The sequence below is a fragment of the Lynx canadensis genome, chromosome E3 (assembly GCF_007474595.2).
Source record: "Lynx canadensis isolate LIC74 chromosome E3, mLynCan4.pri.v2, whole genome shotgun sequence".
In the NCBI taxonomy this organism is placed as follows: Eukaryota; Metazoa; Chordata; class Mammalia; order Carnivora; family Felidae; genus Lynx; species Lynx canadensis.
This window is the reverse complement of record NC_044318.1, coordinates 3,608,275-3,893,279: the sequence shown is the minus strand read 5'-3', so window position 1 is coordinate 3,893,279 and position 285,005 is coordinate 3,608,275. Positions and strand designations below refer to the sequence as shown.

General features: G+C 47.9%; 3 protein-coding genes, 2 long non-coding RNA genes, 1 other non-coding gene and 1 pseudogene across 12 annotated transcripts; 6 read left to right on the top strand and 1 right to left on the bottom strand.

Moving 5' to 3' along the window:
• The first annotated feature begins 12,270 nt into the window (after positions 1-12,270).
• On the top strand, positions 12,271-24,488 carry TFAP4 (transcription factor AP-4). 2 transcript variants are annotated; one of them, XM_030300763.1, is made up of 7 exons: positions 12,271-12,635; positions 20,318-20,483; positions 20,601-20,699; positions 21,096-21,266; positions 21,849-21,989; positions 22,550-22,702; positions 23,612-24,488. In XM_030300763.1, exons 1-7 carry the CDS (start codon positions 12,286-12,288, stop codon positions 23,804-23,806), a joined length of 1,275 nt encoding a protein of 424 aa, XP_030156623.1. In that variant the 5' UTR covers positions 12,271-12,285; the 3' UTR covers positions 23,807-24,488. The 2 variants fall into 2 exon arrangements, with proteins under 2 accessions (XP_030156623.1, XP_030156625.1); XM_030300765.1 differs by having other exon boundaries at positions 12,507-12,694.
• A 2,400-nt stretch (positions 24,489-26,888) lies between these two features.
• On the top strand, positions 26,889-74,024 carry SRL (sarcalumenin). 5 transcript variants are annotated; one of them, XM_030300757.1, is made up of 7 exons: positions 36,959-37,227; positions 60,878-61,951; positions 63,550-63,648; positions 64,427-64,522; positions 68,451-68,567; positions 69,291-69,524; positions 70,750-74,024. In XM_030300757.1, exons 1-7 carry the CDS (start codon positions 37,167-37,169, stop codon positions 71,559-71,561), a joined length of 2,493 nt encoding a protein of 830 aa, XP_030156617.1. In that variant the 5' UTR covers positions 36,959-37,166; the 3' UTR covers positions 71,562-74,024. The 5 variants fall into 5 exon arrangements, with proteins under 5 accessions (XP_030156622.1, XP_030156617.1, XP_030156616.1 ...); XM_030300756.1 differs by having other exon boundaries at positions 63,547-63,648; XM_030300762.2 differs by lacking the exons at positions 36,959-37,227; positions 60,878-61,951 and adding an exon at positions 26,889-27,028 and having other exon boundaries at positions 63,547-63,648.
• A 5,495-nt stretch (positions 74,025-79,519) lies between these two features.
• On the top strand, positions 79,520-106,188 carry LOC115504438. Its single transcript, XR_003965696.1, has 3 exons — positions 79,520-82,688; positions 86,868-87,005; positions 105,540-106,188. It is a non-coding gene; the product is annotated as an uncharacterized LOC115504438 (long non-coding RNA).
• A 1,232-nt stretch (positions 106,189-107,420) lies between these two features.
• LOC115504439 lies at positions 107,421-108,991 on the top strand. 2 transcript variants are annotated; one of them, XR_003965697.1, is made up of 4 exons: positions 107,421-107,858; positions 108,270-108,381; positions 108,493-108,681; positions 108,787-108,991. It is a non-coding gene; the product is annotated as an uncharacterized LOC115504439 (long non-coding RNA). The 2 variants fall into 2 exon arrangements; XR_003965698.1 differs by lacking the exon at positions 108,270-108,381.
• Positions 108,992-126,988: 17,997 nt separating this feature from the next.
• Positions 126,989-249,761, top strand: ADCY9 (adenylate cyclase 9). Its single transcript, XM_032591551.1, has 10 exons — positions 126,989-128,812; positions 212,376-212,566; positions 224,097-224,201; positions 225,117-225,334; positions 229,926-230,028; positions 230,956-231,164; positions 234,972-235,131; positions 236,028-236,176; positions 239,737-239,778; positions 245,037-249,761. Exons 1-10 carry the CDS (start codon positions 127,120-127,122, stop codon positions 246,223-246,225), a joined length of 4,059 nt encoding a protein of 1,352 aa, XP_032447442.1. The 5' UTR covers positions 126,989-127,119; the 3' UTR covers positions 246,226-249,761.
• On the top strand, positions 131,176-131,339 carry LOC115504618. Its single transcript, XR_003965727.1, has one exon. It is a non-coding gene; the product is annotated as a U1 spliceosomal RNA (small nuclear RNA).
• A 33,223-nt stretch (positions 249,762-282,984) lies between the features above and the next one.
• Positions 282,985-283,515, bottom strand: LOC115504531 (annotated as a pseudogene).
• Positions 283,516-285,005: the final 1,490 nt, after the last annotated feature.

Below are 285,005 nucleotides of genomic sequence, written 5' to 3'. Positions count from 1 at the left end.
CATACCATCATGACCTTTGGTGTCTGGCTTCTGCCACTGAGCGCCACGTCTTTGAGGTTCATCCACATTGTAGCAGGTGTCTCTATCCCATTCCTTTTTATGGCCAAATAATATTCCACTGTGTGGCTGGGTCAGAAGTTGTTTATCCCTTCATCCATCCGTGGACATTTGGGTTGTTTCTACCTTTTGCGGACAATCCTGCAATGCTTTTGTGAAGGAGAAGGCTTTCAAACTAAGTGCTTTTTGAGGAACACCTCATTTAATCCTCATAGAAACCCTGAATGTCAGTGCTGGTATGTTCCGCCTCCGGATGAGGCTGCCCAAGGTTCGAGAGGTGAGTCAAGGTCACACAGCTGGAAGCCCTGGGATTCTCCCGCTCCTGGTCAGCAGGATCCCGTGATGCCTGCGAGGTGTTTCGGTCAGTTTCAGCGGAGCCTTGCTGAGGACTGCCCCTCAGTAAATGCTGCTGACTCTTCAGGGGCCCTGCAAACCTCAAGCAGCACAGCGCTCTGTGATCTGTTCACCTGCTCTGGGGACGCAACCCGGGGGTTATGGGACGGTCCCGACTCCCCCAGATTATTCCATAGATCTGGGACCAGGCATTTCCCCTGTTGCTTTCCTGGGGGTCCTGGGGCTGCCTTTCTTGGATTTAGCACATAGACCGTGTTCACCTGCTGGTGAACTTTGCTTTTCCCACCTTCCCCTGTGGCACGGAGGTAAGTGTGCCAGTCAGGCGAGCCCAGGTTCAAGTCTGCTCTGGCATTCTGACTGTGTGGCTTTGGGCAACTTTCTTTCTTTTTTTTTTTTTTTTAATGTTTATTTGTTTTTGAGAGAGAGAGACAGAGTGTGAGTGGGGAAGTGGGGGAGGGACAGAGAGAGAGAGGGAGACACAGAATCCGAAGCAGGCTCCAGGCTCTGAGCTGCCAGCACAGAGCCCGACGTGGGGCTCGAACCACAAACTGCAAAATTACGGCCTGAGCCAAGCTGGACGCTTAACTGACTGAGCCACCCGGGCACCCCTTTGGGCAACTTTCTTCACTTGTCTGAGCCTGTGCTCGTTGGTAGTGGTGGATACTACCTGTGGACTTAGTGATATGGTGGATGAGGACTGACCAAGGGAAGGGAGATGAGGCACTCCCTCTGTAGCCAGCACCTCACACACTCGTGGGAAGGGACAGTCTCCTCTTGGTCCTCACTGCACAGGCAGGCTGGCAGCCAGCCCAGGGAGTGGACAGGGAGCTTTGCGTGTCTCCTTGCCCCTGGAGCTGTGGGAGGCTCCTGTGACTGAGTTCTGCTCAAGGAGGGGGATGTCAAGGCCGGGCCTCCGAGGTCAGGACCCCGCCGAACCTTCCCGTTTGCCCGTCTGCCCTCTTCCCGGCTCCCCGCCCGCTGCTCTGGCAAACGCACCGCAGGGCCCAGTGCGTTCTCTGCTGGTTGCCTGGGTACGGTCCTCAGCCCCTTCCCCAGAGCTGCAGCACAGACCTGCTGCCCCCTGGCCCGAGGGCTTGGATACCGGCCATGACTGTGGACCACCCTAAGTGGTGGCCCACGGCATGAGGCAGGAAGGGCAACGTACTGAGGGGATGTGCGCCAAGGACGAGAGGACATCCTCTGGCCTGGCCGCAAGAGTGGAGCCTCAGGGTCCTGCCAGGGAAACCCTCTCTTCTCACTGCTGTTGTGGCTCAGCCTTTCAGCCTTTCCTGGCCCTGCCCCTCTCCTCCTGCTTCTCACATAGCAGCTTCTGAGTTACTGGCACCACCCTGTGCTGCTGCTTTTGCTGCTGCTGAGGCCACTGCACCAGACGGAAGTTAACCCCAGGTGTGCTGGTGCTGGCAGCCACGGCCGGCGATGAACAGCAGGGGCTCACTGGCCGGAGGTGCTGGAGGAGGAGACCAGCTGCTTTGCTCCAGCCTGGTTCCCCTTCTGGAGTGTTCATCTCTTCTCCTTCCTCTCTGTCTGCCCAAATTTGAATCCAAAGCCTGTCCTGACCCCTGGGAGTTGTTTCTTCCTTTGGCTGTCTGGGCAGTGAAAGTTGATCACAGAATGTGGCTTCTTTCTCACCGTGTACTTGACCTTGTCATTTGACGCAGATCACATTTTCTTCCTCGCGGCCCCATATCCTTCACCACACCCAGGTAGGCTCCTCTCTTGCACCTGGCCTTATCTGGCCAGGTGAGCTCTCGAGTCCTGAGGCCACTGGGAGAAACCATCCTTGAGGCCGGAGCGTGGGCGGTCGTGAGGGGTCTGAGGGAGCCAGGCGCTGGCTCTGACCACCTGGGATGATCCTGGACAAGTTCCTAGGCTATCACGGGACTTCAGGTGCCATAGTGAGGACCAGACAGAATGGGAGTAAAGCCACCAGAGCAGCAGCTGCCACAGGGGGCACCGGCCACTGATGCACACATACACACACGTGGTGCCTCTCCACACGCTGGGCTCTGAAACCACCCTTCCCCGGGAGAGCTGCTCCTGCAGCCACCCATGTCTGCCTTTCACCAGAGCAGGCCTCTGTCCATCCCCTGACTTGGCCCAGCCCAGCCCATCCTTTTCTATCCTCACACGGGACTTAAATCCTGCTTTCTGTCCCCCACCTCTGTTCCACTCCTTCGGATAAGAGCTGGCTGCCAAGAGGATGCTGGATATACTCCCGAGCTCAACAGCATCCTCATTTGTCCACTTCCTGTGCCCTATGCTGTGTACCTTTTCCTTGAACCCCAAATACTCCTTCCTGGATTTTTGTGTGCCTCTGCTCAGCCTTTCCCCTCTTGGTTGACTTGCTCTCCTTTTAATGTTGTCCAGAGGCCCCGAGGGCCCCGTCCCCATTTCCCCCTGAACTCCCCAGTGGGAAGGGCCCAGGCTAGGTGTAAGGTCCCCACATTTCCCTGGGGGAGGGGAGGAGTCCCTAACAGAGTGGGGGTGGGGGTGGGTGTGAAATTTCCCCATGTAGTGTGAGGGAATGAGCTGGGTGCTGACCGGGTCCAGGACAGGGCGCACTGATGGAGGGAGAGCGGGGGTGAGGGCAGGAGCCCGCTCCAGTGCGCTGAAGTGTCAGGCCTCGAGACACCAGGAACCAGAAGGGAGGTGGGATAGGGGGTGCATGCCAGAGATGGACTTCTGCCCCAGCCCCCTTCAAGGGCTTGCTTATGAATCAGATTTAGCTGGAGGAAAGAAAGCAGGCATTGGGAGGCCAGGGCCTTAAGGCACATAGACAAGCCTGGAGCCCTCTGGGTCTGCAGGGCCTTGGGGGTGTGGGGGAGGCCGGTAGTCTGCCCCTCCACCCCAGTACCTACCTTGTATTCCGCCAGGCTTGCACACAAAGCGTCGTGTGGGCCGGGCGCCCCCTAGTGGTTGGGGGACTCTAGCCTCGTTGACCTGGAGATCTCCCTGTCTAGGCTAGTAAAGGAGACCAGGGCATTGGGGAGATACTGGGCTTTGCTCCAAACCCCAGGAGGGCCGTCTGACTCTTACTCGGCCTTCCTGGGAGCATTCAGGATCTTCTCTGTGCAGGGACATTTTTGCTTCTAAGGAGCCCCATCCCTGCTTTCAACAGCTGGTATCTACCCCCCACCGCCTCGCCCAGCAGGCCAGGGCTCAAAAGGCCATCTCGTGCATTCCCCAGCTCCTGGGCGTATTTGTGTAGAGGAAGAAGCCTCGAATTAGGGTTGGGACCTTAGGTTTCTGTTTGAGTTCATCTGCAGTTCTCTAGATATCCTTAGACAAGTCCCTCAACATTCTCGGGGCACCTCTCTGGTGATCCCTACATCTGTGGTGGCAGACCCCCAGGGACATTTGCCCTTGGACCCTCCCCTCCCATTGAGCGTGGGCGGAGCCTGTGCGGACGGTGTAACTCCCATGATTAGCTAGCTCATGTTGTATGGCACTGTTGACCCTGAGATAGATTAGTCACGAACCCCTTATTATTTTTATTACAAAAGTCTTTTTTATGTTATTTTTGAGAGAGAGAGTGATGGAGGGTGAGCAGGGAGGGGCAGAGAGCAAGGGCAATACAGAATCCAAAGCAGGCTCCAGGCTCGGATCAGGAGCCCTTTAATAAAAAGCAGAGATTTTGGGGCGCCTGGGTGGCTCAGTTGGTTGAGCTTCCGACTTAGCTCAGGTCATGATCTCCAGGTTGGTGAGCTCATTCCCTGCATCGCGCTCCCTGCTGTCAGCACAGAGCTCGCTTCTGATCCTCTGTCCCCATGTCCCCTGCTTGTGCCTCCTCTCTCAAAAATAAATACATAAAACATTTCTTTTTTTTTTAGTATTTATTATTTTTGAGAGAGAGAGAGAGCGAGAGAGAATGAGTGGGGGAGGGGCAGAGAGAGAGAGAGGGAGACACAGAATCTGAAGCAGGCTCCAGGCTCTGAGCTGCCAGCACCGAGCCTGACGTGGGGGCTTGATCTCACGTTTCGTGAGATCATTACCTGAGCTGAAGTCGGTCGCTTAACCGACTGAGCACCCAGGCACCCCAAATAATAAACATTTAAAAGCAGAGACTTTTCTCTCCGCTGCCTGTAGAAGACGAAATTAGAGATTCAAAGTGAGAGACGGGTCGTCATAAGAGACAGCTTCTGTTGCTCAGCCATCTGAGCTGAGGGGCCACAGGGCAAGACATTGAGGGGATGGCTTCTAGGAGCTGAGCCGGTCACCAGCCAACAGCCAGCAAGACATTGGGGACTTCAGTCCTATAGCTGAGAGAAATGGAATTGCACCAACAGCCGGTGAGCCTGGAAGAGGACCGGAGCCCCGATGAGATCGTAGCCTTATATCACCTGGATTTCAGCTGGTGAGACCCTAAGCTGAGAGCCCAGTCATGCCTTACCTGGCCATCTGACCCTCTTGAACTGAGCGATGATAAGTGGGGTGCTCTTTAAGCCAATACGTCTGTGGAAGCTTGTTACACAGCAGAAGGAAACGAACACATCCTCGGTCCAAAGAGAAGAGAATTCCAGACACAGGCAGGATAAAAAATTTAAAAATGAGAAAAATCTGGGGCGCCTGGGTGGCTCATTCAGTTAACAGTCTGATTCTTGGTTGCAGCTCAGGTCATGATCTCACGGTCGGGATTTCAAGCCCGAGTCAGGCTCCAGCTGGCAGCGTGGAGCCTGCTTGGGATTCTCTCTCTCCCCTCCTCTCTCTCTGCCCCTCCCCCGCTCACTTTCTCTGTCTCTCAAAATAAATAAATAAACTTAAAAAAAAAGGCAAAAATCTGTCGTACCCCCCCGCCCCCGCCCACAGGTGCTATGTGGGGTTCAAACCTGCAACAGCCGTCCTGCTGGCTGCGGTGCACATCCCACATCCCTCACGCAAGCTTCCAGCCAGCCTGGGATGAGAGGAGACAGAGCAGTGTTTGCTGTGACCAGGGCTATGCTGGGGCACTGTCAGCGGCCAGATCCCGCTGTGGCTGAAGAAAGGCACTCTGAAAACCCACTGCGGGGGCCGGGGGCGGGGTGTGATTTCTGGAACTCCCTGGACTTGTGGGCATCTTTAGGGTCTGTCTGAATAACAGCTGTATTAGATAGGATTCACATACCATATAGTTCACCCACCTCAAGTGTACGATGGGGTGGTTTTTAGTGTATTCACGGAATTGTGCAACCATGACCGCGATCAGTTTTAGAGCATTTTCATTACCCGAAAGGAAATCCCCCTGTACCCTTTAGCAGTCACTCCCCCTTTCCCCCTGACTCCCCCTTATTCCCGGGGAGCCTCTTTGTCTCTTTTCTGTCTCTATGGATTTGCCTGTCCTAGGCATTACATACAAACGGAATCCATGCTGTAGTATGTATCTGTACTTCACTCCTTTTGTTGTTACCTTTGAGATATAATTCACATACCCTACAACTCACCATTTAAAGTGTACAATTCAGGGGCATCTGGGTGGCTCAGTTGGTCGAGTGTCCACCTTTGGCTCAGGGCGTGATCTCACAGTTCATGAGTTTGAGCCCCGCATGGGGTTTTCTGCTGTCAGCGTGGAGCCTGCTTCGGATCCTCTGTCTCCCTCTCTCGCTGCCCCTCCCCCCCTCAAAAGTGAATAAACAGTAAAAAATACAGTGTACAATTCAGTGGTGAGCACACTATAACATATAGGGTTGTCCAGTCACTATGTTGTGTACCTGAAACTAATGTAACTTTGTGTGTCAACTATACTTCAGTAAAAAATAAGTGTACAATACACTGGTTTCTAGTGTATTCAAAGAATTGTGCAACCATCTAGAATGTTCCATTCTAGAACATTTCATCTTCCCCAAAGAAACCCTGTAACTATTAGCAGGCACTCCCCATTCCTCATCCTCCCAGCCCCTGGCAACCATTCATCTACCTGCTGTTTCTGTGGATTTGCCTATCCTGGATGTTTCACTTAATGGAGTCATACACTCTGTGTCCTTTTGTGACAGCCTTCTCTCACTGAGCATCATGTTTTCAAGGTTCATCCATGTGGTACCACGTATTGGTACTTCATTCCTTTTCATGGCTGACTAATACTCTTCTGGATGGATAGACCACACTTTTTGTATTCTGTTGCTGACTCATTCACCCCTTCCACCTGGAATTTGGGGGTGGGGCTGGGGGAAGGGGAGCAGTGGGAGAGGGAGGGAGCTCGGTGGGCTCATGTTTGATAACATAGAAGGAGGGCCAGTGTTCTGAGTTGTCCTAGGCCATACTGCACTCACGGCTCTTTGCTCCAGGTCAAGCGGGCCCCCTCCCCATGCCTGCTTTCCAGAGCACTATGTGCCCAGGGTCTGCAGCCAGAGTTCGGCTGCAGGTGGGACAGCTGTCTGTGAGCTCTGCAGATGATGGTCTGCATTTCTAACACAGATCATCCACTAAGCAGTTATTTGATTCCAGTCTTTACAGAGACCCCCCCCCTTAATTTTTTTTTAATGTTTATTTTGAGAGACAGAGAGAGAGACAGAGCATGAGCAGGGAAGGGGCAGAGAGAGAGGGAGACACAAAATCTGAAGCAGTCCTCCAGGCTCTGAGCTGTCAGCACAGAGCCTGATGCGGGGCTGGAGCTGGTGAACCATGAGATCCTGATGGGAGCGGGAGCCGGGAGCCGAAGTTGGATGCTTAACCAACTGAGCCACCCAGGCGCCCTGACGCCCCGCCCCTTTTAAAGGGCAAGTGGTCTGCAGGCTGATGGTCATACCACCTGATCCTATGTGAAGGCATCTACTGTAAAGCACAGCAAAGAACCTTCCAATACACTTGTTCCTTTTCACCTGTGGCAGATTTTTAGCAGGAAGGGAGAAAGAGCTCGCGGTCCCTCTGTCCCTCCCCTGCACGTCACCACCAAACCTGGTCGTTCTCACAGGTCCAGCTCAGATGCCTCTGGCTACTGCTGCCCGTGGCAACCTGGCATCAGTGATAACGGCAACTACCACTTATTAATGCTACGACGTGCCGGGTATCCCAGACTTCTTGCAATAGCCTGTAAGCTAGGTGCTGTTACAGCCTCTTTTACAGATGAGTAGAACGCGGATTCTGAACCACACCATACGGCTTCTGGCCCTTTCTGGAATCCTATCATCCAAAAAGCAGGGAGTGTGGGTAGACAGAGAAGGGGTCCAAGGACTTTGGCTGTGGGGGTGTCCCAGCTGCCAAGCAAAAAAGAACTTCACGAAGGTCACATATAATGAAGACAGAAAACAGCTCCTGGGAGGGGGCACGGTGACTTCAGCAAGAGTGGTTTTCCCAGACAGAGTAAGGAGAGAAGGGGAGAGGGAACGGAACGGAACACCCACTTCAGGGAGTTTTGCTGTAAAGAACAGCAGGGAGAGAGCGGTAGCCTGGAAGGGGTGGAGGGTTGTGGGTGTTTTGTTTTGCTTTGTTTTTTAAATGGGAATCACACAGCTTATTCTCAGTGATGGAAACGGTCCAATAGAGGGCACACGGTGAGGACTGTAGGAGAGCTGCGGGGGAGACGTCTGCAAAGCATCCTCCTGGAGGGGTTCTCCATGCACGGACAGGGCACGGACCTTCTTCCAGACAGGGGCCGGGGACCGGATGGCAGGTTACAGGTGCAGATAGGAAGGCAGAGGCAGCAATAGGAGCATGTGGGGCTTCTCTCCAAGTCGGATCCCTGTTCTCAGAGCAACAGGACCTGAAGTCCTGAAGCTGAGCGAGGAGAGGAGGTGGGGAGGTGATGACGGTCTTGAAAGAGGAGAAGGTGGGGGGAAGAAGAGACCTGGGTGATAGAAGGCTCCACTGAGGGGTTTGAAAATAAGATCAGTCAGCTAGGTTGTGGGATTTCCTTTTCTCAAGGGTGTTTGGCTGAAGCGAGGGGGGTGGGGTGGGGAGCAGGGCAGGCGTGTTAGGCACGCAAGGGAAGGAATGCATTGAGGGGCTGTGAATTCTAAACTGGGTAAGGAGGGAAGTGAGACCATAAAGGGGCAACGCATCGGCAGGGTCTATGGGTCAAGCAAACTATAGCCCACGGGTCAAATCTAGCCCACTGACCATTTTTCTCTTTTATTTTTAAAATTATTTTTAAATGTTTACTTATTTTGAGAGAGAGAGAGAGAGAGAGAGAGAGAGCGAGAGCGCGCACACAAGCAGGGGAGAGGCAGAGAGAGAATCCCAAGCAGGCTCTGCACTGTCAGCATGAAGTCCGATGTGAGGCTCGATCTCACAAACTGTGAGATCATGACCTGAGCAGAAACCAAGAGTCAGAAATTTAACCAACTGAGCCACCCAGGTGTCCCCATTTTCTCTTTCATTATGGTAAAAGGTATATAGTATAAAGTTGGCCATTTCCACTGTTTTATTTTTTATTATTTTTTGTAAAATCTTAATTCCTATTAAGAGCCTCTATTCTCTCTCTCTTTTTTTTTTAAATTTATTTATTTATTTATTGGGGTGGGGGAGCCCATGGGGGAGGGACAGAGAAAGAGGAGACAGAGAATCCAAAACGGGCTCAGAGCTCACAGCAGAGAACCTGATATGGGGCTCGAATTCAGGAACCATGAGATCATGACTTGAACCAAAGTCAGATGCTCAACCAACTGAGCCACCCGTATGCCTCCCCCTGCCACCATTTTAAAGTGTACAATTCAGTGGCAACAATTATGTTCCCAGTGTTGTGCAACTATCAATACTATTTCCAAAATTTTCCATCACCCCAAACAGAAACATACTCCTTGAGCAAGAACTCCCCCCATTTCCTCCCCACCCCCAGCCACCTCACAACCCCCCTCAGGAAACTCTGATCCACTTTTTGTCTCTGTGAATTTACCTATCCTAGGTACTTCATGGTACTGTAATCATACAATATGTGATCTCTTGTATTCTGGCTTAAAAAAAAAAAAAACATTTATTTTTATTTATTTATTTTGAGAGTGAGAGAGAGCGAAAGTAGGAGGGGCAGAGAGAGGGAGGGAGAGAATCCCAAGCGGGCTCTGCACTGTCGGTGCAGAGCCCGATGCGGGGCTCGAACCCTTCAACTGTGAGATCATGACCTGAGCCGAAATCAACAGTCAGACGCTTAACTGAATGAGCCACCCAGGCACCCCTGGCTTATATTTTTTTAAGTTTATTTATTTATTTTGAGAGAGAGAGAGACAGAGAGCACGAGTAGAGGAGAGGCAGAGAGAGAATCCCAGGCCGGCTTCACACTGTCAATGCAGAATCCAACTCGGGGCCCGAATCCAGGAACCATGAGATCATGACCTGAGCCGAAGTTGGACACTTAACCGGCTGAACCACCCAGTCACCCCAATCCTGGCTTATTTTACTTTTCAAGGTTCATCGATGCTGTAGTACATTTCAGCACTTCATTCCTTTTTAACGCTAAATAACATGCCATTGTACAGATAGACCACATTTGCTTATGGTCTCTCGTCAGTTGCGGGACCACAGGGGGTGTGCATCTTTAGTTACTGTGAATAACACTGCTGTGAACACTTGTATGTGATTACCTGTTTGAGTCCCTGTTTTCATTCTTTTGGGTACATACCTGGGAGTGGAAATGCTGGGGCATATCCCGACCTCTGCCAGGGTTTGTATGGCCCCTGAACTAAGAATGGTATGGTCCCCCCCAAGATGTTCACATCCTAAGCGGTGGAAGCTGTGAATAAGTTACCTTACGTGGCCAAAGGGGCCTTGAAGAAGATACAACTGAGGTAAGGATCTTGAGATGGGGAAATTGTCCTAGACTATCTGGGTGGGCTCAAGGTCATCATAAAGGTCAGAGTCTGAGAAGGAAATGTAATAGAAACGAAGGTTGCAGTGACCTCCTGGGGGGGGGGGGGCTCCACCAGCCAAGAAACGTGGGCAACTTCTAGAAGTTGGAAAAGATAAGGAAAGGAGTCTCCCCTAAAACTTTCAGAAGGAAGGAGCCTTGTTGACGCCATGATTTTAGCCAAATATAACCCGTTTGGACTACTGACCTCCAGAGAATAAATTTGTTTCGGTTTAAGCCCCAAACTCTGTGTTAATTTGTTACAGTAGCCATGGGAAACCATTACAAATAACTTTTAAATGCCCTTTACAGAAAAAGTTTGCCCACCTGGAGACTCAGGTAGAGGCTCTAAGGAATTTTGTAGAGGGCACAGTGGACCCCGTTTGGGAGTCCTGGGAATGGGGGACAGCCTGGAGTTTGAGGGCTTGTGTCACTTCGGAAAAGAGGGCTAAGTGTTGGGAGGGAGTTAGAGTGGGGTGGTGGGGGCAGGGATGGTATTTCAGGCCTCCGGGAGGAGCAGATGAGCCCCCAGCAGGCGGTGTTGGCACCTTTGGCAGAAATGGCCAGGCCAGTCTGAGTGACAGCTACCAGGCTCCACCAAGGCAGTTCTGTAAGAGAGGGGCAAGGGGTAAACAAACACAGTTCTCCCAGCTCTCATTCATTCATTCATTCATTCATCCACTGAGGCAGCACAGACTTTGCTCCGTGTGTAGTTATGTGGCCCTGTATCCTATGTTGCCTCCCAGGAAGTCATCATTTCCTGAGCACATTTCCTGTCCCCACAGGCTTTCCAGGGACTGTGATGTTAAGTGGTTTGGGATCTGTACTTAGAGAAACTGCCCAACAGGTTGCTGCAAGGATCAGAAAACATGCAAGTAAAAATCTACAAGGTGCTCGCGAAATCTAATAATAATAATAATAATAGTTCCCAAAATAACTGTAACTTATTATTAGTAGCAATATTTTAATTAGGAGGCGCGATTTGGGCGGAACCTTGAAGGCGGATGGGATTGGGAAAGGCGGTGGGCAGGAGGGAGGACATTCCAAGGCAGGCGTGGTCTTCCTGAGCCCGGGGCCAACCCTCCAGGAGCCAGGGCAGAGGACTTGGGAGGGGGGGCGGAAGCAGGCCACCACGGCGTCCCTCCCTCCCCGCCCTGGGCCATCACCCGTAGTAAGAGCGCACCCTGGCGGAGGAGCAGGTCCCGTACTAATTTAGCCATGAATGAGAGGCGGCAGCCCTCCATCTGCGTCTGTCCAGCCTCCCCGCGGAGGGGGAAAGGGGGTGGGGTGGAGTGGGTCATAGGGGGATACCCGGCAGCAGCCACCAGACCTCCGGGCCGCGCTGGCAGCCTGCTCCCGTGGCCGCTGCCGTCCTGGCCCGCCTCCACCCTTCTTTCCCCACCGGGGCCCCCGTTTCGTAAGGCAGCCTCAGGATCTGAGGCGCCCGACGCGGCCCCCTTTGCTCTCTCCACCCCGGCTCCGGGATTCCCAGGCTCCAGAGCCCGGGCTAGGCGGCCAACTGGGCAGGCAGGGAGGGAGGGGGCTGGCCGGCCTCCGAAGTCGGCCCCAAGTTACATGTGGGAGAGGTGGCTGTGACGCAAGTTTCCAGGGGGCCCTGGGCTCTGAGGGAGCGCGCCAGAGCGGCTCCTCTCCGTGCAGCTGCAACCGTGAAAAAGAAAAAGCCCCGAGCAGCACCCCAAACGGCCTTGCCACAGCGCGCGGGGTCCAGCTGCGCGCCCTCTGCCCCCCAGGGCCACCGAGCGCCCAGACCCTGCATCGGCCAGTCCCCGCCGGACCCCTGGCGCACGGGCTAGGCTCCCTCGCGGTGGCTGGCCCCTTTTTCTTCTTTCTTTTTTTTTTTTTTTTTTTTGCAACGCTTGCCAACCTGTCAGCTGATGGACCTCATCACCCATAGTGGCGCATGTAGCTCGGCCGCAGCTCGCTCCATTCACGCCGCGCCCCCCCCAGCCGGCCCCCGGCCCCCGGCTACCGGTGCCGGGGGGTAGGCTCGCAGACTTTGGCCGCAACCAGCCCCCGGGGGCCCGCGCCCCTCTCACCCGGGCCTCGCGCCGCCCGGGGGGCGCTGCAAATAGTCCTTTGTTTACATGCAATTCCTTACTCCGCGGAAGGAGGCCGGGGGAGTGCTGAGTTTTCACCAGCTGTTTCCCGCCTTGAAACAGACATCTGATCAGCTGCAAACACACACACACATACACACGCCCGGGGAGGCAGGCCGGAGAGACCTCCCTCCCGCCCCTCCCGCCCGCCTCCCTCCCCTCGCCGCCGCCGCCGCCGCCGCCGCCAGCATCTGGGACCGGCCGTTTCTGCACCTCCGTCCGGCGCTGCCCTTTGATTCGGATTTCCATCTTGCATTCTCCGGCGGACCGCGGGACCCGGCTCGTGCAGAGGAGGGGGGCCGATCGCTATGGAGTATTTCATGGTGCCCACTCAGAAGGTGCCCTCTTTGCAACATTTCAGGAAAACAGAGAAAGAAGTGATAGGAGGGCTCTGTAGGTGTGTACTCCTCCTCCCCCCCACCCCCTTCCCATGATTGCAGCCCCTGGCCAGCCCGCCTGGGCTGGCGCGCGTGTGCGCACGCATGGCCCGCGCTGCCGACCCTGCTCGCCTTTCTTAGCCTCCGGGGCGGCTACAGCCCCGCGAGCTGGGCTTGCGCCGCCGGGGGACCCTCGTCCCCGGGAACGTGGGGGCCCCGAGCGGCCCTGGTCACTTTTGTCCGCTGCAGGCGGGCGAGTCGCGACGTTTGTAAATTGCAAACAGACCCACGTGGTTCTGCAGCAGTCCCGGCCATGCTTGGTGCTGGTGGCTTTTCCCCCCGCGCTTCCTCCTCCCCCCTCCCGCGGCGGCTTCCTTCCTCTCCCTCCTTCTTCGCTGTCTCTGGGTGCCTCCCTCCAAGGGGGCTTGGGGTGCGCGGGCCGCGCGTGGGGCTGCTGCGCGGTCTGCTACAATGCAGCCACGCCGCGGCTCTGGGAGCGGCGGGGGGGGGGATCGGGGAGCCGGGTGGTGTGTTTGCTGGGAGCAGGGCTGCGGCGGGGTCGGGGGGCGTGCTCGAGTAGGGGCGCGGGGATGGGTGGGACCCTAGAGGCCGGCGCTGCCGGCCGGGGGCGCCGCGGACTCGGGCACGTTAGCGGCCGCTCGCCCGCTTGCCGCCCGCGCCCGGGCGCTGTTTACTAGCGAGGCCTGGACGTGACTCTGCAGCCCTCTTGGAGTAGGCGGACCTCGGCGCGCCGCCTCGCGGGAGCTGTAGTTCCCCGAGCCCCGCCGGCGCGGCATTGTGGGAGATGTAGGCGCGCCGGGGCCACGCTTTCCTCGCACAAAGCTCGGCTCCCGCGAGCTGGATGGGCCCGGCAGGCCCGGTGGAGGCGCCTTTTGAGGAGGGGGCATCAGAGGCTGCCCTTGGCCTCACAAGGCTGCTGCCTTCCATCCGCCGATCTCGGCTGCAAACTTTCCCATCCACACCCCTTTCCCCCCCACACCCCCACCCCTAGTCAGAAACCGAAACCGTTCAGTCTCCCAGCCGTGTGGGTGTGTGATTCCAGGTCCTCGGCCCTCCCCAGGAGCCACTTTCCAAGTTTGGTCCGGGTTGTTCCAGGTCCACCCTTTACCAAAGGGTGATGGGTGCGTGTGCCACTCGCATTCCATTTCCCTGGACACAGGTTAAAATGCACATGTCCGGAACTCTGATGGCCAGGAGAAGGGCTTGGGCGTCTGCACTGAGCACTGCCTGCGGGACACGGCAGTACAGCGGCTGGGGCTCTCCTGTGTGCCCAAGTGTGGGATCTGCAGCCCCTGTATGGCCTTGCTGCTCCGGGAGCGAAATGGCTCCCTAGGGCTGGGGCCACGTGCTTTGCCGCCCTGGGCAGGCTGGGCGGGGATTGAGGGAGGAGGAGCCGAGGGCGGTGTGGCCCAGGCTGGTGGACACCCGGGGTTGCAGAAATGAGGTTGGGGACGGTTGCTGCTCATGTATACACGCACCCCACCCGCCTCAGGGTTTCTACCTTAACAATTCTCAAGTTCAGGGTGGTGGGCAGCCAGAGGGGTGGCCCTTCCAGAAGGTCTACCTGGAGGACCTAGCTGTAATAAGAAGAAAAAAAAAATTCTGCTGCTCTTAATATGTTCTAGGGATTCGTTTTGCTGGATTTTTCTCATTGGATTTTCACAGTCTTCCTCCTGAGTTTGGCAGCCTTGTGATTGCTGTGTGGCATGAGGACACAAGCTTGAGAAGCAAGCAGTTACAGCAAGTGGTGGGGCTGGAACTTGAACCCTGATCCCGGAGACCCGTTCGGACCGGGAAGGGCTGGGCACTGGGGAGGTGGGGTTGAGCTGCTCCAGATGCTGTTTGGGCCTGACCCTGGTACAGGCCTGGTACAGTAGGGACCTCTGGCCACCAGGCCTGGGCCTTAGTTGAATCCTCTCTTGGCCTCCTAGGACTCTGGTTTCACTCTGTCCCTGTCCCAAGCCCATGGGAGTCCAGCAGTCCCCAGGGGCCAAGTGCCATGAGCCTGCCTATCTGTGAGACGGTTGTAAGCCCATGTGCTGGGTGTGGAGTTGGGGCCTCTGGGTTTGTTCGTTTTCAGAAGGAGCTGTGGGGTGAGGTGGGATCAAGTGTGTGGGTGGGGCGGGACCTTTTGGTTGTGTGGACTGGCTTCTCAAGCTGGTGGACTTTGTTCCATCCCTCGGTGCCTGAAGGGCCCCCTGTCTCTCGCATCCTTCTCCCAGATCTACTGGAGGGGGCCGTACTGCACAGTGAGTCCCCGTGTCTCCCCCATCCCCGCATCCCCTTCATATCTGCTCCTGCCCAAACTGTGTGGTCTTGGACTTGTGTCGTCTCAATGATCTCTGCTTCTTTAAAATAGAGCGCCTGTAAAGGTTGGTTGTGTGTGTGGAAAGCACCTGGTATGTGTTCAGATGACACACTCTTGGAAGCAGAGGCATTGTGGTCTTAGAGTGTTTACCTACTGCCCTTGGTGGGGGTGGTGGGGGTGGGAGACCAGTTCCCAGAAGGAGTTAGAGAGCAGCTAGGGGCTTTGGAGTGTGTGCTGGGTCCTTGATCCGTTTTTTGTTTTGTTTTGTTTTATGTTTATTTTTGAGAGAGAGTGTGCGGTAGGGGCAGAGAGAGAGGGGGACAAAAGATAGGCAGCAGACAGCCTGATGCGGGGCTCGAACTCAAACCATGAGATCATGACCTGAATCAAAGTCGGAAGCTTAACTAACCGAGCCACCCAGGTGCCCCCTTGATCTGGTTTTTATGAGGTACTTACTCCGTGCTAGGAACCAAAACTGGCCCTGTCCTAAGAGCTCAGTCTCCTAGTGCTAAAGAGTTGTATCAGTCCCCTAAGAGAGAGCTTGGGTTCTCCTGGAGTCCTGGATACAAACTTTGGAAAAACGCATCATCCTCTTTTTCTCAGTATCTCTCTTTTTTCTTCCTCCCTCCCTCCCTCTCTCTTTTAATAACCTAAGCTTGCTTGCTTATTTATTTATCTTATTTACTTACCTATTTATTTATTTTAGTAATCCCTGCTGGGCTGGAACTCACGACCCCCAAGATTAAGAGTCACATGCTCTACCTGTGTCTTTAATTTTTTTAAGTTAAATTAATTTAATTAACTAATTAAATTAATCTTTAATTTTTTAAATTAAATTATTTATTTACTTTGAGAGAGAGAGAGAGAGAGCAGGGGAGGGGCAGAGAGAGAGAGAGGGAGACAGAGAATCCCAAGGAGGCTCTGTGCAGAACCTGCTGCAGGGCTCGATCCCTTGAACTGAGATCATGACCTGGGCCAAAATCCAGCAGATGCTCAATAGACTGAGCCACTCAGGTGCCCCTTGTCTGTGTCTTTAGATTTCACCCTGATCCTGTGAAGTGAGGCAATGTTTCCCCATTTCACAGGTGGGGAAACTGAGGCTTTGAAAGATGAAGTAGCTAAGCATGGGGTTCCACAGCTAGTAAGTGGCAGGGGTGGTTTGTACTTGAACACAGTTCAGGGAGCTCCGTCTGAGGAGGGGAGGTGAGGGATGAGGTGTTTCTGATGGGAACAGCCTAGACAGGGTTTGTTCTGGGACCAAGGGTAGGGGTGGCAGGCTGGTCAGAGTGTGGTGTATGGATTCAAGCAGCGGGGCTGGGTGAAGGCCCTGGGTTGCTTCAGTACCTGCTGCAGAGGACAAGTGACTTGGACATCCTTGCTGAGGGTCACCTTTTTTCCTGCCTTCCTTTTGGGGTATGGGAGAAATCCCGCTTGGGCTTTCCCACCTCACACTGTAGTCACTGAGTGGCAGGTGTGTGAGTGGCTTTGGGCAGTGTAAAATGAGAGTTCTCAGTGGCTAATCTGAGGCTGGAGGCCAGGCATGGGGGTATAGGGGGATGGGAGCTACATGCTTTTGGGCTGGGCAGAAAGGACAGGTACAGGTCAGGATCCTGTCTTGAAGAGTAGCTCCCCGGGTGCCCGGTGGCTCATTCGGTCGGTGTCCGATTTTGGCTCAGGTCATGATCTCGCAGTTCACAGGTGCAAGCCCGGTGTCGGGCTCTGTGCTGACAGCCTGGAGCCTGCCGCGTATTCTGTGGCTCCCTCTCTCTCTGCTCCTCCCTAGCTCACGTTCTGTCTCTCTCAAATAAATAAAAACATTAAAAAAAAAAAAAAAAAAGTGTGCTCCCTTCCCCATAACTTCTGATTGGTATGCTGGTGTTATTCCCAGGGGGCTGTTTGAGGGTACTCTGGTACTTTGAGGGTACCGTGGTGGCAATCTTGGCACCCAGGGCTGGTACCCAAACTTTGCTTGGCCATTGGCTGCCCAGCTCCAGGAGACTGGCTGTCAGAGGGCAGTCTGGGAGAAGCAAGAGACCCTGGGTGTCAGTGGACAAGGCTAACTTCACTGCTCACCTCGGAGTCTGAAGTTGATGTGGAGGGGACAGAGGACCTTACAATTCCTGTAAATCATGTTTACGTGTGCAAAACTTAGAAAGAAATGTGAGAAACTTTCAGGCATTTGCAGAAAAGCCCACTTTATTTAGTACAGTATCTGCGGGATTAGCCGTCCATTATTGGAATCGCTGGTTGGTCAGCAGTCAGGACCCCTGGTTGGCCAGCACTCCCACCAATCAGAACTCCGGGTTTGCCATGATTCCACCAATCAGAATCCCGGATTAGTCAACATTCCACCAATCAGAAACCCTGGTTAGTCCATGTTCTATTAAAGAAACTGTCAGCTGGTACTTCTGGGGCTATTTAGGTGAGTTACCCGGGAGGGTCTTGGTGGCAACCCAAGTCCTCACAAAAAACTGCAGCTTTGGGGTGAAATCTGTTTTCTGGGACTTAAGGGTGCGCTAGGTTAGCCAGCAGCTGGTTTCTGAACCAGGAAGCTGGGCTGATGGACTGGGCAAGAGGGAAAGAATGGATAGAACATTGGGAAGAACCAGGATGAACAAGCCTCTGCTCCCTGCCTGGGTCCTTCATTCTCCTTTGGTCTCCCCGGCTCCTGGGTGTTCTGGGGAGAAGGAAGGAGCTGAGGGTCTGCTCCCCAGGGCAGAGGTTTTCGTGGGCAGATGAGCTGGCTGGTTGGGGAAGGTGGGGCTGAACTCTGGTTTCTGGGGGGATTGGGAGGGCAGTTGATGGGACCTGGCTGGGAGGCAGTGGGGGCTGGAAAGTGCACCTGCACCCTGCTCTGCCTGATCTTTCATGGGCAGGTCACTTCTGTGCCTGTCCCACTGTTTGTCAGGAGGGTCAGGGGCACACTATCTGCTGAGGCCATACACAGGGCTCTGGTAAGCAGTGGGGCCATTTGTGAGCCATCAGTAGTAGAGGGTGCCATCAGCAGGTGAGGGGAGCCGAGCTTTGGCTTGGCATCCGCAGGTGCCTGTTAAGCCCTGGTCTGGCTGTCTGACCTTGGGCTCTTCCCTTCCTCAGACCTTGGATTCCTCATTGCAACACAGTTACCCAGCTGGGTGTCCATGGGAGTCAGATGGGAATAATGTAAATGTTCTGCATGATGGTTGTGCATACCCCGTGCTTTGTCCTTTCTAAAGGGTCAACTGTCATCTGTCTGTCTGGGTGTCTGGCTTTGTGGGACGGTGCAGAGCCCACTCTGTCCTGTGGGTAAGAGCAGGGCTCTGGGATCAGGGTTCAAGTCCCAGCCCCACCACTTGCTGGAACTGTTCCCTTCCCAAGTCTATGTCCTCAACCCACACAGGAATCATAAGGCCACTGGACTCAGGAAGATTGTGACAACTCAATGAGAAAATTCCAGCAAATTGAGTCAGCATAGAACTCAAGACTTTTTTTTTTTTTTTTTTAAGTAAGCTGTATGTCTAACATGGGGCTCAAACTCACAACCCCAAGAGTCACATGTTCTACTGAGCCAGCCAGGCTCCCCATTCCACCTCTGTAATCCACCCACTACAGAGGGTCTCGAGGGCACTTCCAGACCAGGGGAGCCTGGACTAGGTTCTAACGCCCCCAAGGGACAGGCAAGCCACTGCATATCAGGTCTCTGACCTGTATCCTCTCCATTGCTGTCTCCAGCCACCCCGTCCACCTGTCCACTTCCACTGTAGGGGCAGGGAAACTGGGAGAAGTGAGGTGCCCCTGGCCCAGAAGTCGGGACCCAGATGACTGGCAGTCTTACTCTAAAACTCTGTCCCATCTCACTCTGCGTCCTAAGCCTCATCTGTAAAGAAAGGGTTGTGGACCCCTTTCCCAGCATCGATATTCCATAGGCCCTGTGAGGAAGCTGCACCCTGAAGGAGGGGGCCCAGGGAGGCCTTGAGGGTGCTGGTGGAGGAGAGGGCTTGTCTGCGGGCCCCCAGCTGCAACTGACGTGGAGCCTGCTCTTAGCCCACCCTCCATGGACTACCCTCTCTGTCAGGAGAGGAGGCCAAGGCCCAGGATGGGGCAAAGACAAGTCCAGGGTCCTGCAGGCCTGCAGTGGGACAGCTGAGGTGGGCCAGGGGCGGGCAGGAAAAGCCTTGCCTCCCTCCAGCTGTTGCAGACTCGTTCTCCTGGCTTTCTGAGTAAATTTCTTTCTGTCTGGGAGTGGGCATGGGGGCTTGGGCACCTCTTGGAGCTCAGGGTTCCCATCAATGGAACAAGGCTGCCTGCGGTTCTTTCCCCATTCCTCCAGAACCAGGGGGGTGAGCTCTCTTGGCCCAGGCCTGGACCGGGTCACCCCAGGAGGGCCCCTCAGGAAGAAGCCAGGGCTGTGGCTTTGGGTGGGGCCGGTGGCCTCTTCTGGGAGCCCAGCATCTGGAAGCCATCAGGCCAGGGGCGGGGGGAGTTTCAGAAGAGGGCCGGGAAAGGGGGGAATGCCTCCTCCGGGCCACACACAGGCCCACCCCTCGGGAGCAGTGGCGTTGGGCCCACAGGCCCCGCTGCCGTCTTTGCCTCCTGCCAATGCCTCTGGGCCCATAGCCTCTCCCCCTTCCGCTGGCTGCCTTCTCTCTCACCCCACCGGCTGCTGCTTCTGTAAGATGCAATCACACGATAGGCAGTAACATTGCCCACTGCGTGCTGGGAGCCTTGCTCCTCTGGCACAGGGCCTGCCTCTTGGGGTGGGTGGGTTTGGGGGAGAAGTGTCTCCAGGGGTGGTGGGCCTGGCGTCCCCTTCTTGGAGTGAGTGGTTCCTGTCTCCGTTTTGAAGTCTTAGCGTGGGGTGTCTGGGGCCGGGCTGGGGACTGGCAGATGAGTGTGTGGCTGGAAATATGACTGTGGGGATGGGGAACCATCTTCCTCAGTCCTCAAGCCTGCAGTGCTGAAGGAGGGGGTCCAGGTGCACAGTAAGACACTCTGAGGTGTCCCAGGGACAGGTGTCTCCAACTGCTCTTGGGACCACCTGCATCAGAATCACAGAGATTCTTGTTAACCATTCAGGCTTCCGGCCGCACCCACAGCTGCCACACACGGGGCCGGGACCTGGGGCTGAGTGCGTCCCAGGACGTACAACTCCATCACCCTCCTGATCTGCTGGGGGCATAGGCATCTGACAGATCTGGCATCTTCTGCAGTGGAGGGATGAAAGTTACACTGGAGTTACACTGGGCCCTCTGGAGATGAATTGTGAAGACAGGGTCCCATGGGGGCAGGGCACGGAGGGCACCCGGCCTGAGCATGTCTGTGTCCTTCCCTGCAGCCTTGCCAACATTCCACTGACCCCTGAGACGCAGCGGGACCAGGAGCGGCGGATTCGGCGGGAGATCGCCAACAGCAACGAGCGGAGGCGCATGCAGAGCATCAACGCGGGCTTCCAGTCCCTCAAGACCCTCATCCCCCACACAGATGGAGAGAAGCTCAGCAAGGTGGGCTGGGGCCCGGAAGGCTTCCTGGAGGAAGTGGTTGGCTCAAGCGGGGAGAAGAAAGCGAGCTCTGGCAGACGTTGCCTGCCTGGGTCCCTGACTTGTCCCTCCCACCCTCAGGCAGCCATTCTCCAGCAGACGGCGGAGTACATCTTCTCCCTGGAGCAGGAGAAGACCAGGCTCCTGCAGCAGAACACACAGCTCAAGCGCTTTATCCAGGTAGCGCCCCGCGGAGGCCGCCTGCTACCTCAGTGCCCCGCCCCGCTCCTGACTCCGTTTCCCTGGTGTGGGCGTGTCCCGGCTCAGCAGGTGGCTTGGGACTCCCGTGTGGTTGCGGGTCGAATCTTCCCCACCGACCTGCCTACTTGAGGCATTTGCCTTCCTGCCTGGGCCTCAGTTGACCCATCGGTCAAGTGCAGTGGGCTGGGCTCTGGAAGGAACCAGGTGATTTCTAGAATCACCTTTCTGGCCTTTGTTGGATTTGCAGAATGGGGTTCCCTGGGCTTGACAGCCTTGGGGGGCTGTGAAAGAGCCCCCCGACTCCCCTGTTGGTGGTGGTGGTGTCAGTAGTATGTGGGTGTCACGGCGCACTCACTGGCCCCTTGGGGTCTCCAGGAGCTGAGCGGCTCATCCCCCAAGCGGCGGCGGGCAGAGGACAAGGATGAGGGCATCGGCTCGCCGGACATCTGGGAAGACGAGAAGGCAGAGGATCTGCGTCGGGAGATGATCGAGCTCCGGCAGCAGCTGGACAAGGAGCGCTCGGTGCGCATGATGCTGGAGGAGCAGGTGAGGCTCTTGGGTGGACCCGGCTTCGCATGGGGGGGCTCAGTGACCTGCCCTCGGGGGGTCACTGTCTGCATGGGGTTGAGGGACACGCGTCAGAGGCTCTCACGGGACTGGAATAAAACACGGCTGCAGTAAAGGCCGCGTGCCAACGGTGGGCACCAGGGAGGGGGATTGGGCCGGTTCCAGAGAGGCTGCTTCACGGCTTCTCCGTGCAAGTGACTGGAGCCAAGGTGGGGAGGTCAAGTCTCACAGTTAACCACGCGGAGAGAGGAGAAGGGTGCACCACGCAGCACAGCAGGGGCCGGAGCCTCGAGATGGGAGGGATCAGGGCATGAGGGAGGCCATGGCTGGAGAGGAGATGAGTCACGGCGGGTCTGGCAGGCTGTGCTAAGGACTTTGGTCTCTACCCCGAGGGTGGACCAGCTCCATGTGAAGGTTTGCAGCGGGAGCGAACGGCCTCTTGGCGAAGGGCAGAGCTTGGGGAGGCTGACCGCAGCAGTCCCGCGGGCCCTGCACAGAGGCTGGGGGGCGCTGGGAATGTGGTCTGGGGCCCGTCCCCCCAGCCTGTTGCTCTGCCCCCAGGTGCGCTCGCTGGAGGCCCACATGTACCCAGAAAAGCTCAAGGTGATTGCACAGCAGGTGCAGCTGCAGCAGCAGCAGGAGCAGGTGCGGCTGCTGCACCAGGAGAAACTGGAGCGGGAACAGCAGCACCTGCGGACCCAGGTGAGCAGGCGGCATCTGCGAGGGGCTCTGCGCCGCGAGCGACATCAGTGCCTCTGGGGCCCCGCGTCCCTGGGTGCCCAGTGTCCTGCACACATTATTGCATTGAGTCCTCCTAGCAGCCCTTCGAGGCCTGAGCTTTTATTCTCCCCGCTTTACTGATGGCAAAACTGAGGCACAGAAAGGTTAAATTCCATGCCCACTCACGACCCTCAACGACGTGGCTCTCTGAACGCAGAGTCCACGCTCCTGCCCACCACTGTCCGTGTTAGATGTTGACGTGCTTGCCTGGTGCTGGAGAGGGAAGGGGCCACAGGATCTCAGATGACCGGAAGCCCCTCTCTGCACTGCCTTTTCCTCATTTCTTAAAATAAGAGGGGTGGGCCACACACTGGCTGGCCCCTTGGGAGTGAAGGAGTTCAGAGGTGGTGGCGGTTGGCAGAGGCTGTGTCTAGGCAGCGGGCAGAGTGATTGGGGGCCTTCCCGTGCTCTCCGTGAGGGTCCTCAGGGAAAGGGCAGTTCCTGGAACCTTTGGAAAAAGACTGAGGGCCTCTGTCTTGCAGCTGCTGCCCCCCCCGGCCCCTACCCACCACCCTACAGTGATCGTGCCGGCGCCAGCCCCTCCCTCCCACCACATCAACGTCGTCACCATGGGCCCCTCCTCGGTCATCAACTCTGTTTCCACGTCCCGGCAAAATCTGGACACCATCGTGCAGGTACCTGGGCTTAAGGAGGAGGCAACATGTCGGGGGAGCGGGGGTGGGGGCGCGAGATGTGTGAGAGCCACAGGCTGTAGGGGATCGAGACGGGGCTTGAATACAGCAGGAAGAAAGGCTGGCAGCTGAATGTCTCCATTCCCTAGTTTCCCTTTCTGTGTCTGCCGTGGGAGGTGGCTCTGGAGAAGGTTTGGGGCAGAGAGGGGGACAGCATGGCCTGGAAGACCCTGTCTCTTCCTCCTTGGGGTTTGCTGAAAGGGTTCTTTGCTCCCGAGCCCCCTAGTGTCAAGTTCCTGCATCTAGGTCTTGGTTGGCTCCAGAGTCTCCTCTCAGCTCCATCTGCCAGGACCTGGGATAGGATGCAGGTGGCAGTGGCTGGGTGGGGGACACTTACGCCTCCTGCACAGATGATTGGCACTGTGGGTCAGGCCTGAAGTCTCTGCTGTGCCCCACTCAGGGTGGCATCCCTTGGGAGAACCCAACAGCATCCCAAAGAAAGAAAAACAATGAAACAAACAAACAAAAAAGCCCAAATGAAAAAAAAGCCCATCAACCCCTGCAACTTTACTTGCACATAAATGCAGCAAATTGAAGAATAAAGTTAATAACAGAGACCTCCCATAAGTGAACAGGCAGACTTTGAAATGTATAAATGAGAGATGCATGTGACTTCCAGGCGGCCCTGAACTGTGATCTCCAAGGCGTTTTGCAGCTCAGCAGAGGAGTTCCAAATGTTTGTTTCCCCCGTATTCTGGCAGGCCGGCCACTGTCTTGCCAGGCTTATTTCTGGATATTTCTGTGTGTGTGTGTGTATGTATGTGTGTGTGTGTGGGGGGAGGGGGGCATAGTGGCTGTCCCAGTGTCCCCAGCCACCCTCATCGCAGCCTGCCACCTCCCCCCGCCCACCAGGCGATCCAGCACATCGAGGGCACCCAGGAAAGGCAGGAGCAGGAGGAAGAACAACGACGAGCCGTCATCGTGAAGCCAGGCCGCAGCTGCCCGGAGGCCCACGCCTCCGACACTGCCTCCGATTCGGAGGCCTCGGACAGCGACGCCATGGACCAGAGCCGGGAGGAGCCAGCAGGGAATGGGGGGCTTCCCTGACCACCCCCCAGCCCTCCTCTCCCCTCTTGGAGCTGGAGGGGGCCGGGGGGCAGCTACAGGGAGCAAACGCAGGTGAACGAGTGAGGAATTTTTACAAAATTACAACGTCATTTGGGTCTCTTTTATGACCTCTTTTTCAATACTGTAAATCGACCTTTGAGCGAAGCCACCCGACCTGAGGTCCCCGGGGGCTGGGGTGGCAGGGGCATGTTGAGCACCGGGACACCTGGGGCTGGGCCTCGCCCCGGAGGCTGGGGGAAGCTGACACAGGTGCCTGGCCTCTCTCCGCCAAAAAGCATTTTTTCATTTAAACATGTTTTTAAGAACAGGGAAAAATCAAACAAAACCCCAAGGTATGCTGCCCTCCCCAGAGCCAGCCCTAGACCGGCAGTTTCTGACTCCTTCCCTCCTCTTTTTGTTTTTTTCCTTTCTCCTTTAAGCACTTACATGGGTTGGGGGTCTGGCTGGGTCGGAGCTCTCTGGGGACCCCGGGGGTCTATGTTGCTTCTCGGTTGGGGTTTGCTGCTGCCCTTCTCCCCTCCCCTCCCGGCCTCGGCTCAGCTCGAGGATTTCCCCACCACCACCCAGCCCCACCCCTCCCTCCAGGTTTCCCATCTTCTACCCCAAAAATGTCTTTGTCTCTCTCTTTTTGTTGTTTGTTGTTGGTTCCTTTTGGTTTTGGTTTTTTATCTTTTTGTTTTGTTTTTGTTTTGTTTTTTTTTTTGTTTTTTTATTTTTGTTTTTTTTTTTTTAAACAATTTTGAGGTCTTTGTGTTCAAGGAGAAGCTATTATATTTTGTTAAGAAAGTGGGGGGAAAAACCAAGAGGCCACCGTGCCTTTATAAAGAAACAAAATAAAGTTTGTACTTTGTTTTTTAGATTCTGTGTCTGTGGGGTGTGTGCTGTCCTGAGGAGCCAGGAAAGGCTTCCCAGACTAGAGTATGGGGTGCTCTGGGGGCCCACAAGAGGGGCCTGGATGTGGCTGAGCAGTGACTTTCCCCAGCTGGAGTGTGGTGTTGTAATGAGATATCAGGGCCCCCAGACTCCCTGGAATGATTCCTGGGATTGTCCAAAGATGGGAGATGGTGTTGGGAGTGGGAGGGGTGGCTCCTGGCTCCTTGGTGGGGGGCAAGGAGAGAAGGAACCACCAAGCCACAGCTTCCTATCTCTTAGAGAAAGGACACAGGATGTTCAGGGGTCCTGGTAGTCCCTGGGCTTTGCCACTTCCTCATCTTGCGTAACCTCCCTGAACCTCAGTCTCCCCACCTATAGAAAGGAAGTCAGTTCCTCCTTGGGCGAGCTAGTTGATCTTTGGGCATCAGGTTCTTCATCTGAAGTTGGAAATTACTGGCACAGGGGCATTTCGTCTTATTGGATAGGGAGGTAGACTTTTAACCTTTTTTTTTTTTTTTTTTTGATCTTGTGAGAGAGAGATCAAGAGCAGGGAAAGGACAGAAAGAGGGGGGGAGAGAGAGAGAATCCCAAGCAGGCTTTGCACCATCTTTGCCGAGCCTGACACGGGGCTTGACCTCACAAACCCTGACCTGAGCCGAAGCTAAGAGTTGGACACTTAACCTTCTGAGCCGCCTAGGTGCCCTGGACCTATAACTTTCTTAATCCTCTGTGGCCAGAGCCAGCTTTACAAAGTGTCCCTCTTGGCTTGCTTTTCCTCATGCGCATATTGTGACAGGTATGTGGGCACTGAGGCCAGAGCAGAATAGCGAGTTCACATCTCGTCCCCACACTGAATGCTTCTAGACATTGAATAGAAGGTAGGCAGGAGGCTGAATTTTTTTTTTTTTTTTTAGAAATTGTAATTTTTTGTTGTTGTTGAAATTCACATAACTTAAAATTAAGTATTTTAAAGTGAGCAATTCAGAGGCATTTCGTATATTCACATTGTTGTACAACCGCCACCTCTGTTCACTTCCAAAACATTTCTATCACTCCGAAATGAATTCCTTATCCCCTAATGGGTCTCTCCCCATTCCTCCCTCCTCCCAGCCCTTGGCAAACACCAATCATCTGCTTTCTGTTTTTAGTGTTAAAAAAAAAATTTTTTTAACATTTATTTTTGAGAGAGAGAGACAGAGCGTGAACAGGAGGGGAGGGGCAGAGAGAGAGGGTGACTCGGAATCCGAAGCAGGCTCCAGGCTCTGAGCTGTCAGCACAGAGCCTAGCCCCGGGCTCCAACCCACAAAGTGTGAGATCATGACCTGAGCCAAGTCAGATGCTTAACCAACCGATCCACCCAGGCGCCCCTCTGTTTTTAGTGTTTTAAAAAATGAAGGTGTAATTTCCATTTGGTGAAATTCACTTTTTAGTTTTTGGTTGTGTGAGTTTTGATAGATACATACAGTTGTGGAACCATCACCCCAATCAAGGTATTAGTTTCCTCCTCACTGTTCCCCATTGTCCCTTTGTGTAGTCCAGACCCCGGCAACCACATTGATCTGTTCCTATGTATGGTTTTGCCTTTTCTAAAATGTCATATAATTGGGATCATACAACGTTTAGCCTTTTGAATCCAGCTTCCTTCAGTTAGCATTCTAACTGTAATTTTCTTTTTGGGGGTCTATCTAGCTTAATTCACAAAGTTACATTAAAATGCGTGTCTGAAGGGAGGGGCTTAGCTAGGATCTGAGTGGGGACGGCCCTTTTCCAAGGCCAGTCGAGCTACCCTTTTCTCTGCCAGGTGCAAAGCGCGCTGGACGGGTTCCGTCCTGCTCCTAAGAGGATCAATAGAGGGCGCCGTGGGCCCAGAACGCGAGGCCCAGCGAGGGCGGAGGCTCCGCCTCTTTCCGGTGCCCGCGGGTCTGCTCAGCTCCTATAGGCCAGAGGAGGAACTTGGGGGCGGGGCCGGAAAGTCCCCTCGTCTGACCCGCAGTGGCGCGCCCCTAGACTCCAGGCGAGCTCCCCAGCAGGCGGCGGAAGTCAGGGGCGCGGACGCGGCCCCGCCCCTTCCCGGACTAGTCCCCCGCCCCCACCCCGGCGCGCATGCTCTTTGGCGCTTCAGGTGGCCTTGCGCGGGCTCCGGCCCGCCTGTTCCTCTGGTCCCGCCTCTGATCCCGCCCCCGCGCGCTCTCACGCACGCCCCGTACGCAAACGCCGCAAACGTGCGGCTTCCGCGTGTTCCCCGCTCGGAGGCGCTCTCCCACTTAATCCTGCGCCCGCCTGCGCCGAGGACGCGCCCTGCGGAAGAGGCCGCAGTGAAAAGAACAGGTGACGTTTATTTTAAGCCACAGTATCCGCAACATTGTGATTTCAGGTGATGAATGTAAGAAGCTACGCACAAAATACCTCAGTCTTTTCTTCCTGCCATGTTTGGAAACCTTGTATGCATCCTGCCCTGACCGCATCTACGTAGGGATGGCCATGGGCCCGAGGCTAGCAGCCACGCGTGGGGCAGCTACAGGGTCCGGGGCCAGCAGCCACGCGTAGGGAAACGACAGGGTCAAGGGTCAGCAGTCACGCGTGGGGCAGCGACAGGGTCCAGGGTCAGTAACTACATGTAGGGTGGCTCTGGTCCAGGGTAAGCAGCCACGTGTGGTTTAGAAACAGGGTCCAGGGTCAGCAGCCACGTGTTGTGTGGCTCCGGTCCAGGTGGCCACCCACCTGTGGGCCAGGCCTGGTGGTCTGGAAGGGCATGGTGTCCTGCAGGCTTTGTGCATACTGGCCTGGGAGGAGGGATAAGGGAATATGTGGCAATGGGTTGGTGTAGGACTTCCAAGTCCTGCTAAGAAGCTTGGATTTTATTTCTTGTGAGGGGTTGGGCATCTAGGAAGGACATGATCAAGGCCATGTTCAACAAAACCTCTTTTTTTTTTTTTTTTAAAGTTTATTTATTTATTTATTTTTGAGAAGAGCACAAGCAGGAGAGGGGTGGAGTGAGAGGGAATAAAACAGAATCTGAAGTAGGTCCCAGGCTCTGAGCTGTCAGTAGACAGCTCTGATGCAGGGCTCGAACCCACAAACGGTGAGATCATACCTGAGCCGAAGTGGGTTGCTTAACCGACTGAGCCACCCAGGCCCCCCAACAGAACCTCTTTACTGAAATATTGCATGATACATACTCAGAAGTGTAGCTTATGTGTTTAGCTCCGTGAATTTTCACAAACTCAATATATATCCATGTACCCAGCACCCCACCCAAGCTCTCAAGTGGTTTATTTTTTCTAAACTTTCAAAACAATTGTGGAAATAATTAGAGGTACAGGGAGGTGGTACTGTGTACCCTTCCCTGGACCTCCACCAGTGGTAACATCTTGGATTCCTTAAGTACAACACCAAAACCAGGTAATTGTGATTGGTGCAGTGCACTAGGCTTACTCAGATTTCACCGGTTTTACGTGCTTTCGTTTATGTACGTGTGTATGTAGTTACGCATCATTTTGCACCAGCCATGTGTGCGTTGCTCTTCATCCTTACCAGCAATCGATATTGTCAGAACATTATGACATATGGGGCATCTGGGTGGCTCAGTTGGTTAAGCATCCGACTCTTGATTTAGACTCAGGTCATGATCTCATGGTTCACGAGTTCAGTCCCTAGGTTGGGCTCTGTGCTGACAGCTTGGAGCTGTCTTGGGATTCTCTCTCTCCCTCTTGCTCTGCCTCTCCCCTGTATGCAAGCATGTGCACTGGTTCTCAAAATAAACAAACCTAAAAAACATAATGACACATATTCAGCCATTCTGGTAGGTGTAGAGTGAAACCTCCACTGTTGTAATTTCTATCACTATGGACTAGTTTTGCCTATTTAATTTAATTTATTTATTAAAAAAGTTTTTTTAATGTTTATTTTTGAGAGAGAGAGAGAGAGAGACAGAGCATGAATGAGGGAGGGGCAGAGAGAGAGGGAGACACAGAATCCGAAGCAGGCTCCAGGCTCTGAGCTGTCAGCACAGAGCCCGATGCAGGGCTCGAACCCACAAGACTGCGAGATCACGACCTGAACCGAGGTCGGATGCTCTGAGCCACTCAGGTGCCCCTAATTTTTTTCATGTTTATATATTTATTTTGCGAGGGAGAACGGGGGAGGGGCAGAGAGCATGGGGGAGAGGCAGAGAGCTTGGGGGAGAGAGGATCCTAAGCAGGTTCTGTGCTGAAAGCCCAACACAGGGCTCCATCTCATCCAGGAGATCATGACCTGAGCCTTAATCAAGAGTCGGATGCTTAACCGACTGAGGCACCCAGGTGCCCCTAGTTTTGCCTATTTTAGATCTTCATGAAAATCATATAGTACTTATGCTCTTCTTGTCTGGCCTTTTCTGCTCAACACAGTGTCTCTAAGGTTCGTTTATGTTTTTGTGTGTATCAGCAGTTTATTGATTTTTATGGCCAACTGTATTCCCTGGTGTGAATATACCACAGTTGATTTAGGCATTTGCCCAGCAGCAGACTTACAGGTTGTTTCCAGCCTACAGCTATCATGAATATGTTTTAGAATATACTGTCCTCCAAAATAGATTGTGCCAATTTCCCCTTCTCCTCTCTGAGTGGGAGCTGGGAAAGTGGCACTGGAGGAGAAAATACGTCCTGAGCACGTACCATTGACCCTCTGTGGTGGTGGCTTCTTTGGGAAGGGACTGGGCATTCTTGGTTCCTGGTGGCCTCCCCTGGCCTATTTTAAGCGTTTCTGTTGGGAAAAACCTCATGGAAACGCTTGTCTGCTCTGATGTACTCAAGGATCAGTGCATTTTACGGCATCCTTCTTAAGAAAACCCTCGGAAGAAATTCCTGTGGAGGCTCAGTAGCAGAAATAATTTCATTTCTCCTGAGCTATTGGTTTGTTCTTATTTTAAGGACCCCGTGAATTGGCAACTGATCAAGTTACACACGTGCGAGGTCCTTACATATCAAGTGCCGTTTGCTTTTGTATCAGCTTTACGAATCGCTCCATTTTGTGTGCTGGCCTCTGTGTAGTTTTCAGTCCTTGCTTTCCTGTTATACTTTATGAATACCTGGGAGCCACGTTTATGCTTTTCTGTCGCAGGTGGGGTGTAATGAATCCGTCACCTAACGCCATGACTCGGGGGCATCTTTGGCAGAGGAGCAGTTGCCCTGGCTCTGGGTGGTGTTGGAAGGGTTGTCTAGCAGAAGTGGGAGCCTTCCTGTGACCTCAGCCTCCTTGGCTGTTGATGAACTGGCCTCATAGTGGCTTCAGACAAGCATGTAAAGCACCAGCAAACCCTCCAGCTGCCTCTGAAGCTGGCTGCCGTGTCATCCTTTGCCCCAGATTTTGTTGGCTCTGGCTCCACCTTGTCCCACCCGAGCCCTTCCCAATGTCCCTTCTTACCCCGCTGCCTGTGTGCTTTCTTGGATGCTGCTGACCTTGTCGTGTCTGTCGTTTTCATTCTCTCTTGAGTTTTGCTCCCTCTCCCCTTGCCCTACAAGTCCTTGGCTGGGAGTAGAGTTGGTATCACCCCTGCCTTGGTCCCCTTTCTTCTCTGGCCCTGCCATATTCCAAGTTTCTTGTGTTGATGGACAGGAGCGTGTGCTGACCAGGAGGAGGGGGTAGGACCGGGGGCTGCGGCTCCTAAATGCAGCAGCTGTAGAAAGGAATGTGCTCCCCAAACCCACTCTCCCCCTGCCACACCCTGGGTGCTGTAAAGGAGCTGGGAGTGACAGCTGCAGAGCTTCCTGAATTAGGGGGCCTAAGTCACAGGTTCCCCCGCGGGGCCGCCTGTTTTATTGGATAGCCTCAGGATCAGATTAAGGAGGAGGCAGGAAAGTGACTGGAAGAAGGCTGCAGGTGCTGCACACGTCTCAGAGATCAGCTCTCTCATTGCGTCTCGCCCTGTGGCAGATAAAGAGGATGTTCCGAAAATCCCAAGAGAGAATTGATGAAAATCTCCTGTTCTCCTATTGAGAGAAGAATGTATTAGTAGGGCTGGGCAGGCACTGAAGGTCAATGGGGGGCTGCTGGTTTGAGATCAGGGGAGAGGCATTCTCCATTCTCCAGGGAATCCTCGTGGTGCCTGTCCCTGGCCTTCAGCAGGAAGGTGGGGTGGCAGGTGTGGTGACCTGGAGCACTCTGGCTGGTTCTGGGCCTCACATCGTATTCAAAAGAGCAGAACTAGCACTCTCTGGTAGTGAGTTCCCTGTACCTGGAGGTGTTCAGTCGGAGGCTGGATAGAGTTTTTTGTGGAGGGGATTCCTGTAATGGATGGGAATTTGGGTCCTTCTAAGGATAAATGGGAAAATATGGTGAAGGTTGCTTTCTGCACTGTGTTAGCACTGAGTATGGAGCAGATCCAGATGCAGAGGCCTGCCTGGTAGGGTCCGACCTCGTTTTCTCAGTCCCTCAAGGAACTGTTGAGGTACGGATTGACCTAGGAAAAAAATCAGTGGCCAAAGAGGGACCAAACTGCAGGGACTATGTGAGGCTGAGGACCCTTAGGCAGAGGCTCTGGCAGCTTCTGTCCAAAGAACGAGCTGGGGAGAGGGCCAGGCCTTGCTCTGGGCAGACAGCGGCAGCCCCGGAGGGTGGGTGATGTGGGGTGAAGCCGGTGTGGAGCTCTTACAGGGCAAAGTGAGGTCTCTTTAAGAATTATGACCTGGTATGGGAATGCAAGCTGGTGCAGCTACTTTGGAAAACAGTGTGGAGGCTCCTCAAAAACCTAAAAATAGAACTACCCTATGACCCAGCAATTGCACTACTAGGCATTTATCCATGAGATACAGGTGTGCTGTTTCGAAGGGACACACGCACCCCCATGTTTATAGCAGCACTATCAACAACCAAAGTATGGAAAGAGCCCAAATGTCCATCGATGGATGAATGGATAAAAAAGATGTGGTATATTTATACGATGGAGTATTACTCGGCAATCAAAAAGAGTGTTATCTTGCCATTTGCAACTACGTGGACGGAACTGGAGGGTATTATGCTAAGTGAAATTAGAGAAAGACAAAAATCATATGACTTCACTCCTATGAGGACTTTAAGAGACAAAACAGATGAACATAAGGGAAGGGAAACAAAAATAATATCAAAACTGGGAGGGGGACAAAACAGAAGAGACTCATAAATATGGAGAACAAACAGAGGGTTACTGGAGGGGTTGTGGGAGGGGGGATGGGCTAAATGGGTCAGGGGCATCAAGGAATCTTCTCCTGAAATCATTGTTGCACTATATGCTAACTAATTTGGATATAAATTTTTAAAAATTAAAAAATAAAATAATAAAAAAAAGAATTATGACCTGGGAGGGGCACCTGGGTGGCTTAGTGGTTTAAGGGTCCACGGTCTGACTTTGGCTCAGGTCATGATCTCGCGGTTTGTGTTTCGTGGTTCGAGCTCTGCATTGAGCTCTGTGTTGATAGCTCAGAGTCTGGATCCAGATTCGGATTCTGAGACTCTGTGTCTCCCCCTCTCTGCCCCTCCTCCACTTGCGCTCTCTGTCTCTGTCTGTCTCTCAAAAATAAATAAACATTAAAAAAGTTAAAAAAAAAAAAAAAAAAAAGAATTATGACCCGGGAGTTTCTCTTCAATTGAGTCTACCCTCCTTTTTAATCTCTCACTTTCCAAACAGGGTGCCTTTTACTTTGATGTTTAAAAATTGTGGTTAGGGGCGCCTGGGTGGCGCAGTCGGTTAAGCGTCCGACTTCAGCCAGGTCACGATCTCGCGGTCCGTGAGTTCGAGCCCCGCGTCGGGCTCTGGGCTGATGGCTCAGAGCCTGGAGCCTGTTTCCGATTCTGTGTCTCCCTCTCTCTCTGCCCCTCCCCCGTTCATGCTCTGTCTCTCTCTGTCCCAAAAATAAATAAACGTTGAAAAAAAAAATTAAAAAAAAATTGTGGTTAAAATTTACCATTTTAATCCTTTCTGATTTTTAATTCAGTGGTATGAAGCACATTCACAGTGTGGTGCAACCATCGGCACTGTTCTTCTCCAGAATGTTTTCATTATTCTAAATAGAAACTCTGTATCCATTAAACGCTAACCCCCCCCCCCCCCCCCCCCCCCCCCCGCTCCCTTCCCTCCACCCCTGGCACCCACCATCTACTTTGACTTTTTTTTTTTTTTAGTCTTTTTGACTTTTCTAGATGCCTCATATAAGTGCATTCATGCAATATCTATCTCTTATGAACTGACTTGTGTCCCCCCAAAATTCATGTTGAATTCCTAACTCCTAGTATCTCAGAGTGTGACTGTACTTGGACACAGGGTCTTTACAGAGGTGATTACGGTAAAATGAGGTCACACGGGTGCGCCCTGGTCCAAGGTGATTGGTGTCCATACAAGAAGAGGAGATTAGGACACAGATGACACAGACCAAGAGATGACCATATGAGAAGGACACAGTGAGGAGACGCAGTGGCTCCACAAAGCCAAGGAGAGAGGCCTCAGAAGAAATCACACCTGCCGGCACCTTGATCTTGGACTTCCAGCCTCCAGAACTATGAGAAATAAATTTCTGCTGTTTAAGCTGCCCGGTCTGCAGCGTTTTGTTATGATGGCCTCAGCAAACAAACACATTGCCCTTTTGTGACTGGCTTATTTCATTTAGCATTAGCATTTGGGATGCTCATCTGTGTTGTCGCACATATTAGAATTTTCATTTTTTTTATAAATTTTTTTTAACCTTTATTTTTGAGACAGAGAGAGACAGAGCATGAACGGGGGAGGGGCAGAGAGAGAGGGAGACACACAATCGGAAGCAGGCTCCAGGCTCTGAGCCATCAGCCCAGAGCCCGACGCGGGGCTCGAACTCACGGACCGTGATATCGTGACCTGAGTTGAAGTCGGACGCTTAACCGACTGAGCCACCCAGGCACCCCTAGAATTTCATTTTTTATGGCTGAATAATATCCCACTGTAGGGATAGACCACATTTGGTTCATGTGTTCATCTGCTGATGGACGCTTGGGTTGTTTATTGTGCTGCTGTGAACATGTTTCTGCAAGGATCTGTTGGAGTCCAAATGGGGTGTCCTGAAATCACATGCAGTGAGCCTTTTATACAGTGCGCAGCTCACATTTTCCCTTCCAGCCTGGTCTGGAGTCTGGCCCTTCAGCCTGTGTCTCCCTGTTCTCCCCCACAACCCTCCACCACCTTTCACCAACACACCAATTCCTCTCTTCCCCTGACGGCATTCACTCCGATGGATGGGAGAAGTTGTGGCTTTGTGAGTCAGGCACGTCCGGGTTCACATTCAGACCACTCCGCTCTTAGGAGGTGATGTTGAACAAGTTACTGCAGCAGTCTGAGCCTCAGCCTTCTCATTGTGGCATGGTGGTGGCATGCCCACTTCTCGTGACAGGTGAAGCGCCTGGCCCAGAGCAGGGGCGTCATTGACTTTGACTTCCTTTTCTCTCCCAGGTCCAGTACTGCCCCCTCCCTTCATGGTTGACGGAAGGCTCAGTGCTGGTGTGTTAGTCAGGGTTCTCCCAAGAAATAGAGCCAGTAGGATGTATGTGTATAGAGAGAGGTCGAGGGGACCGGAAGGTCGGAAATCCACAGGGATACCTGGTGGCTGGAAATTCTCGCAAGAGTGAATGTTGCAGTCTTGGGTCAGAAAGCAGTCAGAGGAAGCATTCCTTACTGTTCCAGGGTGGGGAGCTGAGTCTTTTCTCTTAAGGCCTTCCACTGATTGGATGAGGCCCATCACATTATGGAGGGTGATCTGCTTGACTCAGAGTCTACAGATTTTAATATTAAGTGCATTTAAAAAATACCTGCACAGCAACATTCAGACTGATACTTTCCAACTAGGCACCATAACCTAGCCTAGTTAACGCATAAAATTGACCATTGCAGTTGGTACCTTGTCAGTTTTCTTTAGATTGGCCTAAAGATTCAGTGTAATCCCTATTAAAATCCAAGAAGGCCTTTAAATAGCAATTTGCAGGCTGATTGCAAAATTCATACAGACGTGTAAAGGAACTACAATAGCTAAAGCAACTTTTAAAAGATCTAAGTTGAGGGAGTCACACTACCGCATTTCATGACTGATTAGGAAGTCACAGTGGAAGGACAGACACGTAGATCAGCAGGACAGAATATAGTTCAGAAATGGCTTTAAACACATACCGTCAACTGATTTTCAACATGAGGTGCGAAGGCAGTTGAGTGGGGGAAGGGTGGTCTCTTCCAGTGCTGCTGGAACCGCTGGATGTCCACATGTGAAAATCCTAACTTCAGTTTTTACCTGGCAACCTATTGAAAATTACACAAAGTGGATCACAGGTCTAAATGTAAAACCCGAAATTGTTACATTTCTAGGAGAAAACAGAAAAACATCTTGGGGACCTTGGGTTAGGCAAAGAGTTCTTTGAATTTGATGAAAATTAGGAATTTCTGCTTTTTGAAAGATACCTCAGTGCATGAAAAGACAAGATGCCAATGGAGACAATTCTTACAGATTACGTATCGGATGAAGGGCTTGTATTCAGCGTATGTATATAAAAAAAAAAAACCATCAAAGCTCAATAGAAGGAAACAACCCATCAAAAATAGTTGAAAGTTTTGAACAGGCTCTGCACCAAAAACACACGAAAGAAGTGGATCACAAAAATACACATGGAAACGTGCTTAATATCATCAGTCATGGGCGCCTGGGTGGCTCAGTCGGTTAAGCATCCCACTTTGGTTTAGGTTATGATCTCCCGGCTCATGAGTTTGAGCCCCGCATCGGGCACTGTGCTGACAGCTCAGAGCCTGGAGCCTGCTTCAAATTCTGTGTCTCCCCCTCTTTCAGTCTCTCCCCAACTCACCCCTGCCTCTCCGTCTCGCTCTCAAAAAATAAACATTAAAAAATTAAATATCAGTCATTAGGAAAATGCAAATTGAAACTACAATAAGATATCACTGCACACCTACAAGAATGACTAAAATGTGAAAGACTGACCCTACCCAGGATCAGCAAGGATGTGGAGGAACTGGTGGCAGAAATGTAAAATGGCACAGTCACCTTAGGAAAAAGTTAAACGGACCCCCCACCATGTGATCCAGCCACTTCCCTTCTGGGTATTTACTGGAGAGAAACGAAAGTGAACGTTGGTAAGTGGAATTGTATACAGATGTTCCCAGCAGCTCGATCAGTAATAGCACAAACTTGGAGACAACCCAGTGTCTGTCATGAGGAGAATGGATAGCAAATTGTGGCCAGTCCATACAGTGAAGTACTGTCCGGAATACAAAGGAATGAACTATCGATACACAACTGCAACGTGAGCACATCTCAAAGTAAGTATGCTGAGTGAAAGAAGCCAGATAAAAAACACATACGATGTGGTTCCATTTACATCCACAAATACAAACTAATGTATAGTGAAGAGAGCAGCTCAGGAGCTGCTGGGGAGGGGGCTGGAGGGGGGAGGCATGAGGAAAATTGGGCAGTGAGGAATCTGGTCACTATTTTGATTGCGGTGATACACATATGTCGAATCAGATTTGAATAGCATTCTGTGCTGCAGGTGGATTAGACCCCAGCGAAGCTGTGTTAAATGTAAAGCCCATAGAAGAATGGCCAGTTGACTTCATTTCCTCTCCTCCGTGACCGACTGCCATCCTCACAGTGACACCCTCCCTCCAGCCTGACAAGCCAGTGTCTGCATTCCCTCAGCTTCAGAGAACTGGTTCTTAGGGGCTGTCATGTGCCATTAGGAAAACTGCATCAAACATCACATTGCAGACACGACAGAAGGTTCTGGAACCCCCATGTTACTGGAAATGGATCTCTGTTCACTGTCTTACATCATAGCACGGGACATGTCTCCTAGCTTCCCCTTTGTCCTTCCGAGGCATCAGCATTCTGTGTTTTCCAGAAGCCTGAGAAGGTTAAGCTCCTAGCCATCTACCTCAAAGGTCAGACGTCACAGGTTTCCTTAAGCAGCTATTGCGGCTTCACCCTCCTGACCGACCTGTGGGGGCGGGGGTGGGGGGGTGGGGGTGGGAACGGCCGAAATGTCTGTCAGTGGCTGTCAAATAGAATCTCTCTCGCTTTGCCCTGCGGCTCCTTCATTCAGAAAACTGAGGCAGGTCAAGGTCAGTGACTTGGCCCAGACTTTAGATCAAGTTAGCACAGATGCTGAAAAGGCTCGGGTTCCTAACCCCTAGACCTAACCCAAGGGATGCCCCACTTTTTCTCTACCACCCCTGCCCTGTGACCCATGTCACGTGACCCCAGGGCCGCTGGGGGGAGAGAATCCGGTCCGGGCTCTGCCTTCCGGGGCCTGACAGCAGGCACAGCAGTGGTGGAGCCAGCCTCTGCATGGCCTGTCAGGGTCTGCGCGGCTTCCCCATCACGTCCACCCAGTTGCCCTAGTGACTGTGTGACCCTTTCTCCCCCACCCGGCGCTGCCACCAGCCCTATAAATAGAGGCGAGGAGCAGCTGGGCTCTCTTGGCAGTCACCATGAGGGCGCTGGTCCTGCTCTGCTGCTTTGTGGCATCGCTCCTGCTCCCAGGACAAACAGGTATGACCCTTACCCCTGTCAGCCAGGCCAGATCACGACCCCCACGTGCTCTGAGGTCTTATGTTTACTGAAGGGGGGAGGGGGGAGAGGCTCGAGCGGTAGATGGTGAGGCCTCAGTGGTTCCTGGGGTTGATGGCAAACATGGACTCCTGGCATCGTCTCCATTCCTTTCTCCCTGGGGCCCAGGAGGAAATGGTACGGAGAACCTGAGAGATGTCGGGGGCTCCATGAGAGGCCAGAGAAAGTGGGAGCAGTGGACCGAGAGGTGCAGGCAGGCATGAGGCCTGAGCCAAGGGCTGGGAGCCAGAGGACAGGTCTGGCCAGTAGATGTTGGAGAAGAGGACCCCAAAAGTCAAGACTAGAGGACCCTTCTAGATGGGCGAAAAGAACCCGGTCTTGGAGCTGGAGGGGCCCCTGGAGGTCTGAGTTGGCTTGACCCTCCCCCCCGGTGGGGATTGGGCAGGGGCTGGCTTTGCATGACTGAACACCGGGCACAGTGCACAGAGTTGGGGGTTGTCTGGGGAACAGCAGGGTAGAAAGGAGGTCGGTTGGGAACAGGTTGGAGATGGAGTTGGGGATTGGAGCCAGAGTTTGGGAGAGGAGCAGGACCCCCTGCAGGGTATCCCTGGCCTGGGCTGGGGGCTCCACTGGAAGGGGGCTGGGGCATGTGTGCACGGTCTCCCTTTGATATCTCAGCACTTTGTGTGGCAGAGGCGGTGGCTCAGGTTACAGCGTGGGGGTTATTTCTAGGCATGGAGGGGACACCAGATCATTTGTCACCTCTCTCTTCCTGAGACTTCTGTGGCTGGGTCTCGCTTGGTGGTGCTTTGGGGGTGATCTGGGGACCCCCAGGCATCTGGGTCTCCTGCTTTGTCTTTTCATGAGTGGCTGTCTTCATCTGCACCGGGGACCACAGGGCCAGAGCCCCAGCCGCTCAGGTCTTTGAGATTCTGTGTGTCAAGGTCCTCGACCCAGCCAGGAGGGCAGGTAGCAGGCAGGAGCAGAAGGTGTTCCCTCAGGGGGTTAGGGACCTAGGTGGGGGGGATTCAGCCTTGCGAACGCTGCTGGGCCCTGCCCTTGTCTGCCCTTGAGTTAATTTGGGCCTTGCAGCGCTGCTGTGGCTGGAGCGGTGAGGATTCCAAGCGGCTGTCAGGTGGCTAAGTATGGAAACAGCCATGTAATTGGATCCTGAGCCCCAAGCCACTGCTGCCCTCTCCCCTTCACAGCCCCTGCCCTGCTCCGCCCAGCCCCAGCTGCCGCCTTGCTTCCACACAGCAGGCCCGGGGACTCTTAGCCTTTTAGGGACATCCTTCATCTTTCCTCCCAACAAGGGAACTGGACATCTGGAACGTTCCATAAGGCCTGCCTGGGGATCTTGCTGTGGGGGAAAGGAGGCAGGCAGGCATTTTGTGCGAAGATCCTCTCTGTGCATGCTCCTTCCTTCCTGGACTCTGCAGTGTGGTCCAGTCCTGGCTTCCAGGGAGGGTTTGTCCACCATGTGCAGGGTCCCCTTTCTCCTCACTCCTGCTCACCACTTGGGCTGTGGGCTCTTCTCCTGGGGGGTGAATTTTATCATTCTACCAGCTGTAGATTACCGCAAAGGCAGCTGTCTCCTGTACCCGCTAGGAGGTTCCAGCCGTAAGGGTGGCTTCTCCCTGCCCCCATGATGACAGTCCTTCCTACTGGTTGGTTTCCCACTGGAATTGTGCCATGAAGTAAATGCCACCTTGCCCAAAGGCAGCAGCTTTGCTCCTGAACTTCCCACCCTATTACTGGACCCTCATTTCCATCCCGCTGCTGGCTGGATGGCAGGCTGACCTGTCTAATCCAGCTTCCTGCTCCCCGGGGATGGAGGGGGCCCTACAGAGCCGTGCTTCCGTCTCTTGTCCCCATGTTGCCCCTGTGGTCCTCTAGACCGAGGCAGCCTCTTCTTCTTCCCTAGCAAGGGACCAAGTACCTCTCCTGATGCTAGGACGCAACCAGAACTGCCGTGGCCCCATCACCAGACACCTTGTAAGTCTCCACCCCCTGACCCATGGCCTCCAGGCATTTTGACCATTGGGGTCCTCCTCTTTGTCTTGGGGACTTGGCCTGGTCACAGGCCTGCTCAAGGACAGGGGAAAGCAGCCTCGAGTATTGTCGAGGTAAGAGAGCAAAAGCTGGAGGAACCAGAGATGTGTACAAGGTCAGGCAGTGAATTAGGGACAGACAGTCTCACCCCCTCCTCCAAGAGTGGGGTGGTGGGGGGTGGCCAGCGCTGAGAGAGCATTTGGGTTCAAGCTGCTGGTGTCTGTTAGGCTGGGTTTGGGACTTCTTTGCTTCCTGCTGCCTGCATGATGCAGAGGTTGGGGTAGATGGGGATTCTGAGTCCGTTCCTTCCTCCAGCCTAGCCCTGGTTTGGCCTGCTTGCGGCCTGCTCCGGCCTCCACCCTGCTGTCCCAATAATGAGAAGTTGGTGCACGCTGGGGCTGACCCACCCCTCTGTGAGAGATGAGGGTCTGTCAGGAACCCCTCTGTGGCCCCTCCTCACCCACCCTAGGCTGGCTATTTCCAGAAAGAGGCTGTGTTCATGTTCCCTCAACAGGGCAGCCCAGCTGCTGCGATCTCCACCTTGGGGAGGGGTCATGAGCTCAGGGGTTTTGGGGAGAGGACAGAAGCCTTTGCAGTGCCCCCCGCAAGGTGTGATTCCTGGCTCGGTGCAGCCAGATGAGTCCACAGGGAGAAACTAGTCTGCCCCTTCCCACATCGAGTCTCCAAAGCACTCACTGAGATTTGCTAATGGATGTGCACACCTTGCTTAGTGGCCTGTGGAACTAGAGTTTGGGAAATGCTGTTTTTGACCCTCGCCTGGGTGTGGCAATAAAAATCAGAGAGCTGGTTCAAGGCAGGTCTGAGCTGGAGTTCAGGTGTCCTTGCTCCCCCGGAAGGGGGTCCAGATGAGGCCAGCTGCATCCATCTGGCTGTTTGGTGCTCACTTAGGTGTGGTGGGTTGGGAAGGAGCCTAATCTCTACAGACACAGGAGGCAGATGGCTGTTGCTCTCTGACAGGGTCCCAGGGCCAAGGACAGGGTCTAGGTGCTGTGGCTCCTGGTCTGGAACGAGGGTACAGCCGGGAGAGTGGGCAGGGGTGGGGTCTGCCACTGTGGGGTGCTGGGCTTAGCTCTCTCCAGGACACCTTCCCTGCTCCAAATCCCAATCCAGACCCACTCACAGCACAACCCCTTATGTTTAAATGCTGCCTGGGTGCAAAGCCTTTTCATTCAAACACCTCACCACATCTCACTGTGTACTAATCATCCCAGATTTATCAGGTACCTCCTGTTGTTTAGGTATGGTACTGGGGGAGTTCACATGGGTGTTTCGTCCTTGGCATGCTTATGTTCCGGTACAGGAGATAGGGTGTCTTCTGCCTTGTGGCCACACATGCACACACACATGCGCGTGCGTGGGCCACACGTGAGTGTCATGAGGGAGGCACAGGTAAAGTGAGGTAGGGTGGAAGTGCCTGGGGAGATAGTTTTTAACTGAGTGGGTCAGGAACTGTTTACAGATGAGGGAATGTTTGAGATGGGCCTGGAAGAAAGTAGCATCGAGATGTGGAGTGACGGAAGGAAGAAGATTCTACTTTAAGGGAGCAGGATAAGCAAACTCATGCTGTCAGGAGAGGTCGGGGCTCTGGGGAGAACTGGGCAAGGATAAGGGCAGGCAGAGCAAAGTGGGGGTCATGGGGAAGGTCCTTGGAAGGCTGGATTGGGCCTCTGAAGGGCCACGTGTGGTCGGCTGATGAGGAGGGCTTTGCTCTGTGGATGGTGGGTAACCTTTGAGAGCTTTGGAAGCATCCGTCCAGCAGGTGTTTGGAGGGAAGGGGAGGACGAGGGAGGCTGACTAGAGGACCTTGTCAGAAACGCCAGTTGGAGTGGGTGTGAGCTCCGCAAGGCAGTTTGGGGGGGTGGGCAGAGAGGAGGGCCAGACCCAGCAGGTAGCTGCGGTGAAGTCCACTGGACCGCAGCGAGCCAGGGCCAGAAGGAGGCCTTGAGGGTCTAGTGTGGGTCACTGGAGGTGTGATCTTGCCAGAAAAATGAATGAATGAATGAATGAATGAATGAATGAATGACCAGGAACATTAAAGAACAGATTTTAAAGGCTCAGTTTGGGTCATTATGAATTTGAGGTGCCAGGGAGACATCTGGGTGGAGATCCTGGATGTTGGAGGATGGAAAGTCAGGTCTGGAGGTCCGGACATGAAATTCATTTGGGTGAAGATGAGGCTGTTGCAGAGAGAGAAAAAGAAAAGATACAGGGATGGTCGTTGGGCAGTGCCACATTTGGGCAGTGAGTGGATTTCAGGAAAAGGGGAAGAGACCTGGGAAGACGCAGTGACCTGGATGGAAGCCAAGGGAAGGGAACATTCTGTGGTTTTTGTTTTTTGTCTTTTTAAATTTTTTAACATTCATTTTTGAGAGACAGAGACAGAGCACAAGCAAGGGTGGGGCAGAGTGAGAGGGAGGCACAGAATCCGAAGCAGGCTCCAGGCTCTGAGCTGGCAGCACAGAGCCCGACGCGGGGCTCACACCCACGAACTGTTAGATCATGACCTGAGCAGAAGTTGGACGCTCAAACGACTGAACCACCCAGGCACCCTGGGAAGGGCGCATTCTAGAAAGGCGGTCGGAGGGATGAAATACCAAAGAGATGCCGGGGAAGATGAGGCGTTAGCTTTGATACCCTGAGGTCACAGGCAGAGCACGAGGGCCTTACGTGCATCTAGCGAAGGCGCAGAGGCAACACATTTGGACAGTGGGCTCAGGAGGGATAGAGACGTGAGAGTAAGTGGGCAGGGGGTTTGTGGATGTAGCAAATTTCCTTTTCAACACTAGGAAGATGAAGTGTGTTTATGGGCCAATGGCAAGGGTCCTAGGAGAGACAAGGACTGACAGACACAAGGTGGAGAGGAAGTGACCAAGCTGCCAGACGTGCAGGAAGGGTGGGATAGGTCTTAGGAGACACGCCATAGCACTGTGGAGACCTCAGAGGGACACTGCACATTCCAGGCAAACTCAGGAGCCAGCCAGGGAGCTAATATAAGGTGTAGGGATCCTGGCCTACACTACGATTGCCGTGGAGGGCCTGGAGGGTCACCGGGTCGGGGGAAGGAACCAGACAGATGTTCCAAGAACCCATGAGGTGGAAAGGGAGGCCCATTGCCCCAAGTTGCATGGTATGGAACAGCAGGGCCGAGACCAGAGCCTGGTCCGTGGTGCTGAAGGAACACCCAACAGGCAGAGCCCGGAGACGAAATCAGTGACCCAACCTTTTTGTGTCAGTGAAAGTTGGTGAACGAGCCCCCTCAAGCCAGATGCTGTGGAGAATAGGGCAGAGTCTGATCCCAAGCTCCACCATGTAAGGTGTACATTCAGCAAATGTCCCCTGGGCCTGCAATGGGAAAAGCTCTGTATTTGGACTCCATCAGGATCTGTGACTTAGCGGGAGCTGGCTGGGAGGCACGCGGTGAGTTCCTCGGATGTCGGCCTCGGTTCTCATTCTTCTTGTGGAACAGAGACAGTCCCAGGCTCAGGTTTCCTCTGGGGTTTTTTCCTGGCTAGGAGGACTTGGCCGCGCCCATTGGCGGGGCTCATTTTGGGATCGGGGAAGTCCTGTCCCATTTGGTTTCAGCCCCATCCTTCTGCAGCCCTGAAGGTGGTTTTGTTCAGAGTCAAGGTCCCAGGCAGAGACATGCCTGCACTTGTCAGTTCCCTATCCTCCCTCACAGAGGGCTCCACGGCCGCCTTTTCTGAGCTGCCTGGTCTTAGGTGGAGGGGCTTGGGCTGCAGAAGCAGTCCCTGCTGTTAGGACGTCAGCTGTTCACACCCCCCTCGCCAGGGCCTGCAGCAGCCACCTGTACAGAGAGCAGGCCACCCTTCCCAGCCACTCTGGGGTGGGTGTGCCCAGGGGCCTGATCCTGAAGAATCACCACCATGAGACTATGGTTCCGGCAGCCAGCTCCTGCCTGGCACCACCCCAGAGGCCTGTCTTCCCTGGGACTACCTCATCAGAGCCAAGACATAGTCTCTATGGCTCTGTCCGCTCCGAATCCTGGTCCCCAGAAGGGTTTCGAGTAGAACGCTGGCTTAGCTGGGGCAGGCTCCCTGGCTTCACTGCAAGAATGTTATGCAGTGAGAAAAGGCTTTTCTCCTTCGACACTTTGGGGGACCCTCCCCCCAGGGGTCCTTGTCCTTCACCACCTTGGCAGGACCCTCTTGTCCTCTGTCACTCAGAGCGCTAAAGGGCAAAGAGCAGGTGTGGGTTGTGTGGCCAGCTCTGGGGAGGAGAAGGGTCCGGCGCAGAGTCAGAAAGGGGAGACGGGCCTTCCGTGGGGAGCCCGCCCTGTGTTGGGAACAGAATGGATTCATGATTAGGGGCGAGGAGCAATGTATGGTCAGCAAGTGATGTAAGAATGCAACTGCCTTATAATCTGGGTACTTGCCCAGAGAATACAAAGTGTGCTAATTCAAAGGGATACGTGCACCCCTGTGTTTATAGCAGCACTGTTAATACGATAGCCAAATTATGGCAGCAGCCCGAGTGTCCCTTGATAGATGGATAAAGACGATGTGGTACACACACACACACACACACGCACACACACACACACACACACAGTGGAATGTCAGTCATAAAAAAGAATGAAATCTTGCCATTTGCAACCACACAGATAGATCTAGAGAGTATAACGCTAAGCGAAACAAGTCAGAGAAAGACAAATACCATGTGATCTCGCTCATATGTGGAATTTAAGAAACAAAACAAGCAAAGGGAAAAAATAGAGACAAAGCAAGAAACACACTCTTCACTACAGAGAAAACACTGATGGACACTAGAGGCAGGGGATAAGGGGATGGGGGAAATACAGGGTGGGGATTAAACCGTGCGGTTGTGATGGGCACCGGGTGTTGTATGGAAGTGTGGAATCACTCTCTTCTGCACCTGAATCTAATATTACACTGTCTGTTAACTAACTGGAATTAAAATTAAAAAGTTAAAACAGAAAACAGAGGCGCCTGGGTGGCTTAGTTGGTTAAGTGTCCAACTCTTAGTTTCTGCTCAGGTCGTGATCTCATGGTTCATGGATTTGAGACTCAAGTCGGCTCCAAGCTGCCAGTCAGGGGCCTGCTTAGGATTAGCTCGCTCTCTCTCTCTCTCTCTCTCTCTCCCCCTCTCTCTCTCTCTCTCTTCCCCCACCCCTCCCCCACTCTCTCTTACTTTCTCATTCTTTGTCTCTTTTGAAATAAACGAACATAAAAAAGACAAGCGAGATATGAGGTGCAACACAGATCCGGACACGGCGGCAACCGAGAGGGGGCAGGACTGGAGAGAGGCAGGAAAGGGGGTGATGATGGGGACCCCACTCTGAAAAACCAGCTTTCTGGCCCCAACGCCAGGCTGTGTTCACCACGAGGTCCTGGTCAGCCACACTGCTCGGACAGGAACAGGCTGTGTCTCTGCCCCAGGAGCTGACTTCTATTTGGGGAGATGACACACACTGAGAGAAAATGTAACTAACACCCGGGCAGCTCTAGTTGGAGTTCAGAAGAGGGCTGGAAGGTCGGCCTCATGGAGGGGCAGGGTTTCAGCTGCACTGGGAGGAAGGGGGACAGTCGCTGGACTGTCAGCTCCGAGAGGGCACGGGCTTCGTGTTTGGTTAATTTGCTCACCGCTGAGTCACCAGTGCCTAGCCTGGCGCTTGGTTCACAGAAAGCCCTTAATGTCTGATGAATGAGGGGGTGGTTTGTGCAGGCAGAGGAGGAAGAGCATCTGGAGGTGGTGATCAGAACCAGGAATGGAGACGGGGGCATTGTACTGGCAGGGGTAGCGATGAGCCCAGCTCTGGCTCGGGTGTGGGGCTCCTATTGGTGGGATCAGACCCCCCTGATGGGCGAAGGGCCTGGAACACTGAGCCAGGTGGCTCTCCCTGGGCCCTTGGCATACTGCAGCCCCTCTCCTTCTCCTTCTCAGATATTTTTGGATCCTTCTAGAGCAGGGACTGCATTCTGAGCTCAAACAGGTGCAGGCAAAGTCTGGCCTGGAGTTCTGAGCCCACAGGAAGTGGGTTGTGTTGGGAGCTCAGGCCAGGGGAGAGCCCTGGGGTTTGGGAGCCCCCTCCCCCCCGCCTTTCCACCAGCTCACCGCCAAAACTGTGGCCCCTGGTCCTCCTCCAAGTGGCCATTTGGTTAGGACTCGGCCAGCCCAGTTGTTTCCCATAGAAGTTTCCCTAGGTGGCAATAGTTAAAGACTTGACAAAGCCATTGCCTTGAAAATGACCTCTCTGTCCTACGGTTCCCCAACTGCCTGTTCTGTGCACCTGCACCTTCCAGAGAGGCTCCTGGCCACTTCGTTGGTCCTTTTTTTTTTTTTTTTTTTTTTCCCTCCCACCCCCGCCCCCGTGTTCCCTCCTACCCTTTATTTCAAGTGTCAGGTAGTAGAAGATCATTTATTTCTCTAGCTCATCTCAGGGGGTCGGGACACCAGGAAGGGGTCTGGAAAAATTGGAGAAGGATCACAGCACTTGCTGTGGCCTGGGGAGCCCCTCCTGGCCTCAGGAATGAGCCTGGGTACAGGCTGTGAGGGGAGTAGAAGCCCAGTGGCAAATCTACCTTTCTCCTGTCTTCTGCCTCAGTTTCCCTCCTGAATTGGTAGTTAGACCAGCAGCCTCTTCACCGGGAGCCCTGTCACCTGAGGCTGCCCGCATTGGGAGCAGAGCAGCCTGCCTGGGGTGGGGCACACAGCGACCATAGGGCCGAGCAAACACTGGCTTTGTCACAAATTTGCCACTAAGCCCCTTACCATTTTGCACCTGTTTGTTTGCCCATAAAACAAGATAATTATACTTGCCCTATTTACAGCATGGGGTTGTGATGTGACTAAAATTAAAAAAAGGCTATCAGATGCTTAAAATGTTTTTTTGATATTAGATACTTTTTAAGGTTAAAAGGACTGTGACAGTAATTACAGGCTATCGCTGCTGTCCCTGGTCCTCTGGCTTGACACCTGCCACCGGTTTCCTCAAATATCACGAAACATGAACACTCAAGGGAATCCGTCAGCATCTCTGCCCCTTCTCAGGGCTGTTAACATCCTTTGGATTCTCTGTCCTCAAAGAGCTTACAAACCAGGCTGTGGGGGGAGGCAGCCCCCATTCATGACCGGCTGAGGGAACCGTATAAGGCACATGTCACAGGGTCTAAAAATAAGTAGCCTGAGTGTGCAGAGAAGGGGAGTGGGTGGGAGAGGGCCGTGGGGCTGGTGAGAGCACCACCGCTTAGTGTGAGGGGGCGTCAGGAAGACCTCGTGGGGCCGGGCCTCATCGCTGTTCCTGTGTTCCCCTCCTGGGGCCATCGGAACCAGTGACCGTAAACCTCACGCCTTCCAACAACAGAAACTTAACCTCTCGCAGTCTGGAGGCCAGAAGTCAGAAATCAAGATGTTGGCAGGCTTCACAGGAGGATCCTTCCTGCCTCTTCCAGCTTCTGGTGGATCCTTGGCCTTCCTTGGCTTGTAGACGCGTCTCCGATCTCTGCCTCTGTCCTCACGTGGCCCCTCCTCTATGAGTCTCTGTGTGTCCTCTGCTTTTCTTCTAAGGACATCAGTCATCGGCCTTAAGGCCCACCCTAATGCAGTATGGCCACTGCTTAACTACTTATATCTGTACAGGCCCTATTTCCAAATAACGTCACATTCTGAAGTTCTGGAGGGATGGGAATTTGGGGGTGGAGGGCACCCTTCAACCCCTCGGGCTCCATAGCCTTGGACCCAACGGCTGAGTGGTTGCTGGCTCTGAACATATAGTTCCCGTCTCTCTCCTGGGTGGTAGCCCTCTACTGGGCACAGATGGCACCTGTTTCCTCCGTCCTCTCTCTGGCCCCACCGCCCACACTATTGCCGTAGCAGCTAATTTGGAGCTCTGCTGACACACCCAGTACAAACGTGTTGAACGAATGGACCGACAGCTGGCCGGGGGCAGGCGATCCCAGGAGGCCGCCTAGCCTTGTGGTGGTACTGGGGAGGATGGCGGGGGGCATGTTCCAGCTCCTTGTTGGGTGTGCTCAGGTATGGAGCGAGATAGAGTGGGCCTGTCCTGGGGACAGGGGGCTCTGTTTCTGGGCTGGTGTGTGGTGGAGAAGAGTCGCAGGCCAAGAACCCAGAGACTGAGGCCCAGCAGCGTTAGGCCTGGCTCTCCCTCTCCGGGTGGGTGCCCGGCCCCTTGGAGTCTCCCGCCCCGAGTGCAGCAGGAGAGTAAGCGGGGCATGGAGTCACTTCCTAACATTCTGCAGGAGGTCCTTGGAGAGCCAACTTCCAGATGAAGGTTTGCATCCTGCTATCTCTGCCTTTCTGCCCCCTCCTTGACAGCAGCAGGAACGCCCAGCTGTAAGGACGGACATGCGGGTGTCCTCGTGGCAGACTTAGGGGTCCCTGACCCCGAGTCTGGGGTGTCAGGGCAGCTCTGGAAACTGGTGGATGTGGCTCTACTGCCCTGTCTCTGCTTTGTCCTGGTTCTGGAGGAGAGCAGGGTTGGGGACAGGTCTCCACTGTCTGCTAGCCTTTCTAGAAAAGCTGACTGCACCTACCCTGGCATTCCTTGCTCTCCTCTGTCTGGCTTGTCCCTCCAGTTAGATGCTGTGTGCTTAAGGGGAGGGTCTTAAATTCAGGAATGAAGTTCATGGTTATCACAGTAACCTTTTGAGTTGATAAGGCAACTACTCCTAGGACCCTTTGATCACAAAAAGAAAGAAAAAAAAAAACCAAGAAAAAAATAGGCCTGGGCTGCTTAAATGACTTAACCCATGGGTACTTCTGTGGTTATGAATCCCAGTCTCAAATCTCCTCTCTTCTGGAACTCTCTGCCACTGAGTTGAGGGAAGGCCTTATATTTTGCTACCATCATCCATCCATCCATCCATCCATCCATCATCCACCTGTCCATCCATCCATCCATCCATCCATCCATCCACCCATCCAAAGTCTGTTCAAGGCACTGGGAAACAAAATCTCTGACGAGGAAACCAAATAAGTAAGTTATTTAGCTTATTGGACAATTACAGGTGCAGTGGAGAAAAAGATTAGGTTAGGGAGAGGGGAAGGCTAGTTGGGAGACAGTGTCACCAGGGTGGTAGGAGAAGGCCTTGCAGAAATAGTGACTAGGAGCCAAGATGTAGGGGAGGAGAGTGGAGAGCTGGAGAGCTGTGGAGAGCTGGAGAGAGTGGAGAGCTGTGTGGGGAGGGCATTCCCAGCAGAGAGCACGGAGGCCTGGTGCGCTTGCTCATAAAAGCAAGCCTGTGTGGAGGAGGGGGCTGCCGGAGCATGTGCAGAGAGGGAGCATGTGTGGGGAACAGAGGGCCTGGCGCTCAGGCGGGAGCAGTTTCACAACCCAGGTGAGAGATGTCAAGCTAGGGGTGGGAGAAATGGTTAGGCCGAGGATAGATTTGGAAGGTAGACAACAGGTTTTTTAAAAAAAAGATAGCTTTGGGGCGCCTGGGTGGCGCAGTCGGTTAAAGCGTCCGACTTCAGCCAGGTCACGATCTCGCGGTCCGTGAGTTCGAGCCCCGCGTCGGGCTCTGGGCTGATGGCTCAGAGCCTGGAGCCTGTTTCCGATTCTGTGTCTCCCTCTCTCTCTGCCCCTCCCCTGTTCATGCTCTGTCTCTCTCTGTCCCAAAAATAAATAAAAAAAAGTTGAAAAAAAAAATTAAAAAAAAAAAAGATAGCTTTATTGAGACATAATTCAAATACATATAATGTGTCCATTTAAAGTGTGCAACTCAGTAGTTTTTAGTGTTTTCACAGATACATGCAACCATATCTCGAGCAGGGAAGCAGCAGAGAGAGAGGGAGCCACAGAATTTGAAGCAGGTTCCAGGGTCTGAGCTATCAGCACAGAGTCGGATGCAGGGCTCGAACTCACAAGCTGTGAGATTATGACCTGAGCCGATGTCAGATGGTTAACCTACTGAGCCACCCAGGCGCCCCAATGTTTATTTTTGAGAGAGAGAGATACACAGAGTACGAGCAGGGAGGTGCAGAGAGAGAGGGAGGCACAGAATCTGAAGTGGGCTCCAGACCCCGAGCTGTCAGCACAGAGCCAGACGTGGGGCTCAAACTCATAGGCCGAGAGATCATGACCTGAGCTGAAGTCGGCCGCTTAACCGACTAAGCCACCCAGGCGCCCCTTTTCCGTTTTATTATTGATGAAACAGGCACAGAGGAGTTGAGACAGAGGCTCACGTTTCCACTGCTGATTAGGAGAGCAAATTTGGCCCCTAACTCTGTCCTTCTCTCTTTCTCCCTGAGGGTCCCAGGGGTCCCAGGGCTGCTCCCTGAGCTGGGCAGCTGTTTTCAACCACCAGGCTTCCATTCCGCAAGCAGGTTCTGTGAGAGCCTCCCATCACCAGCCACACCTGCTTCTTTGTGCTCTTCTCCTGGGAATATCCCCTGGCAGGGTAGCAAGGCCAGCTAGACCCCAGACCCGTAATGTCCCCACAGCTGATAAGCATCAGCCTTGCAACACCACCCCCCCCCCCCTCGCTGAGTGCAATTCAGTGGCTTTGAGGAATGGCCCAGGAATGGAACTTTTTTTTTAATTTTTATATGTTTTATTCATTTTTGAGAGACAGAGACAGAGCACAAGCTGGGGTGTGGCCCAGAGAGAGGGAGACACAGAAGCAGGCTCCAGGCTGTCAGCACAGAGCCCAACGTAGGGCTCGAACCCATGAACCTCGAGATCGTGACCTGAGCCGAAGCCGGACGTTTAACCGACTGAGCCACCCAGGCACCCAGAATGGAACTTCTAACTAAGCTCTTGTCTCATCCTTTTTGCAAATGGCCTTGAGCCACGCCTTGAGAAGGGCTGACCCAGGAAAGAGGCTCACTACCCTCTGGTGCCTCAGGGCATCCAACAGACATTTGCTGTGCTGCCAGGCCCCGTGCTGGACCCCTGCGATCCCACTGGGGAAACACTGCAGGCCTTGGCCTCAGGGGACTTCTCTTCCATGGGGACACGAGTTAAAGGCTGCCACAGGGAGTGCTATGGGAACACAGAGCAGAAGCATCTCAGTACTGGGAGGCCCCAGGAGGCCTCCCAGGGATGGGCTTCAAAGCTGAGGTCTGATGTGTGAGCTGGAATTAGCCAGGTCCAGGCAGTGGGGGGTGGGCGACAGTGAGTCTGGCAGGGAGGATACTGGTTGGAAATGCACAAGGGCTGAAAACGGTTTCTTAGAGAATTCTGCAGGTGTTCATTGTTTGAGTCCTGGAGCTCATGGCGTTCTTAGGCACTGTGGGGACACGAAGAGGCTTTGGGGCCACAGGTGCACCAGCCAGAGTCAATGACAGCCTAGGAGGGAAGATTGGACACACGCACCCCTGCCCCCCCGAAGGTCACAGCCACATGGGACAGGGTTGCATCACGTGGCTCAGTATGGACAGTCATGGACACTGAGTCAGCTGAGGTCAGTGAGGGGACCACCCAGGTGGCTTGGAGAGGTGAGAACTGGAAGACGTCATAGAGGCAGCGGGACGTAGGCTGGCAAGAGGGAACAGGTGAGGCCAGACCTGCTGAGAAGCAGGTAGTGGTGTGACCTCTTATGGGTTGGTTCTCAAAAGGTATGTTGAAATCCTAACCCCCTCCCCATCCCCCCCGCGCCCCCCCCCCCCCCCCCCCCCCGCCGTGCCTCCAAATGTGGCCTTATTTGGAAATCGGTTCCTTACAGATGTGGTTAGTTAGCCTGACTGGGTGCCCTTTGAAGTGGAGGAGGAGAGATGCAGAATAGAGACACAGGGAGAAGGCCGTGGGCCACGGAGGTAGACATGGGAGACACATGTGGATAGGCCAGGGACTGCCGGGAACCAGCAGAAGCGGAAGAGGCAGGAAGGAGCCTCCCTGAGCACCTTTGGTAGGAGCACGGCCCTGCGGACACCCTGAGTTTGGACTTCTGGCCTCCAGAATAGAGAGATAATAATACACTTACGTCTCTCTCTTCCCCTCCCTCCCTTCCTCCCTTCCTTCTTTCCTTCCAGTGTTTTATTAGTTTCAGGTGTACAACATAGTGATTTGAAAGGCTTCCCTGACCAGGAATCGAAACATTCCTGCTGCTTTAAGCTGCCCAGGTTGTGGTGCTTTGTTATAGCAGCTATGGGAAACGATACCAGAGCAGGCTCAGGCTTTGGGGCAGGGATGGGGGGGGTGGGCTGCGTGGCCAGCCGGCAGGCAGGCCACTGGCTGGAGCTCCTCGATGTGGCCTGGCAGAGGCTGCGTGGGGCCCTTGGTGTTGATCAGGAAGGGTCATCCCGGGGACAGTGAGTGCGGAATGTTCGCTTGCTCTTGCCCCGCCCTCCGGCCTGCCCTTGGCTTTAACCTTCCTCTCCCCAGGGGAGCCCCGTGGGAACCAGAAGAGTGCTCACCCTGACCTGCCTGGTCACCAGGCTGCCGAAGGAAAAGAAAGGTCTGGGTGGCAAGAGCCTCATTTGCTCTCGGTGTTTGAAGAGACGAGAACCCAGACCCTTGGCGACACTAACTCCAGCAAGAAGCTTCCTTGGGGGTTTAACTTCCTAAAAGTATTTCTCCCTAGGGGTGGGGATTTCCAGAGAGGGGGGCCCTTTGGGAGGGAGAGAGCCACCTCTCACCGGGAGAGTGTGGCCCACGTGTCTGAAGTTCAGTGGGCTAGGACACTTGGGGATACAAACCGGCAAGCCTGCTCCCAGGGGAGACATAGGATTTCTAGAACATCCTACCATAGATCGGCCTGGATATTCTTTGCCTGTGGCATTCCAAGCTCTGAAGTCCTAACTGAGGGTAATGGATGGGTTTGCTCTAGAGGCTTTGGGAGTTTGTACCGTTCATGGAGCGGGGAGAAGTCTTCCTTTTCCCTTGTGACCCAGACTCTGGAAGCCTCTTCTCGTTGGGGTTGTTTGGCCTCTGCAGTCCTGAACTCAGAAACTAAGAGTTGATCTCATGTAACTTTCATGGAACCAGCTGACCTTTGTCCCCCGATGACGGGGACAGTGAATCCCTCCCTGCATCCCCTACCCCCACCCTACCATGATACCAGAGCACCCAGAGTGATGGGAAACACAGGGCTGGGCTGGGTGCAGATGGCCTCCAGGAGCTTGAACCTTACCCCAGTCCTTCCCAAGGTCTCCATCGAGATCTGTGCTCTGGGACCCAGCCTGACGTCAGAGTCCTCAGCTGGTACTCACTGGGAGGCCATGCCTTATAGGAGCAATGAGGGGGAATGAATGAGCGATCCCAGGAATGCTGGGTCTTGGGGCAAGGGCAAGACGTGGGCATAATGCATTAGAAACGTCAAGGAGAGAAGAAAGTCGTAGCTGGGTGGAACCCCATGTGAAAGACCAGGGCGAGGGGTACAGAGACCTTGGTTTAAGTCCAGCTTTTGCTCATTAGGCGGCTTCCAGCTGGCTCTTTTAGCTCTCTGTGCCTCAGTCACCTCTGCTGTGAAATGGATGGATTGGGCTAGTTAATTTCCAAGGTTTCTTCAGCACTACAAATCTCTAACGTGAAAATAATCAAAACAAGAATGAGGTTTGGCGCCACCAACGTAAGGACCCAGGAGTGGAGCGCATGTGCTGTGAACTTGGTAAAGTCCTCTGGGAGAGAAGCTGGAGAGATCTGGCATCTTGTCTGGATAGCGGTTTTGCGGGAAGGGTCTATGGGCCGGAGTATGCAGGGCAACTCACGGGGCACAATATTCGTTATTGCTGCTCTAGCCTCTGCCCTTGGTTTGACCTTCCTCCATAACCTTCCCTGAGCAGACTTGGGGGGAAACAGCTTCTCGGTCTTCTGGAGGTAAGATCTGCTCAGGACACCTCACCGCCAAGCAGGTGTGGGGCAGGCCTGGCTCTGTCATTGGGGCCGCCTGTGGTCGTGCAGACCCTTCAAAGCTGTGAAAACATCAGCTCTGATTTCAGCTGAGCGGACAAGCCGAGTGCCATTCTCTGTGTCTGTCTCTGTGGTGCAGTCAAAGCTACTTTCTCAAGGCCTGAGTCATTTCTAAAGGGCTTATCGCCCTGTGCTCGCTTATTCCAAGGACGACGAGGGCGGTCTGTCACGGTGGTGGCCTCTCTGGTTGTGTTGCCGCTTCTGAGAACTGAGAAGGAAGGGCCCTTAGTTGCTCCTCCTGCAGACAGCGCCTCTCACCCGTCCTCACACACAGCACACAGAGTGGGCTTCGGCACCCCCTGAGCGTGCATTTATGCTGGGGGCGACGTGTGGGGTCACTCCTTCAGTGGTGGAGCAAAGGGATCTGGGAGGCAGGGGAGAGAGAGGAAGCTATGCATTCCTTCAGAAGTTTCTGGCTGAGGGGCGCCAGGGTGGATCAGTTAAGTGTCTGACTTCGGCTCAGGTCATGATCTTACAGTTCATGAGTTTCGGCCCCGCGTCGGGCTCTGTGCTGACAGCTCAGCCTGCTTCAGATTCTGTGTCTCCCTCTCTCTCTCTGCCCCTCCCTCCCTCCCACTCTGTCTCTCTCTCAAAAATAAATAAACATTAGAAAAAAGAAAGAAGTTTCTGGGTGAGTCAGGGCTGACTGGAAGTGGAGGTCGGTCATCACAGGAGTCAACATGGGGCTCAGCAGGGCGAGATCTGGACTCCAGGAGTGTTGACAGCTGAGGCCCATTCCTGTCCCCGGGCCAGCTGGAATCTTATGGAAAGAGTCAGGCTACCCCCAACACGCCCACAACTCCTTGTCCAGGCTGCTTCTGGCCGCCTAAAGGGGATAAAGAGCCCCGGGCAGAAAGACCACTGACCTACCCCCCACCCCCCCACCGAAACAGCGTGTAGGAAGGATTAGAGTGAAGGTGAGCCAGCTTGGCTCCTGTCCAAAGCTTGTTCTGTTTTGGCCCACTCAGCGAACTTGGGATTTGGCCTGGCATCTTTGTTCTTCTAGGAAATGAGCTTTATTATATCTAACATTGTAGAATGCTTTTAAACGTTATCTGATGCTTAAAATACTTGGAAAGGGTTGGCAAAGGAGGTAGTATTACCTGCATTTTATGGACCAGTGGAGTTGGTGCGGGGGCGGGGGGAGGTGTTGAGGAGCAAGGTCACACTGCTGGTTAGTGAGACACTGAAGAGCTGTCCTGACTTCTGACCACATCCAGAGACCAGTCTGGCTCTGGGTCTCCTGGCAAAGGGAAGCCCCGAGATGTGGTTCTGGTCCAGGTTGGGAAGGCATCACGTCCATTTTCCAAGCTTGAGAATTAAGCAGACTTCCCCTCACTTCCCCCCCGCCTTGGGGTTGAGGTGGGTCTGATGTCATTGTTACCCCCACATCCAAGCCTCTGGTGGTTCTGATCTGATCTCAAGGCATCCGTCTGACTGTGACCTCGGGGAGCCACATTGCTTTGGCTCTTAGCGGGTGTCTCCATGCCTGGTGACCAGAAGTCCAGCCATAGCCCTCCCAGAGGCCAGCCTCCGGATTGCAGGGGGATTCCATGTCATTGGGTGGGGAGGTGGGGGGGTGGAGGAAGCCAGCCACCTGTCTCAGGATCCAGCCTCCATCTCTCCCTCCTTCCTTCCCTCTCCTGCCCAGCTCAGTCCCTCTGAATGGAGGAAGTATAGTCCAGTGACTCCTACAAGGATTTCTGTTCACTTCAGGAAGGGCTGATCTCTGGGAAAACTGGATTTTCCACAGGGTATCCTGTTGGTAATTAAGTCACACTGAAGGGTTAGGACTTTGATGGTTTACTTCTTCCAAACTCATTTGCCTTTCAAATGTGAGTGCTCATCCACATCCATGAATCCTCTGGGCATCAGCAACAAGAATGGTTGTGGGATTGTGGGTGATTTCTCTCTGTACCCCCCGAAGCAAGAATTCCCAGGAATTAAGGATGGGGAAGGGGGATGGAGTGCTTCTGTCAATTCTCTGGACTTTGTGGGTTAAAAGCAATGGTCTTGAAGTCTTAATCCTTTTTAAAGGGAGAAGGAAGAGGGTACAGTGAACAGTTGCTTATCCTGAGGCTGGCTCACCCCCTGTCCTTTCTGGGAGTTGGTGTCCTGGTGCTGGGAAAGCCCATGGACTCAGAGTTGGTGGAGTTCTGGCTTCTAGAACCAGCCCACTGCTAATTGGTTTAACCAGACCCGTGACCTTGGAGCAGTCACTCCTCAGAGTTTCAGGCTCTGGATCACAGTGAAATCAAATGGCTTGGTCTGTGAGGGGGTCCCTTTGGACTCCCAGTCCCATGGTGTCCTTGTCATTGTGTCCTGTCTCCTGGGTGAATCATTTTGGGGCCAGAGTCCAGCCAGGGACTAGCTGTCCTGGTGGGATTAACCTTGACTTCAGGAGCTTGGCCAGGAGGCCAAAGAAACCTTCCAAAGATGGCTGCCTCACTCACTGCACCCTGGTCCCCTTGTCCGGGGTAGAAGAGGTAAAGGCTAACAGAATGGCGAGAGAGAAGGCCTCAGGGTTCTGGGAGGATGTGGACACTTTCTTCTAGGGTCCTTCTCAGTGTTGGCATCTGCAAAGCTGTCTGAAGACTCATCCAAGAAGCGAAGGAACAAAGGGCCCTGAGTGGTGAGCGTTTGCTCTGTAAATAAGGTCAAGAAAAAAATGTCTAATCCTAAAAGGCACCAAAAGAGGCTGCTGACCATTGGCCCGTCCAGGAGCGTTCAGAGACAAGACCTAGGACACAGAAGGGGTCGGTGTGCTGCTCTGACTCCGTTTCTGAAGGGTGCACTTGAGGCACGGCCAATGAGCTGAGTGTTGGGGTGAAGGACAGCCTGGTGAAAGACGTGGGACCGTCTGGATGCAAGACTGGTATTCCTGACTCCTGGGTACAGATGTGTCCAGGGTTAGAACTGGAAAGTGATTGTCCCCCTGGGGCTTTATTACTGATGACTCATCTGCATAATTGTGTATGAGTGACAGTCAAAGGTATTTTACCTGTGTGTGACTTTGGACTCAATAGTTTCAGTTGGATGAGAAGACGTGGAGGATAACCTTGGCCAGTCCTTAGAAATGTGTGCTGAGGAGTCTTGGACAGGTGGGATTGAGTTTACCTTCTATTCCGTGGGGGCACTGAATAAATTCAGCACCTCGAGGTGGGTTCAAAACAGGTCAACTAAGCAGCATCTCGGGTTCTGACCTGCCGATCTCCGGCTTCAGCTTCAACACAGACTCCCTGATGCCTGGCACGGAGGGTTGTCACACGTTAGTGCTTGTTAGAATCACCTTCTGAAACACGCAGATTCATGCTGACCCAAACCTCAGAGGTTGGGCGTCTGTGCTTGGAAAGCCCTGCAGCTCTTGGATACCACCCGCATGTGGCCCGGGAGCTCTGCTTTGTTTCTTGGCCCAAGTTCTAGCCCATCCCTGGAATGCTTGTTGGGCAAACAACTGGACTTTCCCGTGTCTGCTTTAAGAACATGAAACTCCTTTGGGAAGCGTGAAGTTCTGCGTGAAGGAAAGACACCACCCAGCTCCGTGCTGGGCACACGATGGTCAGCAAAGTCAGCAGATGCCACAGTGGGGGATCCTTGGGCTGTTGGGGAAAATGATCAAGAGGAGGCTAGTGGAAATTTTAGGGACAAGGCGAGAGAGGCAGAAGCAGTGGCTGTCACCCCCCCTCCTTAGGCAGTGGGACTGAATAGCTCCCAAGAGGAGCTGCTGGCAGGAAGTAAAGGGGTGGCTGAACTCCAGTTCCTTTATCTTCCTGCACCCCCTAACCAAGTCCGTGGAACTCTAGCTTTCATGGGACATGGTTTGTAAGCTACATGGGAGCAGAACAAACTCTAGACTGAGGGCCATGAACCTGGGCTCTGTCCCAACCCTACCTTTGACCTTGGGAAAGTCTCTAAAGCTCCCTGGCCAGAGCTTCCCCCTCTGCAGTTGGACGCAGCAAGGCCCTTGGTGACTCCACAGTTTTGAGTCCATGTGGAAAGTGCTTTGGAAAGGGTTAGGAACTGGGAACGATCAAGTGTTTGGTTGGTAGTAGAAAGAGGAATTGAGCCTGGGGTCCCTGCTGGGACTGTGGAGGGGGCGAGCCACCGAAAGGCTGACCACAAAGATGGCAGAGGTGGTGTCAGGAGAGAAAGCAGAACTGGTTTATGCCATGTTCTGCCCGGAGTGTGAGTGGGGCTAGGGCCTCAGGCTGTCCAGCACGCGGGCCTTCCCATGATCTCTGGGGTGGAGCTGGGGGCTTGCTATTCATGTACTCTGACGTAAGCACCCGGGCCTGTCCAGGGGCAGGGCGGCTGCCTTGGCAGCCGCACCTACAGTACAGTACTGTGTGTCCTGGGGTAGACCAAGACTCATCTTACCAGGCTCTCAACTCATTCAGGGTATCCTGGGGCCTCTGTGCCCTCCCCCACCTCCTCCAGGGGCCATTGGGGGCTCCAGCTAGATGCTGGAGAGATCAGGGAGGAAGGGAAGACCCTGGATTTGATTTCATGGAATTACACTGAATTTAATCAGAGGCTCTTGAAGCCTTTGACTGCCTCCCAGAGGAGAGATCAGGCCCAATGGCACAGCTGCTTCCTGGGGATTGGGCTCTGGGGGCCTGATGGCATAGCTTGTTTCACGGAGGGACTTTCTGTCAGAGATGTTATTTTTAGCCTGGAAAAGAAGGTCACAGGGCATGAAGGCATCACCCTTGGTCTCTTTTGCTCCAAATTGCTTAGCAGGTCAGTGACGGCTTGGCATTAAATCATAAAACCCAGGAAGGGTGTGGATATAAATGTGTATACACACACGCACATACTTGAATTCCTGTCCGGGTCCCAGGAGTGGAGTGAAGTTCGTGGTAAGCCCCCAAAGTCTGGGGTCCTCATTTTCCTTGGGATTACGTAACCCTTTTACTCTTACCAGGGACAGAAGGTGTTTTATTAGAAATTAGAAACTTATTAGAAATTTATTAGAGAATATTAGAAACACCTCAAGTGGTCAGACCCAGAGTATATTCCACCCACCATCCCCATCATCACCATTATCTCCACCATCACCATCATCACTGTCACCACCATCATCATCATCACCAACACCATCACCACCATCACCGTCCCCACGATCATCATCACCAACACCATCATCACCATCATCATCATCAACAGTAGAAGGCAAAAGGGACCCGTGGAAAGGGCTGGATTCACCAGAGGAGGAGCCTGGATTGCTGCTGTTCCAAAGGCACATGCCAAGCCTTGGGTGACTCATCCAAATTGGAAGCCCCCCGTGGGCACACGAGTCAGGAGGGCCAGGAGCAGAAGCCTTGGGTTTAGGATTATTTGGTTTATCAGTGGTTTGCAGCTTTGGCTGCATGTTAGAATTACCAAGAAATTTTTTTATTAAAGTTCTGATGCTGGGGATACATCCTAATTCAGTCAGAACTTCTGAGGGGAGAGGAGGAGTGGCACAAGAACTGGGTGATTCCAATGTCCAGCCAGTGCCCAGAACCACCGGTTCAGACGCAGTTTTATCAGGTGGTGTAGACTAGTGCTTCTGGAAACCAATTGCCTGGGCATCTTGTGAAAATGCAGATTCTGATTCAGTGGGTCTGGGCCAGGGTCCCAGAGCCTGCATGTCTCCCTAGCTCCCAGGTGATGCCGGTGTTGCAGGTGCCCGGACCACACTCCGAGGCGCGGTACCCTGCTCCAGGGCCAGGCAGTCTCCTCTGAAGCTCTGTGGTTAAACGGCCTCAGCCAGTTACCAGCTGCGTGTTGGGCAAAGCATTCAGTGTCTCAGATTTCAGTCCTCTCAGCTGTAACACGGGGATAAGCGTAAGACTTGTCTTACAGAAGCAAGTGACATTAAGTACATTGAGTAAGATCAGTTCATGTTTTATTTATATAAAGTGCTTAAGCATTGCCTGGCGCCCTGAATAATTGTGCACATGTATCTCATATGAAATATATTACATGTGCCTTGCTGCTGAGAAGGACTGTCAGTCTCTTTGGGTTAAACCAAGTTCCCACTATAGATTTCTCTCCAGGGAGTCGAGGGGTCGGAGATGCAGCAAAGAATCAGGACATATAGGTATTCTGGAGGCAATGAAGGAAAATTTTAGTGAGTAACCTCCAGTTCTCCCTCTCTGAGGGACCAGAAATTCTTATTGTACCCCGATGTCACCACAGACCTCTCCGTAGCACTTTCCGTGGGCCAGGCAGTGTCCCAGGCTTGGGGAACACAGGGAGGATTAAGCCTTGGCTCCCATAGTTCAGGAGCGGAGAGAAGGCATGTGCAGGGAGGGTTGCGAAGGGATTCTCCTGTGCACCCCTAAACATAGTTGGCGTGGAAGGCCTGGATGAGGAGTAGGTAATTCTGGGTTCCAGTCACCCAGATGGTAATCGAGGAGGTCGGCTGAGGTCATGAACGTCAAAGTGTCCTATCAGTGTAAGTGGTTCCTTTATAATTAAAGGCGTCTGAATTTCCTCCTTCTGAATTTGATAACAGGTTGCCACTGTGGGGATTAATGCGAAAATATTTGTTCCTCGACCCTGGAGACTGCCCCAGCTTTCAGGAAACAGGATGGGTGGGTACTCAGAGGCGAAAGAGGGACCCCAAGAAGTGGCTTTTCTTTGTGGGATGTAGAGATGGGAGTACCAGGCTGTCCCCAGCAGAGGTGGGATGCTGCTTCCTTCAGAAAGCATCTCTGTGAGTCAAGGGAGCCCTGGGGCTGTCTCAGCTACCCCAAGGCAAGGGGCCAGTGGCCCTTCATCTCTCTATGCCTGCAGAGCCCCCTTTCTTACACAGGTCCTGACCTGAGTGGGAGGGGTCAGAAGGGATAGGCCCAGTCCTTTCTTCTGACCCCATTTTGCACATGAATCACACTTTACTCCTGAGAGAGGTCTCCCACACTTAGAAGGCCCCTACCTTCCTCTCTTCTGCTGCCTCTGTGCCCTCAGCTCTCCTGGTAAAGCCATCAGTCCTTAGAAGGGGATCCCCTCGGGAAGGGGTTGGCTAAGGCTGCTGGGAAGCTCTTGGCCCTGCCTGTTTTGGATATCTCCTCCTCCTCCTCGGGCCACGTCCCCTGTAATCTAAGGTAGCAAGGCCAGCAAATGCCTGCCCTGAAGGGGACAGAGTTGGATGTGTGACTTAATAAGGCTGAGAGCCATAAGTAATCCCCTAAGTACTTGCCGTGTAACCTAAGATGATCTGGCCCGCATACACCTGTTTTCACTCCTTTGCTGATAGCAGTATAAAAAGCATGCTGGTTAATGACTCTAGGAACTGACAGGGGCGGAATGTCCATGCATCTGTCCTATCTTGGAAAGGTCTCCTGGTGAGCCTGGCTGCACGTGCCTGCTGCAAGGTTGAGGAAGGCCTGGAAGGGATCTGAGTTTCCCTCCCTGAAGCCATCGGGACCCAGCGGAGGCTCGAAGAGTCAGGGCCAGGGTGGGGCCCTCAGGGTGGCTCAGCCATTCACTCCTCCAGGGGTGGACAGTGGTGAGAGCTGCCTTCCACATCTTGGGAGGGAGGCAGAGAAACACTCACTCTGCTCGCCTCCAAGGGCAGTTACGAAGAGCAGGAAGGTGCGTCGCCGCACGCCCCGGTCCCCGCCTCACTCCTGGAGGACAGGAGCTAGGTTGCGTTAGAGTCTTTAGAGAAGCAGAGTCAGTGCCAACCCCGTGAAACTGACCAATGGTGTTCTAATCATTTAGAACTGCAAGTTTCCGCCTCGGGTGGCACAGAAGATGTTGGCAATTTGTTGGAGAATCATTTCTCTGCTGGAGATGCAACTCTAGAGGAGAAGGAAAGGGCGCTTTATGCGGAGGCCGCCCCTCGAGAGAAGACCCTACTCCTTCACTCCCCGGATGGCAGGGAGGCTGAGGGCTCGGAGCAGACAGCCGCCGGGGCCCCCGCTGCTGCTGCTGCTGCTGCCGCCGCCACCGGCCCGGGCTCTGGTCCCGAAGCCAGCCTCTCCAATGCCTCAGCCTCAAAGTCAGCTGCCCCCGGGGACCCTGCGGGGCCTGGGCAGGAAGAAGCAGGCCCACCAGGAGGGGAGGATGGGCCTGAGGAAGAGCTGGGTTTGGGAGAGGGCCCAGGACAGGAGGGGGTTTCTGGGGAGGCCAAAGGACAGACTGGGAGTAGCATGGTCCCTGAAGAGGCCAAAGAAGTCGTAGGCGACCACGCCGAGCAGGGGGCAGCAGTAGGGACCGCACAGCTTGAAGGCTCGGGGGGCATAGAGGTCAAGGAGGCCCATGCCCCAGAGACACAGCAGGAGGACAGTCCAGGGCCTGATCAGGAGCCAAAGGTGCCAGACGGAACCTTGGACCTGGACACAGAAACTGAGGAGGGGGCCGAGGACCACGGGGAGCCCACCCTCACCCTGGCCTCGGAGACCGGCAGTGCACAGAGCTTTGAGGCGGGGGGCACCCAGGAGGCCCAGCGCCCTGAGGCCCAGGCACCAGGGCTAACTGAGGAGGGCCTGGATGTCTCCTCTGAAGAGGAGAGTGGTGACAACAGCGGAGATGAGGAAGGAGAAGGCGCTGTGTCCGAAGAATCTGAGGAGGACAGTGGTGACGGGGCTAGTTCAGAAGAAGAGGAGGAAGAAAAAGAAGAAGAACAAGAACAAGAAGAACAAGAAGAAGGGGGCACCCTGGAGGAAGCCGGGGAACCCCAGGAAGCAGCAGCAACCGCAAGCCCTGGGGACGAGGGGACCCAACTGATCTCAGAGGAATCAAATACAGGGCCCGAGGGGGACGAGACAGAGGAACCCGACGAGGGGCCTCAGGGTAGGGGGTTCCCGGAATTGGCAGACATATGTGTGGTGGGACAGGGCGCGGCAGGGGAAACCCCCAGTCAGCTCCGGGTTTGCTGGATGGAGGCTTGGCCCACCGGGTACCTGCGGGCTGCTCCTTAGCCACTAAGCCCTGTTCAGAGGGACCAGTGGGAGGCCACACAGTGGAGGGGCCAAAGGAACCTGGTCACTTGGGAGTTGGGCCCTCAGGAGCCTCCCTGCACTTAAACGGGGACCAGTGCAGGTCCCCTGAAGGACAGGTGATGTAGTGGCAGGATTTGAGGCCCTGTCGCAGCAAGCTGGTGGAGAGAGGTGCAGGTAGGGTGTGGTTGGGAGCCCCCTGGGGTCTCCCCTTGAAGGCTAGGCCAGGTCCGGTGGGGTGAACGGAGACCAGGGTCAGGATGGTGATAAGAAATCTCAGGCTGGGGGTGACACTGATGTCGTGCAGATGCTCACCTGGAAAAGCAGCAGCCTCCCCACTCATAATGGGGAGTGGGGAGCAGGGGAGGGAGGCATAGCACAGCCCACAAGTCGCATGGGAAGATGCTGGCCTGGACCAGAGCCCAGCTGGCTTTCAGGGTGGAGGCATGGGGCCCGGCCCTCGCTTTCCAGCATGGCTTCCCCACAGTTTGCCCTGTGGGATTTAGTTTCCGTGCTGCTTGTCGGGTGCTCGCACACTCCCTAAGCCAGCAGGCGCCCCCCCCCCCACTGCTTTTCCCGCCTCCCCTCTGTGCTGCCCAGGCTGATCCCTGCGGAGAATCCCACTCCCGAGCTGCTGCGTGAGGCACATGGGTGCTTCTCTGCTCCCTTCCTTTGTGGAACCGGTCTCCCTGTGCCCCTCACGCCCATGTCCATCCCACCCAGCACAAAGGCTGTGATATCAGAGGCCCACGGCATGGGCATCCCTCCCTGGGAGCCTGCAGGCAGTCATGGGCATCTCCCGCTTGGGCAAGAAGCAACGGTGCCCCCTACCCACCCCCGCCCCCAGAACTCCCAGGCAGAGCTGCTCCTGCCCATGCCCCACCGAAGCCTGTGTGAGGCTGATAAAATTCTCATTTCATCAGGGCAGTTATTCGCTTAGAGCCCAGCCCTGACTTCCAGTGCTCTTAGGGTGACAGGCAGACTCCTATAAACCACTCCTGTCTCCTGTCCTCGTCTTCACCCAATTCAGTCCTCACAGTGGGCTCTTGGGGAGGTTTTCCAGTGCCCCCTCTGAGACCTCATAGGCACCCTTCTTAGCCCCTCACAGCTTCTGGGCTCTTTCCTGCCGTAGCCACATCACAGACTATAATTATTACCTTAGCTTTCGAGAGGATTTCTCCCTGTGTCTCCATCGGACCGCAGGAAAACTCCCCTAGGGCAGGGGCTTTGTTTTGGGCACCACTGCATCCCCAGCGTGAAGCTCAGTGCCTGACCCTTGGTCGGTGCTCAGTCAGTATTTGTGGAAAGTCCCTCCTAGAGCCAGAACCCTGTTCAGTTGAACTTGGCGAGCCTTCCCGCAGCACTTCCTTATGCCCTTTCCAGTCTTCCAGGGGCTTAGAGCCCTGCTCCTAGCTTCGCCCTAACTCTGCTCTCTGCTTCTCTCCCCAGAAGAGGTGGAGGATGTGAGTGAAGAAGTCCCGATGAGGGACCGCTCCCACATCGAGAAAACTCTGATGCTGAATGAGGACAAGCCTGTTGATGATTACTCTGGTAACCAGAGGAAGGATCTGGAGCTGGGGCTGGGCAGCTACATAACCAGTGGCCAGGCAGAGCCTCAGGGGCTGGGCTCCGAGGCCAGCGGCTACCCAGGCCTGAGAGCCCTGGACATGGGGGGGCTTCATGGAAGATGCTCTGAGAGCAGCATCCAAGGCTGGGGTGGGGGCTGTGGATTGGCAGGGGGGAGAAAAGGCGATCCACACAGAGGGGCCACTGCAAGGGTAGGGGACCGATCCCAGTGTTGTCGTCTGGTGCCCTGTGCCAGTCTTCATGCTGTGGCCGGGGAGACTTGTGATTTTTACAGTTTTTGAGGCTCTTTTATTTCTGGGATTTCATCCTCATAGTAACCCAAGACTTTCAGTGGGGCTTACTGCCTCCTACTAACTGATGAGCTAGCTGGGGCTCAGAGCAGCCACAGTTTGCACAGGGCACATGGTTGGACGGGAGCAGAGGGAGGGGAGGGTCAGGTTTTCTAGACCTAGCTTCTCCTTCTGTGCCTCACATCATGTGGGCTCCCAGTTTTGCCCTGGAGGGAGAAGAAGATTAGGTTAAAACAATTCCAGGAGGTTCTGAGGGTGGGAAGTGAATGCCTTTTGGTTAAAGATTTCTGAGGGTTGGGATGTGGACCAGGTCCCTCCAGGAATGCTAATAGATGGCATGGTGAGGCTGCCAGTGGGGTCCCTGCTCCCCACCAGCCTGGGGAGGAGCTGCCCTGGGGAGTGAGCCGAACCCTCTCCCTTCTCCCTCTCCCTTCACCCTTCTCTGCTCCCAGTGGTGCTGCAGCGGCTTCGGAAGATCTACCATTCGTCCATCAAGCCCTTGGAGCAGTCTTACAAATACAACGAGCTTCGGCAGCACGAGATCACAGGTACCCCTCGTGTCTGATGTCCATCCACACTCCCCACGCCCTCTGGAGCTGTGTGAGTGGTGGGCGTGAGGACACAGGGAGCTGAACTCTGCTGAATTCTCTGATGCCCTGGCCACAAGATCATCCTTCCCCTGCAAGATCGCCCTAACCTGTACAGGGTTTTGTGGAGATCACTTCTTTTGCAAGCGTTCACGCTTCAGTGGCACGGATGTGGTTTCCAAGGACAGCGATGCCCGTTTCCATCCCTCCCTTGCCAAAGGGCCCACGACAGCTCCCTGACTGCTAAGGGATCACGTATTAAGCCCCCTAATTGGCCTGCAATCCTTTCCTTCTCCTTATGGCTTCTTCAGTTGGTTTTCCTTGTGTCTAGATTCTTAAAAAAAAATTTTTTTAACGTTTATTTATTTTTGAGAGACAGAGAGAGATAGAGCATGAGTGGGGGAAGGGCAGAGAGAGAGGGAGACAGAATCCACAGCAGGCTCCAAGCTCTGAGCTGACCGTACAGAGCCCGACTCGGGGCATGAACCCACGAACTGTGAGGTCATGACCTGAGCTGAAGTCGGTCACTTAACTGACTGAGCCGCCCAGGCACCCCTAGATTCTTTTAAACATCGGTTTTCAGAACAATAAACACAAGGTATACTTGTCCCCGTAAAAAATGAATAACCAAATAGTGAAAAACAAGTACAAATGGAAAAATAAAAATCTCTGGGGCGCCTGGGTGTCTTAGTCGGTTAAGTGTCCCACTTCAGCTCAGATCATCATCTCACAGTTTGTGAGCTTGAGCCCCGCATCACGCTGTCTGCTGTCAGCACAGAGCCTGCTTGGGATCCTCTGTCTCTCTCTCTGCTCCTCCCCCCTCTCAAAAATAAATAAATAAATAGATATGAAAAACAAAAATCCCTTTCTTTATTTCTAGTTTCTCCACTTCACTTGCAGACACTCCCACTGTTACAGTTTCCTACAGATACTTCCAGACCAGACATTTGCTCTGTGCACGAGCACATACAAGTGTGTCCTTCTCTGTTAGTTTGACACGATGGTATCACATCACACAGTCGTGTGTGTGCAGCCCCACTTTTCTCTTGAGCCTCTGCACGCACCACACAAGATGGGCACTGTTCTACTGATGGACCACGGGGTGTTTGCCATGTTCCATTTTTATTGTTTTTAATTATTACTTTTTAATTTCTTTTTTGAGGGAGAGAGAATGTGAGCAGGGCGTACTGAGGGAGGAAGAAGGAAAGAGAATTTCAAGCGGGCTCCATGTCTAATGCGGAGCTCTACGCGGGGCTCGATCTCACGACCCTGAGGTCATGACCTGAGCCGAAATCGAGCCGGGCGCTCAATAGACTGAACCGTCCAGGTGCCCCGCCATTTTTAAAAACGTTATAAACACTACTATAATCGTTACATATTCCACGCAAATATATCTGTGGGAAATATTTTAAAAAGTGGAACACGAGTTAAGCATTTTCAGAGTTGTCCCTAAGTTGCCTTAGGTGGTGCCAGGCTGAGGCCACAGTAAGGTGTATGAGAGCTCTCGTCCTCCTGCAGCCACACCCTTTTGGGGAGTCAATCCTCTGAAAATTTTCACAGTGGTGTTGCCATATTATCTCATGTGATGTGCCTGATGGCTATAAAGTGGGTTGGGTATTTAGGATGTACGTTATTCCTGCTTCAGGAACAGGAATAATGGGACCTGATGCCCAGAGAGATGCTGGGTACCCAGGATCGCACGGCTGGAACCAGGAGCCGGGACTGTCTACTTCTCCTCCGAGAGAAGGCTGTTTCGTGACTCCCCGACTGCCTCTTGCAAGCCTAAGAGCAGACCATCCTCTCGGGCTTCACAGGGGCTGTGTGAGGTGGCGGTCTCCCGTGGCTCTCCTGTCCTCTGCGTTTGACTTCTCCCGCAGCCCCAGACCCAGCGGCTTGGCCCAGGAGGCTGCTGGGCGGCAGGGGAAGGGCGCTCTGCAGGGAGGGCGTTCCGGGCTCCGGATGCCACTTTCTGGGCTTGGCTTCTCTCTCCTCACCTCCCCCAGTGCTGGGGACTCCACCGCAGTGCCTTGGGGCCGCCTCGGAGTCTCACCTGTGGCCTCCTGCAGATGCCAGTAACGCCCCCTGCTGCAGACAGTCGAAACAGCAGCCCCCAGAGAGCCCGCTGCTTGGTCTCCTGGGCCTGCTTGGTCTCCTGGGCTCTCGGCCAGGAGCTGGAAGGTCCAGTTCCCTTTCTGACTCCTGGGCCTGGGCAAAAGACACTTCGTGTAGGATCTCTGTGGCTATAACTGGGGACTCCTGCCACCCCTCAGCCTGCCTCTCCCTCCCTGTCCTCAAGCCAGGGGTTGACACCCAGAGACGTGAGCATGTATTTGCAGGCAGGGAGGAATGGGGCAGGGCCATGGTATCAATTTCAGGCAATTATACGTGTGCCTGCCACTTACGAGATGCCGTCATGGTCTTTTGGGACTTAGTTTCACCTTACAGAAAGAAAACCAGCACAGTAAGAAGCAAGGTGCTGAACAAGAGGAATACTGTACTCCTGTTTGTATATAAAAAAAGAGGAATGTGATATCTGCTAATATTGCTTCTTCCGTATGCATTAAAATACCTGAAAGGTGGGGCACCAGGGTGGCTCAGTCCGTTAGTGTCTGACTTCAACTCAGGTCATGATCTCATGGTTCGTGGGTTCAAACCCCACATCGGGGTCTGTGCTGACAGTTCAGAGCCTGGAGCCTGCTTCAGATTCTGTGTCTCCCTCTCTCTCTGCCCTCTCTGCCAGGTGTCATGGCCTAGGCAGATTGGGGACAGGTATACTTCTGATTTTTTTTTTTAATTAAAAAATTTTTTTTTTAGAGAGAGAGAGAGTGTGTGTGTGTGAGTAGGGGAGAGGGGCAGAGGGAGAGAGAGAATCCCAAGCAGGCTCCACGCTCAGTGCAGAGCCCAATGCCGGGATCACGACCTGAGCCAAAATCTAGAGTTGGATGCCCAACCAACTGAGCCACCCAGGCGCCCCTATACTTCTGGTTTTTGAAGCAAGAAATTAAATACTGTACATCATAACAGAAAAAAAAATAAATGAAAAAAAAAAAGAGTTCCTACCGTTTGGGGCCTCTGTGCCAGGCTCAGGGAGACAAAGAGGCCTGGAGAATTTGAGGTATAAACTAGGCAGGGCTGGCCCTCCGTGCCGTGGCTCAGAGACGAGCTGCAAGAGTGGAGAGCTGCAAGGCAGTGACCAGTGACCACATCCCTTCTGCCCCCCTGGTTTTGGAAGCTCTGGAGGAATCTGCCTTCTCTTCCTAGGGACCCCAGCTGGCAGGGCCCAGGCAGTGTGTGCTTCCCGACACTGCCGAGAACCCAAGAATTGCCTACTCAGTGCTTGGTCTTGGGACCTGGCAAATATTTCGTGGTCTCTAGAGGCTAATTTGAGACTGGCCTTGAGCCCAGTGTTGGGCCGAGCCTGAGGTAGGATGTCAGGGGGCCCCCGTCCAGGCTGTCTAAGATCGTGTGAGTCTCTTTCCTGTCTCTCTGTTTTTTCTGTTACCAATCCAGATAGCAGAGTTTTAACCCCTCGCCGTGGGGTAGCTCTTTTCTCCCCTTCTTAGGAAGGGGATGTAAATCCAGATGTAAACCAGGAGGCCTCACCCAGAGTGAGCTCTGAGTCAGTATTTGTTGATGTCACTTAGCTCCTGCTTCTGGTGCCGCTATGCAAAGGATCTGTGTAAGGCCAGCATCGTGTCTTCTGGTTTTAACTGGGTGATCGCACTTACATAGCAAGAGGCGAGCCGCTGATTGCCACCCCCTGTCTTGTCCAATGTGGAAATCTGTAACTCATTCAGATGGACCGTGTGATGCTGTGTGACGCCCTGTGTCACTCCCGTAGGAAGAAACTTCATTAGTCACTTCCATTTCTAATTCCTGCTGCCTACAGATGGGGAGATTACTTCCAAGCCAATGGTGCTGTTCCTGGGACCGTGGAGCGTTGGCAAATCCACCATGATAAACTACCTCCTTGGGTTGGAAAACACTCGCTACCAGCTCTATACAGGTAATAGTGAAGATTTTTTTGTGTGTTTGTTGGTATCTCAATGTCCTGTGTAAAAGCACTAGGAAACATTCGTATGTGTCTTCAATATAATCATGAAAATTACACCCAAGAACCTAGCAGCTACAGTCCATGTTCACAGCAGCATTTTTCACAATGGCCAAGAGGTGGAAACAACCCACCTCTTGCGATGGATGAATGCATAAACAAAAGGGCTATCCATATAATGGAGTTTGGAGTATTATTCAGTGTTAAGAAGGAATGCATTTCTGGAACATGCTACAAGATGCATGAATCTTGAGGACACTATATATTAAGTGAAATAAGCCAGACACAAAAGGACAAATATCCTATGATTCCACTTATGAGATGCCTTGAGTCCTCAATTCATAGAGACAGGGTAGAGTAGAGGTTACCAGGGGCTGGGAGAGGGGAACGAATGGGGACACTTTCAGTTTGGGAGATGGATGGTGATGAGGGCTGCACAACACCATGAATGTATTTCACGCCTCTGAACTGTCCACCTGAAAATGGTTCACATGGTAAATTGTGTTCTGTATATTTTACCACAATTGGAAAAAGAAATAGGATCCTGCTTAGCAAGCGTAGTATCCAGTTCTCATGGCAAACCCTCCCTGGAACCCCTTGCTTACCCGCTTACTTTGTAGTAGGGTCTCTTTCCCAGAGAGGACGGCCTTCCTACTAACCTCATGCCCATGCTTGCAGGTGCTGAGCCCACCACCTCTGAGTTCACGGTCCTCATGCACGGGCCCAAGCTGAAAACCATCGAGGGTATTGTCATGGCTGCTGATAGCGCCCGGTCCTTCTCCCCCCTTGAGAAATTTGGCCAGAATTTCCTGGAGAAGCTGATTGGCATCGAGGTTCCCCACAAACTTCTGGAGCGGGTCACTTTTGTGGATACACCAGGCATCATCGAGAACCGCAAGCAGCAAGAAAGAGGTAATTAGGCACTTGTGTTTGAACAGCGCGAACTTTGTCTTAGAAAGCTGTTGGGCAGTGGGTGGTAGGTAGACAGGGGAGAGGAAGCGTGGCCAGCATTGTCCAACACCAAGGGGTGTAGTCTTTGCTGCCAGTCCCTTCTGGTTGTCACCATGGTCCCACTTAGGTGTGGAGTACCATGTTCTTTTACCTCCCCGAGGGCTGATTAGTTTGGAGGCAATCCATATTTTCCCAAACGGTGGGCTGGTCATCTCTGTAAGTAGCTCCTTGAGGTCCATGCTGGGGCTGAGCTGTCTTGGGGAGGCTCAGACTTTCCCGAGGGATCAAGGGCCTGGATTACTTGGATCCCAGTCCAGGTGTACTTGACCTCTGGCTGACTTGGGTCTGGTTTGAACCTGACCTTCAACTCTTCCTGGTCCAGTGTTGCTTTACAGGCCTGCTTCACATAAGCCTGTGTCAGACCTTCCAAAGTTCTACCTGCCTTCCAGTGGGAGGGGAGTGCCACTTGGGGCCCAGCAGGCGCTGGGTTACAACACAGGCCACCGAGTATCGCCATGACACAGGGCTGAGTCATATGAGATGAGTCATAGCAGGGCATTTGTAGGACTGTATGACCAGATGGTGGATCTCAGTTTATAACTCTCATTTTGGTTTTATTGCTGTTTTATTACTAGTAATAATATTATCACTAATCATTATAATAGTAAATTAACCTTTATTCTTCTATTATGCATCAGATAATTTTATGCATTATTGGCTGATTGTTGTAGAAAAATTAAAAGACAGGTATTCCTGGTCTCCCCATTTTGGAAAGAAGAAGTTGAAGGAATTAAAATATATCGAGCACCTCCTATGACATAGGCAGTTTTAGTTAGGTGCTTTGCTTTATTTATAACATGATAATCTTTATATCAACTTAGGTATTCTTATTCTTCTTGTCATTTTGTAGCTAAAATGCTAAAGCCTAGAACCATTTGTTACCCTGGTCTGGCTAGTAGCAGAGCTCAAATTCCGGTCCTGGTCTTAGGCTGTCCTTGGTTGAGGGTTGACAAGGCCCAGGAGATACGTAATTAATTCTTTCAGTCTTCAGAGACCCAGAATATCCCTAGTGCCGTGACTTCCTTCAACCCAGGCAATGCTTTGGTTCTGGAAGGGGGAGGGGGGCGTGGGGTGGGGGGGTTAGGGTGAGCCTGCTCTGCTTGACTTCTTGCTCCCCCCTCCCAAGGTTACCCCTTCAACGACGTGTGCCAGTGGTTCATCGACAGGGCAGACCTCATCTTTGTTGTCTTTGACCCAACCAAGCTGGATGTGGGTCTGGAGCTGGAGATGCTCTTCCGCCAGCTGAAGGGGCGCGAGTCCCAGATAAGGATCATCCTGAACAAGGCCGACAACCTGGCCACACAGATGCTCATGCGGGTCTATGGGGCCCTCTTCTGGAGCTTGGCCCCGCTCATCAACGTCACAGAGCCCCCTCGGGTTTACGTCAGCTCCTTCTGGCCACAAGACTACAAGCCTGACACCTACCGGGACCTGTTCCTCAAGGAAGAGATCTCACTCCTGGAAGACCTGAACCAGGTGATCGAGAACAGGTTGGAGAACAAGATCGCCTTCATCCGCCAGCATGCCATCCGGGTCCGCATTCATGCCCTCCTGGTGGACCGCTATCTGCAGACTTACAAGGACAAAATGACCTTCTTCAGTGACGGAGAACTGGTCTTTAAGGACATTGTGGAAGACCCTGACAAATTCTACATCTTCAAGACCATCCTGGCAAAGACCAATGTCAGCAAGTTTGACCTTCCCAACCGCGAGGCCTATAAGGACTTCTTTGGCATCAACCCCATCTCCAGTTTCAAGCTGTTGTCTCAGCAGTGCTCCTACATGGGGGGCTGTTTTCTGGAGAAGATTGAGCGGGCCATCACACAGGAGCTCCCCAGCCTCCTGGGAAGCCTGGGGCTGGGGAAGAATCCCAGTGCTCTCAACTGTGACAAAACAGGGTGTGGCGAGACCCCAAAGAATCGCTATAAGAAACACTAGGTCGCCGTGTAGCCATTCTTGGGTTCCTGTTGGTGGCTGAGCTTGTGTCCTGTCTGAGAAGTCCTGGTTAATTAACCCTTTGAGCCACACTGGTGAGAATCACTACGTGTTGGAGATTTGGGAGTTCATTGAGGCCAGTGGTGGGGGAGGGTGTGGGTCGAGGGAGGAGAGGAAACTGTGAATTATAGTGTCTTGTTGCTTCAGTGAGGGGCCTGAGTGAGGCCCCGCCGGCTTTTCCTGGGTCTTATCGCAGAGGACAGAGAGCAGCTATTCTAGTGTATACTGAGGTGATGAGTGTCAAGCTAAACTCAGCTGAAATTCCTTTTTCCCCTATAAGCTGGGAAAAGAGAGAAGACTTGGTTTCTGTAGGGCTCAGGTCCCTTGTAGCTTCCTTCCACACAGTCTCCTGCTTGTCCTCCAACCCCTGTCTGCCTCCTCGACTTGGGTTGACTTCAACAGGGGACAGTCTTTTGAGTCTGAATCCACCTGGGTGTTGAGCCTCCACCATCCCCTCCACCCCACCCCCATCCCCAGGCCCTCTTCCCTGTTTCCTCGAGGGGTGGGAGGGAATGGTTTAGGATACCAGAATGCTGAGAGAGAACAGGAGTCCCCAGGCTGGAAGAAGGTTCTGCCTCCCCCATGCCATTTCTCCCAAGCAGTTTTCTAGGCCAGCTGGGAATCTCGGTTCCTTTATCAGCCCCGACAGGAGGCCGAGTGTTCCGTGGATTCAGGTCATTTACTTCTTGGAAGTGACTTCAGTAGAAATACTGGAAGGGCTCAGAGGGTTAATCGGTTTGCAGTGTGTCTTTGTCTATTGCATGTCTTGGAAAACTCAGACCCCAAAGGCGTTGGGTTTCAGAGGGGACGATGGAGACCTTGCTCCTTTTCATCAGGGTCTTCTCTGGGCAGCCCATCTCCGCCCCCCAAATGTAGGAGGAGGCAGTTTCCACAACTTCTCTGCAGAAGAGTCGTTCCCTCCTGATTTTCATGCCATGGTTTTTCCTTCTCCCTCTTCTCCACGCCCTGATGCACAACATTCAAAACTCCGAGCGATTTCCACGAGTTCAGAACTGGCGCCAGCCACTCCGTGTCGGCTGCAATCAAGGCTTGACATGCGGTTTTCCACCTGAACTTGATACTGATACCCACGCGCCACAGGGAAGCCAGGGCCTTCAAGAACCGATGAGTGTGAATATGTGTGTACCGCATTGTGCAAGAGAGATTCTGAGATCGCAGACGCCAGAGGCCGTGGAGAAGGAATGTGTCGTGAGGGTCCTGCCTGGCTGGTGTGCCACCTCGGCCATCTCGGAGGGCGGCAGGGATGGAGGGAAGGAGCCTTTTGACAAAAAGCAGGTGGCTGACCAGTTTGCACAAATCCAGGAGACCCTGCCCAGGGCTGCCCGGGGGGCTCCTTCTGCCCTAGTGAGCCAGCGTCCCCTGGGAGCGAGTTATCCGGGGGACTTCCCCAGGAGGCCTGGGTCAGGGCCCCCCTGACCAGGAAGTCACCTTGGACCAGAAGGAAAGCGAGTGAAGATGAAGGCAGAGAGGAAGCACTCTGGGGGCGAGGCAGTGGAAACACATGGGTGATTAGACTAGGTCCGTGTGGAGAATTCGGAATCCCTGCTTAGGATTATCAACGCTCTGATGCATGCTGCAGCGGACGCTGCTTCTCTGGCTTTGTGCAGGACCTGGAACCTTCCACAGGACAACGGAGGCCCCCCAAACCTCCAGGACATTGTTTCCAAGGACAGAGCCAAGCAGAGAAACAGGGCCCTGCCGGGGCATCCAAGGAGCCTGGTGAGCAGGGCCTGAAAAGCTGCGTTTCTTCTCATTACAAATCACCACTCGCCTTATCTCGCTGTCATGTACCCTCCCCACAGTCCGCCTTCCCCTCTTGCTCCTAATGCCCCTGATGCCCTTGAGCTGCTCTCGGCGTATCTGTCTTTCTCAGTGCAGTTGAGGACGTGAACAGGGCAGAAGTGTACAGGCATTGTCACGGCGGCTGATGTCACCATTGCTTTGGGGAAGCAGGTGGAAGGAGGCTGATACATTCATATGGCATCTGTATTTTGGGGGGGGGGACATGATTGGTGTGATCTTCTCTCTTTTCGTCCCATCCATTTTCCTTTTCTTACCCCCATTCCCCTGCTCACTCGTTGACCCACCTTTTCTCCATGCAGCCTGCAGGCTGGTCAGTTGGTCCCCCTGGGCTGTCAGGGCTGTTTGGTCCCCACTCTGTGGATGTGGATTTCAAGCAGGATTCTGACTGTCTTTTGGGGTGGGGAGGAAGGGTTGGGAACTGGGGGTAAATTTAGGATCCAGAGATTCCCCTAAGAGGAGTATCTGTTAAGTATTTGTGCCTGAACAGTTGCTGTCTCTCTCCAAAGTGGAACCTTTCCAGGGTTCTTTCCATTCTGATTTAATCAGGGAGGAAGTCTCAATAAAGTTCCAATCTCTCTGTAACACCGTGTGCTTTCTGATCGCCTCCGACCAGCTTGCTCTCTTTATCTCTCTCTTATCTAGTAGTGGATCGGGTTCGTATTAAGACTTCATTGTTTTTCAGGCAGTTTCAGGTTCATAGCAAAACTGAGAGGAGGGTAGGGATACACCCCCCGCCCCCACCCTGTCCCGGGGCCTCCACCCACGCACAGCCTCCCCCATTAGCAACCCCCACCCCCAGAGTGGGACATTTGTCCAACCTAGTCACCCAGATTCCACAGTTGACATTAGGCTTCGCTCCTGGTGGTGTGCATTGCTCGTGTTTGGACAAATGTATCATGACACGTGTCCGTTGTTGTAGAAGGAAATGAAACGCAGAGTATTTTCACTGCCCTAAGGATCCTCTGTGCTCCACCTGTTCCTCCCTCCCGTCTCTTCCCAAACCTGGGTACTAATTGGTAAGTTTCTTTTTTTTTAATGTTTATTTCTTTTTGAGAGAGAAAGAGAGAAAGACAGAGACATTGAGCGTGGGAGGGGCAGAGAGAGAGGGGGACAGAGGATCCGAAGCAGCCTATGTGTTGACAGCAGGGCTCGAACCCATGAACTGTGAGATCATGACCTGAGCCGAAGTTGGATGCTAAACTGACTAAGCCACCCAGGCGCCCTCATTTTTAAGTTTCTTAGGGATAAACTGACAATCCATGAATTGCCCACTCTTGTTTTAGACATCCCTGGTGCCTTCTTCCCTAGATCCCTCCTGCTTCCAGCCCCCAGTGTCAAAGATGACTTTGAAACCGAGGTTTCCTGTTGTAGGATTGAAAATTAAGAAATAGGGGCATGACCCCAGGCCTCCTCCTGTGCCTATTTGTTTGTTTATTTTTATTTATTTATTGAGAGAGAGCACAAGCAGGGGAGGGACAGAGGGAGAGGGAGAGAGAATTCCAAGCAGGCTCTGAGCTCAGCATAGAGCCTGATGCGGGCTTGATCCCATGACCCTTGGATCATGACCTGAGTTGAAATCAAGAGTCTGAGGCTCAACCCACTAAGCCACCGAGGCGTCCCCACCCCCTTCCCCCCATACCGTACCTGTTTTTAAAGAAACCCTACCTTGTCCTTGGCTCCCCGAGCCTTTGTCCTTCAGATCAGAACTCCTTTACTTTGAAATATTACTTCTGGGGTCCTCTTGAAGACTTCACACCCCCAGTTGAGAGTGTGTTTGAAAAGGAAGAAGCTGGGGAGTCACTGGGAGGTTGGCAGTAGAAGGGGGGAGTGTGAGAGTGACAACATGCTATTGTGATGGCGTCACCTCAGAGAAGATGCAGAATTCAGTGCTGGGGCCAGCTGCCCTGGGTTTTCCTAAGTCGGGAGGTGCTGATCTCAGGGAGGAATGAGGAGGCAGTTTGGCTCACTGCCTCCCTCTCCCTTGCTTTCCTCCTGATTCGAGGGTCCACAGTCCACAGTCAGTGACTGATAAGACTGACCTAACTAAGGCCACCACTGCCCTCCCCCAGGTCAGCTCTCCCACCCAGGACGGCAGCCAGTGTTTTCCCAGGACTGGGAGAAATATGGAGCTTTGCCAGGAAAAGGGAGGGAGGTGATGTCTCTTTTGAAGATAAACATAACACACCAGAACCTGCCAGCACGTCCAAAATTGTGCTGTTTCACAAGCCTCGTCCCCTACCATCTTTACATCGTCTGCCATTGAGAAAGCAAAATGCCATGGAGGAAAGCAAAATCCAAGACCATTCTGAACATAGTCAGGGGATATAAGGGGCATGAATGGAGAGAATGTCTCCACAGGTATGTGTATGTATCTGAGTATGTGGGGGTTACCTGTGGTTACACGTGAAAGGACATGCAAATACCTGCATGTAAAATCTGTGTGTGTAGAAACCAAAGTGTATGTGAGTGTCTGTGACCAAATGATCTCTGAGTATGTAGCACAGTGCCCAGCACACAGGACCCATCACCTGTGTGCCATCACAGTGAATGGCAGAGTGAGCGGGTTTGGGAGGAGTAAAGAAGGTGTCTGTGCACCGAATGTTGTGTGCAGAGGGTCCTGGGGAAAAAAGTATGTCTGGGGTGAGCAGGTGGGTGTGGCTATGGAGAGGTAATTTTATGCATGATGCGTGGATTACAGGTCGCGGGAGCTTATGTGTAGCAGGTGTGTGCATTCGGTGAACCGGATGCCCGACCCAGGGTGGAGACCCGGGAAGACCCAGCCATAGGAGGACACCTACCTGGCCCTGGCTTTGTGGTTGCATCCCACCCCGGTGAACCAAGGGGAAAAGTCTGAGCCTTGAAAAACTCACAAGCACTGGCAACATTTCACGCCAATTCTTCCGTCTGTGACATTAGGCTCACGCTTTTCCCAATCCAGGGAAACCTTAATTTTTCTCTAGAAGACCATAGAGGCAGTAAAAAGGAAACGTAAGCAAAACAAAATGGAGTAGAGGCATGAATTTGCCTGTACCAAAGGTGTATTCCACAGGTTCTGAGGGATTCCCTATACTGACCTCTTATCCAAAGGATAAAAAAAATAACATGCACAGATGAGCATTTTCTGTGTCTGCTTGCACTGTGGAACCTTTAATGTTTTTTCAAAATTTCAGTGGGGAAGAGAACCAACTTCTAGAGTATTCTTCTTGCCAGGAACTGGGCTATAGACCTATAGACATTCCTACACTTATACCTTGACATAATGAGGTAATTCTAGCAGCCACAAACCCAAGGAATAGGCCAGGTGTTTTTCATGTATTATTTCATGGGATCCTCACACAGCCCCTCAGGGAGGGAGCCACCTCCCACGGAAGAGTAGAGACTCTGGAGTCAGATCGTTTGGGCTTCGTCCTGGGCCCCACCACTTAACAAGCTGGGCCACCCTAGCTAGGCAAATGACATAATTTTGTGCTTTAGTTTCCTCACCCATAAAATGGAGACACTAATAGCCCCTCTCTCTGTGGGGTTGTTGCCAGGATTAAATTAAAACACGCAACATGCTTGAAACAGTACACAGCCCACAGAAAGCGTTCTGTAAATGTTATGATTATTACTCATATTTTACTGATGAGGAGACTGATGGTCAGAGAGGTTGAGCTGCCAGAAGTAGGAGGGCCAGAATTCCATCTAGCACCTGACTCTCGTGAGGGCACAGTAGGCTGCTTGACCAGGCTTACCTTTGGTGACACTGTTCTTGCTGATCCCAAGGCCTTTCCCTCCTCTTCAGAAACTGGCAAAAATTTAGAATTGCTGGATTTTTCTAATGGCCGGTCAGCACCTTGACATGTGTTAGTAACAAAATTTCAAACATTTAAACATCATTTGCTTTAGACTATTTTAATCCTTATTTATTTTTGAGAGAAAGACAGCATGTGAGAAGGGGAAGAGCAGAGAGAGAGGGAGACACAGAATCCAAAACAGGCTCCAGGCTCTGAGCTGTTAGGACAGAGCCCGACGTGGGGCTCGAACTCACGAACTGTGAGATCATGACCTGAGCCAAAGTTGGACGCTCAACCAACTGAGCCACCCAGGTGCCCCTGCTTTAGGCAATTTATTAAGGTCGGGGTGGGGGGGAGCCTGGTTGGCTCAGTCTGTGGAGCATGTGACTCTTGATCTCAGGGTTGTAAGTTTGAGCCCCATGTTGGATGTAGAGATTCCTTAAAAAAATAAAATCTTAAAAAAAATTTATTAAGGATTATTTCCTGAACAACAAAGTACATTAAAAAAAAAAACCAAACAGAACCAGAAACCCTTAACTCCATTTCACATTTGACCCTCACTCTGCTCATGTAGATGGAGAAGGCATATTTATTATCCCTAAAAACAAATCCAGCATGAGGAAGCTGCATCCCCAGAGAGGTTAAGCCCCAGTTCACCCAGCTAAAACATGACAAACCAAAGGGCCAATTTTCTACCCATCCAACTATCCCTTCTACATTCAATCACATTGATTTGTGTTAGTCTGGAGCCTAGACCGATTGTGACAGTACATTTTTCTGACACACTGAAAAGAGTGATTTCGTATTTGTGAAGAATGCAAACACACTTGTTGGTTATATTTCCATTTTCTCCAAACTTCTGAATTTTGTCCTACCAAAATTTCAAAAGATTTATAATTTACACATATTTGTGCAGGCATAATCTTTGCTCTGGAGGAGTGAATGATCCAGTTAGGGACCCAAGACATGGAACTGGAGTGACTGGGTAAATCCTGGGGGATAAAGTAGCCATATGCCCCTATCATAACCCAGGTCACATGGGGGGGGGGTGGCAAACGATCTTCTTTCTCACTTGTAATTATTTGAGAAGTTAAACCCATGCACTGCAGACTTTTTATTTAAACAGTTAACAGATTACCTTCATGGAGGAGAATCCGTTTACATAACATCAGGGCTCCCCTGGGAATACTGAGACACCCAGGGGGTTCTGAGCTTAGAAAGGGAGTGGAATTCTAGCTCCACTCTGAAGGCTGGACAGGTTTGGAAGGGCAGAGACCAGGGGGTCGGATCCTGGGGGGTAGATCAAGGGCCCAGACTCTGAAAGGGAGGGAGCCATTTGTGTGTGGCCAGTGAGGAGTCAAGGTGAGTTGAGGTGGGTTAGGGAAACCCTTAGATGGAAGGTCAAGAAGTCTGGGCTTGAGGCCACTGCAAGTTTCTAGACAGAGAGGGCCATGAACAAGCAGGGAGGGTCAGGCGGGCAGCAGCACTGGGGCTCACCGAGGGGCGAGAGCCTGGCATCAAATCAAGCAGCCGATTTTGGCAACCCAGACAGCGTCCCTCGGGCCGTGCCCCTCAAACCCACGGTCCATGGGTTGCTGGCTGGAGGGCTCCGGGTCTGCGTCCCCCCCAGACACCGCCCCATTGCTAGGAGCTGGGGGCCAATACGGGAGCCCCGTAAGGAGGCGGCGGAGGAAGCCCACCTCAGCAGTCTGGCCCTACTTAGGACCCCCGTTGGGCCCTGGACCCCAGCTGCTCCTGGCCCCCGACTCGGGTGCAGATTATCCGGCGGGACCGGCTCCCGGAGGGGGCGCATCTTCCGGGCTCGGGCGTCCTCACCGCCGACGGGTCCGCTTTTCCCGCTGCACCCCCTCGCCTTCGAGGGGAAACTGAGGCCCCTAAAGCAGGGCGGTTTGGAACAGGAACGAAAGGGTTGGAGAACCGAGCGCCTGGCCAAGCTTGGCGTGGTCTCGAAAGCCCGCTCCTCAGCGCAAAACGCTACCGCTGAGCGAGGCTCGTCACCGCGACCCCCAGCACCCACCGCCGGGGGAGCTGCTGAGCTGAGTCCCAGCCGAACCCCGCCCGCGGGAGCCCTCCCCGCGCATGCGGCCGTGGTCCCTCCCCCGCCCCCTCCAGGGCCGCGCGCTCCCGAGTCACGTGCCAAGACTCGCGCAGGCGCGCGGCGGTGCTTCCTGCGGACACAGGCGCTTCGAGGCGGCCAGGGCGGCGGCTCAGCGCTGGAGTTCGTCCCCTCCCCGCCCGGCCCGCGGGCTTCGCCGCCTGTGTCTTCCCTGGGCCCCAGCCGTCCCGTGCGCGGTCTGGCCGCTGGAAGCCCGGAGGCTCTCGGAAGTTTTGATTTGGAACCAGGAAAGGGTTTGAACTCTCTCAGAGTTGTGGGGAGAGGCCACGGTTTCCGGACGTGAAGAACGTCGAAGAAATTGTTGTTGGCGGTTATTAGGTTGCGGTTTTCACATGCGGCCAGCCCAGGAGCTGAGATTTTAAGAGATTATCCCTCCTCCCTTCCCCCGCCAGAAACTTAGAAATTGGTATCCAAAGTGCCCTCTCCTGCTGTCCTTAAGGATTAAAAACCCAGCCTTATGCTGGCACTTGGCCCTACCTCTGGGTGAGGGGAGATGGGAAAGCGCTTGGGGCAGGTGAAACTCCAGATGGGGGTAGGGGGCGCTAGGGAGGGTAATCTCATTAGAATGTCTCTCATGGCTCCTGGGGTTCCCTGAGTCGCTAATTTAGGAGCTAAAAAGAACTCCAGAGATTCTGTAATATCCCATGAAATGGTCCTCAGCCTCTCTTTGAAACGTGTCCAGTGACAGACCTCAATTGTAGGTTTTCTGACAGGGTGTTGATTTGGGTGGCTCCCTCTGCCCTGGATACCCACCAGTTGTGAGAGGGCATCATATCCCTTTGCAGCCCTGTGGAGAATGCCTGGGTGGGAGTGTGCACCTGCCTCTTGGCCACACCACACCACACCACACCACACCACACCACACCACACCACACCTTGGCCCGCTGTGCATAGCAGAAGCTGGGAAGGGGCCTGTGTGGCTAAATCGAGGTTGGCTGGTTGGTTACTGAAAGGAGAGAATTTACTTGTAATTTCCTGGGTTTCCTTGGCTGTTTGTTTGGAGTGGAGATCATTTGGTCCCCGGGGAATCTGGGAGGAAAAGGGAAGTCCTTGGAAAGGAGTTAGGTGCCCTCCCTGGGTAAGAATGAGTTGGCTAACCTGCCCTCTGCACTAGGAAGCCTTATTCCCTGATATGCATCCCTTTTCTGGGTTTAACTTCACGGAACACCCAGCAGTGGCGGGGAATTGTAATACAAAAAAAGAGCTATGTGGTCCCACCTGTTCTTTTTACAGATGAGGACGCTGACACCTAGTAAAAGAGCGTTCAGGGTCACAGAACCAGCTGGTGGCAGAGGTGGGACTCAGGTCTCCTGATTCCCAGGCCTATTCTCTCTCTCCTACCCCGTACATAATAGGGGCCAGCACGAAACAGATGGCACATTATGAATGGGTAATTTGAGGCAGGGTGTAGGGAAAGAACCGTGGATAGTGAAATGTTCTGGGGCTTGTAACAGAGGGATCTTACCATCTCTACGCCTCGAGGCAGAGAGGCTGTGTGGAGGGTCATTTTGCTAGAGCTAGGACTTCAGGTCAAGGGGTTCAGGAAGGCAGTTGGGAGGAAATAAAATCCCTCTGATTTGTCAAGGCTCTCCATGTACTAAACCCCATGGGAAGTCAGAGGGCAAAGGAGACTTGATTAGTCCATGCAGGAAAATTCCAGAACACAGTACAGATAGAAAAGGATGCAGAAAGTACCTAGAGGAGCAACGAAAGGTATCCAATATAACATGTGACCTTACTTCTGCTCGTTTATTAATAGTTTACACTTCTTGAGCACTTACTCTGCATTGTGTGTGTCCATTATCTCATTGCATTTTCCCATAAACCCAGTTTTCTCCATTTGACAGATAAGGGAACTGACAAGTGAAACAACTTGAGGAATGGAGATGTGAACAGCTAACGGGACACCTGCCTCTCCGGGATCTTATCTTGGGTATAGTAGTTCCTTCGTGGATGTTTGTGCGGTGGATGATGGAGTGAATGAATGCACAAATGAACAAGGAGCAAACACACGTAGGATTAGGTGGCAAAGCTCCCTGAAGACCCTTAGTGTGCCTTCCTCCATGAGACTGGAGGCTCTCTGCAGAGGTGAGTCCTGTGCCTGGCGGTATCTCTGTTGCTGGCTTGTAATGAGCCAGGTATTCAGGTTAAAAGATCAGGTGTCTAGATGTGCAAAACACCTTGGACTTCTGGGCTTTCCTAGTGGAAGTTTTTGGAATTAAGCAGTTTTCTCTCTCGGTGCCATCTTGATCCAGTCCTGATTTCTGATGCCCCCACAATCTGGGCAGGGGTCCAGCGTGCTGCCTCATCTCTGCTCGGCTCCTACCCATCGCTCCACCTACAAGCTCAGTTCTGCTCCTTGCATCACTGGTGTCGATCCTGGAACACGGCGTTCTTCAGGGAGAAACCACCTACCAGCGTGGTGGGGAGTTTTAGCAGCATCCCTACGGTGGCCTGCCCTGGAGCAGAAAGCTCAGTGTGGAGGCTTTGTTTCCTTTCTCCGCAGTCCCTCTTCCCTCACCATCTCCTCGCTTTAGAATCCCCTTGTATTGGCCTCTTCCTTCCTCGAGGGCCCCACACAGTCTTTCACTTGTTCACTGTCCAGTCTGCTCAAGCCAGGAAGAAGAGCCTCACATAGACTGATCACTTGCCCTGCCTGCCACCGTGCCTCATGTGTCCTCTCCATCATCTCATTTCATTTCTTAGTGACACGCTAGGTAGGAAGTGTCAGGGAGCGGCCTTGCAGACGGGAAGACCTAGACTTCGGTTGGGTAACTTGTTCAAGATCACACAGCTGTTGAGGGTAGAGCTGGCCTTTGACCTCTGGCCGGATTCCAAGGCCATCCTGGCCCACTTCTCACCCCGAATAAGTCCTGCTGCTGCAGTATTTACGTTCATGTTGACCTTTGCTGTTCGGAGCATTTTCCCTGTGCCTTGGCCTGTGCCCCTGGGGCTTGGGCCTGTCGGATGTGCTGTTTCAGCCTGCCCTGGTGGGTTTCCACACGGAGCTGCCTGACATTTGATTCCACCCACAGGCCTTTGCTGACAACACCTCCTCCATATGGAAGGCCATTTGACGTGCTTCAGAGTGGCAATATCCAACCCGTTCTCTAAAGCCCAACTTCTGTGCCATCTCCCGAACGATGTCCCTCTAAACTCATTCGCCTCCAGATTCCCAGACTCACTTTGTGAACCTCCTCTGAAGGATTTAGCACGTTATTTCCTGCATGTACAGTAACTCGCATATGCAACTTGCTTACGTGGTTGAGGGCAGGGACTGTACTGCAGTGGTGTTCGTATCTCTCCAGCTCCTAACAGAGGAACTTACACATGGTAAGTAAGCCCCCAGTGAGTGAAGGCCTTAGGGGAGCTCGTGGTGGTGAAAAGAGTTTGTAAAATGAAGATTTATCCCTCAACTTTACATGCTGACTTTGCTTAGAACAAAATTCAACTGCAGTATAGATGTCCTGGTTGAGTCTGGGGGATGGGTGGTGGAGGACACCTTGTGTTTCTCTTGAGGAGCTTTGAATTTAGGGAAATGAAGTGACATGGGTGAGGGCTGGCGGTGGAGACAGGCTGTGTGGGTGCAAGGGGTCCAGATGGGGCCCCAAGAGCGGCGAGCTGAGTCCCTTGGCCATTACCACGGCTGCAGCTTCTCTGAGGCCATCCCCTGTGCTCTCTGAGTCCCTTTATGTTTGCTGTCATAGATAAAGGCCATCACTCCTGCTTCATCACCATGGGTGAAGGGTCCTTGGCCATAACATCAGCATCCCCCTCCCTGGGACCCGAGTCAGCTCAGAGTACCCATTTCCCATATGACCACAGACACACAGACGCTGGGGCCCTTCAGTAGAGAACGGGTGTGGGTTGGGATGACTCACCTGCTCTGTCGCCGCCTACAGCTCGGTTTAAAGCCTTTTCGAATCAAATTTCTTCCCCGGGAGAGACACAGGAGCCTCTCTTTACAGTTAGCAGCTTGGTGCTAACTTGGGACAGTTGATGCCCGTCACTGTCCCAGTGTCTGAAAGTCCAGGTTAGTAAGGAGCCATCCAGGTGCGTGTTCACGAAAAACTGGTAGAAGCAGCCTAGAAAGCAGTGCCTTGACCTGGGCATCAGACAACCTCGAGCTTAACTGGGCCCCACCAGGAACTCACTGTGCGGCTATAAAGGAAAGGGGTTTGGGACACCTGGCTGGCTCAGTCCGTAGAGCAAGCGACTTTCAGTCTCGGAGTTGTGAGTTTGAGTCCCACACTGGGTGTAGAGATTACTTAAAAGTGAAAACTAAAAAAAAAAAAAAAGGAAAGGTTTCTTCTTTCAGTAAACATGTTTTGACCACCTACTCCTGCCGTGCGAAGTAAGGACAAGGTGAGCAATGAGAAGGCAAAACCAATCCCTATTCCTGGTGGCCTCTCAGTCTCTGTAAAATCAGTTCAAGTCAGGGTGATAAATGCTCTACGGAGGTGTTTTGGGAGCATGGAAGAGAAAGTAAACACATCTTTCCTGGGGGAATGAATGAGCACAAGGAGATTTAACTGACCAGGACACATTTGAGCTGGACCTTGGAATTGAGATTCTCCTGGCAGACAGGAGTAAGTCTTGCAACTTTGGAGAGTGTTGTGCAGGACGTTGTTGGGGAGAATGACGTCAGTGGGGTGTAGAGAGGAGATAAGACTCCAAACCCTGTCTGGATCTAGCAGAGAAGGCCTTACTGGGTCACACTGACTTCGGACCTTCTGAATGTGGAGGGGAGACACTGAACTGATCTGTGTTGTGGAAAGATCAGTCTGACAGCAATATGGAGGATGAAGTGGAAGGTCAAAGACGCAGAGAGACACTGAGTAGAACAGGGTTAGACTATAACAGGAAATAACTTTTTGTTTTTGGTGTGGATTTCTTAATGTTTATTTTTGAGAGAGAGAGAGAGAGAGAGACAGAGTGCGAGTGGGGGAGGGGCAGAGAGAGAGGGAGACACAGAATCTGAAGCCGGCTTCAGGCTCTGAGATGTGAGCACAGAGCCCAACACAGGCTCAAATTACTGAGCCGTGAGATCATGACCTGAGCCGAAGTCGGGTGCTTAACCAACTGAGCCACCCAGGTGCCCCAGGAAAGAACTTTTTGAGGACCCCACCTGTGGGATTAAAGAGGGTTGGATTAGAAAAATCCCTAAAACTAAAATTCTCTGCCTCTGAACCCACCTGGGCATTTGGTTCTTTTCACCTACCCCATCCCCCAACTCCTAGCTGATGATGTTCATTGCTTGCCCATGCTCCATTCTGGGTGTGCTGTGACCTGTTTGGGTTTTGACCCTATCCAGTTTCCCTGTTTGTAAAGTCTGTCCACCCAGCACTTCAGCTGAGACTTTGGCTCCTTGGAGACCAACCGGTAGGAGGCTGTACTGTGCCCTGGGGTCCTGGCCACCCCCACCTCTTGCCCTGACTCTGCTCTCACCTCTGGCATTGTCCTCCAGTCTCTAGACTGGAAATGGCAACTATGCCAGCCTTTCTGTAACTCTTTTCAAGAGGAACCATGAGACATTATGTTTCATTGGAAGATGTTTATAAGCTGGAACTAGAAAAATGGATTAAGGAGACCTTGGGACATTGGTCTAGGAGAGAACAGAATGTGAAATACAGGGCAGTCCCCCCAGAGTGACCCCACAAGTCTAAGCCCCTTGATTTAAATTTAGATCAGTTCTATAAAATGTAACCTTAAAGCCAGAAATAATGTGTCTTCTGCTAACCCCTTCCCTGTAATCCCAGGCTAGGGTTACAAGTACTGCCCCTTCTTGTCTACCTGTTTGTACAGTTGTGATTCTTGGGCCTATAGACTTCGGCAGCCAGTCAACAAACAGGTTGTTGGGCCTACTGTGTGCCCACCTCATGCTGGCTGGGATGGGATATAGGCACGCCTTGCTATGTTCTCAAGGAATCAGGAGACCAGTATTTTAGTCTAGTTGGGAATGCAAGACACATGTGAGAACCAACTAGAGAGCGGAAGAGATGAGTTGTGAAGAGGGCAGTTAACATTTGGCGGGTGGGGCTGCAAGTCCACAGAACCTGGAGGACGGAGCAAGTGGCCCCAGTCTCCTGGGTTCCCTTGGGATGGGGGCAGGATCCAGCCTAGATCTAGCTGGGGGTCTAAGCTGGATCCCAGCCAGCCTCAGTGGGAGGTCGGGGGCCAAGTGGACTTCATGCTGCCCTCACAAGGGACTATATCCTTAGTTCCCAAATGTTAGTGCTGTTTTTACAGCCTGCATCTTCCTACTTGTCAAGATTCTCCAGTCATCCTTCCGCTTAAACACCTCTTTTTTCTTTTACTTTTTAAGTTTTTTTAATTTATTTTGAGAAAGAGAGAGAAAGAGCAGAGGACAGGCAGAGAGAGAGCTAGTCAGAGGATCGGAGAGCTGGCTCTGCACTGACGGCAGAGAGCCTGATGCGGGGCTTGAACTCACAAACTGTGAGATCATCACCTGAGCCGAAGTTGGAAGCTCAACTGGCTGAGCCACCCAGGCGCCCAACGCCTCTTTTTTCATGAAGACTCTTCCTTCCCACCAGCCAGCATGATGCTGATCTGCATGCAGCCCTTTGCTTATAACTATGTTGTGACATTTGTTCCATCTTGTCATGTACTAGTAAATGTCGTGTACCTTGTCATGTACGTGTTTGTGTTTTCGCCAGTTCCACTAGATCAAGATCGTGAGCTTCTGTTAGGGAATATGCCTGAGGTATTTCTCAAACTCCCAGTGAGTAGCCTAGAGTGATACCCTGCTCAGAAAATGTGTGTTCAGCGGGTGAGCAATAGTCTAGCAGATTCCATTCCCCCTGGTGTATCGGTTACATAAGATTAGTTTTGTGGGGCGCCTGGGGGGCTCAGTCAGTTAAGCGTCCAGCTCTTGGTTTCAGCTCAAGTTGTGATCTCACAGTTTGTGAGTTCGAGCCCCACATCAGGCTCCATGCTGACAGTGTGGTGCCTGCTTGGGATTCTTTCCCCCCTCTCCCTACCCCTCCCCCACACGTGTGCGCACTCGCACGCGCTCTCTCTGTCTCTGAAAAGAAATAAACTTAAAAAAACATTGGTTCTGTAAAAGCAGTCCTAAAACCAGAAGGGGGAGGGGCCTGCTTTCTGGGCCCAGTTTCTGGCAGGGGATCACATAGGGAAATGAAAGGTCACTGTAAGTTGGACCTGTGTGGCCACACAAGAGAAGGGTATCCAGTGGTCTCTTGGTCTTGACCCTTCAGGGCCAAAGGGACGAAAGGAGGGTCTCAGTGGCAAGAATGCTGTCCCTTATCTTATAGAAAGAGTCTTGGAATCAGAAAAGTTGGGGACTAGTTCTGATCCAAGTTTTGATGACAATATACTTGTCTTGTTGACCTTATGGGATTGTTCTGTGAACCAAATGAGACAAGAAATATGTGAGTTCTTTGAAAAAGATGAAATATTACTAGAATATGAGGCACCATTGTACTTTCTTTTTGTTCCTGATTCCCAGCCTCTCCTTCACTCTTTCTATAGAGAAACTCTCAAGGCACCAGCTGTGAAGGCCAGCTGGGGAGAGCCTAGCCTGTCTGTGCTGAGTTCCCATTTAGGCTCAAAGACTAGATCCAACGTGGAAGAACATGGTTTTTTGGCTTCCAAACCAGGTAACTCTGGGTAAGTCACTTCAGCTCCCTGAGCCTCAGTTTCCTCATTGGTAATTGGGCGATGATAATCTACTCCTCCTACCTCTTAGGGCTCCTGGGAGGATCAAATGAGACAATTAATATGACAGTGGCTTGTAAACTGTAAAGGTCTGTCCAAATGCTATGGATTTACTTTTTAATCTGTGCTTGAGGGCTTTGGATAAAATTGGCCAAGACTGTTGCACATCTAGACAGTGACATCATATGTGTGTTATTGGAGTCCAGGGTGGGGCACAGAAGGCGTCCCCAGAGTCCCTGGAACAGGACAGAATGCAGAAGGGAACCCCACCCATTGCCTGCCTGTAGGAGACCTGATTCTGTGGTCCGACCTGAAGAAATCCAACCTCCTAGTTTCCAAAGTGTCAAAGACTCTGCTATGACCTCTGTGCTCAGGGGATACTTGGATGACAGCCCAAGAGTAGGGGCTATTGTGATTTAGCTCTCTGTTTTTGGGGTCTCACCATGCTGTCTGGACTTGGCAGGCATTCAGGGTAAGGTTGTTGTGGAACAAAACACAGGTAGCACATTTTGTGGGACCTCATGTCATCCTATTCTTACTTCCTCTGTGTTGGTAAATTTCAGTTGTAGAAAACATTAAAAAAAAAAAACTTCAGAGAAATGGTAGCCCAACTCATGCTGAAAAACGTGACTGGCCAGTGTTAATGAAAAGTCAGGCTTCAGAAATGGGGTATCACCACCTCAGTGCTTTGTTAGTCTCAGGTGGTGGTGAAGCCAGTCTTAGGGGAAAGGCTCTCCATGTGCCTGTGGCCACATCAGGTTTGAATGCCTTCATTGGCCTTGCTGGTCACTGGAACTGAAAGGAAATGGCTTAGTGAACAAGAATTTGTGGGCTAGTTTATAGTGTGCTTGGCCCTGTACTGGGAGCTTTGGGAAAGATGAAAAAGGTCAAGTTGTGGCTTCTGTGTTGGAAGTCCTTAGACCAGATTTGAGAAAGCGAGATGACTGGGGATTCCGGCTGGCAGGCCCTTGAGCGCAGGGCCAAGGGAGTGGCAGATAATTACCGACAGAGGAAGACAGAGGCGAGGATCCGCAAAGGCTCTCGGGAGGGTGGCGGGGGAGGCTTTCTAGAGGAAGTGGAAATATGTGAAAAAGACAAAGTTAATCACTGAGAGTCATCTCTGCTCCCTAAAATGTCTTCTTTCCCTTTCTGGCCCCAATTAGGAGATCCAATCAGTCCTCTATTGCTTTCTAACAAATGATCCAACTTAGCGGGTTAACACGACTCATTATCTCCCACCTCTGCTGGCCATGCTGGTCATGCGTCCAGGCAGAACATGGTAGCTGTCAGCTGGGCGTTGCCCCCAGCTCATGGAGGCCACTCTTAGTCTTTCCCATGTGTCCTCTCCATCTTCAGTATAGCAGTGGGGCCTCAAATCCCCCCTTGGTTTGAATCTCTGACTTCCTCTTCTGTTATCAGCAGGAGAGAACCCTTTGCTTTTTTTGTTTTTTGTTTTTTTAATTTGAGAGAGAGAGAGAAAGTGCCAGTAGAGGAGAGGGGCAAAGGGAGAGAGAGGGAATCCCAAGCAGGCTCTGCCCTGTGAGTGTAGAGCCCAACACGGGGTCGATCCCAGGACCTGGGATCAAGACCTGAGCTGAAATGAAGAGTCAGATGCTCGACTGACTGAGCCACCCAGGTGCCCCCAAAACCCTTTGCTTTTAAAGACTTAAGTGTGATTAGGTGAGGCCCACCTGGATAGTCTCCTTTTGATTCGCATAAAGTCAACTGATAGGTAGCCTTAAGTACCATCCTCACCATTTTTTTGAGTGTACAGCTCAGGGGCATTAAGTACATTCATATTCCCGTGCAGCCATCACCACCACCATCTCCAGAATTCTTTTCCTTTTGGAAAACCGAAACTCTGTATCTATAAAACACTGACTCCCCATCCCCCATCCCCTGGCAACCACCGCTGTACTTTCTATGAATTTTACTACTCTAGGTACCTCATGTAAGTGGAATCACACAGTATATTTGTCTTTTTGTGTCTTCTTTCAGTGAGCACAGGGGCTCCAAGGTTTCTGCATGATGTGGCACGTGTCAGAATTTTCCTTTTTAAGGAGGAGTAGTATCCATTATATGTATATACCACATTTGTTTATCTACTCATCAGTTGTTGGACTCTTGAGTTGCTTTCATCTTTTAGCTATGAAGAATAATTCTGTGTATATAATAATTATATGAACATAAGTGTGCAAATGTCTCTCTAAGATCCTGCTTTTTTTTTTTAACGTTTATTTATTTTTGAGACAGAGAGAGACAGAGCATGAATGGGGGAGGGTCAGAGAGAGGGAGACACAGAATCCGAAACAGGCTCCAGGCTCTGAGCTGTCAGCACAGAGCCCGACGCGGGGCTCGAACTCACGGACTGCGAGATCATGACCTGAGCTGAAGTCGGCCGCCCAACGGACTGAGCCACCCAGGCGCCTCTAAGATCATGCTTTTTAAAAATGTTTATTTATTTGGGGTGCCTGGGTGGCTCAGTGAGTTGAGTGTCCGACTTCAGCTCAGGTCATGATCTCACGGTTCATGAGTTCAAGCCCCACATCGGGCTAAGTGCTAACAGCTCAGAATCTGGAGCCTGCTTTGGATTCTGTGTCTCCCTCTCTCTCTCACCCTCCCCCACTTGTAATCTGTCTCTCTCTCAAAAATAAATAAACATTGGGGCGCCTGGGTGGCGCAGTTGGTTAAGCGTCCGACTTCAGCCAGGTCACGATCTCGCGGTCCGTGAGTTCGAGCCCCGCGTCGGGCTCTGGGCTGATGGCTCAGAGCCTGGAGCCTGTTTCCGATTCTGTGTCTCCCTCTCTCTCTGCCCCTCCCCCGTTCATGCTCTGTCTTTCTTTGTCCCAAAAATAAATAAACGTTGAAAAAAAATATTAAAAAAATAAATAAATAAACATTTAAAAAAAATTTTAAGTTTATTTATTTTTGAGAGAAAGAGAGAGCATACGTGAGTGGGAGAGGGGCAGAGAGGGGAGAGAGAATCCCAAGCAGACTCCACACGGCCAACATATAAGCCCTATGTGGGGCTCAAACTCAAGAACCATGAGACCATGACCTGAGCCAAAACCGAGAGTCAGACACTTAACCAACTGAGCCACCCAGCGGCCCCACTAAGATCCTGCTTTTAATTATTTTGGGTATATACCCAGAAGTGCAGTTTCCGGGTTATATGGTAATTCTAATTTTAGTTTTTGAAGGAGCCACCATACTGTTTTCCACGGTGGCTGCACCATTCTGCATTCCCGCCAACAGTGCACAGGTGTTCCAATTTCTCCATATCCTCACCAGCACTTGTTATTTTCTGTTTTTTGGACGACAGCCATCCTGAATGGGTGTGAGGTGGTATCTCGTTGTTGCTTTGATTTGCATTCCCCTAATGATCTGTGATGTTGAATGTCTTTTCTTGTGCTTGTTGGCCATTTGTTTGTGGGTCATGAGATCTTGATTAAGACACCCCTGTCATCTGCTGCATCTCATACCCTCACGGTAGGGAAAGTGCGTGTCGGGGTAAAATGCTCTGCAGATTACTGTTTGCCCGGGGCCTGTGGGTCCGGGGGAATGGCAGGGGCCCTGAGTGCTCCTGGGTATGGGCTTTCTTTTCAGGGGTAATGAAATGTTCTAAACTTAGTGGTGATGGTTTCACAACTCTGCACACGTACTAAAAGCCATTGAATTGTGCAGTTTAAATGGGCAAATTTTATACCATGTGAAGTATCTCTCAACAACTCTCTTCAAATGCTGCCTTTTGAACGTAGAAGTAAACCAGTACCCACGATAAGAGCGAATGCTCCTGTTTCATTAGCCAGCTCTGCGGAGCAGGAGTGAACCTCACCCAATTGTGGTGAATCTGCATTCCTACCCAGAGTTCCAGTCACCCCGTCTCCCTCCGGTTTCCCTAATCCAGTTTTATTCCTTCAGTCTGATTCTGTCTTAGGTTCTTCTAACCCGGGGGGACCTCCTTACTGCATCTGTGGGGATGAGCAAACCTCTGTATTTGGCAGAAGTGGAAAGTGGCAGAATCCACCAGCCTGGGGCGTCTCTGGGCCTCACGCCCTCACCCCGGATTTGCAGGGGCTTACGGGAGGGAGAACATCAAGGTTGGCGGATGCCACCAGGAAAGGGGCAAGCAGTTGCCTGAGCTGTATTACGTAGGGCCCTAAAAGTGCCCCTCCGCCATTCCCACACCTGTTCTGTGTCTGGTCACAGCAGTCTGAGCGGAGCAGGGTATTGAGGGCATAAGAATCGAGGTTTTTTCAAGGGTTGGGGAAGAGGAGCCTGAAGGGGTTCTAGGCCGTGCAGCCCTGGGCATGTTACTGTGGCATGAAGCCAGCCCCGAGCCGGCCAGGAAACCTCACCAAGACCTTGTGCTTTCTCAGGCTGAGAGCCTTTGAAAGGCTCCAGTCATAGAATTGCAGGTGTATGGAGAGCTTTGCTGAGGCTTCGCTCTGCACGATTCTGACCCAGCCCCTCTGTCCCGGATAAATCTGGAGGAGGGGGCCCCTTGCAAGCTTCCTGACCCAGTAAGAAAGGTCAGCGGCCAAGGAAGCTACAGGGAAAACGGCAAATACCTGAAGGTTAGAAGTGCTAGAAACATATTTGGGCAGGATCGGGGGCAGAGGTTTGTCAAGCCCCTCTCGACCAGCAGTGGTGCTTCTGTAGGTCCCAGACATTCCCAGAAAGAGTGTCAGCCCGCCACACACCATCCTTTGCAAAATAAGGTAGCGGATCCAAGAGAGGAGGCGGCTGGTCCAGGGCTGCGGGCCGATTCGTGATAATAGAGCCAGAGTTCCCAGTTCCCCGGCCCGCCCGGCCCACAGCCTCTGGTTCTGGAGCCTTCATGGCAAAGGAGCAGCCAGGACGGTGGACACCAGGGCGCCTCTGTGCACCTGAGCTGAATCGTTGGCCTTTCCCCACAGTGCTCCTGTCCCTTTGTTCCGAGTGGGCTTCTCTCCTGGTTTGCTTTCTCCCCTGCCTGCTCAGCCCTCGCAGCTTCCACGCCCGCGCCATCTGGAGTGGAAACTGTCCCGAGGAGCTCCGTAACTTTGCCCACCCCCCTCCGCCACGTTCTGCCGAGCGTGGGCCCACACCAACGCAGGTTTCCCGAGCACAGTGAGTTCTCCTTTTTTTAAAATTTCTGAGGGCTCAGAGAGAATGAAATGTTGCTTCTCAGACTTGAGAGTCTTCGCACTTAAGCAGTGACAATTCAAAAAAAACTATTTGCAAAATCTTCCCCTTGGTATTTAACACAGTTCCTCACGTTCCTCTGCTCTGATTTGCATGACGGGTGAGGTGTGTGGCCTCACTGGGTTAGAGGCCCGACTGTGTCCCTGTGGCTTCACAGCCTGCAGTGCTGCCGTGGCACAGATCTTGTCCCCTGAGGTCAGGGGTCCTAGAAAGCTCTCTGTCTGGGACAGCCTGAACTGCATCCCTTGTGCAAGGGCAGGTGTCCACTCTTCCGGCTCTCCACCTCTGTCCCCGTTGCCCCCTCTCTTCTCCTCCTTCCCTCTGTGCTTCCCTTCTGTTCTTCTTTGCATCACTTCCATCTCCACGTTTCCTCACCCTTGTGACCAAATGTCATCTGGCCACGCCCACACGCAGTAGTGTTTCGGCGCTGTGGCCGTTGTTGGCTCGTTCCTTGTCATGGGTGATACCAGCCATCTGGGGATGGCTCAGGTCAGGAGCCAGGCTGTTCCCAGGGTGGGAATCACCTCCTCCTTAGGTTGCTCATGAAAGTAAGCAATGGTAAGACTGTGTTGTCTCTTGGTGCCAGGGGCAACAGGGACGCAGGGCACCCCGAAGTCTGCATGTAGTGGCAATGTCACCTGCAGTGCGATGAATCGAAGGACGAGGTGTCACATGGGGCGGACAGGGTCAGAGTGCTTAGCCGGGTGGTCTTCCCTACCTGGAGTGTCTCCTTTGGGTGCTGTGCTGTCTCTTGGAGCTTGAAGGCTCATGTTGTGTTTGCACCAGGGCTGCCCCTCGAGCCCTCACCCATCTCTGCCGCGAATCCTCCTGCAGCTCCTGGCCTTTTAATCTCACCGAGGCAGGGCTGAGAAGGTGGCCATGAAGCAGTTGTTTCCACCTTGTAATCAGGAAGCACCTGTCCCAGCCTCTGGTCCCTGTTTTGGCCATGCTCACTTCACCTGCCGTTCCCCTAGACCAGCCGTATCTCCTGCCACCTCCGTTCTGCTAAATGCAGTTCCATTTGCCTGCCTTCCCCCTCGTCCTGCCTCGTTGCGCAGCCAAGACTCCCTGTGTTGGACCATTCCATTCTCAGGAAGCCACACCAGCTGGCTCTCCCCTGTGCTGCCGTGTTCCCCTCTTCCTATCTCCATTAAGGGTTTGTCACCTTGTGTGGTGACTGGCTGTTGACACGTCTGCACCCCCCACTGGATTCTGAGCTCGCTGGGGGCAGGGATGTCAGTATGGATCACAGACCTCACTCTGTTCCTGTCATTTGCTAAGTGATGAACGAACAAAGTAGCAGATAATGTAACCACATTTGTTAACCGTGCTTCTGCATTCCGACTCTTTTTGATGGCATGAAATCTCCGGAGGGAAGTAAATGTACCTGTTGGGGCTGGGAAGAGGGGATATGTAGGGGCTATGTGTAAGTTGCATTCCCACTGATTCTGCAGTGTGTGTTTCCTGTTATTACTGTAACAAGTTACCACACTGAGTGGCTCTAAACAACACAATTATGTTATCCTGCAGTTCTGGGGTCTGAAGTCTGAGATGAGTCTCACATGTTGGAAACCAAGGTGTCTGCCGGTCTGTGTTCCTTCGGGAGGCTTGCATTTCCTTGCCTCTTAGAGTCTGAAGTCAGCCTGCATTCCTTGGCTTGCGGCCCCTCCCTCCTGTCACCCCAGCCTCTGACTCCTGTGGTCTCCTCTACTCTGTACTCCGACCTCTCGCGTCCCTCTTACGAGGACCCTTGTGTTTATATTGGGCCCAGTGAGTAATGCAGGATAATCTCTCCTTCTCAAGACCCTTAACTTTATCACATAAACAGAGCCCCCTTTTCCATGTTAGGTGACATATCCACAGGTTTGGGGGGATTAGGAGGTAGGCCTCTTTTGGGGGGCATTGTTCACCCTACCCTGTGCAGGACCCCCACCCAGAGACCCAGCTTCTGCTGTGTGTTCCTGTTTGCATGGCTTGCTTCTTCCCATCGTTCAGGGCCTTGTGCTGGCTGGCCCTTGCAAGAAGTCTTCCCCAAGCCCCCTCTCCCTCCAGCCAGATGCTCCTCAGCCTTCGTTCCTGTAGCTGCACCGACCGTGAGCATGTCTCTGGTCAAACCGAGACCGTCCTTGGTCTGTGCATCTTTCCACTTCTGTGCAGATACTGGGAGGGCCTTTCTTTCTCCTGTCTGGAATGTCCCCAGTTTGACCTCACCTGTCTCCCCTCTCCCACTTTGCTGCCCCCACTGTCAGCCAGAAGCTCCAGGTTGGCAGAACTCAGATGCCCCGTCACTCTAATGACGACCATGGTGCTTTCCAATTCTGGGTTTGCAAGTTAGTCTGCACCCCTGGACCACGAGGGAGCATCTTGGAGCGTGGGGCCACCCCTGATCAATCCTGGCTTCCCGGGCCCCGACACTTAGCATGTGGTGACAGATTGGCATGAAGTGGCTTCTCTGCTGTTTGAGCTTTCACGGTGTGATCTGTAGCTCGCACTGACACGGCACTTGGCGTCCGCCACCTCAGATTATTTATTATCACTTATTTTTTTCTGCATGTGCCCTGCTGCCCACCCCCACCCCAAACACAATTAGAACAGAGGGTCGCCAGCCCCGCACAGAATCTTACAACCAGTGGATGGCCTAAGGGTTGAGCGGAATGAAAATGCCTGCTGTTTGACCATCTTTAACCTGCAGAATACTAGGTGTCTTTTGACCAGGAGACAGAGTATTCATTGGCCAGGGTGTCTCGATGCAGTGGTGGCCAAGTCCTCAGGCCTCCTTCCCTGCCGGCTGCCGCCTTCTTCCTCCCAGTGCGGGAGCTTCTCCTTCCTCCCTAGGGACTGAATGGCAAGCCAGCCGTGAGTGTATCGATTTACATCAAGAGCTAGAACTGCCATGCCCACCAGCTGCGTGGCAGGCAAAAGGGAGTGTGCTCAGACTCGGGCCCGCGTGGGGGTGGGCCAGCCCAAAGCAGACGCCCTGCAGCCCAGCTGAGTGCCTTCTCCAGCAAGCTGGCAGCACAAGGCGGGTTCTCCGCAGGAGGGAATGTGCCCTGCGAGCAGCATGCTCTGATTTTCTCAGGGTCACGGGATGATACTGGCACAGCCCAACGCTTACTAGGAGCAGTTGCTACAGCCCACAGGAAACCAGGGCTGTTGGCCTGGGTGATTTCCCCTCCCTCCCGGCCTGGCTGGCCTGCCTGCCTGCCTGCCTTTCTCCCTTCCTCCCTCCCTCCCTCCCTCCCTCCCTCCCTTCCTTCCTCCCTTCCTCCCTTCCTTCCTTCCATTCCGCCTCCCTCCCTTCTTCCCTCCCTCCCTCCCTTCCTTCCATTCTCCCTCCTTTCTTCTCTCCCTTCCTCCCTCCCTCCCTCCCTCCCTCCCTCCCTCCCTCCCTCCCTCCCTTCCTCCCTGGATTCTCTCTTTCTTTATTCTTTTCTTTCTTGGGCCCTTTTTTTTGAATTATAGTTTCCTCACTAAAATAAAATGCACGTATCTTAAGTCCTCGGTTCAATAACTTTGACTAATACATACACTCATGTAACTGCTATGTTAATTACCCCAGAAAGTTTGTTCCCTTGTATCTTTTCCAGTTAAGCACCTCTCCAAATGTCCATCAACTGAAATGATCAATGAATGGGTGAACAGAATGTAGTCTATCCATACAACCAAATGTTGCTCAGCAGTAGGAAGGAAGCTCTCGTACCCACTACAGTGTGGATGAACCTTGAAAACATGATGCTGAGTGAAAGAAGCCAGATGCAAAAGGCCTCCGAGTGTGTGAGTCCACTTACGCACAGTGTCCAGAATAGGCAAATGTGTTGTGGCAGAAAGCAGATGGATGGTTGACAGAATGGTGTAAGGGGGCCTCTCTAGGGCTGGGCAGGGCGGTGGGGGGGATTGGTTGAGGCTGAGCTAGTGGGTATCTGGTTTCCTCTGCATCTAGACAGTGGTGATAGTTGCATAGCTCTGTGAATATACCAAAACCCACAGCATTGTACCATTAAAGAGGTGAACGCCATGGTGTTTGACATATTATTTCCATGAAACTGTTATTTTAAAACAAAGACCTGGAACATTCCCGGCACCCCAGAAAGTGCTTCCATGCCCCTTCCCAGTCCTACTCGACCCCCAGAGGCAGCCACAGTGGTGTCTTTTTCCAATCATGTCTGTTCAAGAACTTCCTATAATTGGAATCACGTATTAGGTACTCATTTGTGTAAGGCTTCTTTCACCAAGCGTAAGGTTTTTGAGATTTGCTCATATTGTTATGTGTTTTTTTTTTCTTTTCTCCTGAGTAGAATGACTTTACCATAGTTTCTTATAGAAGGAGAGCTGGGCTGTTTCCAAGTTATAGATATTATGCATAAAACTGGTATGGCTATTCTTTTTTTTAATGTTCATTTGAGAAAGAGAGAGATTGCAAATGGGTGGGGGCAGAAAGAGAGGGAGACGGAGAATCCCAAGCAGGCTCCAGGTTGTCAGTGCAGAGCATGACGTGGGGCTCAGACTCACAGACCGTGAGATCATGACCTGAGTTGAAATCAAGAGTCAGACACTTAACCCACTGAGCCACCCAGGCGCCCCAAAACTGGTGTGGATATTCTTGTAAAAGTATACCGGGGGACATATGTTTACTTTTTTTTTTTTTTTTACCTAGAAATGGAATTGTTCGGTGTACAGTTGTATTTTTAGTTTTATGACAAACTGATAGACTTTTTTCCCAGATTAGTTATATCGTTTCACACTCCCATCAACACTATATGAGAGTTTTGGTTGCTCCATATCTTCACTAACATTTGGTGTTGTCAGTCTGGTTTTTTTTATTTTTATTTTTTTAGTGTTTTTAAAATTTATTTTTGAGAGAGAGAAAGACAGAGTGCGAATGGGGGAGGAGCAGAGGGAGAGGGAGACACAGAATCTGAAGCAGGCTCCAGGCTCTGAGCTGTCAACAACAGCCCAACACGAGGCTCGAACTCATGAGCTGTGAGATCATGACCTGAGCTGAAGTTGGACACTTAACCAACTGAGCCATCCAGGTGCCTTGGTGTTGTCAGTCTGTTTAATTGTAGCTATTAGGGTTGGGGTGTTGAAAATTTTAAATTTTTTTAAATGAATTTTAGTTATAAAAATTTTTTTAATGGTTAGTGCTTTTAGTGTTTTGCCTAAGCAGCGTTTGCCTACTTCAAGGTCATGGAGATATTTTCAATTAAAAAAAATTTTTTTTAACGTTTATTTATTATTGAGAGACAGAGCATGAGCATGGGAGGGGCAGAGAGAGGGGGAGACACAGAATCTGAAGCAGGCTCCAGGCTCTGAGCTGTCAGCACAGAGCCCGATGTGGGGCTCAAACTCACAAACTACAAGATCATAACCTGAGCTGAAGTCGGATGCTTAACTGACTGAGCCACCCAGAAGCCCCAATATTTTCTATTTTTTTTAAGATGCTGTATTTCCTTTATGTCTAGGATCCAGCTTAAGTTTTCCATGTGATACATGGAGTTGTGGTTCATTTTTTCCCTTTTGGGTAGATAATTATTTCATCCCGTTTGTTGAGGATATTTGTCTTTCCCCATTGAATTATCTTGCTTTCTTTGTTGAACATCAATTGATCATATATGTGTAGTTCTATTTCTGGATGATGTTTCCTGTTCCATTGGTGTCTTTGTGTACCCTCATGCTAATACCAAACTGTCTCGATTATTATTGTTTGTAGTAAATCTTAAAAGCAGCTACTATAAGCCCTTCAACTTTATTCTTTATTAAGACTATTTTGGCTATTCTAGTCCTTCTTATTGCTACAAAATTGACTACTTAAATTTCTACCTAATTGGCTGCTAGTCAATTTCTAGAAAAATTCCCTCTGGAGTTTTTATTGGGATTACATTGAATCTATAGATCAATCTGGAGAGAATTGACATTTTAACAATATTGAGTCCTACAATCCATGAACATGGTACATCTGTACATTTATTTGGGTCTTTCATTTTCCTCAATAACATTTGCTGGTCTTTAGCAAAGAAGTCTTGTACATCTTTGGTTAAATTTATTTCTAAGTGGCATTTGTATTGTAATAGAGGAAACTGGACACCACAGAGGGATGAAAAGGTGGTAGATGGGTAGACACTGGGGCTGCTGTTTTGGGTTCATCACCAACAAGAAGCAGCTGGTCACATGGGATGTTTCTTAGTGAGTCCCCTCCATCTGGATTTCAGAATTAAGCCTATTCTCTGAGGACATAACAGCCAAGAGTCTGTGTTCTCTTATTCCCTCCACGAACTGAGATGAACACCTTTTTAGTTGTCCCTTCTGGGCACCAGCTGTACTATGAAGGTCAGGCACAGGCTGGTCCTGCTCACTCCCCATCCCCCTCCCCACCTAGAGAAACTGCAGTGCCTCCAGCTCTTGATGAGCCTCTGTTGGCTGTTACCTGAGCAGCAGTGGCCAGTGACCTCCGCAGGGTCCTGGCTAGGAGAGCTGTGCCTTAGTGAACTGGGAACTTCGGCAGAATCAACCACATACTTGGAAGAGGAGAAGAGAAGAGATGGATGGGAAGAAGCAGAGTCTGAGAGGAGAACTCTGACTGATTCTGATGGCAGAGCGCTGGAGCAGGGTCTGTGAAGGCCTGCTGCTTGGGGGTCTACCAGATGGCCTGGTTTCCACAGCTGCCTTGGATTTCCAGTAGAAGCCTCACTTTCTTGGGCTTCCTGATCTCATAAAATTCAGGTTTGATTTTTCCAAGCGGTCCTTGAGGGCTGGCTCTATGGCTAAGGCTCCTCTGTTCCATATTTCCACAAGTAGTCTAACATATTGCCCGCCCACTTGCATGAGCTAACTGGAGAGAACTGCTACTTCTTACATCCAGGAACACCCAGCTAACACATCTGAGTCTCCCTTTGGGTCTGTTGTGTTACCTCAGTTTGGAGCCTTTTGCTTTTCCCTCCCTTACTAGGGTGTGTGTGTGTGTGTGTGTGTGTGTGTGTGTGTGTGTACACAAATAGCATACACAGGCAGAAGTCTTACTGATAATTTGGAGTGGGCCCATCAGAGGCATCCTGGAAGTTGGGGTGGGGGGATGTGCATTGAACGTCCTGCCACAAGCATGACTGAGAGAATTGGAGTCCTCAGGAGATGCTCAAGGGCTTGCTAGACAGCCTTGAAGATGGACCTTTGTCCCCAGTGCCATATGGGGAGGGGGAAAAGCTATGGGAAAATATTTTGGCTTAATATAAAGAACTTTACAGGAGCCGTATATCCATGGAACAGCCTTCCTTTCCTGATTACGCTTTTCACATCCCTGGAATATACAAGCAGATACTCAGAGACTCCTGCACTGAGGAGGATAATGTGACCTTCAAGATCCATTTAATTCTGTGCCTGACACTTTACCAGGAGGTGATGAATGTTCTCCTCCCAAGAAGACTTCTCCTGGGGAAAGGAGCCCAAAGAAAGACTTTTTTATGTAATACCAACACTTTGAACAGTCGACACTTCTTCCGATATGTACAGCCACTTCTGATATTTATCAAGTTTCCATATTTGAATGGGTTTTGAGTTCTCTAGTCAGTTCATTGGTCCATTGTCAACCCCTGTGCTATTAGAACCACATTGTCCTTGGTAATGCAAGCTAGTGCAGTCACTTTGGAAAACTGTATGGAGGTTCCTCAAAAAACTAAAAATAGAACTACCCTATGACCTAGCAATTGCACTACTAGGTATTTATCCACGGGATACAGGTGTGCTGTTTCAAAGGGACACGTGTACCCCAATGTTTACAGCAGCACTATCAACAATAGCCAAAGTATGGAAAGAGCCCAAATGCTCATCGACGGATGAATGGATAAAGAAGATGAGGTATATATATATACGACGGAGTATTACTTGGCAGTCAAAAAGAATGAAATCTTGCCATTTGCAACTATGCGGATGGAACTGGAGGGTATTATCTTAAGCAAAATTAATCAGAGAAAGACAAAAATCATATGACTTCACTCATATGAGGACTTTAAGAGACAAACATGAACATAAGGGAAGGGAAACAATAATATAAAAACAGGGAGGGGAACAAAACATAAGAGACTCATAAATATGGAGAACAAATAGAGGGTTACTGGAAGGGGTGTAGGAGGGGGGATGGGCTAACTGGGTAAGGGGCATCAAGAAATCTTCTGAAATAATTGTTGCACTATATGCTAACTAATTTGGAGATAAATTAAAAAAAATAAATTTAATAAATTATATAAACATTAAAATTACACTGCGTGAAAGAAACCTGTCATAAAAGACTAAATACTGTATAATCTTATTTGAATAAAATTCCCAAACATAAACTCACATATAGTCATGGAAGTGTGAGAGTAGTGGCTTTTAAGGTGAGGGAGATGAGGGAACAGAAAAAGAGACACAGAAGAACTTTCTAATATGATGAAATACTTGTATATGTTGTTTTCTGTGATCACAGCAGTGTAAACAATTGTCACAACTCTTTTATCACCTAAGATCTCTGCATTTTTTGTATAAAAATATTATACTCGGATTTTTTAAGTATCAATTAAAACATGTATTAGCAGAATACCATGTCTCAAAAGTTTTTAATGTTTTTGAAATTTTATGTAAATATGCTTAGTAGCATAACAAAATTCTATATTCTTTGTCCTAAGAATTATTTGAAATAGGAATATTTTTGCAACTCTATTTAGAATCCTATAACTTTCTTCAGGAGAGACAATTCTTGATATTTTCTTTTCAGGTACCCTAAAATATTCTTGTGATAGGGAATAACTGAATAAAGGATTCTCAATGCTAAAAGAAAAAAAAAAAAGAAACACACTGCCTTAATCGTTATAGTGCTACAATAATTTCTGATACCAGGAGTATAAAGTCTTCCCACTTGGTTCTTCTTCTTCACATTTTCTTAGACATTCTTTAGTCAATGATCTTCCGTATGAATCTAAGGCGAATTATGTCAAGTCCCATGGAAAAACAATGCTGGGATTTTGATTGGGATAACAGTGAATTTGTGATAGTTATAAGGCTGATAACTTTATGAGAAAGACATTTTTTTTTAATTTTTAAAAAAATATTTATTTATTTTTGAGCGAGAGAGAGAGAGAGAGAGAGAGAGAGAGAGAGCGAGCGAGCCGTGGAGGGGCAGAGAGGGAGACAGAATCTGAAGCAGACTCCAGGCTTTGAGCTGTCAGCCCAGAGCCCAATGCGGGGCTTGAACACATGAACCTTGAGATCATGACCTGAGCAGAAGTCGGATACTTAACCGACTGAGCCACCCAGGTGCCCCAAGAAAGACATATTTAAAGGTGAAATCTCAGGAGTATTGACATCCATGGGGATAGGTTTTTCTGTCAGAGTTGCTGTTGCCCCTCACATTATACTGTGGCTTGTATCCAAGAGCAGCCACGCTCCATTTCGCCATGTGGAAATGCCTTTCCAGCCAAAACCCTCCCAATCATTTGGTTGGCCAAAGCGAGTTCTCCCAAGCCTGTTGGGATAGGCCGCCTGCTTTTTTGCAGCCTCTACCCACAAGAAAGTGCCAGAAGGTGTGGCATCAGGATTGGAGGAGAGAGTGGGGGATACGGCTGCAGGAGATGCCTACTCAGGCACTTCACAGAGGGCACCTTTCTCTGAGAATCAGCTTGGAGCCAACTTTTCTTTCTTCTTATGACTCAACCATCATTAATTAGGAAAGCTGCCTGAGCATTCTTCATTTGAGTCAGAAGCCCTGCCCGTGCTTAAGCTGTCAGTGCTGTAGGAATTTGCTCCTTTGTCATTTAAGGGTTCATAGAAGTCTTGTCCTTTCCAGATAGTCCTCTTTGGAGGGACTCCCCAGCCCCCTTTATGGTTCCTGTGGGGTGGAGGGTAACACATTTCCTTGTGCTTTTCGCTGGTCCTATCATTGGTGTCTTTCTCAAGATGTACCTCTGGGGTCTTCGGTGGGGGAGCAGGGGGCGGGGCTGGAGATGAGGAAGGCATCACTCCCCATCATGGAAGGAGAGGCATCATGGGTGAACGAAAACAGCTTTGAGGTTGACAAGTTCGAATTTGTTTGCTAATTCTGATACTAATTAGCTGTGTGTCCTTGGGTGGTCTGTCTAGTGGCTCATCTGAGCCTCAGTTTCTGCATTTGTGAACATGAGGTGATGGCATCTCTTGTCCTTGATCGTTGAGATTATTATTCATTGAGATACTATGTGTGGAAGCACCTACCGTGGTACTTGGCTTCGAGTAGAAGTTCAATAATAAATGCCACCTCCCTGACTCTACTTCCCACCACTGTGGAGCTCAGACCCGCATCCCATCCAAGGCCTTCTAAGTGGCCACCCAGCAGGCACAGTAGTGGTGGTGGGTGGTGAAGGGGAAGTCTTACTGTATGGAGAGTCTTGGCACCTTTTAGAATTTCCTGGGAGAGCAGTAGACTAAGTGGCCACTTCATGCTGTTCCAGAGCGTGACCCAAGGAGTGGACAGAAGACTTGTATCTGTTGTTTAGTCATAGCCCCAGTGTGGCCTGAAACTTCTCCCATTAGCCAATTTCATTTGTAAACTTTCTTCTAGAATTGCTAGATTCACCTGGAAAATAGTCTGCAGTCTGCAGGCTGGAGTGTAGAAAGCCATTTTTCAAGGGTGATGAGGAAGGCCAGCTGTGTTGGTGGTCTCTCATTTAGTAGCACATCGGACCCTTTCATATGGAGATTCGTAGATTCGGGCGTTGGAGCAGCGACTGTCATTTACCTTTGTTCACTTTTAGCTGGAACCCTGCCCACAATAGGAGGTCATCAAAAAGTTGATGTCTTTAAAAATTGTATGATTCTGGGGCTCCTGGGTGGCTCATTCAGTTAAGCGACCGACTCTTGATTTTGGCTCAGGTAATGATGTCACGGTTCGTGAGTTTGAGCCCCGCGTCGGGCTCCACGCTGACTATGTGGAGCCTGCGTGGGATTCTCTCTCTCTCTTTCTCTCTGTCTCTGCCCTTCCCCCGGGAAATTTTGCTCTCTCTCTCAAAGCAGATAAGTGAACAAACAAACAAAAATGTGATTCTGACACTTGCTACAACATGAATGAACCTTGAAGACGTGCTAAGTGAGGTAAGTCAGACATGGAAAGACAAATACTGAATGATTTCCCTAGAGCAGTCAAGTTCATGGAGACGATGTAGGAAGGTGGCTGCCAGGGACTGGGGGAGGGGAAACGAGGAGTTTGTGTTTAATGGAGGTGGACTTTTGCTTTGGAAGATGAAAAAGTTCTGCAGGTGGATGGTGGTGAGAGTTGTATGACATTGTGAATGTGCTTCATGCCATAGAACTGGTACTCAAAAATGGTTAAAATGGTAAATTTTACCTGTATTTTACTACAATAAAAAATAGGTGCCTGTCATACAGTCAGTGTCCTAATTTTTTTAAGTTTACTTATTTAGGGAGAGAGAGAGTGAGAGCGAGAAAGCAAGCATAAGCAGGAGAGGGGCATGGGAGGGCTAGAGAGAGAATCCCAAGCCGGCTCCGTGCTGTCAGCGTGGAGCCCCATGTGGGGCTCAAACTCACAAACCATGAGATCATGACCTGAGCCGAAAACCAAGTTGGGCACTTAACTGGCTGAGCCCCCCCGGGCGTCCCCCAGTGTCCTAATTTTTAAACTTAGAGCATAATCAGTGAGTACCCAAAGGCAATTAGCATTTGCGAGATGTAAAAATGTCACTGGATCTGCTCGTTTATTCAGCCAACACTTCTGTGCTGCTGGCTGCATCCAAACTTCCGAGCCAGGCTGGAGGAGTCAGATTCAATCCCGCGCATGCGCGTGTGCTTCCAGGGCTGGACGCTGAGGGTGAGGACGCAGAGCCCCCTGGCTCAATGAGCGCGGCCTACGCATGGGAAGGGAAGACAGGGAGAGCTGCTTAGTTCCCTGGTGTTGAAGGGCAGGATCCTTGGGGGGAGCTGGAGCCTGTGGGGGGAGGAGGGTCTCAGAAGGAGGGGGGGCTGGGTGCTGTGCTGGTGGGGGATGTGGCACCAGCCTCACCTTAGTCCCCTGGCAGCTGGCCACCTTAGCTAAGCTTTAAAAAGTCTCTGTAGGGGCACCCGGATGGCTCAGTCGGTTGAACGTCTGAGTCTTGGTTTTCGCTCCGTTCATTATCCCAGCGTTGTGGGATCAAGTTCCATGTCGGGCTGAGCGCAGAACCTGCTTGCTTAAGATTCTCTCTCTCCTTCCCTCTGCCCCTCTTCCCTGCTCTCTCTTGCTCTCTCTCAAATAAAAAAAATACAAATCAGAAAACATGTGCAATGTGTTACACTGAGATCGTGTCTGTATATCTATTATCCATATATCTATAGCTGTCTTTACAGATCGTCTGTCTCTTTGGTGTCTGTACACACACACACACACACACACACACACACACACACCCACTCAGGCAATGGATGGGTCAGGGCAGGAGAACTCTGAAGGTCTGGAAACAAGTTTTGATTATTTGCAGGTTTCACTTCTCTGTTTTGGAGCAGGGTGTTTTGGCTCTGGGGAGTGGTGAGAACATCCTGGGTGTGTCCAGCACCCTAGGTCCCCCCAGCCCAGCCTTTAGGCCAGAGGGAGCAAGGGGTCCAGGGTGGAGGATGTGGGTGGAGCCTGAGGGTGCCTCCGGGGTGGGTGTTGATGCTGGGAGAGCCCGAGGGCTCTGTCCTTAGTTACTGTGTTGGGGTCCAAGCCAGAAGTCCAGTCCCTCAGGTGGGCTGGTTTGCTTTGCTGCCGTGCAGACCACACTGTCTCCCCAGGGACCCATCTTCCTCCTTCCTGGAGAAACAGTTTGGGAGGCAGCAAGGTCATTTTCCTTGAGGAAAGTTGATGCGTTCACATACCCACGTAGCGGTGAGTTCAGATGACTTCGATGTGATAGAGCCTGAAGCAATGATTCGTCCAAGAACAGGCAGCAGAGGGAAGGGGAAGGAGGGGACATGCTGAGGCTCCATTAGCCACTGATCACTCAGTTTGAGTCAGTTTACAGGACCTTAGCTTGTCATCTGTGAGGACAGCAGAAGGCTGCATGGGGCTTAGCCAAGTATTGGGGCCTTGGAGAGGAGGGAAGGAAGTCAACAGGGAAACCACAACGGATGGCTTTTGTATTTTCTAACACGTCTACTGGCATTTGCAAATAACTGTAGTCGCCAACATTTATTGAGCACTTACTGTATGCCAGGAACTGCACAAAGTGTCTTATATCTTTATGAGGTTATTTTGGATGGGAAAAATTACATCTTTGTTTTTATTAGCTCCTAATGGATATTTCATACTTCCTTCAATTGTGAATACAGGCATCAGACCACAATCTTCTTATCAGACCACAACATTAGTATTTGCCACCTTGGACATCACAGGTACAGAGTCAAAGAGGACCAGCACCGCAAATCCGTTGAAAAGGCCTGGACTGTTGTTACTGAGTTGGTATTGCAAACTTGGTGGGTGCAAACGGTGAGGTGTATTTTTTCTTTTTCTTTTTTTCATTGCTTTATGAGCCAGGTCAACATAAGCACCGAGGAGAGATGCCTGGATCGCTCCCAAAGAGGAGGCAATATGGGCATAATTTTCAAGTTATCCCTGATGGAAATTTCCATGAATGTGTCTTTGGATTGAGGGGTCAGTTGATTGGATTCATATGGAAGTCTGCAAAGGGCTCTGAGTAACCAGTCTCCTTCACTTTTTTGTTTATGTTTTTCCTCTTCATTCACTCTTTCTTACTGAGATATAATTCACATTCCATGAAACCCTTTTAAAGTGTGCGATTTGGTGGCAGTTATCATATTCACAAACTTGTACAGCCCTCATCACCATCTTTCCAGAACATTTTCATCACCTCTGAAAGAGGTGATGAAACTCCCCACCCACCTCAAGCCCCCAACCCTGGGAACCACTAATCTACTCTCTGGTTTACAATGTTTTGTAATTTTCGTGGTACGAGTCTTGCACTGCTTTTGTTGTATTTATTTACTTTTTTTAAAGGATTATTCATTTTAGAGAGCATGAGTGAGGGAGGGGCGGAGAGAGGGACAGAGGACCCAAAGCAGACTCCATGCTGACAGCAGACAGCCTGATGTGGGGCTCGATCCCATGAACCATGAGATCATGACCTGAGCTGAAGTCGGATGCTTAACCAACTGAGCCACCCAGGCACCTGTCAGGTTTTTTCTACTTCGCTGTTCCTCTGTCCTTCGCAGAGACCTTCATTCTCAAGCCTCTTGTCTCATGATTGCAAAGTGGCTGCTGCACTGCCAGGCCTCACACTTCCATTCCAGGCAGGAAGGAAGGAGGAAGGGTGAGAGGATGCAGAGCTTTCATTTAGCAAGTCCTTATCTTCTTATTTAGGAGGCGACGCCCTCCCTCAAGCTTGGGAAAGCCAAGTGTCTTCTTTTATTAACTGTCTTATTTAATCTCTATTTTAATAGTCTCAAGTAGGTAATATTTTCCCTGCTTTACAGATGTGGAAGCATAGAGAACTTAGTAACTTTCCCAAGGTCACACTGTCCGGGGCCGAGCTAAGACTAACAGTAATAACACACTACATCTTTCCAGCCTGTGTTCCGCTATTGCATACAAAGCACTTCCCCATTTGTTTCTCCATTTGGGTCTTGCAAAACTCTGAGATGGGCAAGGAAGGTATTGGAATAGCCTCATTTCGCAGGAGAGGAATTTGAGACGCAGAGAAGTAAACGGTGACTTACCCAAGGCACCCAGCCAGCAACTTTCATTCAACTGGGTTAATCTCAGGTCTAGTGTCCTGTCTTCTGGACCCCCTTGAGAGGTCAAGGAGCACTTTCAATGAGGGAGACAGACACACAGAAAAGGTGCAAATGGATTTCATGTGCTTCAGGTTTGCATAGGCTCAGCTTTTGGGGAAGGGAATTACTGGTTTTCCATGGCAGCTGTGCCAATTTACGATCCCACCAACAACGCGTGAGGGTTCTCTTTTCCCCACATCCTCACCAACACTTGTTATTTCTTTTGTTCGTTTGTTTTTCATGTTTATTTATTTTAAGAGAGAAAGAGAGGGAGAGAGAGAATCCCAAGCAGGCTCTGTGCTGACAGCCCCAACGTGGGGCTGGATCCCACGAACTGTGAGGTGATGACCTGAGCCTCGGTGATGACCAAGGCTTCATGGACTGAGCCACCCAGGCGCCCCTCAACACTTGTTATTTCTTATGTTTTTGATTTTAGCCATCCTGACTTGCGTGAAGTGACGTCTCACTGTGGTTTCGATTTGTGTTTGCCTGATGATGAGTGATGATGAGCATCTCTTTGTGTGGACCCTGGCTCTGACGTTCCCGCAGGGATGGGGGCGGTGTGTCTGGGACCAGGAGGAGAGGCACCAGGACTTTGTCTTAGAATAGACTTGGCATGCAGAGGGGGTCTGCATCACCTTTCTCAACCAGTGGGTTTCACTCTTTGCGCATGTGTTTTCCAGCTTCACTTCCTGAGGCATCTGCTGCTGGAAGGGGGGTTTCCTAGACTGAAAAGTCAGACTCCATCTTAAATATTATCTTCCTCTTCTTGAACACAGGTAACACAGAGGAGTGGATGTTTCCTGACAACCTAGTTTGATTACATGGTGAAAGGACAGAAGAGAAGACCAAGTCCAGGTGAGTTTTCTGCTGGCCTTGATAGAATTAAATGTGGTTGAAAAACAAAACAAAATAACACTCCCAGCTCATCCATTTTTTTCGAGCCTGTGTGTATCATGACAAATGTGACACCTAGCTCTGACCTAGGTGCCTGGGTCATGGGTCTTTGAGAAAAACCCGTTAGTGGTTTATAGAAGAGCAGACATGAAGGCTCCAACTACAGAGAATAGATGAATTCAATGGATTGCTGTGTTTGGATATAAATATGCCCATTTTAAAATACAAGTATGATATTTTGATAGTGTTAAGTAAGAAAATGATGGTAATCACACAGTGAACAGACTGGTATTATTATGGCCTTACCATGGTTCTCAGTATGGAGGCACATAGTAGGTACTCAATAAAATATTCATTGACTAACTTTTGCAGCCAAGCCAACTTAATGACTTGATCACTGGAATTTGGACACCACAAAGAGTTAATAATTGTAAAGTATCCTGTGTATTCTGTGGTTATTCCATGACCTCAAATCATCTCTCAAGTAAGCTATTGTCAAATCATTGTTGCAAATTACAGGACAAAAGTCCGAACTTAACTCCACTTTCACGGAGGGAACCTCACGCGCTAATCATTTCTTTCCCACCTTTGCTAGTGGTCTGAAATGCGTGCCGCACTGGCTGCTGACATAAGCAAGCACACTGCCTGCTGGTTCAAGGGGCTGCCCCGGGAGCTAATTACAGACACGAGGCCGTGTGGCCGGCAGACCGCGGCTGGATGTGATTAGAGGGTTTTGGAGTGTTGCCATCTGCTCACTTTCATGGACACAGGGGAAGCAGCCAGGGTAATGTCCCCCTTTAGGCCTGTCTGCCCCCATCCTCCAACCTTCCAGCTGCTCCGGCTGATGGCCTTGGAGGCGTCTTGACTCTTGTTTCACATTCTTCATCAGATCCACGAGCAGACCGGCTGGCCCTGCTTTGAGCATGTATGCGTCATCTCACCAATGTTACTTGCCTCTGCTGGAGCTGTGCTGGACCAGGCTCCCGTCATTTCACAACTGGGGCTACAGAAGCAGCCTCCTGGCTGGTTTTCTTGCTTCTGCTCTGCGTTTTTTGTTTTTCAAATTTTTTAATATTTATTTTTGAGAGAGAGAGAGAGAGAGAGAGCACAAGTGGAAGAGGGGCAGAGAGAGAGGGAGACACAGCATCTGAAGCAGGCTCCAGGCTCCGAGCTGTCAGCACAGAGCCCGACGTGGGGCTTGAGCCCACGAACCATGAGATCATGACCTGAGCTGAAGTTGGACCTTCAGCCGACTGAGCTACCCAGGCGCCCCTGCTCTGTCTTCTTATGCTTGGTGTTCAACACAGTGGGTAGGGGGATCCTTTTTACAGATTTAAGACATCATGGAACCGCCCTCAATTCTTCTCTGAATTCTCCAGATCCTCGTCCTGCTCAGAGGAAAACCTCAAGTCTGTCCAGGGGCTTGTCACCCCCATGGTTCTTTGAATTGATCTGCCACTCTCCCTGGCTTTCTGGACTTAGGCCACACTGGCCTCCTTCCTGTTGCTGGAGCACGTCAGGCAGGCTTCGGTCTCCACACCATTCCCGCTGCCCTGATGGCTCCCTCTGCCTATGACGTGGTTCCCCAGATAACCACATGGTCCCCTCTCTCACCTCCTTCAAATCTCTGTGCAAATGTTTCCTTCTCAGTGAGACCTGATCACCCTATTTAAAACTGCAGCTAGGCCTGAAGCCAAGACTACATTGTGTATTAACTGACTTGAATATAAATAAAAAGAAAAAAAAAACAGAGAAGGCAGCAAATCATAAGAAACTCTTAAATAGAGACAACAAGCTGAGGGTTGATAGAGGGGAGGTGGGTGGGGGGAATGGGCTACATGGGTGATGGGCATTAAGGAGGACACTTGTTGGGATGAGCGCTGGGTGTTATATGGAAGTGATGAATCACTAAATTCTACTCCTAAAACCAACACTACACTATATGCTAACTATCTTGAATTTAAATAATAAAAAAAGATTGGAAAAAAATAAATAAAAGATAAAATGCATGGAAAAGAAATAAAGCTACAGCTATGTATTTAGAACTATGTGTTAGTTTTGCTATAGGTTTTTTTTTTTTTTGTAGATTTAATAAAACCTTGGTTTGTGAGCATAATTCGTTCCAGAAACAAGCTTGTAATCCAAAGCACTCACATATCAAAGTGAATTTCAAGAACCATCGGCTCAATTGTGATCATGTGACATTTGGTGTCACACATTACTCATATTGCAAGACATCACTCATTTATTAAGTTAAAATTTATTAGAAATGTAGGAAATAATAAGCATTTATTAGAAATGTAGGAAATAAAAAACTAAAAGGCAACCGACAGAATGGGAGAAGATATTTGCAAACGACATATCAGATAAAGGGTTAGAATCCAAAATCTATAAAGAACTTATCAAACTCAACACCCAAAAAACAAATAATCCAGTGAAGAAATGGGCAAAAGACATGAATAGACAATTCTCCAAAGAAGACATCCAGATGGCCAACTGACACATGAAAAAATGCTCGATATCACTAATCAGGGAAATACAAATCAAAACCATAATGAAATACCACCTCACACCTGTCAGAATGGCTCACATTAACAACTCAGGCAACAACAGATGTTGGCGAGGATGCGGGGACAGAGGACGTCTTTTGCACTGCTGGTGGGAATGCAAACTGGTGAAGCCACCCTGGAAAACAGTATGGAAGTTCCTAAAAAAATTAAAAATAGAACAACCCTATGACCCAGCAATGGCACTACTAGGTATTTATCCAAGGGATACAGGTGTGCTGTTTCGAAGGGACACACACATCCCAATGTTTACAGCAGCACTATCAGCAATAGCCAAAGTATGGAAAGAGTCCAAATGTCCATCAATGGATGAATGGGTAAAGAAGATGTGGTATATATATATATATATATATATATATATATATATATATATATATATTCAATGGAGTATTACTCAGCAATCAAAAATAATGAAATCTTGCCATGTGCAGCTACATGGATGGAACTAGAGGGTATTATGCTAAGTGAAATTAGTCAGAGAAAGACAAATATAGTATGACTTCACTCGTATGAGGACTTTAAGACACAGAACAGATGAACACAAGGGAAGGGAAGCAAAAATAATATAAAAACAGGGAGGGTGACAAAACATAAGAGACTCTTAAATATGGAGAACAAATAGAGGTTCCTGGAGGGGTTGTAGTAGGGGGGATGGGCTCAATGGGTAAGGGTCATTAAGGAATCGACTCCTGAAATCATTGTTGCACTATATGCTAACTAACTTGGATGTGAATTTAAAAAAAAATAAAATTAATAAAAAAAATTTATTAGAAATGTTTGCTCGTCTTGCGGAACACTCACACAATAAGTTACAAGCAATCCAAGGTTTTACTGTATTTTCTTTTTAAAATATTTATTTATTTATTTATTTATTTATTTATTTATTTATTTATTTTTGAGAGAGAGAGGGCATGAGCACGATTGGGGGAGGGGCAGAGAGAGAGAGAGAGGGAGAGAGAATCCAAGCAGGATCCATGCTGTCAACACAGAGCCTGATGCGGGGCTTGAACTCATGAACTGTGAGATCATGACCTGAGCCGAAGTCAAATGCTTAACTGACTGAGCCACCCGGGCACCCATGTAGGTACTTTTTTGTTAGATTAAGGAAGTTTCTGTTTCTAGTTTGCTGAAGCTTAAAAATTATTGAGTTATTGAATTTCATTGATGTTACTGATTTTTCTTCTTCTGTACTGAGGTTGTCATGTCCTCGTTTACTAGGTTACTGTGGTTAACTGTATTAGTTTATTTCCTGATATTAAGCCAGCCTGCATTTCTGGAATACCCGAGGGGCCCATTAGGGAGACCACAAGCAGAGCATGGCAATCTTGCCAAGTTGAGGAAACAGACATAGGCATGTGGAGAGTCTGAAGCAGCTGGAATTTGCAGAACAGAGTCCCAGAGAAGAGAATCCTATGCAGAGAAAGAGTTCTAAAAATCTGGAGACTATTCCTGAATACTAATGCTACACATGCACAGAGTGAAACTCCACAAAGCAGGTCAAGGGACGACTGCAGAGCTGTAAACTGAACCATGCCTGGGAAATACTCCAGGTCCGACCAGACGAAGTGGAGAGTCCTCACTGAACACATGGGCATTTACAGAGACCCCAGAAGGGTCAGCCTCACTAGTTGAACTGAATTGTTTCTACAGTAAAGACTATTCAAGACATGTCCAAACAAAGCCTAAAAATACTCTGTGAGAGAACTAACCTCATCTGTAAATAACATAGCTTCCTATCAGAATAAAGCCTGATACTCTCAAAAATATGGCAACAAATCCCGTGACTCAACAATGTACAATTCATAATGTCCATCATCCAATAAAAAGTTATTTGACATGAGAACAGGCAATCAAATGTGATCCATAATCTGGAACAAAAACAGTGAATGGAAATAGACTCAGAAATTGTAGAGGTGATACAATTAATAGACAAGGACTTTAAAACACTTATTGTAGGGGTGCCTGGGTGGCTCAGTCAGTTAAGTGTCCGAATTCGGCTCAGGTCATGATCTCGCAGTCCGTGAGTTCAAGCCCCGCGTCGGGCTCTGTGCTGACAGCTCAGAGCCTGGAGCGTGTTTCAGATCCTGTGTGTCCCTCTCTGTCTGACCCTCCCCCGTTCATGCTCTGTCTCTCTCTGTCTCAAAAATAAATAAACGTTTAAAAAAATTTAAAACACTTATTGTAAATATGCTCAAAGACTTCAAGGAAATTATGTAGTGTGGAGAAGAGTATAAGATATAAAAAAAAAAATCCTAAGTGGTCCTTGTGGCACTGAAAATTTTATCAGATGGGGTTAACAACAGATTAGACTCTGCAGAAGAGTAGATCAGTGAACTTGTAAACACAGTAATGGATTCTATCCACACTAAAAAGCATAGGAAAAAAAAAAAAAAAAGAAGCAAACCCCACCAGATCCTCTCGGACCTGCGGGATATTGTTGAGCAGGATGTATATGTGTGATCGTGTGTAACAGAAGTCCCAGAAAGAGGAAGGTCAGGAAAGAAATAGATTTGAAGAGATAATGGCCAAAGTGTCTTCTTCATTTGATGAAAACTATAAAGAGAGTTATAGACAGATCTAAGACACTTAAAGAATCCTATGCAGAATAAACATAAAACCAAAGCAAGACACATCATAACCAAATTGCTGAAAACCAGTGATAATAAAAAAAATCTTAATTTTTGAGATAAAAAGATACAAAATACAGAACAAAGGTTAGATTTACTCCAGATTTCTTGTCATATACGACGGAAGCCAGAAGACATCAGAACAACACCTTTAAAGCACCAAAAGAAACAACGATCCATCTAGAATTCTATATCCAGTGTGGTAAAATTATTTTTCAAAAAACATTTTAAAATACACAAAAGCTGAGAGTTTTTTCTTGTAGATAATGTACTATCAAATATTAGAGAATGTTCTTTGGGCAGAAGAAAGTGATACCAGATGGAAAATTAGATGTATATATAGAAACGAAGACCACTGGAGCAGGGGAAATAGAAACGTTTCTCATTTAAAAATTTTCTTTAAAAGATAATTGACTATGGCAAGGGTGCCTGAGTGATTCATTCAGCTGAGCGTCTGACTTTGGTTCAGGTCACAATCTCAGTTTGTGAGTTCGAGCACCACGTTGGGCTCTGTGCTGACAGCGCGGAGCTTAGAGCCCGCTTCCAGTTCTGTGTCTCCGTCTCTCTCTGCCCCTCCCCTCCTCATGCTCCATCTCTCTTTCTCTCAAAAACAAATAAACATTAAAAAAAAAAGATAATTGACTATGGCAAAGAAATCTTGTGGTGTGGAATTTATAACATGTAGACGTAAAGCGAGTGGCAGCAATAGCATGCAGATTTGGAGAGGACAAACAACAAAACATTCCCTCAACCCTTCTGTAATTTGGCCATACGACTGTTCTGATCAGTGTGATATGAGCATAAGTGCTGTGTGCCTGCCTTTCTTCTCTCCTTCCTCCTTCTTCCTGTCTAGAGTTCCAGAAACTTAGACAAAAGGGTGACCTTCAGATATTGGACATTGACTTTTCTTTCGTTGGACAATGAAAGAGCGACAGGATCTAGGGAGCCTGGCTCTCCGTCTGGATTGCCAGGCCAGTCCCTGAATGAGCCTTCTGCTCATATCACAGTGAGAATGTGGGAAGCTGCTGTAATTTGGAGGTTTTCTCTAACCTGGAGCTGAACCCAATTCTAACTAATATGATTAGATATTTGAAAGAGTAGCAGTTGGTAAGTCTCTGACAAGACAATCTAGAAAATAAGATGACACACATAAATTATATGAAGATTTCATTTCTTTTTCTTTTTTTAATGTTTATTTATTTTTGAGGGGAGAGAGAGAGAGAGAGAGAGTAGGAGGGGTAGCGAGAGAGGGAGACACAGAATCCGAAGCAGGCTCCAGGTTCTGAGCTGTCAGCAAAGAGCCCAATGCAGGGCTAGAACTCATTATGTGAGATAGTGACCTGAGCCGAAGTTGGACACTTCACCAACTGAGCCACCCAGGCACCCCAATAATATGAAAAATTTAAAGAAGGATATAACCATAAATGCAGCAGAGGTCACAGGGATAATAGACTATGAAAAAGCCTATTGATAATTTTCACATGCAAAAAAAAAAAATTCTAGAAGAAAATCACTAAAATGAAGTCAAGAAAAAGCAGAAACTCTGATGTTCGTAGCAGCATTATTCACAAAAGTAAAAGGGTGGAAACAATCCATATGTCCGTTGATGAGTGATTGTGGGACATACGTACAGTGGAGTACCTTCAACCTTGAAAAGCGATGAAATTGTAACACATTCTACAATATAGATGTACCTTGAGAACATTATGCTAAGTGAAATAAGCCAGACCCATAAGGACAAATAGTGCATGATTCCTCTTATATGAGGCACTAGAATGGTCAGATTCGTAGAGACAGAGAGTAGGACAGATGTTACCAGGGACTGGGGGCAGACAGAAACTAGAAATGAGTGTTTCATGGGGACAGAGATTCAGTGTGGGAAGATGTAAAGTTCTGGAGTTGGTGGTGGTGATGGTTGCACAACAATATGAATGTACCTAAAAAAAAAAACAAACCCAAACAACCTTTATTTGTTTTGAGGGAGAGCATGGGGGAAGGGCAGAGAGAAGAGAGAGAATCCCATGCAGGCTCTGTGCTGTCAGTACAGAGCCCAACATGGGGCTCGATCTCACAAACCATGAGATCATGACCTGAACAGAGATCAAGAGTCAGAAGCTTAACCAACTGAGCCACCCAGGTGCCCCACAATTTTTTTTCTTTTTAGGTATTGTGGAACAGGAGGATTTTTCAGTGTATCCAGGCCTCCATGCTGTTACAAAGGGAGCAGGGGCCGTGACATTCTCAAGCTTCTAGCCTAATGACCTCTGCTCTGTGCATATCCTTTCTTGGCATTTACATAACTGGAAGAATGGGTGCATATATATAACATTATAGTCACAGTTATTAGAGATCTTTTATTATTTTTTAAGTAATCTCTACACCCAACATGGGGCTTGAACTCACAGCCCCAAGATGAAGAGTTGCATGTCCTACCGACTGAGCCAGCCAGGCGCCCTGGTAACCGGCCATTAGAAAGAGCAGACCTCGCTTCGTGACCAGCGGGAAGCCCTCTTCTGAATGACTGCCCCTTGTCCCCAGGCCTTTTCGTCATGGTTATTGGCAAGCGAAGTCTGCTTGGCCTCCCTGTGTGATCCAGGCTTACCAGCCAGGGGCCACTTTTAGAGCCGCCGGTGGGGATGACATCCGTTTGTCACCCGGCTGTGAGCTCTTGGGTGAAACCAGCTCCCGCTGCCCGCCTGTCAGAGCCTGTGTGAGAAGGATGCCGTTCTTTCCTGACAGCTTCTACCTTCACAATCACCTTAGCCTCAAAAATGCACCAGGAATTCACGCGGCAGCGGCACATTCCAAATCCCTGCGTAGGGTGGCCGCGCCCAGATTCCACAAGAGAGCCTCGGCAGACCTGGCTTCCCCCGCCTGCCTTCCCCACCTCCTCAAGTGTCTCTGCCTCGTGACTTTGAGCCGTGGTGCCATCAGGCAGGGACGTGTCTGCGTTTTTGAATGACATCATTGGTCCCAGATGAGAGGTAGGTTTCTTCTTCACCCCAAGCACATTTCTGCAGCCCTCCTGGTTCCACCTTCGTAGGCAGAATCAGCTGGATGGGGGGAGGTCTGCTGAGCTGCTCTGTGCCGAGCCTCCTCTGCAGGGGCACCCCAGGTACTCGCACTCTGCCTCACGAATCCTCCAAAGGCTTCTGAGACTCTTGTCCACATGGTCCCACCCTGCCCATGCTGCTTGCTTGGCTCATGTCCCCTCTGCGCTGCAGTCCAGCTGGCCTGCCCGACCTTCCCAGCACAGCCCGCACCTTCAGAGTCCCCCGGAGGCTCCTCCCCTCCCAGGGCCCTCCCGGGACTTGCAGGGCTTCGAGGCATTTTCTCTCCCCACCCGTGTCTTATCCCCCTTCCGTGCTTGCTGGGAGCAGACAGTCGGGCTGTTGAATATAATGGCAGTCCAGAATTGCATGTGGCCAGTTGTGTCTCTGAGCTCCACCTGGAGCCAGTGAGGAAGGAGACCCGCCAGGTCGCTGCCGTGTCCCTGTGTCTGCAGCCAGGGCGCTCCTGCATGGCCACCGTCTCTGGCCGGGCACTGATGGGGTCACACCTCCTGTAGACAGTACTGTGGCCACAGCCTCAGTGGATAAGGACTCAAAGGAAGCCCAGCTCGGGGCTGAGTTGTCAAATGAGGTTAGCCCCTCCCCCCGCCCACCCTGGAAGGGCACTGTGGCCTGGCTGCAGCAGAGACAATTAATACTAACTCCATCTTCTCGGGATACTTAAGCGGCCCAGGAATGCGAGTTTAGGCTGTCCTGGCAATGCTGCCCGGGCTCTTTAGGATTTTCTTTCCCCCCCCTCCCTGAATCTTAGGGAGTGCTGACTGTGCCCTGCCTGGCCCTGGGCTGTGTATGCTTGCTGCCCCGGGAACAAGCACACCGGCCCTGTCCACCTGTTGTTGGATGATGGGTCCCACTGCCTGCTTATCCCGTATGTACTTGTCCCAAGGTTGTAGCAGGGGCAGCTACCACCACCCTCCTGCCCCCACTGAAAAACAAACAGGGTGACACTGCAGGTCTAAACCTGCCTCGTACGTACCAGGAACCCAGTACAAAGGAGCTGGATGGAACAGGAGAAAATTGAACGCAGCTGAGTTAGAAGGGGGCATTCAGGGACACTCCTGAGTTCAAATCCCCCTAAACCTTGGTTTCTTCAAAGGGTGATTGAGGATGGGGGCGCCTGGGTGGCTCAGTCAGTTAACTGTCCGACTTCGGCTCAGGTCACGATCTCTCAGTTTGTGGGCTCGAGCCCCGAATAAGGCTCTGCACTGATAGTGTGAAGCCTGCTTGGGATTCTCTCTCTCTGCCCCTTCCCTACATGTGTGGGCTCTGTCTCTCAGAGTGGATAAATAAACTTAAAAAAAAAAAAAAGGGTGGTTGAGGAAGGAATAAGACAGTGAATGGAAATGCCAGACACAGAGCAAGCGACCACAGTGGTAATTATTGTTCTCAGGGTGGGACAGAGACAATAGTGAGCTAGACCCACTTCTGTCGGGGAATGGCTCTGTGGCGGTGGGGGCCAGCCCCAGCTTGGGTGCCTGCCTCTGTCCTGGGGGCATTTGCATTGTCCCCTGACCTCCCAGCACTGTTCTGAGGATCAAAGGAAGGAGCACAGGGGCAAGCCTCTTGCAAACCATAAAGTATTTCATAAACCCCAGACGTTTGTATTACGATGGACACGGTGATTATCTGTATCCCAATGCACTTCTACGCCAGCGTCTTTGAATGTGCCTTTGAGTAACTCAAGGTGCGGGGGAAAGGTGGTTTCCTAGTTTTGGATGTTGCCAGGATTTGAAACGTGCTTAAAGTTGGCTCCCAGACTGGCTGAAATTAAACTGTGAACACACGTTCCCTGTCCAGCGGCCTGGGATTTTGCAGCTGGATCGCTGCTTCTTATAGCTTTCTGTCTATCCTCCTGTGATTGCCAACCAGCTTCTATCGGCAGGTGCAGGGAGTCGGGGACAAGTTAGACGGGGGCTTCTAGACCCTGCAGCCTGGCTGCCCCAGTACCAGACCTTTCTGTGCCCCATCTCTGCCTCCCAGGGGTAGAGGGCCTTTGAAGAGCTATCCACGTATCTGATTTTTATCTTATTAAAATTTTTTTTAATGTTTATTTTTGAGAGATATAGACAGAGTGTGAGCAGGGGAGGGGCAGAGAGAGAGGGAGACACAGAATCCAAAGTAGGCTCCAGGTTCCAAGCTGTCGGCACAGAGCCCGACGGGGATCTTGAACTCGTGAACGGTGAGATCATGACGTGAGCCAAAGTCGGACGCTTAGCTGACTGAGCCACCCAGGTGCCCCCCATGCATCTGATTTTAAGTTGCAGTATGGTTGATAACACAAGCATGTCCACGTTGCTAGGGAAGCACACAGAGGGTCAACTTCTCAGTCTTGAGGAAGGGGGCGGAAGTTCACAGCTTTCCTTGAGGCTGCTCCTGCAGTAAATCCCACCTCCAGCACCCAATATTCCTGTCCCTGAATATCCTTGGCTGGAGAGACACAAAAGGGGCAATTGCGCAGGGTGTGTGTGTGGACGGGGTGGAGCCACAAAAAACGATTGGACGGAGGCAGTGGAAAATTTAAAATAGATTTGTTGTTTTATTCTGCTTGTATATTGATAGGCTTATGAACGATCATTATTATTATTATTCATTGTGGTGGAATACATCTAAAAAACTTACCATCTGTATTAGTTGGCTAGGGCTGCCGTAACAAAGTACCACAGACCAGGCAGCTTAAACAATAGAAATTTATTTTCTTCCCATTCTGGAGGCTGGGAACCCAAGATCAAGGTGTTGGGGGCATTGGTTTCTTCTGAAGCCCCTCTCCTGGGCTTGTAGACGGCTGTCCTCTTGTGTCCCTTCAGATCATCTTTCTCTGTACATGTAAGTGTCCAGATTTCTTCTTGTGATGAGGACGCCAGTCATCCTGGGTTAGGGCCCGCCCTAATGACCTCATTTTAACTTTTAATCACCTCTTCCAGGAGCTTATTTCCAATGCAGTCATATTCTAAGAAACTGGAGGTTTGGACTTCAACATATGAATTTGGGGGAGGGCATGATTTGGCCTGGAACACTACAAATTGCCTGCCATACCTAACCACTCTCCCAGGGAGCGGGAAGGGCAGCAGAGACACCAAAGTGGGGAACCACTGGCTCTTCTTTCCAGGCTCCCCGTCTCACAGTTGCATCTAAGAGAGGATGTGGATGTTGCCCCAAATTATAACACTATTCTTAGAAATCATGAGCCCCAAGACCCTTTAAAAAAAAAAATTAATGTTTATTTTTTGAGAGAGACAGAGTGTGAGTGGGGGAGGGGCAGAGAGAGAGGGAGGCACAGAATCCAAAGCCGGCTCCGGGCTCCGAGCTGTCAGCACAGAGCCTGATGGGGGCCTCAGACTCACGAACCGCGAGCTCATGACCTGAGCCGAAGTCAGACGCTTAACCGACAGCCACCCAGGCTCCCCAAGCAACAAGACTCTCAAAACCAAAGGCGTCTTATGTGTTAGAGTTGTAGTCAAGAGCGCTCTTTGGAAAGACGGCAGAATCTTCTTCAGGCTGTGCTGCTCACTGTACGTGAGAAAGGCTCGTCTCTCTCAAACAGGCCTGGTGGGTTTTTATCATGACTGGTGTGAGGACCTTGTTGTGAAGCGTTGAAACATGAAGCATAAATGACAACAGCACAGAGATCCCAGAGATTCCTCCTCCAGGAAACACTGTGCTGGTTGCATGCAGCCTGGACTCAACAGCATGGAGCTTCTCACATACCGAGAACTGTAGATGGCACTGGGCACTTCCTCCTGGAATGGTTTGTGTTGGCAAACAATCGTTATTTATTGGCATTGTGGTAACACTTGTCTGGCTCACAACTTTTCTTTCTGAGTAGTGTCAGTAAGAATCCGATAGGATCGTGTGCCTAAATATACGTGAGTATACGGGGATCCACCAGGATAGATACGGATGGATGAAGCTTAACAGTTTGCGGGTTCATCATGCACATGACTGTCCGAGCAAGGCTCCTGAGTAAAAGCCAGCAGCTGTCCAACAGCTCAGAACCATCCTGAATAGTGTTTTGCTAAGGGAAGGTTTAGATGCTGAATCCTCAGTTTTCCTGCCGTTGTTGCTTCTCAGCTGAGTGGAAGCCAGGCTTAAAGAGCCTTCTCTGGAAAATCTGACTAATCCAGGGAAGGGCACTTGGAAGTGCTGACATGGGAGGGGGTCCCCCACAAAATGTCCCAACTACAACATTCTAAGGCAGGAAATGATCATAAGAATCACCTGGGGAGGGGGCGCCTGGGTGGCTCAGTCGGTTAATCGTCTGACTCTTGGTTTCGGCCCAGGTCATGACCCCGAGATTCATGAGTTCGAGCCCTGCATCAGGCTCCACGCTGACAGTGCGGAATTTGCTTGCAATTCTGTTTCTCTTTCTCTCTCTCTTGCTTTCTCTCTCTCAAAATAAATAAATAAACTTAAAAAATTAAATAATAAAAAAAGAATCACCTGGGGAGGGGGTGCCTGGGTGGCTCAGTGGGTTGAGCACCGGACTCTTGATTTTGGTTCAGGTCATGATCTCACGATTTGTGGATTGGGACTCTCTCTCCCTCTCTTTCTCTGCCCCTCCCCACTCATGTGCACTGTCTCTCTCTCTGTCTCAAAAATAAATAAATAAAACTTAAAAAAAAAAAAGAATCGCCTGGGGAGGTTTGAAATGCCCTCCTATACTCCTTCCTATCCCCAAATGGTTACATCAGAATTTATGAGGCTGGGGTCAGGTCATTAGTGTTCAAAGCATCCCAGTGGTTGTAGCAAGTGGCTGGGCTGAGAAGCACAGTGCAAAAGGGAAGCCTGTTCTTGGCAAGTCCTACCACCTGCCCTGAGTTTCTGGTCAGTTTTGGTTTTTTTTTAATGTTTTTATTTATTTTTGAGAGAGAGACAGAGCATGAGCAGGGGAGGGGCAGAGAGAGAGGGAGACACAGAATCGAAAGCAGACTGCAGGCTCTGAATGGTCAGAGCTCCAGGCTCTGACTCCAGGCCCTGAGAGCCTGACTCAGGGCTCCAACCCACAAGCTGTGTGGTCACGACCTGAGTCGAAGTCAGATGCTTAACCCACTGAGCCCTCCAGGTGCTCCTAGAGACTCTCTAAACAGAAGTGACTGGATTCCTCCTCTTTCTTACCTCACTGGTCAGGGCTGACCTCCACCCCCTGTGTGGCCTCGGGGTCTCCTGCAGCTCTGCAGCTCTCACGATGTTAGAGGTTTGCTCTAGTCTGCTGTGAAGCAGGCAGAGTCCCTCCTGCCGTTCATCTTCTGTGTCTGCACTGTCAGAGGGGTCACCTGGAGTGCCCATTGCACCCTCACTTGCAGAAGGTGATGAAACACTTTGTAGGAGTTTCCCGGGACTGCCACAACAAACTTGGTGGTTTCAAACACCAGCATTGTATTTGCTCACAGTTCTGGAGGCCAGAAGTCAGAACTCGACATATGAGCAGGGTCAACTCTCTCTGAAGGCGCTCAGGGAGGCTCCTTCCTGTCTCTTCCAGCTTCTGTGGCTCCTGGAAACACTTGGGGTTCCCTGGCTTGTGGACGCATGTCTCCAATCTCTGCTTCCGTCTTCCCCATGGCTTTCTTCTCCCTGCGTGTCTCTGTGTCCTGGGCACCAGTCACGGGATTTAGGGCCCATCTGAATCCAGTAGCACCTCATCTTAACTAATTCCATCTGCTAAGACCTATTTCCAAATATAAGGTCATAGTCTGAGATTCTGGATGGACACGAATGGGGCGGGGGTGCTCTTCAATCCACTGCACAGCTCCCAGGCAGTCTTTCTTACACCTACTCCATGTCTCCTTAGCGTTGCCCATGAAATGGGATGGAAGTGACAGTCCAGCAGGAGCTGGGCCAGGCTGCAAATCTGAGTGACACTCACCAGGTTTTACCCAGAATTCCCCATCCTCTCTTCATCAACCTTGTTGGGTCAGCCGACCAGCTCCCTACTAGAAAATATGATTGCCCCTGGGCTGGTTGTCCCTGGCCCCATGGGGTCATAAATATGCCCATCACATATTTCAGCTTTAGGTTCTAGCCAGAGCCTCTACTCTAAGATGTAGGTGGAGAGAGCTCTAAACTCACAAGCATTGCATCAAGTATTACTTATTTTGGTTATTAAAAGCAACCAAGAGCTTAACTATTTCACACACATCCTCTCTTACAATTCCCATGTGCATTCATTCCATAAGCTTTTTTTTAAGTTTATTTATTTATTTTAAGAGAGAGAGAGAGAGAGACAGAGAGGGAGAATCCCAAGCAGGCTCCACACTAACACTGAGGAGCCTGATGCGGGGCTCGAACTCATGAACCATGAGGCCATGACCCCGGCCAAAATCAAGAGTCAGATGCCCAACTGACTGAACCATCCATGCACCCCTCAGTAGGCATTATTGAGCTATGCACCAGGCAGGGCAGGATTTGGAATTGATATAGATGGTTAGATTGAAGACTCCTGGGTTATAGTAGAGCCTGCCAGAGATTTTGGTGATCTTCCCTAATCAGCCTTCTTTTACTTTGCCTGGACATGTGATGTTCTGCCCGTGAGGAGGCCAGCCAGTGGGCTGGAGGGAGAAAATGTGGGTCTGTTCCTACACACTCATCCTTACCACGGGAGAGAAAAAGTACTCAAAGCTTGTTAACTACGGCGTGGGACGCTTGACTGGGTGAGAGCAACGAATCCCACCTTCCAGTGGGTGGTTCTCCGAGATGATTGCCCACCCGATAACCAGAAATAACGTGGGCACTGCTCAGGCCTCAGGGACCAGCATGACCAGAATGGCCAGAGCTCCGTCCGTGTGCTGTTTATTTCGAAGCCAGGCATGTTGTCACCCTGTGCAGCTTGAGATAGTTTGGAGCCGACGCCCTCGAAGCTCAGGTGAACGTGTGTATGAGGGAGGGCGAGGGTGATATGATGAGGCTGGCAACACTCGCCGAAAGCTCGGGTAGAGTTTGTGTGGACACGGTCTGATTCACAGTGCATCTGGGTGGAAGTTCTCTGCGCATCACAGAGAGAAAACCCTACAGCTCTGGCAGCAAGTTGGTTGGACGGTTTGAGAAAGCTGTTGCATCTGTCCTGTATCTGCTGAGTATTAAGCAGCATTCTGCTGTCTGGGGGTCGAGGAGAAGGGGCCCAGGGCTCTCTGGTGATTCTCTCTCTCTCTCTCTTTTAAAACATTTATTTACTTTTGAAAGACACCAGTGGTCAATAAACTTCATATAAAAAAAAAAAAAAAAATAAAATAAAAAAAAAAAAAAAAAGAAAGACACCAGTGGGGGAGGGGCAGAGAGAGAGGGAGACACACATCTGAAGCAGGCTCCAGGCTCCGAGCTGTCAGCACAGAGCTCGACCGGGGCCTGAACCCATGAACCGTGAGATCATGACCTGAGCCGAAGTCGGATGCTTAATTGTCTGAGCTACCCGGGCACCCCTCTCCAGCGATTCTAGTGCAGGTTTTAGGAGAGCATGATTAACCTTTTTTGTAGCGTTCTCCCTCACATAAAATGATTCCATTTTCTTAACCCATAGCCTTTCCCAGTTTCTTTCCCAGCTACTATAAGCCCATTGAAGTCACAGATAGTGTATCTTTGGACACCCAGGGCCTAATGCATAGTGTCGGGAACATTATCCCCAATCCCAAGGGCTTAAGGAATGACTCACACCCTAACCTAGAGATCAAGGAGGCTCTGGCAGTATACAGGCTTCAACAACAGAGAATGCTGTCCAAACGCTCCCAGAAGACATACGGGAGAGAAGGAGGAAGGTGGGCATGATCTAAAATCATGCCCGCACCTAAAAATCTGACATGACTAATTAATTTACAAGTGTCAAAGTCACCACAAATGGTGGGTGGACTGAGATGATTAGGGGAAGGGAGGAAAATCACACAGCTCTTTCAGATTATTGAGGAGTGCAGGGTTGCATTAAATGGGGGAAATGTAAACCTTCAGCACGGTCTCCAAGGGCTTCCTGTCCAGCTTGGTGTGTTGGTGTGGGAGATGGTGGGGCAGGTAAAGGGCCACCATGAGGCTTGCAGAGGGTGGTGCCAGGGCTACTGAGAGCACCACCCGGTTTTGAGTCTGAGCTCTGTCCCTAGACTGTGTGACTGTGGGCACATCACTCGTCAGTCCCCAGTTTCACATCTCTGAAATAGGGAAATAACATCTACCTCATAGGGTTGCGGTAAGGACCAAATAGGTCACAAGTGAAAGCATCCAGTGGTTTCTAGCCCTTACGACATGTTCAGTCAGGGTAAGTTTACTATTATTATCTTACTTTACTGGCTTGTGCAACGCACTCTTCTGAATCTGTTTCTTCATCTGTAAAAATGGAATACATCAGAGTTGTCTGGCACACTGTTGATGCTCAAGAAAGGTTTTATTTTTAACTTTTTCTTACTTTTTGTTTTGAATCAATTTTAGACTTAAAGTTGCAAAAATACTAGAGAGTTCCCCTTTACTCTTCAGCAGGCTTCCCCTAATGTAAACGCTGTAAGCAATCAGAGTACACTGATCAAACCCAGGAAATTAACATGGGCATGATGCAATGACATTCACAATACCAGGACCCCATGTTCCATTTAGTCCAATTTGGGACAGTTCCTCACCTTTTGACTTTCATGACCTTGACACTTTTGATGATTACTGGCCAATTACTTGGAAGAAATATTTCTCAACGTGGGTTTGCCTGATGTTTTCTGGTGGTTAGATCAAGGTTATGTCCTTTTGGCAGGAATATCACAGTCATGATGTTGTGTTACTTTTGTTATTCTTTTATCTTTATCATGGTAAAACACATGAAACATAATATTTACCAAACTATTTTAAAGCGTACAATTCAGGAGCATTTAGTACCTTGACAGTGTTGTGTACCCACCACCTCCATCTAGTTCCAGAACATTTCTATCACCCTCAAAAGCAACCCCTTCCCTATTAGCAGGCAAGCCCCATTCCCATCACCACCAGCTCCTGACAATCACCTACCTACCTGCTTTCTGCCTATGGATTCGCCTATTCTGGGCATTTCATGGAAATGCTATCATGCAATATGCGGTCTTTCCTGACTGGTTTTTCTTCACTTAGTATCATGTTTTCAAATTTCATCCAGGTTGCTGCATGGATCAGTACTTCATTCTTTTTTTTATGGATGAGTAATATTCCATTATGTGAACAGACCACATTTTATTTTCTAAATCAACTGTGAAACCTGGCGTGGGCCCTGGGCTGGGCCTGGAAAGTGAGGGAAGGAAGGAGGAGAAACCCTTGTGATTGACAGCAGGTACTAAGTGTGGGGGGCGGGCAGGACTCGTGCACTAGGGAGTACAGGACTGTATTTACACTTTGCCGGTAATATTCATGGAGGCCACCATAGTTCTGCGCTTTGGGTAGCTAGCTGACTCCTTTGAAAGTTTCATTTGTGGGAGGGTAAAAGCAGTTGTTGCTGAGGATGGGGAGAGGACCCAAGCAGGGGAAAGGAAAGTCTCTGGGGCTGGAAGAGCGAGCCGTTGGTGGCCCCCCCTTGAGGCCCGAAACCCCCTTCCCCCAGCACCAGAGCCTGGGGTTCAGACTGCAGTGGTTGCGGGAAAGCAAGCTAAAGGAGGGGCTGGTGCCCCCGGGGCCCGTGCTTATTGCTTAGAGAGGAAGGGGTACCTCCTTTTCGGCAAATGCAATAGTTGCGAACTTGCATTTATACAAAAGGGTGTGCTGACAGAGAGGCGAACATTTTGATTTCCTAAACGTCGCACCCCGGCCGTTCCTTAACTAGCAGGAGCCCCTGGTTTTCGTCCAGCGGACCTGGGGTCCCAAGCCGGGAGGAAAACGGGTGCATCAGAACCCCGTCGCCCCCGCAGCCCCCGCACGTCCCGCAGCCTTGGAGAGCCCGCGGACACGGCGTCGACCCCGGGGCGGAGGGCGGAGGACTTGGAGGGCGGAGCCTCAGCGCGCCCGCCCCGCCCCCGCCTTGTAAGCCCCGCCGGCCAGGCGCGCGCACCGTGCGCGTGCCCTGAGCCCGGCGGCGGCGGCGGCGGCGTGCGAGGGCCGCGCGTGCGCGCTGCGGCGGGGCGAGGGGCGGCGCGGGCGCGAGTCTGTCAGTGACAGCGGGAGGGGAGGGGAGGGGGCCGGAGATGGTGGCGGCCGCGGCGGAGGCGGCGGCGGCTGTGGCTGTGGCGGCTCTTCCGACATGAGGCAGCGGCAGCGCGGGGCACGGCGGCGGCCGCGGCCGCGGCGGCGTCGCTAGTTCGGGAGGCCGCCCCGGGCGTGGGCGGGCGGGCGTCCCGGCTCGGCGTCGCAGGAGCGGGCTCTGCCGCAGCGCCGCGCAGGGCGGCCGGCTGAGGGGCCCGCGCCCGCCGCGCCCTGCGCTCGGCGCCCGGCGTCTCTGGGGCGCTGGGCATCCCCGCCCGCTGCGCCGGCCCCGGAGGCCGGGAGCAGGCCCCGCTAGACGGGCCGCGCCGACGGGGGACGGCCGCAGCGCCGCGGACTCGCAGCCGGCCCGCAGCCTCCCGCGGGGCCGCCGGCCTTTGACGCAGGGGAGGCGCCGCGCCGCGCGGCATGAGGGGCCCGCCGCCGCCGCCGCCGGCGGGAGAGCGGCGCGGGCGAGAGCGGCCGGCGGCGTGAGAGGGCTCGGCAGGACTTGCGTCCGGGGCCGCGGCGGTCGGAGCAGGCGAGTGCGCGGGGCGGGCGGCGCGGGGGGCTCGGGGGGCGCCGCCGCCCCGCCGGCCCGGGGCTGCCGGGTCCTCCCCGAGTGTTGCGGGCGGCCTCGGGGCGGGACGGTGCGAGCCCCGGTTAGACGTTAGCCGCAGTTTTTGTGAGCATATGGTGTCTCTCCGAGGAGACCGCCGGGGCCACCACCGAGCACGCTGGCAGAGCTCGTGGCCTTCAGGGGAGTGTGCGCCTGTGTAGGGATAAATGCCGGTGTAACTCTGGTCGTCTCGCCGACAGGTACCAGTGACCCCGGCCGGGAAGGTCCTGAGCGCTCGGCAACATGGCTTCCCCGCCCCACCAGCAGCTGCTGCAGCACCACAGCACGGAGGTGAGCTGTGACTCCAGCGGAGACAGCAACAGCGTGAGGGTCAAAATCAACCCCAAGCAGCTGTCCTCCAACAGCCACCCCAAGCACTGCAAGTACAGCATCTCCTCCAGCTGTAGCAGCTCTGGGGACTCGGCGGGCGTCCCCCGGAGAGTGGGCGCTGGAGGCCGCCTGCGCAGGCAGAAGAAGCTGCCCCAGCTGTTCGAGAGGGCCTCCAGCCGGTGGTGGGACCCCAAGTTCGACTCGGTGAACCTGGAGGAGGCTTGCATGGAGCGCTGCTTCCCGCAGACCCAGCGCCGCTTCCGGTATGCGCTCTTCTACATCGGCTTCGCCTGCCTTCTCTGGAGCATCTATTTTGGGGTCCACATGCGGTCCCGACTGATTGTCATGGTAGCCCCTGCTCTGTGCTTCCTCGTCGTGTGTGGGGGCTTTTTTCTGTTTACCTTCACCAAGGTGTATGCCCGGCATTACGTGTGGACCTCTCTGGTTCTCACCCTCCTGGTGTTTGCCCTGACCCTGGCTGCCCAGTTTCAGGTTCTGACGCCTCTCTCAGGACGTGTTGACAGCTCCAATCACACCCTCGCCACCAAGCCCACAGACACTTGTTTGTCTCAAGTGGGGAGCTTTTCCATGTGCATCGAAGTGCTCTTTTTGCTCTACACCGTCATGCACTTACCTTTGTACTTGAGCTTGTGTTTGGGAGTGGCCTATTCTGTTCTCTTTGAGACCTTTGGCTATCACTTCCGAGACAAAGACTGCTTTCCCCCACCCGAAGCAGGGGCCCCACACTGGGAGCTGCTGAGCAGAGCCCTGCTCCACGTCTGCATTCACGCCATTGGGATCCACCTCTTTATCATGTCCCAGGTGAGATCCAGGAGCACCTTTCTCAAGGTGGGACAGTCAATTATGCACGGAAAGGATCTGGAAGTGGAAAAAGCCCTGAAAGAGAGGATGATTCATTCTGTGATGCCAAGAATCATAGCTGATGACTTGATGAAACAGGGGGATGAGGAGAGCGAGAATTCTGTCAAAAGGCACGCCACCTCCAGCCCCAAGAACAGGAAGAAAAAGTCTTCCATACAGAAAGCCCCTATAGCGTTCCGCCCTTTTAAAATGCAGCAGATCGATGAAGTCAGTATTTTATTTGCAGATATCGTGGGCTTCACCAAGATGAGTGCCAATAAGTCCGCTCACGCCCTGGTGGGTCTCCTCAACGATCTGTTCGGTCGCTTTGACCGGTTGTGTGAAGAGACCAAGTGTGAGAAAATCAGCACCCTGGGAGACTGCTACTATTGCGTGGCAGGGTGTCCAGAGCCCCGGGCTGACCATGCCTACTGCTGCATTGAGATGGGCTTGGGCATGATCAGAGCCATCGAGCAGTTCTGCCAGGAGAAGAAAGAGATGGTGAACATGCGTGTCGGGGTTCACACGGGGACCGTCTTGTGTGGCATTTTGGGCATGAGGAGGTTCAAATTCGATGTGTGGTCCAATGATGTGAACTTGGCCAATCTCATGGAGCAGCTGGGAGTTGCTGGCAAGGTTCACATTTCTGAGGCCACTGCAAAATACCTAGATGATCGGTACGAAATGGAAGACGGGAGAGTGACTGAACGGCTTGGCCAGAGCGTTGTTGCTGATCAGTTGAAAGGTATGTGCATTTCTTTCCCTTGTCCTCTTCCTCCCCGGTCCTGTTTGTGTTGGGGAAAATAAAAACCAAACAATCTTTTTCTAGTGTCAGTATCTGGAGGCAGATCAGTTGTCTCAGGACACCTCACCATGGGGGCATCTCAGGGCTGGTGAGACTTTTCCTCTGGTGAGTCAAATATCACAGATCTGTTCACACTGTGGCAGTGCTGACCTAGATGAGACCTTTAGGAGGAAGGACAACTTTGGAAATGGGTATCCTGCCAGTCAGCTGTTACTGTTTCTGAAATTGTGCGGGCAGGTCCTATGAGTGTAAGAGGCTCTCGGAGCTCTTCAGCAGACCGAACTTGGAAGTACTTTAATTGATTGTCTATGTTCATTGATTGCCTCCCAGTCCCTTCAAAACGTGTAAGATGTGAAGAATAAAACCTTTCTCGCCTTGAGGCCTCACTTTGCTGGAATAAGGAAGTTGGCCTAGCCCTGCATGACTCTTGAGAATTAGATAGAATTATATACCCCCCCAAGTGCACACTGCTTTTGCCTTAGTCTCATTTTAAAAAATGTATTTTCAGCCTTCAACTTTCATTTTGATCATGGTGTTTGTCTTACCATATAGACCACAGCATTTTAGAAATACGCCCAGAGCAGTGTTTAGAACCCTGCCATCCCCAACCCCTCCCGATTTGTACCTGGTCCCTGTCTCTGTCTGAAGCTTGTACTGTTATTCTTGTTATTTTCAATGGGCTTTTTAATTTTTATTATCTTCACAAAGGACAAAAATTTTGTTTACACCTGGGAAGTGATTTATAAGCAAGTGGGACTGAAAGTGAGGATTCGAAACACCTAACTCCCACATCCACCTCCCTTTTTTATTTATTTTATTTTATTTTATTTTATTTTATTTTATTTTTTAATTTAATTTTATTTAAAAACAATTTTTTTTTTTAACGTTTATTTATTTTTGAGACAGAGAGAGACAGAGCATGAACGGGGGAGGGTCAGAGGGAGAGGGAGACACAGAATCCGAAACAGGCTCCAGGCTCTGAGCGGTCAGCACAGAGCCTGACACGGGGCTCGAACTCACAGACCGCAAGATCATGACCTGAGCTGAAGTCGGACGCTTAGCCGACTGAGCCACCCAGGCGCCCCCACCTCCCTTTTTTAAACAGTCTTTATGTTTTACTAAGATCTCTGGGCTGTGGAGAACCTGTATTTTGGAAGTATGTGTAAAGCTTCTTGTGTTGTGATGCCCACACGTCGCGTGATCATGCAGTAAAAAGCTCCAGGAAAGAGTCCTTGGGAGATGTAACAGCTCAAGTCAGAGATGGGAGAAGCAATAGTGTCAATCAGAGACAGTAGGTGGTTTTCTTTCTCTGCTTGTGATTAGAGTTCTCCATGTCATTCCCTTGTAAACTGGCAAGAGTGCTTTATCCTTCTGACTTTTCTTTATTCTATTAATTTTGTAGGAGTTGAAGAATTTATCGGTATATAAGAGAAATATTTTCACCTGATGATTCCCTCTTGTCTAGAGAGCTCTCAATGCTACCTACACTGATGAGATTAGACCCTACTTTTCACAGTTTACCTGAGAGATTCTGCCATGGCAGTTGTCTTTCCCTGTAGGAGAGGGATTCCTGCTCTCAGAGTCTAAAGATGCCGGTGGAGTGCGGTGTGGATGTAATCCCTGCTCGACGCTTGGACGTCTTTAGGGTCTGAGTGTTGCAGGCTCTGTCCTCAGGGGCTGTGGGACAGATTCCAGGGAATGGAGTTGTGCTGTACAACATTATGAAAACGATAGCAGTTTTGTAAGTGGTAGTTTGAACAGTGTTATTACTTAAATATCAGAAATAAAAACAAATGTCATCATTAAGTATGTCTGGAAGCCGCCAAGTCTTTGACTTTTTGGCAGTACTCATTTTTGTTAATTTATGGGTAATTTTATTTTCAATTTATAAGTCAAGGGTCTCAAAAAATGGTAGAATGGGTTTCTTGAATTTTTTTAACTTCAAATAGTGTAAATTTGGTAAATTAATTTTTTTCTTTCAATTTCTGTACACTGATAGGGAAAAGTTTTACTCCTGGATGGGAGGTAGGGAAAGATGGAAGGCTTAGTTAAAACAGTGATATTTTCATATGGTATTCCCTCCTCTGTTTCCCTGAGACCATGATTTTTGTTTTTTTCAGCTCATTTTGGAAACCTTTGTGGACAGGACTCCAGTAATATAGGATGTCTACACAACTTCCTGTCTGTTTTTGAAGCTGCAGTGTTCTCCTGTCATTGTACAAATGTGCTAAATTGAGAAGATAGCACAGTTTGTAGAAAACCTTTTTTATATATGAGGTTAAAGTTATATATTTAAAATTTCTATACTTAGCTGACAGGGGAGATACCATGATCATGAAGTTGGTTTTTCCAGGATGAGATTTACCCATTGCACTCCGGATGTGCTGACCCCTTCGATTTCCGCAAATGTGGGAAACTTGACTGCATAATTTGTGGTAGTGGGGGACTGCGTTCATGCTCTCCTCTATTTTTAAACAAAATAAAATAAAATACAATTTCTTATTTATTTATTTATTTATTTATTTATTTATTTATTTATTTTACTTTTATTTATTTTTGAGAGACAGAGAGAGACATAGAGCATGAATGGGGGAGGAGCAGAGAGAGAGGGGGAGACACAGCACTTGAAGCAGGCTCCAGGCTCTGAGCTGTCAGCACAGAGCCCGAGGTGGGGACTTGAACCTGTGAGCCGAGAGATCATGACTTGAGCCAAAGTCAGACGCTTAACTGACTGAGCCATCCAGGCACCCCAAATACAATTTCTTTTAGCCTGTCTTGTAGTTTGTGGCAGATATTTTCTCTACAGTGTTGGGCATTAACCTTTATCTCTGCTCCCCTGTTTTTATAATGGGGTTAAAAATACCCAGTAGAGGACTCTGTAGAAATGAACATCGGTGAATGGGACACTCCAAAACTAGCAGTGTGAAAAGTAGCTACTGGTCTGTAATTTATCTGAAAGGGTTTGTGGAAGGGTGGACTTTGATTATTTCTGCATATCCACTCCTTGAAACTCTTTGTGCTCTTATGTCCCATGCTGTGGATGCACAGATGGGGTCACGATAGTTCCTGACCTCAGGAAGCTTACAGTTCTAAATATAGAGTGTGCACTACATGGAGGTGTACCTACTGAGGTGGGGCCTGAGACCGAGCGGTGGCTCTCCAGGTGGATAAAAGAACATTCGGTGGAGTGGGATTGGCATGGGCAAAGGCTTAGGATTGTGTTTCTTGGTGGGTTGAGCATTTGTAAGTACAGTAGTTCGTTAGGACAAGGAAGGCTTTGGGTCACATGGGAAGGAGTGTGTATAAGATCCTGTAGGTCAAGGGGAGCCACTGATAGGCTTTAGGTAGGAGGTTTAGGTGATCTAATTTGCAAGTTTAGAAAGCTTACTCCTTCAGTTCTAGGGAATGTAGGTTGGAAGGTATGAGATGGGAGATTAGGGCGTTGTTTCAGTAAGTCCCAGGCAGGGTGGATAGTAGCCTTAACCAAGGTAGCGACAGTGGCAGTGGAGGTGGTGAACAGATATGTTCAGTAATAGGATGAACTTGGTAGAACATTTTAAACAGACAATTTAGGAGATGAGAGTCTGGATTATTTGAATGGGAAGTGGCCTTTCAGGTTTTTGGAGTTGACCTGGGGACTGTTTGGAGTCAGAAATGAGTGAGACCTTTGAAGTTTCTGTGGAATGAATGGAGAATGAAAAATTGAGTTGTAGAATATGAAACAGGCCAGGAATCCCTGGCGTGTTCATTCATTCAACAAATAAGTTATTTTGTGCTGGGCACAGTTCTAGGTGCTGGGGATACAGCAGTGAACAAAACAGACAAAAATTCCTGCCCTCCTGGTGCTTCTGTTCTAACGGGGCAGTCAGACAGTAAGCAAATAAGTAAAACATTTCTTTCGTGTTAAGTTTTAAGGAAAACACATAAAGCGAAAAGGAGGATATGGTGTGTGTGTGTGTGTGTGTGTGTGTGTGTGTGTGTGTACTTTTAGACAGGGTGGCCAGTCACTGAGAGAGAAGGTTGAAAGATAGGATTTTGGAAATGATCCAAAAAGTGAGAGACAGTTATTATTATTATTTTTTTTATTAAAAAAAAATTTTTTTTAACGTTTATTTATTTTTGAGACAGAGAGAGACAGAGCATGAATGGGGGAGGGGCAGAGAGAGAGGGAGACACAGAGTCGGAAGCAGGCTCCAGGCTCCGAGCCATCAGCCCAGAGCCCGACGCGGGGCTCGAACTCATGGACCTCGAGATCGTGACCTGAGCTGTAGTCGGACACTTAGCCGACTGAGCCACCCAGGCGCCCCGAGACAGTTATTATTAAAGACAAGATGAAATAGTGTGGTACAAAGTGACAGGAAGATGCATCCTTTCACACCATCTGGGACAAACCACTGGGCCCAAAGGGGTGCTGGCTGTTCTGTTCTGCCGAGGGCCACGAGCCAAAAGAATGAGGAGGATTGATTATCTGGAACTGCTGTTTTTTTCCTGTCATAGAGAATCACAAATACAGAAGGTGAAACTGTCAGAAGATGTCTACAATGTCTAATTTTCCCTTCTTAAATATTAGGAAGATAAAACAGGGCACTCAGTCCTCTAGATTGACAGATCATGTTTTTACAAAGGGAGTGTCCGGTAGCTTTCACGTTGTTAGATGCAGAAATAAAACAAGACTTTCCTCCCAAGCCAACTTTTGAGGCTCATGGAGCAGCTGGGGGAGAGATCTGTTGATGAGCATTCAAGCAGATAATTCCCCACTGGCGCCAGTGACCAAGACCTTCCCCAAGTGCTAATAGGTAGCACTTCGAAGAGTTCTTGTCTGGCCTCCTGCTGGGGCCATTCCTCAAATTGATGGGGGAGGGGTGGCGCTGAGGCACTCTGCTTTTAGCCTTTGCCCACGGCTAGCCCAAACTGGCAGTCTGGGCCCCTAGCTCCCTGCCCCCTGGCATGTAAGAGCCAGGTGCCAGTTTTAGGTGCAGTTTGCTTGCTCAGGTGCACTGCTTGTTTTGCCTGACAGCTTGGACAGCTTGTTCCCACCTCAGCTCGCACCCTTGCCACTTGTAGAGCTAGCCTGGAGCTGACAGCTCAGTGCCTACTCTTAAGTCACGTCCACGAGAAAGCCTGTGCTCACCTGCACCCTAGAGCGGGCTGTCTTGTGCGCGTTGAACCATAGGCTCTTGGATAGCAAGTGGCAGAGATAAGATGGAGCAGAAAATTTGGCTTGACATCCAGGATTGGAGGCAACCAACACCTGTGGAGTTGATGCTCAGGCAGCCCCCGGTGACAATTTATTCAGGCTCCTTCAGGCCAAATTTTGTGCATTCCAGCAAAGAGCACACAGCTGTTAATTCTGAGGACCAGCTTTTCAACAGAATTAGCCTTTGGCAAAGAAAGTTAAGGATATGGTTTGGTGAATGGTAGGTGGAATGAAGAAGGAAGGAGGGTAATCTTTTCAGATAGAATTAACTAAGGGGAAAACTAAAAACAAGCAAATAGCATAAGTGAAGAAACTTCAGAGTTCTCTACTAGCCAGCCTGGTTCAAATAATGATTGTGTTCCTACCTACTGGTCAAGGTCACCTGTGTATTTTTCTGTGGAAGAATAATTACAGCAGTGAAAGAAAACAGTGAATTTCCTATCATGTGTGCATGTGCGTAAATTTTCCTCTTTCGGTTGGTGAGTTCAATATCAGTATTTCTGTTGGGATTTTTATAAGACAGTGATCATTAATCATTAGAGTTCCACAGGTCCCCTCTGCTGGTGGTGATAAGAGTCTGCTGACCATGAAAAGAGCCAGACCGAGAGGCTCCTCATCCATGTGACTCATGGCATCATTTGTACTTTGCGTATGAGACACTTAAAGAGCTTTCTTCCCCAGCAGGAACTAGCCTCCTTGGAGGGAATTTTATAAGCAGGTGAGAATTTTTCAAAAAGGAAGGGCACTGCCACGTCAGTTCTAGACTGGCCAGGCTAAGATGTTAATGCAGGAGGTGAGGGAACCGAGTGCCTCCCAGATTCACTGGGACTACCACAGACAGAGGAATGGGCCAAGGGCAAGGGTGGTCTTCCCCTAGGAAGGCTGGATAAGGCCATGACATTTGTCAGTCTTATTCATGCCCTGGTAGACTGTACCAGCCAAGCCAACCTGTGGCCAACCTTGGGTCAGCTTTAGCGAAATTGTACTTTGTAAAACTTGGTTGGTCTTGTAAATCAGGTTTTTGTTGTTTTCTCCAACATTTTGCTGTATTATGCTCGTAAGAGAATGCCCCGCATGCTCTGCTGAGGTAAGGAGAGAGCTTATGTCCTTAGAATAGGCTGGAAGGTCAGTCCCCCAAAGACTGGTGCTGATAGTGGCAGTAGCAGAACCTGAAAGGGAGTGAGGGACAGGAGCAGCTTTGCTAGGGGGGTGGGTTCTGGGACTGCGATGAGCAGGATCTGCTGTAACCACCTTATGAGCCTCTCTGTCAGCCCATCGTTTGGTTGCAGGACCCCTCTACACCCCTAAAAATTACTGTAGAAACTAAAGAGGGCTTGTTTATGTGCCTTATTGATATTTATCATATTAGAAATTGAAACAAACTGAGATGTTTAAGAGAATCTTCCCTTAATTCAAAACAATAATCCATTATACCCATCGTATGTTAATATAAATAACATTTTTATAAAACCAGTTGTAGTTCAGGTCTCCTGGGTGGCTCAGTCGGTTAAGTGTTCGACTCTTGATTGTGGTTTACGTTGTGTTCTCGTGGTTTTGCGAGTTTGAGCCACATGTTGGGCTCTGTGCACTGAATGCGGGGAACCTGCTTGGGATTCTCCCTTTGTCCTCTCTCTGCCCCCTGAGCAATTCAAGGAAAGGACTTGTTAGCATAGTGCATAGTGACTCTCGTCCTACTCTGTCTCTCTCTAAATAAGTAAACTTAAAAAAAAATTACATGTTCAAAAATAGAACTATTAAAAAATTTTATTTTAAATTTCAGTATAGTTCACGTACCGTGTTTTTTTACTTTGGGACATACATTATAGTGATCCAACAATTTAACTATATTTTCAAAGTCAGAGAAATTTGGTGACAAGAGTGGTAGTTTTACATTTTTGCCATTAAGAAATGTCTAGGTTAGGGGCGCCTGGGTGGCTCAGTCTGTTAAGCATCCGACTTTGGTTCGGGCCATGGTCTCACGGTCCGTGAGTTCAAGCCCCACGTCAGGCTCTGTGCTGACAGCTCGGAGCCTGGAGCCTGCTTCAAGATTCTGTGTCTCCCTCTCTATCTGCCCCTCCCCTGTTCATGGTCTGTCTCTGTCTCGAAAATAAATAAACATTAAAAAAAATTAAAAAGAAAAAGAAATGTCCAGGTTAATAAGAAACTGCTGACGTAAAAAAAACTGTTAAAATACACATTAAAAATTTACCAGTTTAACCATTTTTAAGTGCGTCAGCTGGAATTTCTTAACTACTTTAGCATTGGTTTGCAGTAAGTTGGAGAAAGTATAGAAAGTCTGACTTCACGGAGATACCTATTTGGGTAACAGAGGAAGATTTTAATAGCCTTTTTAGGTAATTGTGGATATTTTTCTTTGACTCTGCACCAACACCCAATAAGTGGTTGTATCTTAAAGGTTAGTTACAAAATGGAATCTGAAATCCTATTTGGTCAGGTTTTTGGTGTGCTCTTAAACCCTCATTTTTTTTTTTTTAATTTTTTTTTTTTTTACGTTTATTTATTTTTGAGACAGAGACAGAGTATGAACGGGGGAGGGGCAGAGAGAGAGGGAGACACAGAATCGGAAGCGGGCTCCAGGCTCCGAGCCATCAGCCCAGAGCCCGACGCGGGGCTCGAACTCACGGACCACGAGATCGTGACCTGAGCTGAAGTCGGACGCTCAACCGACTGAACCACCCAGGCGCCCCTTTTTATTCTTTTTTAAATAGGCCCTACACCCAACGTGGGGCTTGACCTCACGACCCTGAGATTGAGAGTCACACGTTCTACTGACTGAGCTAGCCAGGTGCCCCGAGACCCCACTTATTTTGGAATGAATATTTACCCAGGTATGATTTTGTAACATAATGCATTGGTCATTTGGAAAATAGTGGTTTCTTGAGTTACTCAGGTCTTCCAAATGTTGGCCTAGGCAAAGTCTTTAAATTTTTTTTTTTTTTTAACGTTTATTTATTTTTGGGAGAGAGACAGCGCATGAACGGGGGAGGGGCAGAGAGAGAGGGAGACACAGAATCGGAAACAGGCTCCAGGCTCTGAGCCATCAGCCCAGAGCCTGACGCGGGGCTCGAACTCACGGACCGCGAGATCGTGACCTGGCTGAAGTCGGACGCTTAACCGACTGCGCCACCCAGGCGCCCCAGGCAAAGTCTTTAAATACGGGAAGGTGCTGACTTCCCAGTGTCAGAGAGGAGCTTTCTAGTCCTCGTTTTCACTTGAAAGTTTGAATTTTGTCACCAGCAAATACTGTCAGCTGTTTTCCTTGAAGCGACAGACTCATTTTGTTCATTTTTCAGGAACAGTCTGCTAGATACGCTAGTCTGAGTGACCACAGTTTGTAGGTCAACTAGAAATGATGTTCCATCCAAAAAGCAGCCCAGGCAGCTGCAGGGTGGTGCCCTTCTTGACGCCGTTGCACTTGTGTGTGCCGCTGTGTGCGGTGTGCGGTGCTGTGGCCGTGCGTCCCATTTTGTCAGTCCTGCAAGGTTGAGATTTAACACAATTCTGCATTTTTACTGCATCATCAAAGGACCTTCTTAGGTGAAACCGAGTATTTTTCCCCCCTTGTTCGAGTGCGTGGTAGTAAAGAACACATTGGCACCATGCACGGTCTGGAACGGCTGCCTTGAGTCCCCACGGTTTCACCCACAATTGCTTTTGTGCCATCGGTGCCAGTGCCAACACTGAAAAAGGCAAATGAAGTACTGGTTTTGTTATGGGAATAGTTTTGACCCCACAGGTGCCCTGCAAAGGTTTCAGAGACCTCTGGGGGTGTGCAGAAACACTTTGGGAACTGCTTCCCTAAGCTGTAAGATAGGAAACCCGAGGATTTTGTACATGCTACCCAAACACGTGTTCTCATGCGTGTGCAACCACTCAGACTGGAATTGTGGTAAACGTGGCACGTTTATTGTGAGAGGACCAAATGACTTTAGTTCATACCTTGATGTTTTTCTCAAAAAAATCCTCTGTGACTCTGACACATTTTTGTTGCTGGTATTTTAGGGCTCACGATGAAGACCATCGACTTTGTTTTTGGTCTTTCAGCTTTTTTTGTGGGGCTTCCTTACCCTTTGGCAGTATAGTGTACTGGGTGACTGTGTAGATTTTGGTTTCTGACCTTTTTGCATTCAGTTCTCAGTTTTGTGATTTCTGAACTGAGGAACCTTGGGCAAGCTATGTAGGGACTCCCAATTTGCAGGAATGCTGCTACCTCTGTCGGAGGGTTATTTGGAGAATCAAAGGAGCTGATTCAAGGAAAGCACTTGTTAGCACAGTGACTCTCACACAATCACAACAACCGTTCAGGAAATAATAACCAACTCCTCTGCCTGCGTGAGTCACATTTTATACTGTACTCAAGGGTGTTTCTTTTTTCCTACACTCTGTTTGGTGCACATCTTGTATAATTTGGTACTGAAACCCAAAACACACGAGGGACTGGGATTGTGTCGGTTTCTTGAATTCAAAAGGGCAAGTGTCCAAAATACAAAACACTGATAGCTTGCCCTCGTTAAACTGTAGCTGCCAAGTTTGGCAACTTCGTTACTGAAAACCCCAGGGCGTTCAGGCAGTGTTGTTCTTGGGCTGCTTCTGGTCCCCAGAGTTTAGGGGTACTTAAGATGATGTGGCCCTTGATAGTTGAGGAATTATGGGGAAATCTTCAGCTGTGTGACTCTGGAGATACTGGCTGAAGTTTGAACTGGAGGTTATTCAGGTCTCCCATATTCTAGTATAAACTCATGTAGTTATTCAGTAAATATCAATTGAGTTCCTGGACCAGATTCTGCAGATAGAGCCCTCTGCTCTCTCCGGGCACACAGCCTAAAAGGGAAAGTAGACGTTAATCAAATTATCACCTGAGCAGATATACACTGGACTTACTTATCGAGTTACGAATGGGGCTGAGAAGTCCGGACACTTACATTTCCGTTGTGTGGGTGAGGGAGCCGAAGCACAGAGAGATGAAGTAATGTGGAGTAGCCACACAGCTAGAACGAGCTGCTAAGTGGTGGAGCCGGTGTTGTGACCCAAAGGGCTGTATTGAAAAACACTAGTGCCCACTTGGTAGGGTTGTGGTGAGCAGTGACAGAGACGATGATGTTGAAAAAAGTATTTGGCACCTGGTGACGCTCAGCAGAGATTACTAGCTGGTGAAAGTGGGGGCAATTTTCTTAGCGGGAGCAATGGCAGAAAAACAACCGTACCTTTGTGCGGCCCTTCCCAGTTCCCAGTGTTCCCATGTACGTTGTTATCTTAACTGCCACGAAATCTTCATATCATGGGAACTGCGTATGTTTACTGGTTTATATTTTATTTGCTTCCTTCTTTCCCATGATGGAGTTTTCAGACTGAGTTGGTTTCTTAACATCTTCCAAAGGTGACCAATGGCTTATTTCAAGAATCCCTATACATTTTTAGGTTGTAGCTTTTTTGATATATTTCACTCTGTTGCAGAGATCATTATTTTTGATGCTCAAATTGTCCCATCTTGGGCCCATGGGAGCCCCTTCAAGTTGCCTCTGAGTCCTTTTCATACGACCCAGTAGTCTTTGATAGCTTTCTTACACATTTAGTAACATTTTTAAGGAGTAGAGAAATTATAGGTGCTGAAATCTCATTAATTCGTGTGTCTTACAGGTTTATTCTGACAGACTGAGCTAACGTTTTCCCTCTCCTTTTTTGAAAAGAAAATTAATAGTATATATGTGTTTATATGAAGAAACAGCACTGAAGAAGAAATGGTTCGTGCTGCCTCAAGCTCTTTGGAAGCTTTAATTTGCATTCTCACAATTGAGAATTATACACCAATGCAGCATTTCTTTGTACTATATCCTCCCACTAAATGCCTGTCGAGGGTCAGGTGCCTGTGAATGTGGATAAGTAGAGATAAAGGAATCCTAAACCAAAAGGTAGACTGTTTGCAAACTGAAGAGTGCCCCCAGCCCAGCAAGCTCCAGCCCCCAGCACAGCTGTGGAAGGTTCCAGAAGGCCCAACTCTAGGCATTCCCTTCATGGGAACCTTGTTCTTTTAAAAAACGTTTTTTAAAATGTTTATTTATTTTTGACAGAGAGAGAGCACAAGTAGGGGAGGGCAGAGAGAGAGGGAGACACAGAATCCAAAGCGGGTTCTGGGCTCTGAGCTCTCCACACAGAGCCTGATGAGGGGCTTGAACTCATGAACCATGAGCTCATGACCTGAGACAAAGTCTGACACTTAACCAACTGAGCCACCCAGGCGCCCCGGAACCTTGTTCTGAATAGTGCTTCCTGGAATTACTGCCCTGCCATTCCCCTATCTTGCATTATGTGTATTTGACTGACTGACTTACTCACTCACTTATTTATTTATTTATTTATTTATTTATTTATTTATTTATGATCTGTTTTCATCCCACTAGAATGTGTTGAGAGCAGGATTTTCCCCATGTTTTATTTTTTTCTTTAAAAAAATTTTTTTGTAAATGTTTATTTATTTTTGAGAGACAGAGAGAGAGTGCGAGGGGATGGTGCAGAAAGAGAGGGAGACACAGAATCTGAAGCAAGCTCCAGGCTCTGAGCTGTCAGCACAGAGCCTGACGCGGGGGTCGAACTCATGAACCGTGAGATGTTTTATTTTCTGCTGTATTCCTAGCCCTGGGAACATAGCCTGGCGTATAGTAGATGCTCAATAATATTTGTTATTGACTGACAATGAATGAATGAATGAATGAATGAATGAAAACTATAACTACTTACGCTCTGCATGTGGGCACTCTCTTGTGTGCGAAACCCCAGACATCCACACAGAACAGACCAGAATGTAGAGGGAAGGCAGTGACTGCTTTTTAGGGAATGGTTGAGTGGTTTATGAAGTAGAGGCACTGGTAGAGTCTTGAAAGGACCTAGGCAAGGAGACAGAGGGAGAGCAGCCCATGCACAGGGCAGGGCCTGGGAATGTGACCCAGGGTGCTGGGAGAGCAGACAGCCTCAGGACTGAGGGCTCCAGGGTGCTGGCAGCAAGGCTGCTGGGTAGGGCAGCTGGGCCGTAGGGCAGGAACTCAGGTCACTGAAACCCCAGTGTTTATTTAGGGCCCAGGAAATGTGGGGTTGAATGGCTTAGTTTAGGCAATCATTTTTAAGCTTTTTAAAATGGAGATTTCAAGAAGTGTATTTATCTTTAATAATACTGTAGCTGTTTATAATTCTTATTTGATTATCATGTATGCACATGAAAAACCACCATATCCTTCTTTTGGCAAAGCTCCAGGACAGTCTTTGTGCATAATTTCCAGGATTTTTATGTAATGCTATTAAATTCATTTTTTTTCCTTCCACAGAAAAATGTGCTACTGAAAGCAGCTTTTGAATCATTTTATATTCATGTTTGAATTGTTTGGGAAATATTAACTTCAGCTTTTTGCCATTTAGTTTGTAGAGAGGAAGAAAACCCATATGCATGTGATTTATTTTCTTGTATATGGATATTAAAATACAATAAACCATTAAGGCTTTGACATTTTAAGTAAGATAGTCTATTGCTCATTGGTTCAGTGAGTTTTACCCTATTGAGTGTTAACATTCAAAGTGTGGATTGCATTGTATTCTGTAATTTCATACTAAGTTCTTTTCCCCATGAGAAAATGCTTCTTATGGTCATTAATGTTAATTTTTGTTTTGTGAATGAGCTGTCTAAAATTGGGGGGAATTAACTTTTCGTCTTAAGATATTTTTCTCCACTAACTAAATACTTTCTTGTTCTGTTTCCTCATATTTGTCAAACATGAAATTTGAACTAGAACCCCACCATTCGCTCAGAGAACCTCAGCTTCTCACATGATTGGGAAATAGTACTCATTCTTAATTCGAAGACGTTTCTTCTTCATCCATTCGTTGAAACTATGAGCCCTCATTTAGACAAATCTAGCATATGGAAACTCAGATTTACAGAACCGCTAAATTGCAGGGCAGGTGTGAGAGTCTTCATTTTCTAGAGGATTCTTTACTTGCTTCACATATAAAGTTGAGTTACAGGAGTATCATTTACATGTGGTTTTTTTGAATCACATTACTTATATAACAAACAGAAAGCAGAATATCATCATTAGAGGAACCCCACTTGATTGTGAAAATTTGAGAAACCCTTTTGAAATGGCTTGGAGAATTGTGAAGTTATTAAATTTTTTAAAAATATGCTCTAATTCCTGTTTGAACATTATTTTGGAGAGAGATTGGAAGGTTAGTTGCCAATAAAATTAACTTCAGTGTTTTGGTAAGTTTTTCCACTAGTAGAACAGCACAAATATTGAATTTAATAATGTTCTTACTGATTATTCCATTAATAAAAGACTCACTTGCTCCTGATGGTGAGTTCCTTGACCTGCTGACTGTTTATTTCGTGCACCAGAATCCTATATATTTACTGCTTGTATAGCATGAGTCTAGTAGTCCAAAAATTAATGTACCTGGAAAATGTCTACCTTAGACCTTGTAATTAGAAATTAGAAGCCACCAGTGATAAAAGAAAACCCCTAGATTTAATTATAAGGGATTTATAAAAGATTTTGAATGGTTTTCTTATCCTTTCTTAAGAATAGTAAAGCAGCTCACGGAAAGTAATATAATATTTGCTGTGATGTCTGTGGCTGGTGAAACAAACTGGAAAAGGAAAAACACTCTACTTTGTCCTGACAGACAGTGTTGTCCTTGGGTACATATGTCATCCGACCTGAGAGAGAATTTCACACCAACAAAGACCCACCTTGTGAAACTGTAGCTTCCCTTAGAGAAAGTGTTATTCACAGCCTGTTGGAGTCACATGTTTTCTAGGACTGAAGTGACTGACTCAGTGTGTAAGTAACTGCAGAAGGTCAGAACTCTTACAACGACCATACCAACAGAAAATTTCTTTTTTTTGTCTCTGACATACATTTCACGGCAGGAATAACTTCATTAACTCTCTGTTCTTTCTGGCTCTTCAAAGAAAACTGTGATCATGAGGACTTTCAGAGCCGATGATTCTAAGATACCAACTTTGTCCCTCTGCCATTTGAAGTTCACATGGAAATGTTTGCTTTAATGGCCCCAGTCATGATGTTACTTTATTTAGTTGCTATTAAATTTCCAATTCCATATACTCCCCTGGAGGTATTCCAGTTTGCACTAAGGTTTCTGTTTCTTTCGGCAGCATTGCAGTGGTGTGTGGAACTTTCCTGAACGAGGAATGTGAACCAGAGTGGATGATTTTAAGTTTTTCTTTTCTTTTTTTAATAACAGCTTTTTTTTTTCTTGAGATATAATTCACATACCATACAATGTATTCGTTTAAAGCCTATAATTCGGTGATCCTTAGCATATTCACAGATCTATGCATTAATACAATCAATTTTAAAACATTTTTATCACCCTGAAAAGAAACGCTGTGCTCTTCAGCATTCACTCCCCACTTCCACTAAACCCCACTGGCCCCTGGCAGCCAGTCTTCTCCCTCCTGTGTCTGTAGATTGGCTCATTGTGTGCATACTGTATGAATGAATCCTACAATATGCAGCCCTGTAGCAGGTGTTAGTGTTTGTCAGCATTTTCATGGTCCTGGAATATTCTACCATGTGGATAGACCATATTGTATTTGTCCATTCATCAGTTGATAGAAAAACTCTTCTGTTTTGAAACTGATAGGCTGATTGTTTGAAAATGAGTTGAGAGGATTAAAAAAAATCTCTTATTATTTAATAACATACCTTGACCAAATTAAGTCTTTCTATTTTCACTGATGTTTATAAGTTTTCCTGGAAGGCATAATTAGATGAGATTGGATGCTGAATTGTAATTTAATGTAAATGTTTCACACAGTTTTGTTTTAAAACAGCTATCCTCCTTTGTAAGCTTGATCCAGGCTGATAAAATATTAAATTCTCTGATCCTTTCCTTTCCTCCTATCCAGATCCCTAGCAGACAGCTTTAGGGGAAGCATATGGTTGAATATGAAACCAGCCTTGTTGGGCATGTTGTTAGATATAGGTATCAGAGCAAGTCTTTCTGGATGGTCGGGTTTTTCCGAAGAGCTGAGGATTTTCCCCTTTGGTCAATCAGACTTCTCCTCTTTAAACCTGATTGAACATTTGGTTTTACATTTCTGAAATGTATAAAAATACTTTCTTACCTTGGTAAAATGAAATATGTCAAATAAAACTTCATTTTCTTGATGATGTATTTTTATTACCTGTTATTCAGCTTTTAGTGATATAGCAATTTCCCTATAAAAATAGGGATTTTTGCTTTATTTTAGATAAACTGAGATTGCTCTATTTTTCTAGTTCTTATGTTTTAAAATAATTTTTTTGCTTGCTTCCTTACTGTCAGTTTATGTAGCCATTAGTGTAGTATGCCTTTCGGTAACAGTTTTGCTTCTGTTTTTTACTTTATTACATAAACCCAAATAACCAAGCTTATTAACCCCACAGATACAGTTTGATTAAAGGGACTAAGAATTAGGTCTCCGTGAAATTTTTTGGTTGTCAGCTATATATTCTGAATAAGTTGCTAGGTACTGAATTCAGGATAAGTAAGATGTTATGACAGTTATTTTTAGCACATTTCTTAAAGGGGAGGAGAAAGGGAGATTTGAATCAAATTTGCGTCTTTGTAAACAGAGCATGTTTTCCACAAGACCCAAGTATTTCTTTTGAGCATGTGGAAATAGAAAATGGGAATTATGGTAAGAGTGACTGTATAGAGATTTTTGTGTGTTTTTTAATATACCTGCCAAGGAAGAATAGGCTACATTTCTTCATCTTTTGTTTAAGCTGAAGGCATGCATAGATTTTCATCTCAGGAATTTTAGTAGTCTGGCACTGAGCAATGCTAGCTACTTGTTGTTGTTTATTCTGGGGAGATTTGTTCTTCCTGAAGGGGCTGGCCAGGTGCCACACTGCCCAGTGGGTACTCAGCCGGGTCTGTGCTCTGCTCCCCACTGCACAGGTTATGTGGACACATCTGCCAACTCATTGGCCTTGCAGTTTGGTAAGGCTGTTCTTTTAGATTAAAAATTAAAGTGGTTTCGTTTCTTAGGAACATGTATTGTCAGCTCTTAATTAAAAAAAAATTTTTTTTAATGTTTATTTTTTTTTTTTAATTTTTTTTTTAATTTTTTTTTCAACGTTTATTTATTTTTGGGACAGAGAGAGACAGAGCATGAACGGGGGAGGGGCAGAGAGAGAGGGAGACACAGAATTGGAAACAGGCTCCAGGCTCCGAGCCATCAGCCCAGAGCGGGACACGGGGCTCGAACTCCTGGACCGCGAGATCGTGACCTGGCTGAAGTCGGACGCTTAACCGACTGCGCCACCCAGGAGCCCCTTAATGTTTATTTTTGAGAGAGAGTGAGAGAGACAGAGTATGAGCAGGGGAGGGGCAGAGAGGGAGGGAGACACAGAATTCGAAGCAGGCTCCAGGCTCTGAGCTGTCAGCACAGAGCGTGATGCGGGGCTCGAACCCGCGAACCGCGAGATCATGACCTGAGCTGAAGTCTGACGCTTAACTGACTGAGTCACCCGGGTGCCCTGATTTTTAAAGTAATTAATATGTAGTTACTTAATAAATGGCAGCCTGAGTATTGGTTTTCTCTTGGGGGGATCAAGTTGCCTAATCTGAAGGGTTTCAGTTAAATGAGGGGATTAAATGAGATAATGCATGTAAGAGCACTTGGCACATGGTAGGTATTTAGCAAATGTTGGCTTTTGCCCTACTTCCTCCCAAACATGTTGTTATTACTTTTTTTTTTTTTTGAGAGAGAATGCGTGAGTGAGAGAGAACAAGTGGGGGAGGGGCATAAAGAGAGGGGGAAGGAGGATCTCCTGTGGGCCGTCTGCTGTCAGCACAGAGCCCCAGTGCAGGCTCAAACTCACGAACAATGAGATCACGACCTGAGCCGAAGTTGGATGCTTAACTGAGCCACCCAGGCACCTCCCAAATGTGTCTTCATCAGCACTGAAACCCATGTAATCAGTGTTCTCCCATAATCATGTGTGAGAAGTGGGAGCACAGTGGGAGCACGAGCCCTATAATGACGAAACTGCATACCTAGCATGTGCTAGCAGCAGGAGCTCAGCGGCCCCCACTGTGATTCCAGGAAGAAGTCAGATGCAGACTTCCCTCATATCTAGAGAGAACTCATTTTTGGCACTCACCTGTGCTTTATATGTATTTCTTGGAGCCCCGATCTTAGCCTCTCCCAGGCCATGGGTGTGAAGCACAGTGTGATCACAGTAAGGGAGACCATAAAAATGAGTAGACAGGGCGCCTGGGTGGCGCAGTCGGTTAAGCGTCCGACTTCAGCCAGGTCACGATCTCGCGGTCTGTGAGTTCGAGCCCCGCGTCGGGCTCTGGGCTGACGGCTCAGGGCCTGGAGCCTGTTTCCGATTCTGTGTCTCCCTCTCTCTCTGCCCCTCCCCCGTTCATGCTCTGTCTCTCTCTGTCCCAAAAATAAATAAACGTTGAAAAAAAAAATTAAAAAAAAAAAAAATGAGTAGACAAGAAGCCGGACGGTGTCCTGTAGTGGTGGGGCAGCGCAGAAAAGTAAAGTGAGGTGAGGATATGGCCACTGATACTGGTGATTTTGTATTGAGGGGCAAAGGTGCATTCATCTTTCTGAGTAGATGTTGAGAGATTCAAGACCATGAATGCAATACTTGAATTCCCTCTTTCCACCTTTTGTTGATAAAGGAAAATGTTTTTTCACACGTCAGGTATTCAGTTCACCGGGGAATTAGGAGCTGCTAGTCCAGTGCACTAGCCTGGACTCTGGGGCGGGGGCCACATTTCTTATGTTAGTCTTCGTCAGATTGTCTGAAAAATCCTTGGGTGGGGGACTTGGGATTTATCTAAACCTAACCTGCCTCCCAGTCTAAACTGCAGGCCTGGTAGTGCTGTCTTTTTTTTTTTTTTTTTTCAACGTTTTTATTTATTTTTGGGACAGAGAGAGACAGAGCATGAACGGGGGAGGGGCAGAGAGAGAGGGAGACACAGAATCGGAAACAGGCTCCGGGCTCCGAGCCGCCAGCCCAGAGCCCGACGCGGGGCTCGAACCCACGGACCGCGAGATCGTGACCTGGCTGAAGTCGGACGCTTAACCGACTGCGCCACCCAGGCGCCCCTGTTCTCAGTTTTTTGTTTTTTTGTTTTTTTTTTCAACGTTTATTTATTTTTGGGACAGAGAGAGACAGAGCATGAACGGGGCAGGGGCAGAGAGAGAGGGAGACACAGGCTCGGAAACAGGCTCCGGGCTCCGAGCCGCCAGCCCAGAGCCCGACGCGGGGCTCGAGCCCACGGACCGCGAGATCGTGACCTGGCTGAAGTCGGACGCCCAACCGACTGCGCCACCCAGGCGCCCCCTGGTAGTGCTGTCTTGATTGATTTCATAAACTTCCTCTGACACTGGCCTACGATGGGCTTCTTGTGCCGTATCTAGAACTTTGTGAAGTCTCACCCCTCCCCTTGCTTTTAACCTACAGTTTCCTGATGCTCTGTTCACTTTTTAAAATTGATGTGAAATTTATATAACATAAAATTAACAAAATTAACCATCTTAAAGTTAATAATTCAATGGCATTTAGTACATTCACAGTGATGCACAACCATCACATTTTTAGCACCCAAAAAGAAAGCCCTGTGTCCATGAGCAGTCATTGACCATCCCTGCCTCCTCCCAGCACCTGACAATCACTAATCTCTCTGTCTCTATGCATTGGCCTGTGCTGGGTATCTTATATGAATGATTCATACAATATGTGACCTTTTGTATCTGGCTTCTTTCCCTTAGTATGTTTTCAGGTTTCCTCCATGTTGCAGCATATATTGGAGCTTCATTCTTTTATGGCTGAAAAAGATTCTGTTGTATGGATAGACCACATTTTGTTTATCTGTTCATCGGGTGATAGACATTTGGGCCGTTTCCACCTTTCGACTCTTGAGAGTCGTGCTACTGTGAACATTCATGTACACATTTTTTTTTTTTTTTTACTACGTTTTTAATTCTTTTGGGCATTTGTCTAGGAGTGGAGTTGGTGGGCCATGTGATAACTATGTGTTTAACTTTTTGACAAAACCTGTACCACTTTTTAAAATGAGAAACTCCTCAGAAGGACCCTGTAAAAAGTTACATCTACCAGTCAGATGTTTCCAAAAGCATTTTCCAAGTTCTGAAAGGCTCTCTTCATAGAGTCAAGCTGGTAATAGGTAATACTATGCATTATATATCTTGCTTGAAATAATGACTTTGTTCACTGTAACTTACAATGGTATTGTGATCAAGATAAAATTATAATGTAGATAGGACATGTTTAGAGACCTTTTCTTTCTGATAAACATATGGATTTTGGCTGTCCCCTTCAGGCTGGTGTTGGATTTGGCAACTTTGGAATTGTGTGTTAGATAAATAGTTGGTATCTAGGGCAAGCTTAAAAAAAAAATTTACTATTTAAATATTGACCAAAAAAAAAAAAAAAAAAACCCACAACCCCAAACAGCTCTAGGAACTTTCTTGTTCAAATGAATTTCAAACTGTCTAAATACAGCATGGTAAAATTAGTCTTCCCCTCTGGTTTCTGTGGGGTCGAGTGAGCCCATGAGCCCCTTGTGCCCGTCTGGGACACACTCCGCTTGTTAGCTATCCTTAGAACACAGGGATGTGGGATAGTGTCCACAGCCAGTAGTGTTCCCACAATGCGTCCTTAATATAGAACATTTTTCTAAAAAAACATTGGCCACTGAAAGAGCTCAACTCCCAAACATGGCCATCGGTTCATAGTTCATTTTTATTTGTTTTTGTGTAGTTAAAACAAGAAAGAGTATGTAAACTTGTCAGTGTCACCAAGCGTCAGTACTTTTTAGGGAAGAAGAGGAGAAAAGTGAGTTTCTAGTCAGAAAAACAGTATTCCTCCTTTAGGGCAAAGGAAGTGGTCCAACCACAGAGGGACATGAGGGAAGAAGAGGAGAAAAGTGAGTTTTTGAGTACCTACTGAAGATGAAGGATATGAGGACGAACAAACTGTAATCCTTGTCTCCAAAACCTCCCAGACTACCCCTGTGTGCCGGTGGGAATGTTGAGTGACTACAGGCTGCGGGAAAGAGCTTGGTGGCTCCTTTAAACATTAAACACAAAGTTCCCAGGTGACCTAGCAGTCCCCTTCCAGGTGTACACCCAAAAGAATGGAAAACATAGGTCTACACAAAAACCTGTGCGTGAGTGTTCATAGCAGCGTTACTCGTAATGGCCAAAAGGTGGAGACGACCCAAATGTCCATCCTGCGCTGAACAGATCAACAGATCAAAATGTGGTCTCTCCATACAGAGGAATATTGTTGAGCCTTAGAAAGGAAGGAAGTACTGATTCATGCCACAACCTGGGTGAACCTTGAAAACTTAATGCTAAGCGCAAGAAGCCAACCACAAAAGTCCACGTGTTAAATGATTCCGTGTCAAGTGTCCAGAACAGGTAAATTCATAGCAACAGAAAGTAAATGAGTGGTTGCCTAGGGCTGGGGAGATGGAGAGAAAATGGAGAATGAGTGCTAATGGATGTGGGGTTTCTTATTTGAGGCAATGAAAATGCTCTGAAATTGATTGTGGTGATGTTGCACAACTCTGTGTATTTCCTAGGAAATCACTGAATTGTATACTATAAATGGATGAGTTTATGGTATGTGAGTTGTAGCTCAGTGTGCTTTGGTATGTATTTGGAGGATTGATTTGTGCTAATTATGGGACTGATGTATAAACTAGGTGCCAGTGTGTCAGTTTACTTTTGGGGAGATGGTGTGCTTTTCCAGTGGCTAGAATATTCATATCTACTGCCTGGGGCACTTCCTCCATGATATCAAAATATCTGGGAGGGCCTAATTAATAGTTACAAGATTGCCTAAGTGGAAGAGTATTGGAGCACAGGATCTTAGTGTGTGGTATTTTATTTAGCCATGGGGAAGTCACAGAGAGTACATCTTACCAGGGACTGGAGCACTTAGGTCGTCCAGATTGAGTGCCTTCCCTGAATTGTGTGAGTACTGCCAGAGCTCTTACCGTGTGCTTTCCTTGAAGAAGGTGAGTTGTTACCAGACAAGTAAGTATACAAAAGAAAACCTCAGCATAAAATAGAAAACTCCCTGTTTTACAAGGGATGCAAATATATGTAGAAATGCTTACAAATAAAGTCAAGATGGTTTCAGAGTAAGAGTGTGAGAATTAATGAAGACCAAAGAAACAAAGAAATTTATTATCTCGACAAGAAGTATTGCAGTTCCAAGGGTGGTTAAGTCAGTATTTTGATGATATTTTCAAGGACCCCAGTGCTTTCTGTCTTTGTTCTCTGCCATTCATGCTATGTGGGGGTTGTCTTCCCTCACGGCATAAGGTGGCTGCTGCCGTTCCAGGTTACACAGTGACGTTTAGTGAAGAAGAGGGCATTTTCCTCTTATGCGTCTTATTTTATGTGCCATGTCCTCACCAGTCTCTGGCAAGGGGAGTGAGGTCCCATCGGCCTGGACTTACCCAGCTCCATCCACTGGGACCATGTGCATGGCAAGGGGGTTTCGTTCCTAAATAGGTGGAAGGAGGATTCCCCCAGAGAGAATCAGGTTCTGCTACAGAAAGGATGGGTGGTGGGGGCATGAGCGTGAAGAAGGGAAATGGTATTAGGGATGCAAAGCATTAAAACTGTGACTTTAGTTAAAACATGCATTATTTTTAAAATGAAAATTTAGGTGCTTGTTCTTAAGGGGAAACTTGTGAAAATGGATCTTGCAACCCAGTCAACCTTTGTATTTCTCTTCCCAGTTCTCTAAGATGGACCCAGTCCCTTATACCTTGCATAGCAGTTTTTTCCCCCTAGAATCCACACGCCAACCAGTTGAGTTTGCTCAGCAGTGCTTCTCTGCAGCCCTTCCCTCTCCTTAGCCTCCAGAGTGAAATGACTCGTGCCCCTTCCACTGTTCCCGTTAGCTCTTACCTACCTACCCCTGCAGACACAGCTGGTCTCCTCCCCCACTGGACTGGGGGCTCACTGCAGGTGCTCTCATGTCGACCTCATGGGTGTGAACACACAAAAGGGAGACATTTAGACTTGATGTGTTGGGAGGTAAAGCACTCTTGAGGGTTTTTGAGTGGTGCTCTGAATGTCAAGATGAATATGGTTTTAACAGGTTTTGAAGATTTATTTTTTAATATCACCTGTTAAGTGTCTTAGATTTTACTTCTGTGTCTTTTTAAAAACACTTACATTAAACATATTTCTTAAACTTAGGTCTGGAGCTCTCAAAAGTGTTGGCCGTCCTGCAGGGATGATGATTGTCTAGAGCAAAAGCCACTCTTCCGGAGCTGGGGAGTGTCCCCGGTTCTATGGACAGCTGGAGGTGGGGGCAGAGATGGTTTCATGGTCTGGTGTGTGCCGTTTACAACATTTTCTTTAATGTTAAATGAATAGAGCCCTCAAAAATACTCTATAATTATTGGTCCTAATTTGTATTCCATGAGAGAAAATATGCGAAGTGCCAGTGGTTCCTGGAATATAAACATGCAGTGAAAGTATTTTCTCTTCCCGAGTCTCCTGCCCCTACCCTAGGCTGTTCCATCGACATACATTAGCGCGCCTGTCTTCCTTCTCCATAAAGCACAGGCCTATAAATATTTCTCAGTTTAAAAATAACATTTTCCCTACCATGAGTCAAGGTTCATTTTTCGTCTATCTAATTTTAGTTCCTTGTTTTTATGCACTTGAAATGTTTTCCTTAACCAGAAAATAGAGAAGAGCACACACACAGAGATGAACGAAACTTTTTACTGCATTTCCCTGTAGTATAGACATTTCTCCCCCCCCCCTTTTTTTTGGTAGAACAGTTTTATTGAAAAACAAAATTGTAAACAGGAGTTTAGAGAGGATAGGAGGGGAACAGAGTGCTTTCTGTGGGCCATTTGTTTCTACGTGGAATGTTTTTGGGCAGTAATGTTAGAGACCTATAGAATGCTGAGTGGTTCTGGAAAGTGTTTTGTTTTTTTTTTATCACCTCTGTTAAACTAATTTTATATGAAAAAGTAATGAAAAGGTAAACGTGAGTAATTAAGTCTGATGCCTTAATTGACCTTTCTTTTTAGGACTGTAACTTCATATTCCTAGGGACAGACAGTAATTTTTTCTTGGTTAGAACTGATGTCAGTCAAGTTGTGTTTTCATGTTCTCTTGCTGTTTTCTGTTGATTTTCTGTGCATCCATATATTTCACATATTTTTATCTGTATGGAGAATGTAATACTTCTTGGAGTGAATGACAATATGTTTAACCATTTCCTGTCTGAGCTTTCAGACTGTTTCGGGATTCCCTCCCCTTGTAAATATTGCAGCCTTAAGGAATGTGTGCCTTTAGAAGACTTACATTTAGACAGCTGACAAGATGGGTAGACACCTTATTTTTATTTTTTATTACAAGAGTGAAATATGTTTGTGATCTCACCTTCAGAAAAGATAGGGCAGCAAAAAGAAGATAAAAAAACCTCTTTCCACCCAGAGATAGCCACTGGGACATTTAGATTCAAGGCTGTTAGACTTTTTCAATGCACACATATAGATCAGTAATGATCTCTTAACAGAATGGTGTCCCATTAAACATACCGTTTTATAATCTCCTTTTTCACCTAATAGATCATGAACATATATATATCTGTATATACATCTATATCATCATTTTAAATGATTGTAATATTTTGTTATTGGGGTATACTATAACTTATTTGGGACATGTCCCTTGTTGGAAATTTAGGTTGTTTCCAGTTTTGTATTACTATATATCATGATACTGAGATGTACATTTTCCAGACACCCCTCATATTGGGATGCATCAGACAATTTAAGGTCATAGTTTCATTGGCAGTATTTCTTTAATTTTCTGATAGAACAAAAAGTAGTGATGCTTCTTACAAGTAGCATCTCAGATTTGATGAAATATAGTACTGTAAATTATGATGATGTGATAGACATTCTTATTGGTAACTGTCTTTGCTCACATGAATTACTAATGAGGCCAAACCCTGTTTTCATATGTGTATTGTCATTGTTTCTTCTTTTAGTAGTTACCTGTGAATGGAGCTATTTGTCTTTTCCTTATTAATTTGAAAAGTTAAATTTTGTCTTTCTGTTTTTATACATTTATTTTTCCAGACCAAAGTTTGACTTGCTGTTTTCTCACAAATGCCCTTCGGCATTTGATTCAGTTTCTTTTAGGTTACAGATTACTTTGACATCTGTACAGTTTTGGGTCTTCTCATCCAGCAAGCTGGTAGATCTTCATTTATACAGGTCCCTCTTCTGTAGCTCAGTAAAGTTTTGTAGACATTTCATGAGGCCTTACATATTTCTTAAATTTATTCTTAAGTTTTACTGGTTTTCATTGCTACTCTGAAGGGGATCTTCTCTCATCTTATTTTGTAGCAGTTACTGTTGGTGTGTGGGAAAGTTGCCCATTTCTATGATTTGCATGATGATGGAACCCCACCCATTTTAAGAGCGTGCTTCAGTGAATTTAACAGATGTTTGCAATCGCCTGATCACTACCACCCTTGACAGATGGTGCACTGTCATCACTCCAGAGGTTCCCTCGCACCCCAGCGCAGACAATCCCATTCCCATTCCCAGCTTGTGCTGACCACTGATTTACTTTTTGTCCCTATAGTACTGCCCTTTTCAGAATGTCCTAGAGATCACACAGCATGTGGTCTTTTTGGTGGCTTGTTTCTTTCGCTTAGAATTAATGCTTTTGAGATGCATCCATGTTGTTGTACCTGTCAGTGGCTTGTTCGTTTATTGCTAAATAGAATAGTATTATTCCTTTGTGTGGACATCTCACCGTAAAAAAAAAAAAAAAAAAAAAAAAAAAAAAAAAATCCTCTCATCAGGCAGTGGATGTTTGGGTTGTTTCCAGTTCTTGACTATTATGAATACAGCTGCTATGAACATTCACAAAGTCTTTTGTGGACATATATTTTCATTTCTCCTGGTAAAATACAGAGGAGTTGAATTACTGGGTGTATGGTGTGTTTAACTTTATATGAAATTAGAAAGCTGGAAATGTTCTTTTTCTGTGTGACTGGCCACTTTATTGAATGTTTTTTGGTTCTGATTTTTAGGTCAGCTAGTCTTAGATTTTTTGGGGATAGAAAATCATATAAATTTAAAATCCTTTCCTTTTCAAAAGTCTTTTTAAAAAAAGTTTATTTAGAGCAGGGGAGGGGGAGAGAGAGAGAGAAAGAGAGAGAGAGAGAGAGAGAGAGAGAAAGAGAAAGAGAAAGAAAGAGAGAAAATCCCAAGCAGGCTCCACGCTGACAGTGTGGAGTCTGATATAAGGGTCAGACCCATGAACAATGAGATCATGACCTGAGCAGAAACCAAGAACCGGATGCCTAACCGACTGAGCCACGCAGGCGCCCCTCCTTTTTCAGTTTTTGTATCTCATTTCTCACTAAACTGAAATGTAAAGGCCAAAAATAGCATTACAGTAACTATGATTGTGGGGTGTGTGTGTGTTTTCTCTCCCTAAGAAAAGAAAGGTGATAAAGTGCAGGAAATAATCATAATGAAGGAAATGATGTCCTATTTCTTAAGTGCTCATTGCTGCTAAACGGGTCATTTAATTCCTAAAGGAGTTTGGGGAAGGTGTTTGATCTCTCCTAAGCCAAAAGACCTCATAAGCAGACCAGAGACAAAAACTACCCTTGAGAATGTTTTCTCCCCTGTACTCAGATGGCATTAGGAATTGTGTTTGGTGCTGTTTTTCTAGAACAGAATGAGTCTGTGTTACTCTGTTCATTTGTGATCTTGGGCCACTTCCGATGTGAGTGAGTTTGAACAAAACTGTAACTCCCCTGAATAAGTTGTAACTTTTGGCCCCATTTTATACCCCGTAATCCAGTTGAAATCCAGTTGTCCGTGTGTTGGCCATGGAAAGCATATATAGAAAGCAGACTGATTTTTTAAAATACATTTTTAACGTTTATTTATTTTTGAGAGAGAGAAAAACAGAGGGCGAGTGGGAGAGGGGGAAAGAGAGGGCTTCAAGAATCTGAAGCAGGCTCCAGGTTCTGAGCTGTCATCACAGAGCCCGATGTGGGGCTCGAACTCACAAACCATGAGATCATGACCTGAGCTGAAATCGGAGACTTAACCGACTGGGCCACCCAGGTGCCTTGAAAGCAGACTGGTTCTTAATTATCGCCGTCCTTTGGATCTTTTTGGGGTATTCCTGCCAGATGTCTCCTTGGTTTGTCAGTGCGTCTATAGCAATCACGTGAATCGAGGGCCTGTGGCGACTGTGGCTGCTGACTGGGTGCGCCTCTCATTGTTTGGTAACCAATACGGGTATTTTCTTCTTAAATCCCAGGGTGCCTCACCTCTTGCCGGTTATCACAATACCACTTGAGCCCCAAAGGTGAAAGCTGGAATATTTCTCATCTGCGGGAGGTGTCACTCACCTTCTGTGTGACCCGACAGATGATGTCAGCCAACAGAATGGGAGGTGGACGGTGGGAGCTCTTGTCCTTTGAACAGAGAAGATGCAAAGTCTATATCTCTTGTTCCATTGAATTTTTAAGTGGAAGGGTTTATAGATTTGCCACCATAAATCGTGGGTTTGACTTCTCAGTTTCTCTTCGTGGCTCTGATTAGCTTTTCTAGCAGAGATATTATAGATGAACAACCAAGCATGAACCTAAGGGACTGGGCTCTGATTCCATTGTACATTTGATTTGTCATCAATTACTGCTTTTCTGCCTTCTTTTTCTCCTCACTAACTGGGTATCTGTCACTTAAGTGCATTTCAAAATGACGGGACTGAGCCAACCTTTCCAGACTCTAGAGTTGGTTACTTGCTCTAAAAACCCTGACTACATTTCTCCTGAATAGGGCAGGCTCTCATATTTGCCAGGTATTTATGTGCATTGAGCCCCTGCTCACCTTCTAAGAACGAGCTCTAGTATCTTCTCCTTTGTGAAACCTTTTCTCAGCCCCCAGACAGAGTGCAGGATTCCTACCTCTGTGTTTGCACAGAATGAATTCTAAACCTCTATTCAGGTCTGTTGCCTGGTCTTTCCTCTTAACTGGACTGTAAGCTACGGGGACACAGTTGACGATGTTTTAGTGTCACCAGCATATGGTGCTCAGCAGGTACTCAGCACTTAGGTGTTCCTGGAGTTGATACTTCTGGCAGAATAAATTGTAAGTACATCCAGTTTTCCCTTATCACTTCTATCATACATTGATAATCCTCGGGGGCTTAAAATATTAATTGAGGGATTAAAAGAAAGGGGTAAAAAGTATTAACAGTACTCAAAATATTATCACTTTTTGGTTTTTTTTTGAAGTACATAAATAATAAGTGCCTGTGTTACATGCTTCTCAGTATTGGCAGTGAGATTTCTAGCCCATTTTGTCGATATACTACATAGAGTAGCTTTTTTTTTTTTTTTAAATTTTAGAGAGAGAGACGTAAGCGGGGGAGAGGGGTAGAGGGAGAGAGATAAAATCTGAAGCAGGCTCCACACTGAGCACAGAGCCTGACACAGGCCTCAATCCCATGACGCTGGAATCATGACCTGAGCCGAAATCAAGAGTCAGATGCTCAACTGACTGAGCCACCCAAGTGCCCCATAAAGTAACTTTTAAAAATAATGGTTTTGTTTAATTTTTGTTAGTTTCAAAAAAGAAACCTTTTAGAGTTTTCATACAAAGAAATATTTCGTTTCTCTTCCCTCTGTCATTTTTAAACCTTCGTCTTTATAGACAGTCTGCTGCTACATTTTCTTCTCGTGACGGACAAGAGGGAGGATGCAGGAGGCTGGCGATCAGTGTCCACTCCTGGTGGGGAGGGCACTTTCCTCCGTGTCTGGGACATGAGTTGTCCAGCAACCAGTGAAGGTCTGACGACAATTACCCACGTGTGCCTGCATTGACTGGTCTCTTCCTAATCTTACGTCTTGTTTGTTCAGCTGACAGCTGGGCACCCCATTAGGATGACCAGTGCACCAGACGCATTGTGTTTGGCAAAGTGCTAACCACACAGACATTACTGACGCCAATATCAGGGCAAAGAATCATGTAAGACCCCTACCCTGTTTTATCAAGAGCTGGTTCTTAAAGTGCATTTGCCACTCAGTTCATAAACTCTTCAAGTACAAAAACCTGTTGGCTTTAGTTGAGTGGATATAGGGTGGACTTTGGGGTTAGACGGATCTGAGCTTAAATTGAATAAGCTTTACTGCTTATAAACTGTGATCACCAGCGTAGACACCTGTATTTGCACATTTCATGGCATTTTGCTGTCTGTGAGGCAGCCCAGTGCTTTCCAAATGCAAAATAATTCTGTATATATAGTGAAATAGTATGAAGTCTTCTACCTGGGTTGTGGTGCCAAAATCAATTTGTCAAGGCAAAAACTTCCTTGGTTATTTTTTTCTCTGATTTACAATAAAACTGATCGAGCCCTGTGTCAGGCTCTGTGCTGACAGCATGGTTCTCTCTCTCCCTCACTGCGCCCCCCCTTCTCTCTCAAAATAAATAAACATTTAAAAAGATAAAACTGGTTTAGTGAGGCATAATTTATATACACCAAAGTTTTGCGTTTTTAGCTATATAGTCTGGCTGTTGGGAACGGGTATTATTGCCTGTCCCTGTGTGTTGTTTCTTTTCCTTTTCTTTTTTTTAGATTGAGTTTTTTTTTTTTTTATGATTCTATTTTTGTGTCCTCTAGTAATTTAGTAGTTGTATCTCCTTTTCTAACCTACTTTAGTGATTTCCCAAAGCTTACAATATACAGCTTTAGCTTATCTCAGTCTGCATTCAAATATTCTTTTCTATCTCTTGTAAAAGAACCTTGTAGGAATTTTTAATGCTGTTGTCATAATACTGATTTTACATGTTATGAACCCTATAATGCATTGTTATTATTTTTGCTTTGTACACCAAATTACCTTATACAGGGTGTTGTCCAGTTGGACTTCATGCAGCCTCAGAAATATTTGTATCTGTGATGTACAGTGTGGTAGCTACCAGCCACATGTGATTCTTGAGTATCTGAAAAGTGGCTGGTTGTAACTAATCAACTGAGTTTTAAAATTTATTTTAATTTATTTTGTACTTTCTTCTTTTAAAACCATTTTGGGAACTCTTAGTTTCTTGCGTAGATCTAGGTTTATTTCTCACATTATCTTTTTTCTTTCTTTCTCTTTTATCTATATGAGATGAGGGATGTGAACCAAGCTTCTTGTGGTCACCATTTCACAATATACGTAAGTCAAGTCATTGTGCTCTACACCTTAAACTTTCGCAGTGGTGAATGTCAATTCGGTTTCAATAAAACTGGAAAAAAATAGAATTCCCGTATGATCTAGTAAATTCACATCTAGGTATATACCAAAAAAACAGAAAGCCAGGTTTCAGATATTTGCACACCCACAGGCATAGCAGCACTGTTCACAATAGCCAAAAGGTTTGGAAGCAACCCATGTGTCCCTGATGGATGAATGGATAATGTAGATGTGGCATATCCATGCAGTGGACTATCATTTAGCCTTTAAAAGGAAGAAAATCCTGCCACCTGCCACAGCATGGATGAACCTCATAGGGACTGTAATGGAGAACATTATGCTCAGTGAAATAAGCCACTCACCACAAGACAAATGCTGATTTGTCTCTTTATAGGAGGTACCTGCAGTAGTCAAGTTACAGACAGAAAGCACAAAGTAGGGGCTGGGGGAGGAAGAAATGGGGAGTTGTTATTTAATTGGGAGAGAGTTTCAGTTTTGCAAGACAAAAAATTGTGGAGGTGGATGGTGATGACAGCTGCACGGCAGTGTGAAAGTACTAGTGCCACTGAGCTGTACCCTGGATGCTCACGTCTACCGTGGGGGTCCAGTTCATACCTGGGGCTGAAAACTGGGGGCTGATATGGGCCGCCGGCTCCAGAGACACTGTCTCCACCATCAGCAGCACACGGAACAAACTCAGCACCCAGTGCACATTCAGCTGCGCTCCGGCCATCAGACCCCCGGGGCCTGGCCCTTACTCTCTGCTTCCCCTTTTGCAGTGTTTCACTTGCAAGCAGCTGGTAGCTCCAGGGGCCTGTTAGCTTTTCCTCTTGTCTGTTGTTTTTTGGAACTTCACTTGGCACCGATTTAGATCTGGACATTCCAGGTTTCCAGTTCAGTCACAGCCATGTATGAACTGTGTGGCCTTGGAGAGAGAGGTCACTGCACCTCTCTGAGCTTCTGATTCTGCATCTCAAGCTAGTCCTTGGACCTGCAAACCCTGAACCTTGACTCCAGGGGGCCTCGTGGCCTTCCTGTCCCCTCCTGGCATGTGCTGCCTGACCTTCTGCCTACCACCCCCCACTGCTGTCCAGGGTGCTTCCCCTGCTCTCTCACATTGTCTTTGGACTGAAGAACTTCCCTTAACATTTCTTACCGTGTGGGTCTTCTGGGAATGAATCCTCTCACCTCTTGTTTGAAAAAATCTTAATTTCATGTTCATTTTTTTTTAATTTTAATTTTTAAATTAATTAATTTTTAAATTTACATCCAAGTTAGTTAGCATATAGTGCAACAATGATTTCAGGAGTAGATTCCTTAATGCCCCTTACCCATTTAGCCCGTCCCCCCTCCCACAACCCCTTCAGTAACCCTCTGTTTGTTCTCCATATTTAAGTTTTGTCCCCCTCCCTGTTTTTACATTATTTTTGCTTCCCTTCCCTTGTGTTCATCTTTTGTATCTTAAATTCCTCATATGAGTGAAGTCTTCACATTCATTTTTAAAAAAACATTTTTTCAGGACATAGACTTATGTGTTGAATCTTTTTCTTTCGGTATTTAAAAGATGTTGCACCATTGTCTTCTAGCTTGCGTTGTTTCTGATGGTTCCCCTCTTTGTTCCTGTGAATGTAACATGTGTCTGTAGTTCCTTCCCCTGCCCCAGCATCTTCTGAGGCTTTCTCTTCAGTTTTCAGCAATTTAGACGCGATACGATTTTGGTATTTATTGCATATGGGGTACTCTATACCTCTTGAGTCTATAGTTTGATGTCTTTAATTATGTTTGAAAAATCCCTGGCCATTAAGTATCAGATATTTTTACCTTTACATTCTTTCTTTCTTCTGAGATTCTCTTAGCTGTTTTCACCTTTATTCCTTCTTACATGAGGTTCGTGAGTCAGTCTCTAGTACTATCTTTGATACTGTGTTTTTTATTGTCATTTCCATTTGATTCTTTCTTACTGTGTTCTTATCTGCTCCATCTTTCAGTCTGTTCATCCATGTTGTCCACATGCTCCTCTAGGTGCCATTTGTACTCTAAGCATGTCTTTCTTGTGGGCTCTGCCACGATATGTGGAGACACCCTTGTGCCTCTTCTCTTCTCATGTGGGCGTTATCTAGGACTTCAGGCTAGTTGGTTGCCTTTGTGGCCTTAGTTCTTTGCTGCATTCAGGAAGAGTTGTGATTTTGTAGCTTTTCTTGGTTTAAATTTTTATGAAGATGGGGTGATGTTCTTTCTAGCTTCCTTAAAATAATTTCTTGGTTATTATTTTTTTTTTTTTAATTTTTTTTTTTAACACTTATTTATTTTTGAGACAGAGAGAGACAGAGCATGAACAGGGGAGGGGCAGAGAGAGAGGGAGACACAGAATCGGAAACAGGCTCCAGGCTCTGAGCCATCAGCCCAGAGCCCGACGCGGGGCTCGAACTCACGGACCGTGAGATTGTGACCTGAGCTGAAGTCGGACGCTTAACCGACTGCGCCACCCAGGCGCCCCGTTTCTTGGTTATTTTTGAGAAATTTGGTTAAGCTCAGAAATTATATGAGACTTGTCAGATAATATTATTTTAAACTTTTATTCATATCTTGTTTTCCACTGGTAGAAAAAAAGTCACATATAAGAAGTATGCATGTGTTTATTTATAAATATATAATACTCAATTTTTCAGTGACTGCTTGTAAAAGAAGTTGGTTGTCTTGGTTTATGATTTGGAGAAACACATATGCATGAAAATTATATTTGATAATGCTTATTTTCCAAACTATAAGTAGTGAATAATATGGAAAATGTATATTCTTACTAGTAGTTTTAAAGTACAAATGAGAATGTTTTGAAGTACCATTATTTACTTTTTATTTTTTATTTTTATTATATTTATTTATTTATTTTAATTTTCAAGTTAGAAAAAAACCTTAAAGTTTGATAGGTGCATATTGTTGCTAGTTGGTTTTTTTTCCCTCAAGGATAAAAGGAAGAATTGTAACACTTTTCAAATCCTGGGAGAATAGCCTTAGAAAATGGTCCTAGAGAAACCAAAGAGCACTTTCCTCAAAGAATGCAGGGCAGCTGATAACAGTAAATACTGAACAGTGTTCAAATTCTCAGCATTGGTGGTTGCTGAGATAATCCTGGGAAATCTGCCTGATAGAATGTTATATTTACCCATTGTTCAACAAATCTTTGTTGAATTCCTACTGTTTGCCAGGCTCTGTGCTGAGAGTCCTAGCTGCATTATCTCATGAGATCTTCACAGTTCCCCCAGGAGGTAGACTTTACTCTTATCTCCATTTTACAATCAAGGAAGCTGAGTCGTGGATAGATTTCATACCTTCCCAGGGTCACACATCTGGTAACATGGAAAGCTAAATGCACAATCTCCCTAATAACTAAAAGAACAGATTGAAATAAGCATGATGAGTCTTAATCTCTTTCATTTGCAAAGATGACAAAGATTGGTTGTAGTTGTGAGAGGGCAGGAAAACCAGGTGCTCTGAAACACTTTCGGTGTTTGGGAGTCTCAGTTGTAAAACCCTATTTGGAAGACATTTTACATGATACACTATTTGACAAAGCCATTCTACTTTTAGGACTTTATGAAAATACTTGCAGATGTGTGCAAAGAGGTATTTAGGAGGATCTCAGTTACCTTCTTACTTATAATAACAGGAAACTGGAAATCTTTTGAATATCCTTCAAGTGTAAATTACAGTTGGTCTGTCCATGTAGAAGAATACTTGTCAATATTTGTAAGAAAGGGGTAGATCTGTATATATCAATATGGGCAAAATAGCCATCATTAATTGTTAATTGGAAAAAGCAAGTGATTGTGTCCTATATGTGAAACATGATTTCATTTTCCATCACAAGATGTGTTTAAGAATATGTGTACAGGGACGCCTGGGTGGCTCAGTCGGTTAAGCGTCCTCCTTTGGCTCAGGTCATGATCTGGCAGTTCGTGGGTTCAAGCCCCCATCGGGCTCTCTGTTGTCAGCACGGAGCCCACTTCAGATTCTTTGCCTTCCCCTCTGTCTGCCTCTCCCTCTCCTTCTTTCTCTCTCTCCTAAAAATAAAGATTAAAAAAAAAAGTACATGTATGTAAAGCTGATGATAAATGTGTTAAAGGATATACATAAATCTACAGATAGTGGTTGTCATTAGGGTGTGGTTAGAGGAACTTACAGTTTTATATTAAAAAAAAATTTTTTTATAATTTAACTTTATTTTTTAAAATTTACATCCAAATTAGTATATAGTGAAGCATTGATTTCAGGAGTAGATTCCTTAATGCCCCTTACCCATTTAGCCCATCCCCCCTACCACAACCCCTCCAGCAACCCTCAGTTTGTTCTCCATATTTATGAGTCTCTTTTGTTTTGTCCCCGTCCCTGTTTTTATATTATTTTTGTTTCCCTTCCCTCATGTCATCTGTTTTGTCTCTTGAAGTCCTCATATGAGTGAAGTCATATGATTTTTGTCTTTCTCTGACTAATTTCACTTAGCATAATATCCTCCAGTTCCATCCACGTAGTTGCAAATGGCAAGATTTCATTATTTTTGATTGCCGAGTAATACTTCATTGCATGTATGTATGTATGTGTGTGTGTGTATATATATATATATATATATATATATATATATATATATATATCACATTTTATTTATCCATTGATCCATCGATTGACATTTGGGCTCTTTCCATACTTTGGCTATTGTTTTTTTTTTTTTTTTTTCAACGTTTATTTATTTTTGGGACAGAGAGAGACAGAGCATGAACGGGGGAGGGGCAGAGAGAGAGGGAGACACAGAATCGGAAGCAGTCTCCAGGCTCTGAGCCATCAGCCCAGAGCCCGACGCGGGGCTCGAACTCACGGACCGCGAGATCGTGACCTGGCTGAAGTCGGACGCCCAACCGACTGCGCCACCCAGGCGCCCCTGGCTATTGTTGATAGTGCAGCTATAAACATGGGGGTGCATGTGTCCCTTTGAAACAGCACACCTGTATCCCTTGGATAAATGCCTAGTAGTGCAATTGCTGGGTTGTAGGGTAGTTCTATTTTTAGTTTTTTTGAGGAAACTCCGTACTGTTTTCCAGAGTGGCTACACCCGCTTGCATTCCCACCAATAGTGCAAAAGAGATCCTCTTTCTCTGCATCCTCACCAACATCTGTTGTTGCCTGAGTTGTTAATGTGAGCCATTCTGACAGGTGTAAGGTGGTATCTCATTGTGGTTTTGATTTGTATTTCCCTTATGATGAGTGATGTTGAGCATTTTTTCATGTGTCAGTTGGCTATCTGGATGTCATCTTTGGAGAAGTGTCTATTCATGTCTTTTGCCCATTTCTTCACTGGATTATTTGTTTTTTGGGTGTTGAGTTTGATAAGTTCTTTGTAGATTTTGGATATTAACCCTTTATCTGATATGTCATTTGCAAATATCTTCTCCCATTCTGTCGGTTGCCTTTTAGTTTTGCTGATTGTTTCCTTCACTGTGTATAAGCTTTTTATTTTGATGAGGTCCCAGTAGTTCATTTTTGCATTTGTTTCCCTTGCCTCCGGAGACGTGTTGAGTAAGAAATTGCTGCGGGCAAGATCAAAGAGGTTTTTGCCTGCTTTCTCCTCGAGAATTTTGATGGCTTCCTGTCTTACATTGAGGTCTTTCATCCACTTTGAATTTATTTTTGTGTCTGGTGTAAGAAAGTGGTCCAGGTTTATTCTTCTGCATGTCGCTGTCCAGTTTTCCCAGCACCACTTGCTGAAGAGAGTGTCTTTATTCCATTGGATATTCTTTCCCGCTTTGTCAAAGATTAGTTGGCCATACATTTGTGGGTCAATTTCTGGGTTCTCTATTCTATCCCATTGATCTGAGTGTCTGTTCTTGTGCCAGTACCATACTGTCTTGATGATTACAGCTTTGTAGTATAGCTTGAAGTCTGGGATTGTGATGCTTCCTGCTTTGATTTTCTTTTTCAAGATTGCTTTGGCTATTCTGGGTCTTTTCTGGTTCCATACAATTTTTAGGATTATTTGTTCTAGCTCTATGAAGAATGCTGGTGTTACTTTGATAGAGATCGTGTTGAATATGTAGATTGCTTTGGGTAGTATCAACATTTTCACAATATTTGTTCTCCCTATCCAGGAGCATGAAATGTTTTTCCATTTCTTTGTGTCTTCTTCAATTTCTTTCATCAGCTTTCTGTAGTTTTCAGTGTATAGATTTTTCACCTCTTTGGTTAGATTTATTCCTAGGTATTTCATGGTTTTTGGTGCAACTGTAAATGGGATTGATTCCTTGATTTCTCTTTCTGCCGCTTCATTGTTGGTGTATGGGAATGCAACTGATTTCTGTGCATTGATTTTATATCCTGCGATTTTGCTGAATTCATGAATCATTTTTAGCAGTTTTTGGTGGAATCTTTTGGGTTTTCCATATAGAGTATCATGTCATCTGCGAAGAGTGAAAGTTTGACCTCCTCCTGGCCAATTTGGATGCCTTTTATTTTTTTGTGTTGTCTGATTGCAGAGACTAAGACTTCCAATACTATGTTGAATAACAGTGGTGAGAGTGGTCATCCCTGTCTTGTTCCTGACCTTAGGGGGAAAGCTCTCAGTTGTTTTCCATTGAGGATGATATTAGCGTTGGGTCGCTTGTATATGGCTTTTATCATCTTGAGGTATGATCCTTCTATCCCTACTTTCTTGAGGGTTTTTATCAAGAAAGGATGCTGTATTTTGTCAAATGCTTTCTCCGCATCTGTTGAGAGGATCATGTGGTTCTTGTACTTTATTGATGTGATGAATCCTGCTAATTGTTTTGCAGATATTGAACCAGTCCTGCATCCCAGGTATAAATCCCACTTGGTTGAGGTGAATACTTTTTTTTAATGTTTTGTTAGATCTGGTTGGCTAATATCTTGTTGAGGATTTTTGCATCCGTGTTCATCAGAGAAATTGGTCTATAGTTCTCCTTTTTTTTTTATTTTAATTTTTTTAACGTTTATTTTTGAGACAGAGAGAGACAGAGCATGAACAGGGGAGGAGCAGAGAGAGAAGGAGACACAGAATCTGAAACAGGCTCCAGGCTCTGAGCTGTCAGCACAGAGCCCGACGCGGGCTTCAACACCCGCGTGAGATCATGACCTGAGCCGAAGTCGGACGCTTAACCGACCAAGCCACCCAGGCGCCCCTATTTTAATTTTTTTAATGTTTATTTATTTTTGACAGAGAGAGAGAGAGAGAGAGAGAGAGAGAGACAGAGCATGAGCGGGAGAGGGGCAAACAGAGAGGGAGACACAGAATCCGAAGCAGGCTCCAGGCTCTGAGCTGTCAGCACAGAGCCCGACGCGGGGCTCGAACCCACAGACCACGAGATCATGACCAGAGCCGAAGTCGGATACTCAACCGACTGAGCCACCCAGGCGCCCCTATAGTTCTCCATTTTAGTGGGGTCTCTGTCTGGTTTTGGAATCAAGGTAATGCTGGCTTCATAGAAAGAGTTTGGAAGTTTTCCTTCCATTTCTATTTTTTGGAACAGTTTCAAGAGAATAGGTGTTAACTCTTCCTTAAATGTTTGGTAGAATTCCCCTGGAAAGCCATCTGGTCCTGTGCTCTTGTTTTTTGGCATATTTTTTTATTACTAATTCGATTTCCTTACTGGTTATGGGTCTGTTCAAATTTTCTATTTCTTCCTGTTTCAGTGTTGGTAGTGTATATGTTTCTAGGAATTTGTCCATTTCTTCCAGATTGCCCATTTTATTGGCATATGATTGCTCATAATACTCTCTTATTGTTTTTTATTTCTGTTGTGTTGGTTGTGATTTCTCCTCTTTCATTCTTGATTTTACTTATTTGGGTCCTTTCCTTTTTCTTCTTGATCAAACTGGCTAGTGGTTGATCAATTTTGGTAATTCTTTCAAAGAACCAGCTTCTGGTTTCATTGATCTGTTCTACTGTTTTTTGTTGTTGTTTCAATAGCATTAATTTCTGCTCTAATCTTTATTATTTCCTGCCTTCTGCTGGTTTTCGGCTTTATTTGCTGTTCTTTTTCCAGCTCCTTAAGGTGTAAGTTTAGGTTGTGTATCTGAGATCTTTCTTCCTTCTTTAGGAGGGCCTGGATTGCTATATAGTTTCCTCTTATGACCGCCTTTGCTGTGTCCCAGAGGTTTTGGGTTGTGGTGCTATCATTTTCATTGACTTCCATATACTTTTAAATTTCTTCTTTAACTGCTTGGTTAGTCCATTCATTCTTTAGTAGGATGTTCTTCAGTCTCCAAGTATTTGTTGCCTTTCCAAATTGTTTCTTGTGGTTGATTTCGAGTTTCATAGCATTGTGGTCTGAAAATATGCATGGTATGATCTCGATCTTTTTGTACTTACTTAGGGCTGATTTGTGTCCCAGTATATGGTGTATTCTGGAGAACATTCCATGTGCACTGGAGAAGAATGTATATTGTGCTGCTTTAGGATGAAATGTTCTGAATATATCTGTTAAGTCCATCTGGTCCAGTGTGTCATTCAAAGCCATTGTTCCCTTGTTGATTTTTTGATTAGATGATCTGTCCATTGCTGTGAGTGGGGTGTTGAAGTCTCCTACTATTATGGTATTACTATCCATGAGTTTCTTTATGTTGGCGGTTAATTGATCTGTATATTTGGGTGCTCCTACATTTGGCGCATAAATGTTTACAGTTGTTAGGTCTTCTTTGTGGATAGACCCCTTGATTATGATATAATGCCCTTCTGCATCTCTTGATACAGTCTTTATTTTAAAGTCTAGATTGTGTGATATAAGTATGGCTACTCCGGCGTTCTTTTGTTGACCATTAGCATGATAGATGGTTCTCCATCCCCTTATTTTCAATCTGAAGGTGTCTTTAGGTCTAAAGTGGGTCTCTTGTAAACAGCATATAGATGGATCTTGTTTTCTGATGCATTCTATTACCCTTTGTCTTTTGATTCGAGCATTGAGTCCATTGACGTTTAGAGTGAGTATTGAAAGATACGAATTTATTGCCATTATGATGCTTGTAGAGTTGGAGTTTCTGGTGGTCGTTTCTGGTCCTTTATAATCTTTTGTTGCTTTTGGGGTGTGTGTGTGTGTGTGTGTGTGTGTGTGTGTGTATGTGTATATATATTTAATTTTTAAATAATTTATTATTTATTAATATATATTTATATATATATATAAATCTTTTCTCCCCTCAGAGAGTCCCCCTTAAAACTTCTAGCTTTGGGGCGCCTGGGTGGCGCAGTCGGTTAAGCGTCCGACTTCAGCCAGGTCACGATCTCGCGGTCCGTGAGTTCGAGCCCCGCGTCGGGCTCTGGGCTGATGGCTCGGAGCCTGGAGCCTGTTTCCGATTCTGTGTCTCCCTCTCTCTCTGCCCCTCCCCCGTTCATGCTCTGTCTCTCTCTGTCCCAAAAATAAATAAAAACGTTGAAAAAAAAAATTAAAAAAAAAAAACTTCTAGCTTTATATTACAAATTTTAAATATAAAAATTTTCTGTCAGCGCAGAGCTGATGGGGTCTCAAACCCACGAACCAAGAGATCATAACCCGAGCTGAAGTCAGACACCTAACTGACTCAGCCACCCAGGCGCCCCTAGTTTTATATACTTTTTGTTTCAGTTTTTTTTTTTTTTTACACCAGACAGGTGTTACTTTTATTAGCAAAAAGGAACTATTAATTTTTAAAAAAGCATTATATGAGTTATCCTAATTGGTGGGAATGTGTGTTAAAGACATGAAAGTGAGGAAAGATGAAGGCAGATTAACTCTGATGAGATACTGGGTGTGGATCGGATGCAAACTTGTCTTGATGTGAGAGTATCACATTCTATACATTTTTCATTTATTTTTAAACATTTTTTTATTAAAAAAATTTTTTTTAATGTTTGTTTATTTTTGAGAGAGAGAGAGAGGGACAGGGCATGAGTGGGGGGGGGGGGGGGCAGAGAGGGAGAAACAGAATTCGAAGGAGGCTCCAGGCTCTGAGCTGTCAGCACAGAGCCCGACGCAGGGCTCAAACTTATGAACTGCGAGATTATGACCTCAGCTGAAGTTGGATGCTTAACCGACTGACCTACCTAGGCGCCCCCATACATTTTTCATTTCTTAAACTGCTTAAATTATAAATTGTAGTATTCAAAGATTTGTTTTCCCCACAAACAGAAAAACTCTGACAGACCTTCAAATCCCAAAAGTGAAAGAAGAAAAAATGTTTACCTCCCCCCCCCCCCCCCCGCCTATTTAACTGAAGAAAGAATCCATTTTTCACCAAAAGTGTGACTGTAGAGTTAGTTCAGCCACCAGAAGAAACAGGTTCAGAGATGTGATTCTGCTGACTCAGTGATGATAAGCAAATTTACGAAGTAAATGTTTGCATACATTAGTTCACAGTGGGGGAGTATGTCTAGGGAGATGACCTCTCACGTGCTGATGATAGACATCCCATCCTCTTGGTCAGCTCTGGCCGCAACTTAACCTGCTCTTGAAGGTCACCTGGGAGCTGTGTGGATTTTTGGACTCCTCTGGGCGTCCAGTTCTATTTAGAAGAGAGCATAAAATGCAGCTGTCCAGGATGCACAGGGTTACTCCAGAGCAGGCATTTAACCTTGAAATGGACTCAGCTGCCTGTGTAGGATGACTCAGTTGAGCCAGAACTATCTTAATTTGATAACTATTCTAATATGAACCAGAAGTCTTGAGTTTGACCCAGAACCATCTTGGTCTGCAGTGGAGTTGTGTGTATAATGCTGTCAGAATATGTTCATTGTTAGAAGCCTGGAGAGAGGAAGTGACTTGCTTGGCCAACACAAAAATAGCCGTAGTACAAGAAGGATTTTAAAAATTAGCATTTTACCATACTTGTGCAATAATGTTGGTTATGAATATTATTTCAATCTGTTTCATAAATTCGTTAAAAAGAAAAAAACCCTACACTCAGAGCAGGAGCTCATGTTTCTAACTTGGAATGCATTTTTTTCTCATCCCCTCCCTGCTGTCCATTAGTCTAATGGTTTTAAAGTTGTCATTTCAGTTCTTAAAACTCTTTTTCCTTAGAGCTGAGCATCAGAAAGTTGTCTAATTCTGTTTCAGATGATGATTTCCAGTTTAATTGTATAAAAGATAAGGAAATTGAATAGTGAAATTGCATTTGCTTTGATATAATAAAGAATCTTTCCTGCATCCAAAGAAAATTGAAATGTCTGGAAAAGTAAATCCTTTCTTTGATTTACATGTAAATGAGAAAGTTGGCATGGACAAGGTTATGTTTCACTAGGCATTTTTGAAATTCTGATTGCTCTTACAAGTGCGAGTCTTTTGTTTTTCACTTTAGAGAGAAAGTGGACTCACTTTAAAGGACTCACTTTAGAGTCCTATTCCAAGAGCATGAGCACAAGCAGGGGAGGGGCAGAGAGAGAAGGAGAGAGAGAATCCCAAGCCGGCTCCATGCTGTCGGCACAGAGCCCAACTTGGGGCTTGATTTCATGACAATGAGATCATGACTTGCGCTGAAATCAAAAGTCAGACACTGAGCCACCCAGGTGCCCCAAGTGGGAGTCTTTTAAAGCTAAGTGTTTTGATACAAATTATTTATTCTAAAGAGTGATACTCACCTTTTTCATGGTTCTCATGGAAGTGTTAATGGACATATGACCTGTATCATTAAAAGGTAAAACTATTGCTCTAGACTAGGGAGAAGAGAGAGAAAATTAAACGTAGTCAAGGAGTAGAAGGACATTTGTAGTCGTAGATCAAAATGAGAAAACCAAGTGTGCTTTTTTCAGACAAAATATTTATGGGGTATTATATGTTAGAACTATTTAGTGCTATTTAAAACTTCAGGATGTCTTTATAAGTTTTTTAAAACTTCAGGATGTCCTATGTCTTTATAAGTTTTTTTGGGGGATTCCATGGTAAGTTGCCTATCACAGACCATTCAGGTGCATTCTTACCCATTCCTAGATCAGGGATCCTTATCTGTTTTGGGAAGTGTCCCCTGTGCTTTGAGAGGCAGCAGCAGGAAGAGGAAAGTACATCCCACTTGTTAATAGTCATGGGCTGGAGGGCTGGATGCTGCCATGTGACATTGGACTTCTGCCATTACTTTGCACTTAACACCTGCCCTACCTGTGTTGTGGTGGTTTGGTAAGGGTCTTAAGAGGAGATGAATGATACTTTATAAATGTAAAGTATTATTCCATTAGGGAAGGTAGGAGTAAAATTGGAAAGCACCAAATATTTGGAAGGAAACTAAAATAGGTCTGCTTTCCCTTTTGGCCAGGGCTTTATAGTGTGCACTTGGGAATAGAAAGTGAAAGGAATGTGCAGGTGTTCCTGAGAGGATGGGGTAGGGCAGTGAAGATGGCAACTTTGAAGATCTGGATGCTTTGATCTTAGAGTACCGCTAATTTGTACTTAGCCCACATCCCAGTAAATTACTGTGCAATTGTCATAACAATAGAGGAGCATTTTGTAACGGTTCTCTAGTAGCTTCCAGTCTGGCACGTGGTTCATTAGAGACTGACATGTGCAGTTGTGGAGTTGCTATAAGCTGCCAAACATTTTAAGCCTGGTGATGAATTAGACCACACGAACGGCTGTAGCAAATGCATGTGATCTTTCGCTTATGTTCCCTTTGTCAGTCTGTTTGGTCTCTTAGTTTTCCCTCCTCACCTGACCTTTGCACTGGCCACGTGCACAAAGAGTGGACTCAGCAAGAATTAACCTATAGGTGAGTGATACAGGCCGAGGATGAAGAGTGAGGAGTATTAAGGCAGCGCCTGAAATTAATTGCTTCTCCTTAGTTGTTAATTTTTTTTCTTTCTTCCAGCACTTTTTTTTTTTTTTTTGCAAACAAAAAAACCCCACTATCCATTATTGTGGATCATTTCAAACATACAAAAGTGAAGAGAATGTTATAATGAACTGTCAGATGCCCATAACCCAGCTTCAAACAATTATCTACTTATTGGCCGTTCTTGTCAGTTTCTATAAAAAAACTTCCTGGATTGGTGTTGAATCTGCAGCTCTGTTTGGGGAGAATTACCATCTTAACAACACTGAGTCCTCCAATCCAAGAGCACAGTATCTATCTCCTTCTACTTATTTAGATATTATTTAATAACTCAATATTTTTCAATACATTTCAGTATTTTTCAGTACTTTTCAGTGTACAGTTTTGCACTTCTTTCATTAGATTTATTCCTAAATATTTATTACTTTTGATGATGTTGTAAATGGAATTGTTTCTTGATTTCCTTTTTGGATTGTTCATTGCCTGTATATAAAAATACAGTTGGTTTTTGGATATTGATTTTATATCCTGTGAACTTGCCTAACGTATTTATTATACTAGATTTTTACGGGGTAGACTCCTTAGGATTTTCTGTATATAGGATCTGTGAGTACTCACTTCTGTGAATAAAGAAGTTTTACTTCTTCCTTTCCAATCTGTGCATTTAAAATTTTCTTTTCTTAAATCTTCTATTCTTTTCTTTTCTTTCATATTATAGTGGCTAGGAACTCCAGTATAGAATTGACTAGAAGTGATATGAGTGGACATCCTTGCCTTGTTCCTGATCAGAGAATGAACTTTTGGTCTTAATCAATTTTATTTTTTTCTAATTCATTAATATCTACTCTAGTATTTATTATTGCCTTCTTCTGCTTGTTTTGCATTTAGTGTATTCTTCTTTTTCTAGTTTCTTAAGGTGGAAGTTCATATTATTGACTTGAGATTTTCTTTTTCTCCTACAGGCTTTTACAGTTATAAATTTCCCTCTCAGCACTTTCCAAAGGTGTATTCTGTAATTTTGATCTGCTGTGTTTTTATTGCCATTGAGTTTGAAGTAGTTTCTAAGTTCCCTTGTGATTTCAATCTCTTTGACTCTTGACTTATTTAGGAGTGTTTCCTATTCCAAGTATTTGAGGATCCCCAAATTTCTTTGTATTCTTGATTTCCAGTTTACTTCCATTGTGGTAGAGAATATGCTTTAAGTCATTTTGCTCCTTTTAAATGTATTGACACTTGTTTTTTGGTCTAGCCTGGAAAATGTTACGTGTATTCTGACGTTGCTGCTGGAAGTGTTCTCAAGATGTCAGTTAGGTCAAATGGTTGACAGTGTTGTTCAAGCCTTGTGTATCCTTGGTGATTTTCTCCTTGTTGTTCCATCATACTGAGACTGGGGTATTAAAGTCTCCAAATGCTATTTTGAATTGTCTGTTTCTCCCTTCGGTTCTGTCGGTTTTTGCCTTGTGTATTTTGGTATTGTGTTAAGTGCTTATGTGTATATAATTGTCATATTTTCCTGATGAATTATAATTATAAAACTTTTCTCTTTTTCTCTGGTAACTTTTTTTATCTTAAAGTTTATTTTGTCTGATATCAGTAGAGCTATTGTAATTTTCTTATGGCTTATGTTCACATAGTACATCTTTTTCTTATTTGTGTCTTGTATACACAGCATATGGTTGGATATTGTTCTTATTTGTTATCTAGTTTGATAGTCTTTGCCCTTTATTGGAGTGTTTAATCCAGTTTAATTATTGTTACAGTTGTATTCCATCTACTATTTTGCTCTTTATTTTCTCTGACTCATGTCTTCTTTGGTTCCTTGTTGCTCTCTGTTGCTCCTCACTGTCTTTTGTGTTAAATAGGTATTTTCTAGTGTTCTATTTTAATTCATTTGTTGAGTTTTTACATTCTTTCTTGAATTCTATTTTTAGTGGTTAGAGATTATAGTATGTATCTCATGATGGTCTACTTTAGATTAATACTGGCTCATTTCCAATAAAGTATAGAAACTTTTCTCCATTAAATGTCTTGGTTCATTCAATGCACAGTAATATTAAATACAAAGATGCCATTTTGTGTTATAACCACGTTTTAACCAATAGAGTGTACTTTTCCAGAAATTGGGTATATTCTGTTTTGATTCTGTCAACTCCCAGCTAGCAGTCTCTTTTCTGAAGCGTTATTATTGATGCTCTTTTGAAGTCAAGGTTAGCAGGTTTAGGACTTAAAAAAAAAAGACCTCATCTATTTTGAGTAAATATCTTCCTTACCTGCTTGGAAAATGTCTTTCTTTATTTCTTTTAGATAAGTAGCTTATATATGTAGAGAGAGAATCAGATGTGAAAAATCTTCCCACTCTACAGATATTGTAGACAGGTGAACTCCCTCCTGGCATTCCTAGGATCAGAGTATTTTGAAGAGCCAGAACACCACATCAAAGATCAAAAAAAGGTCTCTCTTTCCTCCCTCCTTTGTGATATTATTATTATATATATTCTACTTCGTATCTTATGAGTCCCGAAATGAAGGTCTAGAGTTACTGTTTTATGTACTTTTAAATCAGTTACCTGTAGAAGAGACAAAAGTATTTATAACTCTCTTTTATATTTACCTATATGATTACTGTTACTAGTGCTCTTAATTTTTTTGGTGGATTCAGGTTACCATCTGGTGTCCTCTCCTGTTAGCCTGAAGGGCTTCTTTTCGTATTTCTGGTAAAGCAGCTCCACTAGCAACAGATGATGTCAGTCTCTTTATCTGGGAATGTCTATCTCTACTTACCTTTTGTCCTGGCCATCCTTCCTTCAAGGCTTTTTTTTTTTTTTTTTAATGTTTGTTTATTTTTGAGAGAGAGAAAGAGAGACAGCACAAGTGGGGGAGGGGTAGAGACAGAGGGAGACACAGAATCCGAAGCAGGCTCCAGGCTCCGAGCTGTCAGCACAGAGCCCGACGCGGGGATTGAACTTAAGAATGGTGAGATCATGACCTGAGCCAAAGTCACATGCTTAACTAACTGAGCCACCCAGGCGCTCCTCTACTTACCTTTTGAAATATAGTTTTGTTGGATATAGACTTCTTGGTTAACCATTTTTTTCTTTCAGCACTTTGAACATGTCCTGTCACTGCCTTCTGGTTTTTATCATTTCAGATGTGAAGTCAACTGCTAATCTTATTGTGGTTCCCCTTTATATGATGAGTCACTTTTCTCTTGATTCATTTGAGATTATCTCTTTGTGCTTGGCTTTCAACAGTTTGACTGTGAGGAGTCCAGCAGTTGTCTATGTTAATCTTCCTTAGAGTTTGTTGAACTTATTTCGAGTTTGTTGGATGTGAAGATTAATTTTTTAATTTTTTTAATGTTTATTTTGAGAGAGAGGCGCGCACACACACACACACACACACACACACAGTGCGAGTGGGGGAGGGAGGGGCAGAGAGAGGGGAGACACAGAATCCGAAGCTGGCTCCAGGCCCTAAGCTGTCAGCACAGAGCCTGACGCGGGGCTCGAACCCACGAACCATGAGATCACGGCCTGAGCCGAAGTTGGATGCCCAACTGAGCCACCCAGGTGCCCCGAGATTAATTTTTTTTTTTTTAATTTTTTTTTCAACGTTTATTTATTTTTGGGACAGAGAGAGACAGAGCATGAATGGGGGAGGGGCAGAGAGAGAGGGAGACACAGAATCGGAAACAGGCTCCAGGCTCCGAGCCATCAGCCCAGAGCCTGACGCGGGGCTCGAACTCACGGACCGCGAGATCGTGACCTGGCTGAAGTCGGACGCTTAACCGACTGCGCCACCCAGGCGCCCCCCGAGATTAATTTTTTAAAATTGAATATGGGAAGTTTGGACCATTGTGTTTTTTTTTTTTTTTCAAATACTTTTCTGCTTCTTTTTCTCTTCTTTTGACTTCCTTTATGTGCATGTTGATATTCCTGATGGTATCCCTCATGTCTCTGAGATCTGTGTATTTTTCTTTATTGTTTTTTATTTCTTCATCAGATTGGGTAATTTCAAGTTTGCAGATTCTTCGGCCATCTCAGGTCTGCTGTTGTGCCCCTATACTGAATTTTTCATTAGTTTCTGTACTTTTGAACTCTAGAATGTCTATTCAGTTTTATACTTTTAATCTATTGACATTCTCTATTCGGTATGTCATTGTCATCATGCTTTCCATTTATTCTTTAAACATGGATTCTTTCAGTTCCTTGACCATATTTATAATAGCTATTTTTCATCTTTGTGAATCCAGCACCTGGGCCCCTGTAGAGTTTGTACTGCTCTTTTTCCTGAGTCTAGTTCCCAATACTTTTTTGTTTCTTTGTGTGTTTCACATTTTATTTTTTAAACTGGATATTATAGTTCATATGCTGTAGCAGCTCTGTATTCTGACCACCCTTGGCAAAATCCAGGTTTGTTGTTGTTCCTTTTTGTTTATGCCTTGTCTGGATTAGTTCTGCAGAGTCAGCCTTCCCAGCGGTGTGCAGCTGATCCTGCTCAGTTTTTCTCTTGTTTTTATATTTAAGCCCAGTATCCTAAGGGTCACCCCTGCACGAATAGAGCTTACTGATTCACTAGTGATTGGTTAGGGGTCTCCTTAAACAACTCAGGCCATGAGAGCTTTACCGTTTCGCAGAGGATCTGTGTTTAGGTTGAGGAACACATTCAGAGTTCAGGTTATTTACAGGTCTGTCTTGGCTTACTCTCTGCCAGACCTTCTTATGTCTCCTCTGTGCACGTGCTGGGTCTCACTTCAGCCAGGTTGAATGGAGAACCAGGGCCCTCTCCAGTCTCTCCTGCAGTTGTGCACCCTTCCAGGATTCCAGGGACATGTGGCAGCTCATCACTATCGTTCTCTTAATCTTTGCATCTACCTGTCAGTTTTTTTTTACTTGTCTGCTGGTTTGTTGCTTGCCTCAGCCGGTATTACAACCTAAAGCTAGCTAAGGGGTTGGTCTATAATTGCCCACGGTCACTGATGTTTACAGCAATGCCCTTGGGTTTGTCTGTCTGCTTCTCATCAAGTCAGCCCGTCTCGCGGAGGAGCCACCAGTTGTCAAGGCTTGTCCTGCCCTGGTGGATCTACCACCACAATAAGGGGGCAAGCTGGGCTGAGGGGCGAGAGCACCCCAGGCTGGCATCCTGCATACTGCCATTGTTTTATGCAGTTCTTCTTCAATAAATACTTCTCAATATGTTGTATGGCTCTGGTTGATTTCCAACCCTGAAATGGTTGTTTTGACAAATTTGTCCATTTTTAACATTGCTTTTTGAGGGAAGTTTTGTGAAGCTTCTCACTATTCCAGAAAGTCTGCATCTTCCCTCAAGGCTTCATTTATGTGGGTTTTTAAAAAACTTTCTAAGTAGTGTAAATAAGCTTGTTGTAGAAATTTACCAATATCAAATAGAGAATGTGGAAATGAAAAGCACTTACGTCCCTTAGAGATAACCTCTGCTAATAGCTTAGTGAATTGCTTGAAAGCCTTAAGTTTATTAAGTTTAATCATTGCATTTTTGGTTGTGTCCTCTCCCCACACAATTCCCTTACCCCTCACTACACGGTTTCTAATTCAGAGACTTCTTTTAGCTCCCTGATTCAAGAAGACAAACTTAATTGGCAATAATTCATTTGACTGAAGGCTAGGGCCCCTCTCCTGGTGAGGCTAGAACACTAAGGCTGGTGTGAGTCTTACCCTTGAAGGAGACCCAGGTTTGGCCACACCTGTCACAGCATCATGCCTGTCTAGTCTCCTCTGTGCTGCAGCGTTCTCGTTCCCTGGCTCTTTATCCTGCTCATAGCACATCCTTTCCCAGGCTCTGCAGGCAAGTGCCTCATCTGTCGTTTGCCCCCATGATGTCACTTTGGCTCGACTGCATTTTAGAGAGTTCTCTGAAGGGAGAGGCAGTGTAGTATTGGGCTAATGGCATGAGCTTGGCATCACATTGTTTGGGGTTCGAATTTTAGGTCTCTTTGTTCTAAACCCTTGGGACTTTGGTTCTGGTGGGCCTTGGTTTTTTCATCTCTACAGTGGGGCTGGTAGTAGTCCTTCCTGTACTGGCTTGCAATAATGATGTGATGGGACACCTTGTGTAATGTACAGAACAGTGGTTGGTACTCTGGAGCACACGGTAAATGCTTTCCTCTGTTGTTATTGTCCTCATGATGTCAATTACATCATCATTATTACCCTTAGCAGTGACATTTCACATGGGAGAGAAAATTTTGAATGGGACCTCTTCTGTGCTCACAGAAGCTTTGATATTATTAACTCCACTGAGTGGAGTCAGGACTTTTCTACTGGGCGTGGGGTGGCGCTAGCTGGGAGATGGTGGATTGGGAAGAGGGGCTGGAGTTTGGAAGAAAACAGAACAGGGCAGCTGCTGGGCAGACCCAGAAGAAGACAAGCTGATATGACGGAGTGACCACTGAAGGATGCAGAGTATCTTTTTGGGATGTTGGAAATGTAAATCGATTGTACCAGTGGTAGCACAACTCCTTAAATATACTGAAAGTCACTGGATTGTGCACTTCCAGTGGGCATGTTGTATGGTATGTGACGTCCATCTCAGTAGAGGTCTCATTAAAAAAAATTGTGGAAAGGAAATGAAGAGGGGTTGATCTTTCTGGCTGCACTTACTGATCATCATTATTTTTTTTATTACACTACACTTTTGGCTCTTTCAGCCTTTCCAGCAAAAAAAAAAAAAAAATATATATATATGTGTGTGTGTGTGTGTGTGTGTGTGTGTGTGTGTGTTGCCTTTGAAACGAGAAAGTAAGCATCAGTTTTGTTTTTTGTTTTTTTAAAAGGATGGGCGCCTAGCTGGCTCAATCTGGAGTATGTGACTTTTGATCTAGGGATCCTGAGTTTGAGCCCCATGTGAGGTGTAAAAATTACTTAAATAAGAAAAATTAATAATAAAAAAATTGGGCTCTGTGCTCACAGCTCGGAGCCTGGAGCCTGCTTCCGATTCTGTGTCTCCCTCTCTCTCTGACCCTCCCCCTGTTCATGCTGTCTCTCTCTGTCTCAAAAATAAATAAACGTTAAAAAAAAATTAAAAAAAAAAAAGGATGTTATTGTGGCCGTCAAAACCTACTATGGACACAAAATAGTAGCAGAATGAGCCTGAGGTAGGTTTCCTGGGTGCGGGTTTCCTGGAAGAACCGAGTGCCTGGGCAGAGCTCTGCAGGGATAGCTGCGTGTCGGCACCAGGCGTGGCCTTCGGAGGAGAGCTTTGGCGGTTTGCACTGGTCGGTTTGCACTGGTGGGGCCCAGGGCCTGCACTGGGAGGTGGGTGCCGTGGTGAGGCGGCTTTAGAGATTGCAGCAGGAGGGCATGGGTGCGGTGAGTGTGACCAGCCTATCTGGGAGCCGATGCTGAAAACGCATACTGAGAAACCTGCATGTCTCTGGCCTTCATCATACTCACATTCCCGGCGGAGCGTGAATCAAAAACACTGATGTGGAGATGAGTTGGACTCTGGGTCTGCCTCTGCAGGTCATAGGCTGCCTCTTGGTGCCCCCAGAGAGCCCCAGTTTGAGGTCAGAACTGCTTTTTACAGTGAGGGCTGGTTTTGACTCAGGAGAGGACTAATGCCCCTTTCAATTTTGCTTTGTAGCCACAGAACTTTTGTGCAGGTAGCAAAACGGCTGTGCCTGAAGCGGCTATTCTGTAAACGTTTTGGGATCTAACGATGAGGAAATTATTCAGGAATGCTCGGATTCTTTCGAAGACGACCTCCGAGGGGCAAATACATAAGTTAGGCAGTCAGTCCGTCTCTGGTGGAACTTGACCTGCTCCCTCTTAGCTGAAGACTCTCGCGTTCCCAAGCCCTGACTGGGAGCTCCCTGTTTCAAGCACTGCTTGCTGTCGGTTAGGAAGGTGGCTTCAAAACCATTTGCTCCAGGTCCTCAGTAAACCAGTCGTGGCCATTGTAGGTGCGGAGCTTTGTTGCTCCTCAGGCATCTTTGACGAAGAGGAAATGACAGCTTTATTCTGCTAGCGAATTGCTCCTTCCCAAAAGCATTTCTAAAGGCTTCTTCACCTGTGAATTCTGAATAGAACCAGCTTTCTGAGTGTGGCTGACCCTTGTATGGAAGAAAGGCTTTGCAGAATTTGCCAGAACAGCCCTTGATCCTGATCCCAGTTGGTCTCCTGTCCCTCTCTGCCCTGTGTCCCTCCTCCCCTTCCATTGGGGCTCTGCTCTGTGCCTCTTTCTGACCTTCTAGAGTTTCTGGGTAGGGGGTGTACTGGGAGTTTTATTTACCTAAAATAGATTTTCATGATACGCTCTTGTAAAACCCTGAAAAAAACTAAAACCTTGAGAGTTGTTGTACACAGTACTGTATTGTTTTGTGTGACATGATAGTTTTTAGCTACGCCTTTAATTAGGGCCACACTTCATTAGCTCAGGGGCTTTGCATGTCCAGCATCTTTAGCAGGAAGGTTTGTCGGATGGACGCACTGTGATCTAAGAGCTCCAGAGACACGCTTTGAGTGAGTATTATTTCAGAATTGAACCCTGTGAGGTCCTAGTCTTTGCATCCTACCACAGTTTGAGAAAATCGGGTATTTTAAAAGTCTATTTCTCTTTTTGCATACATAAATGTATGAACAAAACCTGCATGTTTGTGTGTGGTTGGGGGAAGAGGGTGGCATCGAATTCTGGAATCTAATATCAGACATCAGTATCCCCATGTGTTTCCTGCTACCATTGTCTCTGCTATTTAAATTCGGTAATTTCCCAAGTATGCACTCTGTAAATATTATGTGCCAGGCAGGAGTCTCAGGTCTATAGATCCATCAGAGAACACAACAGACACGAAGCCCTCCTTTTCTGAACCACGTATAATAGAAGGAGGTAGTTGAAAATCGACACATATATTAGAAAAATATGTAGGGTGTCAGTGGTAAGTGCTTTGAGAAAATTCAGGGATGGGCAGGGGCTTTGGGGTGGTGTGAGGGCAGCAAAGAGGTCTGACGGTCGTGGTTACAATTGTAAATAAGGTGGTCAGGGAATCCTTGTTCCCTTAGGTATTCCCTATGAGGAGACCCTCTGCAAACTTACAGAATGGGGTTTTATTACTGGGAAGGAGGAGTTGGTGAGCTCTCTGAAGCAAATAACTTTTGAAGTTGGCATTGGCAGGATGTTGTGCAATTGGGCTGTTGGCTGAGCCCCAGACCGCCGCATCTGAAGTGAACCACAACTTTGCAATCATTCCCCGTGCCATCCAAAAATATTTTGTGACCTTGCTGGTTGGCAGTTTTTTTAAATGTTATTTTAAATCTCAAAAAAAGGGAAACATCAAAGTGCAGGCTGTCCATGGCTGCCCTTCTTGAGGCACTCACACAGCTGCATAGTACAATCAACTATTGTAGTGACATGTGCCCGGCTGTTATAAATAGATGCGAGGCTTGAACATGAAATGCTCCATTCGAAGGGCAAGTGTTCTCTTGATGAATGCAAACTGCTGTTCCCTTCTCAGACATCAATATTATTTTTTGTTTCACTGACTAAATTAAAAAAACAACAACTGTGTTTTCTGCAGAAGTGCTGCATAATTTAACTATTTCCGATATTGTAATCCAAATGTATTTCACTCTTTACTATCAATCACAGATTTATCTTGCCCACTTCACTACATTTTAAAATTTCCTGTGGTCAAATTTTAAATGATGGATTTGTATATAACTGTTGTATATGTGGAATGATTCATGGCTGGAAATGCATGACCCTTTTTTTTTTTTTTAATATATTTTTGAGAGAGAGAGAGAGAGAGAGAGAGAGAGAGAGAGAGCGAGCAGGGGAGGGGCAGAGAGAGGGAGAGAGAGAATCCCATGCAGGCTTTGCGCCGTCAGCACAGAGCCCAACACGGGCTTGAACCCATGAACTGTGAGATCATGACCTGAGCCAAAATCAAGAGTTGGACCCTTAACTGAATGAGCCACCCAGGTGCCCTGCATGCCTCTTAAATATCCTGTTCATTCCTGGATTTTTAGCCCCTATTCCAAGAAATTTTTACTGTAGTTTATTTGTAACATGTCAGAACATCTGAAGCTGTGCCATCTATGTAGTAGGTTGTCTATAATTTAAAAATCTGGGGCACCTGGGTGGCTCAGTGGGTGAAGCGTCTGACTTCAGCTCAGATCATGATCTCGCGGTTCGTAAGAGCCCCGCATCGGCCTCTGTGCTGACAGCTTGCTTCGGATTCTGTGTCCCTCTCTCTCTCTGCCCCTTCTCACTCTCTCTGTCTCTGTCTCTGTCTCTCTCAAAAATAAACAAATCTTTAAAAAAATAATAAACTGTTAAAAAAATCAGTTTGTCTCTTAAAAAAAAAATACAGTGTGCACCTCGCTAGTCTCTGACATTCTCCACTGTTTGAGTGCTGATCAAGAGCAGCTTAATGTTGTAAAGAAACTGTACTTATGCAGTGTGTGGTTTAAGGTGCTAAGTCAGATTCATTTAGCTGAAATACGAACACATTAAAGTGATTTTACCGTAATGAAGTTAACATGTTAAGTGAGGTTTTACTGTAGTTGAAAAAGCCACTTTAAATATTCTGTGACTAGTGTATTTATTTCGTAGGGAGCGGTAAAAAAAAGTACCACAAACTGGGTGGCTGCAAACAACAGGAATTCATGCTCTCACAGATCTGGGGGCCACAAGTTGAAGATCAAGGTGTTGGCAGGGCTGGTTCCTTCTGGAGGTTCTGACAGGGAGTCGGTCCCCTGCCTCTCCCCTGGCTTCTGGTGTCTGTGGGCAATCCCTGCTAGTTTCTTGGGTTGTCGACTCATCACTGTAGTCTCTGCCTCTGCCTTTTACTTTGCCTTCTTGTGTGTGTCTCTGTCCTTTTTTCTATCTCTTGTAAGGATTTATGGCCCACCTAATCCAGTATGATCTCACATTGATCCTTAACTAATTACATCTGTAAAGACCTTCTTTCCAGATAAAGCCACATTCTCAGGCTCTGGGTGAACATGAATTTCGGAGGAGACATTATTCATCCTACAATAAGTAGCTTGCATTCAACATGTATCTGTTGAGCGCCCGCTATTTGAGAATTTACAAGGCACTAAGTGTGGCTTGGGGGTAGGATCCAGAGACGGTTGACATAGCCTTTTCCTCGGGAGTTTATGGTGCCCGGTTCCTCACCTTGACATTGGTGATCCAACACCATTTAGTATTTAAGGTAGCCCAAGTAGATTATTTGAAGGGCTGTGTGTGGTAGGTGTAACCACAACTATGTAATTGGGGTGCCTGGAGGTACCCACCGACCCTGTGCTGACCCTTCAGCCACATTCCCTAAATTGTTAACATCCTAGCACACTTGTCTCTTTCTCCACACATAAACTCACACACTTCTCCCCCCCCCCCGCCCCCAGAACCATTTGAGAATAGATTGCAGACAGTGTCCCTGAATACTTTGTGTGTCTTTCTTAAAAATAAGGATGCCTTCCTGCGTAGCCACCACATACTGTCAGGAAATGAACGTCTCCATCATACACCTCCTAATCCATTGGTCCCCTTTACATTTTGCCACTTGTCCCAGTAGTGTCCTTTATGAACCCAGGAGCCCAGCCAGGATTGCATGGTACATGAATTGTCTCCTTCAGTCTAGAATAGGTCCTTAGTATTTGTGTTTCCTGACCTTGACATTTTTGAAGAGAAGAGGCTGGTTACTTTGTAGAATGTCCCACGGCCGGGCTCGTCTGGTGCCCCCCACGATTAGATTCTGGTTATGTGTTTTTTGGCAGGACGGCTCAGTTTTGATTTGCCCCATTTCTGGAGGTGCTAACTTTTGTCATTGGTTGAGTAGATGTCTACCAGATTTCTTCACTGCAGAATTAATGAATGAGCATTTTGCAGCTATTAAGTATTTTGTGGGGAAGTATTTTGAGATTATGTAAATACCCTCTCATGAAACTTTGGCCCACTACTTTTAGCATTCTTTGATGATTCTGACCTGAATCAATTAGCGTGATGGCTGCCAAATGATTTTCTGATTGCCTCATTTATTTTACACTTATTAGTTGGTCACCTACTGTTTCTTTCCTCTTTCCTCCCTCCCTTCTCTCCTAGCAGTAGACTCACAGGTTCCTATCTTATTCTTTGGGCTGTAATCCATTACTATCATTATCTACTTTGATGCTCAGATTATCCCATATTTGGCCCGTGGTAGCCATTCAGTCTGGCTCTTGTGTACTTTTGATATGTCTGCATCATTCTTTGAGTACTTGCTTCCTTTTTGGCCCAACACATGCAGATTTATCTTGAACCTTCCTTGCCCCAGCCCTGGAACCAGCCATTTTTCCAATAAGCCCCGGTTTCTTTGAGTGAAGAATGGTTTTTAGAAACCAACATGGGGCAGTAGGTGTGTTCACTGCCACTGGGGCATCGTGGCTACTAAGCCTCCTTGGTGGATTTCGTTAGAAAACTAAATATATGTCCATGCTCCCCTCCACACACAAGTATGTATGTATATGCACGTGTGCACACATTTATAATTCTCCATCCACCCGCATAGCTGTAAGAGCTGTGATGTGTCCACTTACAGTTCATATCCCCTGGTTTGTGTTAGCCCTTCCCCCTTCCCTGCTCCTACCTGTCTTCTGCAGTGATAAGAGTAACAGGTGGCTTCCATCATCTGCAGTATCTTCATTTATCTGATCAGCCCCTTGTCTCCAACCAGTCTTCTCACATATAGGCCATCTAGACCTTGGCTCTTACCTCTGGCCCCAAGAGTGCCCCCTCCTACCTGTGCCCCCAGCAGTGTGCAGGCTCCCGGGGCCTGTGCCAGCAAACACTACATGCACTTTTAAATCTACGCATTTGCCTTAAAATTAAAAAGCATCCCATCAGTCCAGGGGCAGGTTTTTAAAATTTTTATTTTATTTTTTATGTTTATTTCTGAGGGAGAGACAGACAGAGTGTGAGCTAGGGAAGGGCAGAGAGAGAGGGAGACACGAAATCTGAAGTAGGCTCCAGGCTCTGAGCTCTCAGCACAGAGCCTGATGCGGGGCTCAAACCCATGAACTGCAAGATCGTGACCAGAGCCGAAGGTGGACGTTTAACCAGCTGAGACACCCAGACGCCCCCAGGGGTAGGTAGTTCTTTACAGCAACAGCTGCAGCGGAACAACATATCCAACATAAGAGGATAAAAAGGCCTTCCTTCTCAATGCTGATTTCTAACCCCGGTCGAAAGGTGTTGGCACTTGGAAGAATCAGCTGGCTCTGTTGGTGTCAGGCCCACGGAGGCAAAAGTGCTTTGGAAGAGCTGGATTGGAGGTATGAGGTGAGTTCACCAGAGGGTCTTGAAGGCAAATCTGTGTGCACCGAGATTGGGTCAGAAGTGACCCAATCTACTTAGAGAGTAGATTGCAGAGATTCAAGTTGACGTTTCAGTGACTGTTTTTGAGGATCATCTGGCAGAAAAGTGTCCAGTATCTTGTTAGCCATTGTCCTTGGGTCTGATGGGGTCAGGAACACCATGGAGGGTGTGTCCAGCATCGGTGGGATGCCACTGCCAACCCACATTTGTTCCTTCGTCTCTGGAAGACCCTGGGGCTGTATTTCCCCGGCCCTTTCATTTGTGACTCCAGGTTAGGTTCTGTTCAACTGTGGGAGGCAGAGGAAACATTGCTGTGTTGTCTGTGGCCCTTGAAGCAGACATGTGGCAGGTGGCACATGTGAGGCTCTCTGAAGCCCTCTGCTTCCCTGTATTTAAAACCTATCTGATCTGGGGTTACTGTTTCCTTATTGGAGTCATGACTGATAGAGGACCTTGGTCATATCAAGTCCTGATGGCCCCAGGGACTTTTTGTTTGTTTGCTTGGGCTTTGAGTCATGATCTGGAGACCTGAGGTTTCATTTGATGGGGACATTATTGGGTTTTCTCCAGGGAGGTCCTGCCCAGGTGGCTCCTTGGGAACCCCAGGGTTATGAGTAGTCTGGGGAGTGGAGCAGCCTTGCTAGAGGGTCGTCAGTGGAAACACTCAGCGATGCTGGGAATGAAGCATTTCCCAACATTACTGAACTCTTGCTTGGTGCAAGATACTGTGTCAAGGTCTGTGGAAAACAGAGTGGTGAATAATGACACGTGTTCCTAACTTCAAGGCATTTGCACTTCATCTGGAAAGGGCTGAAGCAGGCAACTCTTAGGAAGGTAGGGAGTTGGATGTGGCCCTCTTCTCTGTTGTTTACCATCTTGGTTGTCCTCAGTGGGTAGAATGAGGTGCCAGTCTAAGTGGTTCTCGACAGTGCGCCCATGTTTCTTCTCACCTCACCCATAACCTTTTGAAACTAGCAGAGTTATAGCATGTGTTATTCTTAGGTAGGTTTTTAATGGATCCATTTTCATCTTGACATTGTACCACCATTTGTTAAACAAGGAGAAGTTACATAAACCACAGAAGGGAGAAGCGTGGAGAGGGGACAGCCTGCTGTGTTTCGTGGTCAGTGTGTGCAACAAGCTGAGGATGATTTTTCAGCGTCAAAGAAGCAACTGAGATTTGAGCAATATGTAGTCGCTCGCTTTAAACTTCATTGAAGTGAGACTTCATTTCAGTGTTGTTAGTGTTCTCTGCTTTTAAAATGGCAGTGCAAACACAACTTGAAAATAGTCTTTATGATTAATTAGATCTCTTTTACACCTGCCTGACAATTTCTGATTGTTAAGTATTTCCTTTTCCTTGCAGAATGACAGGGAACAGCAACCATTAAAACATCTCTGTCTGGCGCCCTTCCCAGCTTCAGACCTGTTTCCATCTAGGATGAGCACACTGGAGAAATGGGTCCCCTCGTGGGCCTGAGAGGAGGATGGCATTACAAGTCCAAGCGGGCCAGGGTAGGGGCCCTGGCGAGAACAGAAGCATAGCTTGAGAGCCAGTGTCACCAAGAGGCCTCATTGCTCCTGAATAAGAAAGGTTATGGGGATACCTGCAATTTAAACAACAGTGCAAATTTTTGAGGGGATGTTTCATACCAAAACAAAGATCTTTTTCTCTTGCATTCTTGGAATATACTGTGCAGTTTTCAGAAACCGTAAGCAAGGTCTGTGGGTAACCCTGGATCCAACTTCCACCATACTGTTCAGGAAAACGTGCTGCCTGCGGGTCCTTGAACCTGCTGTGTGTGCAGAGTTGGAAGCAAGAAATGAAAGGTGTCCAAAATGCTATTTATTTTTTTAAAAAGTGTGTGTTGGAGGGGGTGGAACTGTTGCAGTGAAACGGTTCAACCAAAAGCAGCTTTCTGATGACCTGCATGCAAGGTTTTAAAGATCCATTGTAGGCCTCCGCATCACGTTGCTTTCCATCCGGAATGAGCACCAGTATGCAACTCAGCTTCCACAGAAAGAAAGGGGCTGGTTGTAAAGGAAGCTTCCTAGTCAGTCCAGTTGTGCCCCCTTAAAAGAACTAAATTTTTGGGGGGCTCCTGGGTGGCTCAGGCGGTTGAGCGTCTGACTCTTGGTATCAGCTTAGGTCACTGTCTCATGGTTGAGTTCGTGAGATTGAGCCCCGCATCAGGCTCTGTGTTGAGCATGGAGCCTGCTTGGCATTTTTGTCTCTCCCTCTCTCTCTGCCCCTTCCCTGCTCATGCTCTCTCTTTCAAAATGAATAATGAATGAATGAATGAATAAATAAATAAACAGACTTTAAAAAAAGAAAGAAAGAAAAGAAGACATATATCAATGATAAGCATAGCATTTTTGGAGAGTCTTATTTTCTTTAGGGCTCTACTAGAGAGGCACACCTACTAGATTTAAATGAAAGGACAGAAGAACAGACTCAGTGCTTTTCCATCAAGTGTGACATTTAACACTGCCTTGGAAGTAGCTACTAGTCTCCTCCTTTAGAATTAATGATTCCTTCTGGATGAGTGGAAACGTTGTTGGTTTCTTCACTTCTGTCATTAGGGATCAAAACATGCAAACCGGGCACACTTACACAAGCAACAAAGTTTGCTGGCCAGTATCCTTTTTTCCTTACTTACAAAGCTAATAAGAGAATTGTAGCTGTGTTCATGCGTGAATGTGCACAAAGTATGTTGATTGCTGGAAGTTTGGGAAATAGGAGAAAATGCGTGTGTTGAAGCTAAGCCTGTCACTTATTACTTAGGTGACCGTGGACAGAGATTTCAAGCTTAGGTTCATTCTTATCATTAAGAATGAATTCATAATTCATAAAGATGTTCAAAGCTAGTTACTCCTTGAGATCTTTTTCCTCTCTTTTTTAAAAATTTTTAAAAATGTTTATTTATTTTTGAGAGACAGAGTAAGAGAGAGAAAGAGAGAGAGAGGGAGACACAGAATCGGAAGCAGGCTCCAGGCTCTGAGCTGTCAGCACAGAGCCTGATGCAGGGCTCGAACTCACAAACCGTGAGATCATGACCTGAGCCAAAGCTGGACGCTCAACCTACTGAGCCACCCAGGTGCCCCATATCTTTTTCCTGTCTTAAATGAATCGAGAAAATTGGGAAATGAACTTTTTTGGCTCTTTCGTAATTAAAACAGAGTTCAGACTGCTTATTCTTACCGGGTTTCACTTTTTTTTTTTTTTCTCAGTAGCCACTTTATTTTGGTCTTATTTTCATCCTCAGATCCCCTCAAATATCATCAAAAGATCTAAAAACGAAACTTGGATTCACTTCAGGACTTTGTACGAAGAGTCACTTACAACACATTTATAATCTGTACTTAGACCCATAAGTTAAGAAGGTTATATTAATTTATATGAGTTTACCTTAACAAATATTTATCACATACTTGCTTCACAACATGCAGAGCCAGCATGGCCTCAATTTACAGTCAGGCAGGGGAGCTGGGGACCAGTCACTGTAATGCTGGGAGGTGGTAGTTTGGGGAAAGATTTATTATTCCAGGGGCAGCAGAAGCGGGATGGAGAGAGTTCATCTGCCTGTCCAGAGTACTGGAGTGGCCTCCAAACGAGGTCCTGGAAAATTCATGGGATTTACATGCAGACTCTCAATCTGGAGACATCACTTAAATGTATGAAGGCTTTGCTACTGCTTTGTCTTTTCAGAGTTGTATGCTGTCGCAATCAAATGCTCCTCGAGTTTGACACTCAATCTGAGAATTTTAGAAGAGTCTAGCCTTTTAGAAGGAAAAAGTAAAGGTAGAAACAGAGAATTATGAGTGGGGGCCGGTTCCCTTACTGAGAGTGAGTTTCTACCCAGACTTTGTTCTAGAACTTCCTGTTCTGTAGGAAGTCTTACAGCACTGCTGATCTTTAATGCTCTATGATTTTCCTCTCTCGGCTTTGCTTTTCTGCCTTTATCTTGTGTGATCTTTTCCATCCTGAAGTTTTGGATGGATATTTGCCTCCAGCTGAAAACCAGAACCCTGTGGCTCAGCACTGCCGCTGGTCTTGCGCACCCCCTTTGCCGTTTGAAGGCAGAATCATTTCACCCGTCTCACCGGAAGATGGGATGACGTAACGGAGATGCAGAGTGCCACACAAGTACAGTGATCAAAGACAGTTCAGTCAGCGGGAGAAATGACTTGTAATGGTGTATTTAACTTGGAATCAATATCTTACACTTAGTAGACACTCCTTAAATGTTTGTTTTGTTGCGTCATTTGAATGAGCAATTGCTGTTTAAATAAGGAAGAAACCAGGAGATATGCTAGTGCTCAGCACCTTTGCTAAATGTTTGTAGTGATACCCAGCATGAAGAAGAGTCCCAGAGAGTATTACTTGGTAACTTCCTTGCTCCTACAGAAGCTTTCTTGATGAAATAAAAATGCAAAAAGAGAGGAAAAATATACCCTTAATGGCTACACAAAAACCATTGTAGTTTGGGTTCATTGTATAGCTTGGTGTCCTTAAAACCAAGATCCTTCAGACACTTTCAGATTCAGGAGCTCTGACTATCTGTCTTGGAGCACAAATGACTGTCTAATTATTAGTAAAATGCTACGTTCACAGAAATGAAAATTTTAGACTAGATTAAGGCCATCATTGGAGTTATTTGTGTGAAAGAACATGTAAATGTAGAATTTCCATTTTCAAGAGTGAAGTCCTGCACTCAAAGCAATTTTTACGTGTAATTGGAACACTTAAAAAGACAAGAATTGGAACATTAGCGGAACTCCTAAAAAGGCAAGCAGGGAGACTGCACCAAGGCTGTGACAATGTGACAGCATGTGGGGTGCTTGGCAGATAGCACTGTAAGTACGTGGGGAAGAGGTGAAGATAACGGGTGTGGGAGCTACCTGGGGCCAGGTCACGAACAGCTTTGGATGCCATGTTGGTGATTATACTCTATCCTGTTGTCAGTAATTTGTAATAGCACCTACTTGAGAGGAGGGTTCAGTGCCATGATCATGCATGTTAAGTGCTCACCACAGTGTTTGACACACAGTAAGTGTTCTTTAAATGTTAGTTACAGTAGTAGTTCTTGCTATTACTATTTTTATAAGAGCACACCTCTCCGGGGGTTTAGAGCAAGGTCTGTTGGGTGACAGTGTAGGCAATGAGCTCGGAAGAGCAGAAACTGGAAGACGGTGCACTGGTGAGGAAGCTGTTGGCTGGTGATGTGTGAAGTTCAGGCAGTGGGCATGGAGAGAAGGTGATGGGCTCTGCAGGCAGACTGGGCAGGGCGTGATGGGAAGGGAGAGGACAGAGAACAGGGTTACATGGAGCTGGCTGGTTGGGATGACTGGGGAATGGCAACCCCTAGGGAAAGAGAGACAGGTTTGTGGGGATAGGACCCAACTCTTCTGCTCATCCTTTCCCAAACAGTGCTATGCAGACTACATGCTATAAGGGTTGTACAGTTACAATGCACAAGACTTGGGAGGGAGTGTGGCACATTGGTGAGATCTTAAGCTGGAGATGACCAGACTTTGTGTTTGACAAAGACAACATGGCCTGGGGTCCCTTGGAATGTTTAATTCCCCCAGGAAGTAGGAAACCTGGCGATATAATCATGAAATGAAGTCAGAGGAGAGCCAGAAGAGGTGAGTGTCTGCTGGAGAAGGAAGGAGGAAGTGAGGGTTCCAGGTGACAGGGAAGTTGCTCAGTATTCCTTTCTTTCCCTTTGGCATGCATACAGGCTTACAGGGAACCGGAGAATGTGTGCGCAAGTGTTTTGTGGGTTTGTCTGTAATGCATGAATGTGGCTAACTTTTGAGTGAGTGTACATAATCACTGAGTATGTCCAATACACCCGTGTCAATGTACTCATCAATTTCAGAACAATTACTAATACATAATATTTAATACATTATTGAATATTATATATTAAGTAATTTTTAAGATCTAACAACCTCTTCTGTGGTTTTTCCCAATTCACTCTGGCAGAATTCTGACATTTGTTCCCTGGAGTCAGAGCTGTCACAGTGTGAAAGGCCAGGTGGAAGCCTCTGGAACTGCTCTGCCCATTAAAATAGTTCGCCAAAAGCAGCATCATGTTCCTGGCAGGGTGGCAGAGATTAGTGCCACCATCAGGACTCGAAAGATGTGAGGGTGATGATTCCTGCCACATCTCCAGCCCACCTGCATGGCTGGTGCCATTGGACAATGGCAGTGGATGATCATGAACTTAACCATGTGGTGGCTCTGGTTGCAGCTGCAGTGCCAGACGTGGTTTTGTTGCTGGAACAGGTTGACACAGTTCTGGCGGATGGTGTGCTGGTGAAAGCTTTTTTCTTCTCTACCTGGCAGGGTCCGCCATGCTCCTTCACATTTAACCCTCAGGATTCTAGCTCTTCATTCCGGAGGATATAGATCAAAGGGGAGCAAGTCCTCTAGAAGAGATGTGAACTGTAAAGGGACTTGGGAGCCTCTTTTGGAGAGAGGGTTACCATGTTGTTTTGCTGCGAGAGGGATAGTTATGTTCTATTAGGCAGAAGCCTGATTTTACGTTATTTGCCAGTTAAGTATGGTTAAAAGAGGTGTGTATATGTATATGGATCTCAAGTTGGCAAGGGGTGATCTGCAGTGGGTTTATATTGAGTCAGCTTGGCTAAATCAGAAATGTGCGTGTAGCTTGGGCCACAGGAGACAGTTGTCACCACATCTGCTCACACTCAAAAAGTCCACCCAGCGGCAGAGGGAACTACTGCAGCTCGAGCACGTCGGCTTACCTTCTTGGCACGGGGCAGGGCGGGTGTGAGGCCTACGACTCCTCCAGCACCCACGAGCTTTTGTTTATTCCTCCCATCCGCGTATGTGGTAAACAGCTTTCCTTGGTTTTCATCCAAGCTATTGACCAATCGACAGTATGTTTTCTGGCCACAATCAGATACATGCGCTATTTATTGTATGGGGCAGCACAGCACAGTTATGCTGCAGACACTTAGTGCTCACTGAGGGCCAGGCACCGTTGCAAGCATCTGTCACGTGTCATTTACTTCTTCTGCTAGCCCTGTGAGCTGGGGACTCCCGTTGCTCCAGCTTTACAAACAAGTAAACGGGGCACAGGGAGACTTAGAGAGTAGCTAGTTCTAAGGTGGTAACATTGGTGCTGAGAGCGAGACAGCTTGAGACCAGAGACTGCGTTCTTCAGTTCCAGGGTCGTGCTTCTATCTGGAGCCCTCTCTTTTTAAGTTGCCTTTGATGCTTTCAACCACGTTCTCTGGGTGTGGTGTGGAGCCCGCTTATTTCCCTCATTTATTTCAATTCTGGCTTTGAAGAGACACTGATACAATACTTATATGTGCCAGGACCTTCTGAACACATACCAGGAAGTCCTCATAACAAGCCTGTGAAGTAGGTGATGTATCATGCCCTCTCAGATTAAAAACCGGAGGCCCAAAGATGGTGACGGATCTGTATGAGTTACACGGTCTCCATGTAGCAGGATTGGGGTGTGAATGCAGGCAGGGCAGTTCTGGAGTCCACAAGCTGAAATATAGCACGGACAATTGTTAGCTTGTCAAGAATGACCTCAACGAGAGGGGTACTTAGGTGGCTCAGTCGGTTGAACATCTGACTTTGGCACAGATCACGATTTCACAGTTTGTGTGTTCGAGCCCTGCATCAGGCTCTCTGCTGTCAGCCCAGAGCCCACCTTGGATTTTCTGTCCTCCTCTCTATCTGTCCCTCCCTTGCTCGTGCTCTCTCTCCTTCAAAATGAATAAATAAACTTAAAAAAAAAAAAAAAGAATGACCTCAATGAGAGACTGTCAAGGGTGTCTCCATCCTGTGTCTGGAGAGAGTTTGTCCTCAACATGGGATCTTGCATATTTAGTCCTGCAATAAATGAGTCTACTGACCAGTGCATTTGGAACTAAATTCCAAGCAGCTGTAAACAATAAATATTTTGTTTCTGTTATCTTTGTAGCAATAGCAGGAGAAAGGAATTAAGGACCAAAACTCTGGGAGTTTTAAATATTTTTGGTAAGTGTTTATACGTGATTTATGGGAAAATAACTTCCTGGAAAACAACCTTGTTTCACAAAAAAAAAAAAAAAAAAAAAAAAAAAAAAAAAAAAATGACCCATCTTACAACACCTTTAATAAATCAGTCTGCAGTACAAGTTAGGTGTGTTTTCATAGCAACCGAATTGTGAGAACATTTGGCAGCTAAGATCCAGCCGTGCTGTTATGATTGTGTAACCACACCAGAAGCTACACTGTGTGGCTGGCAAAAGCCACGGCAGCTTGGAGCTGCGTGGCTGAGCCGCCGTCCCCCTCCGTATCCGACCGTGACCGCCCCTCATACACCATACATGCAGCTCTGCCTTGTTCAGTGTCGTCTTTAGGAAAACCACAATTTTATAAATACAGTGAGATATGAGCAGAGGCAGAGTACCGCATCATACTAAAGTACAGCCTGATTGCTGTAAAGTGAACACCCTTATGTCTACTAGTAGCCAGGCTGAAGAAGAGGACACTGCCAGCCACCCAGATGCCCCCTCCTGTCGCCTCCCTGCCAAAGGCAACCTCTTCCCTCTCTTCTCTATGGTTTTCTTACCCAAGTGTGTGTCCTTAAATACTTGTCTTAGGTTATTTGGTTTTGCCAGATTTGGGGTTTGCTTTTGCTTCTTTCCACACTTTTTGTTTTGAAGAATTTCGCATTTGCAGAAAAGTTGTTTGGTATAATGAATACTAATATGCCCTTCATCTAGATTCACCAGTTGTTAGCATTTTGCCAAATTTGCTTTCTTGTCTGTCTAAATGTACATGTGTATATATTTACACATACACACATATGTACGTACATATATCTTTTCTATACATGTGCCTGTATATGCATGTCCTGTGTGTATGTGTCTCCTGTCTCTTTCCTGAGCCATTAGAAAGTTGCAGACATCATGGCCCTACACCCTTAAATTCTTCAACATGTATCCCCTCAGAACAAGGATGTTCTCCTTTGTAGACAAAATAAATGATCACACTCAAGAAATTTAATGTTAGCAAAATACTCTTATCAAATATATAGTTCATATACAAATATCCCCAGTTGTCTAGTAGTATCCTTTAGAACTTTTCTTATTTTCTTTTATAAATTTTTAATTTTGTGTGTGTGTATTTATTCTTGAGAGGGAGAGAGAGATAGGGAGAGAGAGAGAGAGAGAGAGAGACAGACAGACACCATGAGCGGGGGAGGGAGACACAGAATCCGAACCAGGCTCCAGGCTCTGAGTTGTCAGCCCAGAGCCTCATGCGGGGCTCAAACTCACGAACCATGAGATCATAACCTGAGCCGATTTCGGATGCTTAACTGACTGAGCCACTCAGGTGCCCCTAAAGTTTTATTATATAGTTTACACACCATAAAATAACCTCTTAAAAGTATATAGCTCACTCTCACTTACTTGTAGAAAATTTGCAGAATTGTGTAAGTGTCACCGTGATCTGCTTTTATTTTTTTTTAATTTTTTTTATTTTTTTTAATTTTTTTTTCAACGTTTATTTATTTTTGGGACAGAGAGAGACAGAGCATGAACGGGGGAGGGGCAGAGAGAGAGGGAGACACAGAATCGGAAACAGGCTCCAGGCTCTGAGCCATCAGTCCAGAGCCTGACGCGGGGCTCGAACTCACGGATCGCGAGATCGTGACCTGGCTGAAGTTGGACGCTTAACCGACTGCGCCACCCAGGCGCCCCACCGTGATCTGCTTTTAGAACATTTCTATCACCTACAGGCTCACCATGCTCATTTGCAGGTGGTACCTGCTTTCAGACCCAGTAACCGAGAATCTACTTCCTGTCCTTATAGACTTGCTTTTTCTAGACATTTCACATCATTGAAATTAGGCAGTTTGTGGGGTTTTTTTTAATCTGGCTCCTTTCATTTAGCACATCGTTTGAAATTCATCTGTATTATAGCATGGATCAGTATTCAGTTTCTTTTTACTGGTCAGTCAAGTTTCATTGACTAGATAAACCATTGCCTGTCCATTCACCGGCTGCCTACATCTTGCCTCTAATAAGTAAGGCTACTCTGGACATTTGTGTATAAATCTTAGTATGGATAGGTGTCTTAATTTCTCATGAGTAGAGACTTGGATTAGAATTGCAAGGTTCTGTGGTGTTCCTTTTTGTATAATTTTATTTTTTAAATTGTCATTGTGCATTGATTGACCTTCTTCTTTTGGTGTACAGTTCTATGAATTTTAACACATGCATAGATTTTGTAGCCACCGGTACAATCAAGATACAGAATAATTCCACCCCCAATCTTTTTTCTTGTGTTGACCCTTTAGAGACCCCCCCTCCAACCCTCTCTGTCCCCTCAGCAACAACTAATCTGTTATCTGTCCCTAGTTTTGCCTTTGGGAGCATGCCATTAAAATGCCTGGGTGGCTCAGTTGTTGAAGCATCCGACTTTGGCTCAGAGCATGATCTCACAGTTTGTGAATTCGAGCCCTGCCTCCAGCTCTGTGCTGATGGCTCAGAATCTGGAGCCTACTTCTGATTCTGTGTCTCCCTGTTTCTCTGCCCCTCCCCTGCTCACTCTCTCTTTGTCTTGAAAATAAATAAACATTAAAAAAAATTAAAAATGGAACCATAGAGTATATAAACTGTTAAGAATGGTTCCCTTCATGTAACTGATTGAAAGATTGAGATTCGTCCTAGTTATTGCATGTATCTGTAGTTCATTCCATCCTGTGGATGCACCCCCTGAAGGACATTTAGGTTGTTTCCAGGTTTTGGCGGCTGTAAAGAGAGTTCCTGTAAAAATGTGTGCACAGCATTTTGTATGAACAGAACGTTTAATTTCTCTAGGGTAAATATCTAGGCTTGGAGTTGTTGGGGCATTTCATCAGTGTGTGTTTGTTTAGCTTTATGACTAACTGCTGCGGATATGTGCAGAGTGGTTGTACTATTTTGTGTTGCTGCCGGCAGCATGTGAGCATTCCTGGTGTTCCTCGTCTCATCAGTGCTTGGTATCGACAGAACTTTTCGTTTTAGCCGTTAATAACAGATGTATGGTGACATTTCCTATTTTTAATTCTTGTTTCCTAAATAGCTAGTGGTGTTAATATTTTTTCATGTGCATACTCACCAGCCCAGGGCCTTGGGGGTGGCTGTAAAGGAAGCGACAGATATCCACCCCGAACTGAGCACTATTTTTGAAAAGGCCGTCCTTTTCCCATGCTCCGTAGTGTCGCTTTTGTCATAAATTATGTCCATATGTGTGAGAATTTGTTTCTCAGCTTTTAGCTGTTTCATCCGTTTGCCTACCCTTCTGTCAGTATCTCCTGCCTTAACCACTGTAGCTTCGTAAGAGCTGTTAGAGTCTGCAGAACAGGTCTCCCCTTTGGTTTTCTTCAAGCCCTTTCATAATGATGCAGTCATGCAGTACGTGACGTTTTCAAGGTTCGTCCGCGTTGTGGCATCAATCAAAACCTCACTCCTTTTTGTGGCTGAACACTTGTTTCATTGTATGGATACACCATTCACTTCATAGAACTCTCGGTGGTTTTTACCTTCTGGCAGTTAGGAGTAATGCCGCTGTAAACACTCATGTACAGGTTTTTGTGGGGACCTGTATTTTCATTTCTCTTGGGCATGTACCGAAGAGGAGAATTGCTGGTAACACATAGGGCGACTCTGTTTAGCATTCTAAAACAATGTTTTGGACAGAGAGTGAGCATGAGCTGGGGAGAGAGGCAGAGGAATAGAGAGAGAATCTTAAGCAGGCTCCACCTCAGCCCGGAGCCCAACACAGGGGCTCAATCCTATGGCCCTGGGATCATGACTTGAGCCGCAATCAAGAGTCAGACGCTCAACCGGCTGAGCCACCCAGCGCCCCTGTGTTTATCATTTTGAAGAGTTGCCGGAGTGTTTTCTATGGCGGCTGAACCATTTTACGTTCCCGCCAGCAGTGTATGGAGACTGCATTTTCTCTTCATCCTCATCAACACTTGACTTTGTCTTTTTAATTGTAGCCATCCTCGTGGATGTGGTTTTGATGTGTGTTTCCCTAATGGCTAATGACGTTGAGCATTTTCTCATGTGCTTGTTGGCTGTGGAGAAATGTTTACTTGGATGCTTTGCCTTTTAACAAAATGGGATGTCCTGTTATTGTTGTAAGAGTTCTTTGTGCACTCCACCTTCAGGTGTCCCAGCACATCACACCACCGCACTCTCCTGCCTCCTCTGCCTCTGTTTTCTTCACACGCTTTAATTTGTGAGTTGATTTCTTGGTGCATCAACTCATTCATCCAGTCAATATTTATTTATTCGACAGATGTGTAAGCGCCTTAGTTGTGTCTTTGCTATTTCTTCACCTTCTCGGTGCTGTTCTAGAAGAGCTAGTTCCCACTGTCATTTAGCTGGTAGCACTGTCATCTTGAAGGTTCTAGATAACTACCCACGAGAGCATCGGTGCAGATCTGAACCACACGTCACCTGAGGTGACTTCCTTTCAGCCACAGCTATACGTCACGTTCTACTATCCTGGCCCCATTCCCACCAAACCAAGTGCACTGACACCCTCCTTGAAAATCTACCAATAGTGTGTCTTTTTTTTTTTTTTTCTTGGAGAAGTTTGATTCCTTCTGGTAATGCCCAGTCCTCTATTTGAATTATGGGTTCTACCTTTTCCCCTTTTCAGCAACTTTGCTTTTTAGCTGCCTTCCTTTTCCCGAATCTGTAATCTCTCCCCTCTACTGGACTATTCCGTCAGCCCACAACAGTTTCCAGCACCTTCGCTCTGCATGGATCCTTGCAGGATGCCACATCGCCTACCTCTCCGCCTTACTTTGTGGCCAGACTTCTCTATAGGATTGAGCACACAGCCTTCTCCACTTCTCATGTCACCACTATCCTGCCCTGCCCCAGGCCTGGCCTGTGTTCTCCATCACTCAGCTGTGTCTCTGCATGTCACGGTATCAGCAGTCTTCCTACTGCCAAAAGCAGGATCACTTTTCTAGCCACGTCATACTCGACGTAGTGGCCCATTCCTTCTCCTCGAGACACTCTCCTGTCTTGACTTTCTTAGGTCTTGTTTGTCTTACTGTCCTCTGACCCCACTTATCCCCCTTCAGACTTTGTTGCTGGATCCCCCACACCACACCGTCTCTCGACCTGGAAGGTCTCTAGACTTACTTCCTGGCCCTTTCTTTCTTTTCATCCTCTCCAGCATGGTAGTAGAGACATCTCCTCTCTAGCCCAGATCTTCCCTCTGATTGGGATGATTTGGCTGCCCCCTTGACATCTTCATATGGCCATTTCATAGGCATTTTAAACTTAAGGGGCCCAAAACTGAGCCTCTGAACTTGTCCCTAAAACCTTTACCTGCTTCGTGAGCAGGGGAGGGCCAGAGAGAGAGACACACACAGAATCTGAAGCAGCTCCAGGCTCTGAGCTGTCCACACAGAGCCCGATGTGGGGCTTGAACGTGTGAACCGTGAGATCATGACCTGGGCTGAAGTCGGATGCTCAGCTGCCCCCCAGACGCCCCTACCTACTTCGTCTTAACCCAGTAAATATATTTTCACCCATTTACTTTGGGCAGAACCCAGGGAGTCATCCTTGTTCTCTTTCCCCTCCCCCCCGCCCCCCCATCTAGTCTGTTGGCACAGACTTACCTGTTCTGCCTGGATGTTACGTTTTGAGTCTGTCTGCTTCATCCTGCTGTCCTCGAGGCCAGGCTCACTGCTAACCCTTTGCCTGGGCCACACCAACAACCTGGGAATGAGTCCCTGCTACTACTCTTTTTAATTTTTATTTTTCCTGCTACTGCTCTTGATACCTCCCAAGCCAATCATTTATCGCCTAGAGCAGAGTGGTTTTTTAAAAAGGCAGTCCAGGCTTGTGGGATCCTGGAACAGAAATCAGACCAAAAATTGTTCAAATTTGAATAGTCTGTAGTCTAGTTAATAATATTGTACCGATGTTAATTTCCTATTCTTGATTACTGTTCTGTGCTTGACGTAGTACAGTAAGGTTAGGACAAGTGGAGTGAGGAATATGAGGGAACTCCTTGTACTATATCTGGAACTTTTTTGTATGTATACGTTAGTTCAAATTACAAAGTTTTTTAAAATATTTTTTTTTAGTGTTTATTTTTTTTTTTTTAATTTTTTTTCAACGTTTTATTTTTTATTTTTGGGACAGAGAGAGACAGAGCATGAACGGGGGAGGGGCAGAGAGGGAGGGAGACACAGAATCGGAAACAGGCTCCAGGCTCTGAGCCATCAGCCCAGAGCCCGATGCGGGGCTCGAACTCACGGACCGCGAGATCGTGACCTGGCTGAAGTCGGACGCTTAACCAACTGCGCCACCCAGGCGCCCCTTAGTGTTTATTTTTGAGAGAGAGACAGAGAGAGTGCAAGTGGGGAGGGATAGAGAGAGAGGGAGACACAGAATTTGAAGCAGGCTCTGGGCTCTGAGATGTCAGCGCAGAGCCTGACACGGGGCTTGAACTCACGAACTGCAAGCCTGAGCTGAAGTCGGACGCTTAACCGACTGAGCCACCCAGGGCCCCCAAATTACAAAGTTTTTGAAAATTAAAATGCAAAAAAAGAAAGAAAATCGGATTGTGCACCTGTAAGCTTACAAATCTGTCGAAGCCTTCCACATGCCTAGCACCTGACTCAGAAGGTTCTCAGCGGCTCCAGGGCCCTGCCCGCCCCTCCAGCTTCCTGTCTGTGACCCTCTTTCAGCCAGGAAGAGATACGATGATCTTTTCTATACCGGTCCCCCCTCGAGTGTGGCCTCCCCAGGCCCACACCGTGACCTGCTCCTTCTCATCACTGACATCTGCACTCCCCCCACCTTCTCTTCATGGAAATATCTCCAGTATCCATACTAGCCCTCCTGTTCACTTGCTGCTATCAGTGGCAGGAACCCTTTGTTTCCTTCACGTCCTTATTCACAGCTGGTGATTTGAGCACCCGTTCACCCTTCCCGCTGCTGGTTCCTTGGCGTCAGGGCTGGTGTATACTAGGCTCGCAGTTTTATCATCAGTGTCTAGGCTGGCATGTAGTGGGTGAGCAGGTAGAATCTACAGACAAGTAACTTCCTGTTCCTCATTGTGTAAGGAAAGTTACTCTGTAGTTCAACCTCCAGAGAAGTTACAGGACTTTCAGAATTTTATTCTGCCCTTCCTTGATGTTCCTACTGTTTGCACATGGACCACTACTTTACAGAAGTGATTCAGTTCTTCACGTACCTGAATGTCCTTTGTGTTAGGGCTTCAGCTAGGCACTGTAGGTGCGGAGATCAGTAAGGCATAGTCAAATGTAAGGTATTGTTAGCATTTGTAATAGGACTCTCCACATTCTTGGCAGATCTCAGGAGCACTTTATTTGTTGAAAGAATGAGTAGGATAAGTTAAGAAATAGTTTCCTTTTTAAATTAAGGCAGATACGTTCATACATACTCATGTGTTATATATACAATCATGTAGCAGATACATGCATACAGGATTGTGGAATTTTTAGCCTTCAAGCTGGTTCTCTCTTGGCAGGGGCGGGTTTGGGAAGAGAGCCACAGGACGGGGGCTCTGCTGCTGCCCTGCCTTTGCCAGGCACCCACTGCTGCATTCTAGGGTGGCTTGAAGCAAGGCTGCACAGAGAGGTGTTTGGGAAGTTGTTAGAGGTGTTTTTTTTGTTTGTTTTTTTTTTTTTAGCGGTCTCTGTGATTAAGGGTTATATACTGTCCATAAATTTAATTTTATTTAGGATGGTAAAGAGGACATTACAAATGAAGTATGTAATAAAAATGTAATAAAAAGGAGCCATTGGGTCTGATCGGGTTGAGAACCTATGGTTTCAGGAACATGTTATTATGGGTTCTCAAGGAATTTGAAATCTTTCAAAGAACCCAGCAGGAGCATCATGATTTGTGATGATCCCAGGTGAAACAGAGTTTTGTGCTGGAGCCTGCCACTTTGGCGGGAGGCAACATCATGTGATACAAGAATATCTGGGATATGACTGGGCACTAGATGTTGTCACCTGCGTGCAGGTCAGGAAGGCATAATATGCAAATAAGTCATGTGACACCGGGGCTTGTGGAAGTAGAGGGCAGGAGTCCCTGGTCTCAGCTTGTGTGATTTCACGGTGCTCACAAGACCCTTGATCATGCCTGGCTGCTTGGTGAGCGCTCACCCAGTACATAGGCTGGAAGGAGAGGCATCTGGAGGCAGTGGGATCCTGGAGAGGCAGAAAGAAAGGGGAGGTCGGCCAAGGTGGCCAGAGTTTGTTTACCTGCTTTACTAATTTGCCCGCGGCTGAAGCCTCAGCAGAAGGGTCAGTGACTCCTGAAACCTTGGCCTGGCCTGGCTCAGCAGTGTGTGCCAAATCCTGTTAGCACTGTGGCTGTGTGCCTAGTTAAACATTCAAGCCCCGTGGAGTCAGAGAGAACCCCCACGAAATGGCAATGTGTTCAGCGGTGTGTTTTACTACATGTGTTGCTTTTAATGGGTGTGAGAGATCAGAGAGGTCCCGTGTTCGTTTCACAGACTGCTTTTAGGAATCATGTAGTAAAAGGTGAAGTGTATAAAATGTGGAAAATACGGCACATCTTCTAAATAGGCACGTGAAAAACATTTTTTAAGGGATAATATATGTCAAGGAAGGTTGAGCTATGTACGATGGGGTCTGAATTAGATGTTTGAACTACCTTTTCAGTCCATTTTCATCCTTTTGGAATATATTCAGTGCTTGTCTCCTCTTTTCCTAGAGATGATCCTACCATTTTGTTTGATACAGTATCCATTCCTATCCCATTTCCGGTCTGCTCCCCTGCTGTTAGTGTACAGCGTGATTTCTCCCCTGCACTTGCTGCTAAATGTCGTCTGTAACAGATAAAAGTCAGTACTTAACTGGTTTCACATGCAGTTGTCCTCTTTATTCCACCCATTTTTCTTTAGGTCGTTCTTACACCTCTTCTCTATTTAACAAAGTTAAGAAAGAGCTTTCTGTTGCCAGTCCGTCCCTTCTCTCTAGTAAGGAAGGATGTAGATCTTCACCATTCAGTACAGTAGCAGCTGGCCACATGTAGCTCTTGAAAATTTAAGTTACAATGAAAAAAACATTGGAAATTCATCTCTCCAACTCACACTAGCCACATTTTGAGTGCTCAGCAGCCACTTGTGGCTGGTGACTCCCCCGCGACAGCCGTAGAACATTTCCATCATCGTGGGCTGTTCTTTTGGACAGCTGGGTCTAGATCCCTGTAATACACTCCAGTAACTCACTTCCCATAGTATCTCATCACTTTCAGTTGCTTTCAGGGCTTTGATGCAAGCCTCTATGGTTTTCTGGAACCATCCAGAACTTTCTCCTCTGGTTCCACCTCTCATATCTCTAAGTCCAGCTGTGCGTGGACGAAATATCGGGCCGAGCCGTATTGCCGAGCCCATAACCTGACTGGGCCTCCTCTGTCTGCCTCTAACCTGGCTGTGAGTCAGCCCGGTCCTGGTTTATTCCCCGGGGCCCTCTGTCCCTTTGTTAATTGGGGTAAGTGGCAGGCATATCGGCCTAGATCTGCAGTGGTCATGAGGACTTTCTTGACCAGGGACAATGGAGTTGTTAACTCTCAGCCTTGTTAACTTGCAGTTTGAAGAGCTCTGTATTCCTTTATTTCATTTCTCTCTCTCTCTCTCTCTCTCTCTCTCTCTCTCTTTTTTTTTTTTTTTCCATTTCAGTGTGATTTTGTGGAGCCTGGCCCTGCCACCCTGAGCTTGATTTTGTGGACTTGTTTCCAGCAACTTTTCTCTCAGCCTTGATCTCTTCCCCTGATTTTTTTTTTTAAAAACTTGTCCACACAAGTCCCATTTCTTTATTACATTTATATTTATGATGTATTCTTTGATCAGTGGTATTTTTGTGGTAAGTGTATCTTTGCCCTGTTTATCGTATTTCTTTATTTTTAACAGAACACAGTTTGTAGTGTTAATTTAATACTTTCAGTTTTTCTTTTTTAAGTTGTTGTATATTTATTCAGTGGGAAACTTCATGGTATCGAAAATAAATGAATGCAATTCATTCAGTTCCATAAGGATGAATCTCAAACACGATGCTCAGCCAGAAAAAGCAACTTTCACAAGAAAACTTGTAAAATGTCATTTATTCAAATAAAACCCCTTTAATGCTGCATATTGTTTAGCATTACACAGCATAGCAACTTGGGATTCAGAATAGTTATGTGCTCTGTCGGGGAGAAGGGTTTGCAGTGGAGGAAAGTCCACGGGGAGCCTTAACAGGGCAGATGACATTTTATTTCTTAACTGGTGGGACCCTGATGCTCAGCCTATTTTTCCTTACATGTCTCTATGTCTAAGATATTTTGTAAAAAATTCAAATATTCACACTTATTTTAAAGATAAATAACAAAAATACCTAATTTACAAAATGAATATTTCCCATTATCCATTTTCCTCTTAATATTTTAGTATATTTCTGTGTTTCTTGTAATTAATTTTTTCAGCTTCATTGCGGTATAATTGACCAATATTGTAAGATCTTAAAGTGTGCATTATGATTCTTTATCGCGTGTGTGTGTATAAGAAAATTAAGTTCTACTCCCTCAGCACATTTCAGTTAGACAATACAAAGTTGAGACTGTGGCCACCACATTTTATGTGAGGTCCTCAGTGTGTGTTTCTGTGTTTTGAGTCTAGTGTTGCTCAGAATAATTCTTTCTTCTCCTGAGGAGTTATCTGCTGCTCTTCATGTATTCCTTCCCCAAGCACCCGGCTGTGTGGTTTGGGGCTGGCACTTCCGGGCAGGGAGCGACTTGCTGCCCTGTCCAGAACCTTCCTTCCCCGGGGAATCTGAACACACTACTGTCTGTCCTTCAGGTTCTATAGCAGACCTCCACTTTCCAGTCCAGGACAGGCGACTGCTGAAGACTTCTCCACCTGCTTTGGTGGACGAGGGGCTGTTGATTGTCACCCCAGCTCTGTGTGTCGATGTGCCCTGTCCCCTGTCCTCTTCTCCCACGTGGGCACTCTCTCCCCACTGCCTTGGTTTTGCTTTCAGTTTTGCTTTTTCAGGAGTGTACAACATAGTTGTGATGTTCTGGAGGCACAGATTGTGGCGGGAGTCTGGCCTGGGAGAGCTAGTCACCCGGCCTGTGGCTTCCCCAGTGGCAGTGTGGCCCCACTCTGGCTTCTCACCTCACACCCAGCAGCACTTGTAAGATTATTAAAGACAGACCTCACAAGCACAGCTTTGGATCTTCTGGGGAAGGTCTAGAAAGGGGAGACTGCCTCCGGTGCTGAAATGAAATGAGAGAAATCAGAGATGCCAGAGAAGATACAGCTTCTTGATCAGAAAATAGGGGTTTTGGGTTTTTCCGTTGTCGTGGCTTGAGCGAGTGTGCCATGTGCTCTGGGGAACAAGGAGATGCAGTTGGGGAAGCTGTTTTGGTCCCTGTTCCGGCCAGCATGCAAAACGCTCCTCAAAAGAGAGAGGATGACGTTCAACCTTGATGTGAATTGAGAACTGACTTGAAAAGTGAGGAAATTCACAGCAAGCACGTGGTGGTACTGCAGATGGGATTTGGAGTCCAGCTGGAAGGCCGGATCAGCATTTCTATGCAGAAACAGGTGATGAAGGCACAGGTGTGGCCACTCCCAGGGAAGTCTAAGCAGGAATTTTAAGAATTGCATGTTTTTCTTTGCATGGTGGGACCCTTCCAGGTGCGGTAAGGTGAGGCCGGCTATGTTGCCCTTTTCCCAGCTGAAGATGCTCACAGGAAGTGTCTCTGCGGGTAGCCTGACCCTGTGGCCGAAGGAAATGCCTTTGCAAATGAATCTAGTCTGGCTGAAAAGCGAACAGCGGTGTTGAAGGCAGCCAGGGAAGCCAGGCAGCCAGGGAAGCTGAGCCGAGCCTTCCCTCTGTCGCTGTGAGTGAGCCGCGGGCTCTGTGCCGCGCATGGAGTGGAGGCAGAGGTCGGTAGTCACAGCAGACAGTGGGCCCGGGTGTCGCCTGGCTCCCTGGGATTACACTGCAGCTGTCAAGAGTGCAAATCTGATGATCCTGGGAGGTAGCTCGTGAAGGTCACACTTGTGTTTTGTTTTGTTTAATCTCTTCCAGACTTCTGAGCTCTTGCCACGTCGAGTTTTTGGTTATTCAGGGTGATTCAGCCTGTTTCTTATACATATATGTTTTCCTACCCTAACTTTGGCCTGTTAGCTACTTCCCAGTCTTTCTGTTTTTCTTTTACCTGCCACCGCCCACTCCTTTACCGTGAATTCCCATGGATAGTGTGTGTATTCTGTACTGGCCTTACCTCTTCTCTGTATCTCAGAACGGTTGCATCTTGAAATTCACATAACTTTCTTTAAAAAAAAAAACAAACCACCTACCCTGAGGTATGATTCACACACCATACGACGTACCACTCCAGCACACACAATTCTCTGGTTTTTCGTACATTCGCAGAGTTGTGCAGCCATCTCTGCTAACTGTAGAACATTTTCATCACCCCAGAAGGAAACCCTGTGCCCCCCTCCCCCCGCCCCTGGCAACCAGTCATCTGCTTCCCGTCTCCATGGATGCAACTCTTCTGAACATTTCATAGAAGTGGAGTCACACGCTTCATGGCCTTTGGGGACTGGCGTCTCTCTGAGCATCAGTCACATGGCTTTATTTCTATTTTCAACGTATTCTTTTGTTTGGTTTTCTTTTTCAGGTACTGGCTGCCGCTATCCTCAGATCATAAATTGAGTCTTTCGTTCCTAGAGTCTCTTTTTCATCATCTGTGTTCTGTACTTAAATCTGCAACTCTTAAGTTATTAGTTTAACTATTAACTATTGAAATCAGCTGTGATTTCTCAGTTCTCTGGGGGAAAGAAAGAGGAGTCTGTGACTCCTCTTGTGCCTGCTTCAGACTTAAGCTGACATGCTCCCTTATGTCTGCTGTTGCTCCATGTTACCCTCTGGTGAATTGCCATCTACTGTTGCTCTCTTTCGGCTCCTGACACGTTTCCTTTTAGCCCTCTTGTTTCACGGCCTCTTCTGAGTATTTACATTATGTTATATTACAGTATTCCAAGATAGTTATCATAGACCTTCATATTTTTGGTTAGTTTTCTAAAACTCACTGTTAGAAAGCCTTTGTCACGTGTGAACATCCCATCAGCACACAGACCTGAATGCACGTAATTCTCTCTTCTTGCAGATGTGTGTAATCACTTACTCATTGTCCTCACACTCACTGACATCCTTCCATGCCCCAGTTGAATTTTTTGTGAACATCACTTCCCGCCTTTCCTCAGTTTACTCCTGAGTTGCTGCTGAAGGTGCTCTAAGGAAGAGCACCGTCTCTTCCTTTTTATGTGTGTCAACTCATTTAATGCTCACAAGAGCTCTGTGAGACACTATTACTGTTGTGTTCCTAGTGTTTCCATGTTACAGATGAGGGAACTGGAGTCAAGTGTTTAAGTCACGCTTTTCAACCCACGCTCAGTCTCTAAAACCAGAGTGTTCTTTTTTTTCCTCTCCATTCCCTTGAATACTACTGTCTAGTTCCTAACCCTCAGTAAGTACTCAATAAATAGTCAGTTTGTTGGGTAAGTGAACTGAGCACATGATGAATGAGATAGTACCTGGTGGGCTCTTTATGGGTATGTCAAATGTTTTCCTTCAAAGAACTTACTTCTGTAGCCTTTGTGAAGGCCTGTGGCATGAAACGATAATTCAAGAGTGTTTTAGAGGTGGGAGGAATGGATCTCTGAAGTTTTCACCACTGGACTCTGCAGTGTTAATACTCGGCAACATAGCACATAGCGGAATAGCATTTAGTAAGGCCAAATTTGAAAGTGAAGAAGACAGTACATGGGAACACGGTCACTAAGTGCCTGGTCATCACATTTGGCTGGGATGGCAGCATATTTACTTATTACCAGTAGAGAGAGGGAAGCTGGGTGCAGAAAGCACTTGTTCCCAGAGCAGGATATAGAGCGCGCGCACGCGTGTGTGTGAGTGTGTGTGTGTGTGTGTGTTCAAAAGTTTGTTTTGTTAGCCTAAAGTTTTAGTCAAAACCAAGTTAAACAGGCATGGTGCCCAACCTTTGTTTCTTTCGCCTGCTTGAGTGGCTGTTTCATATTTTATTATGTGGGACTTCATTTTTTAAAAAGAGGTTAAGTTTTACCAACACCCATTCACCGTACGAACTTGTGATTTATTGTCAAGTGTTGCGGGAACCAGGATCAATCAGTCCTTGTGATTAGTGGTTTTACGTAGGGGCAGAAAGGACAGAGACCCATCGAGAGTGTTTTAATGTTAACAGGGTGAAAATGTTTGTTTTCCACACCAAAACTTCTGGTCTTCTTAAGCAGAAGCAACAGACAGTTATGAAATATTGTATCTATAGTTTTATAGAACCTGGTTATTTGACAGATTAGGTACCCTTTTAACCTTTATTTTCCTTATTGACTGACTGTATTTTAGTTTAAATAATCCTCATGCTACTCGGCCATTGCAGACCTAGTTATGAAGAAAAATAGAATACAAAGTGGAATAACTTTTCAGAATGTTTATGAACTAGGCCAAACCGATTGCCTCTCTTAGGTTTATTGTTTCAAGTCATGAGTGATGCAGGTGCCTAGGCCTTTGTTATGCTGCTGACTCCCAGGGTTGTGTCTCAAAACATCCTTTCCTTCCTGATCATTCTCCTCTTTCTGCTAAACTGACATTCAGGTCCTTGATTCTGGGTAATGGAGCCTGTCTCATTCCAAAGCAAGGTCCCCGCAGGAAAAGACCATGATAAAGAAAGAAGGCCTCAGTAGTCTTTCTTTTCCAAAGTGGATTTTGGCATACACTCAAATTACACTACGATCACCAAAACTAAGCACTGATTTTGTGCAAGTGACAATTTTCATCCTCAAAGAATTGATGATGTGCTTAAGAACGTTAACCACATCAGTCTCCTTCATGCACGCAGCCACAGACCAGCCCCTCCTCTAGGTAGAAGCATGGTAGGAAACATGTCCCCCCTTCTCTAGCCTCTGCAAACCCACGCTGATGAAAAAAGGCATCAATGCTGGTGAGGTTTAAAATCAACTACCGAGAAGGAATATAAGAAATCTTATTAATCTCCTGTTTATACTTAACAAAATAAATCATTTAGCTGCCTTATTTTGACCTTCTGCTCCAAGAGAGCCATTCTTTTGAACTTGGACCCCAGAGTCCATGTGTATTGTGGTTACTCATTAAATCCTTCTCTCTTATAAACTCTTTTCACTAAAGACTTTGATGACACTGGGGCTCAGTTGTCCAGTCCTGATACGTTGCTGGGATAGTTCACACCAGGCTGCCTTACTTTATCGGGCCGGTTTCGCTCTAGTTTTGGCAAAAAGTTTTACTTTCAATTTGGTTTTCCACATTGAAGTGTGGACACTTAATGGGTTTACCCATTTTGCCTGTTGTGGACACATACACACATCAGATCTTTGAAACACTAGCAGCATTGTGGGTCATCAGGGGCTCTCCCTAAAGAAAAATTTGCGTAGGAAACAAAGAGCAACTGTTGATTTAACAGTTCCTCAAATGTTTTTATACATAGAAAGAACATGGAGAAGACTCCCAGTGATAAGCATGTCAAACACGCACGTTGAGAATAATAGCCGGTGTTACTGTTTTACTGTGTGTCAGGCACTGTTGTAAAGGCTTCGTGCGTGTGACTCAGTCTTTGCGTCAGCCCTAGGGAGCAAGTCCTCTTCCCAGCCTCACTATGATGAGGTGTCTTCTCTTGCTCCAGGTCACCAGGTGGAGCGGTGGCAGGCCCGAGCCCGAGGGCCCCTCTGCAGAATGCACGCGCTCACCCATCTCTGTGTGGCCCGTTGTAGAAGTGTTGCTACCACCACTACGCTTTGGGGAAGGTGGGTTCCTGTCCCCACCACTACTCCCTGACTGCCGTGTCCCCTGACTCCCTTATCACCCACTGCGGCTGGCGTTTCCACAGCTCCTTGGCCTCTCCTCAGCCTCATGCTCCCGTTACCATCTCCCCCTACATGCCTCGTGGCCCCCAGCCTGAAGACTCCCGGAGCTGGTCTATGTGGTGCCCTGCACGGGCCCCTGCTCCTCCCCGGCCGCTCTCCCACATGTATTCTCTGTTCCAGCCATACTAAATTCATTTCCATCTCTCAGCTCTGCCTGCCGAAGGCTCCCTTTCTGCAGGGCTTGTTCACAACCCTTACAGCAACACCCACGGCCTGATGGCAGCTGCCCCAGGCCCTGGCCCTTTTGGCTTTCACTCTGCATCTTTCAACCCTCAGCTTGGAGGGCCCTTCCTCCAGAGGCTTCCCTAACCACCCCCTGGTCTGCAAGGCGCCACCCTCCTATGCTTCCCAGGGCACCCTCACTTCCTTGTCCTAGGACTTTGTACTCACACGTGCCCACTATCTAGATCCCCGCTCAGGTGACAGCTGCATTCAGGTAGGGGTCATGGCTGACGTGTTCACACCTGTTGCGTGAACGCACCTATCACAGCGTATGGTGGACACCTTGGTGAGTGATGAACGAGCAGCGACTAGGTAGTTACAGGCGGGAGGAGCGGCAGCGAGCCTCGGGGATGCGCACCCCCTGCGGCGTCAGAGCTTGTGATGCGGGGCTGGGCCGTGTTGCTCACGTCCCCTGGTGAGGGGCACGCCTCGACTTTCAAGTGTGGCTTCAGCTTCATGCGTGTATCTGTGCGGCAGAGTCTGTAGCTCTTGCGGTCGGCTGGCTCGGCCTCGTGTCTGCCTTAGTCGTCACACCTCCCGGGAAGTCCTCCCTTACTAGCTCTTGCAGGTCTGGGGCTGCGTGGTGGGGGTGGGCAGTTACCTTACCGGGGACTCTTCCTGGGTTTGAAAGAACCGAGAGCAGTGGTAGCTCCTCACACCCTACCTTCCTCCCCCCTCCTCCCTCCTTCCACCCCTGCCCCGGTGGCTTTCTGCAGCAGCACCGCATGCTGTCCCGGGTCTTCCCCGCCTGCTGCCCCGCTTCCTGTCGTGCAGTCAGGGGAGAGCCCATGAGAGCAGTTCCGGGGAACAGGCCTTTCCACGGAGTTGTAAGCTCTTCCAGCATGGAGCCTCCATAACAGGTCAGAAGTAGAACTTTTCTCTGGCTAGCTCACAGAGGTGGTGTTTTTGTTTTTATTTTGTTCTGTTTTAATTTTTTTGTTGTTGTTTATTCATTTATTTTGAAAGAGAGAGAGCAAGTGGGAGAGGACAGAGAGAGAGGGAGAGAGAGAAGTCCCGTGCAGGCTCTGAACTGTCAGCACGGAGCCCAATGTGGGGCCTGAACCTACAAACTGTGAGATGATGACCTGAGCAGAAACCGAGTCGGCCGCTTAACCGACTAGCCACCCATGTGCCCTTGTTTTCGTTTTAAAGTTTATTTATTTATTTTGAGAGAGAGAGTATGAGCAGGGAAGGGACACAGAGAGAGAGAGGGAGGGAGAGAATCCCAAGCAGGCTTTGTGCTGTCAGTGAGGAGCCGAGCCAGACATGGGGCTTCATCCCATGAACCGTGAGATCACAACCTGGGTCAAAATGAAGAGTGATGCTTCACCATCGGAGCCACCCAGACACCCCAGAGATTTCATTTTTTGACCCTCCCAAGGCAAAATGACAAGTGAGCTCGGTGTCATCTGTGATGCAGTTGGAGGAATTCATACAAATGTACTTTTACTCCTCTGTCAAATTCCAGTTGATGCTTCCATTTCTTTCTCTTTCTTTTTCTTTTTCTTTCTTTCTTTTCTTCTTAAGTTCATGCTTCCATTTAAAGGTTATACACATATTTCGTTATGAATGTGATTGATCCTGGACATTGTGTGCTTTTGTTGAAGAAAAAAAAACATCCAGAAGTTTAGGACCTTAGTTAAAAGTGAGCATTTTAGGGTCTCCTTTGGGGTCAGCAGCTGAAGTTACTTATCTCAGTCTTTGGATTTCCACCTGTGACCTGGATGTGCACTGGGATTTCTCTGGGTGTTTCCAGGGCTCCTGTCAAATTCTCAGTCTCAGAACAGGTGACTTGAAAACACCACGTAGTATTTTTATGAGGAGATAGGTAGATGACAACTGACTGAATGATGAAATGGTGTCCTAACCATAAAATGAAGAAAGACAATTGATTCAGGATCTTTAGGTTGTTTAATTTTTTAAAAGTATTTTATTTATTTATTTACGTACTTCCTTACTTTCTTATTTATTTTAGAGAGTAAGAGAGAGTGCAAGCCAGGGAGAGGGGCAGAGGGAGAGAATCTCAAGCAGGCCCCATGTTTGGTCGGGAGCCCAGGGCAGGGCTCGATTCCACAACTCTGGGATCAGGACGTGAGCCAAAATCAAGAGTCAGATGCTCAACCACCTGAGCCACCCAGGTGCCCCAACTAATTATTTTTATTTTTATTTTTATTTTTTTAATGTTTATTTATTTTTGAGAGAGAGACAGACAGAGCATGAGCGGGGAGGGGCAGAGTGAAAGGGAGACACAGAATCCAAAGCAGGCTCCAGGCTCTGAGCTGGCAGCACAGAGCCCGACGCAGGACTCACACTGACGTGTGAGCCAAAGTCAGACGCTTAACTGAGCTACCCAGGCACCGCCCAGCTAACTTTTTTAAAGTAATCTCTACCCTCATTGCGGCGCTTGAACTCACAACCCCGAGATCAAGAGTCACATGCTCTACAGACTAAGCCAGCCAGATGTTGCCCCCACTTTCTTTAAGTAATTAGGTAATTAATTTTAAAGCATTTATTAAAATGTACTGAATATAAGTACCTGTATGGGTTTAGGAGTGTAGATACCTCATCTCTTGATCAAATCTTTGTGTGATGCTTTTCCATTACCACCTTCTGCTGGAGCTTATAACTCTCCAGGACGGGGACCTATTGTGTTCTTGATTTTATTCTCTAGGAACAACATACCCTAGTCCTACGATAAATGTTTTTTAAACAAATTACATACATTCCCACTCCCCTTAACAAATTTGCAGTCTTGTCAAATTTCAGTAAGGACTAACAATGGATTCATTTAAATAAGGTTTGCTTCATTTTCAGAAATGGCTTGAGTTCTGTCTGAAAAAGCTGCTCCTTAGTATTTTCTCAGCAGATAGTTCTTCTGAATACCCACAGCCGGGAGCTACCTGCCCATTAGAGCTACTTCATGGTGTGGCGTATGTTTCTGTTATTTCAGCCTGTAATGAGAATTGTAAAGATGTCAGTTAATTGTCCATTTAACTAACTTTTTTTTTTTAATGAGGGTTTTGTGAGAGAATTAAATTCTTACAGAGTACAGGTTGACAGAATCCATGTTCTAGATCCACCAGAAGACCCATACTTAATAATCTGAATCAAGGGAGGTTTTAGTTACCCCTGTTGGTGCACATTATGGTCTCGTTTTTCGTGGCAGTTGTGCAATCCTGACATGGTAAAGTGGTTCGTATTCTAGATCACCCTTACATAGAGACTGACCGAACAAGTGTCTAGGGTGGACTGTCATTCCGCTCGGTTGCTGTCACAGAGCAGTCATGTGACCCTTTCATGGAGGAAGTTTTTAATGCTCATTTCAGCCCTCAAGGGAAAATGTGCAGCCAAAATTCAAAGAAAACATGATATAAGAAAATGGTGTGTTTTGGAGGCAAACATTCTCCCCGAGTCAGCACGTCTCTGAAAAGATCACGGAAATCAGTAGTAAAATATGACATTCATATTTTCACTTTACTCTCCACTTTTCAGGAGCATGTCCTGCATAGAGAGCAAGATCGAGCTGCATTTCAACCAACGGTGGTTTCCATCTGTGCTGATTGTAATTTTTATCCATAGGTTTGAAGACATACCTGATAGCGGGTCAGAGAGCGAAGGAGTCTCGTTGCAGCTGTTCAGAGGCCTTGCTTTCTGGCTATGAGGTCATTGACGGCTCACGGGTGTCCTCAGGCCCTAGGGGACAGGGGACAGCATCGCCAGGGAGTGTCAGTGACTTGGCGCAGACTGTCAAAACCTTTGATAACCTTAAGGTTAGTTTTTTTTTTTTTCCTACTTCTTAAACTTTGTATTAATTCTGCAGTAGCACATGTGAAATGATAAGCGGCCTTTGGGTCTGTGGCAGACGACTTGGAACGCCCTGCAATTTGGTTTTTGCAGTTTTTAAATTTAGTCTGAAGTCACCAGCATTTTGCCTTTTTTAATACCTTTGCTTTTTTGACATATATGCACCTCCATTTTCTTTCTACGCTGCATCAATTTGCTTCTTACTCGAGTTGTTATTTTCTTTTTCTGAGACCTACGCTGTCTTTTGGGATTTTTGAAAGCTAATGATAAACGACAGTAAAGGGGATTCTTCTCGCATCTTGCTTGTAGAGCTAGTTCGTATCCTACTGCAGACACCATTTTCTCAAGTGCTCCTAACGTCTCTTGAAATCCAATGTCTTATGATTATTTTAACTTTGTTGGTGTGGATGAATCTTGTGGCGTAGCTCACTTTAAGAGTGCATTCTTGCCAGGAATGTTATAATATTTCATTGTTGGAACAGAGACCTCCTGGTGACTGTCTAGAAGTGCCCATTTCTGTTATAATAAACTACCACGGGATTAACATGGCAGACGGACCGTGGGCATTTGAAACCACTCCAGTTTATGAGCTGCTCCTCGGCTTCCACATTTGATTTCATTTTCCCTACTGGTATCTGTGGTTTATTTTTACGGTTGAAATATTTGAGGTTTCCATTTAATAAAAAAAAAAAAATGAAGGGGAGAGAGAGAGAGAGGCACTGCTGACAGTTCCACTTCACTGTGTTGTTGTGTCCTCAAACAGGTCAGGACGATGGCCTGGTGTTATGACTTTAATCCAGTGTGTCCCTGCTTGTCCACATTCACTCAGCGCTTTGAGAGTAGCTCAGAGGGGAACACAATGTGGGCGTCCAGGTCCTTTCCCTCTGCCAGAATCCATAGTCCCTGCCGTCCAGTTATTTTGTGTAATTGTGCTCAGTTTTATTAACAGCACTCTGGTATCATTTTTATCGTGCGCTTCGTTAAGTTAGTGCGGGATTTGCCACCCTCAGCACTAGGAACGTTTCGGGCCAGGTAACTCTTCGTGGTGGGGGCCATCCTGTGCCCAGTGGGACATTGAGCACCATCCGTGGCCTTCACTATCACGTGCCAGGAGCGCCCCCTCCCCCCATTATGGTGACCAAGAATGTCAGACAGTGCCCAGTAACCCCTGAGACTCCTGAGGGGTGAAGGAGGGTGAAACCCCCTCTGGTTGAGGACCCACGGGGTAGGGTGCTAGACCGCCTCTTCCCCATATGCTCTGGCACGTGCATGACAGCTAAGGTATCTGATACTTCCTTAATGCCTGCACACTTTGAAGACAGCCTCTTCGCGTGGGGCAGTGACTTGCAGCGGTCAGAACGCGGAGCTCCGGGCTCACCGGCTGTCCCTGCACACAAGCAGGGGAGAATTGTCAGGGGGTGAGACGTTAAAAACACCGTTTTCCAAGTACAGTTTCATTATTTGGAGAGAAATTATTTCCTCCAGGCTTCAGACTGAACTGCATTTAAATAGAAAAATAGAGCTCAAATCCAAAAATGAATGATTTGTTGTGTTTGCCTGATATGTTAGATTACGTGTATGTGTGTTTCTATCCGTAGCACATACCTTCCGATTTTAGTGACAGCGATTCACTGCTAAATTACCCTAAAAAGGTTTTCTCTTATCCCAAAAGAACATTTCTTGTTCTAGTTATATGTATATAGCTATAGTTATAGATATAAATGTCTTTATTTTTAAAATCTGGACAAAAACTATTTAGCGTATTCTGTTGCTGTGTATAAATTTTCCAAATAATCATTGAAAGTTTTCTGAAAATCTTGTGATCTATTAAGTTAACTGTGTCTGACAAAAGGAATTTGGGGTGGTGGGAGATCTTTGTGCCCTTTTCAGGAGGGAAGATCTTGAAGTGTAACTTCGGGACATTTTGATGGTGCAGGGAGGGTAATGGCATCTGAGTCTAGGGCCGCCCCGCGCTTGGAGTGGAGAGGTAGGTGGACGGCGCGGTCTCCACTCCAGGCCTTGCTGATCTAGGGCAGCGGGGCACAGGCTCGCCCCTCTGCTTCGGTTTCTGCGGGATCAGGTGAGAGCAGGCCTCTGTGAAAGCCTTGCAAATAGGAAGCACTGGGTGACTTAGGGAGTCCTTAGAGCTATTGTCCTGAGCTGGAAGGACAGAAAACTGAGGTCTGCTTGAAGGGTTATATGCACTCTAATGTACGTGTAAGGCCTTCCTTCGAGTAAGTTTTTGCACAACAGAAAAAATACTGGCTGCCCGCTCATAGGTTCTTAGGGCGGGTTTAACCCAAACACCTGTCAGCACCTCACACGAGCCATTGGTTTGTTGCCTTATGTGGTCTGTACTCCGGTCAGTTTTTCTAGTTAGCTGGAAGCACTGACTGCTTCCTCCTTCTCCTTCGTCAGGGTCCGTTGACTCTCCCTGGGAACGCACTTCTTCCCTTCGTGGCTGCTGCTGCCTCCTCCAGTGAGCGCAGCTCTCATGTAGGTTTGTGTGACCATCCTCGCATCTCCCCACCCACTGTGGGAAGCCCCGGCTCGTTGGAGGGGCCTGTGCCAGGCACTGTGTCTTTTGAAAGTACCTTCCCTTGGGGCGCCTGGGTGGCGCAGTCGGTTAAGCGTCCGACTTCAGCCAGGTCACGATCTCGCGGTCCGTGAGTTCGAGCCCCGCGTCGGGCTCTGGGCTGATGGCTCAGAGCCTGGAGCCTGTTTCCGATTCTGTGTCTCCCTCTCTCTCTGCCCCTCCCCCATTCATGCTCTGTCTCTCTCTGTCCCAAAAATAAATAAAAAACGTTGAAAAAAAAATTAAAAAAAAAAAAAAAAAGAAAGTACCTTCCCTTGAGCAGTGGTTTCTCAGGCCGGAAATAGGCATCAAGTACGGACAAGTGTTGTGTGGTCACGTAAACCTGCGCAGTCTGGGCTGCGTGCAAGAGAAAGGGTCTCTCTTCTCCAGGGCTGCTCAGAGCCTCTAGCGTGCTGACAGCCACGTTGGGGCCTCCAGAGGGATGCGGAGGCCGTGCTCTCAGGCCTTGGTGACCACAGACTTCTTTTTTCAAGCAGCACCTTTCGGAGGAATGACTGTCTAGTGGAAGGAGTTTCTCGCAGGAACCAAGAAGCTGGGGAAAGATGTTGAGTGAATATTCCTCAAGTGAGAGCATGCGTGTCTTGGTCCTCCCGTCGCTCCTGTCACCCGTGGTGCTCCTCACGTCCCTTCCCTCTGGGCTTCTCTTCCTCGCCCCATGCGGCGGAACTGCAGCTTCCTGTGTGTGACCCCTCTGGCTAACTGTGCTGTCTCCCCATCTCCAAATCCATGGTCAATTCAGCTGTAACCTACCCGTTTGCTTGTTTCTTGGGCAGCTTCCTGTGAGCTCTTTGAATGCGGGAGGGCCCCAAGTGTTAAATAACGTATGCTTTTCCCAAGTGTGCACTCTGGCATGTGGTAGATAATTATAATTTTTTTTGGCTTATGTTTTTAATTCTTTTTTAAAGTTTATTTATTTGAGAGAGAGCACATGAGCAGCGAAGTGGCAGAGGGGGGCAGAAGGGAGGGAGAGAGAGAATTCTAAACAGGCTCCTTGCTGTCAGCACAGAGCCTGACGCGGGGCTCAAATTCATAAACTGTGAGATCATGACCTGAGCTGAAATCAAGAAGTCGGTCGCTTAAATGACAGCCATCCAGGCGCCCCAGGTTTTTAATTCTTGAATGAGACACAGAGAGCTGTAGCTCTGCAGAGTTAGGCCACAAGTACGACCGCACTCAGAAGCCTGAGCAGGACTGAATAGGAGCAGGTAATGTCAACACAGTACTCTTGTCTACCCCCTCGACGCGTGTCCCATGCAGGTAGTCTCCCAGTTCAAAGCTGGGGTAGTTTTACATAATGTTTCATAAATTCGTCTGTGATGACCTACCAAGAAAAAGTAGTGATGTCAAAGGATAAAGGGTTTGGCCCTGATGTCATAGATCAGAGGGAGTGCTTCCCACGCCCAAGTCTTGGCTTCTTGAGTGGGGCAGTGAGGGTTTCTCATCAGGAAGGCCCTGCCATAGCCTGTTGCGGGACGGGTTCGACCAACACCACAGCGCCCAGCTGTCTGAGCCTGAGCTTGCAAAGAAAGCTCTAAGGTTTGGAGTAGAGGAAGGAGGAATCAAGAGGGGAGCCAGGGAAGGAGACAAGGACTCTAAATGTCAGTGTCATGGAAGGGAGCTTTAGTACCACGGAAAGAGCCAGAACTTAAAATCATAGAGCCCTCCCAAAGCCTTGTCACTCAGTTTCTCTGTCCACAGTGCAATAGTGGATGGCGAGCTCCCAGGGCTGCCGTGAAGAGTAGCCGAAGTCATGCCCATGAATGCTAGGTTTGGAGGCTCACTTACTACCGGACATGTGTTTGTTCACTCCATGTGGAGAAGTGGACGCTGACCACGGTGGGGGGGGGGGGGTCAAGAAGGACAAGAGGAGGCAGATCTCTGCTTTGATTTGCCCACAAGGAGTCACTGACTCTCTCAGGAAGGTCTTGCCTTCTCTGTGTGTTCCGACTCCAGGGAGGTTCTTCAGATTTTGCTGTAGGGGACGTGACCATGTCATAAATGTGATATTGGAGCAGGAGCACCTGGGCCTGTGCAGTGTGACCTGAGCTCTGCAGTAGATGTCTACTGCTCCTTCTCCATGAATGCTGTGGATGATGGACGGATTGAGACTACACATGCCAGTAAACATAGCTGGTCTGACGTCTCTGCGAAGAGCAAAAAAACGAAAACTGAAATGTGGATGGTTTTTTATCACATCAGTCTTAACCAGTGAACTGCGTGTGTGAGCTGTGAGAGCATCTTGGTTCATCTGTGAAGGACCTCATTGGCAAGACACCTGCTTGCCCAGTCTCTGTGAATTTAACCTTAATCTATTATTCAGAACCCTGGGGCTGCACACACACAGGGAGTTTCTACATGTTTACAGTCAGTAATGAGGCTAACGGTGTGGATTTGCCTACATGGGGGCAATTCATGGAGGATCTGTCCTGTTATCAAAAGGGCAATACTTTCCCTTTGAGGTCACTAGCTCCGGGGACCATCCTTCTGTGGCGTCACTGAGACTTTTTTCATGACTCTAAATAAATGGTCACTCTTTTATGTCCTTGTTATTTTTACTCAAAATTATTACAAGGAGGCTCCGTGGGCTCAGTCTGAGGAAGCGGTCATCCTTCTAGTTCATTACAGAAACGGGAAAGGTAGTATCTGTCTGTAGTTTAGACACTACATATTTATTATAACTGGTGGTTTAATTGGTAGTGGTGATGGTTGCACAATTCTGTGAATATACTAAAATTCACTGAATTATATACACTTTAGATGGGTAAATTGCATGGTACATAAACTCTATGTTAATAAAATTCTTACAGAATAAATAGTCTGATTCCAAGATGTGAATATGAAGTAAGTTTAAAAAAAAAAAAAAAAGACAACAGGTTGTATCTCCAATTCCAGTCCCGTGTTTTTCCTTCTGTCAGAGGAAGCCTGTCCCATGGAGGTCGGCAGTTACCCTCACAGAAGAGTTCCAGCTGAGGGAGGGAGAGAGCCATCACTGGGACACCACCATGGTATTTTCTGCAGGCAGGGTCCCTCAGTGAGTTCTAAATTAGTAGGTAGAAGTTTAAGGAGAAGCAGGATATTTGCACAGCCTCCAACCACCCCCACCCCCCGATATTTATTGATTGCAAAGAGAAGAATAGTAACTCCACGGTGGAAAACCTGGTGGGCCCTGCCTCACTGGGTGATGAAGGCTGGCATGTCTGTTAATAAGGCTCTCAGTGTCACGTGCATGCCCCCGTACCCTGCCGTGTGATGTATTGACAAGGGCACGTCACCTCTGTGGGGTTCTTCTCCCAACTCCTAAACCTTGGCCGACTTGTGAGATCACACTGGACAAGTGCAGATTTGAGGCCGGTCTACAGAACACATGACACCTGACCATGACACCGAAGGAGTGACAAGTCACCAAAGACGAAAGACAGAGGACCTGCCACTGGCTGGAGGAGACAAGGAGATGCTAAATGCAGCGTGGGATCCCGGAACAGAAACCGGACACTCAGGGGAAAGCTGGGAAATCTGAGCCTGTAGCGCAGTTTAGTAGTTCTGTGCAGTGTTAATTACTTAGTCTTGATGAGCGCGCTGTGGTTGCTGTGAGGTGCAGACGTCTGCGGAAGCGGGGACTGACACGTGGTGGGGACGGTTGGGGACGACACGTGGCCTGCAGCTCTCTGGACTCTTTACCACTCTGCGTAAGTCTGTTGTCTCATGATGTAAACGTCTAATGTATGTGTACTAACTTTTTACTGTAGTTGTGCTATTCTAATCATACTATGTAATATAAATATACCGTGTTGACTGTATTTCTGTGATATATCACATGTGAATTGAACTGGAAGATGTGTCCAGCGTCATTTAACTGGTATTATCAGGCAGTAAAGTACTGCACGTAAATGAAATTTCCCCAAATAACCACACATTTTCTTCTTTTGACTTCCTGATGGAATATTTCCACAGCACAGTAATGATCTGCTTGCCTTATTAGCCTCCCTTAATAAACCCAGTGGTCGTTTAGGGCCCAGGAATCTGAGCAGGGTTCTATGACTCTGTGCTCTACGACTTTGAGATCTTACGTCTGATTTTTACAGGTTTTTGTTTTATTTTGTTGTTGTTTTGCCTCCCGTACTCTCAGACTGTGCATTTTCTGTTCTTAAAGCTTCTAAGTTGCCTTACTTCTTCTGTAACAATTTCTGCTTCTATTTTCCTCTAGTATTTTGTTTGCAGAAATCATCTACTTGGAAGTGTTCATGCTTCTGCTAACCCACTAGCTTCCACGATGCTGCACTGGCCCGCCAAGGATAGGAGAAGGCAGGTGACTTACTCCTGCTCCCTCAGAGAGGCCACATGCTCGGATAGGGTCCAGGGTGCTGCCACCTGGGCTTCAGCTCCCCTCTGTCATTTTCTAACTGCATAACTCTGGGCAAGTCCTTTCTCTTCTCTGCCTCATGTGTAGAAGGGAGCTGATTACAGCGTCTGCTTCCCGGTGCTTCTGAGGACTACGGGCAGAGAATGCAGAGCCCTGCGTGGGCCTCAGGAAGTCTGTCTGTCGTTACCGTTGCACGTTCCTGTCTGCCACGCTCAGCCTGGGTTTCAAGTTTGGGAGCACACGCTGCCTTTCTGGGTCCCAGGACAGCTCACTGAAGTCCCACTCAGCAGGCCAAACGGGTGAAGCCAGGCCTTTCTGATATTTCCTCTTCGATTCTCAGAAAAGAGGTCTCCCTGCTCCCTTCCTTGACAGTTATGAAAAAGGACAGCTGTTGGCTTGGAAGTGATGTATCTCGTGAAGAGAGAGAGCCTTGAAGAAAAACCTGTTTTTTACCTCTATGACATGTATTCTGAACAGAATGGAGCATGTGTACATTGAAATGGGTTTAAAACAAATGCATTTATGCTCTAGTGTGTTGGAGAGGTAGTTATAATCTCCGCTCCAAAGCTGACGTCCATGCTGGGGCAGGAGCAGACATCATCTGGGAAAATGTAGAGTGTGTTCTTGGGTGTTCTCCAAGGGATCTCGGGTTTCCGAGGCAGCAGCCAGCACACTCCTTCGCCCCTACAGCTCTGTTTTGGGGACCCTACCTGGTCTTAGTAAAGCTTCTCTTGGTGCCAGTTGCCAGCAGTGCCACTTAACCAGGAGGTGGTCATCTGCTTGGGTTACTTCAGGGGAGTGAGGCACAGGAGATCACAGTGCCAGAGTCATTCCTGGGTCCTCCCCGTGTTAGGAACGGAGGCCAGAGAACGGCTCTATGGTGGTCAGCGACCACGAACCTGCAGTCTGACTCCCCCTGCTGATGAAGCTTTGTGTCCCCAGAGCGGCCGCATGGTCTTTTACGAGGAGTAATTGTCAGGCACACGGGACCCCAGACACTGTGCGGATAAGGACCTGGTTTTGTGCATTGCTGTGCCCTCAGCACATCGGGATTCTCAATCCCGTATCGTCGTATCGGGCTGTTGGACACCTTGCCTCCCAAGGTGGTAAGGTACCCCATAGAGTTCCCTGAAGTCCGAAATGCTCTTCCTAGTGAGGACTTCTCCGTAGGAGGAGAGCCGGGTGTTTAACGGGTGGGGAAACATCTCAGAGGTGTCTCGTGTGCTTCGCAAAGATCAGTTTAAGAGCTGTTTTCACCCAGATGAACACGAAGCTGGAAAATAGTTAAAGATTCTGTGGGTGGTGGAGAGGGAGACAAGCCCACCTTCTGTGGCCTGCAGGGGGCTCCCTGGCGCAGAGGGGATCCTCACCACACAGCAGAAGGGAGTGTTGGGTTGTGAGGAAGTCTCCATCAGTGCACAGACTTCACTAAGGTTTTTTGTTTCATTTGTTTTAAAGATTTAATCAGTAAAATTGTCCCCCAAAAGCAAAGTAGATGAGGAAGAAATAGAAGGACAAAGAGCCACATTTTCAAAGCACTGCGCTGCAAGTTCCTGGGGCTGCTGGTTCTGCCGCCCGCTCCTAGGGCCTACTCTGCCTGCATGAAGCTGCTGGGGGGATGCAGAGGGACTAGTGAGCACTGTTCAGGCCACTGGGAGTCCCGACCACAGGGCCTGCTCTCTGCTGCTTGACGTGTGACTCTGACAAGCCCCCGAACCTCCCAGAGCACAGTCTCTAGAGCACGATGACCATTATGTCTGCACCTTTGCTCCCGGAGGTTCTTTTGTGGGCCGGCCACCTGACCTGACCTTTGTATTAGAACATTTTATTACGGGAGGGAACAGGCCCCGTGGCCTCTCTCTGTCACAGAGGTGTAGACTTGGGTTGCCCAGTTGTCCCAGGCTCCTGAGATCAGCCAATCCCCCTGGACACTCCTGGTCTCCACGGGCTTCTTCCAGCCCCTTCGCAGTCACCCTTCAGAGAGAGGGTGTGTGCCTGCGAAGCGTATCCAGGGACTCCTTCACAGAGGGTGTGTGCCCTCTGGTGTCCAGTAGGTTTGATAGCCACTGTTGCATATTTGTGGCTCTGAGTGCTTAAAACATCTTTCCTGTGTGACGCCAGGGTGCCATGGGCAATGTCTGAGAAGCACAGGGCCTGTTTTTAAAGTACATGTTCTGTGCTTGAGGAGAGAAAAGTACTCAGGAACAAACGATGCCAAGAGATAATGAGGTTGGCTGCTCTGTCTGTGACAAGGACATTAAAGGACCAGATGTGCTGTCTTTAGAACCCGAGGTTTTACTGTTAAGGACCAGCATTTGCTGAGTGCTCACTGACGCTGCAGGCACAGCCCAGTGTGGTGAGCACATGTGCGCTCCCGCTCGCTCGAGCACAGTCCTCCCACGGGGCCAGGACGGGGCTCCCTCGTCCTGCTCAACTGTATTCTGGGAGGTCAGTAGCGGGAGACACAGTCCTGTTTCAGAAAGGAGGAAACAGGCCAGGAAGTCTCGTACCTATTACGTGTTAGAACCAGGATTTGGTCCATGATACGGCCTCTGATCACTGTGTTACACACCAGTAATCACTATAGTAACTTCTAGAAGCTAGCTAGAACTACTATTGTTATGCTACTTCTCTAGCCTTGGAGTTTAAAAAGTGGCCAGAGAGGTAGCTGTTACTCTTTCATTGTGTCTTCAAGAGGTTGGGGAAAGCCCCAGACCCTCAGGGTATGACCCAGCTTAGAGTCTCTCTGACTGTCCCCTGCACCGGATTGTACCCCCCTCTCCCCCTAGGCTGCCAGTTGGCCTTTGCGAAACCAGTGTGGCCCTAAAGGAGCAGCCACCACTGCCGCTACCAGAGCCACTTACTCCCACCCTCGCCCACCACAGGACACCCTCGGGAATCCTGCTGGGCCTGTCGGAGGCCTGCTGCTTTGGTGTATATATCGCCACTTTGCAAATGAATGTGAGTGTTCATACTTGTACATTGCATCGGATTCCCAGATGACACAACTCTTTAGAATCTTTATTTCTTTTATTTAATATAGTAGAGGCCTGAAATCTAACTTCAGATGTGATGTAAGTCATATCCTTGCCCTTGGACCCTAAATGATACTTACTTATTTATTTATTTAGTTTAGTTTAGTTATTCTGAGAGAGAGAGAGAGAGAGAGAGAGAGAGAGAGAGAGAGAGAAAGCGCGAGCAGAGAGAGAGAATCACAAGCAGTCTCCGTGCTGTCAACACGTGAACCATGAGATCATGATCTCAGTAGGATGCTTAACCGACTGAGCCACCCAGGTGCCCCTAAATGATACTTATTTTAATTTTCTAAAATAACGTCTAGCCTTCTATAATGTATTCCAGTGTTTAACGGTGCTTAGTATGCTAGAAATTGTTCTAGAGTCCCGCTAGATCTGTCCTGCTGCCATTCGTCTTCTCCACCCGCAGCCGTTAGTTGCTGTCTTGGTGGCGGCTGCCGGCACGCAGGATCACGTCCATAGTAAGAGTACGTCGGTGCAGCATGCACTGAGCGCCGGGAGCAAGGCCACGAGTCGCCATCTTCCTCGCTTAGTTCTTCCCACACGTCTGCAGCAGCCATCCCCACTCCTGTGTGTAGGGGAGAGGACTGAGGTCCGCAGTCTGAACAGGGAGCTCCACGCCCTGGCTGTGAGAGGCAAAGCCTGCCCTTTCTACTCCGCCTGTCCCTGCTGAGCCTCCGCCTGTCTTTTCTGGGTCAGCTAATTGCTCAAGCTTCGGAGAATTCCTGCGTCTGTAAACATGTCCCTCTGACTTTTCAGCCCGTTGTATACAAACAGCTCACCGTCACACACAGCCTGAGAAACTTGTGTAGGCTAGTGGCCGGTTTGTTGGCTTAATAACAGATCTATCGAGATCTAATTTACACTCACACAAAATGTACCCTTTTAAAGTAGACAATTTGGTGGGTTTCAGTATACTTGCAGGATTGTACAGCCGTCACCACAGTCCATTTTAGAACATTTTCATCACCTCCCGAAAGAAACTCCACATCCTTTAGCTCTCTCCCCATTCCTTCATCCCCTCATCCACTGATCTCCTTACTACCTCTGTGAACTTGCCTTCTCTGGACATTGTGTATACATGGAATCATGTAATAATGTTGTCCTTTGTGTCCGGCCTGTGTCACCTATCAGTGTTTTGAAGGCTCATCCATGTTGTAGCACGTGTCAGGGTTTCATTCCTTTTGATGGCTGAATACTCTTCCATCCTGTGGATGTTCCACACTTTGCTGATCCTTTCGTCCATTGATGGACATTTGAGTCGTTTCTTTTTGGCTGTTATGGATAGCGCTGCCCTGAGTGTTCACGTACCAGTCTGTGCGGTCGTGTTTCCGTTTTTCACTTGGCCAGTTTGTTTTTAATTCATGCTCAAGTGGCTCAGTAAGCCTTCCACTTGGTTAAAACCATTTGGCGCCACAACCAAGTGCACCTGATAGACTTGATTGGATTACAGGTTGTGGCTGTGCTTTCTGGGTGTGTTCCTACGGCATGTGTTTTTCTTGTAGACCTGCCCTTCGTGCGGAATCACGTTCGCCCCCAAATCGGAAGCTGGTGCAGAAGGAGGAGCGGTCCAAAACGGCTGTCAAGAGGAGCATAAAAACAGCACCAAGGTAACAAGCTCATGGCTGTTCTTTCCGTCAGCTCCTCTCCCGGTGCATCCACCCTTGGTGACATTCCTGTCTTGTCGGCTTCTCACTTCTGAGAATAATTCCCCGTGGGCGACACCATTCCATACCTTCTCGTCCTTTGGGTTTTGACTAGACCAGTAAGATCGGGTTGGAGAGTCAGGACTCACCCTTGTGAAGTGGAGTAATCACATGCCTGCCTTCGCAGGCACTCAGAGCTTCAAGATGCGGACTGCTGTAGCCAGGGAAGGTCTGTGGGGCCAGAGCACGGGGCAGAACATGCACATGCAGGGACACGAGGGGGCTCTGCAGGAGCAGAGATGTGTCGTGAAGAGAGGCTTGGGGTCAGGGCTGGCAGCGAGGACACTGCCACTGAAGTCTCACCCAGAGACAGAGTCAGGACCGCAGTGGAAGGGAGGACAAGCACCAAACCGGGAGCCCTTTGAATACAGCTTTTAAAGGCTGACTCTCCCGGGAGGCCTGCGTCTGTTATCCTCCGCCCTCCCTCTGATCGATCCCCGTACCGTATCCACCGCCCCAGGCCCCCACCCCCCCGCCCCCGCCGCTTCCCCCACAGCCCTCTGCAATGCCGATTCGGTGGTTGGCAAGTTCCGAGAGCCTCAACTCTTCCTTGGCCTTCTCTCCACCTCCTTACTGGTCCTTCCCACGATGTCACCTTCCTGGCTGCCTCGACCCCTGGAGGTGCAATTTGACAAAATAGCGGGGGTGGGGAGAAGCGGGTGGGTGGAGAGGTCGAGCGTCAGATCAGAACAGAGGTGTGAGGGTGCTGGTCAGTCGTGCGGCAGGGCTGGTGTGGTGGAGGCCGGGATGGAATAACACTGTGACATGCCTGCACTTCAGCCTCTGTGTCTGCCTCCCACTCCCCTTGTCTTGAGGCAGGCTCCTGGCGCTCCTAATTCCAAAACTCAAAATGGACTTCTGAGTCCTCCCCACGAAGAGAAGCTCACCAACAGTCAGACCTCCCTGTGTGAGATCTTACAGGAAAAGGGAAGGTGGGCAGGAGTGAGCTTGGACCAGTCAGCTCTCCTTCCGCTGAGATTCAAGAACATCCGGGAGAAAACAGACGCCCATTTTGTTGATGTTATCAAAGAAGACAGGTAAGCATCAGCCATTCCCAGTGAAAGTGAAGGTTTGCAGGTTTGTAGGTAGAGGTCTCTCCCTTTTTCTGAATTTGCTGATCCCCATGTGTTTGCCCTCCACTGTCAGTAATTTACTTTATTTTGAAGTAATTTGAAACTTGCAGAAAAGTTGCATGGATAATACAAAGAATTCTCGTTCTACTCTTTGCCCAACTTACCAGCTTGTAACATTTTACTATGTTTGTTTTATTCTCTCTCTCCTTCTTTATCTTTCTATGAAATTTATGTTTTATTTTTTTTGGAACCATTTGATAGTAAGTTGGATACATCATGCCCTTTGCCCCTAAATTGTGTATTTCCTAAATACAAAGATGTTCTTTTACATAACCATGGTTCCTAAATTCAGGAAATTTAGCACAGGTGGAATATTTTATCTAATCTACAGTTCATATTCCAGTTTGACCAGAAATTTGGGCCACAGAAATGATGTGTCCTTCTCAGGTTCCCTATCCAGAGGCACACGGCGCCCTTTGTCTTCCATCAATGGTAGGGATTCTGAGTACCCAGGCCGGTGCTGTTGACTTCTCCAGTCTGTAGTTATTGTCTCCTCGAGACTAGTAAGTGGGACTTGAAGACCACACACGTACTCCATTCCTCATCAGACTGCCCTAGATTTCATCTCCTTTGATGGTTCTTGCCTGGAACGGTCTTTGCTCTGGTGGTGCAAAGTGTCAGTTTTCCTACCTCGGCACCGACTGCACACTTCTCATTAGGCCCTTGGCCTACCGCAGGGAAGAAGAGCCCCTCCTTACTTACTACTTTTTGCGTCCATCTGTTGCCAGCCTGGACTCAGGGAGTCCTCTTGGATTTCATAGGATGCAATCTCACCACTGGCCTTATTATGTGTGATGCTCCAGTTGTCCTGAATCTGCCAGGCAGAGCGCCCCTCGGGCTGGGCCCCATGTCCTTTTGACACCCCCCCATCCTTTGTTTTTCAAAGTTTCTGGCACCCTTTTCTAGCACAACAGGATATTCCAGGCCCATTTTATATCTCCTCTGACCCTGCTCAAGAATCGGCTATTTCTCCAAAGAGCCTTGCCTCCTTTCAGTGAAGAATGGTATTCAGATATGTTAGTTGTTAATGTCTGATTAATGTCCCTGTAGCCAAAGACGTACTCTATGTGATTTCGGTCCTTTTACATTTATTGATACTTGTTTTATGATCTCACATGGGTCTCTTTTGGTGAATATACCATGAATGAATATACTTGAAAAGAATATGTTCTGCATTTTTAGGATATTATGACCCATAAACACAAGTAGGTCCCAGAGGTTGGCAGTATTAGGTCATCTGTGTTTTACTTTTTGTCTATTATTCTATCATCGTGAAGAGAGGGATTTTTAAATCTGTCACCGTGACTGTGGAATTGTTGGTGTCTCTTTTTAGTCCTGACAGTATGTGTTTCAAGTATTTTCAAGCTCTTTTTGTTTTAGGTATATACACGTGTATGAGTGTTATAAATTCCTGGTGAATTGGTCCTTTTGTCGTTTTGAAGTGTCCCTCTTTATCCCTGGTAATACTGTGTCTCAAAAACCACTTTATCTGATACTAATGTAGTAACTCTAGCCTTCTTGTTCTTACTGTTTGCCTGGTATATCAGTTTCCATAAAAAAATTTCAACCTGTCTTTATATTTGAAGTGTGTCTCTTGTGGGTCTTACTTTTTTTAAATCATTCTAAAAATCTCTGCCCCTTAATTCCATTTTAATATATTTACTGGCTTTTTAGCCATACTTCTTTGCATTATTTTATTTTACTTTTTGGTGGTTGCCTTAGAACTTACAGATAAGCATCCTTGAATTTTTATAGTCTTCTTATGGTTAATGTTGTATCATTTCACTTTATATTTTTTTTAGTTTACTTATTTATGTAACTAATCTCTATACCCAGTGTGGACCCCAAGCTCATGACCCCAAGATCAAGATTCACATGCTCTTCCAACTGAGCCAGCCAGGTTCTGCTGTATCATTTCACTTAACATGTAGACATCCTATAGCTGTATAGATTCATTCTTCTCTTCCAACCCCTTATGCTGTAGTTTTTACATGTGTTACATTTACATGCATTATAACCCCAGCCTCTAATGCCATTCTCTTGGTAATCTCACATTGGTCTCCACTGATGACTTTTCTGTTGAGTTGGATCATATTTTCCTGTTTCTTTGCATGTTGTGTAATTTTAGATTGTGTCGTGCTTAGAAAATCTGGATTCTGTTGTATTAATCTGAAGAGTCTCAATTTTTTCTTTCTTTCTTTCCCTCTTCCCTCCCCTTCCCTCTCCTTCCTCCCGCCCTCCCTTTCTTCCTCCCTTCCCTCCCTCTCTTCCTTCCTTCCCTCCCTCCCTTCCTCCCTCCCTCCCTTCCTTCCTTCCCTTCCTCCCTCCCTCCCTTCCTCCTTCCCTCCCTTCCTTTTTCCCTCCCTCCCTTCCTTCCTTCCTCCCTCCTTTCTTCCCTCCCTTCCTCCCTCCCTTCCTTCCTCCCTCCCTCCCTCCCTCCCTCTCTCCCTTCCTCCCTTCTTCCCTCCCTTCCTTTTTCCCTCCCTCCCTTCCTCCCTTCCTCCCTCCCTTCCTTCCTCCCTCCTTTCTTCCCTCACTTCCTCCCTCCCTTCCTTCCTCCCTCCCTCCCTCCCTTCCTCTCTCCCTTCCTCCCTTCTTCCCTCCCTTCCTTTTTCCCTCCCTCCCTTCCTCCCTTCCTTCCTCCCTTCTTTCTTCCCTCACTTCCTCCCTCCCTCCCTCTCTCCCTTCCTCCTTCCCTCTCTCCCTCCTTTCCTCCCTTCCTCCCTCCGTCTGTTCTTTCCTTCCCTTCCTTCCTCCCTCCCTCCCTTCTTTCCTCCCTCCTTTCTTCCCTCACTTCCTCCCTCCCTTCCCCCCTCCCTTCCCCCCTCTCTCTCTTCCCCCCTCCCTCCCTCACTTCCTTCTTTCCTTCCTCAGGCAGTTCACTTCCCTAAACTCAGACACCGAACGTTGCCTCCCCTGGGGTAGGCAGCTGCTCTTTTTTTTTTCCAGCCTGAATCAGGCTGCTCAGAGTCTGCTGTGCATGTGCACACCTCAAGCGTCAGCCAGAGACTTGAGCAGAGCTTATATGGTGAATGTGGTGAATGTGGGGGTGCCCCTTCTCTATTTTTTTTCCTCTGGGATTTTCAACCTCATTTTCTCAACCACAAGCCCCCAAACATTGTTTCCTGATTTTCCAAGACAGCGAGATTGTGGCTTTTCTATCTGAGTTTTAGCCATCCTGCATGTGTTGCTGACTAATGGCGGTCTTCAGGCCAAAAAAAAAACAAAAAAAAAAAACAAAGGGAAATTAAGCTGGTGCTGTTCCCTTCTTCCAAGTCTGACTCTCCTCCATCTTCTCTCTGCTTTGGTTAGTCTGTACTGCCTTCCAGGAGTCATTTTTAGAATCTTGTCCAGGGTTTATTGTTATCTGAGAGGGGATTGGTCCAAAAGGAGCTAATCTCTGTTCCCAGAAATGGAACTTCTCAGTATTAATTTCAGAGGAACAGCACGGCTTCTGGCTGTGTGGATCCTGTCCCCTGACTCCTAACTGTGGCCGTTGCACATCATCCTTATAGCCGCTGTGTTGATTTTCCTCTGTCTACACTTCCTGAGTGGAAGGGATGACGAGGGTCAACATTTGGGGATGGAACTTTCTGTCTTCTGAGTGTACGAGTATAGTGAGGTCCTGAGCACCTGTCACAGAAGGAGAGAGTCCACTGTGCTTCAGGGACAGGAGGGAGCGTGCCTATGTGAACCCCACTGTGTGTCAGGCACATGGGAGGGACTGTATCTGTTTTATCTGATTTAATTGCAGAAGTTATTGTCTGAGGGAAAGAGACTACACTCCCTGGTTGTATTTGCCTTCTGAAAACATGTCAACACTCTCTTAAATTTATAGTAATTTTCTGCAGAATAAAAAGGATTTTAGTATTTGCTAGCAACCCACAAAAGAATGGGAGTCACATAAAGCAGGTTTGATTTCTCTGCTATTAAAATCCTTGAGTGCTATTTTTCAGGTTTCACACGCAATCTGCATATGTGACAATAGCACCCCAGTTACACTAACTCTGTAAACAGTTTTGTGATAACAGCCTGTCTGCTGTGACAGCGGTACTGTCAGAGCTCTGAATGGCAGGACAGCAGCTCCGAGTGAGGTTTTCATCAGAAGCCTTGGAATCAGCCTAAGTCTTCTCAGTACAGGATGTCTGCCTCTCCAGAAGCAGTTGTTTTCTAGCACAATAGAGCTACCTTCTTCCTCAAACACTGAGAGATGTTTCCAGAAGCAGGGTTCTCACGATGTATGCTGTAATGACAGTGGGCAGCCATTGTTTTTTTGGAGAGTAAACACAACATGTGTTTTAGAAATACAAAGCACTTTCCAGACTTGTGTGTGTCCTAAGGGAGTGGTCTGGCGGGGTCTATCACATAGTGACCCTCAGACACTGTTTTTGTGACATGTTTGGGGAACGGTGTTGGGGCAGCAAATCGCGGTCTGATAAAGTCAGCACAATGACTGTGCGCAGTGTTGATCAGATGCATTTTTCGTTTCTTCTAGCCTGATGAAGGATTATTTTTTCAAGCCACCCATCAATCAGTTCAGCTTGAACTTCCTGGATCAGGAGCTAGAGCGATCGTATCGGACCAGCTATCAAGAAGAGGTGCGTTTCCCCTCATACTTCTGTGAAAGAAATTTATTGTTTGTGCTGGACAGTTTGCTACCAGCTTTGTGCTCTGGCAGACTTTTTTTTTTTTTTTTCGCCTTGAGTGACAGGACACTGAAGGCTACTCCTGATTTCTCACAGTCTGTAAGCCCCAAGCTGCGTCTGCACGTGAATGTATCCACACAGGGAAAACAACCCCGATCTTTCTGTGCTCCATCATTTAGCATCGCAGGCATGTCTTTTCTGGGGCCCCCTGCTCATTGCTGGCTGGCATTGCCCTCATTTTCTCCCTCCTTCCCTGGGACTCCCTAACACTACATGCGTGTCACTTTGTTATGTTTACCACAGCACCCTGACGTTTCAGATCCTGTCTGTCCCCACCATTAGGTTGTGAGCTCCCAGCGCCTGCACAGGGCCAGGCCCCGAACAGGCTCTTGACTGAAGGCATGAGCATCTTACTATCTGTTGATGTGCCCATGCTTTCGGCTGCTGCAGCTTCAGTCCCTGCCTCTTACTGCTGACATGAAGCCAGCTGTCACACACCCTGAACCTGGGACCCAGTATTCAGCGGAAGCTTCCAGAAAATGGCTTCTGTTACACGGCTTCACAGACACAGAGTCGTTGCCTTTGCCAGTCCATAACCCACCTTTCAGGCTCAGTATGTAACGTGCTTGTGAGAACTTACTGGTTTGTAATTGCTTGCTGTGTGACCTGGGGCAAGTTTCTTAACTGCTCTGTGCCTTAGTGTCCTCGTTAAAAGCGATAGTAGAGATGGCCTGCCTTAAAGAACTTACACCTGTACTCGGTCCAGGGTGGGCAAGTACTCAACAAACGTTGGCTTTGTCTTTCGTCTAAATCCTACTCTGTGGCCATCTGCCGCAGCTCTGGTTCACGCCTCCCGCCTCCCCTCCTTCCCACACACAGGTTATAAAGAATTCTCCCGTGAAGACTTTTGCCAGCGCCACCTTCAGCTCCCTCCTGGATGTGTTTCTGTCGACGACAGTGTTTCTGATTCTGTCCATCACCTGCTTCCTGAAGTACGGGGCTGCTTCCATGCCTCCCCCGCCCGCCGCCCTGGCCGTCTTCGGTGCCGCCCTGCTGCTGGAGGTGCTGTCCCTCGTGGTCTCCGTCAGGTAAAGGCCCACCTGCAGGGCTCTTTCCGGCCTTTAGCCTGTAGCTCCCTCTGCTGGCTCCGTAGTTTATGGCTGCGCAGTTGGCTTGCGGCTCCGCTGACCCGCCTCCTGCCAGAGGCCCCTGCAAGCTCTTCTTCTGGGCGACTGGTCCTGTCCCCTCCCCTCCTCCAGCTCCACTGCACAGCATCCTCTCCGCAGACCACGGCCCTCAGCAGAGGTGAGCATCTTCCTTACCAGAGGGGGTCCATGTCTTCTGCAGCCCCACAGCTGCCAGCCAGCCCCTGGGTCTCCCAGCTCAGAGACTTAAAGAGAGCAAGTGGAAAGACAGGGAATTAGAAAGGGAAGAGAAACAGGACAGAAGCGTACGGGGCTCACGTAGTGGGTGGCCACTGGCAAATCAGTGGGTGCCTCTTCTAGATGTGAGAGCAAAACTTCCAAAATGTTGGTAGGAATCATAGGCTTCCATCTCCACCAGCTTGGGTCAGGCAGTGCTTTCTTAGGACACGGAAAGCGTGAGTGGCCAGAGGAAGAAGACATAAGTTAGGCCTCGTCAAAATTTAAAGCCTCTGTGTTCCAGAGAACACCTGTTGTTTCTCGGGTCTGAGTGAAAGGAGCCTGCAGGCGGGAGAGTATTTGCCAACCGCAGCTGTGGTGAGGGTCTGCCATCTAGAATGTAAGCTCAGCAATGAAAAGACAAGCAACCCATTTAGAAATGGATAGAAGGTCTGAATGGATAGCAGGGACCCCTCAGGGAAGGTAGGCCCTCAAGACCCATTCAGCCCGATGTTGGGGTTCAGCCCAGCACCTGGGGACGCTCACAGCCGCTCTGCATATTTCCGACTAGATGCAAATGCACAGGGTACTCTGTTCACACGCACGCCCTCTGCTCTCCCCCGTCTGCCTCCTGGGCACCGAGACCACGTCCTCTGTCCAGTCCTGTCAGTCTCACCTGGCAGTCCCTCTGCTAATTGCCCCCAGAAGCTAGATGTAAAACAGAAACGGGGAGAAGGGCCCTGACCTCGAGTGTCTGCTCTGCTTCCCCAACACCCCAGGACAGGAAACGGCAGCCTCGGGCCTAGCCCTCAGGCCTCTGAACACTAGGCCCCTGCCGCTCAGCTTTGGAGTTTATGGTCTGGATCGCTCTCCCCATCCCCATGCTCACCATCCCCTTATTCCCCCACCCCGGCCCCTACCCCTGGGGCTCTCTGCTGAGGGCCTTCTCTGGCTGCCGGAGGCCTCACACTTGACCTTCATGTCTCCTCCACGTTGAGGTAACTGCAGGGTGCATCTGCGCTCTCCACCCAGATTCCCCACCAGGACTGAGCCGCGCTGCGCTGAGCCAGGGATTCCTCCCTACGGGCCCCTGCAGGGCGGCTCTGCACCCCTTACTGAGCTGCCTGGGAACTACTCCCAGATCAGCTCTGCTTCTGGGATCCCAAACCAAGGCATCTTCAGGCCCCTGGTTTGTCTTTTCCTTTTTAATCACGTACTAGAAATTCACTCGTGTAAGTGTACAATTTAGTGATTCCTGGTAAACCTACAGAGTTGTGCAAATATCACCAGATAATTTTAGAACATTTCTGCCACCCCAAAGAAAACCTGGTATCCACCTGCAGTGGGTCTCCTCGCGCTCCCTGCCCTGGGCCCGGGTTTTTGTGTGACACAGGTCCTGGCAGCTAGAGAAGGCTCCTGCTCGCTCAGAGGCCAGCATTGTCTCCATGCCTTTTTAAAAAGCCCTTTACACCACTGTTCCCTGTTCCACTGGAGCTAGTTCTACAGGGTCTGGGCTAACCTGGAGACTGCCAAGGGCTGTAGGCCACAAAGATGTCAGGCCTGGCTGCACCCCGGTGGGCTCTGGGCCTGGCACACCCACGTGCTCTGCAAGCACCTTCAAATAAGGCGGCCAGTCCTCCTGAATGACCACTGGTGTGACCTTAAAAGTCCACTTCGCCCGTATCATCAAAGCTTGGGAGGGGTCGGGAACTTGATGGAGCTCCTCTCGCCATGCAGAGGGCATTTTTAGGATCCCAGGTCAACAGGAGCCCCGTGCTGCAGAATATGTGGGTGCCCCAGGGAGGCGGGTTCTGCAGCTGCTCTGGTGGCTGGCCTAACCCTCCTCCATAAGCCTTCCTGCATCGCAGTCACAGCCCATCCTTGCACTCCCTTCATTTTGTGCTGAGCCCAGGCGGGCATGAGCACAGTGAGTCTCATCCTCAGAGCTCTGCCATCCTGGGGACCTTCATGAAGGGCCTGTCGGTCCTGCCTTCTCCCTCTTGGAACTTGGCTCCCTCTGCCTCCTCATGGGGCTTATGTATTCTGCCTTTGAGCATATTTGTGGTTAGTCTTGGAAATATTCCCAGGACTCCATTATCCATTTGAGTGTCAGGAGGCCAGACCCATCCAGGCCCTAAAAGGGTCAGACAGGGCCTTTCTGGCTCCATGTGGAAAATGGTCAAGATTTGCGGTTTCCTGGTGGAGGTCAAGCGTACGTGCCCGTGGCTGCTGCGCTGAGGTGTCCGTGACAGAAGGCACGGGCACCTGGCTGTGTGGCAAAGGTCTTGGAGGGGAACTTTTGGTGTCAAAGCTGAGCAACAGTGCCTGCACCACCACCACCCACCCCCCCCCCACCCCGCCAGAGGTGAGGATAGTGGGTCTGTCCCTTCTCCTCCTCGCTAGGGCCAGGCTTCAGAGAGAGGGTCTATGTGTGTGGGTCTCCCTCCCAAGCTGAACCCCGGTGGCCCTCCTCCATCTCCCCCTGCTGGCATCCAGGTACTGGCCCCTCACCCCAAACCGTTCTTCCTCTAGAACAGCGGTTCTGCGCCCCACATACTTGCTCTCCTTTCTTTATGAAGATTCTTTTTGTGATGTCCACATCACCATCCTGAAATACAGCCTACCTACCCGTACACACAGTTTCAGAAGGGCCCATGAAATGCCCTCACTCTGACACGAAGGAGAAAAGTCAAGAAAGCCATTAAAAATAAAATACATCGAGTACATAGTGCTTCACCTTGTATTTGCCAGGGCGGCACCACCGGGGAGGTCATAACAGAGTTATCAGCTGTGTCCTCAGGTGTGCGATCGCCACAAAGGGACCCCTAGAGGTGTGCGGGTTTGGTGGCATGGTGCTATGAGCTGGGTTGCAGCCTCTGACCTGATTTCTGAACTGCTGAGTGAGCCTTGCTGAGGCCCCAAACAAAGCCAAGGGCACTTCACACAGTAGTCCGTTCCTGGAAGATAACTGCGATAGTACCACCCAGAAACCACTTTCTGTTTAAAAACGAGATATAACTAGGCTCTAGGCTGAGGTCAGCAGCAGCAGGTTTTTCGCCTCTGTGGGTGTCCAGGGGGCAGGTGGCCGTTGTGCGGAACGCAGGGTAGAGCCTCCCCTCCCTGGCTCCTGCGCACTAGATGCCAGCAGCACCCCTCAGTCCCCGTGGCAACCAGAAAGGCCCTGCCAAATCCCCAAACACCTCCAAAGTGCCCAGCCCCTGGACCCCTACCCTGGCAGGCTGGGACAGCAGGTGGGGCCTGTTCATGTTCCCGTGCCTGGTTCTTCCATGCTCCTTTGAGACCCACAGAAGCTTATGCTTGGCTTTCTACAAACACGTGTTATCAGGAGGCAACAAATGACCTTCGAATAAGGTCTGATGAGCTGAGCAAGTCGAGTTCCCTTGGTATCTTCCAGAGGTGAGGGGCCAGGGCTCTGCGGCCCCCACACCCACGGCAGCAGCCTGTGGGTCTCCTGCCCTCATCTTCCCCGACAGGCTGACCTGCCCGCAGACACCCCTTTTCTCCTTGTCCCAGGATGGTGTTTTTCCTGGAGGATGTGATGGCTTGTACCAAGCGCCTGCTGGAGCGGATAGCTGGCTGGCTCCCGCGCCATTTCATTGGGGCCATCCTGGTGTCACTCCCTGCTCTCGCCGTCTATTCACATGTCACCTCTGAATTTGACACCGACATACACGTAAGTAAAGGCCTGGTGCCTGTTTCTGGGCTCTTTCGCACAACTTCGTGGTTTTTTTTTTGTTGTTTTTTGTTTTTTTTAAATAAGTCTGATGACTTGGGACAGCAGTTTAAATATAGGCCTCTAAAGAGGGACAAACTCTTTGTCACCACCTTGTGCTTGTCTTCTGAAAAGACTTGCCTGAAGCAGTCAGGGAGGTGAGCACGTGGCCTGTCACTGACCACAGTCAACAGGGCTGGGTACGCGGCTGCCCTGCCCGGTTGACATGTGCCCTCTCCAACCTCACCTGCTCTTTGCCGAGCTCCAGATGAGCTGTTTGCTTACATGTTTCACCAAGCAGCATCAGCCCCACGTTTCCAGACAAGTACAAGATAACATGCTCGTCTGTAGGACCAGCACAGCCGTGTGACTGGCCCCTGGATCGGCTGCTGTTGATCAGGGAGGAGCTTCCTGGTTAGACCCCAGAAGGAGTGAATTAATGCCCTTGTGGAAGGTCATGTTTTTGGTGAAAGCCAGTGTGACCCGAGCTGGGTGGGCTGACTGCATTTGATACCCCAAATTACATTTCTGCTGGCACCTAGCGGGATGCCTGAAGGAAGGCTTCTTAAAGGTAACCACTTACACGGCGGTGGTTTTCAGACTGGTGGCCTGCCTTCCCTTTCCTCTGGCGTGACTCATGCCGTTCCCACACATCTGGAGAACTTTGGTGCTAGTGCAGACTTGCAGCCTAAAGCTCTGGGCGATTAACGTGACAGAATGCCATCCGTCCCTGAAACTGCCAGACATTAAGCGATTTTTATTTTGAAAGAAAGATAAGTGAGTGAATCCTTTGATGGCAGAACGGGAGTGAGGCCAAGGCGGGGCGGGTCACTGACCACGCTGGCCCCTTGTTACAGTTCACCGTGTTCGCGGGCTCCGCCATCCTGACCGCTGTCGTGCACTACTGTAACTTCTGCCAGCTCAGCTCCTGGATGAGGTCCTCCTTAGCCACCGTCGTCGGGGCTGGGCCGCTGCTCCTGCTCTACGTCTCCCTTTGCCCGGACAGGTACGTCCACCACCACAGTCTGAGTCCGGCACCCTCGCCGGCTGGGACCCCTTTCCCGACCTCACCTGTGTCTTTCGTGTCTGAGGCGATGCCCTCTCCCTCTGCTCTAGCAGGTACTATCACAGCACGACAGCTCTCACTAGACACGACATACCCCAAGACTAATATGCAAGAGAAAGAAAAGATAATTTTTGGCAATGTAGTATGTATTTGCGTATAGACATGCTTGGGTGACTACCCCTACCCCAGAGGACAGAATGCATTAAGCTTGTGCTTGAACTTCCTTACACTGGAGAAGTAGGACCAGAGGCTGTTGCATACGAGCCCATCAAGAAAGTGAAGGAATCAAGGAATAGGTAGACCAAGAATGCAAAGAGGAAGCCGGTTCCAACTTTGTTTGAGTAGGGGTAATGTACCCAGACAGACTGCAGGCTGCTGAAGGAGAGGGAGTGAGGGGGTATCGTGCTGTTGCCGGCGACCTGGGCCTTATTTATAAATATTGACTCCCTGTCGTGACACACATCATGACATGAAACAGAGTACTGACCAGTCACTGGAAATATATCTTTTGTCTTGAAATCCTCCCACATTTGAAGAATACTTTTCATTCCCAGGTATTCAAATGGCCTTCAAAACCCTATCACTGGTAGCCTCCAAGAAATAGATTGGATGGTGTGGGAAAGGAAAGAGGAACCGTGTGGAAGACCCCAAGGGATGGGACCAGTTCTTGCCGTTATGCTATAAAAAATTAACAAATAGAAATATAGAGGATGGCAGTGATTTGTGCTGTATTTAAAACGTTCTATGTTAATGAAATCCAGTAAGATCCCTGTCTTTATTTTGTCCTACTAACCAAATAATGTTTGATTCTTAGTGTGTTAAAAACAAGTCTCCTATTGATCACTGCACATTTGCAACTGGTTTTGTGGCTATTAGCCTTTTTCAGCTAGCTGTGTAGTTGGAAAAACAGTGTTACCTTAGATAGCAGAATGCTCACAGTGATTAACTTAGAAATTTCCGATAATGTCCTTAAGCCATTAAGCATTAAACTTCTCCTAAATATTGGACTTTTTTTGGTAACTGCATATAAAAACATTTTACTGTTAGCACATATTAAAGAACCACCTTTTATAATTACAGTGGGTTTAGGCCAGTAGACTATCTCAAAGTTATACAGGGCGTTCCTTCATTGTGCTTTGCAGGACATCTAACATTCCTGGTTCCTCAAATTACTGGGACAACCAGAGGGAGCCCCAACAGTTTAGAAATGCCCCTAGGAATGGCATTGTTGCTGAGAACCATTGCTGTAATAAGTTCAGAAGTAGACAATGATCTAGTTTGTTGCAATAGCAGATGAAACCGCCATCGTGTACCTGTGGACTTGACCAGAGCAGTGGTTGGTAACGGACAGAGTAAGCACCCTTCTCCTCAGTTTATTTCACATAATAATGACGACATGAAAGACGCTCAAGTTCTCTGCAAGTTAAGATCAAAAGGGAATTTTAAGTAAAGCTGTCCTTCAGCATCTAGAAGGAAACCTTATTAAATAGTTAAATTACTTTAAGCAGAACACATTGTACATTTTCCTTTCTGAAGGTATGGCCATCTGGAATCAGGGTCATTATAAAACTCTCTCCCAAGAGCACGGGATTCGTCCTGCCTTTTAACCTTTTAAGAGAACCACCACAGATCCCCCATCAGCCGTTCACAATGTCCTTCAGTCACTGGTGCCGGGCTTTTCCACTGGGACCAGAGTGATCAGGGACTACTTCCATCACCTTTGTCCAGAATTCAAAGAGCAGATGTTGGGGTGCGGCTGGCATCCTGAGTCTCCCCTGCACCCGGTAGTCTTCCCTACTTGCAAAATCCTTTGAGCCCATCGACCCTGTCGGCCCCAATGAGCCTTGCAAGGTCACAGGGTAGGAAGCTGCCGGAGTGATGAACAAGCCCCCTGTGTAGGGGAGGGGACTTCCAAGAACCGCGCCAGCCTTGGGGGGATGCAGATGTGAAAGAAGGGCTGTGCACACGTGGAAAACCAGTGTCACCGCCATGTCTGGGCAAGGAGAGGACATTCAGACTCAGAGCAGTGTCTCTGCTGTCGCTCTTTCTCTCCTTCTCTGTGACATCATCTAATACCTCCTGTGATGGTGAAAGTCGCTCTGAGCTGTCCCCTGGCCTCTGCTGCCCAGGGGAGCTGCTGGCAGAGGCTGTGTAAGGTCGCCCTTCATGGTGAGCAGGGCAGGTGGATCTAGAGGACCAGGAAATGTGGGGGCACGAGGCTGATTTGCTGGCCTGGGGGGAAGCTGGGTGCAACAGGACCCCAGAAGAGGCTATGAGGGATGTGGAGAGGATCCTGCAGGTCATGGGTCCTGCTCCAACACCGAGAGGGAGTTCTTTTTTTTTTTTTTTTTTTTTTTTTTTTTAATTTTTTTTTTTCAACATTTATTTATTTTTGGGACAGAGAGAGACAGAGCATGAACGGGGGAGGGGCAGAGAGAGAGGGAGACACAGAATCGGAAACAGGCTCCAGGCTCCGAGCCATCAGCCCAGAGCCCGACGCGGGGCTCGAACTCACGGACCGCGAGATCGTGACCTGGCTGAAGTCGGATGCTTAACCGACTGCGCCACCCAGGTGCCCCAAGAGAGGGAGTTCTTTATAGTCTGTGGTTTCTGTGCCCCAAACTGGGACTTGATTGCTGTGGGACCACCAGCTTCTCAGGTAGCCAGCGTCTCCTGAATTCCTCTCTAACAGATTTTTTTTTTTTTTAGTTTATTTATTTTGAGAGAGACAGAGAGAGCACAATCAGGGGGAGGGGCAGAGAGAATGAGAGACACCATCCCAAGCAGGCTTCACATCATCAGCACAGAGCCTGATCCAGGGCTCGAACTCATGAACTGTGAGATCATGACCTGAGCCAAGATACGAAGTCAGATGCTTAACTGATTGAGCCACCCAGGCGCCCCTCCTGAGCTCCTTTCTAAATCGGTCCTTTGTGAACAGGCATTGCTGTTCATCATGACTGGTGTCTAGCCTTTGGGAACCCGTAGATGAGTCCTAACAGTCACATGAACGCCTTGGAGACTCCTTGTTAGATGTCACTCTTTAGTGACGGTGCGTCTGTTCCACACCTTACATGAAGGCCTATTAGCTGTGTCACTGACTTTGCCTGTTGTGATTTTTTTAAATTTTTAAATATGTATTTATTTGTGAGAGAGAGAGAGAGAGAGAGAGAGAGAGAGAGAGAGCGCGCGCGAGCGCATGAGCGGGGGAGGCGCAGAGAGAGAGGTAGACACAGAATCTGAAGCAGGCTCCAGGCTCTGAGCTGTCAGCACAGAAGTCAGACGCTTAACCGACTGAGCCAGCCAGGTGCCCTGCGCCTGTTGTGATTTTTAGTTAACACCCAGCATCAAATTATAATAAAGAATTAACTATACTTAGTTATCTAACTTGATCTCCATATTTGAAAAAGGAAAATTGTTTATTTAAACTCTTCTCAGATCACTTTATGTAATGCCTTCTTTGCTTTTTATAATAATATTTTTCTGCATTTTAATTTCAGTTCCGTAGTAATTTCACACCTGGATGTGGGACAGAATTTCAGGTAAGCTGTTAACATCATGCTTGTATCTGAACAAACGAGAGTAACTTCCGAAAAAGCAGTTGTATCTTGAAGAAAAAGAACCATATGTAATTCTTAAAAGAATAAGTGGAAAGTATGTACTTGTTGAAATAACAGATCATAGTTACAGTATCTTACTGGAAAAAACGAAATGATTGTTAAGAACATACTAGATTTGGCTCAGTTTTACATAAGATTTCAGCATGTTATGAAGGAAATCTGTGAAGTCTAGGACAGTACTTACTTTAATTCCTTAAAATATTTTGAAATTGCTAACTAGAAATTTGAAATAATAAACGTTAGACCCTTGTTTTACTATAGACATCAAAGTAAGATCTAAATAAACTGAAGAGTTAGAAATAAGCATTAAATTATATAAGACTATATAAAAGTCTAGAAAAAGTAACATTAGTTTGCGGGCCTCTAAAACAGATAACTTTCCAGTCTTACAAATAATAAAGCCACACACGCACAAAAATAAAAGGCTGAATGACACACCAATGGGGTGTGGGCACACAGATAGCTGTGGGCCGTCACCTAAGGAGCTGGTTAGGGCCTGCATAAATAAAGGACAAAAAAACAAAAAAATTCACGGGGGGAAATGTAGGTAGAGGCCACATAGGTTACTCCCGAAGTCGTCGGACGTTTAAATAACTACACACCTCCTTTTGGTCTTTTAAATTGGACGTTCACAAAGTTACAGTGTGCATACCCACTGCGGGTGGAGGTGTGGCGCGTTCCTACCCTGCCACTGTTTATTTTGTTAAGCTACCAGGCACATAAAATACATGGCTTATTTAATTCTCACAGTAGCCTGACACATCAGGCGGCTTTGTCCCCGTTTTCCAGATGAGGACGCTGAAGTTGAGAGAAGTTAAGGAGCCTGTCTGTGGTCACACAGCTAGTCATTGGAAGTGTGTGAACCCTGGCGTCCCACACTAGTGGGCCCCCCTCTTTCTGCCATGCCTCATCACTCCTCAGAATGGTACATAGTTTTGGAAAGTAATTTGGCGATCCGTCTACAAAAGTGTTTATAGCCTTTGACGTAATAATTCTATTTTTGTTTATCCGCTGAGGAGACAATCCAGAACTTCAGTTGCCAGTAAAAAGAAATGAATTATGATACATGTACTCAAATATTGCCACTGCTAAAATGCACCAATAAGAAAAACACGTATGTGGAATTGGAAACATCCTGTCAGATTTCATTATACATATGAAAAAAATGTAAGATATGCAATAGTTATGATCTGGTAATGAGTGATGAATGATTTTTTTTCTGTTTCTACAATTAAAATATTGAATCTCTGTGGACCTATGGACACTGGGAAGGAGATTTAAAGTATGGAACAAAGGCCCAGTGCACATGTGTTTCTGTTACCATCACGACTATAGTATTTATTTGGAAACAAAACACTTAGCACCTTTTTTTAAGTAAACTTTTTATTGATGAATATATAACATGTGCACTGAAAAGTACCCAGATCATAAGAATACAGCTCATTGACTTTTCATAAGTGAACACACCCACTAAACTGCCGCTCGGACCAAGAAATGAAACATTCCCAGTGCCCAGAAGTACCCCCGTGCCACTGCTCAGTCACTCCCCCAACCTCCCATCTCTAGGCATAGATTTAAAAAAAATTTTTTTTCAACGTTTTTTATTTATTTTGGGACAGAGAGAGACAGAGCATGAACGGGGGGAGGGGCAGAGAGAGAGGGAGACACAGAATCGGAAACAGGCTCCAGGCTCCGAGCCATCAGCCCAGAGCCTGACGCGGGGCTCGAAATCACAGACCGCAAGATCGTGACCTGGCTGAAGTCGGACGCTTAACCGACTGCACCACCCAGGCGCCCCTCTAGGCATAGATTTTAAATGGCACCGAATACACCAGAATGTTAACAGATCCCATGTTAAGCTGGTTAGGACCATGAGTGATCTTTTTTTTTTTTTTCCGTTTTTCTTGACGTTTTAACCCCTTTTCTCTGTGATCATGGATATACTGCATTTTTCTCAACTTCCAATTATGACTTAATGTCCCACCGTTAAGTCATAGATTGACTCTTGCATTGAGTCATGTAGAATTCCTCTTTTTGGAACTGACCTTTGCTGTTCGAATGTAGGAATAAGACCACCATCTTGGCTCCTTCTGTGGCGGAATGAGAAATACTGGTTATGGATGGGAAGTAATTCCTTCACCTACCCGTCACACATCTCTTCTGCTGCACATCAGCCCCTTGGGCACTAAATGTAGATCTGTGGATTGGGGCTCTCCTTTCAAACAAAGGAGAAAGCACATGTCACAGTCTGGTGCCCTTCTCCCTCATGCTGGCCTACGTTCCAGTCTTCCCCTCCTCTGTGCAGAGGGACTGGCCTGTGCCCCTCTCCGGAGTCAGGCCACACTGCTGGCTTTGGCCACAGCACAGTGAGAAAAGCATCGAGAACAGTAGCCTGCTTGAGGAGACCCGGACACATCACCCCTGTCTGCCCCAGGGCGACAAAGCCCGACTGGACTGTGAAGATGGTGGTGAGCCTCGGTGACATGTGCTTATAAAGGGGACTGTTCCTTAACGTCACCACTTTGCAGAAACAGAAAGAAAGGTTCCCTCCTCACCCACCGAGATGGGCCCACACAAGAGAAGGCCTTCGGCCTACTGGGGCAGATTCTCTCTCTACTCTCAAGCTCGTTAGAGGGCTTGCAAGGCTGAACACAAATCTGTTTCGGTCATTTCAGTTAATTGTTCAGTACTTGAGATTCATAATCTGTGTTGCCATTTGATTAAATGACCATTGGAAGAATAAGTAAGTGTGGTGTGTCTTACCACAGAGGCCTTTTTTGGTTGCCGGCTCACAGGGAACTTATGGCAGGGATCCCCAAAACCACCCCCAGAACCAGCAATTTGCTAGGAGGATTTAGGACTCAGCACATAGTTGTACTGTGATTTATTACAATGAAAGGACACAAAGCAAAATCAGCAGAGAGAAAAGGTACATGAGATAGAGTCCAGAGGAGACTAAGTGCCAGCTTTCAAGAGTGCTGTCCCTACCACATAGTCTGGGACGTTCTTAATTCCTCCAGCAATGAGCTGTGACACAACAGGTAAAATGTTGTCCACCAGGGAAGCCCATCAGAGACTCTGTACCCAGGGTTTCTATTAGAGGCTAGTCAGATAGGCATCTCTGCCTGGCATCAATCAAAACTCCGGACTCTCGGAAGGAAGGCAGGTCCTCAGCATAAACCACCTTGTTTACACAAGCAGTGTAGACGCGGTGAGCCCCTTTTATCAAGGGGGGCAGGAACCTCCCCAAATCCGAGATCCTGATGCCAGGATCCTAGGGCAGTGCTGCCAGTAGGCCTTTCTGTGGCTAGCAGCCTCAGGCCTGCTCTGTTAACTCCTTTTGCATAGAACCTGAGGCCAGGAGGGACTTAGCAATACTCCAGCCCATCTTCAGTTTACATGTGAGGAAATTGAAAGCTAGAAATCTTGCCCAGGGTTCCAGAACTCCGCAGTAGTCAGCTGGGACAGAGTCTGGGGATTCTTATTCCAAGGTCAGGGCTTCTGTGACTGTGTTTCATGGAGGACCATTATGGCCAGATTGGTCAGTTTCGTTATTTTTTATAATATTCTTAAGTCACAGGTAACAGTAAAACTTCTTAAACATTCTGATTACAGGATTGAGTTTTCTGTGCCATGGAGCTATCTAAACTGAGGACCTATCCATTTTATATAGAATCATATTTATAGTGACTCAGCCCATTGCTACATAAGATCTAGAAGACCACTCTGTGTGCTGTAGAAGCACATGAGAGCCCAGAATTGACATGAACAGAGCACTCACAGCTCTGTAAACAAACAGAAGACAGACAAGGAACTGCCATGCTCATTAACAGTGATTGCCTCTGCGTGGTCCATGATGGCCAAATCTTTTCTTTCTGCGTTTTCCCCTCCATTTGTTCTCATGAGTATGTAGTACTTTTAAATGGAAAAGCTGTATCTAAAAAAGGAACTTGCAAAGAGGCCGTGCTCCTGGCACTAATCTTCAGTCACACCTGTTGCTGGTCAGCACCGTCCAACTGCAGAACAGCCCCCCACCCCCCGAGAGCCCCCCGCCTCGAGAGCACGCTGTCATCGGAGGGAACAGAAATGAGAAAGGCAATTGGAAAATTTCTGCTGGAATTGTAAATGTGCAGTAGTTGAAGTGACTCCGTGGTTCCGGCTCCAGTAGTTTGTCCCACAGACAGACTCCCTCCTGTGCACAGGAGCGTCCCTGCGGTGTTCGCCAGTAGTAAGCGGTGGACGCAGCCCCAAAGGCCCAGGGTTGGGGTCTGGTTGTTACAGTACATCCGTGTATTAGAATTTCTTGCAACCACAAGAAAATCAATACTTCTCTGAAGGAAAGACATTTGTTTTTTACCACTATTTATGCTGAGTTTCTCACAATGTGCTACTCTTGAAAGTATACATACTATTTTTTAAAATGTTAACATTGTCTTAAATGACTTTGGCAAAATAGAACTAACCCAGAAGGGGCTAATGGTACGTTGGTGGACTTTTATACAGGTAGACAGTAGAGAACTTACCAAAATCCTTTGTAAAAGTACACATCTTTCAGAACTAACATTGGATGAGAAATCTAAAAAGGGAGTGCGTCAGAGAATGTTAAATTTCTTGGGTATGATGATGGTAGTGTGGTTACGTTGGGAGACGTCCTTATTCTTAGAAGATAGGGACTGAAGTATTCAGGATCCAAGTGTCATGATGTCTGCAGTTTACATTCAGAATGTTCAGTGGGAGAGGCGTGTGTGCATGAGTGTGTGTTGACAGGGAAAGAGCAAAGCAGGGAAACATCAGCAATTGTTGAATCCAGGAGAGGAGCGTATGAATGTTTTAAGTAGCCTCTTAACTTTCCTGTAAGGTTGACAATTTTCAAAATAGAAAGTTGGGGGTAAAGAAAAGATGTTAAAAGTCCAGGAGCTGAAGGCTCCTGAAGAACCACAGTCACCAAGTGCTTACTCAGAGGCCAGTGGCAAAGGTCAGCCTTTATTTCTGCACCGCTCCAGCCAGCCAGCTAAACGGGAGCGGGGCGCTTGGCGGCTGCGTGCTGTCGATGCCCCAGAATTTGGTGCCGAGTGCTAGTTAGCTGGGCTGTTTCAGGACCCGCAAGTCCTGAGCAGCAACCTCTCCCTTAAAAGGTGCATTTAAGAAGGTACATCGGTTCTCTTCTCTTTACTCTCCAGTTCCAAGGGGAATCCGTGCAACAGTTCCTTGCCGCGTGACGGCAGAGCAGCCAGCCTGATTGGCCAGGAGGGGGTTCTTGTCTTCTTTCTCCTGCTCTTGTTGGTCTGGTTCCTGAATCGAGAATTCGAGGTCAGCTACCGCCTGCACTACCACGGGGACGTGGAGGCGGACCTCCACCGCACCAAGATCCAGAGCATGAGGGACCAAGCTGACTGGCTGCTGAGAAACATCATCCCCTACCACGTGGCTGAGCAGCTGAAGGTCTCCCAGACCTACTCCAAGAACCACGACAGCGGGGGCGTCATCTTTGCCAGCATCGTCAACTTCAGCGAGTTCTACGAGGAGAACTACGAGGGGGGCAAGGAGTGCTACCGCGTCCTCAACGAGCTCATCGGGGACTTCGACGAGCTCCTGAGCAGGCCGGGCTACGGCAGCATCGAGAAGATCAAGACCATCGGAGCCACGTACATGGCTGCGTCAGGCCTGAACGGCGCGCAGTGCCGGGACGGCAGCCACCCGCAGGAGCACCTGCAGGTCCTGTTTGAGTTCGCCAAGGAGATGATGCGCGTGGTGGACGACTTCAACAGCAACATGCTGTGGTTCAACTTCAAGCTCAGGGTGGGCTTCAACCACGGGCCGCTCACGGCAGGGGTCATCGGCACCACCAAGCTGCTCTATGACATCTGGGGTGACACCGTCAACATCGCCAGCAGGATGGACAGCACGGGGGTGGAGTGCCGGATCCAGGTGAGCGAGGAGAGCTACCGCGTCCTGAGCAAGATGGGCTATGACTTCGACTACCGAGGGACGGTGAACGTCAAGGGCAAGGGCCAGATGAAGACCTACCTGTACCCAAAGTGCACGGACAGCGGGGCCGTGCCGCAGCACCAGCTGTCCATCTCCCCGGACATCCGAGTCCAGGTGGACGGCAGCATCGGGCGGTCTCCCACGGACGAGATCGCCAACCTGGTGCCTTCTGTCCAGAGTGCGGACAAGACGCCTCCGGGTTCCGAAAACAACGTGCAGGCCAGGGATGGTCACCTGTCCTCTAAGAGGCCCTGGAAGGAGCCTGTCAAAGCCGAAGAAAGGTGTCGATTTGGCAAAGCCATAGAGAAAAGCGACTGTGAAGAAGCGGGCGCTGAAGAAGCCAGCGAGCTCACCAGGCTCAACGTTTCTGAGAGCGTGTGACGCAGCGCCCGTCGCTGCCGCGGTGCTCTGCTCCTTGAAACCCAGTCACGTTTGTACTTGCCTGTTGTGCGTCCCGAGCACCACAGCCTCTGTCCCTGGACGTGGTGTCATGTGGTCGTGGCAGCCCTGACGTCTGTGCAGACCACAGCTATTCAGGGGTCGTTTCCATCCGTCTCGTTCCTTTTCTTCCCCGGAGCCCTATCCCCTGGGTGTGACCGTCCAGCAGCGTGGAGAACAAGTGCCTTCGGGGGCTGGCCGCGGCGTCTGTCTAGTCTGGGGACAGAGACCGCCGGTGGAGATCATGGCATTGGGTATTGCTGGACTTTTTAAACAGAAGCTGTGGTTAAGATAGCGTTCTTACTGCTTTCTCACAAGACACTTTGGGTTTTTGTTTTGTCGTCGTTTGTGTTTTTGTTTTGTTTTGTTTTTGCTAATACAATGTTTTTGCGGTTTATTTTTTTCTGTGTACGTAATAGTGTTTCCCAGTGCCCTGATCTTTCTATGTAAACATGTACACGCACACACACTTTCATTTATGAATCTGAGATCAAGTGCCAGTAACTCACTGTGAGGGGCGGTGGGGGGGGCGTGGGGTGCGAGCAGCTGCCAGCCTGGACGGCCCGCGCCCTCCCTACCTGCGCCTTCCAGAGCTCCTGGGCCCTCGGGGCTGAGGGGGCACCGCTCCCCGGCCAGGCGGCGTTAGGGCTTCTTCCACGTGCAGGCCCAAATTCCAGATGCTAACCAGGGATGAGCTCGTGAACCCAGGCCTCAGGTATTTAAGAGCCGTGTTTCATTCTGCCCCGGAAACCAAGGGGTCTTCCAGCTGGGAGCGAAGGGGTTTGTCTTTGAAGCCGAATCCTCTGAGAGGGAAACTCGAAATAAACGTCTGAGGGTTGCATTTATTTATTTATTTATTTATCAGGAAGTGCGTGTTTCGGGGGAGGGGCTGCCAGGTCATTGTGGTGAAGGGAGATAGGCTGGGTCGGGGAAAGGGGGTCTGCAGAGCACACAGCAGGGTGAGAAGATGCCCACTAGTGCTTTGGCCGCTTTGGGCCACGTCCCCACACAGGGGCTGAGCAGGACCTGGACGGACGTGGCCAGAGCACTCTGGGCCAGAGATGCTCCCAGCCACGGTTTTCAGCCTGACTAACGCAGCCGCTTCTGCCCTGCGAGCTGCAGATCAGTGCCCACGGGGCCTGCCTGCCGCAGGGGTCGAGTCAGAGCCCTGCTCTGTATGAGGCAGGAGGCCTGGGCAGAGCACAAGGGTGGGCAGGCAGTGCCGGCAGGGGCTTGGCTCCCACACAGCCCAGAAGTTTCTCATCCTTTCCCATTCTTGGCTTGCGCTGGGCCTCTGTGCGGCAGGATTGAACCTAGTGAGTGAATCTGAGCCCCCTTTAGGTGGAGTTCTTACACTGTGCGTAGAGACAGAATCGTCCACGTGCAGATGAGGTGTTAAACCAGGGCAAGTGTAGACAACCTAAGGAAAATCACTTCTGGGCCCTTTGTTGCTAATCCTGCCTGTGATGACGTTTTGCCGTGTTGAGTCTGGAGCGTACGTGGTGTTGAACTCAGGCTAGAGTTGCCTTGTCGTGGTCATTTTCCAGGTGACACTGGCATACAGTTCACAGGATAATTTGAGGACTAGCTCCTTCTCTGTTGAAGGTCTTTACCGGCATGCCCTGTGCATTTTCTTTTCGCTGCTAAAATCTCTGTGTAACTGTCACATCTACATCAGGTCCCATTATCAACCCCGCCCCCCAAATTCATACACAATCTGCCATTTCCGGTATCAGGAAATACTGATTCTGATCGGCCAGCTCTCCTTGGGGACATGCATGGGTCCCAGCAGTATGGCCACAGCCAGGGTCTTGATGTCCAAGCGAGTCAGGAGCGCTCTCAGTAACCAAAATCTTCCTTCAGGTTTTACTGTCAGTTTGTTGGTCTTCCGATGCCGGAGAAAGGATGGTGTGACAATACCTCTTGCTTCTAAAGAATGTATTCTTACAAGATCCTGCAGAATTTGTATTTTTATTTTTGTTTTAAAACACTACCCGATGCTGTCCTTGCCCATAGGGAAGGTGGGTGTTAGGGGCTTCTATCAGTGTTAAGGCGTGTATCTGAGTGTGGTCCTGTCCCTTTGCCTTCTTTTCCCAGGCTCCGTAGCTCTGGCAGCAGCTAAGGGGCTGGGCAGTTGCTGACTCGTCAGCTGTGTCTCTGCTGTTCCACTCAGAGCACGCCCTACAAGGTTCATCTCTGCACATGCGTCCTCCCCAGCACATTCTCTTATTCCTTCCCCTGCTGCAAGGATGTTTGTGATTCCTGACCCTGGGAAGCTGCAGACGGCAGGGAGAGGGTCTAAACATCTGGCGATCTGGTCCAGCAGTGTGCAAGTTGGAGCCTTTGATGGATGGCTCTCCCAGAGTTTTAAAATTGTCTTTTAAAAAAACACCCTGAGCCTTCCTAAATAACCAGTACAGATGTTCTCTCTGGGCCACTAGGCGACATGGGTCCTTCCCGGTTCCCTGCCCTGAAGCATACCTCAACGCAGGACCACAGAATCTCTGCAGCGGGAATGCCATGCGCCCAGCTCTGTTGGTGTTGAACAAATAGTCACTGAAGACAGGTCCCTAAGAAGCAGTTCAAGCGCTACCAGCACGATGGATGTATTCTTCACAGTGGCAATACCTCTTACGAACTTAGGTCAGGAAGCAATACTTCAGAACTGAATGTGTGTAAATAGTTGCTTTGAGTTGCAACTGCTGTTTTCTTCTTGGTCCCAAGTCAGATCAAATTATACATACATACATATATACATGTATATACATGTATATATATATATATATATATATAAACAAGCACACACACAATTTTATCCAGTGCAAACAAATGTAGAGCATCAGTTATGAAGCCCTTAAGTAGCTTGAAGAGTCACACAGATTATGCAACACCTGCACATTTGCACTTGACACTGAGAGCCAGAGGGCCGCGTGCTTCCCGCTACGTGGACTGTAATAATTTGTAGTTTCCAAAGATCTGTCTGCGTTTGCATTTCTAGATTTTTGAGATAAGCATTTTTTGGTTGATTGTTTCAGAAAATCACATCATGCCTAGAACCTAAAGTTAAATTAGCAAGAACCAACTGTTTGCATTTTTCCATCGTTCCTTCACTCTGCTCTTTTTAAATTGTTAATTCTAATTATTTGAAAATGCATCCACTGAAGAAATGGATATTAAAATATTCTAAAATCTAAATCCTTGATGCCTGGTATTTCCTCATTGAAAAGATAGACGTGTAGCACTTCAGAAATTGGGGCACTCCTGGTTTCCTGCAATTTGTGGCTGAACTAAGAAGATCTGCTTTTCTTTCACATCATGACTCTGAAAACAAGGCAACTACAAAAAAAAACCCCTATTTATGTATGTGGTTTCTTTTTTTTTAATGGACGTATTTGCTACAGTTAACTTAGGTTGAAAAACATTTATTTTTACATGGAACTTAAAAAAGGATAAAAAGCAGGTTGCAGTGCAAGTTTCGCTAGCAGGTATCCCTGTTTCATTAGGCCCTCTCAACAGTTTCTCCTGCAAAATGTGAAGAGAAGGAATTGGCTGAGAAAATGAAGTAGGTTTTCTGAAAAAATGTGCCCACATAGCCTCTCCTTGCAGAGTTCCGGGGTGTCCGTATCAAGGGAAGTCACAAACCCATTTCAGAATCAGTTTAAAGTCACAGAGCCTCTCCTCAAGACACGTACATGCCCTTGGTACGTATCTCGGGGGTTCACAACACCTCCTCTGGAGCCAGACTGTGCATCTGCTCAAGTGTAGAGGCTTTTCCCCTAAAAAAGTTTTTCCTGGTGAGTGCAGTATTTATGAACACCTTCAGAGCACAGGATCCTCTTGTAGGCTCTGTGAAGGGAAGTGAAGATGCGCCCCCCCAGTCCCTGCTCATTGCTTCACAGGGATCAAGCTTCTAGTTGGTTCTCTGCTAGAACCTGGTACCAGTGAGGGCACTATTCGTTGACATGGGCGTCCTTTCCTCCTGAGCCATAGGGACCTTTCAGGAGGTTAGGCAGTGATGGTCTGTGCTGCACTGAAGGTCTTGTGGGAACATGGGTCTCTTTTCTAGAAAAGGCACCTGGGGGTCTTGGGAAGACTTCTCAGTGAAGAAACATGGCCCTGAATTTTTGCAGTAGGACTTAGCCTTTGTGGCTGCTCTTCTCCAGTGTGGGGGACCTCCTTGTGGCACCTGGAATGGATCCCGAGTGCCAGGAAAAGGAAGCTAACTGGGGAAGAGATAAGAAAGAGGAAGCGATTAAGAAAAGCACACAGTTGCACAGCATCTATGTGTAGATTAAAAATCCCCCCAAGTGTCTATTTTTATAGAGTTCCTTTATAAAAATTGTTGTGTTTTTTTTTTTTAAATTACATGACTCCAAAGAGTTGTCACTGTAAACTAGACTAATGTAAGCTTGGGGAATTCTGTTCCTGCTGGGCCCGGACGCCGGAAGGAGAAGTGAATTAAGCTGTCATGTATCGAGCAAGCCGAGTGCCTCCTTAAGTCTCAGTCATGGAAAGCAGTGATCTTAACCTTTCTTGGCTCACAAAGCCTTTGATAATTTGATGACAGTTGTGGCTCTTTTCTCCAGCAAACAAACAAGCAAACACAGAAAACACACGCATACACACACACACACAAACAAACCCTCTTAATGTTGCGTACGATTTCAGGAGTCCCTAGATCCAAATAAAGTACCCACGATCTGCAGTAACTAGAGGGATGATTTTTTATTAGAACTCTCTGCAGGTGAGGTTTCCAAGTATTTCCGGACGCCATTGGAAATTCGGTTCGCCACGTCAGTGCTGCTTGTTTGTACGTGGATTCCCAAGCAAATGATATGTTAGTGTTTGATGCCTGAGTTGATTACATTCAAAGAGCCACTCAAAGAACTTTACAGTTTTACAAAGTCAGATTCTTCCCAACAGATAAGGAACATTCAGCCAGTAACTACTGAGTACCTACTACGCGCCCAGTAATTGCAAACCTCCCTTTATGTGGGTTGTTGATGTCACAAGGCTTGAGAATATTTGAGCAGCCGCTGTGGTTACAGACTCTGCTTTTCCTGTTGCTTTCCCACTACAAATTCGAGGACGGTTGGAGGGATCTGGGTTTGCGTAGCGACATCTTCTCCTTACTGACGTTTTTAAACAGTGGCTTCTCAGTGTCCTCTGTAGCCCATGAGATGATCTTTGTGTTCATGGTCTTAAGGAGTATTCAGTCTCCCAAGAGAGAGCGACAGACAGAGAAGTGTTCAGAGAAACAGCTGCACCCGTATCGGGTCGGTCCCTCACGGAGGGGTGAGGCCACTCCACATGCAACCCATAAAATCATATGCTCTATTTTTAAAACCGTCCTCTCCAGATGGCAGTTGGGGCCCCAGCACAAGGGTGTCAGAACAAGGCACTGGCTTGGACTGATTGGGCTGGTGGGAGCCTTTCAGGAACACCGCTACCCAGTAAAGTGTCTCCCTGCCCTCTCCAGGAGGAGGGGGTCCAGATGTCTCTGACCTTCTCGTCTCTGCCCTGTGCCCTGTCGAGAGGTGGGCCGAGGCAGCTGGCAATCTTATAAACGAATTGCTCTTCTAAACGTCTTCCTCTGACTTTCTTGATCTTCTCAGCAAATAAAATTCTTGCCACGTAGATTGGGAGGGCAAGGGATGGCGTCAGAAAGGAGGAATTGTTTGGACTTGCCCGTGTGATCCCAGGAAGAGGAAGTGCTGAACACCTGCACACTTGCAGCAGCCCCTTGTGACATCCCTGGGCCCAAGGCCGACCTCACAGCTCGCTGCGCCCGTCCTTGGGAAGACCTCCACTCACATTCTCCCTGGCTTCCAGCCTCTCAGCTCTCCAGAACTGGCTGCTGGGGAGACCTCCTCCCACCGAAGACCAGGCAGCCCCAGCTCAGGGACAGCCATTTCTCTCCAAGGACACACGTGCCTCCATCCATTCCACTGCCGCCCCAGCCCCTTGCACCGGTAGTGTTAACCTCCCAAGTAAGGTTTCATTTCATGCCATCCTCACTGTCTGACTACGGGAATATGGACAAACCTGCAATGACACGGTGAGCAGCCAGTTTATTGACTTAAAGAAAAGAACCCTTTCGCTGCTAAATTCACTTCTCACATATGCAAACATGCCCCTCCACATAAAGCAGTTCCCCCTTACAGCTTTATACCAAGGAACTCAAGACACAGGGAACCCCTTTTGTCTTCACGACGCCTCGCCAAAGGAGGTAGGCAGAGAGCTTTTTCCCTCTGCGACAGATTGAGAGCTGAGCGTAGCTGAGTGGCTTGCCCCCCGGTTCAGCTGGAGGCTGCCCCTCGTTCCCAGCCACACAGCCAGAACACAGAGCATGCTGCCAAATCCAAATAACTAGATGTCTGGACCTCCGCCTCCCTTTGCCGGGAAAAAGCAAAGAATCCAGGTAGTGGAGTGCGTCATCACGCATTTAAATGGTGAAATCAGACAGCAGGTCAGCAAGTGACCGACAAGGTGGAATACGTCTTCTCTCCTCTCCCTCTCCCCTTCTTTTTGTGAGACTGGATGCATGACTTAAATGTAGGATGTTTATTAGCTAGCATATGCTTAAAATGGAGTTTAGAATTATTCCAATGTCCATATACTAACCAAGACTCTCATCAGAAATGAGGCAAAGTTTGCAACATGTCAGTGCCTTCAGCAAGATCAGCATAAAGCACAGGTTGTTATGTTGCTGTCCTATACTTCCTGCCAACAGAACAAATAGATTGCATACTTTTAACATAAAAGCAGGGTTTTTATCCCCCTCTAAGTGTTGATTACACAATAAATTCTTTATTATGTATACTGTTAGGTCATTTTTGAAACACCTGTATCAGATATCTGCACACCTCTGGTATTTCAGGGAAGTATTAGAGGGGAAGAGAAATAAGAACAACTTGGCTATGTAACTTAAAGTAACATAGAATGTCATTTGCATTGTCCACCAATGTGGGGCTTTGGGGTAAAAAATGGACTTTGTTGACTATTCACAAAGGACTGAGGAAGCCAGTAGTTTACCTTTTAGCGGCCAGTCATGTAGCTTGGTGGGTTGGTGGAACTTTTCGTTGGTAATTTTGGTTTGCCAGAATGATGCCTCTTCCTCCTCAAGAGTAAAGATTTTTGATGGCATCACAGATACGTTTGGAATATTCATGTAGCACAGAAGAATATGGTTGAACATGATCCCCGATCTCCTGTTATTAATTGCATGATGAGTTGCACTTTCCCAAAATTTCATTCAGGGACTTCTGTCGACTTCTAAAGATCCTAACGTACCATGATACCCAGAGAGCGTTTGGATTTGTTTCTTTGTTTTTAATATTTAAAAAATGCAATTTACATGAACTTTCAGGAAATTAGTTCAATTAAAACCTAAGAAGATAAGGTAAAACTATTTGGAGGGGGAAAAAATTTGAAGCAGTCATCCAGACAAATTAGGATAAAAGCATCTTTTTTCCTAAAGTATTTCTAACGAGACAGAGTGAACATACTGCACAAATCACATAACAATCCAAATTCTTCCATTCGCGCTTCTTACGCAGCCAATATGATGGGCCACTTCGATCTTTTCAGGATCTCATTTCCAAATTTCCTCCTCTCCTTCTTCAACTGCCCGTTTTGTTGGCAGAATGACAGTAGGCTCAGACCTGTGTGCTTAGAGAGAACACCCAGTGTGTTCTAATGAACTAGCTGTTCGTTAGTTCCTGGACCTCCCAAGAGTTTGCCTGCATTCCCAACCGGTGGCTCCTGTCCCCGCCTGAAACAGAAGACCTCTGTCACTAGTGCCCATAGCAGCAGCCCCTTCGATGACTTCTAGCAGGAGCACAGCCACTGCCACAGCATGAACGTCCCGCGTGCCCTGCGACAGCCGGGCCCCACCCTCCTCCAGTCCTCCTGAAGCGCAAGAAGGCGATGTCCGAGCACTACAATGGCACCAACCCTGCGGCCTCTCCGTCTTCCTGGAGAATTCCGGTGTCTTTCCTGTTCCACTTGTCACACTCTTCCCCGTCCACACCTCACACACTGGCCCAGTTTCAGACGCCCTAAGCCCCTTGCCATGAACTGCCACCAGGGCCCAGGCAAGCCTGTGGCATCCACCGCCCTTCAGGAAATAATCTGCAAGACCCTTCTGGTTTTAACCCCAAGGAGCTGCCAGAGTCACAAGTTGGGAGTTGGAGCCTGGTTCACAAAGAGGATTGTCATCTCTCCGCTCCTGGGCCAACCCTGGGCAGCAGTGAGCCAGACCCTCAGAGACCCCCCACCAGTCCCCAGTATCCTGGGATTCCCCAAAGCTATCCTTGGACTTGGGGGAGGTCAGGGGAAGAGCAGAGGACCACCTGGGGATGCCCAGAGAAGTGGCTGTCCACAGAGAGCAGTTCACCAGTGTTCAGTGACCTAGCGCAGCAGGTCTTGGATCCCCAGCAGCCCTTTGCCACCCCTGCGACCCTCAGATGTCACAGCAGCAGGTGTGCCAGGCAGGGCCTCCAGGTCCCCCTCTTTGCACTACAGCATTAAACCAGAGCACCAAGAACCGCACACTGATGAGCGTCGTGTGAAAAACCCAAAGCCTTAACATCCTTGTGGAAATCCTCTGTCGATGTCACAATCCATCACAGACGGCGTTTTTGGATTAGCCGTCCCTGAGACAATCCAGAAACTACAATCAACTTCCACTGTCTCAATCCATGCACCCATCCTTCCAAAACCAACTCTGTGAGGCACGCGAGTCCTAATGTAACACGACACGCCAGCGTGGCCCCGTCCAGCTTTGTCCTGACAGTTGCCAGGGCGTGTGTCCTTGCTTGTGGTGGTGAATCACCGTGGAAGGGTTCCTTCAAGCAGCCTTTGACTTGTGGACGGTCGTACGTCCTACCCTGAAACCAGCATTCCTTCACACACGCTGACAGAGGCTGCCTATGCATGGGCTTTGCTTCTTGCTACCCATGAAACGCAGAAAGAAATCACGGATTATAAATAGGCTTCCCCTTCCGAAAGCATGGATAGTTTTATTTTTAGATCCTATTTTCTAGAAACTGCTTGTGGTTCTTTCTTTCATCCCCTCCAAACACGTTCCCCTCTTCTCTCTTCTGACAGAAGCTGAGACGGGGACTCGAAGTTTGCTTTCAGTTCAAGGGAAGGGGCCTAAGTGTAAGTAAAGGTAAACAGAAGAGTAAAAGTAAAGTAAGAAAGAAACTGCTTACGTTTTGCCAACAACCAAAACCAAGAAGAACTGTATCTATGAAATACTAAACGACATCTGTATATAGATAAAAGCACGTTATCTGTAAGTCATTACTACAGACCTTGTCATCTGTCGTGTACTCAAATGTTTCACTGTATTAGAGAAAACTTCACACTATCTATCGAGGAAAGCTGGGGAAAGAATTCAAAATACAGTATCATTGACTCAAATTTTGTTGTTTATTTATTCTGGGCTTGGCACAATTTCAAATAGGAAATGCGCTGAATGTAAATTATGGATCAGAAAATGAATTTATCTGCAGGGATTCTGAAACCTCTCTTTAACACAAGACCAATTCATACGGGTTAGCCCTGTGGGTATGCAGTCCACTGGTGGGGGTTGGGGGTCAAAAGCAGGTGGGTGCATTTTAATACCAAATGCAGGCACTTCCGGGAGAAGGGGGTGGGGGTGCTGCCATCAGCTCTCCCTAGCTTGAATCGAAGTGTCCCGAACACATAGCGTGACTGCAAGTTTCCGGGCCTCAGGTGCAACTCTCGGGGTTGGAAGGTTCATTTAGCCCCTCTCCTCAAGCAGGAACGTGTGCAGACAGGCAGATAGGGAGCGAGGAAGCACTCCCTCCCTGGGAGTCTCTCTCCCCACCTCTGAAGGAGAGCAGGTGAAGCCTCTGGGAACTGTGGGTAGGACACACTCCTGCATGTCTGGCGCGAGCTTTCTCTGAATTCTCTGGAGTTTGTTGGACTGTGAGCTGAGCTCGCAGACGGGAGCGAACCAAAACTTGTTTTCTTTGGACTGCTTCAAGCAAAAATGGAAGAAAGGGGCTCATTTTTTCCAGTGACTTTTTTTTTTTTTAATCAATAGTACAGATCCAAAGTAAGCATTTATTCACTGGCCCAGCTTCCTAATCTTTTCACTTAGAATCGTGACTGCCAATCCCCTGAGTTGTAAGAATATGCTGAAAAATGAGTCGACAGGCTTCGGAGCCTGGGAATTGGGAATCGTAGAAAGCTCTCCCCTCCTTTGGTTGGGTCAGCTTCCCTGGGGAAGACCGTTAGGTGTGTACTTCCCAGTACTTTTTCAGGTGCCTTTGGGCAGACAGGTGTGTGAAGCTGGTTCGCAAACACAATACCAAGAGGAGTTTGGTAGCCTCCTTGGGAGGAGACCCGGCTTGCTTTCATTTTTGTTTTAAAATGCAGCCCAACTATCTAGAAAGAGAAAAGGCTTGCTTTCAAATGCCCTGGTGGCTTTTTTTTTTTTTTCTGTCCGTGAAGGAAATGTCCACCTTCTTTTTTTTTCCAGTTATCAAGCGCATTTGAAAATAAGAAAGCATCTATTGACATAGAATCATGCCCCAGCAGGGACTCCTTTCCAGCCCAGTGGCTTTCCTGAGATTGAAACAGTCCTCCCAGGTGGCCCTTCAGACCTTCCCCGTGAGGTCAGAGACCAAGAGTTCCTCGTCCAAGAGACCCTTCACTTGACTCAGCCAGCATACCAAGGCTGTAACCCTCTTTTAAAAAACAAGAAAGTACCTTGTATAACGAATTCTTCCAGCCACAGGGACGTGGGAGCAAAGATTAACACTTGAGGATATCACTCTCGGTTTTGAAGTGGTGTTAGTTTTAGTTTTAATTTATCAGTTTTTCTGGAAGGGTTTTGTTTTGCTTTTCAATCAAATTAGTCGCTCTGGTACTGTGGTGAGGCCGTAACTTTAATTTCAAGGTTTTCATAAGTTTACAGGAACATAAAAATTTGATGCCGGTGAAATTTATTAGAATTCTCCATTATCTTGTGGATCTAGTACCCATCTGTCTCGCATATGGATGTTTCCAGGGATGGCTGACAAGGGTCCTCGCCATATACTGGTCCCACGCCTCCTTATTCTGCACACATGGAAACAGCAATGCATCGAGACCGGAGGATACCGGTTGTAAAATGAGGCCGGCTCTGAGTTGGATTCAAAGCCCCCACAGAGGAGAGTGCCCCCCCGAAGAGTGTACATACACTGGTGTGCTCTCGAGAATAGATTTAGAAACAATCCCACCCGCTCAGCAAATGTCATTTTGTTTCTGTCTGCTCACCCTTCCAATTTGCAATAACCTGACAAAAAGTGCCAGAATGAAATCAGGAATGTTCGTATTTGAAGGAGACGTTGGCAGGCAGCCACGGACTCAAAGGGCGAAAACGAATTCTGCTTTTGCTTTTCTGTCAGTAACTCCACACGCTCTGCCCACGCAGGGCCCGAGGGGGGATTCTGATGGGTCAGCCGCGTGCCGACCACCGAGAGCCCTCAGCGGAGAAGGTGATGTGTGATAGTGAAGTGACCCCCCCACCCTGCTCCTGGACGAAGTTGTGCCCCCTCGTCCCCCCTCCTAGTGCACGGAGGTGGGATGATCCCACCACCCAGGGGGGCGGTCAGCTCACTGAGCCCAGCCGCCGCCCAGAGAACATGGGCCTAATGCCTCAGACCAACCCAGTGAAGTCCATTTGAGTCTGGTTTACCCGACCTTCCACCCCAGTCGGAGAGACCTTCCGCTTGACCGAGGGAGGGAGGGAGGAGAGAGAGAAAAGGAAGGAAAAAGAGAAGGCAGGAAGAGAGGGAAGGAGAGAGAGAGGAGGCAGGCAAATGCCTTCACTACTTTTAAAATGGATTTGATTTTTCACATCCGTTTCTAGATCATGTCTTCAGAACGCCTCTCCTGCAGTCAGGTCGAAGGGGAGGAGGCTCCCCTGTGGAGTTTTAAGCTGAACAATGGAGAGCACTGGGGTTCAGTTTGTTTCCGCCACCCCTGGAAAGGTGGGCAGCCAGCCACCCTTCCGATTCGAGGTGGGGGTGGAAGCATCCTGGTTTTCCAAAATAAGGAACAAGATGAATTTGGGGCCAAACAGGGCTTGGAGACAAGATTCAAGGCTCTCGAAGGATGCTCACCAGAAGAGGGGGTGGGGGTGAGGGGCGAGAGTTTAGCCCCTTCCCAAGCTGTCCTGGAGGGGGTTGGCCTCAGAACTGGGAACCCCCACGGGATGGGGCAGGCAGGGGACAGCCAGCTCTCCAGAAGGCCTGCGCCAGCCGCAGGAGGGGCATGATGGATAGAGGCTGAGCAGCCTCTTTAGCCAGAAGGCCCACAAGATCCTGAAGAGGAGAGATCAGGACCACCGTCAAGCTTCCCAGGAAGGGACTCCGTCCTCCTCCTGAGGCTCCAGGTGGGTGTTACTTCCCCTAGAGAGAGAGGGCAAGGCTGCTGAGTGCCCAGGACCTTCCTGGGGCCTGGCCTCAGAGTCTGATGAGAAATAAACTCTCCCCACATCGTCCTTTCCTAAAGTTACGGAATTGGCTCTGCAGAAGAGACCCCTCACCATAGCAACATGTAGTCTAGCAGTAGGACCTGGAATGTTCCAGAAACCTTAAAGCCTGGGGTGGGTGGGGAGAGAGGGCCCAGGAGCAGGGTCAATGGCAGGAGAAAGGAGCCCTTGCGTGAGGCTCTTTTCATGCAGAGCCCCAGAGCTAAAAATAACCAGGCAGCTGTTCAACAGCTGGTGCAGAGAATGGTCTAGCATGGGCAGGGGTGCACGCCTGTCCCAGAGCACCTAAAGGACCCCTCCCCCTGCTAGACACCCCCTCCTTACACCTGGAACCCACAGCTGGCTCAAGATGAACAAAAGAGACATAGGGTCTGCCTTCTGACTCTTTGTAGCTAAGGAGATCGCCCTCTACCATGGCCATGTGGTTAGCACAGCAGTGTTGGCTTTTTTTTTTTTAACCTTTTTGCTTTTTATTGAGATCTAACTTATACCGATGAAGCACACGTAGCTCAGTGAGTTTTTATGTATTATTCACCTACGTAACAATCGTCCAGATCAAAGTGTAGGGCGCTTTGAGCACCTGGTCGTGGGGAGCGGGGTGGGAGTGGACTCTTTCGAGCCTGAGTGGCCAGCACCCCTCGATCCAAGGCTAACTGCTGTTTGGATCTCAGAGATTCTTCTTCCCTTAGCTTCATGACTGAGCACCTCACAGGAGTCCTATAGTAAGTATGGTTTTGTGTCTGGCTTCTTTTACTACTTGACACGCCTGTGAGATTCCTCTGTGTGGTGGGTGGCAGAACTTTTGTTCTTTTTCATTGCTTTGTAGTGTTCCATGGTATGACGAGATCATGCTGTGTCTATCCACTCTTGTGTTGAGGGGCACTGGGTTCTTTCCAGTTTGGAGGTATTATGACGAAGGCCGTAATGAACGTTCTTGTCAGTGTTGGCATATTTCACAGTAGACTTGGAAATAAATTCTAGAGACATCTAAACTGATACACCCTCAATGGAGGGAAATTTGACAATATCTGTCAAAAAACCACACACACTTCTGGGAATTTATTCTATAGATCTGTTCAAACATGCCAATTATCTTATGTACAGGGTTCTTCAGTACAGCGTTGATTTATAAACACTAGAGTTTTGTCTTTTCATTGTTAAGCTGTAAGTGTTCTTTATATATTCTGGATACTAGACTCTTATCAGATATATAATTTACAAATATTTTCTCCTATTCTGTAGGTTGTCTTTTCATTTCCTTGATGATGTCCCTTGATACACAGTGTTTTAAATTTTGATGAGAACCGATTTATCTATTTTTTCTTCTGTTGCCTGTGCCTTTAGTGTCATATCTAAGATTTCCATTGCCAAAACCAAGGTCACAGAGATTTACCCCTAGATTTCTCCTAAGAGTTTTACAAAATACATGGAACATAATCCCTACAGTGGGATAAAACTTATGATGTGGGCTGCACACCGTGACTTCTCCCCAAAGGGCACAGTATGGGAGCAGGAAGGAAAGGAGTGACTTTACACAAACACACCTCAGCCAGGTAGCCAAGGTCAACATCAATAGTGATAAGTCATGTCAATAGCATGGACCCTGGATAGGATGAAAATGACACTTCTTTGGGCCAAATTATGACTCCCCCCTCCCTACAAGTTTATATGTTGAGGTCCTAATTCCCAGCACCTCAGAATGTGACCATATTTGGGGAGATGATCTTTAAAGAGGTAAACAATGTTAAATGAGATCCCTGGGGTGAGCCCTGATTCAATGGAACTGGTGTCCTCATAAGAAGAGGAGATTAGGACGTGGAGCAAGGACCATGTGAAGACACAGGGAGAAGATGGTCATCTGTAAACTATGGAGAGAGAGGCCTCAGAAGAAGCCAGCTCTCCTGGCACCTTGATCTTGGACTCTGAGCCTCCAGAACTGAGCAAGAAGAAATTTCTGTTGGTGAAGCTGCCTGGTCTGTGGTATTTGTACGGCAGCCTGAGCCAATCTAATACAAACACTTTACCTCTGAAGGCCTCCCCGCAAAAACCCGTAACTCCATTTTAATCACGAGAAAAACATCAGACAAGGCCCAGTTAAGGGACATTCCAGAAAATACCTGACCAGTCCTCCTCAAAACTAATAAGATTATCAAAGGTTAAGGTATAAAAATAATAATAATAAAAGTCTGAAGAACTGTCATGGTCAAGGGGAGCCTGAGGAGACATGACAACTAAATGTAATGTGTTGTCCTGGGTGAGACCCTGGAACAGGAAAAAGGCATTAGGTAAAGACCGAACAGGAAATCAGAACCAGGTGTGGACTTCAGTTAATTGTGACAAACGTACCCCACTCGTGTCAGATGGTAACAACAGGAGGGACTAGATATGAGGGATGTGAAGGGTATCTACTCCCTCCACAATCTTCCTGTAAATCTATAATAAAGTAAAAAAGTTTGTTTTAAAAATCGGACAAGGGCATCTGGGGGCTCAGTTGGTTAAGTGTCCGACTCTTGGTTTCGGCTCAAGTCATGATCTCACGGTTCGTGAGTTTGAGCCCCGCATCGGGCTGCACGCTGACCGTGCAGAGCCTGCTTTGGATTCTCTCTCTCTCTCTCTCTCTCTCTCTCTCTCTCTCTCTGCCTCTCCCCTGCTCATGCTCTCTGTTCTCTCTCTCAAAATAAACTTTTTAAAAAATAAAAATAAGAATTGGACAAAAGGTTTGAATGGACATTTCCACAAAGATATACAAATGGCCAATAAGCACATGAAAAGATGCTCAACATTATCATCCATTAGGAAAATGCAAGTTAAAACTATAATTAGATGCCACTTTACACCCACCAGAAGGGCTAAAATCAAAAAGAAATAACAAGTGTTGGCACGGATGCAGAGAAACTGGAATCCTTCTACATTGCCGACAGGAATTTAAAGTGGTATGGCCACGTCGGGAAAACAAAGGTTTGGCACAAGAATCTTCATATGTTTCACTTATCATCATACCCAGTAATTCCACTCTTAGATCCCTACCAAAGAGACAGGAAAACACAATGACTGGAATGGGAACATTCAACAGCATGTTATTGACAATAGCCAAAAGGCAGAAATAACCCAAATGTGCCACCAAGTAATAATGGATAAATAAACATGGTCTCTTCACACAGTGGAATATCATTTAGCAGTAAAAAGGAACGAAGCTCTGATTTGTGTCTCAACACAGATGAATCTTGAAAACGTGATGCTCAGTGAGAGAAGCCAGATGCAAAACGCTACATATTCTATATTTCCCCTCTATGCAATGTCCAGAAAAAGCAAACCAATAGAGATATATTAGTGGTTGCCCACATCTAGGGATGAGAGCAAGAATGAACTGCAAATAGTCACAATCAAAATTTTGGTGATCGGGGCACCTGCGGGGCTCAGTCGGTTAAGCGCTCGAATTCGGCTCAGGTCATGACCTCACAGTTTGTGGGTTTGAGTCCCGCGTCGGGCTCTGTGCTGACAGCTCAGAGCCTGGAGCCTGTTTTGGATTTTGTGTCTCCCTCTCTCTCTGCCCTTCCCCCACTCACACTCTGTCTGTCTGTCTCTCTCTCTCTCTCTCTCTCTCTCTCAAAAATAAATAAATATTTAAAAAAATGTTTTAAAACTTTTGGTGATAGTAGAAATACTCTAAAATTGCTTTGGGATGATGGTCGCACAACCATATATATATTTATTTATATAAACTTACTAAAATCATTTAGTTGTACATTTACGGTGGGTGAATTTTATGGCATGTGAGGCATAGATGAAACAAGATTGGCAATACGTTGATAGTTTTGTAAGCTGGCTGACAGGTAGACAGGATTCACTTGACCATTTGTTTTACTTTTGTTTATATTGGAAAATTTTTGTAATACGAAGTTTTAAAAGTAATGAATTGCTCCTTTGTGCTTGCCCTAAACACACGTTTCCATAAAATATCCCAGTGTCAGCATCATTTACATACCTTCCTTTCTCCCTGTCAGATGGGGGCAGTTCCTAGGGGTAGGGATGGTTTCCTATTATTTATTGGAGGGCTTTTTTTTGAGGAGGGGGATTTTTGGAACTTAAAAAAAATTTTTTTTAATGTTTATTAATTTTTGAGGTAGGGGGAGGGGCAGAGAGAGAGGGAGACACAGAATCTGAAGCAGGCTCCAGGCTCTGGAGCTGTCAGCACAGAGCCTGACACGGGGCTTAAACTCACAAGCTGTGAGATCGTGACCTGAGCCGAAATCGGACATTCAACCGATTCAGCCACATAGGTGCCCCTGGAACTTTTTTTTTTTTTTAATCCAGAGACTGGCAAATAAATGTTAGTTGAAGAAATTGTTTTAAACAAAATGGGGAGGGAGAAAAAGAAATAACCGGTAACGCAGGAAACACCATTTTGTGAATGCTAACTCAAGCTTCTCAAAGGGAAGTATTTTAAGTACTCAGAACTGCAAGGTGACATCTTGCTTCAAAATGCTTTTTGGCTGTTGGGTTTCTGAGACAGTCTGTGTTAGGGAGGGCCACCATTAGTACCTTAGTGATGGGTCTTTGGTTCTAAAATTGTTATAAAATACTGAAAGCATTTGACGTGAAAATAACGCAGAACAAAACCAGATCCTTTCAGAGTGGGGACTTTACAAAGAGTCTCAGGGTGCTGGATGTGACTCTCCTCTCCCATCCCATCAGTGTAGAAAATGCGTTCTTTGTTGTGATAAATTTCCTGTTTTTAAAATAGGTGATTTTCTTGCCAATGGACAGTCCTTTAAGGCATGCACTGAGGTGGAAACCTTTGAAGAACCTTCCAGATGTGCTACCAGAGATGAGCAACTCACCTGAGAACACAGACCTACCTAGTGAGAGAAGGCCAGAGGCAGGGAGGTAACGTGGACTCCGTCTCCAGGGGCCAGGCAAGGGCTAGGTCTTGAGAGGTTATTGCCCGTAATCCGCCCCCACCGCCCTGCGAAAGAGGCGAGAAAACAGGGGCACGCGAGGCTGGAGGCTCTGAGGCCCAGCAGCTGACCGGACACGGGACCACACGACGCCCCCCCCCCCCCCCCCCCCCCCCCCGGACCCCGGGACTCCCCGGAGCAGGGCAGGCCTGGTTCTCGGGCGCCACCTAGCGTTGGCCACGCGCGGATCCGCCTCTCCGTCCACAATCTGAGCACCTGAGTCCCGTCCCGGACAAAGCAAAGCAGGACGGATCCCTGGATTTCGCGGCCAGCCGGGGCGGGTGGCGTCCCTCAAGGGGTTGAGGCGAGCTCTACTCGGGGCTTCTGGTGTCGGGGTGCCTGGGAACGGCCAGGACGCCGGACTGGGAGCGGGGACAGGACCCTGTCGCCTCTCTATTGTCCCGGGGCATTCGTTCCTTGTGTGTAGCAGCAGGCGGGAGTGGCTCTGAGCCCATCCGGGGGCGCTTCCAGCTCTGAAAGTTTAATCCAAGAGCACAGACTCCCGCACCCCCTAGTCCATCCTGGAAACCAACGGACGCTCCTGCGGGCCCTGACCCTTCCTGGGTCACTGGAATCACAGGAGACCATCTTAAAGGACAAGTATGTGGACCCCACCCCAGACCAATTGAACTAGGGAGGAGGGGTCTGGATGTCAGTGTTTTCCACTTTTGCTGGACGGTTCTAAGACTAAGGGTTGAGAACACAGCCTCGCACCTGGAGTGAGCCAGCTTGCACCCCCCTCCTCTTCGCTTCTGGAGCCCACCCTCATTTACTGCTTTTTGCCCAAATATCACCTCTTTGAGTTCATTCCCCCTGGATGACATACGCTGGCATGTAACAGTGCTGGTGTCCCCTCCTGTGCTCTCCTGTCCCCCTGGACGCTGGTGTGGCAGGAGTGAGGGCAGAGAAGCAGTAACCTGCCTTTGTGCAGCCTGAACCAGGGCAGAATCAGGACTAGAGGGTGAAGGGCAGACAAGACAGTGGTGTCTCTCTCTCTCTCTCTCTCTCCCAGAAAGTAAAATGCCCGGTCACCAGGCAGGAGCAGGGAGGGGGAACCAGGCTGAGCTGGGGGCACCAGGGCATGGGGGCTCTGGCGGCAGAGGACCCATCCCAGGGAGGCAGAGCAGTGGTGGGAGGTGAAATGACCAAGAAGCAGAGGCTCTGAGCCCCCAGGACCCGAGGTAGTGTGCTCTTGCCTGCACAACGTGAGGTCACAGATAAAATTATGAGGAACTTGAAGCTGTCGGCAGCAGAGCTTTGAACCAAACGGGGGCTCTCTTGAGCCCCCAGCCCTGTGCACCAGCACAGACCACAGGCCCCTAAAGCCGGTCCTGCCCGAGACCCCGGGTAAACATGTGGATTCCTGGTCCTGCTCCAGACCTGGGGAATCAGAACCTCCAGGAAAGGCATTCAGGAATCTCTATATTTAATTTTTTTTAATGTTTATTTATTTTTGAGAGAGAGAGAGAGAGGGACAGACAGACAATGCAAGTGGGGAACGGGCTGGGAGAGAAGGAGACACAGAATCCGAAGCAGGCTCCAGGGTCCAAGCTGTCAGCACAGAGCCCGATGTGGGGCTCAGACCCACGAACTGTGAGATCATGACCTGAGTGGCTGCTTAACCAACTGAGCCACCCAGAGGCCCCAGGAATCTCTACATTTAAAGAGTTCCTTCAGGGAAGTTTTTATCAGGGAGGTGGGAACCACTGCTCTGGGTTTCCAAACCCGGCTGATAATGGTATTCTTGGGCCTCTTTCCCTACAGACTCAAACTGAAAATTCCTAGATTCTGTTCTCCTGCCTCCCCTTGCCTCATGGAATTCTCTTTGGAATTCCTCATGATTTCATCTTTGGAACCACTCTGCTTGGGTTCCACCGTCCACCAGCTGCGTGATCAGGAACAAAGTTCACTTTTCTCATCTGTAAAATGGGGCAGCTGTGCCGATTCAGTGAGTTCATATACTCAAAGTGCTTCAAGTAGTGTCTGCAACAGAGTCTGGACAAAATAATAGTTCTTATTGTTACCAGTGGCTCTCAGCCCTGGGCTGCGTATGAGAAAAACCTTTGTTTGCTTTTAGTTAATTTCTTTTCAAATACCAGTGCCTGGGTCTCACTCCAGAACAGTTCAGGGAGAGTCCACAGCGATTCTGATGCAGGAGAGCTGAGGCCCACCGATGCGGCATCAGGATTTGCTTCAGTCATTCCATTGTATATCACGGAGCTTCTTCTTTACGTGCAGATAGACGCAGATATCTGCGTGTCTTCTCTGTCATTCCTTTTTAACTTTCTATTTTGAGATAATTACCCTATCATTTTAACAGCTGTGTGTTGGTCCATGGCCCAGACACGGCCTGATCTAGTTCATCCCATGTTAATGGTGTCCGTCCCTTCTGCTCCCAACAGCCCTATGAAATAAGACGGTCTCCCCTTTCAGACGTGGGGGTAAGGCTGTCAAGTTCAGAGACTTGTAAGTGCATCAGTTATGCAGCTAGAAGATGGCAAAATAGCTAACTGATCTTTCTGGTTGATCGTTCTGAGCTGCCTCTCAACTAGTCAAGGATAAAGGCCCTGTTCTTAGACGTTCCTGTCCAAGATGGGTCAAATGTGGATTCATCCCCTGTGATGGGCTGAACTGTGTTCTCCCCGACTCCCCATTTGTAAGCTGAAGTCCTAACCCTCAATACCTCACAATGTGACTGCATTTAGAGAGAGGATCTTACACGTTAATTCAGGGGTACCTGGCTGGCTCAGTCATACAGCACGTGACTCTTGATCTCAGAGTAGTGAGTTCAAGCCCCATGTTGGGCATGGAGCCTACTTTAAAAAAAAAAAAAAAAGAGTGAAAGAGACGTTAATTCAAAATGAAGCTGTTAGGTGGGTCCTAATGCAATTTGACTGGGGTCCTTACAAGATAAGAAGAGCAAGAGACACAGGGATACACATGCAATGAGGAAAGAGGATATGAGGAAACAGTGAGAAGGTGCCTCTGAAGCCAAGCGGAGAGGCCCCGGGAGAAATCAAACCTACCAGCACCGTGACCTTGGACTTCCAGCTTCCTGAACTGTGAGAAATAAATTTCTGTGGTTTAAGGAACCCAATCTGTGGTAATTTGTCAAGGCAGCCCTAGCCAACTAATACCTCCCCCGCCCCAGCCCACCCCGACCGAGTTGAGAGTTGACGGGTGAAAAGGAGCCAGGACCCAGCATGCACTTTTCTTCCCATCCACTCGGTTGCGCTTCTGTATAGACTGCTCTGCAGAGCGCCTGGTGCATGGTAAGCACAGGGCCGTGCTTAATACACACATAACACCTGGCCACCGCCAGAAGTGTTCCTCTGCCCGCATCGGGATGGCATGCCCATTCTCCAGATGAGGAAGCTGAGTCTGAGAAAGGATGTGCAGCTTTTCCAGGGTCACACGGCTTTTAACTCGGGAGCTGGGACAAAACAGTCAAATCCGGGTAGTTTGTTTCTGGATCCCATACCCTCTCTCTTTTTTTTTTTTAATTTAATTTAAAAAAAAAAATTTTTTTTTCAACGTTTATTTATTTTTGGGACAGAGAGAGACAGAGCATGAACGGGGGAGGGGCAGAGAGAGAGGGAGACACAGAATCAGAAACAGGCTCCAGGCTCTGAGCCATCAGCCCAGAGCCCGACGCGGGGCTCGAACTCACGGACCGCGAGATCGTGACCTGGCTGAAGTCGGACGCTTAACCGACTGCGCCACCCAGGCGCCCCTAATTTAATTTTTTTAAGTTTATTTAGTTATTTTGAGAGAAAGAGAGGGAGCACAAGCGAGGGGAGGGCCAGAAAGAGAGGAAAGAGAGAATCCCAAGCAGGCTCTGCCTATTCAGCACAGAGCCCAACTCCCGGCTCGAACTCACGAACTGTGAGATCATGACCTGAGCTGCATTTGAGTCAGATGCTTAACCAACGGAGCCACCCAGGCATACCCCCATGCTATTTTTAATTTATTTAGTCAAACTTACTGAGGTGTAATATATATAGTCATAATATATAATTTATAATATATAAATATATTGTAATTGGTAATATATATAATAAAACTATAATTAAAATGCATAGGTTTTAAGTCTACATTCTGATAAATTTTGAATTTTGACAGATGTATACATCTACCCTCACAACTGAAATATCCATTTTCCTTCCAGAAAGTTCCCTTATTCTTCTTTAGAGCTAGTTCCCCAACCCCAACCCCCGCTTCAGGCAATTACTGATCTGATTTCTGTTGCTTATTCCAGAACCCTGTGTAACTACAACCATGCCAGGTGTACTGTTTTCTTTTAATCAACCTAATGTCTGAGATCCAACCCTGTTTCTTGTCTCTCCTATCACCTGTCCTTTCCTCTTTATCGCTGCGTAGAATTCTGTTGAGCTGATATATCACAGTATGTGTATGTATTCCTCAGTAGACGAACAGTGGAGCTGTTTCTACTTTTTAGCAATTATGAAGAATGCTGCTGTGAACATTTGCATACAAATCTTTTCGTGTTATATGTTTTCGTATCGTTTGTGCAAATACCTAGCAGTGGACTTGCTGGTCACAGACAAGTGAATGTTTAATATGAGAAACAGTCCGGCCTTTTCCAAAGTGCTTGCACCGCTTTACATACACTCTTACTGGCGGTGTTGGAGGGTTCCAGGGACCCCACAGCTTCCTCAACACTTGGTGTTGGAAGTTAAAAAACCATTTGAGTCATTCCAGTGGGTGTGGCAAGGTACTCATTGTGGTTTTCATTGGCATGTCCCCAGCATTAATGATTAGTGCTCTGAAGCATCTTATAAAAAGATGAAATATGAAATTCATACTGTCTATTCACAGATCTTTTGTTCTGAGGGGTCTGTTCAAGTCTTTTGCCCATTTTGAGAGCTGAGATACACTTCACACAACAAAACTCACCATTTTAAAGGGTGCCCTTCAGTGGCTTTTACTGTGCTCACTGTGTTGTACAACCATTACCACTAATTCCAAAACATTTCTGTCACTCCAAAAAGAAACCCTGTACCTATTTTTTAAAAATTTCTTTAATGTTTATTTATTTTTGAGAGAGAGAGAGAGCATAAGAGCGTGTGAGCAGGGGAGGGGCAGAGACAGGGAGACACAGAATTCGAAGCAGTCTTCAGGCTCCGAGCTGCCAGCACAAAGTCCGATGCAGAGCTTGAACTCCCGAACCACAAGATCATGACCTGAGGCAAAGTCAGACGCTTAACTGACTGAGCCACCCAGGTGCCCCGATCATTTTCATTTTCTTAATGGTATCTTTTTTTTTTTCAATTTTTTTAAAATGTTTTATTTATTTTTGAGACAGAGAGAGACAGAGCATGAACAGAGGAGGGTCAGAGAGAGGGAGACACAGAATCTGAAACAGGCTCCAGGCTCTGAGCTGTCAGCACAGAGCCCGACGCGGGGCTCAAACTCACGGACCACGAGATCATGACCTGAGCCGAAGTTGGCCGCTTAACCGACTGAGCCATCCAGGCGCCCCTTAATGGTATCTTTGAAGAGCAGAAGATGAAATTTTTGATCAAGTCCATTTTACTTTTTCCTCTCGTTTACAGTGACTTCTAAGAAGTCTTTATGTCCTAAGAAATTTTTATTAGCACCAAGATTTTTCTCCTGGCAGTTTTATAGCTTAGCTGTTATGTTTAGGACTATGATCCATTTTGAATTAACTTTTTTTTTTTTTAGGTTTATTTATTTATTTATTTGGAGAGAGAGAGGGGAGGGGCAGAGAGAGAGGGTGAGAGAGAATCCCAAGCAGGCTCCACGCTGTCAGCATGGAGACTGATGTGGGGCTCGATCTCACGAGTCATGAAGATCACGATCTGAGCCAAAAGCAAGAGTCAAACACTTAACGCTTAACCGACTGAGCCACCCAGAAGCCTCATTGGTTTTGATGTTATAGAAGATGTCACCATTGGGGGAAACTGAAAGGACATATGGAACCTGTCATTAGCTTTGCGATTTTCTTCCTGTCTAGTCTGAATTGATTCTGTTTCTTTTTTGTGCCTTGTTAGGGTGCCTAGGACCCTCAGTACAGTGTTGACTAGAAATGGTGAAAGTGAACATCCTTGTCCTGTTGCCAACTTTAGGAGGAAAAGATTCACTGTTCTCACCGCTAAGTTTGATGTCCATTGTAGGTTTTTATAGATGCCCTTTATCATTTTGAGAAAGTGCTCTTCTATTCTTAGTTTGTAGAGAGTTTTTCTCAAGAATGCCTGATGAATTTTGTCAAGTGCTTTTTTCTGCACTTATTGAGATGATTGTGTGATTTTCCCATTTATTCTATTGTAGGGGATTGCCTTGGTTGATTTTCAAATGTTAAACTACCTTTATATTCTTGAGATAAACCCTACAAGGTGATGATCCTTTAAGTATATTGCTGGATTTTATTTTATTTGTTGAGGAATTTTATGCCTGTGTTCATGAGGTATATTGGTCCATTATATATATATATATATATATATATATATATATACACACACACACACACACACACACACACACACACACACATGTATATAATGTCTTTATTACAGAGCTTTACTTCCTCCTTAAATAAAATGTGAGGGCTGGGGAAGTCTTCCCCATAGAGATTATTTCCAAGCCCAAGATTCTCCCCAGGTAGGACCCTGTTCCCAGGTATGCCCTGAGTAATAACCAGCCGGTGTGGATGAGATGAGATGAATTAAGCAGACCTAGAGTTCCTCCTGGGTCTCTTAGTATGTACATTTGATAGGAAAAGCTGGGACCAAGGACTGAGCATCCAGTATCCAGGTTCAAGAAGTCAATGTTATCAGATTACCCAAGAGTGACAATTTCCTAGGTAACTGCATCATACTATAGGAACCCATAGAGGTGAAACAGTTGGTTCAGAATGTCATTTTATTTATTTATTTATTTTTATTATTATTTCTTTTAATGTTTATTTATTTTTGAGACAGAGAAAGACAGAGCCTGAACGGGGGAGGATCAGAGAGAGGGAGACACAGGACCCAAAGCAGACTCCAGGCTCTGAGCTGTCAGCACCGAGCCCGAATCAGGGCTCGAACCCACAGACTGTGAGATCATGATCCAAGCCAAAGTCGGATACTTAACCGACTGAGCCACCCAGGCGCCCCTGGGATGTCATTTTATTAACTAATAATCGAAGTAGACCTTTCCTGAAATCTGAAAATTCATACCTTTTATTCAAGGAACACTCTCCCTGTTTTGGTCTCTAGATACGGAAGAAAACAAATCAGCCAAGTGGAGGCTTCTAAGCACACAGAGCACAGGAGGCCGGGCCCTGGTGTTTATTCTGCCTGGGCTGAGGTGGGATGACACAGAGTCATCCTTGTCCCTGGCCGGTGACCTGGTGCCAGTCAGCGTGTCCATCTCCTGTTGTTGGTACAGAATAAAAACCAGCAAATGCTTCGCCTTAGGCAGTATTTTTCCCCCAAGACTCAGTTCAGGCCACTCTTGTGGCCAGTCTTCTCTTGTGGCCTTTGCCATGTTTTCGTCCAGTCACCAAGCTGTGTTTTACATGTGCTTTCATTTTGTCTCCCTGATGGAGACTCAAGACGCCCTGATTCTGAAGTGTGGGAAACAAATACCCTACGGCTTTCAAACAGCATCGTGAAATAGGCACCCATACAGAAAAGTGCACTAAATGAAACAAAAAAATGGGCTACCCGGTGGTTAAGCATAAAGCAAATACTTGTACAACCACTACCCAAGTCAAAACCCAAACACTGCCTGCACCTCAGAACCCACTATACGCCCTTTCCTGTCACAAATCTTCTCTACTTGCTTTCTCGTTTTTATTTAATCACTTCCTTGTGCTTATCTCTAAGTTCCCATCAAAACATGCATTCCTAAATCCTATGGCTCTGTGTGTGTGTGTGTGTGTGTGTGTGTGTGTGTGTGTGTCTGGCTTCTTCTTGACAGTCACGCATGTTATTGTACATCGTTAATTCATTGTCGTTCCATCCTGTGAATATACCACAATTTATTTATCCTTTCTACTGTTGGTAGACTTTGGTAGACTTCAGAATGGTCTCATTTTTTGGAATCAGTTTGAAAAGTTTTATTTTTTAAAAACCTTTGAGATTTTGAGTAGGATCGACCTTCAGATCAGTTTGAGAACTGACATACTTACATTATTGCATCTTGTTATCCGTGAATGTATTATGTCTCTCCATTGATTGAGGAGGTCTTTTTAAGTTTCTGGCAGTAATTTTGGGTTTTTTTTAGTGTTCTAAGTAGTTTTCCATTCAGAAATCTTTGCATATCTTTCTCTAGTTTTTTTGTTTCTTTTTTTTTCTTTGGGCATTGGTTGTTGTTGTTGTTGTTGTTGTTGTTTTAAGTCATGGTAGATACTACCTTTTAAATTTATTTTTCTGTTGACTGCTGGAACACTCTTGATTTTTCTATGTTGACTCTATACCCAGTAACTGTGTTAAAATCCTTTATTATTTCTAATATGTATCATTAGAGTCTTTTGCATTTGCTTTATGTTTGATAAACATAAATGTTTGATAAACATTCTAATGTTTATCAGAGAATAATGGCTGTCTTAGATTTTTTCCCTTCCTGGACTTTAAAACTTTTATTTTTTTTCCTTACTCCTCTGGCTAAAGCCTCTAGTACAATGCTGAATAGAAATGATGGTAGTGAGCTTTCTTACCTCAAACAGAAAAGGTTCAACTTTTTACCAAGCATGATGTTTGCTGTCGGTTTTTTATTGATGTCCTTTATCAGAGGCAGGAAGTTTCACTCTTTCCCATGAGTTTTTATTGTATATGGATTCCAAGTTTTAGCAAACGTTTCTCCTGCAAGACCTGAGATGACCATGAATGTTCCCTTTTAATCTATGAGTGTGGTAAATTCCATTAACTGATTTCCCAGCATTAAATTGATGTTAAATCTAGGGTAAGTCCAATTTGATCATGATGTATTATCCTTTTATATAATCCCTGATCCTGCTTTACTATTTTTTCACCTGTATTCACGAATGTAATTGGCCCGTGCCGTCTCTCTAGGACTATTCTTGCTGAGTGTTAGTAGAAAGTTACTAGCCTCCTAAATTAGTTGTTGAATCTTTTTCTACTTTCCAACAGAGGTAGATGAGTAAACATTTTTTCTTTCTGCAATGTTCAGTAGGATTCCCCAGTGAAGCCATTTGGGTCTTGATATTTCATCATCAGATATACTTTTCTACTATAGATTTAATTTATTTGATAGTTATATAGGACTAAGGTTTTCGATTTTGTGTGTGTCAGATTGCATTTTTATGTGAATTTGTCCATCTCATCTAAATTTCCTTATTTATCAGCATAAAGTTGATCATAATATCCTCTTATTTGTGTGGTGAAGTCTCTTTTTCATTTCTTACACTTGCTATTTGTACCTTCTCTCTTCTGATTGATCATTCTCACCAGGGGTTTATCAGTTTCATTAGTCTTTTCAATTTTGGCTTTGCTCATTCTCTCTGTTGTGTTTTCTTTTACATTTGTTTAGACTTTTAAATGATTTCCTTCCATCTACTTTTGTTGGGTTTATTTTCTGTCTTTTTCTAACCTCTTGAAATATTCAAGATACTCAGCTCATATTTCAGACTCTTTCTTCCCTAAAATATGCAGTCAAGGCTATGAATTTCCCTCCAAGCACTGCTTTAGCTTTATTCTACAAATTTTGTTGTGTCATTTTTTTCCCATTATATGTAATTTGGTTCAAAATAATTTCTAATTTCCATTTTAATTTCTTTGTTTAGAAGGGTACTTTGGGACATATTATTCAAAAGTGTAGTTTTCAATGATACAGAGTTTTTCCCAGTTATATTCTTGTTATTGATTCTTAACCTATTTACAGTGTGGTTAGAGAACATTATTTGTTTTGTATCCATTCTTTGAAATTTGTTAGAACTTGCATTTTGGCCCAGCACAGAGTCAAAATTTTTAATGAATTATATCTTCTTGAAAATAATGTATTCTGCCTTTGTTGGGTGCACTGTTCTATATGTGTCTATGAAGTCAAGTTTATTCATTACATTATTTCAGATCTTCCACAGAGTTATTTCTTTTCTGCTTGTTCCATTAACTAATGGAAAAAGTACATCATAATATCCCACTGTGAATGTGGACTTGTCTAACTCCATATAATTCTGTGCACATTTGCTCTATATATCATGTTATTAAGTTCATACAAATTTAGAATGATCTTTTATTATTATAGAGTAACCCTTAATTCTAATTATGTTTTTTACCTTAACGTATGTTTGTTTGGTATTAAACTCTCTACACCAACTGTCTACCAGTATTTCAGTGGTATGTAACTTTTCATCTGTTTCCTTTCAGTTTTTCTTTTTCCTGATGTTTTAGATGTGTCTCTTGTACTTGGCTTGTACAGGATTTTGTTTCTATCTACTGTGATCATCTTCTAGCTGGAGTGGTTGACGCTCTTATCATTAATGTAATTATCGACCTTCCAATCATCATCTCACTTCAGATAGACTTTCTGTTCATCTCACGTGCTCTTTGTTCCTTTATCTTGGTTTCGTTTGGTTGAGTTTTTCATATCTCCTTTTGTTCCTCTGTTAGTTTTGTAGTTATTCAGGCTTTTACCATTGTTTTTACTGATGTTCTAGAAATTACAGTATGCAACCTTGACTTATCATCATCAAATAGGAACCTCTCCTAGTAAAATCAAGGAATTTAGAACATTTACATTTCTCTCACATTAGATGCTTTTATTGTTTTGAACTTTCATTCTCTCTATATCATAAACCCAATAAGACATTATAAAGTCAGTGTTCATTGGATTTACCCTCACATTTGGCATTTCGTTTTTTACGTCTATCCCCAACTCCCCTCTGGGACAATTTCTTTTTTTTCCCTGTTTGAAGTACAGCCTAGAATTCCCTTTGGTGAAGGATCTTTTTTTCTTTTTTTACTGGGTAGAAGTCTAGGTTGGCAAGTTTTGTTTGGTTTGGTTTTCCTTCCAACATATTGAAGTTATAATTCTACTACTCTGGCTTCTAGTTTTGCTGCTGAAAAGTTAGCAAAGCTTGTACTTTTGAAAGTCATGTTTTTCTTTGGCTACTTTTAAAATTCTTTGTTTTTGGAGTTTCTGTACTAGGTATGGATTTCCCTTTATTTATCCTGCTTGAGATGTATTTAGCTCCTTGAATTTGTAGATTGCTATGTTTCATCAATTAGGGAAAATCCTCAGCGTATTCATTCAAATATTGCTTCTTCCTCATTCTTTTTCTCCTTCCTTCCTAAAACTCCAATTAAGCGTTAGATATTCCTTCCATATAATTTATATCTTATTTTACTATATTTTCTGTTCTTTTGTCTCTTCATAATCCACTCTAGATTGTTTTCTTCCAAGTGTTAACTCAGGATTAGGCATAAAAACATAAATTTAGTATATACAGAGAGAAGCTACTGATTACAGACAGACACACACACACACACACACACACACACACACACCCTTCACCCAAGCAGGGAGCAAGTCAGTGGGAGGCAGACAAGGTAACAGGCAGGCACACGTGACCTTATTGGCATTGTTCAGTCCTTCTCCTTCAGTCACTGCTGACTCTCAAATGGGGCATCCGTGACCTCTGCTAGTAATATTTCTTTCTTCAAACCATAAGTTTGAGTCTCCTCTCTCTTGGTCTGTGTTCTGTGACCTGCAAAATGACCCAGTTCAGAGTTCTCCAGAGAGGTGCAGGGAGATTACCGCTTAGTGCCCAGTGGTATTAGAGTGGGCCATGATTTTATGCTAAAATTTCTATTAGGAGGTTAGAGGTTATATCAACCAGGATTATTAGTGTAGGTTTGTTGTTTTATTTTTTGTTTTTTTGTTGCCTCTTGAGGCTTTCTTTCAAATGCAAACTGCTTTTTTACATTAATTTTTTTCATGTATAAACATATTTTCCTTTATTTATTTTTTTTTAAATTTTTTTTTAACATTTTATTTATTTTTGAGTCAGGGAGAGACAGAGCATGAACGGGGGAGGGTCAGAGAGAGAGGGAGACACAGACTGAAACAGGCTCCAGGCTCTGAGCTGTCAGCACAGAGCCCAACGCGGGGCTCGAACTCATGGACCGTGAGATCATGACCTGAGCCGAAGTCGGACGCTTAACCGACTGAGCCACCCAGGCGCTCCTATTTTCCTTTATTAAAAAGAGCACCATCTTCAAAACAAGTTTCACATAAACATATTTATGACATTTTTTTTTAAATTTTTTTTCAACGTTTTTTTTATTTATTTTTGGGACAGAGAGAGAGCATGAATTGGGGAGGGGCAGAGAGAGAGGGAGACACAGAATCTGAAACAGGCTCCAGGCTCCGAGCCATCTGCCCAGAGCCTGACGCGGGGCTCGAACTCACGGACCGCGAGATCGTGACCTGGCTGAAGTCGGATGCTCAACCGACTGCGCCACCCAGGCGCCCCAGACATTTTTTTTTAAAGAACAAGGTATTTACCTTTACAAAGTGATGGATGAAAACACCAGCAAAAGTTCACTTTTTAAAATTTTTTAAATTTTACTTTTCAGGAGGTGGTGCCTGGGTAGCTCAGTCAGTTAAGGTCCATCTTTGGCTCAGGTCATGACCTCATGGTTCATAAGTTGAAGCCCCATGTCAGGCTCTGTGCTGACAGCTCGGAGCCTGGAATCTACTTCGGATTCTGTGTCTCCCCCTCTCTCTGCCCTTCCCCTGCTCACACTCTGTCTCTCTCTCTCTCAAAAATAAATATTAACAGTGTTTTTATTTTTTAATGTTTATTTATTTTTGAGAGAGAGAGAGAGAGAGAGAGAGAGAACATGTACGCAGGTAAGGAGGGGGCAGAGGGAGAGGGAGAGAGAATTTTAAGCAGGCTCCACACCCAGCATGGAATCTAATGTGGGACTCAATCCCACGAACAGTGAGATCATGACCTGAGCTGAAATCAAGGGTTGGATGCTCAGTTGACTGAGCCACCCAGGCGCCCCAAAAGAAGTTCACTTTTGCAGGAAAATGAAACAACCTTTACAAAATTCTTGTACTAATAATATACAGCACTCAGAACTTTCATTTTATTAATTCTCTCTTTAGCTGTGTCTAATTTTCTGTTATATCCTTCCACTGAGTTTCTAATTCTGATCATCATATATTATTTTAGTTCTAAAACACATATTGGATTCTTTTTCAAAACTTTCACAGCTCTTCAAAATGCAATTTCCACTTCCCTGCTGAAATTTTCAAGCTTGGTTTTTGTCTTCTTGAATATAGCAAGCAGAATTATTTTATACTCAATGTTTTATCATAGTATCTGGGAGCCCCCATGGAGCTATTTCTGTGGTTCCTATTATTTACTATCAAGCTGCCCCATGAGCCTGATTATCTCTGTGCTGGATTTATACTTGTAAGATAATCTGAGACCTGGGATGATGGTATCTTGCTCCAGTAAGGATTTATTTTTCTTTTGCCAGGTGCTTGGAGACATTAGCAATGTGGGACATCCGTAATCCTATTTCAGGGCTGGGTATTTTCTGGGGTTCCTGGTGCTATGCAGCTGGACTATGGTCATACAGCAGCTGCATTACTCCTGGGTCACCCTTTCTTCTAATGTACTACTCTTTGAAATCAGAAACTCAACCAGGGGGTGGTTCCCAGAGCCTCTACCGATAGTAATTTTTCCCCATAGCCCCACAAAGTTGGAACACATGCAACTTAGCTTCTCAGCTGTCCCTTCAGATCTGCAAGTAGCCCCTGGATGAGAGCGGCCCTGATGCCAGGCTCACCTCTTGAGATCTCTACCCCACCTAGATGTTGGCCTAGTGATTCTCATGATCATGCTCACTCTTCACTGTTTTCTATATTTTCCCAGCCTTTTTAGTTGTTGCCATTGGGCAGGTTGGACCAGTTACCTAGACTACCATTATCACAAGTAGAGGTACACACCATGCGTTTTTTTAAAGCAAATATTTATTGTGTGCCTACGGTGTACAAGTTAGTATTTTAGAGACATCAAGTGTTCAAAGAAAAATAAACAAGAGATTTCTGTCCTAAAGGAGCTTAGAACCTCCAAGGGAAGATACCTTGTATTCAGTTTATCCACAAGCCAGAGACTGGGACGTGTGGCGATGCTGTGATGAGCACTTGGGGAACACAGGAGCCTAGAAGGGCTCCTCCAGCATACAGCGCACTTGGCAGAGCCTTGGAAAACAAGCCCCTGCTCTCTTACTAAAGATTGCTGCAGTTATGTGTTGGTCCGTGTTAGTTCTTCATCTTCCTGGTGCCATTTTCTTTTCGAATCCTCACATTCTATGGTTGCCTTGGGCTGGAATCTGTACCCCTTATCTTACACGTTTATTATAATAAGAGCATTCTTTATTGCTGGCTCTGCCTGACTCTGGTCTGTCATTTCACAAACCCAGTGGTGGCTTGAGGGATTATGGGACATTCCCCTGACAGCCTGAGAAGAGACTCCTTGGCCCATCAGGATCCTTTTCCCTTAAATGGCTTTACTGAGTTATCATTCATACCATATAGTTCACCCACATTTATAGTGTACAGTTCAGTGGCTTTTCTTGTATTTACAGAGTTGTGATTATCACCATCATCCATGTTAGGACACCATCTCAAAAGGAAATCCCTCACCCCTTCGTCATCGTCTCCCTAACCCTCACACTGCCCACCCCTAGCCTCCAACAAGCACTCATCTGCTTCCTGTCTTCATTGATCTGCCTCTTCTGGACATTTCGTAGAAATGGAATCACACAATATGTGGTCCTTTGTGTCTGGCTTCTCTTAGTGAGTGTCGGGTCTTCAAGGTTCATCCACATTGTAGTGGGTGTCAGTGCTTCCTTCTTGTTTTAAGGCTGAATAACGTTCCCTTCATGGATGGATCACATTGTGTTTCTCCTCCCAGCAGCCTATGGACATTTTTTCCGCTTTGGGCTATCATGAATAGTGTGTCTCCATTTGTGTACAGGATTTTGCATGTGTGCAAAGTTTTCATTTCTCTCGGGTAGATACCTAGGGGTGAAATTGCTGGGTCAGAGGGCGACTCTATGTTTCACCCTCTGAGGAGCTGCCAGACTGTTTTCCAAAGCGGCTGCACCATTTTATATTCCCACCAGCAGTGAGGGCGCCAACGTCTCCACATCCTTGTCAACACCTGCTGTTCCCAACATGTTTGACTAGAGCCATCCCCCATTCCTGTGGGTATGAAGTGGTCTCTCACTGCAGCTGTGATTTGCACTTCAATCACTCGCCATCAGTCTTGACCAGCCCGGAAGAGCGGTATTGTCTTTGGTTTTCCCTGTGTTTCTGTGAACTTCCCTACAGCACCTGGATCCACCCAGATGGAGGCGAACAGACGGGCAAATGCCTAATTCCATCTTTGTTAGACTTTTCCCTCCTTGGCAGGTTTTTCAGGTTGTCCTTTAACACTTAGACTCCCTCATCTGGTCTCCTCTTTCTGTCCCCATTAAACAAGTGAGCATCTTACCCAATCTATATGCAGTTTAAAAAATCTTCCTGCCAGAGAGATACGGGACCATTCAAGCTTGGCAGAGACCATGGAGGGCCTGCACTGACGTCTCCCCATTCAGCTCGGAGCGTGGCTTCCTGCCACACAGCCCTCCCCACACCAGAACAGGTTTTTCCAGTTCTGCGACACTTCCTCCCAGCCCTCTTCCAGCCAGTCCCAGGCTCTGGAGCTGCTTCCTGGGCATGAATGCAGGGGGTCTGGCCAGCAAGAGGACTTCCCATGAGCTGATCGTCAGCGTGTGGACTCAGTGGCTCTGCCTAGGGCTCTGCCCCCGACCCCCACCCAACACGAGCAGGTGAGGATCACCCCCACTACTGTCTCTTCGGGGGAGTGCACAAAATTGCACTCTGCTCCTGCTCCTGCGCCCTGGGAAACATCCGGCAGAACCCTTCCCAGTTCAGACAACCGAAGAAGAATCGTATGGCAGAAAACCAGCCACCCACCTCTTGCTCACCCATTACCCTTAGTATAGTGCCAAGGAAAGTATGAAATATGACAGCTTCTTTTTTTGAGAGAGAGACAGGGAGAGAGAGTCCCAACCAGGCTCCGTGCTGTCAGCGCAGAGCCCCTGATGCAGGACTCCGACTCACAAACCACGAGATCACGACCTGAGCCCATATCAGGAATCAGATGCACAACCCACTGAGATGGCCTTTTTATTTAGCCCGTGCCCTTTAATTAAACTCCTTTTTGCCACTTTTTGTTTGTTTTACCACCTTTCCAGCCAGTCAAGAAAGATTACGTATTTCGAGAGGTGGGGAAAAAAATCCTGGCAGAATAGTCACACAGAATGGAGACAGCAGTCAAGTAGCGGGTTGTTTGTTTGGTCCACGGCAATGCCAACAATGTTTGAAACACATGGATCTCATCTATGTGTTTGAGATGGGTGCCAAGAGAGGACATGCCTGTGCTGACAAGGTCCCATCAGCATGGCAGTGTGCATCCTGGGTAACCTTCCACTGCACTCGGTTCAGACTTCAAAGGTCTGGTCCCTGGGAGTTGCAACTTTGCCCTCATAGTCTCTGGGGGGATCTAGTGTCACTTGCAGCCAGCCCATATGGGCTCTCTTTGCTACAACAGTCCCAGCATACTTACAGAACCCACATTTTCCTGTCCACAGCAATGGTAGCCCCTACCTGCAGACATAGCCAGGGAAGGGGTGACGGGATCTGTAAGAGGGTGGGCAATTTCAACCCATTCGTTCAATTGCTCATCCATTCAGCAAATATTTAATGAGATGTCAATAGACATCTGTTCTACCCTGAGCCTCTGGGCTGAGTTTAGCGGGAAACTCTCATCTCTTTGGAATCACAGCCTGAAATACATGCCAGCAGTCAGGCTCTGGGAAGGCTGAGTGTTTGGTGGGGACCATGGAACCTAGACCAGCCTTGGGCTCAGGAAAACCTCCATGAGGATAGGACAGCTGAGCTGAACTTGGAAGGATGAGGTGGGGATTGGGGGGTCATGAAAATTTGAGTGAGAGCAAAGACCAGACACCAAAGCTCCAAGGAACACAGTGTCCCCAGGGGTTGGTGGAAATCTGGGTGGCTCGACATGGAAAAGGCATGTGGCCAGTCAGGAGATAAGGCCAGACCTGCTGAGTCTGACTTCAGCTGGCACTTACCAGCACAGCTGCCCCAGGCATTAAGATCTGAATATTTCTATGGCCTCTCTGCCATCCAATTCTGGCCCTCTCCCCGGGGACCCCTGGGCCTCCTTGAACCCAACAACTAAGGGGGTGCGTGGCCAAGGGGGAGCCTCCGGAACAGTGAGGTCCCTTCTGGCTGGTCCTGCCCACATCTTACCTGCTCTGGTCCCTCCTGCTCTCTTGGGTACAAGTGTGGCTGATCCCAAGTGTCCTGCACTCCTTGGACTGGCCCCAAATCTCTCCAGGGTCAGTGACCTCATGCCTCTTAGCGGAAGCTGCTGTTCTCACCCAGGCTCCTCACGCAGAAGGGGGACACGCAGGATGCTCTGTGCTCAGCTGCGTGGATCCAAGCAGCTTCCCTTGGTCACTTTCCCTGGGCACCTATTGGGTCGCAGCACTTTCTCCTGACCTTCAGTGTTTTCATTGTTGGGTATTCCCAGCTCCTCTACTTCTCCTGGGCTAAGATCTCCTTCCCCATCTATCACATCCTTCCCAGACCTCACACTCTCTGTGCAAAGGACAGGAGGCAGGGCCAGGTCTCAGCCTGGCACCATGTCCTGGGCTTCCCCAGATGGCCCATCCCTTCCAGAAGGGACACACTGGACACAACCTGCCCTGTCAGCATCTCTGCACACATCTGCCCACCAGGAGACACAGCCAGGCTGTAGCTGTGTCATCACCCAGCTCTCCAGACCCAGCCATCATTTTCATTGCATTTCCAGCAATGCCTCCTTGACTGCAGAGCTTCCTAGTCTTTCTTTTACTCAGTAGGTATGTTCTGAACATCTGCTGAGTGCCAGGAAATCCCCACACTGTCCCCTTGGGGCACAGTGACGGGTAGGACAGGCAAGTCCCTGCTTTCATGGGACTGTTGCAGCGAGGGAGATGGGCACTAACCAAGGACGCTCATCAGAGCTGAAAGCGTGGCAGTGCTGTGCCCCCAGGGGACAGTGAAGGGGATGGGACCAGACTGGTCTGGATGGTCTCTCTCAGGAGATGGCATGGTGGAACAGTCTTGCAGGTCAGGGAACACAGAAGGCCAAGGTTGGGAACAGAGTGTGTGTGGTGAACGGGGGTTTTGGAGGAGGTGAGTGGGCAGATCTGAGTGGAGATTCTGTGTAGAGATGGGTCTTTCTTGAGAATAGGAGAAGTACCTCAAGCAGAACACTGATGCTACCTTATCTGTAGAAGACGACTCCGTTGGTGTTCAAGTGCCAAGAGAAGCAAGGAGGCCAGTTGGCATTGAGGTTCTCCGGGAGCCTGCATAGCTCCCCAGGTCCTGCAAGAAGGAACAAGCAAAGCAGAGTCCTAGGTGGTTGGCCCTGGAAGCCACAACCCTGAGTGCTGGACAACAGCTGAGGAGGAGTCATTCGTTCTGAGAGCCCCCTGCCATGTCCTGCTTCCTCCTTTCTCTCTTCCCTCTTCTAACCTCCAGGACCTCAGAACATTCTGGGTTCTTCATGTTCCCCTTGCTCATCCCAGCCCTCCTGGTGGGTGGGAAGACGTTTACACGGTAGGGCCATGTGGACCTCAGAAGTCTGCTCTCCACAGAGGGACAGCTGCCCAGAGAGACCCCATGATTTGTCTACCCTCAGAACACCACTTTGCTTCAAAATCCCCAATAAGACCCTTCCTGGGTTAAAATGATCATGACACAGGTATGACCTGCTGTTAGAAAGTCTGAAGGTACTTTGTTCTTTTTATGGAAGGATTTTCCAGACTGTTCTCTATGAAAAAAGTTGCCTCCAAAGCTTTCAAAAGGGAATTTGATTGATGTTCAAAAAGCCACTTGACCCACAGACATTCAAGTGTCTCTTGGATGTGGGTACCATTCTAGCCCTGGAGAGAACACAGCAAATCTCTGCACTCCAGAGTGACCTTCAGGCAAATAACAAGCCAATGGGTCATTTTAGCTGGTGATAAAAAGGAAAAAATAGGACAATGTGGTGGTGAGGACCTGTGTAGGGCTGGGGGTCCAAAGAAGTGACACAGACAGGAAGGAGGCAGCCTTGGGAAGGTCTGGGGGGAGAATGCTTCACGTGGAAGAGACAAAGTGTGGAGGCTTCACATAGTTGAGGGCCATAAGGAAGAGGAGCTTAGACTGTAATAAGAGCATAGAGTAGGGGTAGGGCATGTCATGAGTCTTATGGCCACAGTATGAGTTGGGATTGTGTGTGTGTGTGTGTGTGTGTGTGTGTGTGTGTGTTTTACTATTACAAAAGTTTATTTAAAAAAAAAGTTCAGTATGAAAATACATAACCTGATTTTTATATTGTAGTAAAACAGGTGCTATGGAGAGGGGACATATGGAAGCAGTTGGTTTCTTCCAGTGAACACACCCATTGTTGATACTTGTTCCAAGGCTTCTAACATGATGATACTATTTTCTCAAATTACCACCATTCCTGTATTGTTCTGTTGCCCACTAGTTGCCATCTCCACATATTCGTCTATCACAAGATTCGTGAAGGGATTGAGCCCCCTTGGACATGTCTTCACCATTTAAGTTCACTGATAATTTCTTGTCCATAATTTTTTTCAATTCTGGAGGGTGGGCTTTGCTCATGGTGTCTATTCAGCGAACTTAAAGATGCCCCCTGGAGGTTTTTAAGCAAGAAATGGTGTGAACTGATTTACAGTTTGGATATTCCGACTGTGCTGTGTAGAAGGTGAGCCTGGGAAGAGAGCTTGATACAGAAGGTTACCACAGGATTTGGATTAAACTGGTTGCCAATGGATTTCTTTGACCCTTTGTGTAAAAGAAGAGAGTGGTCCACTACACCCCCCCATCCCTGTGTGACACTGTCTCTGGACAAGGCCAGGAGGCACGCTGGGGGAAATGGGAAGGAAGTCAGGAACCTGGCTGGAGGGCTGGCTCCTGAGTGAGCAGAACTCACAGTCCAAGCCTTAGCCCCTGGGATGGGAGCACAGAAACCCCAGAGAGGGAAGGAGCCATCAGACTGAGTGTGTGGGGTATCCAACCCTTCCAGTGTGTCATCTCAGCAAATCCTGACAAGTACCTTGAGATGGGCTTGTGTATCTGTTATTTAGTGCCATATAACACATGATCCCCCCAAATATACTGGCTTAAAACAGAAAGCGTTTCTTATTGTCCCGGTTTCCATGGGTCAGGAATTCAGGAGCAGCGTAACCGGGAGATTATCCTTAAAGGTTTCTCATGAGGTTGGGGTTGTGTGGGGCTGGAGGATCCATTCCAAGATGGCGCCCTCACACAGCTGTTGGCTGGAGGCCTCGGTTCTTCACAGGCGGGCCTCTCTTCATGATGTGGCAGCTGGCTTCTTCAGAGCAAATGGTCCAAGGACAAGAGAAGGGACAGGCAAGAAACCACAATGCCCCTTACGACCAAGTCTCTGAGGCTGCACACTGTCACTTCTGTTTATTCTGTTAGTTGTGAGCAAGTCACTAAGTCTGGCCCATGCTCAAGAAGAGGGGGGTGGGTACTGGGCCCCACCTCCTGAAGAGAGGGGTATTAGAATTTGTGGATTTTTTTTTTTTTGGAATCACCCATCCCAGGTTGAGAGTCTTTAATTAATCTCCCCGAGGCATACTACAAGGAAGTGGCAGAAGTGATACTAGAACCCTGGGTCTCCAGAGCCTGAGTCCTTCCTTTGGTGCCAGGCCGCTGAGGACGGTGCTCAAAGCCCAGCCAGCTGCCACACTAGTGGAGACCACAGGCCTAATCACGGTCCCCGAGAAGACATCCATGTCAGTGAGGATGCTCCGATAGTTGGGCCGCAGTGGCTTCTCCAGGCCTCGTCTGCTCTCTCTGGGCATGGTGGCTGCTCTAACCATCAGGGCCGTGCCTGTGTCCTGTTTTATAGGGTCGACCGGCTCCATTTGTTTGTATTTACAGCACACATATCCCTCTGTCTCCCCCAGCTCTCTGTGAACCACACGTGATTCTCCTGGCTGCCAGGCCGTCCACACAGCTGCCTGTCACAGGGTCCACTGCTGGGCCTGGCTCCTCCCTTCCTCAGGTGAGTTATCTTCCAGAACTTCCTTGGCCTCTACAGCTAGCTTCTGGTGTGTCTGGAC

What these genes read in the sequence shown, in the direction of transcription:
- TFAP4 (XM_030300763.1), top strand. Translation starts at nt 12,286, where the DNA reads ATGCAATTCCTTACTCCGCGGAAGGAGGCCGGGGGAGTGCTGAGTTTT. An exon ending in AGCTCAAGCGCTTTATCCAG is followed by an intron (nt 20,700 to 21,095) that starts GTAGCGCCCCGC and finishes TGGGGTCTCCAG; the next exon opens with GAGCTGAGCGGCTCATCCCC. An exon ending in AGCAGCACCTGCGGACCCAG is followed by an intron (nt 21,990 to 22,549) that starts GTGAGCAGGCGG and finishes TCTGTCTTGCAG; the next exon opens with CTGCTGCCCCCCCCGGCCCC.
- SRL (XM_030300756.1), top strand. Translation starts at nt 37,167, where the DNA reads ATGAGGGCGCTGGTCCTGCTCTGCTGCTTTGTGGCATCGCTCCTGCTC. An exon ending in ACCCGACGAGGGGCCTCAGG is followed by an intron (nt 61,952 to 63,546) that starts GTAGGGGGTTCC and finishes TTCTCTCCCCAG; the next exon opens with AAGAGGTGGAGGATGTGAGT. An exon ending in GCCTGTTGATGATTACTCTG is followed by an intron (nt 63,649 to 64,426) that starts GTAACCAGAGGA and finishes CTCTGCTCCCAG; the next exon opens with TGGTGCTGCAGCGGCTTCGG.
- ADCY9 (XM_032591551.1), top strand. Translation starts at nt 127,120, where the DNA reads ATGGCTTCCCCGCCCCACCAGCAGCTGCTGCAGCACCACAGCACGGAG. An exon ending in TGTTGCTGATCAGTTGAAAG is followed by an intron (nt 128,813 to 212,375) that starts GTATGTGCATTT and finishes TTTTATCCATAG; the next exon opens with GTTTGAAGACATACCTGATA. An exon ending in GATGTTATCAAAGAAGACAG is followed by an intron (nt 225,335 to 229,925) that starts GTAAGCATCAGC and finishes CGTTTCTTCTAG; the next exon opens with CCTGATGAAGGATTATTTTT.